The sequence below is a fragment of the Furipterus horrens genome, unplaced genomic scaffold (genome assembly GCF_987537825.1).
Source record: "Furipterus horrens unplaced genomic scaffold, mFurHor1.1.pri manual_scaffold_1, whole genome shotgun sequence".
In the NCBI taxonomy this organism is placed as follows: domain Eukaryota; kingdom Metazoa; phylum Chordata; class Mammalia; order Chiroptera; family Furipteridae; genus Furipterus; species Furipterus horrens.
In genome coordinates this window covers 153,866,702-154,155,059 of record NW_028327171.1, presented here as the reverse complement: position 1 = coordinate 154,155,059, position 288,358 = coordinate 153,866,702, and the positions used below count along the sequence as shown (strand labels likewise).

Below are 288,358 nucleotides of genomic sequence, written 5' to 3'. Positions count from 1 at the left end.
ATTTTTCCTTTATCATGTCTGTATCCCTCATACTTTGCTCACCAAGATGTATTTTTTCTCTGTCATACTTGTCTAATCTATTGATTAAACGCTTTATAATTTTACCGAGAAAGCAACGCCTACAAAATATTCCCAACCATATAACTACTTTTTAAAAGTAGCTATTCCTGCATTTTTCATATATATTATCTGACCTGACACTTCCCTCTTTGTTAATACAATGCTGCCACTCCTGATTGTCTCTTTAACATTCTATCTGAAAGTGCAACTGAAAAGGGAAAGAAAACAGAAGGTGAAGGAATGTAATTTGTACTCCTTGTAACCTTCATTATTTATCAAATATACTTTTTTAATAACCATCTTTTCAGCACTTCAAGACCTGCCTAACAGCCAGGGTTCACTCTTTTACAGGCCCCGTGAATAATGTCAAGCCTGGAGAATCCTGGGTTGGAAAAGTCAGTCAATAAGATTAGTGTGACACTTCTTCCTGTTGGAGGAACTATCTTTCTTTGCAAGAGAAGTTAACTGATGGCAATCCAGAGGACATTCTAAAGAACAACCGTGTATTCAAAACATGGTTATTTGTCTGCATGGATGTAGCCCCTTGTTTACAAGGAGTTGTAACTTTTATTGCCTTACTGATATTCATATAACCTGGTAACATAGGGAATATTTCAAGGTAACATTAGTTAATAACATTATATAAATTTCAGGTGTACAAGATGATATTTCAATATCTGTACACTCTACTGTGTGCTCATGACCAAAAGTCTAGTTTCCCTTCATTAACATATATTGGTACCCAATTCATCTTTCCCCTACTACCTTACTCATTCTTTCATTTGAGGCACAGAGAGGTAAATTACTGTCTCTAGAACACATTAAGTGTTATCAAGTTAGTTTCAAGTTATAAACTTTGAATCCAACCCCCTCTAAGTAATCTGATTGTGAAAAGGACTTCCAGTTCCCAAATTTCTTAAACCACATGATGTAGAGAGTTCAGGAATATGGCACCAGCTTACTTTGTCTTATTGCATAGAAGGATATCCAAGTCAAGATTGAAAATTTCACATCAGAGTCTACAAGCCTCTCCTGCAGCCCAATAGTCTTTAGTTGCCTACCTTCAATCTTCTCCTGTCAACAGCAACCCTTATCTCTCTGCTTTAAGCACTTCTGAATAGTTGTTGGTGGTTACTGTGGTAACAGACGCTTAGGTTTCAGCTTGAAATGCTTCTTTCAATGAGGCAATTTCAAGAATATTTGTGATAAATTACCAGGCCACAGACAACTATGGGAAGTATTGCTTTGGAAAATCTAATATAAAGAAAGCAGAAAGAATGAGCAGCAAATGTAATCGAGAAAATGGAGCCAGATTTAGAAGGAATGCCAGACCTCTGAATACCAAAAGCCAAATCAGAATCAATTCAAACCAGAGTTTTAAATTATAAATGGTCCCTGAGGGGCTACCCACCAGAATGAGCCAAGATTGCTCAGGAGGAAGAGGTACAGTGAGGGGTGGAGAGAGCAAGAGTTGAGTATGTCCTACAGAAGCCTGCATATTTTAAAAAGCTGCTCTTTTCTATTTTATTGCTGACTAAGGTATCTAAATATCAGCAACAATCTTCCTTTTGTTTCCCCATTTGTGAAACCAAGAGACATTGTGACCTAGAGAGGACATAACTGGAATATGGAATTTAGCATAAGTGAATTTCTTAGAAACCTTGGTTATTCATAAATCCCAAAGACATAGCTGTCCTGATGATAATGTTCCAGGATTCTGTTATTAATCTCTTATCTACTTTGAAGAAAGATAAAAGAACTTTGGTACATTGCTACACTATTACATAAAAAGAAATATACTGTAATTACCCCAAAGAAGACATGTCAATAATCTGTGTTATGTTTTAATATAAAAGCATGACTTCAGGCAAGAGGATCGCTTAAAGAGCTTTCACGGACACTTCCCTGTTTCTGGCTGGGCTCCTTAGGCCCCTACGAGAACGTCTTACTCTTGCTGCTCACGGAAAGCACCAGAGAACAGATGCATTACAGTTTGTGACAGGAGAACAGCCTGTGTGTTCCACCCACTCCCTCCAGTCCATCTGGGAGGTGGGTGAGGCAGGGAGCCCACAGAAAAGGGGGGGGTCTCCTGGGAATCCCTCAGGGTACCGTGGCTATTGATGCTTTATTTTCAGTAGATGGCACTGTCTATTGAGATAAGCAAAAGGAGAGTCTAGATGGGAAATCTAATTGTTTCTTGAGAAAGCATACTGAATATGAGAATGCGTGGTGTTTTTCTTTTTTACTTAGTAACATGATAACACAAATACTATTCAGTATTCATGTTAACATCCTCTTTGGAGCTCAAGGAATTTTCTGATTTATTATTCTGGCTCAGACACAGGGCTGTGGTGGAGCCTAGGGCCATTCTGTGAGGCCTGTAGTTGGGATAAGAATAAATCACTCTGAGTGTTCACCCACTTTATCACCCAAACACATACATCAGCACCTGCACTCCATCTGTACCCTGGATTCCCACCCTGTGCACTAGATTCCTCTTTACCCCACACTGGGAACTTGTACATCTCAGTTCCTGCCAAACACCCAGAAATCCTCACACACCCAGCGTCAAGGCAACCAGAAGTGTTTCCTGCATGTTGATGGTCCTGTGTAGCAGAAGTGTTAGTTGCCATCCATCCTTTGTCCTTTCTAATAGATATCTAGTTATTTTTTTCTCTCTTCTGAGTGCTTCCAGAGAAGTTGACCCCAGTACCAGAAGACAAATCAAGCTTATTTTAAGTTGACTGTGGTCTTTCAAGTGGGAGGAGAGCCTCAAGTTTGCTTCTAAGGAAATAAACTCTCCACACAATATGGAGGATGTAACAGATGAAAGGAGAGCTCTGAGCTAAACACTGTGCTACAGACTTGATAGGATATTCTTCTCTAGTCCTTAAAATAATCTTGAGATAGGAACTATGCTACCCATTTTACAGATGAGAATACTAAAGCTCAGAAAGTTTAAATAAGCTACCTAAAATCACCCTTGCTATTGACTGACCATATGATGAGATTCTAACCATTAGAGGAGAAGTCAGCTACGGGAGTTCTGAGAAAGAGACTTGCAAGGAGATACCCCTAATTCAGTCCCTTGACATTGCCTTCTGAATGTGACATCTTGGACTGCAGCAATCATCTTGAGATTATTACAGGAACCATCTTAAGACAACAAGGCAAAAGTCTGAGGATGACAGAGCAGAATTAAGGAAAGAACCTGGGATCTTGATGCTGCTGCTGAGCTGCTAAATTGACCAACCCACAAACTTCAGATTTATGTTTCAGCCACTTTGAAATATATTTTCTGTTACTTGTCATCCAAAATATCCTAACTAATACAACTTAAGACCCTAGCCATAGAGGATTAGAAAAAGGAGTAGCACTAAACAAATAGCAGCTACCCATAGGGTGATCGCCAATGAGGCGAGATATGAGAGTCCACCCATGAGAGCCTCTATATTGGATCATGTCTAATAAACCAGTAAGATTCTTTCTGGAGAGCCTGAATAAGATAATATGTTCTCCCATCTCATCAGGAAATTCTTCCCATCTCTTCTGTATCTTCAAAATTTTCAGCTTATAATAGCACCTTCTTAAAATACCATTTACATCTTTATATTAAAAAACTAAAATACAAATACAGAACTTCTTACATAAACCACTCTAAATAGCACTTATCTTTCACAATCAACTTATTAAAATTGTTGTGTCTTGTTCTGATCATTCAATCCACGACAGTTTATACCCACAGTACCCCAATGAGAAATGGTTTCTTATAGATGTTACAAAATAGTAATAAACAGGTTATCAATCAAACAGCAGCCACCATTTTTTATTTGTCATAATTATGTGGATTAACTATACTTGAGTGGATATTTCCACCACTAGAGCTATGGTCACCTGGAGGCTCAACTTAACTGGAGCATCCACTATGGCTCATTCACATGGCTGGCAGGTTGTATTGGCTCTTGGTTGGGAGCACAGCTAGAAGTCAGTCCTCCTCCTCATGGCTTCCTCCATTGTGGGCTTCCCACAGCATGAAGCACAAACTAACAAAATTGAAGGGGAAAATAGGCAACTCAAGAATAATAGTTGGGAATGGCAATATTGCACTTTCAATAATGGATAGAACAATTAGAAAATTATCAAGGAAATAAAAGACTAAAACAACACTATAATTTAATTAACTGAAACCTAAAGAATATTCCATTAAACAACTACAGAATGCACATTCCTGTTAAGTACATGTAGAACATTTATCAGTATGGAACTTATTAGGCCATAAAACAAGTGTCAATAAATTTTAAAGACTGAAATCCTATAAAGTATGCTCTCCAACCACATTGAAATAGAAATAGGAATTAATAACAGAAGAAATTTTGGTAAATTCACAAGTGCATGGAAATTAAATGCAATCATAAATAATCAAAAGGTCAAAAAGAAATCACAATAGAAATTAGAAAATACTTTCAGATAAATGAAAATTAAAATACAACATACCAAATCTTATGGGATGCAATAAAAATAGTGCCTGGAAGGAAATTTTTAGCTGTAAATATTTATAGTAAAAAACAAAGAAAGACCTCAAATCATTAACCAAGCATTCTAACTTAAGGAGTTATCAAAAGACCAAATTGAACCCAAAGCAAGATGAAGAAAGGAAATAGTATAAGTTGAATTGGAAACAAATGGAATAGTAAATGGGAAAACAACAGAAAAATTAACAAAGCCAGAGTTGGTTTCTTGAGAAGATCGACAAAATTGACAAATCCTTAGGTAGTCTAATCAAGCCAAAAGAAAAGAAAAAAAGAAAAAAGAAAGAAAGAAAGACTAAAATTACTAAAATCAGCAGTGAAAGAAGAGGCTTTACTACCAACCTAACACAATGCAGCAGTATTTGGAGATGTGGCCTTGGAGGTACTTAAGGCTAAATTTAAGTCATGAGGGTGGGGCTCTCATGAAGAAATTAGAGACTTTAAGAGAAGAGAGAGATCTCTCGTTTTTTCTCTCTGCACCTTCCCACCCCCCCTCCCTGCCCCAAGTGCATACACCATGGAAAGACCATGTGAGGACACAGCAAGAACGTTGTTGTCTGTGAATGAGGAAGAGGGCTCACCAGGATCCAAACTGATTTTTAGAGTTCCCAGGCTCTAGAACTGTGAAAAGTAAATTTCTGTTGTTTAAGCCACCCAGCCTATGGTATTTTGGTATGGCAGCCTCAGCTAAGACAGATTTATTACCAGGAAATACAGTACTGCTGTAATAAATACCTGAATATGTGGAAGCAACTTTGGAACTGGGTAATGGGTAAAGGCTGAAAGTTTTGAGGTTCATGCTAGAAATATGGACATTAAGGGCAATTCTGGTGAGAGCTCAGAAAGAAAAGAGGAGAGCTGGAGTGAAAACTTCCATCTTGTTAGAGAATATATAAATAATTATGAAGATAATATTTGTAGAAATATGGGCATTAAGGCCATTGGTGAAGTCCCAGATGGAAATGAGAAACATATTACAAACTGAAGAAAAAGTGACCCTTTGTTATATAGTGACTTATAGAAGGTTGAATTCGCAAGTGATGAAATTGGATATTTAACTGAGATTACTAGGCAAATGCTGAGAGGGTGTCTTGGTTCCTCTGGACTACATATAGAAAGGACAAGAAGAGAGTGGTGAATTGAAGAAAAAAAAAATTAAACTAAAGGAACCAGAACTTGAAGATTTGGAAAACTCTCAGCCTATCCATATTGCAAAAAAATGAGAAAGCATGTATTAAAGAAAACACCAACGGTGTGTCTGGACTATCACTTGCTAAAGAGTTTATGGGATAATATGAGCAGAAACACTGCCAGACTTAACTGAAGAGAATGGAGACAAGAGAAAATGAAGGAAGGCTGTGGCACTTTGTGGGCTTAGCAAGACTGGACAGTAGTGATATTCCTCTTGAACATGTGCTATTCATTCTTCAAGAAGAAAAAATGGCCCTTATGGTGATTCACAAATCATCAGGGCTACCACCTTTCTTTCAACAGACCACATGACCTCTGACAGAGGCCTTGGCACTGGGACTACCATGCAGAGCTGTGGTGCCAAGGCCACACTGCAGAGCCTTGGAGTTGGGCTGCTACCCAACAGAGCCTGAGGGTCACAACCCCCGCCCAACAGAGCCTCAGAGGTAGAACCTCGGCCCCCATAATCCAAAAGGCAAGGAATAAAACCCAAAATGATTATTTTGCTCGTCTTAAGATCTGGTGGAATTTGCTTTTCTAGGTTTTGGACTTGCTTGGGACCTGTCACCCATTCCTAATTTCCTATTTCTCCTTTTCGGAGTGGAAATGTCTGTCCTATGCCTGTCCCACCATTGTATTCTAGAAGCACGTAACTTGTCTGGTTTCACGGGCTTATAGCTAGCTAGAGAGGAATCTTTTTCAGGATGAATCATACTTCAAGTCTCACCTATATGTGATTTAGATATTTAGATGAAACTCTGAACTTTAGAGTTTAGAGGTTATGCTGGGATGAATGAAGACTTTTGATGAGAAATGAAATAAACATATTTTGCATGTGAGAAGGACATGAATATGAAGAAGGCTTGTGTACGATATTATAGACTGAATGTTTGTGTTCCCCAAAATTTACATGTTGAAGCCCTATCTCCAACTGTGATGGTATTTTGAGAGGCAGCCTTTGAGAGCTCATTAGGGTTAGGTTAGGTCATGAGGATGGGACCATCATGATCGAATTGATGATCTTAGAAGGAGAGAAATAGAGCAAACGATCTCTATCTGTCTCTTCTGAGGAAAGGCCATGTGAGGATATAATGAGAATGTGGCTGTCTGCAAGCTAGGAGGAAAGCTCTCACCAAGAACCGTATCAACTGGCACCATGATCTTGGACTTTCCAGCCTCCAGAACTGTGAAATAAATTTCTGCTGTTTAAACCACCCAGTCTATAGTATTTTGTTATGGCAGCCCAAAGTGAATAAGACATAAGACATACAGTGAAAATATGCAGGCCAACAAAGCAGATAACTCAGATGAAATGAACACATTCTCAGAAACAGAAACCACCAAAGCTGATTGACAAAGAAACAGAAAATCTGAAAAGATACATAACAAATAAATAACTTAAGTTAGTAATGAAAGAACTTACAGCAAAGAAAAGCCCAGGACTATATTGCCTCACTGGTAAATTATACCAAACATTTAAAGAGGATTTAATACCAGCTCTTTATAAACTTCTGCAAACAATAAAAAAGGAGGGAACGCTTCGTATTTCATTAGTTGAGGTCAGTATTTCCCTGATATCAAAACAAGAGAAAGACAGCACAAGAGAAGAAAACCACAGGCCAATATTCTTATAAAATAGAAGCACAACTCATCTACCAAATACTGGCAAACCATATAGAAGGACTTTATACCATTACCAAATAAGATTTATTGGGGAGTGTGAGGTTGATTCCACGTACAAAAATCAGTCAGTATAACATTAATAGAGTAAATGGAAAAAATTCACATGATCATTTGAACAGGTGAAGAAAAAGCATTTGACATAATCCAACACACCTTCACAATTAAAAAATAACATAAAAACACTCAACAAATTAGAAATAGAGTGAAGTTTCTTCAATCTGATAAAAGGCATCTACAAAAATCCCATAGCTAACATCATCTTTAATGATTAAAAGACTGAAAAAATTTCCCCTCTAAGACCAGGAATAAGGTAATTATTCTGTGGTCTGATATTACTTTGTAATCTCAAATCTATATATGTTGTAGTTCAAAATACTTTTTGAATAGTATGCTCAATACGATCCAACTTTTATCCTTTAAATAAGTACTTATGATGCACAGAAGTGGATATGGAAATCTATGCACCAAGGTGCTAGTGCCAGCAATGGTAATCTTGGGATGGTGGCACTGCTTGTGATACACACACACACACACACACACACACACATATATGCATTTGTCTTTATTTTTATAACTTTATTGAGCTGTAACTCACATACCTTATAATCCACCTGCTGCTTGCTATGCAGTGACTAATAAAATTCTCTGTACCCTACTCGGGAGTTTCATGTCTTTTGTGAGCATCCATGAAATCATGGCAGGCTAATTTGTTAGTTTGCAAACACTCTGCCCTTTCACAGTTCTTAAGAAACACATGCTTTCTAGAACAACAAGACGTTTTTTGATCATCTTGTAGTTTTCCTGCTCCAGCTCTGGAATCAGCCACTTCTTCAATGAGCCCTAGTTCCTTTGAGTGAAAAGTGGTATTTAAAGGCCACATTTAAGTGCTCAATGTGCTCCTTACTTTAGCGTGTCACTGCTCCCAGTCCCCTCTCAGTGGACACAGCTAGCCATGTGCATGGGAGCACATGCACACACATATACACACAGACCTGCATCTATATTTTATTTTTATATGTGTTAAAAACCAAGCATTCACACCAATACCTACAATAATCCAAGATGAAGAGTTTTTTCTAAATTTCTCTTTTTCTGTGCTCATGCTTACCTTCTCCAATGGTAAGAAAGCTGGCTCCCACTATCTTTTAAATATTTACTTGTTTGATTAATTCCTCTCTATGGTAAATCTCCCAATTCTGACATTGTTTTCTCTTCCAGCCATATGCTTGCCTCACCCTGAACAGCTTTTACTCCCCATGCCACACTGATGCCACTCCTCACATCTTCAGAGTGAGGGGTTATGGGTGATAATATAGGTAATATAGGTTGAGTTCTCTAGAACCACACTCTGAAATAGAGTTTAATGTGAAGAATAACTATTAGAAATCAACACACATGTGAAGAAGAGGAAGAAAGTACGATTGGGCAAAAGAAAAAGTTGAACTATAATGCAGTTCTAAAAAGTCTTGACTAACCCTACTTAGAGCTCTGGAACATAGAGAGAATCAATCAAAGTTGTTGCAGGGTAACCCAAAATAGCTAGGCCTTTATACCCCCCATGACAAGTCATTGGATGCAGGCTACCCTAGAATGAATGTGTTCTTGGACAAGGCAATTGTCTGCAGCAGAGATAAATTCTGGGGAGTTGACATGTTGGATAGCAATTTTTTCCTTGAAGGGGGATCATTGTAGCTCATGTCCATATCCATTACAGTCCACCCTGTGTGTCACTCAGATACATTTTTAGGTACATACATACATATTCGAAGAGTTTTTCTTCCAGGAAAAGAAGAAAAAGGTTAGTGATACAAATTACAACCCCTACCACTAGAGCTGGTCTTAGAATCGTAACTGATATTTATCGTTTTTCTCCTCCAATATTCATTCTAGATTCCTCTTACTTCAGCGACTGCTTTTGCTGTTATCGGTGACTTATGTGATTGTGTTACCTAGACCCTCACACCTGAGCGGTATGAGCCCCTGGACACCATGCCCTCTGAGTCCAGGGTGGCTGACATGTCTCTTTACCATCATAGTTGAGCAAAAGAGTATGAAAAAGCCCTCAAATGTATTTGCTAGATGCCACACATGTTTATTTATTCCTACCCCCAATATGCAAGAGCAAACCCCAGTGGAAAAATATCAGTGTAGACTCCCAAGATTGTGGCACAAAGAGAATTACATACTTAAAAAAAAAACCCTATTTCTGGCATGTTATTGGCCATTGGTAGGAAAGAAATGCCTGACCACAAAACACCAAATGATCATACCTCCAGAACTTCCTAACAAGAGCTGGGTTTGAAGTGTTGCTGGTTCGATTCCCAGTCAGGGCACATGACTAGGTTGCATGTCAGGTCCCCAGTTGGGGGCACGAGTGAGAGGCAACCACACAGTGATGTTTCTCTCCCTCTCTTTCTCCACTCTCTAAAAATAAACAAACAAATAAATAACTAATTTAATTTTTTTAAAGAGCTGGGTTTGCATGGAGCCTCAAGTGCCTACATAGTGTGTAGTCTATATTTTAATGGCACACTTGCTGGGTCCCCAGCAAAAGTGTATTCTCTTTAGAAACCAGCACCTCTAATCCCATAGGGTCTAGACGTGTGGGGACAGAAAGAAAGAAGTCCCCAGTAGGCCACTGAGAGAGATGGTAATTGGAATCACTCCTGCTTGGTTTCTGGAACTACATAGTTATCTGACTAGGGGATACAGTGTCATATAAATTTTTTTTTTTTTTTTTGATTCAGTCTTCTGGAGATTGAATGCCTTTTCTTGCAAAGTGTTGTCTCTAATCTTGCATTTCAGCTGTGCCCCTGGTGGGTCATTTTAATGGTCTATCAGGCAGGTAGCTTCTGAGTAGCATGGTATGACCAATGGATCAAATGATTATAGGCCCATTCCCATACCTCCTTTGCAGTAAAGTGGGTTTCCCACTCTGACACAATGTTATACAGGGTACTTTTCCCATGGATAAAATATTTATAGTGCCTAGGTCTTGCAGGCAGGAAAAGCAAGTCCACTCCCAGAATATGTGCTTATTTTTGGTAGAGCAAGCCTTGAGACTTTCCAGGGTAGAGGGGACTAATGTAGTTAATTTAGCACCAACGCTCTCCTTGAAGAATTATACTCTATCAAGGGTTCAGAACCGGCGTTTGCTGCTGTCATGTTAAGCATTTGATGGCAGCAACGATTAAATCAGGTTTGACATGTGGGAACCCACGCTACTGGGCCCATGGAGAGCATCCACCTCTCCCACCGCAGCCACTACATTTATGTACCCATAGAACCAGCACCAGAGTAGATGATGACAGAGAACAGGGAAGTAATCCTGTCGACTTGACTGTTTAGATCTTCCTTCATGGTTGATACAATATGGTGGGCATTAACATATGATACAAAGATTTTCAAACTTTTATCCCACTTCCATATGTTCATCCACCTCCTTGTTTCAGTCTTTCAATCTTACTCTTTCACAGGCACCTGCCTATTAGTCTGGGTATATTGTCACCTCAGGTCACTTCTTTCACACAAAATGGATAAACACGTGCATCACCCAACACTCTACCCATGAGGAGAATTTCCCCTCACTACTGTCTTTAAAAGACATTTCAGAATGAGGCTGAGTGCAGCTGTTTCCATTTTTAAGTACCCACATACTAAGCTGTTCTATTTGTAAACCAGGCTTGGAGTATTTGTTCTTCCATCAGCTTGTGATAAGAGATTTCTAATACAATCACAGTGAGGTAAGCAAGAGGCACTGGAGCACAGTGATGAAGGTCATGGGAGTCTGGGCTACAGACTTAAGCAAGTTATTTTTGCTCTCTAGCCCTTCTCAGGCTTGGAACTCATGCTCCTCTTACAACAAACTGCGACAGGGCTTAAGCAACATTACGACTTGAGAGCTCCATGCAAACCCGCTCTTAATAGGCAGTTCTGGAGGCGTGGTCATTTGATGTTTTGTGGTCAGGCACTTCTTCTCTACCAATGGCCAATAACACACTAGAAGTTGCTTTCTTTTTTTAAGTATATAATTCTCCTTGTGCCACAATCTCAGGAGCCTGCACTGATATTTTCCCACTGGGGTTTGCTGTAAGCCCAGGCACCACATTGCATCTTTTCCTGCCACTGATATCTCTGATATCATAGAACCTGCAGGGTGTTACGGCCCCAACAGCAGGGCTGCTTGCCCTGCAGCTTGGGTTTGCTGTGGAACTCTATTTTGTACTGTGATCTACTCAAAGCTGACAACATTTCTTGTCACCTGGTGTGTGTGCTAGAGAAGTATTCTTTAGTGTGAAATATGTTCTTTTTAGAACTGAGAGCAATCTATCAAGCATAGGAGTTCCTTCTTTGTAGTTGGAAGTGCAAGATATAATTATTGTCTTTAACTTTGGAAGATATGTCCTGAAACACCCCTGACTACAGGACTACAAAATTTACTTATACCAGTATGTCAGGGCTTTGATTCTTTAAAGGGCTTATCTCACATGGAACATGTGTGTCTTACTAAGCCTTCCAGTGTGCTAGCCACTTCTTATTTACTACCTCAATTACCATAGTTTCATTGATGTAATGTGTCAATGCGAAGTTTTATGGGATGTCCAAATGATTCAGATCTCCCTAGAGATATTCTTATAGAAATGAAGAATTAACATACTTTGGGGAAAAATTGTAAATATATTATTATCCACTCCATGTAAATGCAAACTGTTCCCAATGTCATTTTTATTACACTATAAAATAATGCATTTGCCAAGTCAATGGCCAAGTATCATGTACCTGAAAACATTTAAATATGCTCTAGCAAAGATATTAATCATATCAAGTACATGGCTGCAATCAGAGGGCAGTTTGTTAGTTTGAAGTGAATTATCAATTTCCAAGATCCATTTGGTTCTTGTGGAGGCCAGATCAGCAAATTAAATGGAGATATGACAGAGTCCATCATTCTTGCACCCTTTGTATCTTTAAAGATGGCACTGATTTTTGCCATCTATCTTGGGGTTCTAATATTGGTTTTTGTCCTTGGATGAGACTGGGGGGATGATGAAGTATTTTCAGAGAATTCTCCTTGGACTTCCTCATTTCTAGAGCTCTTTCGCCAAAGGCCAAGAACTCAAAGTTGGAGTTGTGTTAACTACTACATGGGTCAATCCCAATTATATATTTGGGAATCATGAAAATGACTGCTGGGTGGGTCAACAGATTCAGTAGGTTTATTGTAAGCAGGACCTTGATCAAGACTCCATAAGCCTCCATTCTAACAGGAAGACTCAGGTGATACTTTGCATCACAGGTTATCAATATCAAATAAAAGAACTTCTCTTCCTACAGTATCCAAAATGTTTGGGATACATAACTATATAAGTGACTATCTCATCCATGGGTTCTGTGCCTGAAAACTAATTCAAGTCCAGTAGCTGACAAAAGGATCATAACATTTAATTTTTCTCAGTCTATTGGACATCCATTTTATATTTCTTCTGACAATACAAGCTGAGTTGTACTCTTTTTGAATACCCATTTGTTTAGCCCTTAGGGATACTGAGTTCTATTAACCACCTCCATTACTCTCTTCAGGTTAGACCCCCTCAGCTATCTCATGATTCTGTCACTCATTAAAAAAACTGTACCCACCTTGCTCCTGGAGTTAAGTGCCACCAACTACTCTATATTGCTTTGAAGTCATAACATCCCCAATGCTATCATTGAGCCTAGTTCTGTAATGGCCTCTCCTACTATTAACCTTGTCCTATAAAGGAGATCCATTACTAAACTTTTTAATGCTGCTGGTCCCCTCTCACTAGTGCATTATTTATGGCCTTGGCAATGATGTATCCAGTAGTCCTTTCCATTGTATATAATCATCTGGTGTCTCTCCCAGCCTTATATATACATACCTCATTTTATTGCACATCACTTTATTGCGCTTCACAGCTGTAGTATATTTTAAAAATTGAAGGCAAGATCCTCCACCAGCAAAAAGGATTCCAACTCATTTTATTGCAAAATTCTCTTTATTCCAATGGTCTGTAACCACACCTGTGACATCTCTGAGGTATGCCTGTATAATCCACTTCAGCATGCCCATTTCCTTCAACCTTGTGATCCTTTTCTCCACTGTCCACCACAGCAACTCTGATATCTTAATTTAATTGACTACGAGCCATCCTTTTTTTCATGCTTCTTGGATTCACACTAGTGGTGAGTTCACACCATCTCCTTGGGTCCTTGGCAGCACCTTATATTTTGAAGGTGTCCACAAATCAATAAACTCTCCTCCATCCAATATATTGTACCCGCCTGATGAATGGATTCCAGTCCTATAATGCTTCCCTCAACTCCTGCCAATACATTCTAGTTAGGTCTTGCAACCCCTTTGGCTAGAGTCTCTGTCCTTCTTCATCAGGCCCAGCATGTCTCCAGCTGTGTTCTGTTAGAACTTAACCTTAGTAATAGGCCGAAAAACCAAGAAGGGGAATGGGGCAGATCATGAGGAAGGTTCCTGCTGCCCTGCAAGGAAAGGCTCTGCATTGTCTTCAAGCAAGAAAAGAGTGTTAGCTTTTCATGCTGAGGCGTGATCACTTCTACAGACTAGGATTCAGAGAAGTCTGGAGTTGAAAATCTTAATTATCTACCCAGATGTTCCCAGCTCGAGTGTCAGAGTTCTATTTTTCCTAATCAGTGTCCCAATCTTGACATAACAGAGTTGCTCAGATTCAGCATTTAACCTTTTCCCATTATTGTTATCAATTTAAAAACAAAGGCCTCTGTGTCTATGTAACACGACAGAAGAGTGCACAAGCATTTAAAACAATTTGTGAAAGGAAACATCAAACTTTTAACAGTGGTTCAACATGGAAGGAAGTAAAATGGGAAGATGTGGAGAGAGAAACTTAAACTATTAATTCTACATTCTTCTATGTTGTCTGGATTTTTTCTTGACAAATATTTGTATAATATTTTAAAGTATTAGGAAAAGTAAAATGATCCATGCATTAGGGAGAGAGAGCTAAAAGAAGGAAGAAGGCATTGTTCTTCATTTTTCCCCATGAGTTTTTTTTTTTTTTAATGTATTTATTTATTGCCAAAAAACCACTTAGATTTTCAGGCTTGAACAATACTTCCAGAGCAATCCAAGAGTATCATGTTCTACCTTAAGTGTTTGAAGTGGCTCTCCTGAGTCGGATTTTGGAGAACATACTGAGACACTTTGCTCTTTTTGCCACTTTGGGAGGAATTTAGCTTTTCTTTTCTTTTGTGTCAGTAAAGATGAAAAGTCTGAGCTAAATTAATGGGGGTCAAAGAGACTGAAGACTTTATCTCATCCTCACCACTGATTTTTTATATTCTGCAACAGCTAAAAACCCAATTGAGGAACGGGAATATAATAAAGTTTCAAGTGCACCTGAAGTTCAGAACAGGAATGTTCTCTCTTCTTCCCTCTCTACATGCAAACCTTATTTTATGTGAGGGAGAAGTGGTTTATGAGTAGATGTTTCCCCATTTGGCTTGACCTCACTTGATCCTATCTCAAGAGGAGGGAAGGAAGGAGCGAAGGCCATTGTGCAATGAACTGGTCTCTTGCTCCTGGAGAAGGTAGAAATGAGGGGAAAAGGGCTTATTACCTGCAATAAGCCATGTTCTTTTATTCCTCCTTCAGAGGGACCCGTGTAGAGATCCAGAGGCAATGGAAACTGCCTCCAAAGCAGATCAGCCTGTGTGCCTGTCACAGAAGGGCGATCCAACTGGGGGTGGTCTCTGAATGATACCACAGGAGGAACTGAATCTGTGCATTAACAACTCTTTTCAGCTTTTTGGCAAATTAGCAGGATAGAAAGGGCCAAATAATCTATATAAATAGAATAAAGTTTCTGACTCTTACAGCATTTCATTAAACAGATTTTCTACACACTTGACAAATGTATTTAGGATGGTGTATTAGCTTCCTGAACCTACTGTAACAAGTTATCACAAACTTTTTGGCTTTAAACACCAGAATTGAATTATCTCACAGTTCTGCAGGCCATAAATCCAAAATCAGTTTCACTAGACAGAAACCAAGACATCAGCAGGTCCATACTTCCTCTGGAGGCTCTAGGGGAGAATCCTTCCCTTGACTCTCAAATTTCTGCTGTCTGTATTTCTTGGCTTGTGGCTACAGCACTGCAATTCTGCCTGTCTTCACATTGCCTTCTCCTGTGTGGGGGTGGAATCTCCCTCTGCTTCTCTCTTATATGGACACTTGTGCTGGCATTTAGGGCCCACTCAGATAATCCAGGATAATCTCTCCATCTCAAGATCTTTAAGTAAATCACAGCTGTGGAGATCCTTTTCCTGTATAAGTTAACATTTACAGGTTCCAGGGATTAAGACCTGACATATTTGGGGGCCATTATTCAGTCTGCTACAGATGGACTGATTTAAAACATATAATACATTTTAAAAAATAAAAAATATAAAGCTCTGTGTTTTCAAAGACCAATCTGCTTCTAGAACCCCAGATTGAGCAACAATGGCAGTTTTATGTATCCACCAGTAAGAAGAGAGACAGCATGTAGAATAAGACAGCATATGTAGGGAAAATTGTTGGTGGTTTCAAATTTGAACTCTACACACACACACCCCTAACCCTGACCTAAAGAATCAGAATCTTTCCATCTGATTTTTACCCTCACTAAAGGCATAAGAATAGATACTGGTATACAGGCTCCAGTTCACAGTCAAACTGCTTCTCATTCAGGCAACTCATATAGCTGACTTCTGGGTAACAAACAGGAACCTGTTTGTTTAACTGTATAGGGCCACCAAGTAGTAAGCCAAATTGGAGTAATAATACTAGCTAACATTTGTTAAGCACTTTTTATATCTCCAATATGAGCAAATTACCTCACATGTATCATTATATTTAATTCTCAAAGCTAACTTTTGAGGTGGATTGATTTATTAGGCTTTTTGATTGTACCCTACATAAACAAAAAAGATTTCTCAGAAGTGCCCTGGCCTGGCTCTTGAATCTGCAGATCAACACAAACAGGATTAGGCAAGACAGGAAAGACAACAGCCCTGTGGCTCTCAGTCCCAGCCCTTGGTTCTTTTCTCAGCCTATGGCACCGTTCGCAGATGATTCTATCTAAACTGCCTTCCACCTCCGTGGGTTTTCATTGTCAGTTTGTACTGCAAGCACGACCACTGGCCCTGACTGGGACAAATGTTTACCTTGCCCCCGAGGAGCAGGCCCAGTTATGAAAAAAGGAGTAGGAAGAAGAATGGAACAGACCAAAATGATAATTGCTTCCAAAATAATGTTACCCTCGTGTTTATAGATGGAAAAGCTATTGAACCTCTCAGAGTTTACAACTTAGTAGCAAGTTGTGAAGCCATTATCTGAACCCAATTCTGCCCAACCCAGAGCCAGGATTCTTAATCACTATTCTCATTCCAGTACCTGCTACAGCCCAAGAATCAAAAAAGACAGACTCTGAAGCAGTTTCTGCATGAAGTTACCAGGAAGAGCTGTGGTGTTTTAGCCAATTTTGAGACCCAGGAAAGTAATTGTACAGTGAATTGTTCATTCATTTAGTGGGTGGTTTGTGAGCAGGTATTGATTGCGAAGCTTTGGGGATGCAGTTTTGTACAAGATAGACACATTTCATAACTTAAGTCTGGTTGCAAGAAGCAAAACTCAACTCAAACAAGTTTAAACCAAACACTATTTATTGACTCAAGGGAATGAGCACTCTGAGGGGAAAACAGACTTCAACAAAGCTAGATGCAATGTCATCAAAATTTGTCCCTTTCTCTTCATCTTCTGTATCTATTTTCCTCTGTGTTAGCTTCACCCGCATATAGGCTCTCTCCATGTGAGGGCAAAGATGGCCACCAGCATCACCAACAGCTAGCAACACCAAGGAAAAGAACCCCTTTTCTCCCCATATTGGTGCCAATTCTGAAAAAAAGATTCTGACTGACTCTTCATGGGTCATTTGCTGAACAACAAGGTAGACTGGGTTCAGGGAAATGGTGTGCACATTTTGACCTGCTCTTCTGACTCCTGTGTCCATTAGTGTAATGGAGTATGTGGGACCACATGATTGACAGACCCACCAGGATCACACAGAGTGAACTAAGAGCTCTTCCTAAAAATAAAAGTGGTGTTCCAGAAAAGGGGTGAAAGGATAGCAGACATAAAAAAGGTTTTCTGCTATTTTCCCAAGCTTTTCCTGTCTGTGCCAGTCATAATTGTAGGTACTGGGGTTGCAAGTTGATCTTTCCTCTAGAAAAGAAAGTAAAAAGGCATGTGAAACCCTTTCTACAGTTTAGAGAGCTAGAAAGGCTAAAGGGCTGATCTATACTAGCACTTTCAAAGTGGAATCTGCCAACCAGCTGCAACATTGTTACCTGAGAGATCATTTGAAATGCAAATCCTTGGGTCCCACCTCATCTTGGGGGTCAGAATATTTCTGTATGATTCTTACACATGCAAATGTTTGTAAAACATGCTAGTCTGTAAAATGAAGGAAGTCCATGAACGACATTGAGGAAACACAGGATTATGAGGTTATAGAAGTAATTCAAAGCTAGGATGAAAAGTAGATAATAAAAGAATGAAATAAAGGGGAGAAAGGTAGAGAAAGAGAACCAAAAACATAAGCAGTAGCAGAAGCAGCATTTGTATGCACAAGGCATGTTCTTAGGAGTCAGACACAGCTTTCAAGCCTATGAGGCAACTTTGTCTTTACATATTGGAGGGGTTTTTGCATAGAAGAGATGACTTCTGCAGAATGATGCTAGAAAGAACACAAATTTAGGAGGCAGAAAGGCTTGGGTTTGAATTCTCATTTTACCACTTATCAGCTTTATGAATTTAGGCAGATGACTCATCCTCTCTGACATCCATATTCAAATCTATAAATTGGAGATAATGATACCTTCCTCACCATATTCTCCTGAGGTTGTCCAGAAAGTATCCAGCCACGTAATATGAAAACTAGAGGCATTCTTTTGAAGCAGATGCAAGATACAAGAAACATTGTACACAGGACAATGATGCTCAGCCCCCTACAAAGTAGGCACCTTAGGATCTCACACAGTTCTCCCAATTGCCATCAGATGCCCCCATTTTATTTTCCTGAATGTTATTGATGGTCTGAAATCTCTTCCCTTTCAAAGGTGATTTTAGTTTTGGGAAAAGCCAGAAGATGCAGGGCACCAAATATGGACTGTAGGGGACTAAGTCACCTGGGTGATTTGGCATTTTGCCAAAAAACTCTGCATAAGGAGTGATGCATGAGCAGGTGAGTTGTTGTGATGAAGCTGCCACTCATCAGTAGCTCACAGCTGTGGCCTTCTGAATCATCCGAATAGTTTCTGTGGAGGAATGTTAAAGCTTAACACAAAATTTGTTGCAGATTCATTGCTTTACTGGCTCAGTCATTTTTAATGTGATGGCCACACAGTTCACATGCTCACTCAACAGTGCCTACTGCCCCTGTTGACTCGTACAGTGAAGTCAAAGTCATCACTGTTCACGCATGCCCATTCCAGTCCACTCTCCTTGGCTGCCAGGTTACATCAATGTCACACAAGCCATTTTTATTATATTAAATGGCTGGACTTTTCTAGACAGACCTCATACAATGAATGCAAAATACCTAGCAAAATAGTTGTTCTTATGTTAGTAGTCTCCCATTTCTCTTCACTCTTTCTGCAGAATGAAGACTAAGAAGTAGAAAGTATTTAAGAAGATAAAGGTTTGGGTTTAATATGAAGAGCTTTCTTAACAATTTGACTCACTTTACAGCCCAGTGAGCTACAACCTTCTATTATGAACAGACTGTGTCCCCCTCAAAATTTGTATTTTGAAACCCCAAATCCCAATATGACTGTACTTGCAGATAGGGCCTTTAGAGAAGTAATTAAGATTAAATGAAGGCATAAGTGTGAAGCCCTGATCCAATAGAATTAGTGTCTTTATAAGAACACCAGAGAACTTGCTCCCACTCTACCATGGGAGGTCACAGTGAAGAGGTCTAAAAGTTACGAAGAGAGCTCTTACCAGAAACACTTCCCTGCCAAAACCTGGATCTTGGATTTTCAGCTTCCAGAACTGTGAGAAAATATACTTCTGTTGTTTAAGCCACCTAGCCTGTAGTGTTTTGTTATCACAGCCTGAGCAGACTAAGATACTCTCCTCTCTGGAATCAATAAAACAAGCTGAACAGCCACCTCGCCAAGACACAGAGGAACTTTCTGCAGGACAATGGATTGAGAGCAAACTATCCCTGTAAGTCTATCCCAAGACTTCTCAACCTTGGCTGCACATTAGAATCACCTGGGGAACTTTTTAAACCATACTGATGCCCAAGCTCTTCCTCCCAGCCCAATTAAATCAGGATCTCAGAATGTGTGCATTTTAAAATAGTATCCCAAGTGATTTTAATGTGCAGCCAAGGCAAGGTTAGGAATCACTCCCTTAGGAGATTTGAGACCCTCTCCAGCAGAGTTATTATTAATTTATTGAAACATATCTGGAGACATAAGAAAGGAGTATGTGTAATGAACTGCATTTTGCAAAAATGCAAGAAGGAAAAGATAGAATTGTGAAGTTAAGTTCCCTGGGTCACTGAACAAGTTAACAGTAAAGCTATAATATCATATCTTTTAATCTGTGACCTTGGAACTCTCTAATAAGATGCAAACTACCTTTTTAGTTGTTTGGTAGAAATTTGTAGTTTTTGCTAGGCCAGCATCCTACCTCTTGTATTGGAAGCAGCTTGTCTTTGGGGGGACTTCTCCTTCCCCATTCTATGTGGTCTTAATAGGACCGTCAATCACAGGGCCTCCCCATATATCCCAAACTAAGCAAATCAGATGCTTTCTTCAGGAAGAATGACAAAGGGATTCTATGTAGATGGAACTGGATTATGCCCACGACATGACCTAAAGAAAGATGATGTATTTCTTCCTAAGATCCTGTAGCTTCCTACTTTCCTTTCTTCCCAACATGTGGCTCTCAGCATTTTCTTTAACTCCATGAGTTATAGAGGATGCACCCCGTAAACTTATTTTTCCACCTAGGTGAGTCAGAGTTTTTTTCAATTGATTGAAGAGCCAGTTCAAAAATTGGTACCTGGAAGTGAACACTGCAAGCAACAGACTCTCAGCTGTGGAAACAGCAGAAGGTAATTTTAAGGCAGTGAAAAGTCCCTGATTCAGTTGAGAAAGTTAATTGAAGCCAGTTCTTTTTCTTGAAATTCACAATTTTCACATGCACTAATAAGTTCTCCTTTTTGTTCAATTTTGTTCTGATTAAATATGCCTCTTATGTAAAATGCAAGGACTTTCACTAGTAAGTTGTTCCTCTCTTTGTGGTTATTTGGGGGATTGGTGAGTTGGGACTGCTGTTGGGTGTGCCTTGGAGCACTTTCTTAAAAACCCAGTAGAGGAGCCTCAGTGCAGAACAAGACCTGGCCCCAACCAAGTCTTTGCTTTTATATCCCTCTAACTAATAAATGAGAACCAGAAATTTAGGTACCCAACCAAACTCTCCATCTTTCCAAGATTGTTATACCAGAAAGAGCCTATGGAAAGCAAAAAGGCAGAGCATAAGGTGGGTATAGCAACAGTGATGATGACCACCATTTGTCAAGCCCTTACTATGTGCCACACACTGGCTATTGTGTCATATAATTCTGGAAGAGCGACACTATTATATTTTGTTTCTAAAGTTGAACTTCAGATACACAAAATTAAACTGATTCAATCAGTCATTCTTTTCCATTACTGGCATGATAATCATCTGTCTAGAGATGACCCCTATTTTTTCTTATCTTCTTTATTTCTCATACCTGACTGTATCTAATGTATGTACTTTCAATGTATTTTCCATAAATTTACTAATCCACAGAAATATGCAGTGTAGTGTCTGCTTTTAAAATATATGTATCATACTACATGTCCCACTCTGAAGTTTGCTTTTTTTAATTCAGCATTATGTTTCTGAGATCAATCCATGTTGATATATATAGTTGGAGCTAGTTCATCTGTTTAAACTACTCCATTGTATATTGTCATATTGATATACTATAGCTTACTATGTATTTTCAAACCAGATGAATCTCTAGACTACTGCTAATTATTTTCTATTACAAAAAGTACTTCAATGAACAATCTTGTACATGTCTCTCAATGCATTTGGTAAGAGTCTCTGTAAGATTTACCTAGAAGTGGAATTGCTGGGCCTTAGGCTTCAAGCATTTTTAGTTCTAGTAAATCCTGCCAGATTACAAAGTAGCTTTACTAATTTACACTCCCACCAACAGTATATGAGAGTTCTTGAAAGAGATGCTATTACTATTTCCATTTTACAGATGAGGAAACACTCAAAATGTCCGAAGTTAAACACTGTATCTGCCTGAAACATGTCTAACTCCAAGTCTATGCTATACAATGTCACTTTACAATACACAGTAATATACAGCTAGAAATATATTCAGCTTCAAGTGATAGAGTCCCCTAAGAGTGATTTAGGCAATATGGGCATTTATCATCTCATTTAATAAAAACCCTAGGAGGGGATTCCAAAGCAGTTCAGCAGCTCAACTGTGTTGTTGTCAGCAGCATGGACACTTCCAGTTTTTTATTTTGACATCCTTAGCTGTTGAGTTTTCACCCTTTTTTCATCTCTTCTCAGCCTTAGGGTGGGTGATGTTACTCTGACACCACATCTGAGTTCAGGGTAGAAAAAAAAAGGAGGGAACAGTAGCACCATGAACCTCTTTGTTCTTTTCCTTTTTTTTTTTTTTTTTGGTTCTTGTCCTTTTTATAGGAAGAAAAATGCCTTCTTTGAATCCTCACTCATTCCAACCTATGCCCTTTTTTGCCTTATTGGTCAGAGCCCAGTATTGGCCCAATCTTCAGGCAGAGTGGAATGAGATTATTATGTCTGGTTTAGATTAACCATGACTCAGCTACTGGGGCTGTAGGGAAAATTTACCTTTCTTCATCTCAAGCCATCTCTGTGTCTGAAACCTGTTCTGTCAGCAAGGAAGAAAGGCAATGACTGTTGGACAGCACCTTGTCTTTCCTTCTCTCTCTCTGACCTTTTCATCTCAGAATTTTTGCTGGGTTCTCCTTCCTATTCAGTTACATACTCATTTCATCTTGGGCTACTTTTCTTCCCAAGATACTTAAGAAGACCAACAGTTGCCCAACAAGTCAAATTTGAGTTTGTGCCCCCTGCTGTATATTTTCTCCCTAGCCCAATAGCATCTGTTTTCATAGTTTGGTTATCATTTACATATTGATAACTCCTAAATTTGTATCTCCAGGTTCCTCCTCTTTCTTGAGCTTCAGATCCATATGTACCATAGCCTACTTAAAGATTTTTAAGACAAATCAAACTCATCAAGTTCAAACTGAGCTTTTCTGTTGCACCCTGTGTCAGTGAATGCCACCCCATTTCACCAAGTTGCCCATGTCAGAGACCTGTGAGACTTCCCACACAATAGCTCTCAGATTTGTCTGATTTTCTTCATCTCCATTGCAAATACTTTGATTTAAAACTCTGTTATTAAAGTGTCTGTGGTGTGGGCCAGCAGTGTGGGGACTTGGATTTTAAATGCAGATCTCAAACAGGATCTGCATTTTGGTAAGATCCCCAGACAATTCATTAAAATTTGAGAACTTCTCATTTTGACTTTTGACTGGTCTTATTAACTGGTCTTGTAATGGTGTGCAAAGCAGAAACCCCCAGAATATGGGAGAAATTCCTCACAGCTCATGGTTGGGGGAAGGAAGAGTTGGATAATATGGCAGTTAAGATACTTTTCATAATAAGGGCAAATGGATAGCTGTGTCCTTCCTGAAGGGAAGCAGACTGCCACTCAGGGTAAAGGACTACCTGACTTTCAGAGTGTACAGTGACTCCTGACACAGTGAGGAAAGCTTATACAGCATCTGCATGAGAGGCAGGGAGGCAGAGGTTCCCATGTCATGGGAACCCCTGCCCTGAATAAAGATGGCAGCTGAAAGAAGGTAAAAGATACAGGAGAACTAGCAAAAGTAGCACATTGTAGGAGGGGCTAGCTATGTATGAGGTCACGTAAGAAGTTCTGGGTCAGCATTTAAAATAAGAGCAGGCAGAGAGAGAGAGAAGGAAAAATTCATCTGTGAAGTCTGAGAGAGGAAGCAGGAAGCAGCTATACAATTTGTAGTGAAGTGGTCCGACATGAGGGCTGGTGTGCAAAGTAGAAGCCATGGTGGCTGGGAGTCAGGATTCCATCATGCAGCTGGGTTAGTGAGGAAGGCAGCTGTGAAGGCTGAGGAAAAGGTGTAGGAAGAAAGCTGATGGAGCTGTGCGGTCACCCAGCAAAGCTGATGGAGCTGTGCAGAGCCTACCTAACCAAGCACATACTCACGGGAGATGCTTTGGAACTGAACTGTGACCAGGAATGTAGAATTCTGCTTCTCTGAAGCACATGCAGAGGAGCCACTCTCTTGGACCATGTGCCTCCATGGATCCACCCTGATTCAGTGTAACATGGCACATATTTTCCTGAACTACTGCATGGTGGCTGAGGATAATGTTCCCTAGATCCTGAAAGAGGAAGAGCTGCTGTGAGAGCTTGGTGAACCTGAAACCCACGAGTGTACCTTCCAAAGGGGATGGAGAACTGTTTGAGTAGCCAGCTTAAGAACAGATAAGGATATGGGGAACTTTCGTGCATGCTTTTGGCTTATAGCCTGGTGGGGAGCAAGGGAAGCGTTGGGTTTTGTGGGAGAACAGGGCTCTGAGCAGGAGTGCTCCCAGCTCCCCACCCCAGGTTGGAATCCTGTAAATAAAAACCTGTTTCCTTCAACAATTGTTGGGTCACACATCAAGGCAACATGTGGATGGGCCCCGGTTTGCTCAGTTACAGTCTCCTGAATCAGTCTCTGGACCCCTAAGACTCTTTCTCTACACAGCCAACATCTTAAGTCATTCACTCATTAAATCCCTGTAACTAGCTCCCCACTGCTTCAGAGATAAAAGACAGAAGACTACAGAAGACAAAAATCCCTATGGAAGTTGCCTTCCTGCATAGTGCCCAGCCCCATTCTGGCTCCCCCTCTGGGGTTCAGCCACTTTAGTCTTCTTCCCATTCCTATGCCAGGTCATATTCAGCGACTTTTTGCCTGCTGCCCCCTATACCCAGCATGACCTCATCCTCCCTGGCACACGACTAACTCCTGTTCCTTCACTTCCTCAAAGAAGACCCCTCTTTTATAGCACATGTAAGGTGAGCCACTCTTTTAGTATGTTCTCTTTGCACACTGAACTCCTTTATAGTCATACTTAAATAATAAAGTGTGTGTTTCATTGTTTAAGGTCAGTCCTCACCCATTGAATTGAAGCTCTAAGACAACATCAGCTCTTATATTGTCACATCCTTCCAGTGCCCAGCACGGTGCTTGATCCGTGTTATACACTCAAAGAGTTGCTGTTGAAATGATGAGCATGAATCAATAATCATCTCCAAGGAGTTGTGCTGGCTCAGGGTGGTCCTGCTTTCTTAGTTAAACTGTAATCAAGAATTTGAAAAATGACTGAGGAGGGCCCAGGAAGTATAATTTGACCACCAGCAAGCTAATCAAAGATAAAAATGTCCAATTCTGACAGATGTACCCCTGCACGTGCTGAAAGGAAAACAGAGCAGCCGGCCAGAGAGTAATGGTAAACATTTTGTTCCCTGGGCCAGTGCCCACCTCCTCAATACACTCCCAGACTGACCTTGTATAGTGGGAGGTCTCTTTTAACCTCCAGTGAATAAGGGTGTGAAGTGCTGTTTGCTTTATTCCCTTTGTTCTCTGGCTGAGAAAAGTCTGGAGGCGGTTGAGTGAGGCTTAGTAATACAATTGCCCTCCCTTTCAAATGCTAAAGAGGGTTTTTGCTTTTGGGTTAGTATAATCTGAGAGTTGTAGATGTCTGGAAGGGATCCACTCTACTTTCTTTTGCATCTCATTTCCTGCTGGCTAGGGGCAACTTTACAATTAATGGAAAAACCAAAGTTGTAAAAATGTTGTCAACTTTGCCCTCCAAGCATTTCTGTGTGGTGAGCTAGCATAGCAAAATTAAATATGAAATCTGCAGGGAGGGCCTCCAGGATAAATGCAGGATGTTTGAAGTCCCCATTTCTGAAGTTGGCCAGGAATCCTAAAGTCTGTACCGTTCTCCTCACAGGGAAGCAGCTGGAATCAGAGGTTGATTTCATCAAGATGACTGCTTTTCAGTCTTTTGACTCCCATGCAGACATGGATGCAGGTTTTGGAGGAGAGTGACATTTATAAAATTTGGAGGGAATTCTTTCAGAAAGAGAGTGCAAAACTATAGATAAAGTTAGATTGGGAGCTTTAAAAAGAACTGAGGATTTTCTTGGGCCTCGTGATACACCTACCTTTGCACCCAGCAGAATGTAGTTGAAAAGCTGAGGTTTTGAAGGCCTTGGACAAGTTTCTCAGTGCCAGAGCCTTACTTCGGTAATCTGTAAAATGGGACCCTCCATACCTCCTCAACAAAAAATGGTGTAAGGTAAAGAAAGATGCATGAGACAACAGAAGGTACCTAATACACTGGGCCTTCGGTATTTGCAAGTTCCACATCTATGGATTCAATAAGATAATGCAGGCATTCAGGGCCTCTAGGGGCAGGACTGTCTGTGACCCACTGTTGGTTTTTGGCTTCATGCAGGAAAGAATTCAAATGTGATCCAGCATAGTGTTTAAAGTGAAAACGAGTTTATTAGTAGTGCAGTAAGACAGAGAATGGACCACTCCACAGACAGTGTAGCTGTCTGTAGTAAGATTTACTTCTTTTACTGAGATTCATTTTTTATTTATTTTTAAATTATTTTTTATTAATTAAGCTATTACAGTTGCCTCAATTTCCCCCCCTTTGTTCCCCTCCACCCAGCACCCTACACTCCATCAGGCCATCCCCACATCATTGTTCATGTCTATGGGTCATGTGTATAAGTTCTTCAGATACTCCATTTCCTATACTGCACTTTACATCCCCATGGCTATTCTCTAACTACCTATTTGCACTTCTTAATCCCCTCACCTCTTCAGCCATTCCCCAAACACCTCTCCCATTTGGCAATCATCAAAATGTTCTCCATATCCATGATTCTGTCTGTTCTTTTTGTTTGCTTGGTTTGTTTTTTAGATTCAATTGTTGATAGATATGTATTTATTGCCATTTTATTGTTCATACTTTCTATCTTCTTTTTCTTAAATAAGTTTTTTTAACATTTCATGTACTAATAGTTTTGTAATGATGAACTCCTTTGGTTTTTTTCTTGTCTGGGAAGCACTTTATCTGCTCTTTGATTCTAACTGATATCCCTGCTGGGTAGAGCAATCTTGGCTGTAGGTCCTTGATTTTTATGACAATGTTTCTTGCCAATCCCTTATAGCCTGCAAACTTTCTTTTGAGAAATTAGCTGACAGTTTTATGGGAACGCCCCTATAAGTAACTAACTGATTTTTTTCTTGCTGCATTTAAGATTCTTTATATTTAACCTTTGGTAGTTTAATTTTGATGTGTCTTGGAGTGGGCTCTTTGCATCCATCTTATTTGGGACTCTGTACTTCCTGGTCTCGCATGTCTATTTTCTTCACCAAATCAAGGAAGTTTTCTTTCATTATTTTTTCAAATAGATTTCCAATTTTTTGCTCTTTCTCTTCTCCTTCTGGCACGCCTAGGATGCAAATGTTGGAATACTTGAAATATTCCTACAGGCTGCTTACACTGTCCTCAATGTTTTTGGATTCTTTTTTCTTCTTGTTGTTCTGATTTCTTTCTTTCTTTTTTTTTTTTGCCTCCTTAGGTTCCAAATCAGTGATTTGATTCTCAGTTTCATCCAGTCTACTGTTGTTTCCCTGTAAATTGTCCTTCATTTCAATTAGTGTATACTTCTTTTCTGATTGGATCTTTTTTATGTTGTTGAGGTCCTCATTAAGTTTCTTAAGCATTCTTATAACCAGTGTTTTGAACTTTGCATTAGATAGATTGCTTATCTCCATTTTGTATAGTTCTTTTTCTGGAGTTTTGATCTGTTCTTTCACTTGGACCATGTTTCTTTGTCTCCTTGTTTTGGCAGCCACTCTGAGTTTGTTTCTATATATTAGGCAGAGCTGATACGACTCCCTGTATTGATAGCATGGCCTAAAGTAGTAGGTGTCCTGTAGGGTCCAGTGGCACAGCCTTCCCCAGCACCCAAGCTAGGTATTCGAGGTGCACCCTCCATATGGGCTGAGTACACACTCCTTTTGTAGTTGAGCCTTGGTTGCTGTTGGCAGGTCAATGAGAGGGATTTACCCAAGCAAGCCAGCTGCAAGGAATGGCTGTGACCACTGACCACAAATCTCTACCTTTCATGGAGGCTCAGCTGTGCAAGGGCAGGCTGGTGGTGCTGTGATGTGGTCTGTAGTTGTCCACTAGGTGTGTAGGCTGTGGGATTTCCTGGGTGGCGCAGACCAAGGTCAGCCCCAACCTGTGTTCTTCCTGGGGCCACGATGTGTGAGCTATAAGGCAGCCTGAGATGGCTGCTACTTGTGCTGGGCTTGGATATTCCCAGATGAAGCCAAACTGTGAATCTAGGCTGGCTGCTGCTAGTGCTGTGCTTGGGGACACTTAGCAAAATGTATGGGTCTAGAAGCTCACTAAGGCTGGCCATTGCTTGTTTGATAGAATTTAGAAAGTTGGGAAGCATGAGCCAAGACCAGCCATTCATATGGGAAAGTCACAGTTAACTGTTTGGGTGGGCCTATAAATTGGGTGAGATGAAGCCTCAGGGGATTTCCAGGGTGGGGCAAACAGTGTTAGCCAGGTTGATGGAGTCTCTGATATAGAACCCACCTGCCAGCTCTGTGGCTCTGTGGGGGGAGGGTTCAGAAAAGGACAATGGCCTCTGTCTGCAATTCTGTCTGAGAGAAAACTGTCCCCCAGCTCTTGCCTCAATGCTAGACACTTTAGTTCCTCACTGTATGCCACTGGTATCTTAAAAGCTCCTACCCCAGTGCTGGAGCTCAGAAAGAGTGAATCTGAGTAAGTCCATGTGTGGGTTCTTTGAGAAGAATTGCTTGCAACTCTAGCAGTTTCTTCCACCAACTCAATCCCCTCTGGTTTTTGCAGCCATAAGTTATGGGGACTTATCTTCCTGACACTGGAACCCTGGGCTGTGGGCCCTGGTGTGGGGCTGAGACTCCTTGTTCCCAAGATATCCCTCCCAAATTTTTATCCACCACACATGGATGTGGAACCAGCCTGTTTTGTGTCTTTGTTCCTCTTATCAGTTGGATGTAGTTTCTTTAATTCCATACTTGTCAAATTTTCATTCAACTTGATTTATGACATTTCTGAGTGATGGTTGTTCTATATTTTAATCATAATGTTGATGTGGTTGTGTGAGGAGGCAAGGCATGTTTACCTATGCCGCCATCTTGACTGGAAGTAGATTGACTGAGATTCATATAATTGAGGGGTAGGACATTCAATCAGGGGTAGGAGGTGGGGTGGGGCCCTAGCCCCAAGCCCTAGTGGCTACCTAGCGACAAGGTATTTGATAAGAGGTGCTCAATAAGAATCTCATATTGGAGACCTCATGTTGTGTATTATTTTAATATGATTTCAAACCCACTTGTTTATGGTTTAAGTGAAATTATTTAATTCTCTCATTTATGACAAAGACAAAATATTGTTTTTAAAAGTAATATTATTTTTAAAAGATAAAGTAACTTCTGTAAGGATGTCATCATATGTTCTCATTGATAAGCACTAAGCAGCCCAGCTGCTCAGTGGTCCTGCTGGGGCTTATTGATAAGAACATGTGGAGAAGCAACTATGGCAAAGAGACACTTAGAGTATAATTGTAACAGAGTGAAATGCTTGTTCTCTGATGGCCTTCAGACTAATAGCTCCCTGCTACAGATATGCTAATTAGCTAGAGAAATTCTGCTTGAGGCTTGAACAGCTTCTTTGTTGGGAAGAAGTGGGAAAATATGTACAAAATACAGGACTCTCCCTCTGGAATTGGACTCAGATGTGGTGGTCCATAGACCAAAAACAAATGGATTTAGAAAGTTTGTTTTTCCTTGGCTCATTTTTTTCACCCGGCTGTCTACAGTTTCTACCTCTTGCCTCATTCTTTCTTCTTTCCCTTGATATATACGATGACTGAATTTTGAGTTAGCTTATAATGGATTTGAGAATTAGTCCCCCCATCTTCTTGAGCTAAGCCTTCTCAATCAATAAACCCGTCCTTGCTCCAACTCTGATATTGACCTGTCTTTTAAAGCATCAGGAACATGAACCTTGTACCTGTAACATATTGCGTTGCCCAAAAAGTTTGTTTGTTTGTTTTCCATAAGATGGCTCCAGTAGTGCTTAGATGTCTTTAACTTCATTCAAAACAATTTTGTTAGATTGTAGTGTGACAGCTGTCATATCAGCATGCATTAAAAAGCACTTATCAAAATTGGTGAATTTTTGTGTAGCCATTTTAAAAATGAAGATGAAAGAAAATACACAATGTTTTTGGCATATTATGCTTTATGATTTCAAGAAAGGTAAAAACACAACTGAAACACAAAATAAGATTTGTGCAGTGTATGGAAAGGTGCTGTGACTGATTGAATATATCAAAAGTGGTTTGCAAAGTTTTGTGCTGGAGATTTCTTGCTGGATGATCCTCCACAGTCAGGTAGATCAGTTGAAGTTGATAGGGACCAAATCAAGACATTAACTGAGAACAATCAACATTATATCACATGGGAGATGGTCAACATACTCAAAATATCCAAATCAATAAAGTTATTAGTGAAAATGAAAAATATATATTTCATTTTATGCAAAAAACCGTATGGACTTTTTGGCCAACCCAATAAATACTGAGAGTTTGTGAGGACTATTCGAGAGTTTTGGTCTTGGCAAGGCATACCTGGCGTACCTCCCTTCCTGAAGACCCTTGGGGTTTTAGCCCCTGTCTACGGAACTCCTCACAGACAGTGGCAATGCTAAGCAATGGTAGCTTGAAAGAATCAGCCTGTGTGCCAACTCATGCAGCTGCATTCCCTCACAATGTGCTGCAGCATAAAGGACTTTAGTTTTTCAGCTTAAATTCAGCTCCTGGTCAGTTAAGCCAGCTCCTCAAGAAACCATACGTGAATGAAAGGTACACTTCCAAATTTGGAGTTTATTTCTTTCACCTCCTCTTGCCTGGAAAAATAGTGTAATTAATCTGTCATTGCTATGGAATATTTTTTAAATTTGGCTTATTAAGAGGTATCATTCTGTATGCTATTGTCTTATGAAATTATTATACTTTCCAAAACAAACCTGTTAAATAAATTGCTGGCAAAGACAAAATCAGTTTCTGAGTATAATTTTGCCACCACCTCCTCCCAAAACAAAACAAAACACCTCCCTTCTTGGAAGGTATAGATGTATTCCAGGATACCTTCTCCCCTCATTGTCAGAATCTCCTTTTAGCTTTTTTGAAGTTTTTGCAGGTATATCTGTAATCCACCTGGAATATATATTATTACTTGGAAACTTAATGGAAGTTCCCAAAACTGGTAACTGAATTTAACACATTGTTTTGGACACCACAAGGATTTCTAATAAATTTAATTTGCTTTACTTTTTAAAGAGCCCATTACAAGGCTGTTGGGTTTTTTTTTTCTTTCTTTCTTTCTTTCTCTCTCTCTCTCTCTCTCTCTCTTTCTTTCTTTCTTTCTTTCTTTCTTTCTTTCTTTCTTTCTTTTCTTTCTTTCTTCCTTCCTTCCTTCCTTCCTTCCTTCCTTCCTTCCTTCCTTCCTTCCTTCCTTCCTTTCCTTCTTTCTTTCTCTCTTTCTTTCTCTTTCTTTCTTTCTTTCTTTCTTTCTTTCTTTCTTTCTTTCTTTCTTTCTTTCTTTCTTTCTTTCTTTCTTTCTTTCTTTTCTTTCTTCCTTCCTTCCTTCCTTCCTTCCTTCCTTCCTTTCCTTCTTTCTTTCTCTCTTTCTTTCTCTTTCTTTCTTTCTTTCTTTCTTTCTTTCTTTCTTTCTTTCTTTCTTTCTTTCTTTCTTTCTTTCTTTCTTTCTTTCTTTGTTTAAGTGATGTGTTGTTTGTTTTGCCACTGTGCAAAAGGTAATCCAAAGGTCAGTCTGCTGGTGTGGTGTGGGGTGTGTGTGTGTGTGTGTGTGTGTGTGTGTGTGTGTGTGTGTATACAGGCTGAGAATCATATTGCTTACCATCCCTAATGTTTGCCATACCCCACCAGCTTCACGCTTATAAACCCAAAGGCATCTGAGTTTATGATAAATAAAAATCAGTTAGTGATCCATGAAGGAATGGGTATGGAAGAAAAAAAAGACAAAGATGATGATGTGAAGTTATAGGTAACAAGTACGTCAACAGTATTGGGGTTAGTTGGGAAGCCTCTGGCCTTGTCCTACCTTGTTTAATTCCCAGCTTTGCCATCGCCAACCAGTTCTTAACCTAATTATTTTTATTTGAACTTTCTAAATCTAGTTTTGCTCATCTATGAAACTGGAATATGTATAGGACTTTCCTATGAGCCTTGTTGTGAGGATTATGTATTTTTTTAATCCTCACCCTAGGACGTGTTTATTGATTTTAGAGAGAAGGGAATGGAGGGAGAGACAAACATCAATGTGAGAGAGAAACATCAATTGGTGCCTCTTCTACTCAGCTGGACCAGGGAACTCTTGTTTGTGCCCCACCAGGTTCTGAATGTGCAACCTAGACATGTATGCTGACAAGGAATCAAACCTCTGACCTTTTGGTTTACAGGACAATGCTCCAACCAAGTGAGCCACACCAGCCAGGGCAATTCACTGTGAGGATTAAATGAGAAAATTCTCTCATTGTGCTAAAAACAGTAACTGGAAATGGCCACACCCTCAATAAACCTTAGTTATTATTAAGAGTACCTCCTGTCGTCTGTAATGATCTTTATATATGTTGCTTCATGTTCATGACACTGGAAGATTAAATGACCTGCCCAAAATGAAAAATGCAGACATTTAGACATGAATTTTATTTTAGCCCTGACTGGTGTGGCTAAATAGATTGAGTACTGGCCTGAGAACTGAAAGGTCACCAGTCCGAGTCCCAATCAGGGAAGATGCCTGGGTTTGGGGCCAGGTCCTCATTTTGGTGTATGTGATAGGCAACCGAATGATGCATCTCTCACACATTGATGTTTCTCTCCCTCTCTTTCCCCTCCTTTTCCCTCTCTCTAAAAATAAATAAATAAATTTTTTAAAAAATTAATCTTATTTTAATCAGTCTTTATTTACTGCTCTTTACCACATCAAAGACCCACGGATTTCAAAGACGAATGCCTATTTACAAGTATTAAAATGTGGAAAGAAATATGTTTCTCGGAAATTAAATATAGTAGTGCGTTTCCACTGCACTATATCTTGCATCTCTCTCTCTCAAATTTCCCTTTATTAAAACTATCACAAGACAAACTGAGGAGTACTTAAAGTGTTAAGAGTTAATTTAAGCAAAAATAAATTTGAATCTGGCAATCAATCTAGCAGATAGAAAAGAGCTCCAAGGAGCTGCACAAAATGAAAGCCTTCTTGTGCTAAGTCACTTTCTTCTTTTTTTTTTAAGTATATTTTATTGATTATGTTGTTAGAGTAGTTCCAATTTTTTCTCCCTTTGCTCCCTTCTGCCAAGTATCCCCCTTTCCTCCAGCAATCCCACCCCCCTTAGTTCATGTCCATGGGTCATGCATGTAAGTTCTTTGGCTTCACCCTTTCCTATATTATTCTTAACTTCCCCCTGTCTACATATTTTGTACCAATCAATTATGCTTCTTAATCCCTGCACTATATCCCCAATTCTCCCCCTCTCCCCTCCCAGCTGATAACCCTACAAATGATCCCCATACCTATGATTCTGTTCCTATTCTGGTTTGCTTCATTGGATTTTGTTTTTAGTTTTTAGATTCAGTTGTTGATTGTTGTGAGTTTGTTGTCATTTTAGTGTTCATAGTTTTGATCTTCTTTTTCTTAAGTAAGTCCCTTTGACACTTCATATAATAATGGCTTGGTGATGATGAACTCCTTTAGCTTTACCTTGTCTTGGAAGCACTTCATCTGACCTTCCATTCCAAATGATAGCTTTGCTGGATAGAGTAATCCTGGTTGCAGGTTGCCTTTCATCACATTGAGTACTGCTTGCCAGTCCCTTCCTGCCTGCAAAGTGTCCTCTGAGAAATCAGCTGATAGTCCCTACAGACAACCCCCTGTGGGCAACTCTCCGCCTCTCTCTTGCTGCCCCCAAGATTCTGTCTTTATCTTTCACCTTTGGCATCTCAATTATGATGCGTCGTAGTGTGGTCCCCTCTGGGTCCAGCTCACCTGGGACCCTCTGTGCTTCCTGGACCTGTATGTGCATCTCTTTTGCAAAATTTGGGAAGTTTTCCTCATTTTTTTCAGTTCTTGCTTCCTCATTCTGCACTGATTGACTGTTGTTGTTGTTGTTTTTTTTTTTTCCTTATGTTCCAAATCATTGATTTGAAGCCTGGTTTCCATCCCTTCGCCATTGGTTTTGTGTGGATTTTTCTTCATTTCACTTAGGATAGCCTTCACTTCTCTAATGCGTTTGCCATACTCGAGCATATCTGTCAAGCCTGTGAGCATCTTTATTACCAGTGTTTTGAATTCTGCATCTGTTAGGTTGTCTATCTCCTCATCTGTTAGGTTGGTTATCTCCTTGTCCCTTAGTTCTCCCACTGGAACCTTCTGAGCCATACTTCTCTGTCTCCTCATTCTGACAGGCTCCTGTGTCTGTTTGCCTCTGCATCCCAGGTAGAGCTGTCGCTCCTGTTATGTTGTAAGGGGCAGAGTCTTAGGGATCCATCAGTACAGAACGACCTGTTTCACCACGTTTTTGTGGCACTGTATGTGGGGGAGGGGTCTGAAAGGGAACAATGCCACCTGTCCAGTACTTGCCCCTTTTCCAGGCACCTCTCTCACTTCCTCACTGGACTGGCACCCCTCTTGCTGCTGCCCTTGCCATCGTTCCCAGAGTGGGTGGGTCTGTGGACATTCTAGGATTGTGGGTCCCTTTAAACAAGTGGACTCTGCTGAGAGACCAGCAGTTTCTTCCTCTGCCCCAACCCCCACTTGCCCGCACAGTCAGAAGCAATGAGGCTTGATTTTCCCCGGTGCTGGAACCGTGAGCTGCGAGGTCTGCTGAGAAGCTGGGAACACTTCCCAGGTGTGCTTCCCAACTTTTGAAAACGTGTGACTGCACTTTCTGCTGGCCTGCCGCTGCTGCCACCAGGACACCGCGTCCTCTCTGCCCTGGCTCCAACCCTCTTACCTGTCTGGATGAGTATTTCTTTTTTATACCTTTGTTTGCTGGACTTCCATGCAGTTTGATTTTCTGGAACTTCTGGTTGTTTCTAGTTTTGAGATAGTTGTATTTCTTCTTAGTTGTGGAGGGAGATGCAGCATGTCTGTCTACACCTCCATCTTGGCTGGAAGTCCTCTAGGTCACTTCCATTTAGGAGTGGCAGGGGTCTATAAGGCAGATCACCTACTTATTACTGATCAGGTGATTTCTGATTGACTGGTTTAATATTCCATTTCTGGGTGAGCCTTAACCTAAGTTAAATGTCATTTGGTGACATGGAGCTTAGCATGAGCAGCTCCATTTGGGGGCCTGTTGCCTCTCTCTCTCTCTCTCTCTTTTTTTTTTTCTCAACAGTATGTTGTCCAATAGTGCTAGCATTATTTATTAGCTGGATTACGGATAAAGACATCAGTGTGGAGTCCTGCAGATTTTTTTTTTTTTTTTTTTTTTTTTTTGTGCCTTCCATTTTCATCACTTCAAGAATGTGATCCAGATACTTGGCAGATCAAGCTGGGAAGACCACACTTTTCCCTTCTAAAGAAAACTACTAACTGCATGGTGATGTTCAAAATTATATCCTCAATAGGGGGGACGGGAGAGGGAGAGAAGGGGGATAAGTAAGGGAAGGGTTTAATTAAAGAGCCTGTATGAAAGACTCATGGACATGGACAACGGGGAGGGATATGATTGCGGGAGAGGGGGTGGGTTGGGTGGGGGAGAGAAATTGGGGGAAAAGGGGACAACTGTAATTTAAAAACCAAAAAAAAAAAAAAAAATTATATCCTAACTTAAGTTTTGAGCTCATGACTCCATAGGACACTTTAGCTGATGATGGGGAGATCTGAAAGTAGAATCCCCCTGTGGGAAACAGTGTGATGGTGTAAAGACACTTATTGTTTGGTATGGAGGAAGCAAGTTCAGTCGCAACTTCTTCAGCAGAATTAGCTTTGAGGGTTTGGACAAATTACATGGTCTATAAAATGACACAAATAATCCCACCCACTTCCAGCCAAGGTGGAGGCCTAGACTGACATGCTCCGTCTCACTCCACAACTAAAAAGGAATACAACTACTGCAAAACCAGAAATAAACAGAAGTTCCAGAAAATAAATAGAAGTCCAACGTATGAAGTTATAAAGAAGTGGTACTCATCCAGACAGGTAGGAGGGGTGAAGCAGGGGAGGAGAGTTCAAGCTGTGCTGTCCACGACAGCAGCAGTGATGGAGGCAGGACAGCGGTAAGCATAGACACCCGTATTTAGGGGGAGGCGAGAAGCACCTGGTGAGCACCCCCAGCTGCAGACCAGACCCGTGAGCTTACGGTTTCAAAGCCCAGGAGGGCTGAAATTCATTGCCTTGGACTGTGAGGCCCGAAGGGGATAGGGACAGAGGAGGAAGCTGCTGGTCTCTCAGTGGAGAGTGGATGGCAGGAATCTATCTTGGACTCCCACCCCCGCAGAAAACACCACAGCGTGGTGAGACGGGTCGCCTGGTTGTGACAAGTACACAGAGCTCCACCCCCTATAACGTAGGAGGTGTGACAGCCCTGCCCAGGAAGTAAAGGTAAACACAAAATGGTCAGGATAGCACAGATCATGATAGAGATCCCGGTGATGCAGCTGACCAGATGGCAAATATCTAATCTAATGGCTCAGCAGATAGGAAATCTTTCTGAGGCACAGTTCAGAGCTCTGGTTATAAAAATGCTCACAGACCTAACAGCAGGTCTTAAACAAGATGTGGAAGGAATGAAGGCTAGTCCTGCTGAAATGAACAAAAACACATAAGAAACTAGTGTTAGGGGAAGAAAACCAGGGATTAAATCAACAAATCGGAACATAGGGAAGGAACCAAACAGTCAACCAGTGCAGAAGGAGGGAACAAAAAGTGAGGAAAATGAGGAGAGGCTCAGAAACTTATCAGACAGCTATAAGCCAGCCAACATCCGAATCATAGGGCTGCCAGAAGGTGAAGAACAAGAACTAGACATTGAAAAATTATGTGAAAAAATAATGAAGCAGTACTTCCCTAACTTGGGGAAGGAAATAGACTTACAGGTCCAGGAAGCACAGAGAGTTCCAAAAAAAAACTGGACCCAGGGAGAACCACACCAGGACACATTATAATCAAAATGTCAAAAATTAAGGATAAAGAGAATGTTAAAAGCAGCAAGAGAGAAGAAGAGAATTACATACAAAGGGGTCCCAATAAGACTATCAGCTGATTTCTCAAAAGAAACTCTGCAGGCAAGAAGGGACTGGCAAGAAATATTCAAAGTAATGAAAAGCAAAAACCTGCAACCACGATTACTCTATCCAGCGAAGCTGTCATTCAGAACAGAAGGGCACAGAAAGTGCTTCCAGGACAAAGCAAAACTGAAGGAGTTCATCAAATCCAAACCACTGTTATATGAGATGTTAAACAGACTTGTTTAGGAGAAGGAGGATCAAAACTATGAACATTAAAATGAAAACTGTATCAAAACAACCAACAACAGAAGTCAGGGAATTGAAACAAAGGAAGACTAAGTAAGCAATGAGAGTGGGAAAAGCATTATAGGTATGGGGAACATTTTGGGGGGAGGTCAGTGGGGATGGGGAAAGGGGAAAGGAAGGGAGATGGTACAGGAATTAAGAAGCATAGTAGATAGGAAGATGTTGAGAAGAACTGTATGCACAACCAATGGGCATGGACTAAGGGGAGGGGACAACTGGAAGGAGGGGGGGTGACTGGGTGGAGGGGAACAAAGGGTAAAGAAATTGGGACAACTGTAATAGCATAAACAATAAAGCATATTAAAGTGCTGAAAGAAAAAAAATCCCACCCTGCCTGCTTCTGAGCATCAGAATAAAGATCTAGGATGTAATGTGCATGGATAGGCTGACAAAGCTAACCTTTATCAAGGTAATTATTAATTGCTATAGCTTTGTGTTTTTGTTTTTATTTTTAGCAGAAATGAGTTGGTAGAAGTTGAGCAAGTCAAAATAGAAAAGATATATGCAGATATGATTGTGTATGTATTCTAAAAAGTCTAAAAGGGTATATGCCAAATTGTTTACTGTAGTGGAGCTTTTACATTTACTTCTATATTTGTGGCTTGCTTGAATTACTTTTACAATAAGCATGTATTTTTATAATGTTATTTTGATAAATTTCTCCAAAAACAACAAAAAACCCATGTGCTTAAAAGAAGTTATTTCAAAAGCTGTGATTTTGTTGAATTGAATCCATTTAACACATCTTATTTCAATCCCTCACTTTACCTGCAATGTGTTATCAGAGCATGTGAAAAACCAGCCCTATTAAACTAATTCCCTTCAAATTCTACAGATTTATATTTGGTTTTTATTGGTTTTGGTTAGATACCCTCACCTAAAAATGGAATACCTCTTTTGGAAAACCAATGAGTGATTTTCACACTGCTAGTTATCAAGATTTATCATCAAAAGGGAACTAATTTGAACAGAGAATTGGCAGTTTCCTCAAATCAGAAGCATAATATCTCAGAAACTGTAAGTTTCTCATAAAAGTTTAAAGTCCAGAAAAATTGCCTTTTGAGAAGGCTGAAATATGTAGTGTGGCCAGTCTTCGTCTGGTGCTTTTGAGAGTCGGACTTCCTCCTCTCATCTTAGAAATTGGTACCACATTGATAGCTCTGTCCTCAAACCAACTTTCTAACAGCCTCTTCCCTGGAGATCTCCTTTATTCTTCTAGTCCTCGTGCATCTGGTATCATTGTTTGTATATAATTTCCAAATATTTTTCTCTAGCTCCAACCAGCCTTTTCATTTCTGTAAGGCTTTTCAACTCTAAGCTCAATTTGGGTTTATTGCTGGTATCTTAACCCAAATATGCTCAAAGCCAAATTAATTATTATTATTATTATTATTATTATTATTTTTGTAGATCCCTAGTCAACCAGGGCTGGCCATGACTCTCCTTTTATCTTTAACTTGTTCTTTCTCTGTGTCCCTCATACCCACAATTCTTTGCCTAGATTTTTATTACATACTTTGCTTCTTCCCATGTCTACTCCCCCCTCCCTGGTTCAGGGTCTTGATTTCAAAAAAAAAAAAAAAAAAAAGCAACAGAAGTGAAGAGAGACAAGTAATGGGAGGTCAGAGAAGCTCTCACAATAGGACTAGCACATGACTCAGGACTTGAAAGATATTCTCCTTGGGTGGAAAAAGTTATTCCAAAATAATGGAGCAGCATCAGTAGAGGTACCCCAGGCACAAAAATGCCTGATATCATTAAAGAAATGCAAGAAAGCTAGCAGGGCTTTCAGGCCAGGTATTGTCAGATATTGTCAGTGATTAGATATTGTCAGGCTGGACAGGTATATTCATTCTTGAGAGACCTTGAATTTCACTCTGTAAACAGTAGAAAAATACAGACTTATGTTATAAGAAAATCTGTTTAAGAAAACTATGTGATAGTTAAGGTAACAAAACATGCAGGCATTGACTATGGCCACAGGAATTGATACAACACATATTTGCTCTTGGAATCAATTGTTTCTGTGACTAGTTGCTTGTGGGAGCAGGAAGGGTGGGAGATGAAGGTACCAGAGATGACTCTGAGTTTGGTAGCCTGGGTGTTTAAAAGTAAATTAACCAATGCTTAATTTGTGTTTGTGAATGACACTGGAGTTCAATCTCAGGCATATGAAGTATGATGTGTCAGTGGGATATACAGGTGGAGGTGTTCAAACACATTATTACCTCTGTGAGGATCATCTCCTAGGAAATCTATTCCTAGCTCACTGTTGGATATCTGGCTTTTGTTTATAAATTCCATCAACAGAAAGACAACCTGTCTAGTTTTGAACCCATCATGATCCCTTACCACAAACCACTTTCACCTTCCCACTGCCCTATTTAGGTGAATGCCATTTTCATTTCCCAAAATCCTTTCCTATTACCTATATGTTGTTTTCAATTCCTCTCTCTCCTTTGATGCTCAATTTATTATACTTAGGCATCAAATCTTATTGATTTTTTTCTTTATAGCATCTCTCACTCCACACATCTTTTCCTTCTCTAGCTCTACTGTCTAATTCTGGTCTTTAATGTTTATAGCTTAATACCACTTTCTAACAGGACTCATGCCTCCAATCTGTTCCTCAAAAACCTACCACCAGATTACTCCTCCTAAGACCCTACATTGATCTTGTCACTTCCTTTCTCATAAACTTTCATTGACTTTGTCATCAACAAGGGAAAATTCAAATTCCTTAATATCATACAATTTATAATATATCTTCTCTAACATTCTCACCATTCAAACTGATCTATTTAACATCTAAAAACCTATTTTCTCTCTCCTAGCCTTGCTTCATTGCCTGCAATTTTATTAAAATATACAAAGGGTGAAAGGTAAGTTTATAGGATTATCTAGAAATCTATTATATTGCCCATAATAGAAGAGAGGGGCTTGATATACTGGCAAAATCTCAAAGGGGACTTCACTGACTATACTCAACTAAACCTGCCAGGCTAGTGGGCTCCAATCACAGACCGAAAGTTTAGGGAAAGGAAGAAAAAGAAAAAAGGAAGAAATGAGGGAAGAAAGAAAGAGGAGATAAAAGAAAGAGATGTGTAAGCATTAGCCAAGAATGACACATATATCAGAATTTTAAATAACAGTATTTATACATTTAAAAGTGATTATCCTCTTATCTCTGAGCTTCTCAAGGGCAGAAACCAGGTCTTGGTCCTCTGTTTCCTACCACCTGGCACAAAGGCTGGCACACAGATGCTGCAAAGGAAACAATTCTTAAATAAATTGTCAGCAATTGACTTGTCTTCTTCAGTTAAAAGATCTCAGCTCCTTCATTATTCCCTCTGGTTGCATTTGCTATCATAAAAATTGCAACATAACAATAAACAATAAGCAATATTGTGGAAAAAACACAGCACTTAAAAAAAGTTTGAAAAATATAATATATAATGGAAAAATTGATTTTCCCTAAATAATCTTATTTTTTCAGTACATTTCCAGATTCATTCTTGACCTCCTATCTCATTTCTACCTTAACCATGAGCAACTTTAACCACTAACTCTTTCCAGAAACAATCATTCATTGTTAGTCACTGCCCTTGCCCTGCTGGTATAAATGTATTATTCTGTGCTAGTTACTAATGAAGTTTATTCTTCTTGCCTCCACCTCTTCTTCATCTTGCCAGACCATTTGGAATTCTAATCTTGTCCTGGATGCTAGCCTTCCTAACTGACGATGGGTATCATCTGCTAACAGCATGTATCATCTGTCATCTTTAGAAGCTTATTTTCTGTTCTATCCATGTAAATCATTGATGAAATATTAAAGAATTAGCCCCAGACTGGAGTCCCGTGGGACATGATTTCTAATATCCCTGAGTTTGACATGAGTGCCATTGATAACAAAGACAACCTACCGCAGAGTCACATTTCCCTGGTGTGTTGATTGAATGCAGCCCTGGGGAAGATAACCAAAAAGTCTTTCACATACCTATGGAAAAGTGTAGGGAGAAACGTAACATACTGACTGTTCACTTTTCTGTTAGATATTTTGTGTATGTTAATTTCATTAATCCTTCCACAACTCTCTAAGGCCGTACAGCACAGTGGTTAACACCATGGATCCTAAGAGTGTATATACTGCCTGAGGCAAATTTGAAATAGAAATCATAGAATCTTAGGTTTGAAAAACTATAGGGATCATCTATTTTAATCTACAAGTTAATAAGAAACTTTTTGGAGTTTTTTATTTTTACTTTTTAAAAAAATATTACCTGGTGGTAAGTGCTCAAAGTAGAAAACTTGGAAAACCTTGAGAAACTCAGAGGAGAAAAATCACCCATAATTCTAATACTAATGGTAATCACTATTAATGTGTTCATGTATGTACTCTGTAGTGTTATTTTTTATACATAACTTTTCTTTATACTAAATATATGTGTATGTATATATATATACTTACATACATATATATAGATATATATATATATTCTGTTTTAGTAGCCTACTTTTTGAAACTCAGTAATAGATTTTAAGGATTTCCCATGTCATTATTTTTTTGACTTTTAACATCTATAAAATCAGTAAAAAGATAAGTCATATGAGAGTACCATAAATAATCTAACCACCCTATTGTTGGACATTTAGCTTGGTTCTATTTTCTTTTCTACTATTATAAATAAAACTGTCATGAAGAGCCTTGTATTATGTTGTTGCATAATTCTCTCATTATGCACAAATCCTTTTTATCCTCAACAGATGGTTAGCCAGCCTCTGTTTGATCACTTCCAGTAACAGGGAGCTCACTTCTTTGCCAGATAGCTCATTCCATTTATGGACAACTCTAATTGTTAGAAAGTTCTTTATTTTTAACCAAAATCTGTTCCTCTTAACTTATACTCGTTGATTCTAGTTTTGTGGTCTGGAATTACCCAAAGCAATTTTTCTTTTTTGTGTTTGGCAGCCCATCAAATACTTGAAGAATGCCATAATAAAACTCCATGAGTATTCTCTTCCTAGAGATAAATATCCATGCTTATGAGTCTTATGATAAAAAAGGATGAAGAATTGGTAGCAGTAGGGGGTTCCTCATGAAAGATATAAATTTGGTAACGTCACATATCCCTTGTTGCCTTGGCCTCCTGGAAGCTCAGAGCCTAACTGGTTGCCCTATCTTGTAACAGTATAACCTTACCAGCTGCTTATATGTGTACTATCCTTTCCCTTAGGCTGATCATTCTCTTTTGCCTATATTTTTCCTGGCTATTATTTTTTCCTAAAAAAATTTAATGAAGTATATTCCTGTAAGCTCCATACCTCTATAGTACATGGTATATTATTTTAAGTTCTCTATTTCCTTTAGTCATTTTTTGTATGACATAATTGATAATTTTTTCTTTTCTCTTATTATTTTGGTACACATGCATGTCTTTTACTCCCCCAAACTACAAGAACAATGGAATCGTTTTAATTCCCTTTAATTTTTTTTTTTTTCTGGTGGAGAAGCTTAATGGAATGGGAGGATAGAAAAATAATCTCCATCCTCTTCAAGCATTAATAGTTTCTATCAAATGGTCAACATCTCCTCTGTCATCCAGCAGCACCATTTTCTGCTCTTGAAAGAAATGAGAGCACATGTCTTACCAGCCCTCAGATCAATGATGAACATGCATGGGATGCTGTGGGATTGAAAAGCCTTTCCATACCCCCATGAGCTTGGGGGATCCTCCCTGCAGCACTTTTCAGAGGACGGTGCTGTTTTCCTCATGTTAAACGCAGGGAGCAGAGGCTCTGAGAGGTGAGACTTGAACCCGGGTCCTCTCACCCTGAATCTGAGAGGCCCTCCCCACCGCTAAAGGGCACGGGCTTCAGAAGAGCTCTGGACTGAGCCTGGCCACAAGGATTCCACCAACGATGGACAGGAGGCAGGTGACTCTGCATGTTTCTCCTTTCATTTGGGAATCCAGCTCTGATTATCCTTTTCCCACAGAGAGAAGCCTGGTGGCTGCCAGTTGCATATGGCTTGACGAAGATAGGAGAGGACATAAAGACGGCACCCCTCCTCTCTCTGCTCCCGGATGGGAATCAAGCAGATTGCTTCCTATTTGGAGGAAGTGGATGTGAGAAACCTAAGGCAGCAGGCAAACCTCAAACGGGTGAGAATAAAATCCACTCCCCCCACCCCCTTGCGAGGATCTGCCTAGCGGAGCCAGGGATGATGGCAACAGGGCTGTGTGGGCCAGGGAGCTAGAACGGCTCTGCCCCAGGAGCTTCCTGCCTGAAGGTCCCCTCCTGAAGAGAGGCTGAGATTGCCCTCGGCCTCCCTGGAAGACCTCGCTGCTGGCATGCTGGCCTGGTGTGACAGCTCAGAGCTGAAACTCTCTTAAAAATAGCTCTGTGCCTTTCTGGGTTTAGCAGCTCACACTTGAAAAGCTCTTTATTCTTTATAATGAATAGAGAGCAGGGACTTTTCACTGAAAAAAGAAGAGCTCTAACACAAAGGCAGACTCAGGGTAGTTATTCTTTTGAAGCGGTGGACAGAGAGGGCTTCAGCATTCGGCTTTCACAGGTATCAACCCTTTCCTTGGATTATTCTTGGAATAGAGGCGTGGAGAGGCTTTGAGCGGCTCTTGCTGTCAAAAGCATGTGTGTGGCGGGCAGTATTTCTTTCAGGCGATGGCATTAGCTAGAGATCAGAAGAGCAGCCTGAAGTTGAAATTTCAATCTAATTAGTTGACTAAAGAAGCAAAAGACCTGAAAGAAAGCCTTCCTCTTTGCTCTCCAGATCTCTAATGCTTGCGCCCATATCGTGGAAGGTCTGAGAAGAGCTGGAAGTAAAAGGATGGGAGTGAGGAGGTCAGGAAGCTGATGCCTACCCACCTTGGCAGGAAGGCATGTGCTGAAGAACCTTATTTTTCAGAGAGGACAGATTCCTCAATTTATGTGTTTTCCAGAAAAAGAAAAAAGTTCAGATAGAGAAATGAGGTAAAACTCTTAGTCTATAATGTCAAGTCTTATTTCAAAGTAATGTGTTTTCCTTAAATCAAATGAAATGCAACTCTCAGGATCCCACTGAGTTGGCAAGAAATTTAATATGTTATTATTTGGGTCTCTTCCTTTATTGCAGATAGAAACACTGGGAGGCATCTGTGTTTGCATGGGAAAGCGGGGTAAAACATCTGAATTAGGGAAGATAACTACAGCTAGTTATTACACAAGACAACAAAAACAAAAACCTCTAAGTCACAGTGTCTTAAGATATGGAGTTTATTTCCTACTCACTCGAAGTCCAACGTGATGATCCCAGAGAGGAAGCCATCCTGGGCTTCATTAACTCAGGGATCCAGTTTCCTTCCAGCATGGAGTCTTCCAGCCATGGTCTGGGCATTGCAATCCTTTGTTCCTGCCACTCAGCCCAGAGAGAGATTGGAGGTGGCAATGGAAAGATCATGAGCCCACATTTTATCAGCCAGATTCAATCTCTTGGCTCCACTTAGACGCAGGGGGACTGGCAAAGAAAGAGAGCTAACCTTTGTGCCCAGGAAGGAGAGGTAATATAGATAGTAATGAAACTTAGCAATTTTTACCAATTAGCTAATCTTCAGGTCACATGGATATTTTTGTTTTGTTTTTCTTTTATTATCTGTTCATCCCACTTGGTCCACAGAAGCCTGGGGCTCTCTGTTGCCATGAGATTAAATGAGGCTGGAAGCTGTACCCTCTCAGATGTTGCTACTTCTCCTGGTCAGGGGCATCAAGAATCCATCGAACTCTAACCCCTCATTGTCTAAGGAAAAATCTGTTTCTCCTTCTCTCCGATCTTCCTCTAGAACTCCTAACATAAGCTTTCAACATGCTCAGCCTTTCACAGAAAATAAGAAGAAAAGATACCCTGCAACACCTTCAGCTTCAGTCAATCAATGATTTGACCACCTCCTTGGGATGAAAGGAAGAGAATAACAGACAGCACAACACAAATCAATATTTCAATTAATCATCATGCCACCAAAGTGCACAAGCCCCCCAGGATTCGTGAGACATTTGACTGAAGACCTTCACAAGCTTTCAAATTCAAGAATGTCACCTTTTTTTAGACATTCTTTTTTTTTACTTCCATAAAACAACAGGAAATAGCCCCTCTTTCAGCATCATTTTCATAAAGACAAAAAAGTCACCATCACCACGATGACACAAGCACAGAGTAGAGATGGGGATGTTGGACAGTTGACTAAGCTGTCACTAGCTAAGAAAGCTGACACCATTTACTATTATGAGAGTGGGCCAGAGCCAAATGCCTCAGCAAATTAACAAATTGTTACTGACCACCGATCTCTGAATCTCTTATAGAAAGTTAAAAACTTGGAGTAACAATTGCTATTGTTTGTTTTAATTGTTCCAAGAAATAAGACTTGGTAGTAGTTGACCTGGTGGCCTTAATGTGTTCAAGTCTTTGGAAATTCAAATGCCATTAAATAGACACAGGAATTTCAGAGGAATTGTGGCTTATGGGAGTGAATTCAAAAGACAAGATATGGAGAAGTAGTCTGATTTTCAGAAGGGGGAAACTATAAATGTGTAACTTGGAGGCTGATTCATTTTAATACTCATCTAAATTTTACTAATAGATAATATAACTTTAAAAGAACACAATAATTATGATGGACTGAATGCTTCTGTTCCTACCAAAATTCATAAATGTTGGAACCATAATGCTCAGTGTGATAGTATTTAGAGATCTGGCTTTGGGTGGTAATCAGGGCATGAGGGTACTGCCATGACTATGGGATTAATGCCATTTTAAGAAGAGACAGCAAAGCCAGTGTTCATTTGCTTGTTTTTTCTTTTCATTCTCTTTCCCTCTCTCTCCCCCACCCCCATGTGAGGATATAATGAGATGACAGCAAACCACAAAGAATTCTCTAGATTCTGACCACACTGGCACTGTGGTCTCAGACTTCCCAGCCTCAAGAACTGTGAGAAATAAATTTCTGTTATTTAAGCCACCAGTCTATGATAATTTGATAAAGCAACCTGCCTTAAGACAATAATCACTTCAAATTATAACCAGTTTGCTCAAAATACGTCATACCCAACTAATTTCTTTTCCTATTTTAGTTTTACTATTAAGTTATCAGATAGACCAGCTTAATTTTGATTATGTGGAAGGCCTAAATAGTAATATATTTTTTATGGATTTGAAGTCATTCAACAATCAAATAGAGTGTTTACGATTGAGTTTGGGGTCCTGGCCAGTCTGGCTCTGTTGGTTGGAGCACCATCCTGTACACAGAAAGGTCGTCAGTTTGATTCCCTGTGTGGGCACATTCCTAGGTTGCAGGTTTGAATCTGGCTGGGGCTTATGCAGGAGACAACCAATCCATGCTTCTCTCTCTCTCTCTCTCCCTTCCCTCTCTCTAAATATCAATGAACATGTCCTTGAATGAAAATGTTTAAGAAAAGATTGAATTTATGGAAAAGTTAATTAATAACTCATTTCTCTTACCTATCTAAATTCTAAAGCAATGACTAAATATCAGGTATAAACCCAATAGAGAAAAAATCTTAGCTTTGTTTTTGGTAAAACTGATGGGAGAACATACATGGTTAGTTATACACCCACAATCTGTCCCTTATTCTAATATTTCAACCCTCACACCATTAACTTCCCACTCAGTCATGGACACAGTTGTACTGACTACTGGGGGCAGGGGGCTCCTCTTAAGAGGTATCTCAGTGTTTGCTGGAGGAGGACAGTTCATGGTCCTGAACAAAGACAACTTCAAAGAAATTCAAAGAGGACTTGGTCAGGCATTTTTAGTGCCTTCTCCAAAATTCACCAGTCACTAAGCTTGGTTGGAGATAGAAGAAGTGAACTGAAAGTGGTAGAAGTTATGATCCCAACATTTCTAGTAGGACAGATGTTCTTACTTTACTGGCCAAGTTAGGAATGCATGGAGAGGGATAGAGTGTCTACTTTCGCAAACAACGAGGAAACCTAGAGTCAGTCTTCTTGCTGCTGTTTCAGTCAACATTTTGCTATTTGATTCATATGAAGCTATAGAAGGAATGTATATCTTTTTCTGAAGATAATATCAAAATAGGAAGAATAGCTGATATGATAAATGATGGAAGCACAATTAAAAATAACGTCAACTGAATGCAACCTAGGCTGGAATCTTCTAGATATAACTGAATAGTAATAACTCCCAAGGCCCTTATTTAAGATAAATGTTTTTAAAAGGAAACTCCATACACAATGCAATTGTTCAGATACAGGGGGAGACAGACAGCTTTGACATCAACTTATATAGAAATGTTCTAGGGGCTTTGGTTTATCTGAACTTAATATGACAACAATTATGTGTCTGCTAAAATGTTAATGTAGTCTCCAGCTGCATTTGCTCAATAAATAATTACTGAGAGTGTATTGTATGGCAGGTACTGGGCTGGGTCCTAGAAGTTGACGGTGGCACAGGGTCTGGAGTAATCGCACCAATAAAGTGCACATACTTTAAAAGTAGTATTAATAAACTAAAATAGAGCACTGAGGGGTAAGGACTTAGTTCTATTTCTTCAGGTTTCCGTGACACAATTCCTACTAACCCTTGAGAACAATATTTGAGTATTTTATTCATAAGAATTACTTTACCTGGAAATGACAAAAACACTGACATAACTACCTTAAACAATAAGAAAATTTACTATCCTTTATAATTAAAATATCCAAATATAGAGCAAACATGCTATCATTGGAGCTGGGGACCTATTTCTCTGCTCTTCTTTGAGCTCTTTCAGCCTCTCAGTGGAGGCTTTTTGTTCAGACTGGCTCCTCTTGTGGTTAGAAGATGGTTACCATCAGTCACAGGACAAAATGCTTCTTCATTAAAAAGTCTCTCCTCCTCCAATCATTAAACAGAAATTCTCACCTTTAGTCTAATTGGGCTGATTTGTATAACATGGTCATCCCTGGTCCAATAGCAGACTCAAGAATAGTGCCATGCACTGATTGCCTTAAGCCTAAATTCTGAAACCAATCACTTGCAAGGAGATCAGAGTCACTATAATGGGCTTGAGTTGATAATAGGGTCAGCTTTCTGAGAAGTTCGGGCAACATGGAAGAGGGGGGCTTGTATAAATAATATCTAGGTTCTGTTTGAAAGGAGAGAAATTGTGAGACTGGATGCTAAATAGGCAACCAGAGAATAAAGAAGGTCTTATTGAATTGATAGGCTTGGGGACAAGAAGCTAGACAGCTTTCCATTCTCGCAGGAAAACCTGTCTTCTCCTAGTGACTGGTGCATTTCTTTATGTGGCAATATCTGTCATTCTTACCCTCAAAACCTTGCTCAGTAGTATAGATGCCATTGTCCTGCTTCTCTGTATCTGACCGTGTCAGATAAATTCAATTAGGTTGGGGTTAGTGGGAAGGCTGATTATGCTCAAGGTCAAGGTTCTACTCTTCAATCTCTGTTTACTGAAAATAAGGATGACCTTATGATCTCCATGTGTTAGATTCCTAGGACTCGTCGGCAGCCGTCCGTCTCGAGAGACGATGGTGTAGCTTCTTAAGAGTCTATCTGCACCGCCGAGAATGGCTGTGCAGTCCGACTCGGGAGTGACACGGTATCTGTCTCCTCCCGTGTTGAATCGACATCTTGCGATGACGCTGGAGTGTCCTCTCCAGTGAAGCTGAAGCTACAGAGCCTGGGCAGGGTGATATGGAGGGTCTGCTGTTGCCCATGCAGCAGACCCCCCCTCTCTTTGCAGCTGAAGGGTCCAAGGGAAAGACGGAGTCAATACAGCTTGGCTTCAGGTGCGCCGCAGGAGTTGCCGGTGTTGACTACAACGTCAAACCGCGTTAGGGACTCCGGCTCTGGATTTTCTGTCGGGGTTTACTCCCTTAGCCTTTCCCCTGAAGAGGTATGCCACAAGGCAGTGGAGGTTTTTTGGAGTCAGAGTTTTCCTTCTCTGATGTGCCCTGACTGGAAGATCGAACCAGCGACACTTAGCTCGCAGGCCGATGCTCAATCCACTGAGCCAAACCAGCCAGTATTCCTATAGTATAATCTAACATTTAGTTCTAGGTGGCCTTGCTTCATAGATATTTTAAATTTGTGGTTTTCAGAGTGTGATCCATGGAGCAACATCAACATCACCTGAGCAGTTGCTAGAAATACAAATGATTAGATCCCACCCTAGACCACCTGTTATGAATTGAATTGTGTCACCCTCAAAAAGATGTGTTGAAGTCTTAAATGCCAGTACATGCAAATATGAACTAGGGTTACTGCAGATGTAATTAGCTAACTTAAGTAATACTGGAGTAGGGTGGGCCATTAATGCAATATGACTAGTGGAAAATGCCATGTGATGATGGAGGCAGATACACAGTTTCAAGTCAAGAGTCACCAGAGATTGCCAGCAAACCATGAGAAGCTAGGAAAAGGCAAGGAAAACATTTTCCTACCCAAGGAAGGTTTCTGAAGGAGCAAGGCCTTGCCAACACCTTGATTTCAGACATTTGAGAACTGAGAGAGAATAAATTTCTCTTATTTTAAACCACCCAGTTTGTGGTAATTTGTTATGGAAGCCCTAGGAAACTAACACACCCATTGAATCAGAAATTCTCACATTGATGCCCAGCAATGTGTTTAATAAGCTCCCCAGATGACTCTGGTGCAGCTAAAATTTGAGAACTTGATTTCTGTTGTAGAGCTAAACCAAAGCCTCTCACCCTGTCATGCATGTGAATGAACTGGGGATTTTGGTAAAACATCAGTTCTGATGAAGTGGATCTGTGGTAGAGCCTGAGATCCTGCATTTCCAGTAAGCTCCCATGTGATGCCATACTGCTGGTCCAAGGACCAGACTTTGAGTAGCAAGCATCTGAATCAGTACCGTCCAACAGAACTCTCTATAATGATGGAAATAGTCAATACCTATGCTGCCCAGGATAGCTGCACATGTAGCTGTTAGACACTTGAAATGTTGTTATTCTGAGAAGTGAATTTCTAAATTTTATTTAATTTTAATTATATATTTATATAGCCACATGTATTAGTGCAGGTCATCATCTCCTTGCTCCTGGATTTAAATGCCATGCTTGGCAAAACTTTCAAGGCTCTCAACTTCTGTTCGTCTGAATTATCTGTTATCTAGTAGTCAGGACTGGTGGTGCTGTGCTCTATGCAGTAAGACATGTGCTCAATGGTATATTAGGAGCCACTGGAGAACATAAAATAGATTGCAGGGTCTTTGCCCCTAAGGGACTTCCTGCTTATAGACAACTCTTGTATTTCTACCAGTTTGTGCCAAACCTGACAGTGTTAGTTCAATGTCAAAGGGGTGGGGGTGGAGAGATTAGGCAATAATTAGAAGATATGATGTTTGGCAGGGGCTTTTTTATCTCAAGGCTACCAGATTTTGTTCATGGAATTTGAGAACATGAGTGATTTGCATATGTTGCATAAATTTGCATCTTGTATCAAGAGCCCTGACTCCAAGTCTATGAAGTACAATTTAATTAATTAGTGGAACTTACGTGCATTGTATTGAGAACAGAATTCAGGGCATAACACACATGAAATAGCTAGCTGTTGACAACGATTCATGAGATTTCAGACCAGGTCAGGAAACAAACAAATAAAAACAAGAAGGAGCAGAAGATTTTCACAGCAGAAGGGGAAGGAGGTGTAAGAAACTTTATCCTGCCGGACCCCTGCCATCTATGCACCTCAAGCCTTTGTGTATTGGGTGGTTTATTTTCTGTAAAAGGCACTAGGTCAACTGAAGTTCCACAAGTGAATGGAAATACGCCTTTTGTGCCAACTAGTGTCTGTTTCCTTGTCTTTGGCATACCCATCCTTCTTGCTTTGTTTCTTTGCCTACTACTGAATTCTGCATGGGTGTCAGCAGATAATTTTAAATAGGAAAAAAAAAAAAATGGAGCAAAAGGGAAGATGCTAGACCCTGGTATAGAAAGTTAAAAAATGTAGGATCCTTGCCCTGACTGGTGTGGCTCAGTGGATTGGAGCATCATCCTGCAAACCTGAAGGTTGCTGGTTTGATTCCTGGTGAGGGCACATGCTTGGGTTGAGGGCCAGGTCCAAAGGAGGGGGCGGGCAAGAATCAACCAACCTATCGATTTTCCTCTCCCTCTCTCTCCCTCCCTCCCCTTCTCTCTAAAAGAAAAAATAAATAAAATCTTAAAAGAAAAAACCAACCCACAGGATCCTTGTCATGAAGGAGCTCAGCACCACAGCAGGGAAGAGGCACAGATGAGCAGTAACTACCACACTGTTTGTAAAGAGAAATGATCTCCTAGGAAGACGAGAGCCTAGAAAAGAGAGAGATAAACTCCACTCCTGCCGAGGGGTGGTAGGAACGTTTTCACACAGGAGGAGCTTAAAGAAAGAGGAGGACTGTGGGTGGGACAGTGGATTCCAGGAAGAGAGAACAGCATGTGCAGAAACAGCATAGTGTGTTTAGCAAACTGTATCACTAAAAGTGAAGGGGAGGAGGCAGGTCAGGGAGCAGTACAAAATCCAGATCAGCCTATAAATGCTTTATTAACTTGCTTTCAAGAGCAAGGGGAATGTAATTAAAATAGGGCATTTTAGTTCACCTCACCTAGGAATGAAAACATGCCAGAAATCTAAACAGTGAGGCTGAAAGATCTTTCCCCTAAGGAACAGAGTCATCCCCTCCTAGCATCTCCTGACCTATGTGTGCTGTAAATCTGCCCTTCACATTTCCTACACACTCCCCTTTCTCTGGCATCTCAAGTTCTTTTATAAGCCCAGCTGTCTAGAAACAAGCACCAGTACAATATAAGGTCTGTTTGCTGCCCATAACTAAATGTACCCTACTTGCCAGTGGCCTGTAGAGGACAGTTAGAGCTGAAGGGTCTTTCAAAAATGGTTATGCTAACCACCTGGAAGTTTCCCCTTGGATTATGGCACCCCTTCATTGTGTTGATATCTACTCTCTCTTGATTTTGGAGCCTTGGAATCAAATGTGACACGGGTGGGTGTGTAATCCCAGAAAAGCTGCAGAGTCATATGGTCCCCCTAGTGGCCAAATCTGAGAGCCACAGATCTCCCCTTGGCTGCTGAGCTTAAGGATAGAGGTAGTGCCTCCCCTTTCCTGGACCCCATAACTTGATTTTATGGGAGGACTGCTTCCATTTTCATTGATTTATTAAATATTTCAGAAAAACACAAAGTATAGGGTATAAAATAACTAACAGTCATGTACCTGCTCCTCTGTTTAGGAAATAAAACATTTCAAGACCCGTTGAAGCCTTTGTGTACCCCTCCATAATCACATTCCTTTCCTTCAAGAAGTGATCATTGTTTTGAATGTACTGTAGTGTTTATTAAACCAAATAATAAACACTCATAATAGTCTTTGTTTAGTTATTATGGTAAATTGTGTTTTAAATACTTTCTTAAAATGTTATCCGATAGTATCCTGGTAAATGTTTAACAGCTGGCTCTCCAAGGAAGGAAAAAAACAAAACAAATCTCTGATTTAAAGCATGTGCCAATTTCCATGCTGTACGTATTCACACCATGGCTGCTTTCAGGCTACCACATGGTGTCCGTGAACAAGGACTTGGGGAGCCGTGAGCCCTTTAGGTGTGAGCCAGCTGTCCTATATACCCTCCAGTAACTTGACTTTTTTCCTAAACATTATTATATTTGAGATTTATTTATATTGATACATGTATTTCTAGGACTTTCCCCTTCTTCCACATAGGATTAATAGCGCTAACATTTAGTTTTCCTCACAATGGATGTTTAGGATGCTCCCATTTTTTTTACTCTTAAAAATAATACTTAGAAATTACGGAAGTCATTCTTGAATGCACTTCATGGTGCGCTGGTACAAAAGACTCTAAATGGCTTGGGTCTTGGATATGCAATGAATTCAACATGACTAGACTTTGCCAGATTTTTCTCCTAAGGAGCTACAATTTACCCTCCCACTAGCACTGTAAGAGAGTCTCACTGCTCTCATTTTCTCCTATTCTTAGTTTTGTCAGAGGCCATGGACTGAATTGCATCCCCCTAAAATTCTTATGTAAAGCTCCAACCCCCAATGTGACATTGTTTGGTGCTAGAGTAGCTAAGAAGGAACTTAAGGTGAAATGAGGTCATGAGAGTGGGGTCTTAACCAGGTAGAATGGATGATCTTATAAGAAGAGGAAGAGACAGCAGAGCTTGCTTTCTGCCCTGGTGCACAGAGGCAAGGCCAGTGAGGACATGGTGAGAGGGGACCATCTACAAGCCAGGGAGCTCTCATCAGAAACCAGACTCGCTGTACCTTGATCATGGACATCTAGCTAACAAAAATGTGAGAAAATAAATGTTTGTAGTTTAAACCACCGAGTCTGTGGGTTTTTTTGTTATGGCAACCTCAGGAGATGAATAAACAGACTTGGATTTTTGCCTTTAAACAGATGCAGTTTTCCTTTATTTTATTTTTAGAAACTCTTTGTTTCGCCCTAATCAAACCACAACTATTATCTAGTTTGAAGAAACTCTCAAACTGGCCTCTTCCTTCATAATTCACCTATTTTCCTCTCCCCAACCCACTCCCTCTGCTCCACTCAGATTCCCCAAAGCTGCCATGCCCGTCTCATCTCTGGACCTTGCCCAGAGTAGCCTGTCTTCTTCCCGAAGCACATCCAAATCCTACCTAGTTTTAAATAACAGTTCAAATTCCACTAAGAGTTATGACTCCTGGTTCAAATGGAAGAAAATTCAAACCCAACATCTATAGGCACAAAATGAAAATCTGGTTTCAGGAGGAGCAAAAGACTTTGTCTCGGGGATGCCAGGGACCCAAACCGTGCTGTTGGGTCCCTCTTCTCAAATCCCATCTTTGCCTCACCCTGCCTTGAACTGAATCTCTCCTTCTCCAGGCATCCTCCTTCTAGACTGAAGGGCTGCAGAAAGCTCCAAACTTACATCATCCTCTCTAATGCATAATCCACAAGAAAGAGCCTCCCTTCTCCACCATTTATAATGTCTGGGTGTGGGGTGGGGGTTTATTGGCCTGATTTGGGTGAGTGTCACTCCTTTGTTCAGCCATTCTGGCTAGAAGGATACGATATGGTGATAGCCAAGCCTGGGGCATATACCCACGTGTGTAGGTAGAAAGTTGCTCCACAGGAGGTTTTTGCATTATTGTTATAATCACATGATTTGTTACTGGAAAACCAAAAATCACATGGAGAGCAGAAGATCAAATGCCCTAAAGAAGAGATCTTTGCTAAACACAAACAATATTACCTACCACATCCCTGGTCCATGATGCCACCCTTATTTCTCTAGCCCTCACCTCTCCTCTTCACTTCTAAATTGATAGTGTCTAGATTATCTTTCACTGAAATATCAAGCATCTTGTGTTTCATGCTAACTTATATTCTTAAAGTTAGGAGTCGTGTCTTCATTTTCTGTGTACCCTTTGTAGCCCCTAAGGGAGAACTAAGCATATAAGAAGCATCTAATAAATACTTACTGGTTCTTAGAACCTGTGGACTGTTATTTCTAATGGGAGCAGATCTTTTAAATCCACGCCTATTGACTTCAATGGCAGTTTTAACTAAGATTGGAATTTTCAAGTTATAATGAGATTCTGGAGATAACACTGCCAAAAATGTGTATGATGCACTGCAGTTTAAGAAACACATGCAGTGATCCTTACAACTGGGCAGAAGGCAGGTGCTATCCCCAATTCATTGACGAAGAAACTGAGGATCAGTGTGGTTCAATGTCTTGCCTAAAGTAGTCCAGCTGTTAAATGGCAGAAACAGATTAGCCACGTGTTGACTGGGCTTTGAGAGGCCTGAGCCTTGGGGGAGGTGTGATGAGGGACTCTCCTGGAAACAGCGCTTGGGGGCACTGCCCTCAAGCAGCTCTGATCACCTCTCCACCACAAGGAGTGTTCATGAGTGGATCAGCCTATGGGCGCTACCTACATTTGGCCACTCGCTGCCTGAAACATGTGTTTGAAGCCTGGAACCAAAGCATCTCTGTGGCCCTGGACGTTACTGAGGAGAGATTCAGCCCACGTTTAACTGCCAGATGATAGAAGCAAGTGGCAAAGCAGTGCAGGCATTTTTGCCAAGTTGGAATGGGAGTGAGCGTGACTAAGCCAATGGGACTAGAGGTGGCAAACAATTCATGTCTGGTTGGAACCAAGCGCTGTGTTGGCGATAACACTTCAGAACAAGCAAGGGTGACCATAAACCCACGTTCCAAGGAGCCCTGTAAAGGAATGAACTGCACACACTTCCGTCAGTGAACAGATATTCACCACTGGGCTCATCGTTTAACCTCGGCAAGAACGGAAGTGTCACCGGTGTCATCGCCAGGCCTCCTCCGTCTTCTGCTAGCCCAGCGGAAGCTTGTAAAGGCAGAACTTCAGGGCCCAGACGTCTTGTTTCTGTTGCTTTTGCCAGAGAGTTGCTCCAGAGGAGGTTTGCATTGTGTTATAATCACATGGTTTGCAAAATGATAGTTAAGAGCCTGTTAGCATTTCCACCCCAAACCTCATATTTTCAGCTGCTCACAGTGACTCAAATATAAGAATTCTCTTTAGGCTGAAATTTGGCACAGAGGGTCTTAGGCCCAGCTGGGGAGCAATTTCAACCTTTTTTGGGACCGGATTTCAATAACATTCATTTGGCTGTTTTTGAATAACAGCAGAAGCACAACAGAAGAGAAGTTAGCATTTTTATAGCAATGTGTTACCATTATGTGACTCAAAAACTGGTCCTGGGGGTAGGGGGATAACCCACCCTAGCAAGTCTCAAGAAACCCTAGCAGGCGATTAGCCTTTGAGTGGACTAAGCATGTATATGATTTTCTTAAATCTATATTTAAAAACCCAACCCCTCATCTGTTGTTCAGAACAGAGGAAAGATTTTGTTTAATAACATATTGTGTTTTTGAAAAAGCGAAGTTGACTCAGGAACAATGACACGTACCCGTGGATGTTGAATTTCTACTACTCCCACTCCTGTGCAACTGGGGCAGTGGCAAATTGCAGGATGCAACTCAGTCCCCAAATGTAAAGGGAAAAATTTGTGAGGGAGCAGGCAATGGGGAGATGAAGGCAGCACTGTGACTGTGAAAATATGAGGACTATTTTGCTGATGATCTAAGCTCAGGGACCCAAGACCTGGTTCTTCCTTCTGGAAGAAATAAGACTTCATAACTGAGATCCTACTCCTCCTCTCTGCTCACTAATGGCAACTCATCAAATTAGAGATGACAGAGTCCAAAAAACCAAAATGATAACTAACTTATTTTTTTAATGAACTATTTCAGAAAAATAAAGGAAGGCATAGAGAATAACATAATACATACCCTCAGTATATGCAATAAAACACTGAAAATAAAATTGAAGTCTTCTTTGTGTATTTATCAGCCTTTTTTTTTTATTTTTCGGATGATTTCCTTGTCTCTTAATATGAATGTTTATTATTGTTCTCTTTATATAGGATGTTATATCTCAAGTTTGTGTTTTATAGAAGTAATTATCTATGATTCCTTCTCTTCTTCCTTCTATGTTATTAAAGTTTATCAAAATTCTGTTAAAATTTATCCCCTCCCTCCACTCCAGGAGTTCCTAGGTTCTACCACTGAATAGTAGTCACCTCTATCAAGATTGGGAACTTGAGATTCAAAAGTACCTTTCTTGGTTAAAGTGAAATAACGATAATTTTCCCCAACCTCTGTCAAAACAATGCCCTAACATGCCTTAGGAACATTCCGGCTGTTCTGTTGTAGGAACTGATGCCCAGAGCCTCTAAATCCCAGCCTCTGTATGCATTCTGTCATATCACCTTCCTCTTCTGCAGTTCAGGGAAGCTGCTTGCTGACAAGGCCATCAGCTTCTCTCCTTCTGTGTTGATCAACACCTTTGCAAAGAGAAACCTTGATGTAGAAGCACATTGATTCAGGGTCTTTCCTGATCTCCTAAACATGACCCCAGGTAGACCTTCTAATGTGACTATGAAGTGGTCAATTCTCAGACTTGGAGAGCCATTTGACCCAAGAAATTCCAATGCAGCAGGCTGCCAAAATCCCAGTAGTTCCCTCTCTAGGTGCCATACCCCACCTACTCCTGGCTCCCTGACTTCGGGTATCAGGTAACCATGTGCTTCGGGGAGGTTGGCCCCTCTCCACTCCTAGGGCAAGAAGGAGTATTGACTGCACACAGTGCAAGAATCTGGGCTCACGATTCCTTCATTTAGTAGCTGTGTGACTTCAGGTGAATTGCTGAAACTCTGTATCGCAGCTTAAGTCCTCTTGTCAGAGATTGTTATAGCTGACGTGCTGAGTTTGACAGAGTTTAAGAAAACAAAAAACCTGGGAACTTGTTCATGTTGTGCAGTCATGGAATTTAGAGAGGACAGAACAGAAGGTCCCTGAAAGCAGGGATAATTGTTTGCTTTATTCACTCAAACATCTCCAGCTTCTAAAGCAGTGTCTGGTACATTGTAAGTGTTCAATAAATACTGATTAAATTGAATTGCCTTGAATCTCAGACTCACCAATATGAGGTAATAAATATCCTTACCTTGCAGTCAAAAGCATCTTGGTACATAGATACCATTTGTATAGACATTGCCATCATTTTCTTAGACCTGTCCCCTCACACCTAAACAAACATGGTTGTGATAGAAACTAAGTTAATACAGTGTGATTCTAGGGTCACAGTTAATGCATTCAGGGGTGGGTACCTGACTCAAACTGGGCCAATGATAGTCTTTCCTTTGGAATTTGGAATTAGACTGAGAGGTTCAAGCTCATCTTGCTGCATTTTGAAATGGAAGAAACAGGAATATGTAGCCTGTTGGCAGTTGTATTTCCTGGGTGTTCTCAAGAAGCACCACAAACCACAAGAGGACAGAATGGAGCAGATGAATGAAGAAACAAAGACAAAGAATAGGGAGAGAATGCTCATGGTGTCTAAGTGTGGTTCCAATTGTTTTTGAGATCTATCTGCATTTTAGTTCTTGGGATCTAGGAATACATGGTTTTTAAATTATTTATTATTTATTATTTTTAAGAATCAACTTTCCTTTTTCCTTAGGGTATTTTGAATTGGGTCCCTGTTACTCACAGAGGAAAAGATCCTGAGTTTTTTAAATCATAGTCATGAATTCTGAGCAAATTATTCTTTGTTTCCTATAACTTATATGTACTCCTGAAGATGAAAATTTTTGTGTAAAGTAGAAACACTAAGGGACAAATATAACCCAAAACATAATCGTAAACCTTTGGAAACTTACACTGTGAACACTGTATGAAGCCAAGTTGTCTCAAGTCCACTTTCAACCATCTTTTCAGCCTTTCCAATCCTACATTCTTTCTTTGTTCATACAAACACGGTGACTTGTCTGAGATTCTTCAAGGTTTATAGTACTGTGTTCCCCCACCAGCCCTTGGTTTTTCCCTGTGGTGCACTCCTTAACTGGAAACCCTTTTACTTCTAGCTGTTCAGTATTTAACTCTTGCTGTGTTCCATGTTGATAGTTTTTTGCTAGACCACAAGAACCATCTGGTCTAAGGCCGTGACTCTGTTTGCCATTTCTGCAGCTGCTTGCACATCTGTATATTCTGTTTTACCCTTTTATTACTGTCTGCTTCCCATTGCATGTTATCAAAGGCTTGAGGACTGCATCTGTTTGAATTTTGTTTGTGGGGCTCTAAGCATAGAGCAGTGTGTGGCCTGGAACACAGGAAACATTACTCTCAGAAAACTGGATTCAGGCAGTCATGATAAATAGAAATGATGAGAGAGACTTGAGTCCAGGAATAGGTGCTGAATTTCATATTCAACTCCTAGCTAAGAATGATTCTTTTAAATGTTCCCTTCTTTCAATGTTTTGATCTGAGCCCTACTCACACGGTGGTTAATTCCTTGTAAGTATTATACTTGTTAGTTAAGTTAGCTGTTTAAATATTGAGTTTTTATATAGACTTTTTAGAATTGTTCATCATACAGTCTTACTCTTTGACATGTATTTCTCTATCCCATTCTCTCTCCCTCTCTCTCCCTTGCTCTCTCTATTTATCTGTCTTTACACATACATGTTCATTTGAAAAATCAGGCCTTAATGCCGGATCTATACTTGGCCAACACCTTCAAGGTCACTGATGTTACTTGCCTCTGCTGTGTGGGAGCCAAAGAGAGTGAGTCATCAGGGTGAATAATACCTCTGTAATACTACCAGATTGTGTTTGTCTCCACTTCAAAGCTCTTAGTTTTAACAGAATAGTATTTCTTCATCCTGCCCACCCAAAGAGCAGTCTGGATAGCTGAGAGGCAATGGTTAGATGAACAGTAACATTGTTTCCATAGGGTATACTGGGCCCACCCCACCCTGCTCCCCTCCTCCCCAATTTTCAGGTCAAGTTCTTTCATCCCCTCCTTCCTTCCTTCCTCCCTTCCTCCCCCTTCCCTCCCTCTCCCCTTTCCCTTTTTCCCTTGCTTTCATTTCTTCTTTATTGTTGCCTCACCTAGGATTATAATTATGCCTTTCTTTGACCAGTCTTCAGTCACTACAGTCTCTTTAACCCTTTACTTTACTTTCCAACCAAAAATAAGTTTGTGACTTTCAGTTTGTCAAACAAAAGGGGGAAAAATAGAAAAAAAAGATAGAAAGGAAGGAAGGAAGGAAAAAAAGTAAAGAAGGAAGAAAAGGAAAGAAAGGAAGGAAGGAAGAAAGAAAGAAAAAAATTTTATGCCCTAGAATCCATTCCCATTTTCACTTCACCCTCATGATTCCTCTGCAAGGACTCTTTATTTTAGAAGTCAGCTGCCTCTGGTAGAGCTACAGTGTGGAGCAGCCATGGTGCAAAGAACAATGGCAGAACTACCTTTATTGAGCACCTAACCAAGGTGCCAGGCACTTTATATGCACATTTCATTAAATTCTCATACCTGAAATAGCCTTAGAATCTTGTTTACATGTGAGTAAACTGAGGCTCATAGATAATGAATAACTTGCCCAAGGTCACAGCCAATAATCAGAAAGAGGAAAAATATCTAATTTCATATGGTACCAAGATTTTTTGTTTTTGTTTTTCACAACTACTTGGATTAGAGAGAAGATATTGACCAGTCTCAAATTCCTAGTGTTTCCATGACCTTCATCTGCTAATTTATGAAGTAACTTGACAAAGTAACTTTCTTTCGTCATTCTTATGTCACTTCAGCCCAAAGCACCTCTCATTGCTTCTGGTTACATCATATTTAGGAGTATCTTTTGTACACTGAATAACATAGCTTAGACATTTTGCCATTCATCATTCATGTCTTACATGTGCTAATCTAAGTTCCTGTAGACATAATGCAATGATATAATTAATTATCCAACTGGGAACTTTTGATAATGAAAAGGAGTGCTAGCAATCACTATGCTGGGCAAAATATATGGCCACCTTCTTAGGACAAACTATAACCAAGCTAATGCCTCCTATGGGCATAGAGAGTATGGATAGTCCAGCCTAAACCAAACACTATACAAAACGACAGAAGAGAGGTTGTAGGGAGGGAAACTAGAATTACCGGACCCAAACCTCTCTCACACAAGTAATTGCTGTATTTCTGGGCCTGGCTGTGTGTGGTAGGAGAGGAAGGATAGCTGGAAATGACTCAAAATTAGAATTATCGTTGTCCCTAATCCTTGAGGAAGTGGTTCTCAAACTGCAGTGTGCTTAAGAATCACCATAATTTTTATTTAAAATGAGGATCCCTGATCTCCATGCCTTAGAGATGTTGAAAATATAGTCTGAGGTAGGCTGAAGAAACTGCATTTTAACAACCCCCATAGGGATCTTGATCTAAGTAAATTATGAACCACCCTGGGAAGGAAAACAGTGTTTTGTGATATAAAGACTTTACATACTTACTCTACAAAGACAAGTGCAATTACAGAGAAAATCTCTGCAGGACTTAATAACACAACTGTTATTAAGCAGATTTGATCCCAGATACCATCTGTATGACCTGATTCACCATTTAAATCAAATAACTTAAAACATGTTAACTTTATAATTACTTTCAACATAGACTTGCAGATTCTTAGACACACACACACACTGTCTCAGTATCTTAATATTAAATTTAAAGAAAAGAGCGAACAACATGTTTTATGCTTTTTGATAATCACAGTAATAATAGCTGCCATATACTGAGCAATGCGCTTGTGCCAGACATTCATATCCAGTATTTTGAACCCCCAAACATTCAAAACTAAGTCATGTTAGTTCTGTTTTATGGATGATGGACCACAGGCTCATAGAAGTTAGGTGACTTGCCCAAAGTCTCACAGTTAGTGACTGGCAGACCTGTCATTTGAAACCAGGTCCACTGCCTCGCCCTTGAAAAATTTAATGAATGCATAACATCTTGTGAGTACTAAAAAATACTTGTTGGAAGGCCACATCATGGATGTAAGCTAGTAGGACCTTTCTAGAAGAATAATTCCTAGACAAAAAGAAGGCCTGAATGGTGACTTTGAGAAATGCTGAGGCATTTCTTGGCTCTAAAAAGGCAAGCTAACGCTGATTATTGGTTAACATTTGGGAAACATGATAACCACTTTCCAGGCTGGCCTTTGGATTGATCTCTTTGGTTGGCTGTGCTGCTGCTATGCTCTTTATTCATATTTTAAGGAAACACTGGTAAAGTGACTGTTCTGTCATTGTGCTCCTTTCCTGCAGTCTGCCTGCTCCTTCTGAGTATCACGGGCGAGTTCGCGGGTTCCATACGCAGCGCGTCGTGTGGAAGGACTGGTGGCAGCTGCAAGTTGGTGTGTGACACATTGAGTAGTCATATTTCTCTTCTCTGTGGCCCTCCAAAGCCCTTTCCAACATAACTTTTCCCCATCTGTTCTCGTTTGCACTGCATAATAGGGGACAGGTTTTGGAACTTGGGATTCAAAAAAAAAACATTAAGAGAAAATAAAAATGAGATGGAATTTGAGTAGAGAGAAACTCACTGGCTTTCCCCTCCTCCTCACTTACTGGGATCATTATCAGAGTATTAAATTGATCAAGTTTTTACTCTAGTCTAGTTGATTCTCTGTATGTGAGGATATATGAGAACACTTAAAAATCTCTTTAAACTGCCTGCATAGCAATAAGATTGACAGCCTGGCTCAGGAACCAGCAGATACAGCGTTGCCCAGTACCTGACTTAAAGTTTTTCCACATTTGCTTAGAATCTCTAATAAGTTACGTTAATTGCCTCATGCCTCAAGTTCGTTCTCTATAAAATGGAATGTGTGAGGTGAATTTTAGAATCCTTAGAGACGGTGTTTGCCAAAGTGCCATAAGCCCACCTCTGTGTGTGCAATGAGTGATTTTGGAAATGATACAAACGTCTTTAAAATTTTAAAGCAATAAATGTCTTATAATATATTAGGGAAAAAGTACAAATGGCACAATATACCCATGATTTCACAGACAGTTTTGCATGGAACGAGGCTAAATGAGGCATTGGTGTTTAAAAAGTGAACAAATTTAAAGAAGAATACTCAATTACAATAAAGGTGAATTTGGCAGAACACAAGCAAGTGCAAGAATGGCGGCTTAGAGAGCAGCTCCAGCACAGCAGCAGTTCTTTTATTCTCGATATTCTTTTAGTAAAGCTCTTTTGGATGGACCTCTGGTTCTGATGTCGGGTGGATCATAATCCTGTGCCACCGCGCACTGTCATCACCAATCTTGAAGGAGCTCATAAGCCTTTTGTGATCACAGCCTTCTTTGAGAATCTCATGAAACTTATGGATTCCCCCAGAAAAATGAGCATTCCCATATACAAACTCCTGAATACAATTTCTGGGTTTTCAGGACCACTTGGAATACAACTGTGGACTCCTGGAGATTCCAGGTCCATAAATTCAAGGTTTTGTCCACTGGCTTGGCAAATTATTCTCTGCTTTCTTAAGTTCATATGTCCCTGAGGAACACTGTCTTCCTTCACTGCCTGCCCAGCACAAAACCACCCAGCCTACTGCCTGCAATCATGTAGGCAATACAGAAAACATCCACTCTCTTCCCTCCCTCCTCCTTTTCTAACACCAGAAATACTGCAGAAAGCCCTGTAGTTGGGACTGCTAGTCCTTGCTCAGTTCATGTCCTCTCTCTTCCCTTGGGATCCGCCCCTCCTCACTTCAACAATGTGGTACCTGCCAGATCTGACATCTCTCAAGGAGCCATTGATGGCTGGCCCAGAAAGAGGTACCTGCCCCCTAAGCCAGACCAATCAGTATCTTTCCAGTTTTCATCCGAACCTGGATAGAGAGGTGCATGATATACAACTCAGGAGAAGCTCCTTATTTGTTAATAATTCTGCAGATAAGAGTGCCAGGTGCAGAGAGATGATCTGTAAATGCTTTCGATGATATTGACTCCTTTAGCAGATCCCTTTCGTGCTGAAAAGGCTCTGGTCTAGCAATCACTTCCATAACTCCCACTGTCACTTTCCACCCTCTTCCCAAATACCCAGTTACTGGTGAGAAAGGTGGCGATAACATTAATATGAAGAGTAATGGTAACCGCTAGCATATGCTGAACACACCCCAAACCCTGTACCACTCCCACTCCATACCCTCTGTGTGGCCCGTCTAATATCCTCAGCTCCCCCATCAGACAAGTGGTATTATCTTCCCCATTTAAAGAAAAGAAAACTGAGGTTAGAGAGTCAGAAAGTGCTAGCACCAGTATACAGAACCAGGACTACATCACTCCAGACCTGGCAAGTATTTCCTTTAAACTTTGAATTGTTTCCTATTCAGAGTAGTGCAATAACTCATCCCTGTCTCCGCCTTTCAGTTGTTTTTATCACCCACTCTCTGCCCCTCCCCCCTCCTCACTTCTCCAAGAATTTTGTCCAATTATACTATCTAGTATAGAACTCTCTTCTTATTATTAACTCAAATGGTAACATATGATCCAATTTCTTGAACTTTGCTTCCCCCCCAACCCAGTTACTACTATATTGAGGAGCTCATATCAATATACTAAGAGCTTCCTTATTTTTCTAAAGCTTCATAGAGTTCCATTGTAAGAATATATAATAATTTAGGGACTCAGTATCCTATTGATACGTTTAAAATGTTTTCAACCTCTGACTTTTACAAATAGTGCTTGAATAAAAACCTTGTACATATATCATTTCACAATTGGGCAAGGATATGTAAAGGGAATATTCCTAGAATGGAATTGCAAGGTCAAAGGGTATATGCATTTGTAATTCTGCAATATAATTTCAAGTTGCCCTTCACAGACCTTGTACCAAGGTCCAATTCGGCCATCATATATGAGAATAACTTGAAGTATTCTTGATGATTTCACGTTCTTTTTCTACTCCTATGTTTGAAAATTTCATCTCCTTTAAAATGTCTTAAATTGTTTTATTAAAAAGAAAAACATAAGACTTATACACGGTTTCTACTCCCCCCCAATCACATACACACACATAGAGTTTATTCTGTTGTACATTTTCAACTACTTCCAGCTCCCCCTAACTTCCAAAGGAAGCTTGGAAGATAAACAGTTTAAGGGCTGGGATACTTACTCTCAGCCCATCGGTCCTGCATAACCACTCAGCCAGCAGATGGTTGGTCTCCAGACCATTTACCGCTCAGCCTTTCCATGGGGTTTCCAATAACATCTTCCACTGTCAGGCATGCCCACCGCAAAGCCCCCTGCCTCCAGCCTTCTTAACAGTTTGCACCAATTGCATCTTTGCTGCCATGCCGCTCTATTTATTCTTCACATTCTTTGGGAGGTTAATGACTTTGTGGAAATTTAAAACAGCCCCTCCTCAGGAAGTGGTAAAAGTCTCTTGGAATAACAGAAACAGGTCTTGAAAGAGCTCTTGAATTCATTAGGATTTTCGATGAAAAATCCTAGGAAATAATGATATGCTAAAAATTCAGGATGATATAATGACCAGTGACCAAAATCTAATACATTAATATGGATACTGTCCTTTAAGTAGGAACAATAAAAAATGTCTTAAAGAGGGACAGAGCACCTTCCCTCCATCTCCTTCACAAATTCACATCCCTCCTTCTCCTTTAAGACATTTCTAAATATTAACTCTTTAGCAAAGAGGAAGAACCAGAAGCAGTATACTCTTTGCAGTAAAAGGCTTTGTCTTCTTAGGACCTCAAGTTCTGCTCAGAAACTTTTACACATGCCTTTAAAGGCTTTGTGAGTCAACTGTTAGTGAGTCACACAAAAGGGGCTTTATTAATAAGTATATTCTGTTCATTAGAGAGAAATGGAAGCCTCAGAATAACTTACCAAATGTTTAAAGAGAAAACAAAAAACAATGTGGTAAACATATCAAGACTTGATGAGCTGTCTAGGTAATTGGTTGTTTCTGTGCACCTGGATCCAAAGACAATATTTAATGTGTAATCTGTTCATTTTGCTTGGGGAAGTAAGTGTAACTCTACCCCCTGGATCACATCTGCATTAAAATTAGGGGCGGCAGAGGCTTGTTTTAGTGAGTGGAAATTTATGCACATGAGTTGTCTTTTACATGGAGACAGCAATTATACCCTAGAAATGCAGTCTGTGGGAGAAAATGACATATTCAAAACTGGGGAACAAAAGCCTAATGCTAAGGGGACATTAACAAGGTTGGGAACCCCTTCTCAACAATTAACACGATCATTTACAAAATCTGCAATCTATAAAATTATTTTAAAGACATGTTTTTCAAAACAAATGGCTTTTCCCTTCTTTCTCAAAAAGAAAAAGAAAAAAGATTCAGCAGCAACCATGCAAAATCTATTCCAATGTAACAAATAATATTTTTAAAACTCTTCAAGATATAAAAAGGATTGAAATAAACAAACTCCCGATAGTAGTAGGTGACCCCTAGTTTCATAGCCTTGTAAGGACTGAGGGGAAAATGTAGCCAAGAATTTTTCATTTTTATGTGAGGAAGTTGTGGTGTTTGAAAGCAACAATTTCTAATCAGAATTCTAGAACATGGGAGGATTGCATACAGCCTATGCAAATAAAAGTCCCTATTAGCTAAAACTGGTTTAAAAAAAACGCTTTGTTGGCTGACTCATTAAGAAGGACAAAGTTAGAGCCTCTGAAATGGACTTAAGATTTTGTTCATTCTCTCCACCTTCTCTGGAGGTTGTAAGAGATGGATTAGAAAGGACGTGTTTTCCGCCATCTTTTCCCCGATATCCTCTCCACCTTTGTGCTTCCTGGGGACATCAGAAGTGCGAATGACCACACTTTATTTCATATATTAATTGTACCGCCAATAGAAAGATGTAAGCTCTGCTTAACTAAAATAGGTTATTACAAGTGAATTTGTTTTTGAGATCTTCTAAGTTTTTAACACTGGACCCTAATTTTTGGTCTGTGCATTTCTGTTTTATTAAGTTTAGTTTCAGATTCTGGGTGCTCTTCTATGAGATTTTTTATGCTTTCTTTTGTTCTTGGAAAGCTTGAGGTTTTCTATTAATTTTGGTATATTTTCAGAAAGTAACATTTATAGAGAAACTTCAATGGGCCAGGCATTGGAGAAAAGCAAGCTATCAATTCTAAATCCTCACTAACTTCGAAATAACTTTAAATGTAAACAAATATGGAAAATGTAGGATATATGATTTTTAAAAAAATATTTTCTGAACTATTAGGTTGCTAAAATCATAGATATTGTATAACTAGGCTTGACAACATGATATATGGGAAGGGGCATGCTAGAATGGAATTGAGACCCGAATTGTACTCTGTATTGATTAACTACCTCTTTCGCAGGAATTCACTCAAATTCTTTAAGCCTCTATTTCTTCAACAGTTAAAAAGTAAAATGGAGGTGGAGCCTACTGATGTGTTTTCATCAACCGGTCAAGGGCATCAACGTCATCATTGTCAACAACAACAACAACAACAACAAAAGTGGGTTGGGAAGAAATGGAGGATTAACTGATCTCAGAACTAAAGGAGACTTAATAAAAGGTCAGACAACTAAATGATACATGTAGTCATTGTCTAGATCCTGATTTGATAAAAGACTTTTCTGAGAAAATCTAGGCGATTAGAATCTGAACTGGGCATTGGATATGCCAAGTAATCATTAATTTCGTAGGTGTAATAATGGCATTAAGATTGGGTAAGCAAATGTCCATATGTTTTAGAGGCTTGCTGAAATATGTAGGAATTGAACAACATAATGGCTGAAGTTCACTTTTAAATAACACCCTCCTTAAAACAGCAAACCCCATCATTCTATTTCAAAGGCTGAATAGTGATGACTATAAAAATATAAAGCAATTTTTAAAAATTTCAAAATCAAATAGTATCTAATTAAGGCCATGATTGATTATTAAATTTTACTGGTGCCTGACACATAACTAACTGAAAATCAAGTGGAAGTAGAGAATTCATGGTGGAAGAACTTCTGGGTAACACTTGATTTGTAACAAATCCATACTTCTTTTTTTCTCAACAGGAAACCCTGGGTGTGTTCACTCAGATCAATATATTACCCTTTTTCTTTCTATTTTCACCAATAGGTTATGTGGCCATTTTTTTACCCAGGAATAATCACTGTCATCAACACTTTCTCTGCAGTGTCTGTGTATTTCTTTTCCCTCCCGTCCCCTTCCATTAGAAAGAGATTTAAATGTTTTCACATTTCAGACTTTGAAACTCCAGTTTCTTAGATGTGATCAGTATAACATCTTTAGCTGTTAAAAAACGGGATGTTTACTTCCTTCATTCCAAATTGGATCTCTGTGTTAGAAAGTGGAGGATTTGGTGACCTTTTGTACTCTGTGGTGGAGCACTAGAAGGAACTGAGTCATAGTTAAACTTCAGTCTGTTCATTGGCTTAAATACTCCTGTTTGTCAAAGAAAGAAGTGAAGTGAGACTTGGAGCATTTTATATACCCTTGTACTATTTGACTCAGGATTGATGTTACCCTTCATAGGGACGGATAAATTTGGTGGGACACAACTTATCTGGCTACTTAGAAAAATCAAAGGCAGTTTTTATATTATTGATAGTAAATACAATACTATTTTGGGAGCTTTAGACTGAAACTGGCAAAGAATCATTTTATGAAAATGTAAGAAATTTCAGACTGCCCCCTCCTTTATCCCTAGTAATTTCTTTGGTACCATAGAAATGAAGAGCCCCTTAGAGAAAGGGAGCCAGGTCCACTGTGAAAATGTGGGAAATATAAGTGAAAACCAAGTTAGTCTTTCAAAGTTGATTATAGATGGGAATTTCTGCCTCCAGTGCTCAGCAAGAAAGAAAGAAAGAAAGCTCTTTATACTCTTATCAATAAAATAACAATAACATTGTAATGGAGAAAGAGGTAAAAGTCATTAATGGAAAAGAAAATTAGAAAAATATAAACAATCAATACATGCAAATTAAAACAGAATTTTTTAAATTTCTGCATTGGCAAGGATAAGAGGTAAGGTGACAATGAGAGTAGAGGGTGTAGAGAGATGGACAAGCCACTGGAAGCAGTTCAATTACGTAGCAATTGAAAATACAATGTATAGGAGACTTCCAGCCAAGATGGAGGCGTAGACAGACACACTGCATCTCCCTCCACAACTAAGAAGGAATACAACTGCCTCAAAACTAGAGACAACCAGAAGTTCCAGAAAATCAAACTGCATGGAAGTTCAGCAAACAAAGATATAAAGAAGAAATACTCATCCAGACAGGTAGGAGGGGCAGAGCCAGGGCAGAGAGGACACAGTGTGGTGGCGGTGGCAGCGGCGGTGGCAGCAGGCCCACAGAAAAGCAGTCACACGTTTTAAAAAGTCAGGAGGGACACCTGGGGAGCTTTTCCAGCTCTTCACCAGACTTCACAGCTCACGGTCCCAGCTCCGGGGAAACGAAGCCTCATTGCTTCTGACTGTGCGGACCAGTGGGGGTTGGGGTGGAGGCACAAACTGCCAGTCTAAGCAGAGTTCACTTATTTAAAGGGCCCCCACCATCCTAGAATGTCCGCAGACCCACCCATTCTGGGAATGCCAGCCAGGGAAGCAACTAGAGGGGCGCCAGTCCGGTATGGAAGTGGGAGAGGTGCCTGGAAAAGGGGAGAGTGCTGGGCAGGCGGCAGTGTTCCCTCTCAGACTCCTCCCCCACATACAGCTCCACAACGTGGTAAAACAGGTTGCTCTGTCTGACGAATCCCTAAGGCTCCGCCCCTTACAACATAACACGAGTGACAGCTCTACCTTGGATGCGGAGGCAAACAAACACAGGAGCCTGTCAGAAGAGGAGACAGAGAAGTATGGCCCAAAACGGGGAACGGATCAAGATTCCAGTGGGAGAACTAAGTGACGAGGAGATAGCCACCCTAACAGATGAGAAGATAGAGAACCTAACAGATGCAGAATTTAAAACCCTGGTAATAAAGATGCTCACAGGCTTGACAGATATGCTTGAGTATGGCAAACACATAAGAGAAGAAGTGAAGTCTATCCTAAGTGAAACGAAGAAAAATCCACGCAAAATCAATGGTGAAGGGAAGGAAACCGGGGTTCAGATCAATGATTTGGAACATAAGGAAGAAAAAACAGTCAACCAATGCAGAATAAGGAAGCAAGAATTGAAATAAATTAGGGAAACTTCCCAAATTTTGCGAAGGAGATGGACACACAGGTCTGGAAAGCACAGATGGTCCTGGGCGATCTGGAGGGTACCACACCAGGACACATCATGACTGAGATGCCAAAGGTGAAAGAGAAAGAGAGTCCAGGGGGCAGCAAGAGAGAGGCGGAGAGTTGCCTACAGGGGAGTACCTATAGGACTATCAGCTGATTTCTCAGAGGACACTTTCAGGCAGGAAGGGACTGGCAAGCAGTATTCAATGTGATGAAAGGCACCCTGCAACCAGGATTACTCTATCCAGCAAAGCTATCATTTGGAATGGAAGGGCAGATAAAGTGCTTCCCACACAAGGTAAAGCTAAAGGAGCTCATCATCACCAAGTTATTATTATATGAAATGTCAAAGGGACTTACTTAAGAAAAAGAAGATCAAAACTATGAACACTAAAATGACAAGAAACTCACAACTATCAACAACTGAATCTAAAAAATAAAAACAAAATCCAATGAAGCAAACCAGAATAAGAACAGAATCATAGGTATGGGGATCATTTGGAGGGTTATCAGCTGGGATGGTGGAAGGGGAGAAATGGAGATATGGTGCAGGGATTAAGAAGCATAATTGGTTGGTACAAAATAGACAGGAGGAAGTTAAGAATAATATAGGAAAGGGTGAAGCCAAAGAACTTATATGCATGACCCATGGACATAAACTAAGGCAGATGGGATTGCTGGAGGGAAGGGGAGTACTGGGCGGAACCGAGCAAGGGGGAAAGAATTGAAACTACTGTAACAACATAATCAAGAAAACATGCTTAAAAAAATACGATATATATTCCTACTTTTAGAAATCTATCCTAAGGAAATAATGAAATCCTTTTAAAATTGTGGTATATCCATAGGTTTAAATCAGTAAAAAAAAATCATGCCCAGAAAATATTCACAATATAACTAAGAGGGGTAAGAGAAAACTGTTCATTAATACACATGCATATGCATGGCAAAGGCCAGGAGAACATTATCTAAAATACATATCTCTACTTACAATTGAAAACAGTAAAATTGTGATTTTACCTTCTTTGAAATACTTTTTTATCTATTATCTGTGTATATTTATTTTTATAGTGAATATTAGTTTATTTTAATTTTATCTACAATTTTTATTATAAAAGTAACAATTACTACAAAATATCTAGAAAAATACAACATAAAGATAAAAAGCGTAAATATAATGGACACTGCTAATGTCTATTTGGGCAGGGTGATGTTTTAAAATTGATTACCGTGATAGTTGCACAACTCTGTGAATATATTAAACATCCACTGAATTTACACTTTAAATGAGTTATCCGTATGGTATGTGAATCATATCTCAATAGAGTTTCTGTAAAAAATGAAAGAGTATGATGATCACTGCATTGCCCCCATCCCAAGAGTACCACTATCACCCATCCTTCCACACTCATTTCTGTGCATCATACATTTTTTATTTCATTTCATTTCACTGCATTTCATTTCATTTCACTTCCTTTCATTTTTTAATCTTCAATCAAGGATCTGTTTATTGATTTTAGAGAGAGGAGGAGGAAGAGGAAGTGAGAGAGAAACATCCATATGAAAGAGGAACATCCATTGATCAGATGCCTTCCTGATGTGATACACAACCTAGGTATGTGCCCTGACCGGAAATCAAACCTGAACCCTTTTGGTGTATGAGATGATGCTCCAACCAACTGAGCCACCCAGCCAAGGCCTTACAGAATTTAAAATGGATCATACCATGCATACCATTTAAAAAGTATTTTAAATTACAACATATATAGCTTCATAATCAGAAAATATAATTGGACTGGAGAGTAATTAGGAGAACCCAGTTCTAGAACCAGCCTCATAACCATCTCTGAAACCTTTAGGAGACCTTTTCAGGGACAAACTTTTTCGTATATAAAAGGCAGAGCTGAAACTGCATGAGATTTTGGTACCTTTCAAGTTTAAGAGGGGGGGACACCCCCCAAAAAGAAAAACCAAAATTATCTTCTGGAGGGTGGGGACCTTGTAGTATAGGCTTTCCTTGCTAGGTGAATTTTCTAGGATCCCATCTCTCTCAGGGCACCAGCAGGCATTGTTGTGAGAGGCTGCATTTGGCTTCAGTGAATTTTTTTGAAGACTTTCTCAATGTGTTTACCCATTTCATGATGGGTGATTTACAATGCACCTGCCCAAACCTGCTGAGTGTTTAGCAGTTTTTGACCAAAAATAGCATGACCCCTGTGCTCCACCCTCCTTGTCCACCAGATCTTGCCTGGAGCAACTTTGTTTGTGTTTCCCTGGATGACAAAAATCCTTAAAGGGAAACATTTTGCTGATGTGGAAGAGGTGAAACAAAAAAAAGGCAGGAGCACTAAAAGGCATCAAAATCGACTAGTTCAAGAACTGATTTGAGCAGTGGAAAAAATGTCTCAATAGATGTATTGCATCAAATGGAGGTGATCTGAAGGTGACTGAGGAATAAATACACCACTTTTTATAAACCACTTCCATTTTTTTAAAAGTAAACAAATTCCTATTAGAGTTCTGTGAGTCTATGCTTCCTTAAATGGGGACACAATAACAGTAGTAAAACTTGGGTGTAATAACTTTGTTGCAATAGCAAAGACTATTTCTTTAAGAAAAAACAACCCTCACCAGAGGACATGCTTATTGATTTTAGAGAGAGGGGAAGGGAGGGAGAGGGAGAGAAACATCATTGTGAGAGAGAAACATGACTGTTTGCCATTCATACATGCCGCCATTGGGGACTGAACCTGCAACCTAGGCAAGTGCCCTGACTGGGAATCAAACCTATAAGCTTTTGGTTTCTGTCAGTTCCTAGAAATCTTAAGCTTCTCATATAAGAGGCTATTAACAACTTCAGATATCAAGTTGCTTAGGAACTCCAACTTAAGTCACTGAATTTCAAAATCAATAGACCTCTGAAACGCAACTCACTCCTCACTTTATACCTGCGGAGAAGGTAGGCTCTATAACCTGAAGTTACCTGCCTAAGGTCACACAACTATGTATGTAATTAACCTTAGCAGCTGTTCTCTGGAGTTTCACTCAAAAAAAGTAGGTTAATAAAAAGGCAGCCTTTGAATTTTCGATATTGGTAGAGGGGGGCTACCAAAGATTTGGAAAATTAATTTGATTTCTTATCCATGAAAATGTCTTCATGATGCCAAGGCTCAGAGGAACCAATCAGGCAAAAGAATGCTCCCCCACCAAATGAAAAGCCATTGTGATACTGGATTCTACTAAGATTATATTTGAAATGTATTTGTTTAATTTGAGTAAGAAATTAGTTTGATCATCCCGAGGGCATTCATCCATGGGACTAGCTTTTAAAAATACATATATCCACAATATAGCTAAGTTAATGGTAGTTAAGTAAATTAGAAACTCAAGCAGCTTTGGAATGTGAGCAAGACCATGAACAGGCCTGATAGCCATAGCTCTCAAGGTTACAAGGAAAAGGTCACAAAGAAGTCACAAAGATGCAGGTAAAGAACTAGAGAAGGCTGAGTCCTCTGAGACATTTTCTTCTGAAAGAGACAGACCTAGCAGCAGAGCACAAAAATGCCAAATTCTAATCCATTCTCTATACCTTACCTCCCACTTCACAAATACAGATCCATATACATTCTCCACTAGGTAGGTTTTGTTCCATGATTGTCAGATCCTTTTAAAACATGTGAATTTCTATTTTATAATATTTATTATTCCTCCTTATAAAAGTAATATGTTATAGAAATTTGGAAAACATAGACATGTGTAAATAAAATAAGTCAAAAATATCAACGATTCAAAGATAATTATTGTACATTCTGTAACATTTTCTTATATTCTTTCATCTTTGTGCATGTATATATATATGTGAGCATCAGGGATTCATGTGTTTATACAGGTTGTGGAGTTGGAATATTATCTTTTCTATTTTTTTAAGATTTATGCTTTATTGTTGGTATTTCCAAAATTGTTAGATGATGATTATCTTTTTATATAAATCTTTGTGCAACTTATGACTATTTTCACAGCATAAATTCCTAAAATGAGATTAAGTGTCAAAGGGTATAGATATTTTAAGGCATTTGATACATACCACCTAATTATCTTCAAGAAAATTGTTTTGTAGTTTACATTCTCCATAGCAACTGAGTGCCTTTATAAAGTCAGTCTTACCACTAGAGAACATGTTCAACTGCTGACAAGTTGTGTGAAATATTTTATCTGTTTTTTTCTGCATTACCTTTTCTTTAATTTGTAAACTTTTTCCTAATGTTCATATGTATTGGGTTCGCCAAAAAGTTCATTTAGTTTTTTTCCATACAATGGCTCTAGTAATGCTTAGGTATCTAACTTCATTCAAAACAATTTTGTTAGATTATATTGTGACAGCTGTCATATCAGCGTGCATTAAAAAAAAATAACTTATCAAAATCAGTGAATTTTTGTGTATCCATTTTAATATTGAAGATGGAAGAAAATAAGCAACATTTTTGGCATATTATGCTTTATTATTCCAAGAAAGGTAAAAACGCAACTGAAACACACAGAAAAGATTTGTGCAGTGTTTGGACAAGGTGTTGTGACTGATTGAACATGTCAAAAATGGTTTGAGAAGTTTCTTGGTACTATTGACATTTTGGCCAAATAATTCTTTGCATTGGAAGATGTTCAGCAGCACCCCTGGCCTCTATCCACTAGAAGCCAATAGCAGGAGATAGCCAACATACTCAAAATATACAAATCAATAAAGTTATTGGTGAGAATGAAAAATGTGTCTTTTATTTTATGGAAAAAATTAAACAAACATTTTGGCCAACCCAATAATAATTTTGTTTTTGTCTACTCATGACATTTGCCCAAATTTCTATTAAAGTGTGCGTTTTGTTGATTTGTAAGTTTTTTTCATACATTAAAGATTTTAACCTTTTATGTTGTAGGTAGCTTCGCTACTTGGCTTCCCCCTCCCCTTCTTTTGATTGTTCATTTAAATAATTTTTGGGCCCTGGCTGGTGTGGCTCAGTGGATTGAATGCCAGCCTGTGAACCAAAGGGTGGAGGTTTGATTTCCAGTCAGGGCACATGCCTGGGTTGTGGGCCAGGTCCCCCGTTGGGGGCGCATGAGAGTCAACCACACATTGATGTTTTCCTCCCTCTCGTTCTCTCCCTTTCCCTCTCTAAAAATAAATAAAATCTTTAAAAAAATTTAGGGAAAATATTATTTTTTTTTCACCTGAGGATGTGATTGTTGATTTTAGAGAGAGGGAAAGGGAGGGAGAAAGGGCAAGGGGCAGGGAGGGGGAGGGAGGGAGAGAGGAAGAGAAACACTGAACAACATCGATGTGAGAGAAACATGAGATCATCAATTGGTTGACTCTGGCATATGCCCCTACTGGGGACTGAACCTGCAACCCAGGCAGTGCCCTGACTGGGAATCAAACCAGTGACCTTTTGGTTTATAGGACAACCTCCAACCAACTGAGCCATACCAGCCAGAACAAGGGAAAAACTTTTACATAATCAAGCCAACCATTCTTTATTATTTTTTTTCTATAACTTATTTACAAAGTCCTTTTCCCATCCAAAGATTAAGTATCTACCTATATTTGCTTTGTGTTAACTTATAATTTAAAAATAATTTTTAACTCTTTATTCCTCCTGGAAATAATTTCAGGAATGGCATAAGAGGAGTACTAATAGTATTTCCCCCCAAGTGCTTCAACATTGTTTTAATGAATAATCTTTCCCTTCTCCAACAGTTTTGTAATGCCCCTTTTAACACATGGTTGGCCCATAGACACACCTGGTTTGAACCTAACTTTCTGTGCCAGGAATGACTGGATTAACTTTCCCAAGTGGTCAGTAACTGTAGGTAGCTTGAGGACTCCTGTAGTATAGCTCCCACAGTTCCTTGAACATGGTAGATGGCCAATAGTCCTGGGTAAGATGAACAATTAATGAGTCATTCATACACCTGCAAAAGTTTAACTGGAAGGTAAATAAGTGTCTGTCCTGACTGGTTAAATGTTTACCTTTTGGGGAAGAGTGCCAGGCCTGATAGAACTTTTAGTGATCCTTTCAGGTTATGACTTTCTCTTCCACCCCCTACTATTCTGATCCAGACACTTTGATCTTTTGAACATAGTATTGGTTTTTCAATTTGCTTCAATATTAGGACTAAATTCCAGATGTCAAGGCCTTTTAATTCATCATTCTCCAAGAATAGCTATGATGCAGCTGGGTCAGTGTTTCTCATGCTTGAGTAACGTCCAGACATCTTTAAAAGGAAAAAAAATTCCCACAAACCTTCAGTGATGCCTTATTTTTATGACATTATCATTTGAATAAACTGCATGCTTTTATAGGTACACAGCTAAAATGGGTAGTGGGATGAGGGCCACGTAGTAGATATTCATATGGTCGAGAATATGTGTCATTAATTTCTTTGAAAAATACTGTAACTGAGGAAACTTTGGAGAGCCCCTAAGAGTATGTCTTAGTTCCAGTCTAACAAAATAGAAATTTAAGGATCAGGTTACCATAAACCATATCTAACCCTCAAACTCTGCCAATTTTCTAAGTAGTTTGAATGCCTACCTAGTCTTCAAAGCTCAACTTAAATGTGAGCAATCAGTAAACTAGATGTAAACTAATCTCCATATGCTTGTAACCATTAAGCAACTACGCTGTTTACTTATTGCAGCCTCACTGTATCATAGGACTTTAAAAAATATTATATTTAATTATTTATCATGGGTTTTTTGCTATATTGTGGGATTCTGCGGTACTGTATACGTATGTTGTTAAAGTTACGTAGGTTTAAGAGTGTAGAATAAATGTAAGGTTCCTACTTCGCGGGGGGGGGGGGCGGCGGCGGCATTTGGAACATAATACCTGCGATAAGTGAGAGAATACTGTATACAAAACTGTATATGAACAAAACGATAAAACCAATGCTTCAAATAACTTTATTTAATGAGACAGATGATATTGTTTTGCTGAACAAAAATGTCTGCTCACATCAGAAACACGGTGCTACTGCCTGCCAGGAGCAGAGTTTTTTGAGCTTTATGTGCCCATACTGAGGAACAGACTTATCAGAATATGTTCTTTTCGTCAACCATTAATCTTTTTTTCTTCTTCAAGAAACCTTTAGAAATTGAACAGCAGTACATTAATCAATCAGGATTCTCATCAACAACAGCTCTCATACACCACACCAAATTGCTGCTGGAAGTTGATATGTATAACTGAGCTGATTTTTCCTTTATAGGTTTTAATAAACCATGTTCATATACCACTATAAAATTCTCTAGAACCAAAAAGAAATGGCTTCAAAATGAAAGAAAATCACTTAATGTAGTTGCATACTTAAATACTTCAAATAAAATCATTTCTAAACATTAGTTTATATTTTGTATCACATCTATGTGCAGAGAAGTCATGGTTATTTTCTGTAAGTCTAAGAGCTTAATCATTCCAAGGAAGCTTTCTGCAAAAATTTTATAAAATAAATTCTCTAAATTGGATAGGAAAATATTGTATAGGACTTTTAGGTTGCTCAAGACCCTGTTTCCTGATAGTTTTTGAAAGCTGTTGACTTTTAGAAATGAACATGTTGATCTGGGCGTACGGGAGGAGGATATGCAGAAAACAGAAGAGATGCCAATTCACAGTGTAGCAGGCAATTAATTAACAAGAATGCTGCTCCTTGAAACATATGACAGAGGAGATCTGAGAATCTTAGAATAACAGAAGATGTATTTCTTCCAAGTTACTTTAGTGGAGTGTCTTCCACCAGAGTTAAATCAACGGGTTAGATGTTGAGGCAAGGCAGTGGTTCTCGGTATGGGGCTATTTTGCCCCCAGGAGACACTTGGCAATGTCTATAGACATTTTTTGCTGTCACAACTATGGAGGGAAGGTGTCCTGTTTGTACCTAATGTGTAGAGGTCAAGGATGATGCAAAATATCTTACAACACACCGGATAGCACTCCACAACAACTAATCAGGCAAAGATGTCAACGCTATCAAGGCTGAGAAACCTTGGATTAAGGTGTCCAAGCCAAAGGACAGTATCCTTGTGTAGATGAGGCTTGTGTCAATCAATCAATCAATCAATTTAAGTCATAAGGCCACAAGAACTACCCAGAATCCTCCCACACAGACTCCTGGAATACAAGTTAGTCACAGGAGGGTTGAATTAGAGATTTTTTTTGCATTGAGCCAGCCACATAATGAGAAGGAACCACTGCTGAAGGAACAGATAAAAGGAACAGTTAAAACCATACAGGATTCACTAGTTCACTTATTCAGCAAACCTTTATTGAGCACCCCCAGGTGCCACTCTGTTAGGCCTGATGTTACATGATGAACACAGCCAAACCTGGTCCCTGCCCTCATGGGCCTTACAGCCTAGAGGAGACCAAAGAGAAGTTTACCAACAAGAGGACAGTAAAATGAAGATTTTGTAAAGTACAAGACGGAGGAATATTTACACAGCAGCTTGGAGAGCCTCCACACGTGTGTAATCTCATTTGAACTGTACAACAAACCTCACGAGACAGGTTCTATTCCCTATTCTTAGAGAGGTTACAAATGGGCCAAGGTCAGGCAGTTTGTAACTGGCCAAGTAACAATGAGGTCCCTGTTACATTTTTCTAAAGAGCAAGGATACATTTAGGCACTCTTGTTTGATCTGACCTGGAATTTCCTCTCCTGATCCCCACCAATCACATAGAAACAAAGCCCTTCCCAATATATATATATATATAAAAGGCCCCCAGCCTTCTGCATATTCTTGCTTCTATAATACTCGAGGATTATTTTCTAGCTGTTTCATGTATATATATGCCTTGTGTTCCTAATTAGATTGTAAACTCCTGACCTGCAGGGCCCAGATCTTCCATTTCCTTTGCAAGCTTTCGCAGTACTGCAGGCAGTCACCCAACAAATGCCTGCTGCATAAATGAACCTGTGGAGATAAAAATACTTTATGGTATCTCCATTTATGGCTTTCATGCTTTTATTTTGCTTTGTGAAAGGATTGTACAAATATAAGCTTCTAGCGGGGAGAGAAAATGGCTTGGTGCTTTCCTTACACTCGCAGGCATTATGCAAAATTTGATCCTTGCATGCCTTTTTGATGCTCTGGATAATATTAGCACACTGGAGTGTTTTTGTGTATCTAAGGACCGAGGCTGTCAGCCTCTCTGCGTCGGGGAATGTTCCTTCCTTTCCACTGTAAGCTCCCATGGCGCCTAGGACAGGGCTAGATAACTGCAGACAACCCCCCCCCCCCCCGCGTAGTTTTACTAAGGAGACGGACTGCGAAAACGGCAAGCTCTTGCATAATCCCAGACCCTGCAAGGAAATGAGCAAAGTGGAAGGGGATTTTAAGGCAGATCAGAAATGGCCTGGATGAGAATGCTGAGGCTTCTCTCTGAGAATCCAGCCTGTCTGACAAGCACAACTCCAGCCGCGCGCCATCCGCAGTCCCCGGGCCCGGGAGGCAGCCAGCCCGCTCCCCCCCGCCCCGAGAGCTGTCCAGACGGCCCCGCCCGCGCCTACCTGGGCACTCACCCGCGCCGCGCCGCGCCGCCTTTCCTCCTCCCACCCCGGCCACAGGAGCCCGGCGGGGGCCTGCCCCGCAGCCTCCCTGCCTCCGAAACCCCCCGCGGGCGGCGCGCTCGCAGCCTCCTCCGGGCCGGCGGGACACCGCGGGGCGCGCCCCGGGCGGCGAGGTCAGGCTCGGCAGGGCTCTGCGGGCTTGCCCCTGGCCGGGCGCCTGCAGGGGGCGCGGGGACGGCCCCGCCCCACCGCCTTCCCTCTCCCTCCCGGCTCCCTGGATCTGCGCCGGGAGGAAATGATGTGTTGCTGCCTGGTTAATCACAGCTCCAGACACTCATTGGCCGAGCGCTCCGCAGCCACTTCCTTCTCCTCCTCCTCCTCCCGCTCCGGCTCCTGCTCTTTACAGCCGCTACCGCCGCGGCAGCCTCCCCCTCCGCGCTGGGGGAACTTTCCTACTCGCTGTGACCGTCTCCCCCACCGACGCCCGGGCAAGCCCCCACCCGGCTGGCCCGCCCGCGGTCGTCTTCCCCGCCCGTGCCGCTGCGCCTTGGGAAGTTTATTCCGCCCGCCCTCCTCCCCTTCCTTCTCCTCCTCCTCCTCCAGTTCACCCCGCCTCCCCTCCTTCCCTCCCTCCGATCTTTCCCCGGGGTGGCTGCCGCTGCCGCCGCTGCCGCCGCCGCCGCTGCCAGGCTGCTCCTCCGCCAGCCGCGCGAGTCCGCGGGCTGGAAAGCCTCCGTCCCCACGCACCGCTCCTCCACAGCCGCCGCCGCCGCCGTCGCCACAGGGGGCCGGCCGCCGGTCCTCAGCCCCGCAGAGTTCCGGGCTCCCTCGCCGGCTGCACCGCCCCGCCCCGCGCCCGCCGGCAGCGCGCTCCGCTCCGCGCCGCGCCGACCTGCAGCGCCCGGCTGGCTCGCACTCCGCCTCCCCCGGCTCAGCCCCCGGCCGCAGCACGACCAGAGGTGAGGGCAGGTCGCCGGCCGCGCCTGCCGGGGCCGGGTGGATCGAAGGAGAGGCGAATCTAGCGGGAGAAGAGGCTGGGATTGGGGGTGGGAAGGTGGGCGTCTGCGGTGCCTCCCCCTCGCTTTCATTCTTTTCGTCCCCAATCTCGATTCACTCTCGGTGCGGGAAGCAGCCGCGGAGCAAAACTGTCTTGCTTCGGGCCTGAACTGCTGGTGAGATATGGGAGAGGCAGAGGCACGGAATGGGGGTCTCTGGTTTGCAGTGTGCGTGTGTCTGTGTGTCTCTATGTATGTATATGTATGTAGTGAACTCCTTCAGGACGTGCGCATGTGACTTGTAAATTGATCTGGCAGCCCAGCCAAGGGGCTCACCTTCCTAGCTGAGCTTGGTAGGAAGTAAAGGATGGGCGAAACACCCCACCCTCAAAATATCCATCTCTTCCAAGAAGAATTTTCTGCTGGAGAGACAGCCAATAAACTCTGCTCAACTCCCTCCCTCCGTTCTTCCTAGCTGCAGTTTCAAAAAGCTTCAAAGCCAGGAATGTGGGATTCATCTTCCGATCCCCCGAAGGCAAATGTGGTTACAGATGTTGCACGGTACTTTGCCAAGTTTAAAACCCTTCCTTCAACACTGTAACCAAAACAGTGAGGCTAGAACCTTTGGCGCGCTGGGGAGAGATGTGGGCCTCTGGGGCTGCCGGATTCACTAACTTCCGTCTGCTTCTAGACTGGCTCAGCTCTGTCCACTTTGTGCCAGATACGTCTCTCACCCCCACCCCCTTTTCCCTGGAGGTTCGAACGCTCCTTGCATGGGAGAGAAGCTGTAGAGGAAGCTGCTTAGGGAAGAAAACATTCCACTTGGTAGTAGAAGAAACCCCCACGTCAGAAAGTTGTGCTTAATTTGGCTTTTGGAGAGAGGAAGCAAAGTAGTACAATGGATTTAGTAATTTTATTGGGCTTTCTTTTTTGAAGTGTGTGGGATGGGAGTTACATGATGAGAAGAGGGCTGATCTCATACATATTTTGTATGTTTTTGAAAAGAGGTCTCATATTGAGACATAACTCAGTGCTTTTAAAGAGCCCTGTCCAGAGATGCAGATTGCACTGACAGGTCAAGGGGAAGTGGTGGCAAAAAAACAGACAGAACCTCCCTTTCCCCCCAAAAAATTCTTCCTGTAAAGGTGGTAAGAAATTTCAGAGATGAGCTGGTCCAAGTGGCAGGCCTTAAATGGAAACATTATAGTATGTCCTGGCACTTGTCTCTGGAGGTGGGTGGCTGGCCAGGGGCCCAGGGTTGGGCAGCCAGCAGACACTAGACTTGTGCTGACCTCAGACACTGGGCTTGCCACCCGGCTTTACAGTATGCTTAAGTATGAAATATGGGCCTCACCCATTTTGCTGATGGGGACACAGGGGTCAGGACTTGGATCGATCACCAGGCTTCTAACACCAAATCACTTTTAAAAAAAATTCAGTTGTATTTGTTTTCTGCCCTGCGATTTAAAAAGAAGTCTTTTGAAGCTGAAATGTGTAGGCCTTACATTGATGGAATTCTGTGTTGGATAATAGCGTTTGTACTGTTACTACTCATGCAGATTACTCAAAGGTGGTTAATGATGTTGCAATAAACTAGAGGTGGCAAAAATCAAGGGCTGGGATGGATATAGATTTAGATTCATGCTCTTTTTCCAGCAGTATAGGTGAGTTTTACTTGAAATGCAAGAGTGGATTTAACTAAAACTTGATTTAGGTAGTAATTTTACAACTTTTGTACTTTGGAAGAGAGTGATTATTTGAATCAAACAAGTTTCTTGTTATCTCTAAGTAATTTAAAAGAATAGTAATGATATGGAGTAAGGCTGGAGGAGTATGCCAAGTTCAGGAATGTGATTACAAGCATACCTTGGAGGTATTTCAAGTGCTTTTCCAGACCATCACAATAAAGCGAGTATCTCAAAAACAGTGAAGGTGGAGGGTCTTGCCTTCACTTCGTAAAAAATGTAAAGCCTGTGAAACACAATAAGGCGAAGTACAGTATGATTAAATGAGGTGTGCCTGTAGTTAATTTCAGAAGTGAAGAACTTAATTCCATTAATAGCATTGTGATGATTTTTTTCAAAGCAGCGATGTTCCAAATTTTTTGCATCTGTCCACAGAACAGATAACTGATTGAATCAGTAAATACAGACTAGCTCTCTACCTCACCATAAATTGCATTGAACTAGTCCTGTGATGATCATGATAGGCTTCTAGGTAACGTTGGATTGACTAGTAAAGCCTTCTGGGAGAGGGAGGAACCAGGCAGAAATGGATATGAAAAAAAACCCAAAAACCCTACTCTTCAGGGTTTTGAGGTGAAGATGGAATCAATGCACTTATATGGTACTTCAGACAAAGAGGAGCTCGGACCTATGAACTGTCCTCTGTGCTTTTCTGCTGTCGGATCCCTACCTTTCGATTGACTTTTACATGAAGACATCAACGCACAGCTCGTTAGAATTTAGGGAGAAATAAACTATTGATATCAGCAAAACCTTTTGATATGTTTTGAGTGAACTTGATGACTGATATGATGATTAGGGGAGGGGTTGGGATATGTACCAGGCAGGGTGCTTACTTAGCTCTTTCTTTGCATGCACTTTTTCATTACATTTTATAACAACTGTATGTTTTAATATTATTTTACTCCTTTATGATAAGAAATTGAGGCTTGTTAAAGTTGAGCTGCCCAGCGTTGTAGAGCTAGTCAGTGGTGGAGTGGGGATTTGAATTGGAAGTTTGTGGGATTCTGGAACTCATGCTCTTGCTCCTTTCGCCAGTGTTTTCCAAGTTTCCTTCATTTATACACTGTCTTCATGAGTTTACCATGGCTAAGTCTCATTTAGTCTACTACAAATTTTTTTAAAAGCAACAGTCACCTTTTAAAAGGCATCAGCTTTTAAGAGGAAACAATATATCACTGCCATATTTGGAAAAACGACTCACTTGAAAGGAGGGAATTATAAAGATGCATTCATACTTCTATTGAAACCCCAAATTAAGGTAATAGTTATCTGATGTGTATGTGTATGTGTACGTGTGTGTGTTGCTGGGACGGGGAAAATGGTGAAGGAGGTAGGTAGATGATACAGTATTGGTGATATTCTATTCTGGTTTTGGGGTTCAGGTACTGATTTTGTTTTAAACTTTACAGCTACATACACAATGCATAATTTTTGTAAAAAAGATAAAATTAAACACATAACCGTTGACGTAATGATTACTTGAGGAATATTCACTGCACTCTTCTGACTTAGCTTGGTGCCTGTGTGAAGTAGGCACACAGGAACAAATGGCTGATTGACAAGACCCCAGGTGACAATTAAAGCAAAGATGATTGTTGTTATACCCAAGAAAGATTGAGGTATATCCCCTCCTCTATTTTCTCCTGCTTCCACTCTCATTTCCTATATGGGTTTTCCCCCGCTATCCGAATTACAGCATTTCTATGAAAGCTTTTGTAAGCTGAAATGGCATAAAGCGAAAAGCAATTACCATTCACTTGTATGGAATAATTTTTGAGTGTTCCCAGAGCCCCAAAATAACCTACTAAATCACACCAAATAACACATAAAACCCAAAATAACATTAACATATACTAAAAAGCAGGAATGCACAAAATAAATGGTAATAAGGCACAGATGCTCACAGACACAATTCAAAGCTATGGCAGCTTGAGCTTGGTGGTACCACTCTTCACTGCTCTGAGGGATGCTGCTGCCTCTGCAAGGGCTCCCTGAAAAGCACATGCTATTTTCCTTTTGGGCTTTTTTTCATAAAAGCGAAAATGCTCTCCAGGTTTCTTTCTTTAGATACTAATGTAGGTCTTTTGTAAAAGTGGAGGGGTGTAACAGGAACTTGGAAAAGGGGGGGATTCCTGTATTGTGACTAAAATAATAGCATGTGCTGCAGCGGCTTCTCCTGACTGGGGTTATGGGAGAGCTGGCACTTCTCAGCACCACCTTGTCTTATACATCAAGTGCTCCATCCGGATGGGGCAAAGAATGCTGTCAGGAAGTGTTAAAATGCTTTCACTGTTACCCAGTGGTAAGTGTGACTATTCAGACCTGCGAGGCGGTATTTAAGTTAAAGCATTGCCTGGGTGAAATGTTAACGTTAAACTGGCGAGGCTGGGAAATAAAGCCATGAGTGATTTTAATTGGGAGTTCACATAGTCTCCTGTTTTATTTTCCCAAAGCAAGTATTGGGCACTGTGGCTTTATTCCTGGAAATGAGGATCTGAATTGGGTTTTCTGGTACAAAATGCCTCTTTGATCTCTTGAAGTAAAAACTTTGTGTTTCTTTCTGCGGCCAGTTCCAGCTCTCGGAAGAACCAAGTGGAAGGTTTACCTCTTCTGTTTTAGCAGTTGGCCATGGACTGCTCTTGCTTGCCATGCTCGTTTAAGAATCAGAAGTTCCAAACCAGGGTTTGGCTGTTGGAAGGGGCATTCAAATTAAAGAGTCCTTTTGAAAGAGCTTCATCAGGATGGTGTGGTTGGCACATCATGGCCTTGAGTTCAGATGGGACTTAGTTTTTCTTGAACTTGCATTCTCAGTATTAATAAGAGACCTAACAGCTTCCGTTTTCAAAGTTAAAACAAATACTCCTTCTGCCCCCAGTATTCAAACCAACTGCACAGTTGAATAATATTCCTGTGTTTTTATATGCATTTCTGGAAATCAGAGCTTGTTTATATGTCTAAAGACTCTTCTGGGATCCATGAGAGCTTTGTTTTCCAGAGTCACCACCACTGATTTGTTTGATTTTGGGGTTTTAGTCTCTGACCAACATTCCACTTTGCCCATTACGGTTGCTTCATTGTTTGCTCTGGGTATTTGGCCTTCATTTCTGTGTCTGGGAAAGTGACTTTAAATTTTAGTCTTTCTGAATAGTGTGAAGGCTGTTTTTCTGGAGCATGGGGCAAGGTCAGTGGCTCCATTTAGTGCAGGTCTTGATGTGTCTCCAGCAGTTTAGGTCTCTCATCACAAGGCTGAGCCTCGGCTCTTCTGTTCCTCTGTGTTGCCCTTCCCCCCACTTTTGCGGAGAGCCAAATTCTTCAGGGCTCAGAATAATCTCACTGCAAGCAAGAATGCTTCCCAGATTTTGCCTTTTGACATTTCTCTAGCGTTTTATCATCTTCTCTACTTATTCTGGGACTTGATTGATCTCTTTGAGAGCAAGGACTTCAAGTTATTTATTTCTCCATTTATTTGTTCCACACAATTCATTCCCCTTCACCAATTTAAAACCTTTTAAATTCTCTCACTGGGCTCCTTGAGAACAAGGACTGTGTCTTAGTCATCTTTTGTTTATCTTTTGCACCTAACACAATGCCTGGCCTATACCACACAGTCAATAAATCGTTTTTTAATTGTGGAAAGAATAAATGGATGGTTGCACACTAAGGGAGTGAAGGAACCCAGTCCTCTAGGGAATCTGTCTCAGAGAAGATGATACCAGACACAGTGGGCCTTAAGAATGAGTCTGGGAAACAGGGACTAAAGACATTGTAGGTAGAAGAAACTTTTTTATACCTCCCTTTTCAAAAAAGGTAATTGTAACTTGTACTTAGTGAATTCAACAAACAGCTATGATTATATGTTTTCTGATTGTTTTTGGATTTCAGGATGATATCTTCTTTATTAGGAAGAGTATCTCAGCTAATGTTTCATATCCCGCAGAGCAAGCCATCCTGCAGTACTGTGTGTGGCCGGGACTTAAACACTTGGTAAACTGACTCTTCTCACTACCTTTCTCCTGCTGCACACGTTCTCCAACAGTTGACAGTGGAAACAGTGTGGTAGATAGTGCTCACGTAAGGCATGGGATGTGGATGACCTCTTTGGAAATCAAAGTAAATTCCTCTTTTGATAGGTTTTCAGGGCTGATTTGAATGGGCATACAATCTAGGTCTTTTCCACTTGAATACTGGATGGCTGGTTGCCTTGTTCATCTGGAAGCCAGGAAGGGCCCATGCAGCATGGGTGGATGCCATTGAAAATAAGATTGCTTTAGGTTTTGTTTTTCTTTTTAAGCCAGTTATGGAAAAATTATTAATGGAAGTTCTGAAGAATAACCTTGACTTTGATGAGAAATGTTTAAAGGGAGGTAGGGGTAATCTTGGACAAAACTGGATATTAGGTATGGGATGATACTTGGTGACTAGAGAGTGTACTGAGAGGAATGTGCAATAAAAGGAACTTGAGAAAAATCGTTTCTGGTATAGAGGGGCTGGATTGAGGAGATATTTTAAACCAAGCTCTGAATCCACCATTATTGGAGCTATGAACGAATACTGTTATACTTCAGGTGAAAATACAATGTGCTTGTTCACTCTCAAGTGGTATGTTAACACTTATAAGGAAATACCACCAAGAAAGCTGGGACTTTTGGACTTATAACTTGATGTCAGGGACTTTGACAAAATAGAAATATAGGTAAGAAGAAAAAGTATAGGTGGTTGTCTAGAGTGACCTTTACCTTCTTTTGTGGGAATAAGGAAAATGGTAAGGGACAAGTGTGCCGAATGAATTTTTTATATCCTTTTTTGTACTTGAAGAACTGAACTCTTGTGCACAACAGGTGGCAAGAACAAATATTCTCTGACTTTATGAGTATGGCCTAGTAAAAAAGAGAAAATCTCAGTCTCCTAAGATTTCATACACGTGAATGTTTAATTTCAGTGTTTGAAAAACATTTTTGACTCTCTGCAATTCATTTTACGTAACGACAGTACACACACAAACATACATGTTAGAAATAAAGCTGAATTGCAAGTTTTATAATATTGCAGTGCTTCCTAATTTTTATTCAATTTTTATTAAAACCTTTTTGGTCTCTTATCTACTAAATTGATTTGACAACTTGCTAATGGGTTCTAACCAGCAGTTTGAAAAATAAAACCAAAACACTATTCTAGGTATTATGGAAATGAGCCTTAATTTTTTTTATTGAACAGTTGCTAATCTGGACAAACATTTTGTTTTTCTTTTTGTATGAGTCTCAGTCATTCTACAGTCATCCCTCTCTGCTTCCTCACTCTCCCCTTACCCTCTATTGTTCTTTTCTCAGTGTAGGGGTCTTTGTTTTTTTCCTCCAAATCAGATTAAAATGACTAATAGGTGCTTTGGACCAGCTCCAAGAGTTCATCCTTATCTTGATCCCAATCAGCATCAAAGGTGGGGCTAATTAATTTAAACAGGTGGCAGGAGCCATTTAGCTCCCTGTTTATTTGTATTATATTTGAATGGGATGGTGACTTTCAGTGATAAGGGGACAGCAGGAATGCCTGTAAAGGTCAAGCACAGCAGAAGGATGGGTGAGAGGTGGGGAAGATGACCCCATACATCTCTTGTTCAGGAAGGCAAAACAAGGTTAGTAGGTGACAACTCTTTGCATTCAGAGATGTAAGTTAGAGCTTAATCAGTGACAGCAGTTCTTGTTGTCATTGTCCTTATTAAGGTTTCCCTGCCTAACCACTGCCCCTTCATCTTTTCCCCTCTTTGTCCTTCATATAGTCAGCGTTTATCAAGTTCAGGAAGACTGAGTTGAACTTAAGGTGCACTTGAGTAAGGGATTGAAGAATCACACATCTAACTGTAAGTGGCAGAACTCCGAGTATCTTGCTCACAAGATACAGAGATAAAGATCAACCAACACCTTTGAGGAAGTGGCTGTTTGGTTGGTGTTGGAAAGAGGTACCATTTTGATGTTATCGTTTTGAGAGTTACCTATATATGTGTAGGTTGTGGAATAGGCAGCATTCCAAAACCGGGGAGTGGGGCAAGTAAGTATGAGCAGCTGGCTTTTGTATAGGAGCCAAGTTGTATGAAACGTAGTTGCACATATTTGTAATCACTAGAATCTCAGTCACGGTGCCTTGAGGTGTAGTTTCTTGGAGAGGCATCAAGACTTGAGAAAACTGGAAGGAACAGCAGATTGATGTCTCTGGTTTTACACTAGTTCCAGGGTCAAGTATGCTGAGTACAGTGGCCAGTACTACTTAAGTGGCTAGATTGCACAACCTCCCCCAGCATTTTTGTTGTTGTTGTTGTTATTATTTTTTCGCCAAGCATATATGGTAACTCCTGGAAGTTAAAAGTTTTCTGTGATGTGACAGGACTGTATAGGGTACCTTAAAGTGAGCACTGTAAAAGAAAGCTTAGAAAGGGAGATTTACAGCCAAGTTATAATTTATTTTGAATGCCAGGCTAAAAGCTTTAGACTCAATTCTAAAAATAGAAACAATAAGATAATAAATAATACATTTGAAGGAGGCTCCAGCCATGCCCCTTGCAATCTCCATTTCATACTTACACCTCCTCTTTGAGGTATCTACTCTGGTTATGCCTCTTTTACAGAAGGAGAAACTGAGACTTAGGGGTGATGGAAAATGTGTAAAGTCACACATCGGAACTTATGACCCAGGCTGTACATTCCCAGGTCATCATGCTCTATAGCAGCGGTTGGGAACTGGTGGTCCCTGGGCTGCCTATACCTCACAATTGTGTCCTGTTTCATACTGCATTTAAAACTTTTATTTTTGAAATGGTTGCCAACATTTAAATATGCAAAGTTTCCCACAAAAAGGCCAGCTTTCCACCTGCTCTGCAAAATTGAAAGCTTTGGCAGCACCAGGCCCATATTCCTGCAGGAACCTGCCAGAGCTCCTTATAATTACTTCTGTGTGAGGGGACATGTACCCTGTATTCACTACAGCCCCAGCTCATTCCCATTTTCTCCCAGATGCTGAGGCCCAGCGTCAGTTCCCTCTCTCCCTCCCTCCCTCCCTTCCTTCTTTCTTTCCTTCTCTCTTTCCTTCCTTCCTCCTTTCCCCTCACTTTCCTCCCTCCCTCCCTAGCCTGCTTCACTCCTGTATGCTAACTGCATTGTCTCTATAGGCATATGTGTTTGAGACCCCTTCTGTTGGTCACAGGTGATTAGTCCGGTGGTGAGGGTGGATGCCTAGCAGCTAAGATCACAAGAGAGTAGGTGGAATTAGGGTTTTGGCCTTGGACTAGAGAAGCCATAGAGTGAATAAATTATTTTAGCAAAGAGAGGGAGGAATGGGTGGGGAGCAGATATATCCGTCTGTAGAACCTGGGTGATTGGGAGAATGGTATTGACCAGAAACAAAACAAAACAAACAAACAAAAAAACCACCAAAAATGGAAGGTTATTAGGAGCTGGTTTGGGACAGGGTATGGTGCTGTTGAGTTTGAGCTTCTGGTGGAACAAGGACAGAGAAGAAGGCTTACTGAGTCTAGTGAGGAGGGGCGAATATGGCACTGGAACCTTGGTGATAAGAATTGGAGCTGTGGCTTTGTATTGGCAGTTAGATCTGCAAGAGAGGATGGAAAAAAGGCCTTGCTGGGCCACTGGACCTAGGGGAAAGGTCCCTTTTGGAAATGGGAAGAAGTGAATGATGAAAAGATGAAATGAACCCACTACAAACAGTTCAAAGTCTCTTATTGACTTTTTTGGGTCAAGTGCCCTATCTTGCAAATAGTCAAATGTTTATCCTAATAAAGGAGTACAATAACAGTCTCACAGTTTTGAACATGGGAACTGATGAACATCTGCTCACAGAATCAAAGACAGGTATTCTGTTTGATGGATGACATCTGTAACTTATGTTTATGCCTATTTCAGAGCCTTACCTATCTAGGTGAAAGAGATTCTGACAAGGATGTTTTTTGTATCACAGGTGAAAGACAAAGTGGTTGCTGTAGCCCTGAGATGGGGACTATGCTAGAAGAGAAGGACAGACCGCCTGGCATTTATTTTTGCCTTTAGCCAGTTAAGAATGGAATGTCCTTTTAAAATTCAGATGATTTTTTTCCCCCTTATCTTGGCATGTTTGTTTGGGAGTCTCTCCAACTTATTGTTACTTAATCAGAGAGGTCCACCCCAGTTGCTCCCCTTTTCCCACTTGGTTCTCTTTTGATCCCTAAAGGGCTTATTGTTTTAGGACATTCTAAACACAGGTGGAGTGAATCCTTCTCAGATGTGGCTGTTGAGCATGGAAATCTTCCAGGAGTGCATTTCGTTTGTTCTCAGATACTTTTGTCTTCAACGTTAGTCTTTTATGGGGGGCTATACAACTTTTTAAAAAATTCAAATTGTTTGTTTTTATTTTTAATCATAGGTAGCTTTATTTCATTACATGTGCATGTTAACATGGGTTCCTATAATTTTTTTCTTCAAATCATATATTTTTATTCATTATAGTTTTATGTTTTAGAAATGATATTTCTGTTACATGTGTGCAATACAAGATTTGAAAAACAGGAAGGGTATATAGTGAAAGGTAACTTTTGTTTTCCAATGTTTTATTTGCCTTCTTGGAAAAAAAATCACTAAAAATCATTTTATATTTTCCTTGTGATGCTCTTTACATTTGCAAAACATATACTAAATGTTTTCCATATGTGTGTGTGTATAGTATCATACATCCTTCAGTTCTGTGCCTGGCTGTTTTTACTTAACAATGTATCTGGGAAATTTTTCCTACCAGTATAAACAAGAGTTTCCTTATCCTTTTAAAAGGGATTCCATTGTGTGGCTGTATCATAATTTATTCTTTTACTTGTTATTGCAGGTAAGATTTTATGTTACAATATTGCAATGACTTCTTAAATGTACTACTATACCTATTTACTTATTTATATATAGATGTATTATATGTAGATCTGTCTATTTTTTGTATATCTGGGGGTAAATATCAAGGATCGGAATTGCTGAATTAAAGGGAATTTACATTTTTAATTAAAGTATGGGTTGTACCATGAACTGGGTTTCTGAGTTGTATTAGTGAAGCAGTGTGGCATGATGGAAATGAGAAAGCAACAAGACTCAAGCACTAGTTTGATCTGTGGAATAAACAGTTTTGTGACCCAAGCAAATCACTTTCTTAAACTCTTTCTTTGTCATATTTTCTTTCTTTCTTATCTGTGAAGGAGGGCATAGACTCAGCTATTTCTAAAGTTTGATAATTTGTTGATTCTCCCCATCTATTTGGTTCTTTCAGTAAATAGAGCTTGATGATTTTTTTCCCCTTTGTAAGTTTTAAGTTTGTGAAGAACCATGGGTTTCAGAAAACTTGCTAACCACAACTTTACTTTTGATTGTTTTAAAGCACTGTTTGGTTTGTGCTTTAAGTTAAAAGCAGAGCTTATATGGCTGTTAATCTTTTTTTTTTTTTAATAGAATGAGTGGTCAGTGGGTATTTTAGTGACCAAGAAACTCATATAGTCAGCATTTTATTATTGATCAAGAATAAATGGATTTTTTAGACTTAGGGGAAAAGTTTTATTTTTATAATAGCCTAAAAAAAATTAAAAAAAAGAAACGGCAACATTTTATTTATGACTTTGGAATAGACCATAGCAGTCAACTTTTGATCTTTCAAAGTATTTTGTAATATGAAGAAGGCAAAATAAGGATTACTGGAAAATTTGAGGTATTTACCTGGTATAGTTTAATAAGATTGTTAGCTTTCTGGTGGTTACCAAACTAGATGTATTTAAAAATTTAATCCCAAGTAAATAAAATTTAATATAAAATCTATGTTTATTCCCTGTACTGCATCTTTTTCTTTAGAATTGGTCCCCCCAAATTAAGCAACATCCTGGATTTTTTCATTTGAAAGACTTGGAAATTTGAGGCTGCTAATGTAAATGTAATTTTCCTGGAAAAGATTTTCAGTTCCTGGTTACTCTTTTAAAAAAATCACAAAATCTTTTTATGTATACAAATTTATTCATCTAGCTGTAGAGTAGCAAGAAACAAACAAACATGGAAACAAATTTTCTATAATAACATATATATATATATAACTTATATACATTATATATTTATAAAATAGAGCATTATGTAATCACAAAAATAGTATTTTAGATGAATTTTCAGGGACATATCTCACCTTAAAATTACCTTCTCAAAGAGACTTTTGTTGGCATTTTCATCTAGTTAGGTTCTTTCTTCTTTTTTATATCTTGTATATATTCCCATATATACTGCCAGGATATCTGTTGGTAAATACCAAGAATAGGGGCTATGTTTGTTTGGTTGTGTGTGTGTATGTGTGTATCCTGTGCCTAGTACCCTGCATTATCCGTAGTAGGCATGCAGAAATTTTTGGAATGAATGAATGATCATGGGAAATTTACAAAACAACATTCTGTAGCAAAGCAGGACACTAAAACAGTACAGTTTTATATCCATAAATTATGCATAGTTTCATAATATAATTCCATAAACATAAACAAACATAAAACATAGTACAAGTCCATCCAGATTTGTAGTTATATACATATGGATATGGAGGGAAAAAAGACCGATAGGAAAGAATACCAAAATATTAACAGTTGTCATCTCTGGGCTGTGGGGTCATGCATAATTTTGAAGACAAATCTTTAAATACAAACGAGTGAAGTAAATATTGGAAGATTATGTCACCTTGATAATGTATTTTACCCTTTCAGTATTAAAGGTGGTCACCTTACCTAAAATGATGTATTACAATACCATAGCCTTTTCTCCTCTTGAGTAAAATGTACTGTATCTCTGTAGTGTGACAGGTTTTATATCTGCTTTAGAATTAAATTATGATCTGAGAGTTGCACTTTTGAGAAACTGGTTTTAATTTCACATCAGTTGAAGTTAAAGGGTAGTGAAAGTATATTAGATCTATCTAGTACAAATGTCTAATTATAATTATTGACACATTTTCAAAGGCTCTCTTAAGTGTGATATATTGCCCATGATTTTGACAGCTGTGGCTACATTAAACCTGCAGGAGTACTCTTTTCACAAAGGTTTGTTTAAACTTAAAATTGTCAGAAGGATTCTCTATAAACTAGATGAACACAGATTTAGAGGTCAAATGGTGTTTATTTCCCACTGTGCCTGGTGATTTTATTCTGTTAAATGTTAATCAGAAGATTATCTGGGTTTAGTTTTCATCTCAAGAAACTTGGGAACTTTATTTTCTTTCTTTATTTTTTAAATAAAAAGTGGCTGACGATATTCCTTTGCGATTTGACCCTCTGCAATGTGAACATAGATTCTACTTATTGCGCTTGTTGAAGGTCCCCAACCACAAAACTCCAAACCAGCAGATTTGATTCTGTATAACAACCTTATTTTTTAAAAGTCTTCCCTATGCCAAGTTCATACATTACCTCCTTTGCGTGGCCACTCCGTCCTTCTATGTAGATTTGCTGAGTAGCTACAGTGTGCCAGGCACTGGGCATATGAAGACAAGAAGGCTGTCAGAGAGCTCAGCTAAGGAGAGGCAGAAAAATAAACAGTTAAGCTACCACAGAGCAAGCACTAAAATGGAACTCTAAACATAAACTGACTCTGGGGTGTTTGAGAAGGCATTGGAGGTCATCTTCTTCTGGGGACTGATGTTCTTGCCAACTTGACAGCTGAGTAGGAAGTTATCAGGCGGGAAAAGCACCGTGGAGGCTCGGAACCTTACAGGAACGAAAGCGTCCTTCAGACTTGAGCAGGGCCAGAGCCCCACTACTCAAGAGTGTGGTTCTGGATCAGCAGTGATGGCATCCTTTTGGAGCAAGCATCATGTGCTCCGGAATGCAGTCTCAGGCCCACCCCAATCCTTCTGAGTCAGAATGAGCATTTCAACGTTCTCCCCAGGTGATCTAAAAGCTTCTACAAGTTTGAGAAGCACTGGACTGGAGCAGAAGAAGGGATAGAAGATGAGAGAGCTGGGAAAGTGGACAGTCCATCTGCTAAGCCGTCTGGACTTTTTTTTCTTTTTTTTTTTTTAAAGCATGGGATTTGATAAGAAGTAACATCAGAGTAAAGTTTTCTAAAATTGTCTGGAAGTACAGGTAAGGCAACACTTGAAAGAAATTTATCAAAACCTCAGTGATAAAGTGCTTCACAAAAGACTGGACTCCAGTATTTTGAGAAATGCAGGACATACTATCCTTCTCTCAGACGGTGTAAATGACCCTAGTACACTGGAAATCCTGAGAAGTCCTCACTGAGGAAAACCATTAACTTCATAATCTATTCTGGGATATCCCTGGCATCTTTCAAATTTATGCGGTAGTGGAACCATTTGTAGCCACACAGCTGAAAACACACCAGGGAGAGCGGGTAGCATTTTGCTGAGCACATTTTGGGAAATGCTAGCGCTCGTTCCCAAGCTTCAGACACTGCTTTATCTAAGTAGGGTGACCAGTTTGCCTGGGACTGAGGGGGCACCCCAGGGTGATGGGCCTTCGGTGCTAATGCCCTGGGCAAACCAGGGTGACTGGGGTTCCCTTTCTGTTTACCATACATGTAACTGTATACTTAATTTCTTTATGTGGGCTCATCCTTTTCCCTTAAATGCCTGTTCCAGGTTTATTCTAATCTGCACTTTGGAAGCATGTGGGGAATTGACAGAGCTGATGCCATCCCTACCCCACAAGGTCGTGATTTAGATGGTCTGGGATGTACCCCATGTGGTGTCGTTTTTAAAGGTCCTCAGGTTATATTCTAACATGCATGGAAAGTTTGTTCAGAGCAATTATATCTGTGGAAATATGGTCTTGATGTGCACCTTGGAAAGTTATTTTAATATATGATAGAAAAAAGCATTAATCATTAAAAGAAAAAAACATTTTAGAATCACTTAGCACCATGTTGGGGGACCACCCGTAGTAGTACATGCTCCACAGTTTGAGAAACGCACGTGTGGAGGCAGAGGGAGCAGCAGTCTGGCCAAAAAACAGGGGCAGATGTGGCCACAGAAGATGGTGGAGCTTTTGGAGCGGCGGTGTTGGAGCTGATCTGTGGGGTGACGTTGACAGAGGGGAATGTCAGGGTACTTGTGGGAGCAGACAGTGAGCACACAGAATAGGGAGGAGTCAGGGATTCAGGGAAGTGATGAACTCAGTTTGACAAGTCCTCTCTGAGAGGCCTTGGGAATGGGACATCCAGCTGGAGCTATCTAGTGGGCACTCAGCAGAGTTACAGCTCAGACGAGAGCTTCTCCAGGGTCAGGGGGCAGTGAAGTTCCAGGTGGTGCTCACGTGGCCTGGGGAGAAGGCTGAGGAGCGGGGCTGCCCGGGGTGGACAGGATAAAGGCAGGGAGAGGGGCTGGGGGCCAAGGGCCCGGGTCGGCCCCAGGAGGGGGAGGGGTGCTAGGGAGAGTGTCTTCCTCCTCTCACCCCGAGGAAGGGAAAGCCTCCTCCGGCAGCTGTCCTGTGAACCCAATAGATAAGCTCTAGAGGGCAGTTTGTTTGGGTATTTAGGATGTCATTAGTCATGTTTGTATGAATTTAGCAGGAGGAAGGAAACAAGGTTACAGTGGGTGAGAGGGAGGAGGTGGCTAAAGCAAGTGACTCTAGAAAGTTTTAACTGAAGAGGCAGCCTGGGATAGTATGGGATCTTAGGGGATAAGGTTTAGGGAGTAGTCATCTTTTGGTTAGTCATGAGAATTATTTCAACAAGGAATATTCCATATAGTCACAGAAAAATTGCCAGAGCCCACTGGGGCTTCATAAAATGGCTGTGCTTTCAAATCATAACCACTCACCTTTTGCCCTCTTCTTTTATTATTCCCTGGACACAGCAATGTCAAGTTCTGAATTTATATGTTTATAAATGTCATTAAAGTTTTTTTTTTTTATGGTGATGATGAGACAGCATATGATTAAGTATTCAACCTTTGTTCTTCTGTAGCTCACATTTGTGGAGGGTTATGCCCTTTACCAAAGCAGCTCCGTATCTTTATATGAGCCTCTCAATAACCTTCGTATGAAGACAGGTCCAAAAATAGTATTATTCCATTTTACAGAAAAAAAGAGTGAGTGAGAGAGAGAGAGAGAGAGAGAGAGAGAGAAACCCTGAAGTTTAAATATATGCAAAAGAACTTGACTATGATTAATGACTTAGTGGTGGATCCAGGATGGAACCGTGGTCTATGGGCACAAGGGTCTTCCCTTCGTTTGGGGAAGGGCGGTGGCAGAGAACATGTCCTTTTCTTCCCCTGAGTTAGTTTGTCAGTAACTTGAGGGCAGAGACCATGTGTGCACTGTGGAGTTGATTGACTCCTTCCCTTACTGCTATGCAGAGTCCTTGGGAGGTGGTAGTGGGTAGGAGGGCCCTTTGGCCCAGGCCCAGGCTTTCTACTCACGAGGGCCGTCACGTTGGTCTTGACTTTACTTTTGAATGTTGGGGACCCCGAAATATACCAACAGGACTGAAAGAAGGCATCATGGATTCATACAGCTTGGAACGTCTGCCTAATTATTGGACCATGTAATTGTCTTAAGACTAGCCCAATAATATTGTCTGGCTTATTTTATAAAAATTTAAAACATACACAATTTTCGTTGCTCTGTTTTGGCATGTCTTTATATTTTAATAGCAGATGTCATCTACCATGGAAGAGGCTCAGACCTCTCTGGACTTCAGAGGGGCCCTTCCTGGTGATTAAACTAGTCGGGTGGGGTGAGTGTGAACATGGATCAGCCCCTCTCATGAGGCTCACAGTCCAGTAAAGCTGGTCTTGTTCTGTAGCCCCTACACCGTGCACAGTGGGCACTCAATAAAAACTTGTTAGTTTGAATCAAGGGAGTTGTTACTTTGGGTTACACGTTCTCCGTTTTATCACAGTGGACTACCGTCGATATTTTTTAAAATTACATTTCCCATGAATCATTAAAGTTATGTGAGGATTTGGGGAAGGGGAATGATGAAAGAGAATAAAGAAATGGAATCAGCAAGTTTTAGAACAAGAGACGAGAGGTTTTGAGTGAGCAGTGACAAGTTGAAAGCAGGAAGGAGTCGCTCAGGGAAACTGGGAAGATGTGGAGGCACTTTTAAAAGAGCACACGGAGGGGAGGGGAGAAAAGTAATTCAAATCTGATAATGTCTTAGAGGGGAAGGCAGGAGGCTTTTTCAACCTTAATTGTAGCCTCAGGACAAAGGCACATTACAGCACTTTTTTCCTACCTCTACTAAGGCTCATAATATATAATCTCTTTTGTAGAGTTATATCTAAGAATCTGCACTTCAGTCTACATTAAAATTTATTATTTTTTAGGGTGCTGAGGGTTGGGGAAGAGGAATAAGAATGTGACTCGTGTATTTACATTAAAATGTCAAGCTACTTTTTCATTATGAAGCTAGGAACTTTTTAGTCATTGAGATTCAGGCAGATGAGTTAATGTTTGGTCATCAGAAAATGTACCATTAGGAGCTTGTTTTTCTTGAGAGGAGAAAAAGGCAAAATATGAGTCAGACAGAGCATAAAGTCATTTCCCTCCACTTGATTCAGCCACCTTCCAACTGTCAACCCACAAGGGTAAGTTGGATGGTAATGACCACTGGCTTTCATAGGTGGGACTTTACAGTTTACCAAGCCTTTCCCCCAAGACCACCCATTATAAAGTTGGCACTTTTGATGAGGGGGCACAGGTGAGCTCTTTTTCTAGGGAGGTTGCTTTAATCAACATGCAACCACCTGTAAGTCTGACTTGGACGGGGCTTTTTGTGAAGGGGATCCATCAGTTGTGCATTGGCATATTCGGAACATGTTAAAAGGCAGTGAACAATTCTGTTAACATTGGGAAGATGTAAAGTTTGTTTCATGGATGAACGCTTTGCTGTGCATTTTGCATTTGCCAGTTCTATGGCAAAGCAAAGCCACGCTCTCCCTTTCTCTTTGCTCTTGATCTTTCAGTGATTTCTTCATTGTGTCCCATTTTCCTGGTGGTTGAGGGAAGCATCAAAACTTTCTGCAAATTTCTAACTAGAAGTACGTATGTCTGTGGGAGCTGGATGTGAAATGTGAGGGATAAAAATGCTTCCATCTTTTTCTTTTTTCAAACTCTTCTGTGGTCTCTTTGATTCATGCTTTTATCGGTCCTTCCTTCCTCCATTCCTTCCTCCCTCCTTCCCTTCCTCCCTCCCTTCCTTCCTTCCTTTTCTTTTTGAATGCCAATAATGTGTTAGGCTCTGTGCTGACAGGTGTTCCTGATACAGGAACCAGTGGTGCTGTTGCGGCCTCGGGGAGAATTCACAGCTTAGTCAGGGAGAGACACATGAATCAGCGGTTACAGTACAGCTCACCAAATGCTGTCACAAAGGTGTGCAGCCGTGAGTTCAGAGGAGGAACACCTAACCTCGTTTATGGGGGAGGATGCAGGGAAGGTTCAGACCCAAGGAGGTATTAAGTGCACCCTTCAAGATTCAGTGCAAATTAGCCTGGCAATGTAGGGGCCGGGTGTTCTAGCATAGGGAACATTCATTGTAAGGGTAGGAGGTGTGAGAAGACTATGGTGCATGCTGGGAACTGCAGGTAGTTTAGCTGAATGAGAGCTTAGGTTACATGTGGGGATTGATGTGAGAGGTGGGTGAAGGCTACATTATGAGTACTCCTTATTTCGTGTTGAACAATTCTGATCATATTCTCAAACTGTGCTAGCTGTTAAGGAATTTTAGGTAGGAAGAAGGTCTGATTAGATTTGGATTTTGGATCAGTCACTGGCAGCAGTGTTTGAGGATAATCTTTACAGACTGAATTGTGTGTATTCCCCTCAAATTCATATGTTGAAGTGCTAACCCTCAGTGGGATGGTATTTGGAGCTGAGGTCTCTGGGAGATAATTATGTTTAGATGAGGCTCTGAGGGTGGGGTCCTCATAATAGGATTAAGGCCCTGATAAGAAGAGATACCAGAAAGCTTGCTGTCTCTGCTTGCTCCCTGTTGAGGACCCTGGGATAAGGTAAACCAGAAAGAGGCCTTCTCAGGAACTGAATTGGCCAGCCTCTTAATTTTGGACTTCCCACTTCCCAGCCTCCAGAACTGTGAGAAAATAAACTTCTGTTATTTTAGTCACTCAGCCTATGATATTTTATTATAGCATTCTGAGATGACGAAATACAATCTATTTTGTTATCTGGGTAATTTTGAAACTAGGACCAGGAAGGGTAGTACACTAATTCAAATAAGTACGATCATTTGGCTGCTGTGGTCTGTTTTGCAAAATACTTGAGCATGAAACTATTCATTTTAACTTAAACACTAGTTTTGATTTGTTATTGTTAAAACATCACTGCTATGATAAGTCTGTGGATGAACTTTCTCAAACATTCCACATACTACTATTAAATTAATCCATGAATGCCTGGAATCTTTTTATTGTCTTTTATTCTGCATCTTGGTACAGCTGAATGATCATTACCTAATAGCTCAGGGTTAAATCTGTTAAACAGTTATCTCCTGTTTTATCTAATTTTGATACTGTGACATTTTGACTGTTTTCAAGGAATTGATGTTTGTGCAGTTTTAGGAATTCCATGTAAACTGTATTTACTGGGGATTAATACCATTTAGAGGGTCATGGAACTATGGCAAACTGATATTTTTGTAAAATTGGTTCCTATCTTCTCTGTGTTTGCATAATTATTTAAAAATAATTTTAAGTACTTTTGTTTGTACATGAGTAGATGTGTCTTAAACATGTTATCCAGCACTTACTCTGTGCCGATTAATTTCAGGTTGATTGAGTCTAGTCTCCTCTCCCAAGGCCTTGCTCTATATTTTTGTCTGCCCTTTTCCCTCAACCTTCTCCAACTTATCCTCCTTGTTGTGTTTTCCCCTTGAGCTTAGAAATAAGGTTATATCTCCTCTCTCTTGAGAGACTGTTCTAAATGTTGCAACTTTCATAAGCTGCTTGCTAAGGAAACATTCCAAAAAACGAGTCCATCTTCATTGCTGCTGCTGCCTCTTCAGCTCCTAGTCATCTTCAAAACATAACATTTTTTTCTCTCACCATAGTTTTCTAAGGTGCTCCCGTTCATTAAATGTGTCTGAGGTGACAGGTTGAGACCTGATGCAAGCGCCTCAGGGGTATTCTTGACTTCCTTAGGGGCCTCTTTAAAAAAAAAAAAAAATTATTTTTTAATTTAAATTTTGATTTTAGAAAGTGTGAAGGGAGGATGAAAGAGAGGGAGAGAAACATTGATGTGAGAGAGAAACATCAACTGGTTGCCTGCCCCTCATGCCCGGACTGGGGACCAGGCCTGGAACCCAGGCATTGGAAATCGAACCGGCGACCTTTTGGTTTGCAGGATGATGCCCAACCAACTGAGCCACACAGGCTGGGGCAGGGGCCTCTTTTTAGTGGTAGAGTTGTAGGATCGGGAGGAGTTCTTCAGTGCCATCATTTAGCGCCTGCACTTATCCTGCCTTGTACCCTCTGAGTGAACCCCCAGGCTTTGCTGAAATTCTGCAAAGTTAGATGGTGCAGTACCTACTAAGACCCCACTTCCTTTGGACAACTCTGACTGTTATAAAATGGTTATTTTATTTTACTTTTACTTTGTAATAAATGCAGCTTCTATTCATCCTTTTGGTTTTAGTTCTTTTTTTCAGCTGTACAGACTAGAGTATACTACTATATTTACATGGTTAGAGCTGTAATATTCACCCCAGTTTTCTATTATTCGAGCCATATCTCTCTGGAGCTCCCAAGTGGTCATCAGCATCCTGCCCACATTGTAGCTCATGCTTCTGTTTCATTGAAAGTCTTTAAAAATTGGTATCTAGAGCTATTGCAATATTTCTGACTGGACTTCTCTTTCCTAATTTTTTACCATCCATGTTTGTATTAGGCAGCCCAGACTGCTGTGTTTCACATAGCCATATTTTGCTACTCACTGAGTTGACTATCAAGAGAAATCTGAAAGTCTTTATCAGAAATGCTGCTGCTAGGTCCTGTTTCCCTTGCATTCTTGTCTGCTTGTGCCCTTGTCTTTTATTCCCTTTACTACGTGTAGGACCTTAAATTTACCTTAATTAATTTTCGGTTTGACTGCTTTCGCCCCTAGCAATAGCCTGTTGAACATGTTTGATTCCATTTCCATCACTTTAGGAAGACATGAGGTCTTTATACACAGCACCCTTTGAAATCAGTAACTTATCTTTTTGTCCATCTTGACCTTTCATAAGAGACTTTGTCAGATGCCTTGTTAAAATCTAGACGTGTATGCTTCCTTGAACTTTTAGTTTCAGAAAGTTATTGAAAAAGGAAATTCGGTTAATCTTAGATGACCTGCTCTTAGTATTGGGATTATCACTTTCTAAATATTTAAAATCTGTTCTCAAATATTTCCTGGGACTTTGCTCTGTGTCTCTGTTTACATAATTTCCTCATTTTTATTTTTCAAAGCATCTATTGATCACTTAACCCTTTCTGACTTGGTTCTCTACTGACTTTCTTGTTCCTTTCCCTGGGGACCATTTCTCCCCAAATTTTGGAATTTTCTGATATAACTTGTTCCTATCTTTTTCACTTTTCATCCTCGAAGATTCTCAATACTTGAATTGTCCATTAAGGTAGCCACTGGCCACAATTTACATAGCGATGTAATTGCCTGTAAGGAATCTACTGACTTCATGTTGAAAGCCAGAGCAGGAATCGCTGACACATGGAATAGAAGGTTAAGGTTGACTATTCTGGGAATCAAGAGAGGAACACAGAGCAGTGGTCACAATTTAACTTGCTTGTTTCCGTTGCCAGGTTATACATGTATATTTGTGTCCCTGTCTTCTGCTAACAGTGAGTCATTTTACAAATAAATATTAATAAATTTATGTGTAGAATATTTTAAAAATAAAATTCTACGTGTAGTGTGCCAAGAGATAATAAGTTTTGGAAGCAAAATAAGTCCTTAAGTTTTGACCTGTGTTTCAGTGTAGTGATGTTATTTGAATAGTGCTAGGTTATTTGAATACTATAACGTTTGCCATCATTTTCCAGTGTCTGCCTATTTTCTATATGCTTCAGATTTGGTAACTACTGCTACACATAATATTTCTTATTAAGTCACTTTTTAATAAGAAACACATTTTAATTTTTTATTTATTTATTTTTTAGAGAGAGGGGGAGGGAAGGAGAAAGAGAGGGACAGAAACATTGATGCAGGAGATGAGCATCGATGTGTTGCTTCCTGTATGGCCCCGATGGAAGACTGAACCTGTAACTGAGGCATATGCCCTGACCAGGAATCTACTGGTGACCTTTTGCCTTGCGGGACGACACCCATCTGAGCCATGCTGGCCAGAGCTATTAAGCAACTTTTAAAAGATATTCATAACAGTAAATAGTGAAGGATATTGGAAGTATTTAAAAAATAATTTCTGATCTTAAGAATTCCTAGGTTCCTCTTCTTGGTGGGGGTCGGGCGTGCGATCCCGGTCCCCGTAATGTAGGGAGGCAGAGGGAAAGGGCTCCGGCCCCCTCGGCGTCATGTCTTCGGTGCCGACGGTTTCCAGTCCGCCGGTTCTATCCTCAAGCGCCGGGACACAAGAAAAAAAGAAAAAAAGAAAAAAAAAAAAAAGAATTCCTAGGAGTTCCATTTTCTTGTCCCCCAATCCCAAAGTCTGATGTCTGTGGGGAATTTGGAAACAGTAGTCCATAGCACTTGTCCCAAGTACTGTTTGTTCCTCACTGTAATGTGGTAGGTACAGAAATGAAGTGCTTAGAAACTGTTATGACACTTTGTTGTTGCCATGACTGAGCATGTGATCAGTGGACCCCACTCACTGGACAGACAGAGTGTTTTACAAAAGCTTTGGTTGATTTCAGATGGTAAATTTAGTTGGATAAGCACTGGCCTAGGTGAGAGATACTGGTGGCTTAGACCAGGCTTGAAGGTATGAGAAGAGGTTGGTTGGAATTAGGATATACTTTGAAGATAGAGCCAGTGGGATTTGCTACTGGATTAAATGTCAGATCATTCTAGATTATCTTTCCCCCTCAAGTTCTTTACTTGTGCAATGTGGACAGTTATGAGATCTATACTTATGATTGTTGTATGTCCAGAGTTGCTGGGAATTTCATTATGTGATGCTGTTAATATAATCTTCTGGTCCAGTCATATAATTGCCTTGATCTTCAACCCATCAGCTGCTCACCATTGCATAGAGAAGACTGCTTAGGTTGACTTTTAAGACATGTGGCATCTTCCCTCAGGCTCTTCTCCAGGGTTATCCTCTCCCATGCCCTCCTGTACTCTTCATTACACTGTTCCAGTCAATCTACTGCTGCACAGTATACCACTCTAAATTTAGTGGCATGAAATGACAACCATTTTATTATGCTCATAGTTTAATGAGTCAGGGATTTGGAAATGCACAGTCAGGACAGCTTGTCTCTGTTCCAGTGTCTGGGACCTCAGCTGGGAATACTTGAAGCTTGGGGGCTAGAATCATCTGAAGGCTTGTTCACTCACATGGCTGGCAGGTGATCCCGCCTGTTGGCTGGGAGCTCAGCTGGGGCTGTCAGCTGAAACACCTACATGTGGTCTCTCTGCATAGGCTATTTTTGAGCTTCCTCAGAGCATGGCGGCTGAGTTCCAAGAGCAACTGTCTCAAGAGTCAGGAAATGGAAGCTGCTCCTCCTTTCTTAAGGCTTGACCCTAGAAACTGTTACAATGTCACTTCTACCATATTCTTTTGGTCAAGCTGTTACAGAGCCCATATTCAAGGGGAGGGGATGGGATATACATTCCCACTATGGGGGGAAGTGAGACCAAGAATTTTGGGGCCATGCTTTACATCTGTCATAGTCTCCTGTTGGCCAGACTTCCTCTACTCTACTGTGTTTGAGTTCCTCTTTCTGTAAACCTCTCTCCACTCCTCTGCTCTCTACCCCTCCCCAGTTCAAATGCCATTTCTTTCTCCACATAGCCTTTCTTATGTCTCCTCCACTGGCCAAATTCAGGCTCTCCTTCCTCAGCGGTTCCATAGCATTCATTACTGTTTATAGTTCTTCTGTAGTTATTTTTCTTTCTTTTTTTATTAGATTATAAACTCTTTGAAAGTAAGGACCATATCTTGTTTTCCTTTGCATATCTCATAGCACGTGGGTTCCTTGAATTGAACATTCAATATTGAACTGAGTCCCAAATTTGGGACACAGATGGGTTGGGACTTGGCAGTGGTTAAATATAAATTTTTAATGAGAAAATTAAAAACTTTCCTTTTAATACAAATTTTGCTCAGCTTTCTTTTTTTATTGGCTCTGTTATAAAGTAAAATTTCTAAATTTTTCTCCCCTGTAGTCATAAAATTAGAGGAGATTAGTCCTTTTGATATTGTCAGTATCTTCTTCCTGTCTAGCTTCATCCCTACCCATGCCTTATTGTTTTGTACCGTGGATTGTGATTTATTACTGGGTCAGTTTAGTGAGTCACTATCACCATTAGAAATGAAAGAAAGTAAGAGTTTGGAATAAAAATTCATGAGTTGCAAGAGTAAGAATTGCTTTATGAAAATTTTGTTTTGGTTTTATACATGTGTGCGTGTAATAAGTTGAAATGTAAGATATATATATTCTTATATATATATATATATATATATATTCTAATAGTTGAGGGTTAAAATTTTTGAAAGTTACTCTCTTATAGCAACCCCCTTCTAAACTCTTAGTATTCTAGTTCATTTCTTTTGTTTCTGTATTTTTGGCTTGTTCCTTTTGATGTCTTTTCTAAGGGCTTAACTGCAGATCCTCCTGGGGACCATATATACATACATGTCCTTTATGCTCAGTCTTTTCTTCACTTCATCTCTTTTTATCATAAACCTCAGTGCCCAGTGTGATATATGTTGCTTTTCTTCTCCTTTGGAGACTTAAAGCCTAATCTTCTGCCCTCAAGAAGTGAAGAGATGGAATCAGCTTATTCTTTTTTTCTCTTTTATGTTTTTTTTTGGGGGGGGGGCTGTATAGCATGCATACAGCGAAATGCATGTTTGCATCTGTATGCATCTGTGTAAGCATCACACAGATGAAGATATAAAACATTTTTATCACCCCAGAAAGAAACAGCTTATTAAATCCTTTCTGGAGTAAGGTGGGTGGATGAATTAGTATATTCTCTCCATCTTACTTGTATGGCATATGTAGGTAATGTTGAATTTTGAAATGCACAGAGGTCTAAAGCAACAGAGTTTGGAAGTGTTAAAACAGAGGATGTTGAGTGTGAACTTGGGAAGAATAAAACAGGACCAGCTAGGGTGAGCCAAGGGAAAAAGCAAGAAAGAATCCTTTCTGAAAGAATTCAGGGGAAGAAAGTTTTATCTGAATTTCAGAGGAAAAAAACATAAAACTTCGTTTGCTGTTGCCACTGAACAAATTATGACAAACTTAGTATCTTGAAACAACACAAATTTATTCTCTTACAGTTCTGGAGGTTCTAAGAGGAGAGTCCCATTTCCTTTGGCTTGTGGCCCCTTCTCCATCTCCAAAGCACATCCTTTCTCCCTGTTTCCATTAGTCACATAGCCTTCTCTGCAATTAAACCTCTCCCTGCCTTCCTCTTTAAAGGACACTTCTGATTATGTTTAAGGCCCACTGGATAATCCAGGATAATCCTCCTATCTCAAGATCCTTAATTTAATCACATCTGCGAAGTGTCTTTGTCCTGTAAGGTCACATTTACAGATTCTGGGTTTTAGAATGTGGATACTTGGTTTCTGTTCCTCAAGAATCTTTCCTCACATAAGGAAGATCTGCTGGATATTTGCTTCTAATTTACTTTCCTTTTTAATATTAGATTAATTTTTCTTAAAAACTGCATTGTACATTTTATTCTCTTGCTCAAACATCTTTGGTGACTCCCTGTTAGTTAATAAGATTAATATGACCTAGATACACATTCAAGTTGCTCTTTCACTCCAAGGTACATTTCAAGCTTTTCTTTCTCTGTTTAGTCTCTAATTCAGCAGCATGTTTCCTCATTGTTCCCCACCACTACCTTGTCTTCTTTCCTCATCTGATATCTTCCTCCTGCCTATTGTGCCCTGTACTCATCCTGGAAGACCTTCCCCCAAGCTGTATTTTTCTCACCATCTATATCAGTTTCCTTGGACTTCCATGACAAATGAGCACAAACTTGGTGGCTGAAAACAACAGAAATGCATTCTTACACAGCTGGGAGATCAGAGGCCTAAAATCAAGGTGTTGGGCCTGGCTTCTCTGAGGGCTCTTGGGGAAGATGCTTCCTTGCCTCAGCTTGGCTTCGGTGGCTCCTGGTGTTTCTTGGTTTGTGGTTGCATAACCCCTCTCTGCTCTCATTGTCACATAGCCTCTCCTTTTCCTTTGTGTGTCCCTTAAAAGGACACTTGTCATGGATTTAAGCCCCACCCAGATAGATAATCCAGGACAATCTCTTGAGATCAATATTTAAGTATATCTGCCAAGACCCTTTTCCCAAACCTAATCCCACTCACAGGGTCTAGCAATTAGATGTGGTATATCTTTGGTGGTGGTGGTGGTGGTGGGGCATTCAACTCACTCCACCACCTCAGCCAGCAGCCACGGTTTATTTCTTTGACCTTTTGACATTACTTGCATAACAACATGATTTGAAACCCCTCATCTCTGTCGTATTATACTGCCCCTTAGTGAATAATTCCTGCCTCTAGACTATAAGCCCTTGAGGGCCAGAACGTTTCGTTTGCTATGCAAGCCTGAGCTCCTGGCTAGCCGTGTGTGCTTAAGAAACTGAAAACTGAAACAAAAGCTGGTATATCCTGGCATGGTGATTGTCAGGGTGCTCTTTTGAAATACAGGAAGTGATCTTTCTCATGGCAAGGTTTTTTTTATCAATTTCTGGTAGTTTTCTTTTGGGTGCTTTTTATTTCTCAGGAAGTTGAAGTGAGCAGCTGGGAGGGAGCAGAGCCATCGCGGCATTGCAGAGCTGAAGCAGAGCTGAGACAGAGCAGAGAAACCTCTGCAGGGAAGGGCAAACCTGGCAGGGACAATGGGCTTGGACGTCTGCCAGGTGAAGCTGAGAGGCTGGCAGATCCGTCATTGTTAGTTGGGAATGTGTCGTACCTGCTCTCTTGGAAGTCTTTATCTTTAGTGGAATCCTTCCCAGTGGATTTTACAAACCTAGAAGATAGTTCTTGTAGGCACATGAACTTGAGCTTTCTCTGCACAATGGAAGGCTGTGCCAAGGGCAGCCCCCAACCTCGATTTCCCAGAGGAAATGGCCTCAGCGCTTCACCTGCCCCATAGGCTGGTGCTCCTTGGCCCGCTCTGCAAGCACAGGTGCTCTTTAAAGCTGAGCAGTGAGCACAGGTCGTAGGCTGTTTTCCCAATTACTTGCTTTTCTTCATTTGGCTTAATTTCAAGGTCATCTGATAATATCTTCCTTTTTCTTTCTCTTTAATCTCAGTCATACTTTGAATGGATGTTGGCAGTCTAACCGTATTATAGTTTAAGTTGTGCTCCGGTGTGTTTTGTACTAAGCATTTGAAGGTAACAGATTTTCAGCCTTTTTTTGGTGTTTTCAAGTTAATGATACCTTCATTTGAAGTTTTATTATATCCATGAATCCCAATATCACTGTAGAAGCCTGTGAAAAGGAACCATCACTTATAGCGACAGCATTCTATAGCAAGGTTGCTCGACAAGGTGTGTGTTAATCCTCTCCCATGATACTGTGGCTGGAAAGGAATGCAGAGAATGTATCATAATGGATAAGAATGGCTGATGGTGTCAGGCAGGTGTGGGTTGGAATTTCATCCTGCCACTTTCCAGCTTTGTGACATTAGGGAAGTTACTTAACCTCTCTGAGCTCCCGTTTTATCTTCTCCAAAGTGTAGATAATAATTCCTGTTGTGTTATTATTCATGTTGGGAGGATTAAATATGGTAACATGCATGCAAATCTCTAGCATAGCAGTATCTGGTACCTGAGAGGTATTTAAAAATAGTGGCTGCTATTACTATTTATTTTGCAGAGAAAACTAGGACACTAGCAATATTAAAGAATGTTTCCAAGTTACCATAAGTATCTAACTTGCAGGATTTAGTAAGCAGACCATTAGAGTATTGTGCAATGCAGTGTTGAATACATCAGTCATTTCACTCTGGCTATATGGTATTTATTCGGTTAATTTGTAGAAAGATAGGAAAATGGCATGAATAAAAACACACGTATTGACTATATTACTGAGCCTAAGCATTTATCATTTTTCAGCTCTGTAAAGCAACACTTCCCATTAGTTCAAGGTCTCTACCTCCAAACTCAATGAGGATAGAATTTAGAGTATACTTTAATACTGTTAAATTTGTATTATAGGAATAATTTTGTGACTTGTTAAAGTCTGAGAGGTTTATTTAGTATCATTTGGCTTTTATAATAGAGATGTGGTTAGATATATTATTCTTTGTACTAGGAAACCTTGAATTCATATACTGCCTTGCTAGTTTTCAGATTAAAAGAAAAAAATCATTGTAGATGAGCCTTGGAACAGTCCCTTGCCCAGAGTCAATATTTTGGATTACAGTTATGTACTTTCTCTAAGCCCCTCTGTATATGAGACCATTTCTGGGTTTTTCAGAAGAAAAACATGAAAGAAAGGGCACAAAGTGCTAGAAATTGAGGCAGTGGGTCATCATGTGGCCTGGAATATTTGTGTTGTGTGTGGATGTTGAAGACTTTTGCCAGAGTTAATTGGTTTGTGAGTTGAATTTCTTAGGTAGGAGTGTGTGTTCTTCCATAGAGGACATCTTCTCAGATTTGGGACCTTCTAGCACGGGACATGGTTAGATGAATGACATAACTTTTGTGTGGCGTTTTTAGCCTGCATGTAGACTGCATGGGGTAGGAACTTGGTTGCAGGTACCACCAGTGCTTGAAACAGTGCCTGGCTCCTTGTAGGTTAGGTGCTCAGTACATAGTGGTTAAAGTACCTGAATGATATGGGAAGGAAAGGCAGTGAACTTGGTTCAGAATACCGTCAGTATTCCGCAGTTGATTTCTGGATGGGCCTTTCCATAGGGTCAAGGAGTTGGTTGGAAGAGAGATCCATCCATGCTGGGGGCAGTTGTATGTTGGGACGCCAGCTGTGTGCCTGTGCTGTGCCAGGCCCTGGAGATGAATGGTGTGGAAGGCCTTATCCAGGGTCATCTTCAGTGTTTGGATCATTGTTGTTTCTGTTTTTCAACAGTGGCTGTAACCAGGGCTGTTTCCTTAGAATGACTCTTCCCAAAGAACTGAGGTGATCTCTGGGTTCAGGGAATTGGGTGGATCTTCAGCCACTAAGCCTAAGTCAGTCCCGAGAATTTTGGTGCACTTTATTGTCCCTGAGAAGCAGCTAGATACATATAGTCGTTGATTTATTTACATGATTTCCCCATCTAAGCAGTCTTCGGTGGCCTTCTTGTGCTTCTTTAAGTTCCCCACAAGTGAGGAGTCAGAGCAAGCTCCCTTTACCAACCCCACCCTCCCATCCTACATCCTAATATCCTCATATAAAAGAATTAATATAAAGGTTTGAAATTCCTAATAGTTGTCATGATTGAAAGGGGTTGAGAGTGAGTTAATCTCATTCCATCCCTTGTCCCCCACCCCACCATCAGTATTTTGAGACTATGTTCTACAGTTTTTCCTAAGGACCAAATTGAGATCTCATTCATATGATTTTCAACTTTCAAGTTTGTCTTTGATCTTTGGGGATCAGAAGCCAAGTATGGACAAGAGGAGGGTAAGAAACATGGCTTGCCAGGGCATGGAGTGAGCTTATGTGCATATTTCATAATTTTTGCCATACCTGATTGGTTGTGCTGAATTTCTTGGGGGAAGAGGCCTGTAGTTCTTTTACTCACAAGGGAGCAGAGATTGTGGTTGCTGTCAGGCCGGCAGCCAGGAGGATATTTATAGTATAGTGAGTGGCGGCGAGCCCACCGTGGTTCTGGATACTCCTCCTGCCTTGAAGTCCCCGGTGTTCTTGAACCAAACCCTGCCCTTGTTGGCCAGATGGTAGTTAATGATAAAGCAGAGAGGGCTGCAGGATGTGTTCCATGTGATGGCCTTGGTGGCTGTCAGCCTGCAGGTGCTTATGCTTTGGTTGACCAGAACCCCTGGTGGAAGAGCAGGTGTCCCCTCCCTCCTCTGTTCAGGGCTGAGATGGTTTCCTGGCCTTTCTTGGAGTTGACTTCATTGACATGGTGCTGATGAACCACTCGCTGACCAGAGTCCACTCTTGTCTATATGCCCCATGGCCCAGGTTGTGCTAAGATTTATGACACCGAAAGAAAATGAGAATCATTAATTTAGCTTCCTCATTTCTCCTTGAATTCAGGTCAGATATTTAGACTTGCGTTGCAAAAAGGGCCAAAATCAGGGGACGGTTTGTATACTTTAGCTTATTTTAGCATATAAGGATTAGAGGAGAAAAGTGAAAGTAAGTTCTAACAGGAAACAACCAAAAATGCAAATTTTTTTCTTGTTTATGTGATAAGGTATAATGGGCATTTGTGTTAACTGGTTGATGTTTTTAGGATGGAATGATGGTTCATCTGTTAGTTTGCCTTTGCACATTGCAGAAAATGCAGTCCAGACTAGACTTAGTAAGATGAGAAACTAATGGCTGCCATACGTCCAGGACAGGGCACCTTTTTGATCTGGGTTGACCCAGTACTCAAGCAGTGTCCCTGGGACCCTAATTATTTTTTCTTGGTCATCTCTTTTCTAGGAAGCCTCTCCCTTTGTGGTAGCAAAAATGGCTATGGCATATTTTCCCAGGTTTAAGTGTAATGAGAAAATCAAACTTTTTTTTTTTTTTTATGCAGTTCCTGTAAGATCCTGACAGGTCCACTCTGATTGGACCAGCCTACATCCTACCCCACAGTCAAACACAGTCTGCTGATTGATCTAGCCTCTCCTCCCCCAGTTCAGGCAGAATAGGAGGGGGCATATCCCCAGTCCAAAGTCAGGAGTTGTTGTGGAAGGGGTGGTGGGGGAATGGTGAGTACAGAAGCCAGGGAGGCAAACAGTTCCTACAGAATGATTCTCTATAAAGCACATATTTGGGGGCTTTGGTCTTCCTGATAAAATCTTGTTCTTGGACCTCCTGCCTTGATGCTTAATGGTTACTACCTCAGTTTTTGGGAAGCGGCAAGTTCTGGGTAGGTTTTCTAGGTAAGTCTAGTGCCCCCTAGGAGTAGAGGGCCAGTGATTTTGCTGATGTCCTAGGGATGCTTACTGCAGGGTATCAAATTACAGTAGGTCTTAATGGCTGCCATGCTAGGTAGCTGTGTGGTGTGACATTAGCTCAATTAGCTTTCCCTGGGTGCCCTTACGTCAAAGTTGTAGCTGGACAGCTATTCTTGCCATATGTTTTGTATGTTGCGGAAAACACGTGTTCTGTTTCTCTCTGGCCATTCAGATTCATTTTGGGTGACTGTCTTGTTGGCTTGGGGCTGAGGAGAGGGAAGGGAGGGCTGCATTTGGCAGCGCTTCAAGCCTGGAGCAGCATCCTGCAGCCAGCACCATAAGCTGTATAATTTGTCCACAGAGGCCTATGCATTATAGAAATGAAAATTCCTTCTCTGACAGCATTCATTGCTTAGCACGCAGCAATTTGGCTGTCAGAAACAGCTGGCCCTGCAGGGTGGGACAATGGAAAGGCGAGACCAGAGAGAGGCCAGTGCTTACTCAAGTCTCCCACTGTGAGAGGATCAGGTTTCTGAGACTGTCATTAACAACAGACTGCCAGGGGCTCTAAGGCAAAGCTTCCAGGGAGCAGGAGCCTGTGGCTCAGACAGTTAGTGATTTTCCTTTTTTTTTTTTTTTTTTTTTTGCTGAATGGAACAAAAAGATAAATTAAAAATAAACTATTAGCCTCTTTTGACACTCCAATTTTGGCTTTCCCTAAATGGTCATTTCTGATTGCGTCTTCTACTTGGTGAGGATCATTTGTGGGGAAGTCAATCCCTTCTAACCTGAGTATAGCTGTTATTGGTGAATTTTAGGAAACTCAGAAAGGATTTGGGGTGAGGTGCCTGAGGGGTTGCTTGATGTCCACATATTTGAGGTCTGCAACTTTAGGTTCTACTTACGTAGAGGCAATGCCGAGAGGACCAACATTGAGGGCCCATGGAGGCAGGCCACGCATGAAGAAGAAGGCCTGTGTGCTTGTTCCCCAGATGAATGTGCTGGGAACTGGAAAGGGGCAGGGTTGCCTACTTTAGCTCATATTAGCATGTGAGGGTTAGAGGAGAAAAGTGAAAGAGTAAGTTCTAACAGGAAACAACCAAAAATGCATTTTATTTTATTTTTGCATTTTTGAACCACACAGTTCTGCTGTGTGTATCTGCAGTGTGGCTGCCTCTGTGCATTTTCCTCTATTGATTCCATGACTCATGGAGCGTGATCTCAGCAAAAAGCACACTTAGACTACAGAGGAGACAGCTGTCTGTTACAGGAGGACATATTTTCTGGGTTTCAGTGGCGCCAGATTTTTCCTGTGAGTTTGTAAACTGGAGTTGTACTCACTAGTAATATCTCATACAGGGTCTTTATTTATTTATTTTGTAAAAAGTGCATTTAAAAATCATCTAAATACTATTCTTGACTTTTATTTCACAGTTGAACTTTTCATCTAGGAAAGCAGTAATATGTTTTCTTAAAGCTACATGTCAAAAAGGGATTTTTTTTCATACAGCAAAAGTCTAGAGGAAGTTTAAAGCAATGTGGTGGGAAGTACTTTGCCTTTTGAAAGGGAACAGTGTTTCAGAGAGATATTGGTGGCTCAAGATAAGTTTGGCTGTTGGAATTTGGTTGTTGTTCAGTGTGGCTGGAACTGTATTTCCTCCCTATCCCTCTAAATCTGTTTCCCTTTGTATGATAGGGACTGAAGTTCCCAGATGTTGTTTGGATTAACGAGTGTGTGTGGGGAGGGGAAAAAAAAAGCTTTCTTAATGATAATAACAGAGTCAGACTGGCTGGTTCTGTACTGACAGGAAAATGGAGAGATAAAAACTCCATTAATGGTGTGTGCACTGACTAAGTAGCCAATAAAACAATGCTGTCCTCACTGGAAACCGGTCCCAGACTGGCAGCACTCCGTGCCAACTGCAGGAGACAACAGCTGCAAAGAGGGGCAGAAGTATTCAGTCAGGAGTCTGTGTTAAATGACTGGCTGGGGGCGGTTCTTTTGTTCTCCTCCTCCTCCTCCTCCTTTTCCTCCTCCTTCTCCTCCCCCTCTTCCCACTTTTGCCCGTTTTTCTTGATGAGCCCTTCTTAATGCTTGATGTTCCAGAAATTGAACCACATCAGATTAAAACTTAATGGTTACTTGCAGAATGAAGTTGGCTGGTAGTTCCCAAGCCTATTTTTCTGGGTTAGTTTGATTTTGTGACAGCAGGAATTGTTAACTTATATAAAACGTATCCAGGGATTACTGTCAAAGTTTGATAGTTTAAGTTAAAAACCAGCATAGTCACTTGTCAAAGATGTAACGCTATGGTTTCCCCCAAATATATTTGAATTTCTATGCTCAAAATTAGTAACAAAAAAAAATTGTCACATCTCATTTGGAGAGTGGTAAAGACTTGGTTTAGTCGCATTCATTCTGTGTGTACCTTCTGAGCCTCATTCTCTGAGTAAAAGCCTTGTGCTCAGATCCTGGGCCAGCATGGCTATGTGCAGGAGACCTCTCACTTTGGAAACTTACTGTATCCTGGCCAGGTGAGCATCAGGTCTCTAGAGGAGGGAAGGAAAGAAGCACTATTGGAGTAGCTTTGAAAACCAACTCTGAAAATTCAAGTCTTGTCCTTGTTTCCTGTGAGTTTAAAATCTAAGTTACTTTAACCTTTTACTGTATGGTATATGAGAGGGAGAGACTAGAAATTTGACTGTTCACTTTTGTGCCAAGTCCTGTGCCACAGACTTTATAAATATTTGGAATTTGGTATCTGTAGCCTTCATTTTACAGGTAAAGGGACAAAAATGTTGAGGAATTGAGTTTCTCAAGGCTGCAGAGTCTTTTCCTCCTGCACTTGGGTGCAGCAGGAATGGGACAAATTAAATGAATCAACAGTATGTTATTTATTGCACATAATTGCAGTGGACATCCAAAGAGGAGGGGCGGGGTGTTCTTTATCTAGATTCATCAGAATGCTGGCAGCGGAGAAGGTCGAGACACACTCTGCTTAAGTCCTGGAAGGTCTCCGTGGAGGAAGAGAGACAGTCCTTTATTTCTTGCCCACTCCCTTAAATGCATGCCTTCTGTCAGACACCATGACACGGGATGGGGACTCAGAGCTGAAGAGGACGAAGTCTTGTGGTCACAGGGTCTGCCATTGCCTGGTGGGCAAAGCCAGGGCTGGGAGAACAAGGATGGGCACCCACGCACCCTGGGAGAAGTGAATATTGACAAAAGTACCTGGTGCTAGCTTGGTTGAGAGTGAGGCTGTTCCTGATTACCCTCCAGAATTGGAGGACTTTGAACATAAAGTGAAGATGTTGACTAAAAGAGTAAGGAAGAGCAATAAATCATGACTTTAAGTGCAACGTGCGTTTCCCTTTTGGAAACTACACATGGCTTATGAGCAGTCTCAAGGGTCCTAGTTACAGCCCTCACTCTCACAAGCCACTTCTAGATCACCCTAAGTGGCCAGTGGCCAGTGGCCAGTGGCTCAAGCATGGTTTCTTCTCTATTGTGACTAGAGATGGCAAAGTAAGATCCAGGGGAAAACTATGTCCTTTTAGATAAAGCCTTTATGTTAATTATTTTAAAAAATATGCGGTATAATTTTCCTTTAGATGGCAAACTAGAGAGACTGTTCTGCAGGAATACGATTCCTCAGTGATTAATATTAGATATTGGATGGCCTTTAACATGTCATGCTTGCGCTCACTGTGCCAGCTTGTCTTTTTCTAAATGTCCGGGTATCACTGTTAATTTTATATGTTTAAAGGACTTGGGTGAGTTCTAGATGTGACACTTGGGTTTTCATGTTTGGATTTTATAGTATAAATTGTTCCATAGTGTTCTTGATAGATGTTCACATGTGCATCCATAAGAATAAAGAATGGATAAAGTATATTAAATTAAAGGTGTTGGCCCTGGCTGCTGTGGCTCAGTGGATTGGGTGTCGTCCTGTGAGCCAAGTGTTGCTGGTTCGATTCCCAATCAGGGCACATGACTAGGTTGCACGTCAGGTCCCCAGTTGGGGGCGCAAGTGGGAGGCAACCACACAATGATGTTTCTCTCCTTTCTCCTCTCTCTAAAGATAAATAAACAAACAAATAAATAAATTATTAAAAAAATAAATTAAAGGTGTTGTTCTCTGGTTGGTTGATGGTGACTTGTGTTCACTATGGCTAACCCTTGGGGGGTGGAATCTATATACTTGTTATAAATGTGGAAATTTCCCTTTACTCTATCAATAAATTTACTGGATGAGGGATCCTTGCTTTTACCATTGGTTTATAGTCCTACTGTAAGGCAGAGTTAGATTGCAGTCCAGTATGACTGTTGCAAGTGATTTATTCATTATTGAGGTAAAGACGTGTTGAGACACTTCAGATCCAATTCAGCACTACAAGATACACTCCTTTGCTTTCTATTATGTCTTCCAGAATGAGAAAAGAATTGAATTCAAAGGGAAGACAAAGTGACTATATTTTTGAGTTGCTACAATGTAAGAACTATTAAGGAAGGAAATGAGTATCACAGAAGTGAAGATTATGGTTCTAATATTAACTATCAATAATAGTAATGACTTACCCTTTAAAGATGGTTATAGATCAGGTTCTGTTCTGAGTGCTTTACATATATTCACTCACTTAATCCTTATAATTACTCTGGGAGATAGGCACATTTTTTTTTAAATCTTAATTTTTCAGATGAAAGAAATGGGGGCACGTTAAGTTATGCATCTAAGGCTGTCACGTTAGCAAATGGCAGGGCCTGAATTCTAACTCAGTCTGGCCTCCGTTCTGGGTTTTAACCACAGCGTAGGGCAGGAAGACAATAATGACTGGGGCATAGCAGCGTGGGGTATTTCTTAAAAAAAGAAAAATTAGGGTCTTCACTAAAGGTTGTAGCTGCATTCTTTGTATATGTGGATTGAATATATATATTCATAAATATGTATTATACACGTTTGTGTATGTAGTGTATCCACAAATTCATACCATATTTGAGAAATGGCAGTAAATATGTGTGTAAGAGACTTTCCTTACCATTCTTGATATTTGATGTACAATAAACCTTATATCTGGGAACTACTCCTCTCCTTCTAGAGAAAGAACATATTCACATATGGAAGCTACGGAAGCTCTTCCCAACCCTGGCATGCCCCTGCTTCCATGGAATATTCATATTGATTTGCCCTTCCTTCCACTAAATTACCTCGTATATTGGATCCCGTCTTACTTAGCCAAAGGCGTTAGGTGTTGACCATGACTCTAAACTAGAAGTTAAAGCATTTGTGTGTGCGTGCTAGGGAAGTTTATATAAAAGTGTATTTAAAATAAAATAACTTCTAGACATGTGTCTGACCTACTCTTCACATGTCCAAAGTGAAAAATGATGGAAGGACACCTCACAGTTGTGTTAAACTGGTCTAAATTTGGTTATAAGTCCTAGGAGATGCAGTTGAATTTATGCCAGAATGTGTTATCTTAAAATATACCTGAAAGAACTATATGTACAACCAATGGGCATGGACTAAGGCAGGGGATTGGAGGAGAACTGGAGGGAGGTAGGTCACTGGGTAGAGGGGAACAAAGGGAAAAGAAATTGGGACAACTGTAACAGCATAATCAGTAAAGCATATTAAAAAAATAAATAAATAAAATAAAGTAAAATACACCTGACTGTCCAGCAGTGCTGGTAGAACCAACAAAAATGCTGCACATGAAATAACTAAAATGTTTTTTAAAAAATGTTTATTACCGAAGCGTTTTCTCCTCCAATACTTAATGCATTCAAAACTAAAAATAACAGTAGCTAGCCTTTTCCTTCCTGCCAGTTTTAGAAAATAAGCCATTCTTAAACTTACAGGACATTATCATTTTCCTTTGGGATTTGTAAAATTAAAAAGCAGAATCAGGGAGTCAAGTGTTTATGAAATGGGTGAGAGCTTAGTGACCTGAAACTCAGTGGAATTTTTGTCAGAGCTGTTGACAGTGTGCATGGTAAACACAGGCACTTGCTAATGTTTTTGTTCCCTTTTTATATTCATGATCCACCTTCGTCATCCTGTCGTCTTATTGAAAGAATCCCATCTCAGTGATACTCAGCTTACTCTCCAACTCCACTGGAGAGCAATCTCCAGGGGCTTTCATGTGCAGCTGAGGAAGACTCGTGTGTTAATGCATTGGTCTCTTGAGGAACTTTGAGTGAGAGAATTTAGCTGGCTGTCCACGTAGCATCCACCGGGGGAGGGCAGGGCCGACAACTTACTGGTCATCTTAGTGCTTGTTGAATTGCTTTTCAAGGCTAGAAGCGTGTGGCATAGGTTTATATGTTTACATTTGTGTGTATATGTGAGTGTGTACATACACATACATTATATATATGTTTTTAAAGGTTTTTAAAATTGTTGCTTGGATATATAGAACACATTTTCAATGAGAATGGTGTTATTAAAACCATGAGGAAGATTTAATTTCACATTAAATTCTGGACCAGTTGGGAATTTGTGTTATTGATGGTAAATATAGATTGTTTGTATTAATTGTCAGGTAAATTGCTTCCTAAAAGTTGCAATATCACAAATGATGGAAAAGCTGATGCTTCAACTTGTGCTGATGTAAATTAATCACAGGTGTGGAACTTTGAGGCTTGTGATGAAAAGACTGCTAACAACTTGAGGCATGTTTTATTGTATAGAATTAATTGATAAAAAATGAATCTTGGTGCTAAACTATGTGTTCTAATTAATAGCAACTCAAATCAAGAGACTATAATTTCATTAGTGGACTGAGTGTTTAATGACACTTGAGATGAAAAACATAGAAAATACCTCTGCTTTGTGGTTACTCACATAAATGATTTGAGTAACAAATCCAGAGATTTAAATGTGATAGATTATATAGTCTTGATAGGTTATGTAGTCTTGATATTAGCACATGCTTCTGGGAGCAGACCCACCCCCACCTTCCCACTCCCTATCACTCCCACCCCAAAGCTTCATAGGAACCAAAAAGACAATTCTGCTGGGGGTTTGCCTTGATGCTAGGTAGGCTGCCTTCAGTCCTGATCTTCACTTGCTACGTCCTTCCTGCTTTTACCTCTTCCTTTTTCTCCCCATATTTGACATTTCCTTTCTTAGAGCCCGCTCCATTTTAATTTTCTGGCATGTCACCTTCAGTTGGAGCGTGGTGATGATTTGCAGATTCTCAGTCTCTTCATCTGATAGGTAGGTGGGGACTAGGATTCAGACAGTAATGTGGTCAAGATCCCAGAGCCTGGGAAGTGACAGACATAGGTTCAGTTCCCCAGCCCGTGTGATTCCAAGCCTTTGGCTCTTTCCACAAAAATGAATTGGGAGACAAGAGTATGACCATATAGTTAACAGGCACAGCACAGTATACACTCAAGGTCTAAGCTGTACAGAAAAAGGTATAAGAGCTCTCTGACTGTTTTTTTTAAATAATAGGTTTATTGAGTTAGTTTATATATCCAGACCCCCTTTTATGATGTACAATTTAGGGGCTTTTAGTAAATCCAGAGTTGAACACTGTCTTCACTATCTGGTAGAGCCATCAACATGTAAGACAGGTGTTAAAGCTAAAATCACTGAAGTAGAAGTCAAAGGGTGGCTCCCAATTATCCTGTGATATGAATGGAACAGAAACTGAGTTCCTGGACCAACCCTGCAATGGATACCCGTGTTGAATAATCGTCATAGAATCCTCCAGAACAGTAAATTCTCAACCATCAAAAAAAAAAAAAAATCCAATTTTGATCAACTCAAACCTCACATTCTTCTGCCCATTTGTATTACAAAAACAACAGGACTTAAAAATTTTTCGAAACATATTTGTGTTTTTGATTTTTCTAAAATATATCTGCCACCCCCATTATTTTGATTGGCGAATCTTCTGCATCTCAAGACTTCTAGGTCATTTTATTGCAGGTTTGCTTGAACATATTAAATGAATCAGTATAGTCATGATTTGAAATGACTCATGCACTAAGCAATTTCATGTGTAAACTCAGTGTTCCCAGCCAGTGAGTGCTTTAACAGGCAAGTTTATTCCTTGGATCTTCCTTCTTAACATTTAACATGGGCCATTGCCTCCTTTCTGTTACTTTCTTTATGCTTATTAAATTAAGTTAAATTACATTATACAGAAATTTATACATTTGTTCTTTTCTCTGTGTGGTATAAAAAGGCTGGGGTTGGGAAGATGGCTGGTGGGGTCGGGGAGGACCATTAAGAAGACAGCATTGTCACGAGAAGAACTTACCCTTTTCCTACTCTGGTCCCCAGCACCTTGACTGACGACCTCTGGAAGGAGGCCAGTGAGTTAGAGCTGAGCCACGGGAGTTGTAATGGGGCCTGGTGCCAAGTGTTAAAAATTAACATTTTTCTTAAAAGAGGAGGCATCTGCCTTTTTATACTTTACTGACAACATCTTAATTTCCAGTAATATTACAGTGTTAGCATGGTATTTGAGTGTTGTTCTCAAGTTACTTTTCTATATATATAATTTAGAAAAAGATTATGTACTGTAGTATCAGAGTAGGGAATACTTCCTTGTTTTCATACGAAAGTCATTAGAAAGCGATGGTTTAGTGTATGTATTTAGTTTACACATCTTTCCGTAAGAAACACTTTACTTCTTTCTTAGTCACTATAATTTGGGATTTGGGAGAGTTGTGTTATTTTCATTTTTGCTTTGAATTAAAAGCCATCACAACACTAAAAGTGGACTCTGATAGGCCTGCCTCCCTTTTTTCCATGGGATAATTTTTATTGTTCGCATTTCCTGTGGTGGGTTTCACTTATGCTTTGAATTTGTTATCAGGGTTCACTATTCAACTACCAGCATTTATCAAGGACCTTATGTTTACAAGACTATCCCTGATGTTTCAGAGATGAAAATATACTACTTTGAGGAATCCCACAGACTCACCAGGCACTGAAATAAAAAAATGAAATGTACTTTTTAGTTTCAGTTTTGGAACAACAGGTGAGGGTGCATGTATCTCAGACAGGGTGTGAATACAGGGATTTCGGGGAAGGCTTCCATCAGGAGGTGGTTCTTGAGTTGATCCTGAAACATAGCAACTTGCCAGATGGAAAAAGGCATTTCAGGCAAGCAAGTGCAAAGGCAGGAGGTGAACAAGACTGTGGTGTCCTCAGGGAGCTGTAAGGTGAGATTAGCGTCAGGGTACCTGTGGGGTATGACTGGATAAGGTTGGAGAGGTCATGCACCAGGTCATGGAAATCAGGAAATTTGCATAAGGAGAGCCATTGACAGCTAAGCCCAGGACAAGCAGCTCAGTGACCTTTGACTTTATTGTTGTCAGGTACATAGAGGAGGCCACATAGAGGCAGTTGGAGAGCTGCTGGTGGGAAACAATAAGGACTGGGACAAAGGCAAGGGTGGGGATTGGAAGGTGAATGTCTCGGTTTTTGGCTTGGTTATCAGTGGCTCTATGGCATGAGGTAGAACATAAAGGAAGATTAGCAGGTTTGGGGTGGTGAGTGAGATGGGTGGACATGTTCACTTTAGTTTTATTAACCTAATTCCCTTGTTCGAAAACTGGATATATTCTCATGCCTGCGAGAGGCTGTTCTTGATAGACCCCACTGTTATTCTACTTTCTGCATGTTTTCTTACTCAATTATTTTTCAGTTGGCAAACAAGCCATTGGTGTGCAAATGAAATTAAAAGCAAACTTCTGTGAGCTAATAACTAAGTTGCTAAATAAAATGAGAAATGTTATTTTTCCTTATATTCTAAATGAATGGGTTGGGTGCTGTCTCAGTAGAGGATTTGGAAAACCATCTTCAATTGATGGTTCAGCCGTTCCTCCTTCTTGAGGAAGTGTCTAAATAGAGAATCTTTTAGCTGGAGGTAAGCTTAGCAACTTGGGCCACCATTCTCAATTTATAGTTAGGAAAAATGGATGCCAGAGAAGGTAAAAGTGATTTCCCAGTCACAGAGCTATAGTAAAGGGGTGTGTTGAACTCATTAGTTAGTGTTTTCTCCATTCTACCTTGATGAATCCCTGGAAGAAGCCCAATGAGATGACAGGGCAGAGTGTGAAGAACTCTAATGCTTAAGGTTGCTTACTCCGTGATAGAGCCAGAGTCACCTGGATTCTTGACTTTAATCTTATTTTAAATCAATATCACTGTTCATACATCAGCAAACGTTTGTTGACTATCTACAATGAAAGGGATGTTATTACAAAACTAAAAAGATAAATAATAGGCTATTTTCCTCTTCAAGAAGCTTGCAGGTTAATTTTTCAGATGACTCATTACAGGATTGGCAACTACTTTTTATAAAGTGCATTGCTTGTCTGATATAATTACGAATGTAGTATAAACAGACACACAATAACAACAAGAAAACAAAGCCATACAATATATTGTTTACTTCTTTTTTAACTTTACTGGGTCTTTTTTTATTTGTTACCTTGTTCTTTCTGCACTGGAGGATAAGCCGTTTCCTTCCTAGCCTGGGAATGCTTTTATGCTTTCAGCAGATAACACATTAAACCAAACAATTACAAAAATAATGTTGGTAGTCTTTCATTCAGTTTATTCTTCTTGAACCTTAAGTAGGGAGAGTGATCTGGTGAAAATTTTATTTAGGTTGGTAAATGGCATAAATATTTGGAAAAGGGCATTGGAGGACTGGTTCTTAAAAGTTTTAGTTCTCTGTTCATTTATTTCGGTACCCCCCCTCTTTTGTAGCAGCCCCCTTCAATGTTTCTGGAAATTTCTGTAGATACAGTTTTGAAAAACTTAACCTAAATTTGGAGTAGTTGTTGAGTTAATAAATGTACTAAGAAAACATATGGCCATTTTAAGGTACAGACCTACTTTATGAAATAGTATTTTTTCTATAATTCGTGATATGTTTTTTATGTTTCTTGTGTTAACCTGTTTCACTCAAATAAGAGTATTTGGTACTTTTTGCAGTGATTTTAATATAACTCTAGTGTAGAAACTTAGCCATTTACTGATAGAGAATTTTTCTTTTCAAGTTTATGAGCTTGAAATTGTTACTGCCTTTGGTTTTTCTGTAATTTTAAGCTTTTTTCCCTCCGCAAATATCTAAGTAAATCTGGGATACAGCAGGATGTTGGATACAAAGAGTTCCTACTTTGAAAGAAGCTCTCATTGAAGCTTTGTTAGTATCTGTTTAGGGAGGGTATCTAGATACAAGAACCGGAGAGTAAAGGTTAAGAGTAACAAAATACCAACATCCCTTTAGAAAACCAGAACATCTGGTTCTGGCCCAGGTGGGTGGCATCCCTGTGAACTCTTTTACAAAGGTGCTTTGAGATCATGAGATGATGATAGCCTTCAGGGCAGTATGTGTGAGGGTAATCATCAAGGATGACCACATTACTGAGAGACAAGATAAGCAGTGTCTCATGGTAATGGGGAGTGCTGCAGGAGTGGGATTTATACACAAAAGCTGAACCCAACAGGCTGAGAAAAACCATCTATTTACCAGTGTGGTCTGGTTCTGCCTTGAGAGTAGTGGATTGGGAGGATGGAAGAAATGATGTTCCTCCTTTCTTACCTCTGCCTGTTCTCCATCCCTCTCTACGCAAGGTGCACTGATTCCTCACTCGAGACCTTTTGGAGATTTAAATACAGCTGGAATAGAGCCACCTGGGTTTGGGCTAGTGGGGTGTCTTGAAACTCAGAACTGATCCAGGAATTGACATGACTTTGTGGAACAGCCACAGACCCATGGACTGGGTAAGGGCTCACAGGATTTGAAAAATTGACACCTGTGGTATGAAGGGAAAATAGAAAAATAAGGGGGGACGTGTGAAAGATCCATTGAGTTTTTTTATTGAGCTACCAGCTGCTCCACAAATTCTACTATGCAGTTGGGAACATCAGCTGACCAGAAATGTGATTTCCTGCCCACATTGGTTAACAAAAGATACCATTGGGCATTGTGTAGGGGAAGAAATAAGCGGGCCGGGGGGGGGGGGTGTAAAAAATAAAAAAGGAGAAGGAAGGGATGGAGAAGGAAGAGAGAATGAGTGAGTGGTGTGTGATACCTCGAGTGAGGTATGTGCTTCTTTGTCTTCTCTGTCTTTTGTTGAATTTTTTCCCTGAGGTCACACCTCCTGTCTAGTGGGAGTTGACCAAGGGGTATCCTATTTTAGTCTGTAGCCTTCCCATCTGGTGTCTGGATTTCTTCTAAGCTGCCACCAGTGGGGCAGTGAGTATGGGGTATGAGTCTTTCATGGTCTCTCCTTTCAGGTTTCCCTGCGCAGTCCTTTATAATATTTATTTAAAAAGCTACTATTTTTATGAGTCAGAATGGTCAAATTTTGACCTTTCTATATGATTCAACCTAATAATTTAACCCTTGTGAGTCTTCATCATTGCTCCTTAACTGTTGAGTTTATAATAATAGCTTCCACTTATTAGCACCTACCGTATGCGATGTACGGCACATGTGGCAACTCTGCCCTTGAGAGACTGGGGCTCAGACAGTGGCCCAAGGTTATGTGTCCAGTGATTGGCAGTGCTGGGATTCAATCCAGGACTTCATGGTTCAAGACTAGAACCCTCCTGGTGCTACAGTATCTCACTGCCTTTGTTCTCTTGAGTTTTATCCTGGATCCTTATGTTTTATTTTCTGGCACAAATAATTACGTCTTTGGCTGGACAGAAAAATGGATTTTGGTGAGTCACCCAGCCACTTCAGATGAGGATGTTTGAGATTATACATTATAAGCAGGTTATCTTCAGAAATATAGTATGGTGCTTAATTATATTCACTTCTGTCATACTCCCCAATGAATGTTTCTTACTTCAGCCAAATTATAATTTAAATTCTGGAGGAGAAAGGTGCTCTAATACTTGGGCCTAAAATCCATCCCTGGGGCCAAAACATTAGGAATTCTCATTGTCATCCTATTTCCACTTTGGCTGGTCTCCTCTCTAGGCTTTGAGACCTTAATCTTTTCCTTAAAATATCCTAGAGACTTTGTTCTTCCTCACCCCTGCCTCTCCACAAGTCTTCCCCCTCCATTTTTTAAAAGTTTAGTGAGTATGATCCCTACTCTGTATTTAAATACATACCCGAGAAAATAGTGTTTCCATGGTAGAACTCCTTCCCAGGATTTCTTGGAAAGTATCCAAATCCTGAAAAAAAATCAGTTAAGAAATCAGGTAATGGGAAAACGTATTGTACATAGAGACAGTAGGTCCAGGGAATCCACTGTTGTCAAGTTGAAAGCTATCTTGCAGAGTTTAAGAATAAGCTTGACATTTCCCAGAGCCAGCACAGCATAGGAACACAGAGGAGAGAATCGGTCACGATTACTGGTAGATGTTGCTATGTTATAAATGTGTGTTTGTGGCCCTGTCTGCTGCTACTGGTGAGTCATCCTTGCAAATAAAATAAATATAAGTTTATATGCATACCATAGAGTATGCAAATCCTTGTAAGTAGTATTCTAAGAAATATGTTTTTGAAGCAAAATAAGCCTTTAAAATGACAATTTCAACATGTAATTCTGTGTAGTGCTCTTAACCTTGCTTGTAGACCCAATGCAAGTTACAGCAGGGGTCAACACACTTTTTCTCTAAAGGGACGGATAGTAAATATTTTAGGCTTTGCAAGCCATATGGACTCTGTCACAAGTATCAGCTCTGCTGTTTTAGTGTGAAAGCAGCTACAGACTATACGTAAAATGCACAAGTGGGGCTGTGTTCCAGTAAAACTTTTACTTACCAAACAGACTGCGGGCTGAATTTGTCCTGCTGTTGAACTACTACCCAATAATGTTCACAGCATTTCCCAGCATTTGAATATTTGTTACAGGCTACAATTCTTTGTAAATTCTATTACGTTTTTTTTCTCAGTTAACAATTATTTTTAGATATCCATAATAATGAGTAAAGAACATCTGGAAGTACTTTAAGAATAACTTATGATTTAAAGAAATCCAGAGAAATTCCTGGGAATTCTTATTTCCCATTCTCATGTCCTAAAGATTAATGACTATTATATTTATATTTACGAATTGGAAACACCCAGAGTAGAGGATCTGCTGTATCTCTGCACTTCTCTGTACTTCCTGATTCAGTCAGCAAATTATCTTTTCTCAACTTTATGTGGCCCTCCCTGTTTTTTGCGCTGCCTGGTGTCCCCTGAGTTTATCAGTTGTCTGGGCTGTACGACCTACTTTCCCACTGGGATATTGGGAATCAGAAACCAGTTGATATCCCCACTGTCTGTCTCCAGAATTACTAACAGATCAAACCTGTCTTGTCCCCATATTCAAGTGCTTGGAGTAGATTCTTCTTCAAGATACTCAGCATCTTTCATATGCTTTGTTGTGGCAATATTATTTTAGAGCCAGAACAAGAAGACATTTGTAGAATCATGCAGGTGATTTGTGTTATTGTTTGGGATTGGTGTGCTTTATGCTTTTCTGCTACGCTGTTTCAGCACTTCTATTATTCTCTTAAGGGGCAGGAAACAGGGACGGGAGCTAAGAATAACTACTATGAGCACTCAGTTCAATTCTTGCAAACAGTCAAGATGGAAATTAACTTACTGGTAATTAAGAATACAGATTTGAGAGTCAGCAAAACTTGAATTGATTCTTGGTTGTGCTGCTTATTTAAAAGGTGTGATCTTGGACAGTTTTAACCTTTCTAACATCGTTTTCTTATCTTTCAAGTGAGAATAATAATACCTTCCCCTCAATTTTGCATTGTTAGGATTGTCAGATAAAGCAAGTATGAGGTTAAGCACAGGTCTAGAACCAAGGGCTCACTAAATGATAGCTGGCATTATTAGTAACATTCAAAGGTGGGAGGTATTTGTTGTATTTCTTGGGAAAGGAAACTGAAACGCAGAGGTGGAATGATTTGCTTCACATTTAGGAGGTTGGAAAACTGAGTTTGGCTGTTTCTTAATTCCACGTGCCTGCTAGCATGTGCTGCTACTTAGAGCGGTTTCAGTCAACAGTAATTCTACAGCAAGATACACCAGCATTTATTTGGGTTATGTGGTTTTGGTGAATTTCTTTTTGACATATAACTCTCAGAATATGGTGGCTGTGGGACTGCCCACCTGGACTTTTGATGTATGCAAATGAACTGTATGAAAATTAACCTGGATCTAGCCTCTCCCATAGGAAATAAAAATGGACTTTGCTCATTCCCAGAAGAAATGTTGAGGGACCTAGCAAGATATATTGACTGGCCTGGTGGGGGAAAAGCAGGGAGATGTAAATAACCTGCTGAAAGTGTTGATGGTTAAACTCACCCTAACAGAAATACATGTTTGGAAAAGTGTGGAATCGGCACCTGTGGAAGCACAGGCAGACGATGCCTATGGGCCCTTGTGGGTGACCGGGAGTCTCCACTCCGCCTTCCTTCCTCCTTCCTCCTTCCCCCTTTCCCCTTTCCCTTTCCCCTGCTTGTACAGGCCCTGGAGTTGGTGTGGGATTTCCTCTTACCTCGAACCCCTTTCCTTCCCTTCCTTCAATAAATCTGGTGTAAAATCCTAGACTGTATTCTGGGTGATTTCTCGGAGCAAAGGCAGCCTGACGGTAACATTATATTAGTTTCAGGTATACAACATAGGGTTTTGGTATTTGTATATATTGTAAAATGATCACCACAGGAAGTCTAGTTAACATCCATTATCATACAAGGGATGATGTCTTGAACGGCCAAGGATTTGCAGGATGTATTGGGAAACCACAATTTCTAGAAGCCAAGGGTACAGTTGTAGCTAACAAGATGACAAAAACTTGCTCTGAATTTTTTTTCCTGTTGCTTAGCTGCTATGTTGACTGCCAAGAACTTGTTTGATTTTAAGTACCTTTTATGCTTGCCTATTAGTCAGGTTCCATCATATTACAATGACTTTTAAGATATTATTTATGGTCTTTTAAATTGGATTAAAGCTTGCAATCGGAGATGGATTTTTCTGGATTTCTCTTTATCCCCTTCCTCACATTCTCCCTCTACCACTCCACAGGAAGGTGCCTCAGACCTTTATGGGTCAGATTTTCACATGGCACAAGGCATGATTAGCTGCCAATAAGGAAACCTCCATAGCCAAACAAATGAGTTGGCTAAGGTTTTGGAAAAACTCAGCTAGCCCAATGAAAGTTTTGTGACAAGTTGCTGGAGTTTGCTATGTAGATGCTTAGAGCATTGATTTTAATTGGTGCATATGTTTCCTTTTAGAATTATTTTTAAAATTACAGTTGGGGGTTTGAACATAATTGCTTCATACTACTTTTCAGATTCTCCTACACTTGCTTATTGGCATCAAGGGTATTTGTGGGGAGCTTGGTTCTGACCAGAAAGTTTGGAGAGTTAAGTTTCCAGAATTTCCTTTCAACCTGAGCTCCCATTGTACCAACCTGAGTTCCTCATTGTAGGATACTACTGTTTTGACTTCAGTTTATGGGTTGAGAGCCTGATGTACAACAGCCCCTCTCTATATCGTGGTTCATTTATCATGGCCTCAGTATATTGTGGGATTTTAAAAAATATTATATTTAATTATTTATCACGGATTTTTCACTGTATTGCGGGATTTTGCAGTACTGTATATGTATGTTGTTAAACTTATCTAGGTTTAAGAGTGTCGAACATGTTTAAAAACATAAGTAGTGTTTATAAAAGTGTGGAAAAGGTAATAAGGGAGTAGGAAAGGTTAATAAGGGACTGGAAACGGTTTATAAGTGTGTGGGATGGGTTTATAAAGCCTTAATATATATATATAACTACTAAAATAAATGTAAGGGTCCTACTTCGCGGATTTTCACCTATAGCGGGGGATCTAGAATGTAATACCTGCAATAAGTGTGGGAGTACTGTATTGAAAACATTATGACTTTTATTCATGAGCTCTTGAACATCAACTGTATGCTAGATGCTGGGTTCTGTGAAGAAACGCTATAGCAGAAGAAGAATACGTGATCCTAGTCTAGTTTAAATTGGTTTTGAGATAAAACCAGTTCAAGGCAGAGGATTAAGTGCCAGGTTGAGCCATATAGGATATAAATACCAGAGGAATTCTAATAGAAAGATCTGGAACATAGAAGACTCATTAGAAAAGGCTGGACAAAGGCAGGAGAACTGGATACGGTTTTGAAGGATGATAAGGATTTCTATTCAGTGAAGACAAAGGAAGGGGAAGCACCTCTGTAATATATATATATAAAAAAAATGAACTTCTGTTTTTTTTAAAAAGAGAATCAGAAAAATATGCAGTGGTGTTTTCTTTTCTTGCTTATCTAAACCTGCCCCTAAACAGTACGTACTTATAAGTTAAAGACGCGGTGGCCTCAGTAAGGACAACTTAGCTCTGGTCCCCTTCTAAAATGCAGTCAGTCTTTGGCAGAGGGGAAAGCAACTTCAGTTTGAATCTGCCAAATTTCCCTGGCCCCAGCATCCTGGAAAATACCAGGATTTCAACAGTTTGTTCTGAAATTCAAGGTTTGTAAATGCTGCTTGGCTGATAAATTTGTTTTTAAGGATGTCCATTCTAGAAATGCATTTTTACTCTTTAACTTTGTTAAATGATTGCTGAAAACATCACATTTCTGCTTGACCTTTCCACAGGGCAGGTGGGGGGAGGTGATATTTTTGTGTCTTAATTTTAGTGTGCCTTTTCTGTGTCTTACAATTTTACCATCAAATTGGTTGTGAGCCTCAATTTAAACCAAAGTGAGGACAGGTTTGACATTATTTGCAAAGCATTTCCTTGAATTTCAAGGTTGATGTGATTTTGCTTCCAAATAATTATTGAGGAATGCAGTATTTTGGGTTTGCTTTCTGCTTAGATGTATTTACGTGAAAGTTTTCTTGGCAAAATGTTCCTTGAGGTTAAAAAAAAAAGTGCTGTTTTCCGAAAGGAGTAAGTTTTCAGTGTTTTGTATCACTTAACTTATCTGAATGGGAAAGTTTGGTTCTAATAAAAATTTCCTCTTCCTTTGGCAAATGTTTTCCTTTGGAAAAGCTTGGGTGGCCCTTTGTTTTTTGTGAGTTATCTAGAGCCCCGTTCCCTTCCTCCCTTCCGCTGTGTGCTCCTTTTCCATCATTGTTTTGTGAGCCTTTGAACTTGATCTATCTACAACTGAGAATGGTGCTTGAATATGGACCAAAACCAGATTATTTGTGGGTGGATACATAAGAAACTAGTTACTCTGGTACAAGGAGTGCCTCTAGAGTGGCCAGGTGTCTAGAAGAGACTTACACTCCATACTGTACACTGCTTGAACATTACATTTTTAAACCAACTGTATATAAAAATTAATATATGCAAAGCCATTGGTATTTTTTGTCTGTTTTTGTAGTGGACTAGAGTAAATCATATTTGGGATTTAAAGGAAGTTGATCTTGAAATTTATCAGCTGCAGGTCTTACTGGGTTCTGTGTCATTTGGAAACGTAATTTAAAGACCAGTATGGGTCTATGACCTCAACCTACTGCATGTCTGTGTTTTTCAGCCTTTTCCATACTTGCTTTAATTGTAAATCAGCTTTAGTTTTGTGGTCCCAATTGAAAGGCTTGTCAAGTATGCACTTCCTTTAGCCAGTACATTCACAACTGCAGGATTTCCTTTTGCTTAGATGGTTTTTCTTCTTTTCCTCTGCAGCCCTGAGCTCCTTGTGAGCATCACATTGCCAGAGTGGGAGCTACTGGAGAACTTCTCATTATTCCAGGAGGTCCCAGGAGCACCTTGCCCTCCCCACGTCTCTGATGAACTAATGAGAGGGGCTCTGGACAAGATCACACTGCCTGAAGGACTGAGGAAGATATGACCCGGAGCCAGCTCTAAGGTAGCTGAGTCAGCTTTTACCAAGGAGCTTTCAGAGCAGCGTTGCTGGAAGCAGCAGTAGAGCCATTTCAACAAATCTCCTCTTTTAATGCTCTTGCGCAGAGATCAAATCTACACGGTAATTTCTTAGCCACAATGATCATTTTGTTGGTTTATATGAATCCAGTATAAGAAAGTTAGGACTCAGCTTTAGTTCTTGCATGGCCTTGAAGGTAAGCTTTTTTGATGGAGCTGCAGTTATTCTATAACTTTGGCTAACTTGTTCAAATACTACCAATGTTTCCCTACATATAAAATGCTTTGGCCATCTTTTTCACCCTACAGGGCCACTACTTTTTCTCCCCTTTTAACTATACTTTATGTTTGGGTTCCCAGCAAAATTGAGCAAAAAGTGCAGAGAGTTCTTATGTACCCCATCCCCATATATGCATAACCTTTCCCACCATTAAGGCTCCCACCAGAATGGTACATTTATTACAACAGATGAACCTGCATTGACCCATTATCACCCAAAGCCCATAGTTTCCATTAAGGTTTGCTTTTGGTGTTATAAATTCTATGGGTTTAGACAGGTGTATAATGATCTGTATTCACCTTTGTAGTATTATGCAGAATAGTTTCACTTACTTAAAAATCTTCTGTGCTCCACCTGTTTCTCATTTCCCATTTAGCCTCTGGCAACCACTGATTTTTTACTGTCTCTGTGCTTTTACCTTTTATTAACATATTTTGCTTTTATTAACATATATATTTAACATATATATAATTTTTTCCCTTCCTTCTCTCTTTCACCCATAGCTAATAATTTTGAACACATACTTTTTCACATACTAGTCTTTTCCTATACAAAGTATGCATATTATGTTTAAAAATTGCTGGCGACTTCCAGTCAAGATGAAAGAATAGGTATACACACATCACCTCCTCTCACAACTACAGAAAAAATTACAACTAGCGCTCAAAACAAATAACATCCAGAACCATCTGAAAATAGAGCTGTATGGAAGTCTGACAACCAAGGATTTAAAGAAAGCAGATTCATCCAGACGGGTAGGAGGGGTGGAGACTCGGAGATGGGTGGAGAGGCACGGAGGCGTGGTGTGTCGTGGAGAGGCAGCAGAACGGGTGGACCCACATTCACATGTGGTGGGTAAAAATCAGGAGGGATACCTTGGGAGTGAGGGATCCCCACCACAGGACAGACCACACAGCCCAGGGTTCCAGCATCACCAAGAAGGTAAATACCCATAACTTCAGGCTGTAAAAGCCAGTGAAGGTTGGGGCTGCAGAAGAAACTGCCATATTTTCAGGAGATGCCACTTAAAGGGTCTGCACAGACTTAGAATATATATAAACCCACCCCTTCTGGGATGTGGCATCAGGGCAACAGCAAGAAGGGCACCAGTTGCACACAGGGAGTAAGTGAAATGACTGGAAACAAGGTAAGTGTAGGGCATACCCCCAGAAGCCAGGCAGCGTCACTGTCCCTCTCCAGGCCTCCCCTGGACACAGAGTCACAAAGCAGTGAAGTGGGGTGCCCCACCTGGAGATTACCTAAGACTCCACCCTACACAATAACAGGTGCCTTTTCTACTTTAGGCATGCCACTAAGACAGGGAGTCAAAGCAGATCTATCTAATGTACAAAAACAAACACAGGGAGGCTGACAAAATGGAGAGACAAAGAAATATGGCCCAAATGAAAGGACAGAACAAAACCCCAGAAAAAGAACTCAGTGAAACGGAGATAACCAGCCTGTCAGATGCACAGTTCAAAACAACGGTTATCAGGATGCTCAAGGAACTCATTGAATATGGCAATAGCATAAGAAAGACCTAGGAAGAAATGAAGGTTATATTAAGTGAAATAAAGAAAAATCTACAGGAAACCAACAGTGAAGGAGATGAAGCCAAGATTCAGATCAATGATTTGGAACATAAGGAGGAAATAAGCATTCAATCAGAATAGCAAGAAGAAACAAGAATTCAAAAAAAACAAACAAAAACAATGAGGATAGTATATGGAGCTTCTGGGACATCTCTAAACATGCCGACATCTGAATCATAGGGATGCCAGAAGAAGAGAAAGAGCAAGAAATTGAAAACTTATTTGAAAAAATAATGAAAGAAAACTTTCTTTAATTTGGTGAAGGAAATAAACATAGGAGTCCAGGAAGCACAGATAATCCCAAACAAGTTGGACCCAAAGGGGACCACACCAAGACACATCATAATTAGAATACCACAAGTTAAAGGTAAAGAGAGAATCTTACAAGCAGCAAGAGAAAGAAGAGAGTTACCTACAAAGGAGTTCCCATAAGACTGTCAGCTGACTACTCAAAAGAAACTTTGCAGTCGAGAAGGTACTTGCAAGAAGTGATCCAAGTGATAAAGAGCAAGGTTCTACAACCTAGATTACTCAATCCTGCAAAGTTATTTAGAATGGAAGGGCAGATAAAGTGCTTCCCAGACAAGATAAAGCTGAAGGAGTTCATCATCACCAAGCCATTATTACATGAAATGTTAATGAGATTTATTTAAGAAAAAGAAGATCAAAACTATGAATGTTAAAATGGCAACAAATTCACAATGATCAACAACTGAATCTAAAAAACAAACTAAGCAAACAACCAGAATGAGTACAGAATCATAAATATGGAAATCATTTGGAGGGTTATTAGTAGGGAGGGGGGAGGGGGTGAATGGGGGGAAAGGTGCAGGGACTAAGAAGCATAATGGATAGGAACAAAATAGACAAGGGGATGTTAAGAATAGTATAGGAAAAGCAGAAGCTAAAGAACTTATATCCATGACCTATGGACATGAACTAAGGGTGGGGAGTCTTGGAGGGAATAGGGGTACAGGGTGGAGGGGGGCAAAGGAGAAAAATTGGGACAACTGTAATAGCATAATCTTTAAAATATATTTTTAAAAATTGATGTAACATGACTATACAATTTATTTTATGACTTGCTTTTTCCTTCTACTTTATATATTGTGGATATTTCCCCTTTTAAGCAGAATTTTTCCTTTTAATCAGAATCTCAGTCTAAGTAATGACTGCTTAGTGTTCTTTATATGTCTGTAACATAATAATAACCATCCCTCAAGTGAGGGGTTAGTCTATAATTTAAAAGGGGAACATGAGGAGAGACCTTTCACATTAGGGAAAAAACTGAAGTCATGACTGTTGACATTGGACTTTGATCATTAAGGATATGAGTTTTTATTTTCCAAGGCAGATGATACTCAGCTTTGGGCTGTTGCCCACGTGTCCTTTTATTTCAGATTTTCATCTCTGGATGCCTGGAAGGAACTTTTCTGGCCCTAGGCTGCATTAATATATTAGTATAGTTGTTAGTTTTGGCTACCTTCCTTGGAGCACTTTGAGATCTTTTTACGCCCATTTAAGGTGGCATGAGGTTGAATTAGTTTTAAGAGGAAGTAATGAACAACCGGGCTGGAATTAAGAGACTGACTTTACTTTGCATGTATGCTTATTTGAGGGAGGAGGCGGCGATGATGGTGCTAGTTAATTGCTTACCATGTGATTCTTAATTATTAAACAGGGTTAAAATAGTTCAGCTCAGGTTGTGGCTGGGTGACTCCCATACACTTGGTTGGAGTGTCTTCTCATACACCAAAAAAGGTTGTGGGTTCCATTCCCAGTCAGGACACGTATCTAGGTTGTGGGTTCGACCCCCAGTCAGGAGATGCGCGGGAGGCAACCGATCGATGTTTCTCTTTCTCTCTGGAAATCAATAAACATATCCTCCGGTGAAGATTAAGAAAAATTTGTTCAGTTCAGTTGTTTCATAGGGTAGTTGACAGAATCACCAGAGAAGTTTTCAGATATCTGTGGTTGGAAATGAATATTTGTTTGTGTTGTTATTTTATAAAATATTTATTTTTAGAAAGTTAAAATAATCAATATTTATAAGATTAGAAAGGGAAAACAAGTGAAAAATAAGTTTGCCAAGTACCTAGGTACCTTTCCTAGAGGCAACCACCGTTACCAGTTTCTGCTTTATTCTTCCAGAGATTTCAGGGCTTTCAGAATATATCAGCATGTAACCTATAGATTATTGCAATTTCTTTCTCTTTTTTTTTTTACACAAGTAGTAATGATATACACTGTTTTGTGCCTTTTTCAATGAACTATTTCTTGGAATTTTCTTCCTAATTAATGCTATATTCTTTTAAAATGGATGCCTAGTATTCCACTGTAGAGACACACTGGTTTATTTAACCAGTAGTATATTGATGGCCATATATAGATCATTTTCAGTTTTATTATCATTAACAAGACTGTTGGGAATAACCTTGTACATATATCATTTCAAACATGTTCATGAGCATGTCTGTAAGATCTATTTCTAGTTGTGGAATTGCTGGCCCAAAGGGTATGCACATTTTAACTTTGGTAGAAATAAATGTATTGCCAAGTTGCTTTAGTTTTGGAGCTTCCAAAGTTTTAGGCTTCACCAGCTGTGAATGAGAACCGTGCCTCCTCACACCCGTGCCAATCACAGTATGGTTGTCAAACTGATAGGTTTTTTGTGTGTGTGTGTGCCAGATGCATAGGTGAAAAATGACAGGTTAAGGTAGCTTCAATTTGCATTTTTCTTATTTTGGTTGACATAGAATATCTTTTCATAAGTTTAAAGGTGATTAGTATCTCCTGTTCCCTCTGTGTTTGTGTCTTTTGTTTATTTTCCTATTGGGTTTTTGATTTTTTTTATTATCAGTTCATGGGAGCTCCTATACATTAAAAATCAGTGCCTTCCCCTTTCTTCTTGTGATATGTGGTATTTATATTTGGTCATTTGTATAAAAATTATTCGCTGAGCAGATTATTTAAATTTTTGTGTATTCTTACCAGTTTGTTCATTCAATAGATATTTATTGAATGCCTCTTACAGCATTTGCTTTAGGCAGCAGTCTATACAGTAGTAAAGAAAACAGATCCCAATTCTGGCCCCATAGAGCTTATGTTCTAGTTGAAGAGATAATCAATAAAAGATGTTTAAAAAGCTTTATAGAGATAAATATAAAATCGAACCTTTTGTGACTTCAGGATTTTGTATCACAGTCAAAAGACCTTTTCCATTCTTAGAGTTAAAACCTGTATCATGGTTCCTTGTAGTGTCATGTGGGTTTTTGTTTGTTTTTTTTGTTTTGTTTTTAGTTTTAAATCTTTGCTCCATCTGGAATATTAGGTTTGAATCCAACTTAATTTTTCTCTAGATGCTCTATTAATTAGGGGAAATCTGAGCTGTTGTAAGCAAGGGACCGAAATATGCTACAGTTCAAAGAAGAGATATGTTAAGTTTTTCCTCATGTAACAGCACCAGTGGGAGCAGAGCAGGTTAGAAGAACAGTCCATACTCTCAGTTCCCTTTAATTATAACTCTACTACTCTGCATGGTTGTAGCTGGCTTGCTATGATATCTGGGTTTCCTCAGTGCAAAGGGCAGAGGAAAAGGCCCAGGTCAAGTGATCAGAAGTTGCGCATATCACTTCTACTTCCATTGGTGAGAACTTAAGTCACGTGGGCATTTCTAGCTGCCAGGTAGGGAGGGGAATACAGGCTCTGCCAGTCAGCATGGGCCTGAGAAGAAGCGAGGAGGGAAGTTTAGCAATCAGCAGTCTGTCATTGACTAGTGATTGTGATGTTACTGAATAGTCCCAACTTTCCGCTTTGATTTCTTTTGTTTTATTAATTCCCATATACATTTTGGTCTATTTTTGGGATATCCATTTACTTTCATTGATCTCTATGCTTGTGGGTGTACCAGGACTACACTGTCTTTTAACTATTGGAGCTTAATAAGATCTTTTTCTTTTTGATGGGGGCAGCTCCATATTATAGAATTTTTATGTTTATGTTTATTTTTATTTACTAAAAAAATTATGAATATAACTATTACAGCGGTAATTCAAATGCTTCTAGTTATTTTTTAAAATTTATTTATTGTTTTCTATTACAGTTGTCTCACTTTTTCCCCCATGGCTCATGCCCCCACCCCACCCACCCCTTCTTCCATAGTCCAGCCCCACCCCGTTACCCCGTTGTCCACGTCCATGGGTCATTTATACTCGTTCCTTGACTAAACCCTTCTCCTTCTGAACTTTAAGATAATTATATCTAATCACCCGCCTCCTTAAAACCTGTTAATATTATTATTGGGATTGAAGAAAATGAGTAGATATACTTTGTGAGGAAGGGTTTACATCTTTATGATGTTCAACCGTCGGCAGCCGTCTGTCTCGAGAGACGATGGTGTAGCTTCTTAAGAGTCTATGATGTTAATTTTTCTTATTTGATGGTAATGGTACATAGTGGTTCGGAAACATTGATCTGGACTCAACAATCTTTCCATGTACTTAATGCATGAAACTTACATAATTGAAGTAGGAGAGAGGGAGTACCATCGTATCATATGATGGTGGGTTAAGTTTATTTCAGTATTAGACTTCTGATTATGACTGATGCCTATTTCTTTATTAAAATATAATACACATGGAACTTGAAAGAAAAACTTTCTTGTTTGCAGGTTTAAAAAATTTGATATTTCAGAAGTTTATTATATAAACTTATTTGTAACACAAACCTGGCAAATATTCACAATACAGAATGCTGTTACTTCCTCATTGTGTATATGTGTGTACACCTTTTTTAAAACAGTACACATTCCACTTTCTTTTTCTCCTTACTTTTTATTGTGAAATAAATCACAAATACAGACACCCACACAAAGTATACCTAGCTTAGTTAAATTATTACGAGGTCAATATTTTTTGTGACCACTATGCAGGTCAAGAGACAATATTAGCAGCCTCCCTAGCCTGTTGGAATGTCCCACACCGCTCATGGCCCCTTTCTCCCTCTGCAAATAATCGCTTTCCTGATTTCCATAGTAATTGCCTTGTTGCCTTTCTTTATGGTTTTACCACCCATGTGCACAGATCTAGCTACTGTAGTTTAGTCTTGCACATCTTTTTATGTCTTTAAGTGTCTTAAACTTAAGGCTCTCCTTCCAACCCCTTCCTTTCCTTATGGCTAATTTGTTTGAAGAACCCAGTCATTTGACCTCTTAATTTCCCACTGGCTAAATTTGGTGATTGCAACCTTATAGTTTAATTCAGCATTTTCTTTTAGTAGGAAATGGCATTTTAATACTACAATCTGGCCAGCAGGAGTGTTCACTCCTCTGGGTAGGTCATTGTTTCTAGGTGTTTTTAATGACAAAGGTTAAATATGCATAAAATACTTCATGAGTTCGTACTGAGATTTCCAATTCCAATTCAGTTTATAAGGTTCTTACTTAACCTTTTCTGTATTATATTTGTATCTCCTTAATTCCATACAGAGAATTCTCTGGAACAGCAGGGGATGATAGAATTCGAATATGTCTTAGTTACTCATTTGCTTTCTTCCGCATTAAACACACAGTATTCTCAATACTGCCACAATTCTAACACTGCACCACTAGTTATGATAACTAAAAAGCAATGAAAACAATTTCTTTTTGATATGCTATTCCATTCACCTTGCAATTTTTGAGGGGGGTGGCAGATATTTGTAGTTGTTGAAAATTGGACAATTTAAACACTGACTAGCTTTTAGAAGATATTTGGGGAAGGAATACTTTTAATTTTGTTAGATTAGGTATTGTAAATTATGTTTAGAAAAAAAATCTTTATTTGTTAGAGACTTTATGGGTGAAATGATGTGACATCTGGGATTCTTGTTAAAATGCCCCAGGGGAAAATGGACAGTAGAGGAAATAGGATAGTTCGTTTTTGAAACTGGGTGGTAGGATGTTGTTTATTTTTGAAACTGGGAGGTCAAAAATAGGGTTCATTATACTTTTCTTTTTGTTTCTATGTAACTTGAAATATCTGGAATAACATTAAAAATATCAATTTTATAAACAATGAAAAGGCAAGGACATATGGTCAGGGAAGAAGATAATAAGGAATAGATGATAGATGGCAGGGGGTAGTGGGTAGGGAATGATAATGAATGGGTGGTTTCATTCTTAACCTGGTTGTTCAGTCTCAGCCTGGGTGCCCCTGAAGCTAAGTGGCAGAAGAGGAAACTGCGGACACCGAGAAGATCTGAACCCTTAACTGTAGATACTAGAGAGAGTGGGACCTCTGAACCCCAGCCAGGGAAGAGTGCTGGGGCAGAAGGGGTTATCAGCACTGCCATTCTGCAGAGTGGATGAGTGAGACCCCCCTTTGGAATTCTCAGCATCACTGGAGTTACCAAGGGGCTGGAACACTGGGGGACTCCGAGGCCTCAGCCCTGGTCAGTTGAATCAGAATCTCTAGGTGTGAGGCTTGGGAATCAGTTTTGAGGAGGCTCCCCTGTGAACCGGAAGGGTAAGGTGAGGTCTCCAGTCATGGCCAGGATGGAGAAGAGGGAGGCTATGGAGGGAGCGCTGTAGATTGCTCTTTCTAGAAAGCCTTCTGTGAAAGGATGAAGAGGGATGTGGGACAACTTGGGGCTGAGGGAGGTGGTGATCGTGGAAGTAGTTGTTGCTTTTAATAATATAAGACAGGTTTGCCTGTAAACGGGGAGAATGTGAATGGTCTCCATGCAGGATGACTGAGTAGTCAGGCTCAGCATGAGCTTAAGCCTTTTCCCCAACCCCTGCAGAGATTATTTTTGGGGAAGAACTTGACTTTTGATTCTTTTTATTTGTTATTATTTTGAATTCTTTGCAATGCCTCTGCTTCTTATGTTCAGCCAGGACCTCTGGCACTCCTGCAGAAGAAGGCAGGGTGGGGTCTGTCGTGCAGACTTAGGCACTTCCTTAATCAGTGCTCTTCCTGTTCCTCTTGACAGCCTCCGTTTTCTCTTCTTCAGCTTCGTTTTCTTCATGTGAAAGTGTGCTCTCACAGGTGCAGAACCTCTAAAAGGGGTTGCCTGGTACAGGGTGATGTGTTTCTGTTACTAGCTTTGGGACTATTAGAGACCTTCTTGTATTTTCATGATTTCATAATCACCATATTTGAAAGTTGCGGAGACAGGACTGAGGTGAGGATTCTGCTCCTTCCATTGTCCTCTGCCTCAGGGTCTTTGTTTAGTTTTGTTTTTAAAAACAAGTTGGATTCATCATTTCTACCTTCTTAGGATTTCTACCTCTTGGAAGCATCATTTATTTCCTAAATTTTGTTTCTTTCTCCCCACTTAGTAGAGCACATTTATTTTTACTTATATCTTGCCGCTGTTATGTAGGTCAGTGAGTGTTTGGGGTAGGGTGGGTGGTTTTTGGGTCACGTCAGTTTCCTGGTCTCCTTCTCCCAGCCATGCAAAACCACTCCCTGCCTCATCTCCCAATCTCCTCCTTGTTTTCTGTTGTGGTTACTTCGATGCCAACTGTTCATCTGTGCACTGACCCTGTGTACATGGCTCACTTTCTTTCTCATGATCATATTTATACTTTTGATGGATATATTTAAATGAACAGCTGTGCGTTTGTTGAGTCATACCACAATTATCTGATTCTGCTTTAGCTGCTCCTCTGCAAACGTGTATTTCAAGCGAAGTTGTGAGAAAATTCCATTAATCACATTCCAATTAGGGGAGGGGAGAGGAGAAAAACCACTATGAAAAGTATTTGTAAAGATTAATGTTAATTAGTTATTCCATTATGTTAGAGTAGATTGATTCCGTTACTATTTAAGGTGTCACTTGGAGAAACTTTATAAAGGTATAGATAACTATAAAATGATTTAATGGTGACTTGGTAGGCAAAATTCCCTGGAATCGTTGTGCAGAACAAGTAAGTAGCTGGTGCTGCGCTATTTAAATCGATAAGGCTCTTTGAAAGAGTTCCTTTCCGTAAAGGCTAGTGTTCTCGACTTAGTATTCTTTGAATTCATTGGTTAAGTAGTTTGTTTTAAGCCTCCTGAACAGATAACATGTGATATAGAAGATGGTACAGCTTTCTTTTTCTTCAGACGTATTAATCGGGAATTGTAATCTCTGATTGAGTCTTTGGCTTCCATCAGCCAGATCTGTTTTTCTCTCGACACTTCCTGGGAGTTCTTTCTGAAGGTTATTAATAGGCATGGAATCATGGCTTTCCAAATAACGTCAATAACTGTTAGAAGACCTAGGGGTAAGGGGGAGATAATGTGTCAATTTCTGACTTGTGGGAGATATATTTTCAAGCTACTGAGGCTGTCTCAGAGGTCACTGGGGATGGCTCTGGGCGGATCAGCTGGTGTCTGCAACTAGAGATCCAAGGAGTCCTTTCCAAATGGGCTGTTGTCCACCGGGGAGTTGTCTGGTATACCCGCTGTCTGCCAGCCGTCTTTTTGTTTGGCTGCTTCTCTTGGATGACACTCTTGAAAACTGAAATCCAAGTTACAAATGATATCTTTTAATTTATCTCAAATACCTGGTTGCTACTGTATTAAATTGAGGACATGGAGCAATCCCTCCCAAAGTCATTTCCTGGCCAGGCTGTCCAAAATTTCTAAAATATCACCTTCTCCTTCCTACCCAAACCAAAGTGTAGCACAGACTAAGAAGTTAAAATAAATGTGTTGTAATTTACATCGAGTGCCCAGTATGTGCCAGGCCTGGGTGTGTAGCTACAAGCTGGGCAGAGATCTTACTCCCATGCTGCTTATATTTTAGTGTATGGGGGAAGGTGGGGTGGGAGAGGGAAACGTCATAAAAATCAGCCAACAAATTAACCACGAATTTCACACAGTGTTATGAAAAAGATGCATAGCAGAGTGCAGGGGCGAGAGTGGGAGGTCTGAGGCAAGAATGGGCTTGAGTGTGGAGGTGAGTGTGGAAGAAAAGGAAGACAGGCGCTGGTTAGGTTGGTGTATAAAGGGTGCTTTTCCCCGCCTCCACAGAAATATGCTCTAGAGTCTCCCATTTAAAAAGAGAGAGGTGGGAAGAGGAGAGAGAGAGAGAGACAGAGCTCTAGAGAGATACACCTCCCTGGTGCTGACATCCCTTTCATATTCACCCCCCTTCAAATTATGGTAGGTTAATTATAGTAGCCTTAGAATTGGGACAGTTGTGTCAGATGGTAGGTGCCTGAAACACCATTTGTCTGGTAATGGGAGGGATAGGAAGGCCTGCACTGGTTGGTTAAAGGGCAAAGTTCAGGCCTCATTAGAGATGAGATAGCAGGCTGAGACATCTTCTAACTGAGGACTTTGGGAGAAAGTAGGATTTTAAATGGATTCTACAGTTACATGTCCTAAGAGTTTTGTGTGGGGAATAACAGGCTCCTTCCTACTACTAGTAGGTTAAAAAAAAATTGTTCCAGCACAGTTTGTAAACTGGAGGGCGAAGAGTGAGCCCTGAGTTGCCTAGGACAAGGTAACAAAACAGATGGTTGATGATGGGGTCCTGTCAGTTGAAGCAAAGCAGGAGAGACATGGCTATTTGATACAGAGGGAGTGAAATGGAAAATGAGGGACAGTTTCCATGTAGTCAAGCGTGTCGAAATAAAACCTAATTTGAGATACCAGTAAGGCATGGAGTGGGTGACCAAAACATTGGAATCCTGGAAGCTTGGTGTAGTTATCATCTATGTATCAGGTAGTGTTGTAGTAAGTCATTTACATTCTGTAGACAATTAAACTTACTGGCATTCGTTGGTTCTTATATACTTATAACTTAAGCCTTTCATTTACTTTCATTCAGTTAAACCTGATCTTCCCCAATGCTTAACAGATTAAATTGGTCTTTGCCCCTCTTTTCCAAACTATCGTTGGTCCATCTGTCACAGCTGGAATGTTTGTAGTGTAACTCTTTCAGTCAAAACCCTTTCTTTCCTGAAATAACCTGTAATTATTTCCTCTAACTACAGGATGAACTGATCCAGGGGCTGGGTTTCAGTTCTATAGGACTTGTCCAAGAAGCCATTTGTATTCAACTATCATGAAAGGTCGAATTACATGCTAATATTCTGAAAGCAACACCCACCAGAAACCCTCCAGCAGCAGTGAAGTCTATATAAAACCAAGCCCTGGCAACTTGCACATTGCCAGTTCAGACAGAGTGTGGTGTTAAAAATATTTCACAGGTCATTTGTGAACTGGAGAAAAGACCCTGACTTAACTTATATGGTATGATGGCTTCGGTTTAGCCTTTCTTTGCAGCTATAACTGACAGCCCATGTCAGTCTCACCCCTGTTAAGGTCCAGGTAGTGTGAAGCAAGCTGCCCTTGGTTTCTCTGCCTTTTGAGCATTGAAGAGGCATAACTGTTCTAACTTAATGGCTGATTTTTGTCCCACTTGGAGGTGGTGATTGTAAGTATGCCTTCCCTTAAAGTTTTATGTCTAGAATTTGTCTTACTGGGTCTAACTTTGTTCCAAAATGTGCCTGACACACTTATTTTTGTTTTTATTTTGAGGTGTGAGTTACAAGAGAACTAAAAAGTGGGAATGAGAGATGTGAGATATAAATCATTTGATGTATTGTCAAGGTAGCTTATTTTTTTTCCACATCATTATCTTTTTCAGGGTCAGGGGGTAAAACCTGAGGTTACAGAGCATATGAAATTAATTGTGAATGATTGAAAAGTGGCCCAAATAACCACAAGTAAAGTTTGTTTTCTAAGATGAAAATCAAGATGGTTAAAGTGCAGAATGTGTTGAAGCTTAGGTATAATGTTAAGGATGATGAAAGCAGCTAAACTATGGCTGGCTAGTTTAATGAAGGTTGAGAGTGGTGGTTGGTTAAGACTCTGATTGCTTCTACCCTCCCACTGAAAATTCTACTCACTGAGAATTTTACAGGTTTTTAAAAACTATGAAATGGGATGAATATGAGTATTTATTTTAGAATGTTTTGGGGAGAGATTGAATGAGATAATACACTTGATCCCTAAGGATAGTTCCTGGCTGGTTAGCAAGTGCCACTCCTGTTTGGGTGATAGTAATGCAATTATGACAGATAACTAAGAGCAGGCAGAATTACTTTAATTCTTTTTTTGTTTGTTTTTCTATTACAGTTGTCCCATTTTTTTCCCCCATTTCTCTCCCCTGTCCCGCCCACCTGCCCCGTCTTCCACAGTCGTTTGCCACCCTGTTGTCCATGTCCATGGGCCATTTATACTAGTTCCTTGATACTCTGATTTTTTTTCCTTTGCTTCTATCATTTATATTAAAGAAAATGAGGGTTTTTTTTTTCCTTATTGAAGACATACCATAGATTGCATAAAGAGATAGAAAGGGAAAACTTTCATGGAAGAGTAGTGACAACAGCAGCAGTGGTGAGTGACCTTCACTGGATGGTGTCATTCAAAATGGGTTGAATGTACAACCTGCCTTTCAAGAGTCTTTCTAACTTGAAGACTGTTAGACATTGAATTGATAAAAGTTTCAAAAAAGTCTCTGTTGAACAAGTAGGGACTAAGTAAATTATATTTTAAACAAATGAACAAACCAAATGAGTTTAGGTCACCAGCTCTGACAAATGAATATTTTGTAGAATTTTATGATGGGAAACAAATATAAGGTGCATTTTGCAACTTTCCTTTCATCTTTAATATCATGGATAACAAATTGTTTGCTGTTCCTAAGTCTAGGTTTTAGTAATAGCCTGTATTCTTACAGTAGATTATCAACTATATTTCTTAATATGTCCTTAAAGTTGACTATCGAAGTGTATTATATTCTGGATTATTTTGTGACCAATATCAAAACACTTCATGATTTTGTGTGTGTGTGTGTAACATATTACAGTGTACGTGTAGCTTTATCCAGCAGTAGAATTGTGATAAGCAAAAGAAGCGCCAAACTTGGTTTCAAGCCCACACATGTTAGACATTGAGCTAAAATGCTAGCTCTTTACCTGGATCTATAAATGGAGTTTGAAAAGTACCATGGGATTTTTGGAAAGCAGTTCTGTTTTGCCCTGGTGACATGCCCATTTTTAGTAGAATATCATGGGAATACTGTTATCTCCCAAGAGTGTAGTCCTGAGTACAAGATGGTGCTGACTTAAAGAGGTACCTTAGTTAAGTCGAGAGGTCCTTAGATTTGAAGTATTTAGATCAGTTCCTAGGGATAGAGGTCCTTATCCAACAACAGAAAGGAGATGGTTTATACTGCAGGTAAAAATTCATGCTCTGAACTCTTCAGATAATATTCTGTAATTCCCCAGTAGCCTATGATTTTTCAGTTAGGGAGTTTGGCCTTAGAATATTACATGGGATTTGGCTGATCCTAAACGAGATGACCACTTGAATACCTTCTTATCACAGGTTTGTGTCTCATTTAAAACATATTTGGTAGTGTACATAAAATATTATTCCTACATTAAAAAAATCTAATGCCTTCTTCCTTGACCATAGATTTTGTTAACTTAATGGTAGAGGCTAATGAGACTTCTGAATCTATGGAACAGGAGCATTTTTGTCAGATAGTAGATTAATGCTCAGCCTAAAATATCTGGTACCATCTAGTTATCTGTGTGGAAGGATTGATCATACAAGGAATAAGGCGATAGTTCTCCAAGTGTGATCCAGGTGGAGTTTCAATGACGTTCTCAGTGGTTCCATGAGGTCCTCCTTCCAAGACATATATGTTCAAGGTTGGATGTGCTGTATGTCCTTCAACCAATGCAACATGTTATAACAGATTGAATGTAGAATCATATATGAGAATCCAGTTGCTTTCTAAGCTAAACATAATAGAGATTTGCAAAAATGCAAAACAGTGCCACCTTTCTCACTATATTTTTATGGGGGGGGATATAGTTCTTGTTACTTCTCTATTTTAATTTCTAATAGAGTAAATGTTGATAGATATAACCTGCAGAAACAATCTCCTTAGGAGCACTGATACTTTTCAAGAGTATAAAAATATTCTGAGATCAAAAAGTTTGAAACTCACTGGTGTAGGATATCCCTGAGCTGTTGAATTATTGCTGCTCTTTTTTTCCCCGCTATCAATACCTTTTTGCCGACCCACATCTGAAACTCCTTAGCCAATACTTGACAGTAGGGCAATGAAAAATATACTTTTAAAGACAATATTTTCTTTTTTTGCAATAATTTTATTAATTTTAAAATATATATATATTTTATTATGTTATTACAGTTGTCCCAATTTTTCCCCATTTACCCCTCTCCACCCAGCATTCCCCACTCCCTTAGGCAATCCTCATACCATTGTTCATGTCCATGGGTCTTGTGTATAAGTTTTTTTGATACTCTATTTCATTTACTGTACTTTACACTACCATGGCTATTGTGTAACTATCCATTTGTACTTCTTAATGCCCTCACTCATCACCCGTTCCCCTACATACCCCTCCCATCTGGCAACCATCAAAATGATCTCCATATCCATGATTCTGTCTCTGTTCTTATTTGCTTAGTTTGTTTTTTAGATTCAATTTTTAATAGATATGCATTTATTGCCATTTTATTGTTCATTGTTTTGATCTTTTTCTTAAATAAGTCCCTTTAACATTTCATATAACAATGGTATGGTTATGATGTACTCCTTTAGTTTTTTCTTGTCTAGGAGGCTCTTTATCTGCCCTTTCATTCTAAATGATAACTTTGCTGGATAGAGTGATATTGGCTGTAGGTCCCTGCTTTTCATGACTTTGAATATTTCTTGCCAATCCCTTCTAGCCTGCAAAGTTTCTTTTGAGAAATCAGCTGACAGTCTTATGGAAACTCCCCTGTAAGTAACTTTTTTTCTTGCTACATTTAAGATTTTCTCTTTATGTGTAACCTTTGGCATTTTAATTATGATATGTCTTAGAGTGGGTCTCTTTGCATCCATCTTGTTTGGGACTCTCTGTACTTCCTGAACTTACATGGCTTATTTTGTTCACCAAATCAAGGAAGTTTTCTTTCATTATTTTTTCAAATAGATTTCCAATATCTTTCTCTTTCTCTTTTCTTTCCAGAATCACTATGATGTGGGTGTGGGAATGCTTGACGTTTTCCTAGAGGCATCTTACACTGTCCTCATTTTTTTTTTGGATTCCTTTTTCTTCTTCTTAATCTGATTGGTTATTTTTTGCTTTCTTATGTTCCAAATCATTGGTTTGATTCCCGGTTTTATCCATTTTATTGTTGTTTCGCTGTAAATTGTTCTTTATTTTAATTAGTGTCTCCTTTGTTTCTGACTGGATCTTTTTTATACCGTTGAGGTCCTCACTATGTTCCTTGAGCATTTTTACAACCAGTGTTTTGATCTCTGCATCTGATAAATTGCTTATCTCCATTTAGTTCTTTTTCTGGAGTTTAGATCTGTCCTTTCATTTGGGCCATATTTCTTTGTCTTCTCATTTTGGCAGCCTCTCGATGTGTATTTCTGTGTATTAGGTAGAGCTGCTATGACTCCCTGTCTTGGCAGGGTGGCCTAATGTAGTAGGTGTTCTATAGGGTCCAGTGGCACAGCCTTGCCTGTCACCCAAGTTGGGTACTCGAGGTATGCCCTTTGTGTAAATTGGGTACACCTTTCTCTTGTAGTTGAGCCTTGGTTGCTGTTGGAAGGTCAATGGGAGGGATTTATCCAGGTCAGTCATCAGCGAGGATTGGCTATGACCACTGACCACGAACCTCCACTGCCCATGAGGATCTTCTGTGCAGGGGCACGGTGGTGGTGCCCCGACATGGTCTATAGGTATCCACTGGGTGTGCAGGTTCTGGTTTCCCAGGTGGTGCTGTCAGTGTCAGGCACCACCTGTGTTCCGCCTGGGGCAACCCAGCTTGAGCTATACGGCAATCTGAGATGGCTGCTACTTGTACTGGGCTTAGAGATTCCCAGGCAAAGCCAAACTGGCCTAGGTCCACTTATCAAGAGATACCTGTGGCTCACTGAGGCCAGCTGTTGCTTATTTGAAAAGATTTAGGAAGTTGTGAAGCATGAGCAAAGACCAGCCATTCATATGGAAAAGTCACTGTTAAACAGTTGTAAGTTGGGTGTGACAGAACCTTAGGGGATCTCCAGGGCTGGGCAGACAGTGTTATCCAGGTTGATGGAATTTCAGATATGGCACCTGGCTGCCAACTCCGTGGCTCTGTAGAGGAAGGGTTCAGAAAAGGGACAATGGCCTCTGCCCACCTTTCTGTTTGGGAGAAAGCTCTCCCCCAGCTCTCTCTTGATGCAATTTATTGCCATTTTATTGTGTACACTTCGGTTCCTCCCTGTATGCCACTGGTAACTTTCAAAGTGCTACCCTGGTGCTGGAGCTCAGAGGGAGTGAATCTGAGTGGGTGAGTCTTGTGTGTGGGTTCTTTAAGAGGAACTGCTTGGGACTTGAAGTTTTTTTCCACTGACTCAATCCCCGCTGGGTTTTGCAACCAGAAGTTATGGGGACTTACCTTCCTGTCACTGGAACCCTGGACTGTGGCCTGGTCTTGGGCTAGGACTTCTCACTCCCAAGATATCCCTCCCGAGTTATACACTGCATGTGGATGTGGGACCAGCCCATTCCACATCTCTACCCTCCTACCAATCTGGATGGCTGTGGTTTTCTTAATTCCATAGTTGTCAGATTTCCATTCAACTTGATTTCTGATTGTTCTGAGAGATGGTTGTAATTTTGATGTGGTTGTGCAAGAAGGTGGGCCAGGTTTGCCAACAATATTTTCTTTTAGTATATTTTAAAATTAGAAATAGATTTTTGGAGCTGAAAGTTGAGATGTTAGCATATCGATATTTTTTAATAATTAAAATATGTGGAGGAAATTTATTCCAGAATATTCTCCTTCCTACATTTTTTTCCCTTTTCCTTTTGGAGGTACCAGGAAGTGATGCTGATGTTTTCTCCCAAAGATTTTTGGCAGATTTTGAGCTGTCTGTTTATAAACAGTATATTAACTTGGGGGGACTGAATTTATAAATTTTTTTTGTTTTCTATTTATGAGCCTAAATTAATAATTTATTTTGTTTATACATTTATAATCTGTTAAGGGATATTCGGGGCATGAGCTTTTCTTGGCTTTTTGTCAGGAAAAAAATGTCAATGGTTATTGTTTTTTACGTTTGTTTTTAATAATGAAAGGATTCTTGATTTTGAAACTTGAAAGCTTGTTAACTGCTAACTTTTACTATTACCTTGACGAAATTCTACACATTAATGTTACAGAGATGGTGAATATCTTAACATTGCCATTTCTTTGCAGGTGTGTACATTCTTATGCGTAGGAGAGGGCTGGAAGAGATTGCTGATTCTTTAGAATTTAAAGTTAAATTGAGCTGATTAATTTAGGGAAATTCATATTCAACAAGTATTAAATGTGCACCTACTTGGCTCTGGTGTCAACAACAAAACAGACTATAGATTTTCCTACCATCGAGTTTACAGTGTAGTGAGACAAGCAGATGTTCATAAGCACACACAGATATGAATAAGTAATTATTAATTATGACAAGTGCTATGAATGAAAATTAACAAAGTGGTGTGTCAGAGTGTAGTGAGGGCATATGAGGGTCCAGGCAAGCTTCTGGAAGGAAGTGACATTTGAGACTTGAACTACGAGTGGGAATTTGCCAGGTTGGGTCCTGAAAGAAGGGCCCAGTGATGGGGACCATCTTGTTTACAAAGGCCCCAAGATAGGCAGGAAGCTGTTTGCTACAGTGCCTGAGAAAATGGGGTGTTGAGGGGCCAGCTGTGAGAACTAAGGGTAAGGGGCCTTGAGGGCAATGAATATAGAGAGGTAAGTAGAGGGCTTGCTAGGAATTACTATATCTTACTGAGGTTCTAACCCTGGCCTACCTCTCCAGCCTTCTTGGGTTTTCTCCTTTTTCTTTATAACTTCTCTTTAAGCTCTCTGTGTCCTAGACTGGTGTTTGTTTGTTTGTTTTTCCTTCTCAATATGTCTTCAGTCCTGAGGACATACCTTACTTGCCCTGACCACAGGGCCTCTATGAAAACTGAGAAGCCTTGCCTGTTTCCTTAAATGCTACTCTGTCTTTACTACAGGGTCCTACCCACCCCACTCTCTCTCTCTCTCTCTCTCTCTCTCTCTCTCTCTCACAGGCGCGTGCACACACATATTCTTTTTCTAGTACCTTATAGTCATCTTTCTGGTTCTTATTTAGAGATAACCTCTCCAGGGAAACTCCTCCACCCTTCAGGAAATCTCAAGTTGTTTAGTTAGCAGTATTGTTTAACCATTTTTTTTTCCTAACATTTAATTCTGTTTCTAATTATGCAGTCTTTTGGGTGATTATTTGATTACCACCATAGACAGTAAGCTTAATTGTAGTAAGGACCATGTTTTATATCTTTATTACTCTTAAGTTTCTAATATCTGGTACATAGTAGTCTCTCAATAGTTGTGGAAGGGAGCAAGGAAGGAAGGAAGGAAAGAGGGAGGAAGAATTGGAATTCAAAGATAAGATAGATATTCCAGTAGTTTTCAAAAGCTTTTGATAACATCCCATCAGTTAAAAAGTTTTTTTGAGCATACACCTTCAATATGTACGTTGGTTATAAGTTTTATATAAAATAAAAATTATGTATTATAAAATACAAATTTTAAGAAGATTAAAGATGAGATATTTAAGGGACTGCTAAGGATGATGACATCATTAATGACCATTTCAGCTCACTCAGAATAATGTTTATTGTTTATAATACTGGATGCAAATCAGTTTTTCAAGTATTTTGAAATTTTGAAATTGGGGAGCCTTCTTCATGTCCAATTCATCTGAATTTTAATTGCTTTTTTCTAGTAAAGTGATTAACGAAGAACCACTAAGAACAGAAAAATCAGCTCCACATTTTCTTACTCCTCTCTGGTGCTTTTATTAATAACATTTAATCTGTAGTTTCTTTAATGGTTTTTGAACACTTGTAATTGGGGGAGGGCTCATTTTATTTTAACTAGTCAACGCGATCTATAATTCTACTTAAATGGAACCTTAAAAGTATTGTCTACACTTCCACATTATATCTCCCACTCTTTCTGAGAGATACCTCTTACTACTGGACTGTCATAAAGAATTCAGACAGAGACCATATATAAAGGCTCAAGCTCTTTATGGCCCTATTAGATGCAAACATTTTTTATTTTTTATTTTTTTAATCTTCACTGGAGAACATTTTTTCATTGCTTTTAAAGAGGGAGGATAGAGGGGAGGGAGGGAGAGAGAGACAGACAGACAGACAGACAGACAGACATTGAAATGAGTGAGAAACATCTATTGGTTGCCATCTCTTAGGTGCCGGGACCCAAGATTGAACACACAACCTGGGTATGTGCCCTGACCAGGAACTGAGCCTGTGACATTTCAGTCTAGGGGACAGTGCTCCAACCCAACTGAGTCACACTGGCCAGGGTGAAAACATTTTTATATGAAAAAAATTTTTGTAAATTCATTCCATAAGTCAGTGAATTCTCTTGCGTGACCATTGGATACACGTACCTTGTCTGGAGACAGGTGGGCTAGTGCTGAAGACTGACACAGACAAATAATTAATTACACGTGGTGTTCGATCAATGCTGGGGGGTTGAAATCACTGCTGATGGAGAGGGGTTTCACCAAGTGTTTTCCTCTTGAGCTAGATCATGCATGACAGGAAGAGGCAATTGGATAGGAGAGGGGTGGAGGAGGAAGCTCAGGGCATTTAAGGCAGATGGAACCAGCACTGTGTTCATGTTCAAAGGCACAGGGATGAGATGGTATTGGAGGAATCTGTGTCTGGTTGTGAGGGCCCTGGGGTCCAAAATGAGGTAGTTTGTATGTCACATAGACAATATCTATGTGAGCACGGAAATAATAATAACAACAGCAATAAAAGGAGCTCACTCAAGTTTCATGTTCTTTTAAAAATATAAAAGGAAGGTACATTAAAAATAAAGTCCTTTACCCCCCTTCTTCATCATGCTGTTAGAGAAGGGATAGGGTGAAATGCAATTATAAACAAATTGAAATGAGGACTGGTAAGATAGGATCGGGGTGTGGGAAATGAACAACCAGACTATCAACCCCCAAATTTGATCAAAAGAAGATGAATCTGAAGGTGTGCACTCTAAACTGCTTATGGAGCAATGGGCTTCTGTTCTCTGCTTTGAAGCTGTAAGATTAGGATAGCACACTAACCTATTCACTAAAAAACTTTACCAGTTTTCTTCTTTATTTTACCATCCAGAAAGTCACAACTAGACAGTGGTTTAATTTTTAAAATTGTTTCATGTGATAAAGAATTAGTATCACCAAATTGGCATCATATTCCTGAAATTTTTCAAGATTAATCAGATGGAAAAGTTCTCTACTGTAGTCTTTTTACTCATAAAATTGAGATTTTGCCAATGTAGTTTCAGGGCACTATCAACTTGAAATTATTTATTTTTGTCAGCTATGTTATTTTTTCTCAGTTATAGTTTCATATATTGCACATTTACATGATTTCTTCCTGTCTTGGTTTTGCCATAGATGAGGGATATGTTGTAGGTTTTACCCCCTCTTTTTAGGCTGTATGAAGAGCAAGGAGAAAAAGTAAGACTTACATAATAATTTGATTTGAATGATTTAGTCGTTTAATCTTTATCATATTGTAAGAATGGTCTATTCTTGCTTCTCAGAGTGTTTAATTCAGTGTCAGTTCTGCATTTGATAGGATAAAATATAATTCAAACCTAAAATCCCTTGGGAACGCCTAGCCTTATCTTTCCTAGCTAAGAAGTTTTCCTGTCTGTATTGAGTTTTTTGTGGGAGGGTAGACTCAGAGAAAGTCACCTTAGAGTGGCCAACAGCAGGAAGTACATCTGATTAACTTCTTAAGATGATTTGTTTAGATCCTTGTAAGGGGTATATGTTTAAATATACTAAGAAATAAGGCAACATATGTGAGGGGGACTTGTAAGAAAGGCCTTGAATGGCAGTTTGAAAATGGTATGCTTAATTTAACTTGTCATCCTCTAGTTAAGTTTTTTGTCTTACTTAAATCTCTTTTTTCCCTCACAGTTGTACAATGGTAGATGGAGTGATGATTCTTCCTGTGCTGATGATGATTGCTTTCCCTTCTCCTAGTATGGAAGGTAAGAGGCTCGCAGCTATTTGGGGTAGGATAAGTGTACAATCATGTGCTACATAACGGCATTTTGGTCAAGGACAGATAACATAACAGTGGCGGGTCCACAAAATTAAAATGGAGATGAAACATTCTTGTCACCTAGTGATATCATAGCCATCGTAAGGTTACAGTGCAACACGTTTCTCACGTGTTTGGTGATATTGGTATAAACCTACTGCACTGCCAGCTGTATCAAAGTTCACACATGCAATTAGGTACAGTACATACTTGATAATGATAATAAGTGACACTATGCTACTGGTTTATGTATTTACTATATTTTCTTATCATTATTTTAGAGTGTACTCTTTCTACTTCTTAAAAAAAATGTTTGCTGTAAAACAGTATGCCACGTTCCCCTGACAGCAGCCTCCTCCATCTCGTGTTTACCACGTCTCTTGATTGCATCATTTTCTCATGCGCTTGATTTAATCTCATGTTGTTTTGTATAGTGACATGCTGTACAGGCTTGTAGCCTGGGAACAATAAGCTATACCAGGTAGCCTAGGTGTGTAGTAGGCTGTACCATCCAGGTCCGTGTGAGAGCACTCTGTGGTGTTCACTCAGCAACAAAATCACTTAAGGACACATTTCTCAGAACGAATCCCCATCCTTAAGTAGTGCATGATTGTACTGTGTATGGTTTGGCTTACTATAAACAAGTTTGTTCTTAATCCTGTCAGAGTTGACACTCCTTCCTTCCCTTCCTCTCTTTACAATGACTATTTTTTAAGTCTCTTTTTAGGTTCACAGCAAAATTTAGAGGAAGGTACAGAGATTTCTTGTACCCCTTCACTCCCACATGCATAGTCTCCCCCATTATTAATAACCCCCCATCAAACTTGTGAATTTGTTACAATTGATGTACCTACACTGACACATCATAATCACCTGAAGTCCATAGTCTACATTAGGGTTCCTCTTGGTGGTGTACATTCCATGGGTTTGGACAAAGGTATAAATCATATGTATCTAGCATTATAGTATTATACTGAGTATTTTACCACTCTAAAAACTTCCTGTGCTCCACCTGTTCATCCCTTTCCTCTGCCACCCTTAATCATTAGCAACCACTGATCTTTTATACTGCCTCCATAGTTTTGCCTTTTCCAGAATGTTCTATCATTGGAATCATGTAGTGTGTACTTTTCAGATTGCCTTTTTTAAATTTATGATATGCATTTAACATTCCTCCATATATTTTCATGGCTTCATACTTCTTAGCACTGAATAATATTCCATTGTCTGGATATACCACAGTTTATCTGTTGACCTACTAAAGGAACATCTTGGTTGCTTCCAGGTTTTGGCAATTTGAGTAAAGTTGCTATAAACATTCATGTGCACATTTTTGTTTGGACATACTTTTCAGCTGCTTTGGGTAAACACCAAGGATTGTGATTGCTAGATTGTATGGAAGAGAATGTTTGGTTTTGTAAGAAATTGCAAACTGTCTTTTCAAAGTAGCTGTACCATTTTGCATTCCCACCAGCAATGAATGAGAGTTCTTATTGCTCCACATACCCACCACTGTTTGGCATTTCAGTGTGCTGGATTTTGGCCATTCTTATAGGTGTGTAGTGGTGTCTCATTGTTGCTTTAATTTGTGTTTCCTTGATGACATGATGTGGAGCACCTTTTCATAAGCTTATTTGCTATCCGTATATCTTTTGGTGAGGTGTCTGTTAAGGTCTTTGGTTCATTTTGTAATTGAGTTAGTTGTTTTCTTGTTTTTGAATTTTGAGGGTTTTTTTGTATATTTTGGATAATAGTCCTTTATCAGATGTGTCTTTTGTATATATTTTCTCTCAGTCTGTGGCTTGTCTTCTCATTCTCTTGACATTGTCTTTCACAGAGCAAAGTTTGTTTAATTTTAATGAAGCCTATCTTATTAATTATTTCTTTCATGGATCCTACCTCTAAAAAATTACTGTTATACCCAAGGTCATCTAGGTTTTCTCCTATGTTATCCAATAATATTGCATTATGTGAATTACATAATGTGACTTACATTAAACTTCTATTGGACAGTGTGTTGTAAATCAATTTAGGTGTCTAGAGTGCAGGCTGTGCTCTAAGCAATGTTGTTAAAAACATTCCAATAATAGAGCAGTGATTTTGATTAGTGCCAAGAGGATATGAAGTAAAGATCCTGCATGGCAAATTTAAAGGAATTGGAGATATTTTAACCAGAAAAGAGGAAGGGTCCCAGGTTGAAGGAATTAATAAGAAGTGGGCTGGAAAGATTTGATGGGTTAACAGTCGTTCTCAGCTGAGGGACATGACCTTCCCAGGGACATTTGACAATGTCTGGAGACATGACAGGTAAGTTTCCAGAATTCTTCCTTTTTAATTGCTAAACACTGTGACCACTATAACAAAATCTAAACAATGTCATGGAATAAAGTATTTCCAAATTACATGCCTTTTTCTAGGCACAGTATTAGTTCTACATGGTAATAAGAAGTTTGTCTGGATTTCATTTGATACTGTGGGTGGTCATGTAGTGTGGTCTCAATAGAAAAAAAAGAGTGTGGAACAGAAATTGAGGCGGAAATGTAGTATGAATAGAAAAGAACTGGAGACGGAATTGGGAAAAGAGAAGGAAAAAATGGCATTTGTGGAACAATATTGACACCATACCATTGGTTGATTTTTCTTGCTCTTAGCTTTTAAGTTGCCCAAAGAATCCAGCAACTATCTTCTTAATGCCACAGTAAAGATGTATAGTGAAACAAGTTAGTCTGGCTGAAGTGGAAAAAGATGCCACTAAGGTGTTGCTATTTAATATACCACCACTGCTACGATGTTTACAAGCAAGGAAAAGAACACACCATTCTTTAGTTGCAATAGCTTTTTTTTTTTAAACAGAATATCCACTGAGAGCTGCGACCTACAGTGCTCTAATCATAATTGCAGTTGCCTTAATCCTGTCTTGCCTCCATGACTCAACTCCTTGTTAACTGTCAAAAGCATATTCTATGAAAAGACTCTTTGTTTTTCTATATTTACTAGGAGGTTTTTTTTAAGTCTCTGAGAACCCCTAATTGTAATACGTTCTAATATACTCAGCATAAGTCATAAAGCAAATGTTAAGTACAAAATACTTAACCAAAATATGTAAATGATAGAGCAGATAAATAAACTTTGTACAAGCCCCAATGTCTAGGGAAGAGCTTTAGACTACCAGGTTTAAAAGGAAATAGACCCATGTTAGATATTTGCAGAGCAGCTTTGACACCCACCCTCTTAACTGTGCTTCAGTGAAACTGATAGCATCCTTGGGGCCTAAATAAGAAAGTCATAGAGATTTTGTTCTGATATATTTTGTGTGGTAGTTACTCTTCTTAGTCCATCAAAAAACAAACAAACAACCTTTCCCCCTTTGTCTTCTAATTACTCCCAAATGTCTCTTAAATATTAAATAGAAATAGTTTTATCATTTCAAATAGGCCCTAACAATAATTTTGATAGAAATTGGCTAATCTGAGTGTTCTTTAGAACACTTCTCAAGTTCTGTGGAATCCTAAATGCTCTGGATCAAAAAAGACCAAATAAATTGGAAAATACTGTGTACAGTAACTACCTCTTCGATGATTATAGGTAATAGTTAGGGAGTGGTTTCTATGTGCCAAATTTGGGCTAATCGCTTTGTATGCATTGTTTCCCTATAATCCTCAGGATTACCCTAATGAGATAGGTTTTGGGGATGTGCTTTTGAATTGGTTAAAACTCTTGCTTAAGGCTACACAGCCAACGAAAAGTATAATGTACTTAGAGGAATGCTGTTCAAGAATTTTCAACCATTATCAGTCTTCAGAATTTTGCATTTTTCTGGTATCCTAAATTAGCTACACCCACATTCACATTATATCTGGTGCATGCTAGAATCCCACCTATTTCAGTCTATTGGAAAGGCTGCAATGAGATCTTGTAATAGTGAGCGATGAGAGGCTGCTTCACCTGGGTTTGTGTTTTTTCTCTTGTCTCTCATACCAGTATTCATTTTTCATGCTCATTATATATACAACTCTAGCTGCGGGAAGAGTTTTATTTGCTCTCACAGAGAAGAGCACTTGAGTCCTAATTACTCGTATATCCTTCCTTTTCCTTCCTATTAATAAGACTAATCATGCTCTAATACTGTTATTATGCCACCTGGGAGAAGTTCATTTTTCTTCCAGAACATCCATGTTTGGCTTTCTCTTTGTCCCTGTGAGCATTTGCAGGTGGTGACCATGGCACAGATACTTAAAATGCAATATTGCTTCTTCAGAAATATTTCAAGCTAAAATGAGTCACATTTGATTAAGTTTGTAAGATATAGTAGATCTTATTAAAAGCAAGGAAGGCTAGACTTTGCAGAGTTTTAAGCAAGAGAGTTTGGCCTGTCCTAGAGAAGATTGCTAAATTATTTTCAGGGTTGACTTGATTTTAGTATTTCCAAAACTATCACCACTGAGACTTTCCAGCCCAATTACCCAATGAGGGAAGGAAGGGGATAACTTCAATAGACTTTTTGTTAGGGACCACAAAGGTTCCCTCTTTGCCCCTGGTGGGGGAAGAATAGAATAAGCCTTTCTTTGAATTTCTCATTATTGAGGATTCAGGAAGTTCTCGAAGGGGTGAGTGAATGTAAGAAAAATGACTCAGTATTAAATTTGTTGCTCTCATTTCTTATTACTATAATTTATCCCTTTTGTTTAGAACAAAATCTTTTTCATTGACACACCATCAAATGAGACTTTGGGGGAGGTAATTGAGATGTATTGAGCTATTTACCACTATCAGGACCTAGAATGTAAATGTCTAACGAAGCTGTACTTTCTAAAGATACTGCTGCTGCTTTTTTTTTTTTTTTTTAATCCTCACTGGAGGACACTTTTTGTCATTTGCTTTTTTAGAGAGTCAGGAAGGGAGACAGACACATCGATGCAAAAGAAACATCAATTGGTTGCCCCCCGTACATACCCAGACCAGGGATCTCTGCCAGGACCAGGGATCATATGTGTCAGGACTGAGGGTCACACACATCTGAGCCTGTGCCCCAACTGGGGATTGAACCCACAACTATGGTTGGCCCTAAAATCCAGGAAGACAGAAGCGTCTTTGTTTGGGACCTTGCCCTATAACCAGGAATCGAACCCGCACCCTCTCTGTTATGGGACGATGCTCCAACCAACTGAGCCACACGGGCCAGGGCAAGATACTGCTTCTTTATAGTCCCATTTTCTTATCTAATAGAAAGATGGTATATTATCTGATGCATGGTGAGCTGTGACAAAGCTTCCTTTAGCTTTCCTTCCTGGATAATGTTTGTTTCTTCTGTGGGTAGTTAAACTAAAGCCACATCCAGTTTTTTTCCCAGTGGATCTTAGAAAATGTTCATGTTCAATGTATATTTATATTAGAGGGAGTAGCAGTGCGGTCTGGATAGGACTCTAAAAATTCAATCAAAGTCAAGTATTGAACAGAAGAGAAAACATATCCAAGACTCTAGCTCATTAAATGATTTATTTATGGTCAACAGTGAGTGGGCACTGCAATAGCTTCTAAGCTTTTCTCTTATAAAGCTGGGTCTCAAGAGCGAGAGGATGGGTGCTGTCTTCTCTGCATAGGAAATCTAGTGAAGCAGCAGATTGTAGGAGAGCCGTACATGCAACTGTGATATTGTGATTAATGATCATTCAGATGACCAGAATATACAAGTATTTCTCAGATACATTTGGTGTTCCTATACAGATCCCAACCCCCTTGGAATTTCCTAAGTGATGATAGCAAGGATGGCATTTCTTGTTATGTTAATTGGGTAACTTTTAGATCCCACCCACCTAAGGGGTAGGAGCCAACCATGTGGTTAGAGTATTGGAACTTCCTATCTCACTCCCTGATTTCCTGGAAAGGAAAAGAGAAATTGAGGTGGAATCTGTTGCCAGTAGTCAATGATGATGTAATGAAGCTGCATTAAAACCCAGAAAAGACAGTTCGTTGGTCCCTTTTTGGAGACTTTCTGTGTTGGGGAACTAGAACGGTTCTGTGTGCCATGCCACCGTAGTGGGCCCTAGATTCCAGGAGGATGGAATCGTCTTCATTGGGGACCTTGCCCTATGTACATTTTCACCTGGCTGTTGATTCATATTTTTTTAATATCCTTTGTAATAAATCAGTAATCTAGTGAGTAAATGGGTTTTCCTGAGATCTGTGAGCTATTCTTAGCAAATAAATTGAACCCAAGGAGGCGATTGTGGGAATCTCTGATTTATAACCACTTGGTCAGAAGCACAGGAAACAACCTGGGTTTGAGATTGGCATCTGAAATGGAAGGTGGTCTTGTGGGACTGAGCCCTTTACCTGTGGAATCTCATTCTTTCTCTGGGGTCAGTAGAGTCAGAATTGAGATGAATTCTCAGACACTTTGCTGGTGTTTGAGAATTGTTTTTTGATATGGGGAAACCTACTTCTCTCTCTCTCTCTCTCTCTCACACACACACACACACACACACACACACACATACACACACACACACAAATTGGGTCCAATAACTTTAAGCAATTTTAACTCTTGAAAAGAAATAAATAGCAAGGAAAGCAAAAGATATTTACAAATTAATTTGTAACTTTCAAAACACTGCTAACTGTCTTCCAAAACTTTCCTCTGCAGCACATTATGACCTTAGGCAAACTTCCATAGATTATGATTATATGAAATAGTCATAATTACTCAGATTTCATGTCAGTTCCAAAATAGTGTAAGACACAGGGCAGGCTGGCTCTCAGACTTTTCACTGTGACTCACAGTAAGACACATTTTAGAGTTAGATCCAGCACATCTACATATAGAAACATCTTAGGGTAGGACCTGCACACATGTGAAACAAAACTTTCATTAAACTTTGTTTAATGTACTCTCTTCTTTCTCCTTGCTTTAATTCTATTCATTTTATTTCATTTAAAAAGAAGGAAGAAATCTTGTCTTGAGCCACTAGATTGATTTCCCTACCCACAAATGGGTCATCATCTATAGTTTAAAAAAGATCACTCCAGTCTTCTCCCAAGAGCTCCTTGCCCAGAAGTCCCAGCTGCCCTCAGCTGAAAGCTCTGACAACTGACCTGTGTATTTTCCAAGTAAGCTGGCCTAGAAGCTTCTATTTTTTCATAACTTCATGTAGCCTGACCATCCTCTCTCTCCAAGTTAGTGATTTGACAGGAAGAGGGAAGTTTACATTTGTGCCTTCTCAGCCGTGGTCATAACACTGGAGCAGCTGCTGCTTGAATCTAATCAGCTGAATCTGAGCTCCGCAGACCACGGTATTTCCCAGATCCATGGTAATGCTACATCTAATTCTTTGTTATGGGTTAGAGCAGAGCATGGCCTTTCCTAGGATGTGTATATTTGGGGGATGTGGGAAGGAGAGAAGGGATAGGAGGAAGAATGAGAAATTCCCCTTGGAAAGGGGGTGGTGAAATTCATCTATTTATATTTTTTGCTGCAGTTTTCCTTTCTGAATATGGTACCTACACCAAGTCAGTTTGAATGAAAAAAAAAATCAGATTTATTCAGGAACGTTATAAATTAAAGGATAGGGAAAAATACCCATAGTCCAGTTTAGAATGTGACTTCTTTGGTGAAGAATGCCATGAATGCCAGGTAGCTTCCCTTTATTTTTCATCTCATGTCCTAGTTCATATGCTTTATAATGTCAGCTTAGTAAAGGGTTAGGGTAATTTTTGCTAGTTAAATGGTGTTGCTTGTCAGGGTGTCTTTGGAAGGGAAGGCTCTTGATCATGCAGAAGGAATCAGGCCTTTTTTAGGAGAAACAAACTCAAACACACGATCTGTTGTCTTCGTCTTTACTGTGACTCTCAACGTGCACTTGACCTCTCAAGGACTGTTACTACAATGGCAGTAACAGGGTAGTTGTGAGGAGCCACGGGAAGTACTCACAAATGAGAGGCCGGAACCTTGTGGTGTCCATTGTTTCATACCCAACATCTAAGACAGTGCCTGGCATGTAGCTGGTGCTCAATAAATATTTGAAAAACAAATGAATAAATAATTATTATTGTAACATAAAAAAGATAATATAAGAGACAGGGAGACTGATTTAGGCTGAGGAAATCATAGAGCACATCCTTTCAAAGCATTTATTCTGAGTTTGGAGGAAGAGAATCAGTTATAAGACAATCTTATGTTCTTTCATTTTTTAAATTTTACTAAATTTGTGGTGACATTGTTTAATAAGATTATATAGTTTTCAAGTGTACAATTCTATAATACATCATCTGTATATTGCATTGAGTGCCCTCCACCCAAAGTCAAGTCTCCTTTTGTTACCATATATTTGACCCCCGTTACCCTCTTCTACCTCCTTCCCTCTGGTAACCACTATACTGTTGTCTGTGTCTGAGTTTTTGCTTGTGTGTTTGTCTTGCTTATTTGTTGCTTTCTGTTTTATATCCCACATATGAGTAAAATGATATGGTTGTTGACGTTTTCCACCTGACTTACTTTGCTTAGCATGATATTCTCAAGATCTATCCATGGTGTCACAAATGGCAGTATTTCATCTTTTCTTATGGCTGAGCAGTGTTCCATAATATAGATGTACCACATCTTCTTTATCCAGGCATCTAGCGAAGGATTCTGTGGTTGTTTCCACATCTTGGCCACCATGGATGATGCTGCAGTGAATATAGGCATGCATATATCTTTGTGAGTGTTTTTACATTTTTCTGGTACATACCCAGAGGGGCATTGCTGGGTCATATAGTAGTTGTATTCTTAATTTTTTGAGGAACTTCCATACTGCTTCCTGTAGTGGTTGTACCAATTTCCATTCCCACCAGCAGTGCAGGAAAGTTCCTTTTTCTTTACAACCTTTCCAACACTTGTTATTTCTTAAGACAGTCATACATTCTTTTAATTGATAAATTAGCATGAGTACCCTGTCTGGCACTGGTGACATCAACATAACTAGAAGTGGTTCCTGCTGACAAGGAGTCACAGTTCAGCTGGCTATGGCAAAGGTCACAGCACAGCACTAGGAGTGCTGACGGGAAGGGCCTTCATATCACGGTGGGGTGGAGTTGGGGACATCAGCCCAGAGGGATGGAGGAAGGACTGAGAAGGACTTGTTAGGCAGGGGAGGGCTGGGCCCAGAGAAGTGGGGTGAGGGAGGAGCCGCCAGGCTGTCAGTCCAGCAGGGCCAGAGCTGTCCGTAGAAGGCAGAGCTGAGGTCCTCCTAGGTGGGCAGGGCCCTGTGCCCGAGGGCAGAGAGAGATCTTGAAAGATTAAGTAGGGCAGTTTGTGTGTTTCCGAAGAGCTGTTGGGGGAAGTGGATTCCAGGGCATGGCAAGATGAGAGTAAAGGGATGAGAAAACACAGTCCCCTTGCAGTGCCCTGGCAGGTAAGCCCACATGCTGTGTTTTTAAAGGCCTCCCAACTACCAACTTAATGGTGGCAAACCACAAAAAGAAACAAAAACCCTCCACAAATCTTAGTTCAAAGAACAGTCCTTTGTTACAGGTACTTCACAAACAATAACAGCAGTGTCAGGCAACACTCTTCTAGTAATAATTCCACTGCTACTTTTATTATGAAAGCGGATGTCTGAGCTGCTGACTTTTCTAGCAACTTTTGTGAGACATTTAAATCCCTGTAGCTGGCCCTTTGTTCCCGTGTTGCCATGGAGTGTCAATAAGCCCAGCTCAGAATAACCCGGGCAGTGAGACGAGAGGTACAGCTTGCTCACTGGCATGCTGGCTGGCCAGGTTACAGTGTTTTCATTGCTCCCGTCTTGGGAGGAGCACCGGGCAGTTGGTTGCCCTGGCAGCTGTGAAAGGTGTATGTCTCTTGGCTGCCCACAGTTTGAAATGCAACCAAAACTTGCCTGCCTACTGAGCATGTGCAGCTCCCGATTGATCTGATAGCAACTGAAAATAGCCCACTGAGCACCTGTCCCTTGTACACCTGCCCCTGGCCGACTGCCATTTAAGACAGTGTGGACTCACTTGGGGTAGGTGAGTGGCTGGGTGGGTTTTAATATTAAGGAAGATCTTGGGAACTTTGGCCCTGGCTTAAAAGGAAGAAAAAAAGGAGCAGGCTCTTTGGAGCTGTTCTGTTTGGCACTTTTGAGGTTAGTGGGTGGCCACAGTGGCTACATATGTACAGTTGTGATGAAGGTTCCATACAGTTTTCCTTGCTCAGCCAAACTGGGGTCCAATAGACTGAGAGATAGAGTTTGCTCTTGGACGGAAAGGCTTTCCTAAAAACACTCCTGGATGGTAGCCATCCACGTTTTATGCTGCTTCTGATTTAGAAAGGGGAGTCATTGAGTTAAACTATTTGTTTAATTGTCTACCTGCTTTTTAATACCCAGTGATTGTCATTCGATCACTTCTACAAGGTATCTCTGTGCTAGATTATTCTTTCTCAGTGGTCCAGATTTGGGTACAGAATAGAATCACAGTATTTTGGGAGCTGTCTGATCCCCTTCCGGACTCCTTCCATTTCCTTCTGGGCTTTCATCTCTTCAGTGGGTTGCCGTTGTTGGGCATGCATGGCACGCCAGTGTAGATGGAAGCAGACTCTGGAAGGAAATGCTTCTGAAATGACTGGTGGTATTAAAGCTACTATTTAAAAGTGACCCTTCGTAGATACTTGGGTTATCTTTAGGCTGTCACGGCTCTGCAACTACAGGAGCCAAAGAGAATCTGCGGAAACACTGGCCTGTTGCTCTTGCCTTGGTTTGTGTTTAGATATTCTTGTTCTCCAGCCACTGGCCTCATGACACATCTCAGATTTAGCTGCCTTTCTTCAGCCAAGGCCCAAGATTATTGTGGAAGCTGGAAACGGTGTGCTCTGCCACAGAGATTGCAGGGGAGGGAGTGTGTGTTTGAAAACCAGTCTGGTTCCTAGCACTACGAAGAAATGCTTTCGGTTTCTACCTTGAGTGTAGGCAACTGGAAAATTTCTGTGGGTTCAGGGATAAAAAGAATAAGCTCAAAATGACCCAGACTCAACCCCCTCATGGTAATGCTTGGATCTTAAGTTTACGACTAATAAGCCGACTTAAGGGTATTAAATTTGAGAGTTAATCAATTCCTGGGCACCATATTAATTAGACTGATAGGGTAGAGAAGATATGCACAGCAGAGATCAAGTTATAAAGATTGGAATACAGAGGCACAAGGCTTTTATTCATGGGATGTAACGTGTGGGATTCCTTTCTTCATTAACCTTTGCTGGAGTTCTCCTGGGGCCGTGGGACATGAATTGGGAAATCAGGGAACAGGGAAGTAGCAGAGGCTTGGGCTCTGCCCATTTTTTACTTTGAGTATCTTACTCTATTTTGCCTCATCTGGGCAAGAAAGAAAATTGTCTAGAAAATACACTGTTTCCTCTGTGCTTTTTCTAGAGTGGGGTAGGGTAGGGAGCCAGGGAAGAGAAATTTAACTAATTCTGGAAATTTTCATCTTTAGTTTTTGGGTGCCACAATGCCTGGAGGCTGGTATTGTAAGACAGTTGTTCAACAAATTGGAGCCTTGCCCATCTTTTGAAGGGTTTATCTCTGTGGTTTGAAAGCTTCCTCAAAGGGTGTGGTGGCAACTTGCAAATGGTAAGCAGAGCAAAGAATGTCAACTTTGGAGGCCCATTCCCTGAGTCCCAGAGAAAAGTGTCTAGGGAAGGGCATGGGAGAGGAAATAAGAGGTGGGAGCTGGGCGCTGGAGTTGCCCCAAGTTCCTTCTCCACTGCCCGTTCCTATCTAGAGCCCTTGTGTAAGGTTTCCTTTAAAACCAAAATTTTCCCTCTAGAGACTGGGCAGGAAGCCTTCACCAGAGCAGCCTCACAGGCACCCCCAGTTCGCCCCTGGGTCAGGAAGCAACCAGAGTCAGGAACGCTTCTTCCCACCCTGTGAACAGACTTAGCCAGCGACAGTCTATAGAGGGTACCATATCACTGGCTCCCTCCTGAATCCGAACAAGGAATGACTTATCTGAAATGTGTATAGTCTGCCGGGTCTTTCCCCACCTCTTCCTTTAGACTGTGGCACACTGTTACTTTGACACGGGCATTGCCAGTGTGTGGGGTGGGGTGGGGGTGTTTTCCAGTCTTTAAAAGAATTCCTCAATAGGTAATTTCCATTAGGCCTTATAATAAGTAGTTTGCTTCTCTGAAGTAGAGATTCAAGAAGTTTGAAGGCAAAATGAAGAAAAGGGTCATTATTTTCTTCATATTACGGAGTTGCTTCCCAGACATGGCACATATGTTAAAGGCAAGTATTTGCTGTATTCAGGGAATCATAAAAAGCACAGAAAAGACAGAATGATATTGTCCTAGGTCAATACCCCATAATGTTCTTTAACTTGTTAGTCACTTAAACACAGACTGAGTTTTTGGCTTCGAAAGGGAAGGTGTGGCTGCTGCCATAGGCTTAATTTACAGGGATTATTTCATAGACAAGGAGTCAGCCCAGACACAAAATAAACAGATGGCGCTTTTTTTTTTTCTCTCAGCTTTAGCAGTTCAAATGCAGTATGACTTCGGAATCCTTATCACCTTCAGCAAAGCAAGAAGGGGAAAATGATGTAATTCACTCTTCCACACTCCCTGCTGAAAACGCCATTATTTTCACTGATAGGAGAAAAATGGCAGTCAAGACCAGGGGCATCTTTTTCACCACTGAGCAGGCAAGCCCTACGTGATCCGTCTAAACTGACTGGAGTCAGACACTTACTGTGTTTTGATCGTAGCAGCTAAAAGTCTTTAAATCAACTATCCAAGGAAGGGTCACTCCTAATAGCTCTACTGTGCTATCACACATTAATTCCCTGTTTTAGGAACTCTATATGTTTTATGTCTTTCTTCTAGCAAACAAACAAGCAGACAAAAACCCTACCACCCCACAAAAAGGACTGACTTTCCACCCTTGTAAGCCCGAGTAGGTGAACAGATGCGCCACTGTGGTGAGCTCCTCTAGGAAGAAGTGGTTTGCACAGACATGCTGGCTCGGTGACTAAGCCTCGCCTTAAGATCTCTGCTGACATTTCAAGACTTGATAGGCTCAGTCTGCTTTGAAAACCAGCATCATGTCTCTTCCCACCTCTAAATTCTTTCTGTGAAAAGCGAATCGATTCTGAAGCAAATATTCATCAGGCTGGTACTCCTGCCAAGTACTGAGGCATTTGGGGGGCATGTAACGGTGAGCATGTCAGGCTCAGTCCCTACCCACCGTCTGGAGGAGAGGTGTAGACGTTCACCAGTCATATAGACATTGGGTGTGTGAACAAAGGCTTCTCTGAGAAGTAACGTATAAGGTAAGATCTGGGGGGAGAGGTGTAGACGTTCACCAGTCATATAGACATTGGGTGTGTGAACAAAGGCTTCTCTGAGAAGTAACGTATAAGGTAAGATCTGGGGGGATGATAGGTGCTCAGCAGGTGAGTGGGGGTGTTGACAGGGAGGGAGCTAGGCTTTCCAGGTGGAGGGAATTCCACACCTAAAGGACCTGAGGTCCTGAAGCAGGAAGAGGCCTTCCAAGAACTCAGAGGATCTGGGGGGGAGGCTGAAGAGGCAAGAGATGAGATCAACCAGGATTTTTGTGGGCCAGATTAATGACTGTGTCTATTTTGAGAGGGATGGAAACCAGAGAGCATCGGGCTTGTACATCTGAATGGGGGTGGCATTTGCTGAGCCTGGGAACCTTGAGGAAGAACACATTTGGAGTGGAGGCATCCTGAGTTTAAAATCTTGGAAATCCTAAAACCATTGTTTTTCTTGTTATTTAAATTGTATGTGGTCTCACTCAGTTGCATCTATTCTCTCTCAACTCCTAGGACACATTTTCTCCTTGGCTTTACAACTTTACCAAGTGCGAGTTTCTTTGGTCAGTAAAAAATGTACTTTGGATTTCCTAAATGAGTATTTTATCATCAGAGTATTTAGGCACTTAATGTATTTTAGTCCTGAGCCTATAGCTGGCCTGCTTGCCAGACCATCAAGTGCCCTTCATGAGGCATTCCGGATGGACCTGTGTTTCTGTCCGAGGAGCAGGTTTGCTGGCATTGCAAAATCCTTCCTTAAGCCTTTGTTTAATGCCAGAGACCTCAAATGCTTTCAGATTCTGGAGAGGTTCCAAACTGTGCTTTCGGATTAGGAGACGATGGACGGACTCCCATCTCTAAAGCCAATTAGAAGCTGTCATTTTGAATGAATGAATAGTTTATACTGTTGGGAGGAGTCCAGGGGTGTTTGGGGTTCCTTTCTTAGCCTATAAAGTTCTGAGCTCTTGGACTTTTATAACAGTCGTCTAATAACTGCATGGTTTTTCGTGCTACTTGGAGGTGAGCCCATAAGAAATTCAGGCTGTTCCTTCTGCTGACCCCTGGGATCACAGTTAGAGGCTGGTTTACTTGTAGCATTTTCTCGTTTGTTGTGTCAAAGACTTTGGTGGGAAACATGGGGTTTTGTACACCATTTAATGGTATCAGTTTAAATGCTTTAAAGTATTGCAGAGCACATGACTGGGCAGGTGGGAGGGAGAACGTTGGGGATAAACCAACCTGTTGTGCCTGGATTGCTCAAGTCCCATTTAAAACATATGTGTGAACGCTTTTACTATGAAGTATAAGATTATCCCAAACTATGGACAGTCTTAAAAAGTCCATGACCCTCTTTGCTATGCCTCTTCTGCCAGTCTAGGATCAGGCCATGTGAATAGGTGTGTCCACAGCGGGAGGTATTACCCAGAACCCAAACAATATATATTTTAAAAGATTTTGCTGTGGCGAATCCCTGGATTCCGCGCCTGTGCCTCTGGTTGGGGAACCAGCACTGGATTCTCCCAAGAGGCGCTGAGAACTCCCCGCTGCTCCCAGCCAGACCCAGGCTGTGAGTGTGCTCACACGGGCCCCGGTGATACAAAGGGCACACCGTGCCAGCCATAACACTGAGTAATGCTGGGAGGTTCCTCTGAGGACAAACAGTGTGGGTGAGCTACTCAGAGAGGGAATACCTCTGGTTTGACATTTAAATTACTGAATTATTTAAATGATTGTCAATTAGGTGGAGTAGACTTGCTGCCTTTTGCTGGGACACTTCCTGGTTATTTGCATAGGGAAGTATAAACTACTTCATATTGGATAGGTGGAAATCAGTCAGAGAAGGTGATTGATGGTCCATTCCTTGCTTTTCCTTGATGTGTACTGTATTCATATCACAGTCTGAAAGATTAGAGGGCCACAGAAACTTACCTTGGGCCCTGAAAGGGGGTTTGTGATCATTCTCACACCCCCACTCCCCTCCTACCACAATCCTGCCCCAAATAAAATATCACAGGCCCACACATGTTATGGTTATTCCTAACTTTTGACAAGACTAAAACAGTGAGTCATGGGCATTTTGGGACCTGCTGTGTTCCTCTGAATTATGGATATTAAGATCTGAAAATGCTACTACCTTGCTTTTAACTTTCTTTGTTGAATTAGTAATCCTAGCTCAGAAAATCCTTTTGACATCTCTTTGGCTAATCCACTTTGTCAGATAAAATTGCCAAAGTGGCATTTAACTAATGTGTATGCATGTGTGCAGGCATTCTCATGGGTGCATGTGGTCACTTTTATGTTCATATGAATTTAGGGACTTTATATTTGGCTGTATATGCAAAATAGATATACGAAGGGCTCAGCTAATTAATTACGTGGGAATATCCAAATTAGGAGGATGAAAGCAAAATAGGAAAAAGTTGGTGAAGGTTTTGTATTTTCCTGTTAGCTAACTGCTGGACTGAATTTATGGCTCCTCTGTATCAGAGATTGAGTTAATTATTACATATCATTAATGGTTGTCTTTCTTCCTTTTCTTTTTTTTTTTTTCTTTTGATTGTGGAGAGGAGGATTTGAAAACCCTGTTTTTTTGACATTTTACTGAAAAGAATCACCGACCCGAAGGTAGTCAACCTTGGTCATTTGGACTAAACTACTATAGGGACATAAACATTCAAGGAGAGTGTGTGATAAGTGAATGAACCCCCTTGACCTAACTTATGACTCCATTGTGAGTATAGTGAGTTGAATTTTACCAAAGACCGTATTTACTTGAGGCGGTTCAATTCTGGACAGAGTTCTTTAGGCTACTATCTAAACCTCTGTCGGAGTGTCCCCACATCCCTGGGAATCATAGACCTTGGAAAGCAGTGTCCCTTCTTGCATCTGTGGACCTAGATTTCAGTTTGGGCTGGAACTTTAATAGTAGACTTTACTCTGAGGGCACATTAGAAAAATTATTATTATTGGGTTTTTTAAAAATTGATTTTTAGAGAGAGAGGGAGAGAGAAACACTAATTTGGTTGCTTCTTGTATGTGTGCTGACTGGGGATTGAACTTGCAACCTTGGCATAGTGGGGATGACACTCTAACCAACTGAACTGTCCAGCCAGGGCCTATTGTATTTTTTCTTTTTTAAATTTGACATTTTAAATTAGAATCACAAAACTGTCATTAATTATTTGGTCCTCTGGACCATCAATTCCCATAGCATCAATGATGAGTGAGCCTTCTATGGTCTAGGGTTACAGTTGTCTCTTGGTAGCCTCTGGAGATTGGTTCCAGGCGCTTCCAAATCTGCGGATGCCCAAGTCTATTATATAAAATGGCATAGTATTGCATATGACCTGTGCACATCCTCTCATTTACTTTGTCACCTCTAGATTACTTATAATACCTAATACAATGTAAATGCTATGAATAGTTGTTAAACTGTATTGTTTAGGGAATAATGACAAGAAAAAAGTCTGCACATGTTCAGTACAGATGCAATCATTGTAGGCTTAACTACGTAGTATGTACACATCATCAACAATGTAACTTTGTTTTCAACTATTTTCTGTCAGCAGTTGGTTGAATCCGTGATGTGGAATCCACAGATACAGAGGGCAAACTATACTTGTTTATAGTTGTTCCTAGTGGGCCATAGGTGCGGCAAGTTAAGTAATTTGTACTCTTTAGTCCATTATCAGTCTATGAACAGCTGATCTCCTATTTTATTTTTATTTTTATCCCTTCATCCCAACACGAACTCCTCCACCCCCAACCTAGCATCGACAGACACAACCTCTTTAATGTGTTAGGTAAATATCCTCGGGTATATATGGTCTTTAAAAAATATTTATGGTTTTAGAATAGATGCTTATGTTTGAATTTACATAAATTACATTATTGCATAGTTTTAAAATATAGTCTTTCTAACTCCCTGTTGTAGATCACAAACAGATGAATATGACACCATTAACTCTTCCCCCTCCCTTCTGCCCATCCATTTCCCTCCAAAGAATCATCACCTGTTGGGCAGCATAGTTGGCAGCCCTCAGCCAGCTTTGTGCCATTCAAGAGTGACAGGCGTGTCTAGACTCCCTAGAAATATTATCTTTCAACTCGCTTTTGGCAAGAGTAAACTTTTTGCTGGATTATGTCAACAGATATATATGTTTCTCATCCTCATAGAAATAGATTGGTGCTGGAATTTCTCTTGGCTTTCTCTAGGCAGGGAAAATAAAGACTATCTCTTGGCTCATTAAAGGTTTTGCTCATTAAAAATGTTTGAGGGCTTTTGATTCTCGGGGGTGAGTTGGTGACATACATATACTGTCAGCGGCTATTTTGGATTTTCTGCTTTCAAGCATGTCTTTACTTTTGGATGAGCCCCTTGTGGTTTTCAAAAGAACTAGCAAGTCGGTTATAAATAGAAGGCCAGTGTCTGTGTGTCTGCATGCACTTGCTCTGTGGGATGAGGCACCCACATTACAGTGGGCAGTGAACGATTTTCACTATGAGGAGGGAAGAAGGAAGATTAAGAATGCTTTCTTCTTCTTGAGATAACCCACATCTCTGCACGCACCCACACAGATCTGTGTAAATGAACTTGACATTTTCAAAGACCTTAAGTTAAGGTCTCTTCAGCACAGCCACCCAACCTGTTATTTTAAGAAAGAAGCAGTTACCTCACAGACCTGCGACAGAGGGTTCAGGATCAGAAGGCAGACGAGACTGTCTGCCGCAGACCTTCCCAGGGAGTCTGAAAGCTGAATTTCCTTATATGAACAGTACTTTGGTGAAAGTGGCCTCAGTTAACTAATCAGTGGCTTCTGGGACTTAGCTGTTTGTATTGTGTCTTCCCTTTCCTTCCCCACTAGTGGTAACTGTTGGGACCAGCAAGTCTAAACTAATCATTCTAAAAAGGAAAGGGAAAAGAGCGAGTGATCTGAAAAACGAAACTGTGTTTTCAGAAAGAGGCAGTTAGGCGGTCTGCTTAGATGTGCTTCACTGACGATACATTTCTGCGGCTTTCCATTGTGTCTGGGACCCACCAGCTATGGGCTGTTCCCTGGATCCCATCTCTAACTTTATTGTTCAAACATAGTTCTGTTCCCTTTGTTTTCTTGTGCCCTCATCCTCAATAACTGGTGCCAAACGTTTTTTCTGTCTGTTGAAAATAGGTAAGCAGCTATGAACTGTAATTAATGTAAAGACTTCAGTATTACTACCATTGAAAATTAGTCTAGGCATCTATCTTAAAATGTTGATAATACGGATTTGTAATTATAGACTTATAAACTTTTTATACTGGTATATTTCTGAAGCAGAAGATAATGGCAGGAACATTAACATTGTATTAATTGGTTAGTGGAGATTTGTATGGAGCTGGCAGGAACTGGTGTTAACAGCTGCCATATACTTAGTAACCATTCTTTTGTTTTTCCCATAAAATAAAAGAGATGATGAGCATTATTTGTCAGTAAAACATTTAATTTTTGATGCAAGAGTTGGGAGACGAGAGCCTATCAGACCAAAGATAACATGAAAACCACAGTGGGAGAAGTTCATTTTCAGAGGCCTATGAACAAATGATAACCATATTTTTGCCTAGAAGGATCTAGATGCATTCATATATTGAGACCTGATTATTATTTGATAGTTGGTCAAGTTAGAGATACAGGCTAACAGAATGTGGGCATCATGGCAAATGGATGGTGATGCTTAGCCTGACTTTCTGTATGGTTCATGTGTTTGTAATGGTCTTGGAGAAATTGTATTATCCCCCAGTGGGTGTAAAATCCATACAGTGAGTTGTTTTTGTTTGTTTGTTTGTTTTCCCTCTCTATCCTTCTGCAGACGAGAAGCCCAAGGTCAACCCCAAACTGTATATGTGTGTGTGTGAAGGCCTTTCCTGTGGGAACGAGGACCACTGTGAAGGCCAGCAGTGCTTTTCGTCACTGAGCATCAATGACGGCTTCCACGTCTACCAGAAAGGCTGCTTCCAGGTGTACGAGCAGGGGAAGATGACTTGTAAGACCCCGCCGTCCCCTGGCCAAGCCGTGGAGTGCTGCCAAGGGGACTGGTGCAACAGGAACATCACGGCCCAGCTGCCCACTAAAGGTTCCCATGGGCTTTTCTGTTTCTAGAACGAGATTTTTGTTACTGTTAGCTGATTCTGTATTAGTTAAAGATGTAAGTAGCCACAAGGCTTTACTCCAACTCTGATCCAGAGGCTGTAAGCCACAAGGAAGAGAGCTATAGGTGAGAAAGAGAAAGGCACATCCTTTGGAATCTAAAAGGAGGATGCACATTTTGGGGAAAGTCAGCAGGGTGATGTCCACTTTGATGACCCCTTGGCCAACCATCTCTTAGTATTCATGAGCAGGTGAACAGCTCCTGATACGCTTTTCAGTTAATGGGCCATGATGCTATTCATAATTTCTGAAAAAATTCTTCTTATTAAATACTCATCTCTGTGTTGAGTGTGTAGGGAAGACAATGGGACATAAGACTGAGGTGCCTGAGTGGAATACCTTTTCCTTTTTATGAGAAAGGAGACACAGAAAGGCTCTCTAAACTCTCCTCTCATGTCTGATTCCCAGTGACCTATCACTGAAACTTGAAGCTGTGTGAAATTTCACATGAACCCTGTAGTTTATGTGGAATCGTCTATTATATTCAACATGGATTCCATAGCCAATGGAAATCAGTCCTCCTCTGAACTGTTTTCCCATAAAAGGAGTCCACAATTGCTATCTCGGAGTCCCCCAAAATATTAATGTACCTTAGTCTTTGTAGATTCACTCCAAACCAAATTTACTTTTCATATGTCATACATTTTCAATAAACATGATTACTTAATTTTGCACTCACAAAAGAAGAAACAACCCAAAAAGTGGCATAGGAGAAGCTACTGGGAGCATCTGCGGCCAGAAATGTCAGCCAGCAAGGGAGAAGACAGAAAAGTGATGAAAACTGATACATAATCATGTAATTTTGAAGTTATAGTGATGACCTTAAGGCACATAGAAAATATTAAATTCTGAATAATAAAAGAAAGTTTTTAAAAGGGAGATCAAGTATTTAAATGGTTAAAACTAAAAGGCTATCTGATGAAATAAACTATTCTTAAACTTTTTGAGTTAAATTATTATTAATAGAATGGATAGACACGAAGAAATGACTGTATTCACACAGATTCTATATATAATATGAGAAGTTCTTACTCTGCAGAACACTCTGCTAGACTCTGAGTTGTAATAGGAAATTTATTTTCTTTACTTAAGAATTCCAGTTTAATTAGGGAGGCACAGTATTTGTAATTTAATGTTGTATATAATTAGTTTTACATTCTGTTGTACAAATGACATGTGCCATGGAGTATATGTGCCCAGTCATTGATTAATTTGGACTTGGAAAGTTAAAAGAGGTATATAAAGGAAATTAGGCTTGAGATGGATCGCTGAAGGGGCCAGGGACATGGAAGTGAGTAAATCACATGTGGGGAAGAACAGGGCTTGGTGAAAGCTTCATGAAGGGGTCTGAAATTCAGAGATGATTATTATTTTGGGGTCTTTTAATTATGGATGTTCACTATCCAGTTAAGAAATTTTGAATTAACTCACCAGGGAAGTAGAAAGTCTTTGTGAATATTTGCTTGAGTGACATGTGCATGTTTGAGTGAGTGCATGAATGTTTGAATGGGTGATACAAGAAATAATGTCTGAATGAGGGAGTGACTCAGTTAAGGAATGTTTTGAATGAGTGAATCAATGTTGAAGATGTTGAGTAAAAAGAACAGATGAAGGAATAGATTCCCAGGCAGAAATCATGATATAAAAATATCAATGAAAATTTAGCAACAGACATCCAAGGTGTATTGGAGAGAGAGAGAGACCACAGATTGGGCATTTTGGTCTTAACTCAGCATGGTCTCTTAGGAATATGAGAACATAATGTCTGCCTGCAAGAGGCCGATGATAAAACATCCTTACAGATCAAATCCAAGTTAATAAGAGTAGTACCAGAGATTTGTATAGTGCTTAATATTTTAAAAGCACTTTCACACACAGACATTAATACAGATCGTTCTCAATGGATTTTTTTTTTTCCAGTTGTGTCTAAATGAATAATAGTTAAAATGACTGGGCTATTGGCCAGATGTTAGGAAGTATTTTAATTTAACACTTTGTGACTTGTGAGATTTTGTGGTCAGGATCCGGAGCTACTTGTTAGGGCATTGGTTATAAATACTAAGCAATAAGTCAGTAGTGATCATTACAGCCAATTACTGTTTTCTCCCCCATTTCCAGGGAAACCCTTTCCTGGAACACAGAATTTTCACTTGGAGGTCGGCCTCATTATTCTGTCTGTAGTGTTCGCAGTATGCCTTCTAGCTTGTCTACTGGGAGTCGCTCTCCGAAAATTTAAAAGGCGCAACCAAGAACGCCTCAATCCCAGAGATGTGGAGTACGGTACCATCGAAGGGCTCATCACCACCAACGTTGGAGACAGCACGTTAGCAGTAAGTTTGTGACCCTGGGGAATCCCAAGCATAATGAAAATGGCTGAGGATGCTTTTTTATATTGAGCATGAAATGCTAAGCAGTAACCAGTGACTGGACAATGTGCACACACACAGCTGGTCATATACACCCTAAGCAAGCGTGTGCTGGCACCTGCTTAGTCTCCCCTGTGTGAGAACATTAATTTTAGACAACATTTACATAAGTGAGAGAGGGGATTTACTTTAGCAGATTTTGGGGAGTAAGGGAAAAGGGACAGAAAATGTTTGTATATATTGTTGGAGGGGGGCATCCTTGGAATTTATGGAACTCAGGTACTCTGTTTTTAGCAATAGAAGTGCTTTTATTTAATACCTTTTGCTTGGTATTAAAAAATCACTTTCCTTTCTAGATTATTTTAACACCCTGTTATTTAAGACTTTAAAACTTGACATCCGAAAAAGTGGCTATTAAATTTTTCATGCACTTGTGCTGCCCCCTTGTGGAATGCAGTCATTTGGTTAAATGAATGATGTCCAGTAGAAATTTTAAATTTTCTAGTAGCCACCTTAAAAAAAAGAAACCCTGAGCGATATTAATTTCAACAATATATTTAACCTAGTATATATAATAATTATCATTTCAACATATAATCATAAAGAATTATTGAGATGTTTTACTTTTTTTTTGAACTAAGTTTTCACAATCTGGTATGTATTTTCCACATACAGCCTGTGACAGTTAAGACTAGCCACAGTTCATTTGCTCAGTGTCAACATGTGGCTAGTAACTACCCTGATGGACAGCACCGGGTTAGAAATTATTGTATTTATTTGTTTTAAATGTACTCTTTTGTGTATTTTTAAGTGATGAAATCACATTAAAAAGTGACTTGTCTTTTTGTTTTTGTTACATTTTAAAATTGTCATGTGTTAAAGAAAATTTATATTTTAAATGAGAAAGGGAGTCATTTCCAATGACTAGGTTATCATGAAGTGCAAAAGAGAAAAGTAATCATACTCTAAAGGGGTGCTATGCTGAGCCTGATGCCTGCTCTGACGAAGGCGAAGATTAGTGAGTGTTAGGTGTTAAAAACATACCAGTACCAAATCAAGATTACTCTTCATATTCTGATGAAATAATCAAGGTAATAATTTTGTACGGGATTCAAGGTTATTTAATGCATGATCATGTATCACCTGAGATCAGCTTCTATTAAGTCTTGTTCTGCTAGACAAGAAGATTAACAGTGTCTGACAGCTCTGCAGGTAAGCCTGCCATGCAGCTTCCTTTTTGCTGGAGAAGACTTGTCCTTACTAATCTTTGTAGCTCAGTTGCTACACCTGGACCATTTTTTGGTAAGCTCTTAAAAGCATTTGGTGGGGGCGGATCGGCAGCCGTCCGTCTCGAGAGACGATGGTGTAGCTTCTTAAGAGTCTATCTGCACCGCCGAGAATGGCTGTGCAGTCCGACTTGGGAGTGACACGGTATCTGTCTCCTCCCGTATTGAATCGACATCTTGCGATGTCGCTGGAGTGTCCTCTCCAGTGAAGCTGAAGCTACAGAGCCTGGGCAGGGTGATATGGAGGGTCTGCTGTTGCCCATGCAGCAGACCCCCCCCTCTCTTCGCAGCTGAAGGATCCAAGGGAAAGACGGAGTCAATACAGCTTGGCTTCAGGTGCGCCGCAGGAGTTGCCAGTGTTGACTACAACGTCAAACCACCTTAGGGACTCAGGCTCTGGATTTTCTGTCGGGGTTTACTCCCTTAGCCTTTCCCCTGAAGAGGTATGCCGCAAGGCAGTGGAGGTTTTTTGGAATCAGAGTTTTCCTTCTCTGATGTGCCCTGACTGGAAGATCGAACCAGCGACACTTAGCTCGCAGGCCGACGCTCAATCCACTGAGCCAGACCAGCCAGGGTGGGGGCGGATACAGGCTGGAAATAGGCCATCCTGCTGCCTTTCACATCACTGAGCCACCCTTCAAGAGTACTTCTTGGTATGAAAAAAGGGGAAGGACCCTTGTTTAGCTTCCTTTAACCTATTTAAATTGTGGTACAGCAAAACTGGGAAAAGAGGAGAGAAGACATTTTATTTCAAAAAGTAGAGAATTACAGGGGTTTTTTGTTTGTTTTTGTTAGAAATAGAAGTTTATTTCATATTTTGGGGACAATTACATGGTCTATTGAGTTAGTAGCAAGAAAATACAAGGCTGAATCCTGACAAAGTTTTAGCAAAGCAAGATTCTAAAATAGATTAGTCAGAACTTTGTTCCTTAGAATAGCTAACATAACTAATCACCATGGGCAATAATAGGAATATCTTGTGTAAATTACTGTTTAAATAGTTTCTATAATTTTGAAAGAGGGATGGGAGTGTATGCTTAAATAGTCTTCTCAACTCAACCATGTTAGATGACAGTATATCACAATATAAGGACACAGGAGAGAACACTGTTTAAAGCCAGTTGTCCTTATAGACCTACAAACTTGCTCATTTAAGCAATACACTAATTTATGATCCAACATCCTACTAAACAGCTCCCCTGTGTTGAAAAGAAGTCTTGGGGTCCAGAGTTGAAGTAGATGTTTGGTTATCTTGTTTGGTTTCCTCCCCATCCGCCTCCTTAAGACTATGAACTAGTTTAGAACCAGGATTATATAGTCAGTTGACCGAAAATCCTGTAACGATCTTTTTTCCGTACATGGCTCCAGTAGCACTTAGTTGTCTTTAACTTCATTCAAAACAATTTTGTTAGCTTGTATTGTGACAGCTGTCATATCAGTGTGCATTTTTAAAAAACTTATCAAAGTTGGTGAATATTTGTGCAGCCAGCCATTTTAATATTGAAGATGGGAGAAGATATGCAACATTTGCAGTGTATAATGTTATATTTTTCGAGAAAGGTAAAAATGCAACTGAAATGCAAAAATAGATTGTACTGTATAGTGTATGGAGAAGGTGCTGTGCCTGATCGAACATGTCAAAAGTGGTTTGCAAAGTTTCTTGGTACTACTGCCATTTTGGCCAAATAATTCTGTGCTGTGGGACTGTTTTATGCATTGGAAGATGTTTAGCAACACCTCTGGCCTCTACCCACTAGAAGCCAATTGTGGGAGGTAGTCAACGTACTCAAAATATCTAAATCAGCCCTGGCTGGTGTGGCTCAGTGGATTAAGTGCCGGCCTGTGAACCAAAAGGTTGCCGGTTTGATTCCCAGTCAGGGCACATGCCAGTGTTGTGGGCCAGGTCCCCAGCTAGGGACACATCAGAGGCAACCGCACATTAATGTTTCTCTCCCTCTTCCTCCCTCCCGTCCCCTCTCTCTAAAAATGAATAAATAAAATCTTAAAAAAAAAAAATTAAATCAATAAAATTAGTGGTGAAAATGAAAAATGTGTCTTTTATGGAAAAAATGTAACAGATTTTTTTGGCAACCCAATATTACAGAAAAAATAACATAATAGTTTAATTTTCTGAATTATTCTGTCATGAAATTGAATGAATAAAGAGAAAAAAAGAACATCAAATAGATGGTTAGGAAGATGTGAAAGTCTACTTTATCTACACTCAATTTCTGGGTGATTATCCATTTTGTGGTTTTTAAGGATTTTAAATTTCTTCTTTTGGTTGTTCAGCTTTTGGTAATTTTGCTGATGAGCAGTACTTCACAGTGGTACTCAGAATAAGTTTTTAAAAAAGTAGATGAAATTCAAACGAGTCAGTGTATTGCATTAACAGGCCAGCTAAAATATTTGGGAAAGGATGAGCTTTGAGGAATGTCAGCTCACTGTGGCTGCAACCTTACCACTGTCATCATGGGCACAGTGTCATTATGAACAATCCATTTCTGCTTCTTGGCTGCTCTCTTCTTTTCCTAAGAAGGGGAAATTTATGAATGAACTATCTGGGAATCTTTTTCACAATATGTTCTTTTTTAGAAGTAGATTTGGGCCATGGTATTATGTTTTCAATGAAAGTTTTTGTTTTTCTATGATTAGTGGCTAATTCACATCAAAGAGTGACATGCAGGTGTTAATTTTGTGACCCCTTTGTTCTACTCTCTGCTTGAATGTACCAGGTTGATGACCCACGTGGCCACTGGCGTGTTTTTAATACAAGCAACATTAGAGTTATTTGTTTCTTATTCCTAATTTGTTTTTCCTCATTAGAGCCCTTAGTTGGCATGTCAACTAGAGTGGATCCTTTGCTAGATACTGACAAACAGAGTAGAATATGGTCAGTTATGCCCAGCCCTTGGACTTGAAGTTCCTTTCTCTTCTTTTGCTCCACTTGTTCTTTGTTCTACTGCTTCCCCTCAGCTCAGCCTACTTCCTGGACTTTCTAATTTGCATCTTCAACTTTGTCTACCCAGCTTCTTTATATATTTAGTTCTAAAACTATGGGTGCATGAGAGACCACTTATCCCTCAGGAAAACCTGTCCTGCACTAGGAAAAGGGCAAGCTTCTGGTTCTCCTAATAAAACCAGTGCTTTCAATAGCGGGCTGTTCACGCACACTAAGGGGCCACGCATCCAAGGTTGCTGCCTCTGCATGAGTTACAATGACATGCATGCTTATACTCTAAACTGACAGTGTTTTTCAGTAGTGTCTTTTTCTCCTTGTCTTGAAATACAGGATTTATTGGATCATTCGTGTACATCAGGAAGTGGCTCTGGTCTTCCTTTCCTGGTCCAAAGAACAGTGGCCCGTCAGATCACACTGTTGGAGTGTGTCGGTAATTCTTTTTTGCCTTCCTTTGCAGGTTACATGTAATGTTAGTTTTGGTTGTAGAAGTAGGATGGCATTTGGAAAAAATCTGTTTCTTGTTTCCTGTTGCTTGCTAAACATCAGGAGATGTGGGGTAGCTATGTGGTGTGGCTGTCTCTGTTCTCTGTGTGACTTGTGTTGGGGCACCTGAACTTGTACAAGTCCTTGTCAAAGGAATCTGTCATTAGTTAATAGAGAGAATCCTTTGCCAAAGTTTTCAGTTGCAAGTACACCTTTTGGGATGACGGGGATGTTTAAAACTTGAATTAATATGGCTGCTCCTGATTGTAGGTATTGAATGATCTGAGGTAAGTAGGCTTTTGAACCATAAACTTGCTTATTGCAATTCTCTAATCCCTCTCACTCTTCCCCTGCCTTTAAAAATAATAAAATAAATTTACCAAAGCTACCTTTATAACTGCTTTATTTAAACAAGAGTGATATATATATATATATATATATATATATATATATATATATATACATATTTCTCTATGGGCACTCACATTTTTTCCATATAGAAACATATTTGTACATAGATGTAATCATAGTGTGTATATAATTCATGCCACTTTTTTTTCGGTTCTAAGCTCACACACATTTCCCTCTATTTGTACACATCATAAATATTTTTATTTAAAGGGTATAATTATAATCTATTGAATGTTAATTTTCTTTAACATTACTCCTTGAGAAAGAGTTTGTACACATTGCTTCTTTCTTTTGAGCCCCCAGAATAAATTTCCAGGAATTAGGGCTCTTGGCTCAAAACTCCTGACGTTTTAATGGCTTGTTTTTTATATGACTGGATTGCCCCCTAGAAAGATGGCACCTAATGCTTTTATTTTAAAGTCCTAATTTTTATTAGGTTTACTTTCCTGTGGTGGATATTTGCTATAGCCACATGATAGTTTTCACTCATTTCTCTTTAAGACGCCATGCAGGGATGGCCATAGTAGCTATAAGGGGTTGGCAATGTCTCTGTGCTTTCCTCCTAATTCTCCTGGTTTCTTTGGCTGTACTTGGCAACTTTGTGGCAGGTCACTCCCTCTACCATGTGGCTGCTGTGCTCTGGCTTTTCTTCCTGTTTTCATGGAAACCAGGATACCCCCAAACCCAGTAGTGGAAAGAGGGATGGACAAAGGTAGTAAGAGCAGAAGTGCCCCTTTCAGGCACACAGGTGGCTAAGCGGAAGCTAGGTCTGCAGTTATGGACCATTTGTGAACACCACTTCATCTTCTTCTCAGCAGCGGAGAAAATGAAAAATGGCAAAGTCCCAAAATGTGCTCATTGCATACAACCAGAGTTGTCCTTTTGTACTACTTAACATCACTTAACATCCTGTTTGATTATGAACCAGGGGTTCTGAGTAGTGGTGAGAAGGTAGGGAAGGGAGACAAATACCTGTCTCACTTGCGCCCATACTCCTGTCCACAGCCACTCACCATTCCCAGAGCAGCAGCTCTCAAGATCAGTCCTTGAAGATTGACATACTGTTTCTGGTTATATAGATATTCTTAAGTATTTTTTGAAATAATGTATATTCAGTTATAGCATTTTGTCGGTTTAATGCTACAGACTTAAAAAAGCAATGCCTTTTTAGTAGCTTATAGTCTTAAATAAAAATGTATGGGATGAATTGCTTGAGGATAGTACACTATCATTTTTGGTTCAAAAATAAGAAACGTTGGACTAGATCAGTCTTTTCCAGGCAATGATCAATGAACCCCAAAATTTCAGAGGCCTTAGAGATCCCTTTTGTGGGGCTCCATGGCTAGGACTTCTGGGCAGCTCTGCTTCTGTTTTGAGGGACATCTTCATAAGGAGCATTTGCAAGAAGCATTTGACAATGTAAAGGCATTTGAAAACCATTGAAGTAGGTTTTTATTTTAATTCTACCTACTTATCCTGACAGCCATCTCTGTTTTCTTTTATTTAAAAAAAAAAGACTTTAAGGCAACTTTATAGTAATGTTCACAACTGTCTGGGAAATTTTTTCTCTTTCCTAATGAGAGTATTCAGATAAAGGGCACCTAAGAGGGGGAAAGATTAGCTTACCATTTTTTAGCAGCCAGTTTTGTAGTATCTTTGCACCAGCCTTTATCTTTAGCTACAAATGCTGGGCAGTTATTTTATTAATTGACTTCATTAAAATTAATCTTGTACTAAATAAACACTATTTGTGTGACCTGACAGTGGCTCACAATGACCACTTACTGACCATGTTTAACATCCTTTAGAATTAGTCATGGGTATTTAATAGGGACACTATTTATCGTAAGGAAATCTAGATGGAGTGGTTTTAATTATGTTTCAGGTGAGTCACCCAGACAGACATGCTTTCGCTCTCCATGTTTGGGTTTTCAGTGGCTTGGTTTTTCAGCAAAGAGCTGTATTTCTGTCTGTGCAGGTGGTGCTACAGCTGCTTATTACGAGCCGTGATTTCCAGCAGCGACTTGCCCCACTGCACTGCAAGCTGTATCTCCTGCTGCATGGTTATCTCTGTGCCGCATACATCTTTACCCTTGATTATACCCTGTGTTGATCCCCAGAGTCTTGTGGTAATTACCTCCTCCTCCTCCCAACCTCCCCGCTCACCCCTACCTATAATTAAAGAGAAGAATGGCAGAGGGAGCATGGAGTTGACAAGCTGAGCGTTGAGTTTCTGCTGCAGAAGGGGGCATGCGCGCAACAAAGCATCACAGCCAGTCACCACACTCTGGGAAATGTCTTCTCCAGTTGGGCTTTTCAGTGCAGTCCACTTGTGGCATTACTGGGGCCGTCTAACAAGCAAATACCCATGACCAATGTCAGAAATCAGAACTGTTCTGGGATTATGTGTTTAAGACTTTGCAAATCCTCTTCTGAGCTATATCCTTGGCCAAGAAACCCTTTAGAGGTGGCAGTAGCTGCTGGTCGGTCTCCTTCACGGCGTTGTGTTTTGTGTGTGTGCTTGTGTGTGGTTTTAACCTTTGAGAACACACATTTCCAACTCAGTTGTCTCCATTTTGAAAAATACAAATGCGTCTGTAAATTCACAAATTTGAACTCTTAGAAAATGCCTGTTGATCCCGTATGAAGGGAAAGAATCAAATAAGCTATTCATTTTAGCCACTTACACTTTTTTATCTGTCAGCAGAACACTGAAATGTCATAATCTGTACTATTTTCTAAGTTTTACTAACTTTCATATGCTTTTAAAAACCATATGTGTTTCATACCTCTTAATAGAGGAACTTAAATGTAAAACCTTGTCGCTTGTGGCTAACTGTACAGTGCAGATACTGAGGATGTTTAATTTGTTAGCACAATGGGGTAGCTGGGAGGGGCAGGATCTACCTTTAGAAGCAAATGGTTGTGGTATTTATATCTCTAAATTGAGTTTTCCCAGTAAACAGTGGGAGGGGTTAAGAGCCGCGGGCATGAACTTTATTGGCTCCCTATTCTGTCCTGCTCAATGTCACCTCTGTGCTGCTTTCCACAGGGAAAGGCAGGTATGGTGAGGTGTGGAGGGGCAGTTGGCAAGGGGAGAATGTTGCTGTGAAGATCTTCTCCTCCCGGGATGAGAAGTCATGGTTCAGGGAAACAGAATTGTACAACACTGTGATGCTGAGGCATGAAAATATTTTAGGTAAGTACAAGCTTAACTCCCCTCATTAATTTTATCTAGAAAGAACTAATTTGCCTGCCTTTGCCCACTCTGATTTGGTGTGTGTGAATTTGCCAGTGTCCCCTGAAAGTGATATAGGGATCATTAGCATTTACATACTGTTTAATTTTTTAACACTAATTTCTTGTTTAAATCTGCAGAAGCTAAGTTAGAAGTTTTCCTTAATGGTGAAAAGGACATTTTTATTGTTCATTCTTATTCTGCAGGTTATTATTTAAACCACACAAATTTGCCCTGTATTGTTCACTTTAAGTCTTCATCGGTTGTTCTACTTACCCCACACCCTTTTTGAATTTATGATTTGAATCAAACTAAGAAAGATCTTTGGATGATTTCCTAGATTTTCACAGCTCCCAGGGACATCATAATTAAATGCACATTCCCTCAAACTAGGCCTCATTTTTAAAGCCCAGATTTACAAAGGGATTTAGCATACATTTTAATTTGGAAACTAAAACTTAAAAACATTTGTGAAATATGTGAAGAGCTCATTGAAATACTGCTATGGAAGTATAAAGGGTGAGGATATTCCTAGTGTCCATTGGCGTATTTGTTTTTGAAAAGCTTCTGTAAATGTGTTTGTCCTAATACATCTATGATGAATGCCACCTGGGGTGCTTTTGTATTGGTGGCTATGAAGTTTATATAGAATTTGAGCTGTATAAGATAATGTTGGCCGCATCATGGCTATTGGATTAGGTTTGGCATACAGAATGCTGTTGCCAGGGTTTATTTCTATTCCAGTACATTCATGTACCATATAAATTTCAGTCAATGACAGACAATGTGTGTAACAGTGGTCCTGTCGCCTGTGATGTTGTAGCTATGAAGATGTTGTAGCACAATGCATTTCTCATGGTTTTGTGGTGATGCCGATGTAAACAAACCTACTGTGTTGCCAGTTGTATAAAAGTATAGCACATACTGTTAACATACAGTATGTAATACTTGATAATGATGATTTACTATACTTTTACCATTATTTTAGCGTGTATTCTTTCTATACTTAAAAAAAGTTCACTGTAAAACAGTATGCCATGTTATGCAAGAAGCAACCTCATATTTCTCGTGTTTACAAGTGTCTCTTGATTGCATCATTTTCTCTTGTGCTTAATTTAATCTCATGTTATTTTATAAATTTAGTGTGCCCTAAGTGTGCAGTGTTTATAAAGTCTGCAGTAGTGTACAGTAATGTTCTCGGCCTTCACACTCACTTAATCATTTCGTTCACTCACTGACTTACCCAGAGAAAATTTCAGTCTTGCAAGCTCCATTCATTGTAAGTACCCTATTCAGGTGTACTGTATTTTATCTTTTACACCACCTTTTTACTGTACCTGTTCTATGTTTGGCTGTGTTTAGATACACAGATACTATTGTGTTACAATTGCCTATAGTAACCTGTACAGTAACATGTTGGGCAGGTTTGAAGCCTGTGAGCAAGAGGCTATACTATACAGCCTCGGTGTATAGTCCTCTATACCATCTAAATACAATCTGTGATGTTTGCACAATGATGACATTGCCTAATAACACATTTCTCAGAATGTATCCCTGTCGTTAAGTGGTGCATGACTGTACTGCCAATTTAGTATTAAACTTGAGTCAACTTGTCTGCAAATAATGGCTTAACAGTTGTCCAAAGCTTCGCTTCAACAGTTTGGTGGTATATTCCATCTCAGGATTGTCTCAGTTTCTGCTGTTGATGCTTTTGCCTTCCCTTTCCCCTTGGGCCCTAGCCATCACCTAATCCTCTTCACTTGTATTGTTGTTCTTGGTCTTCCCTTTCCAGTCCGTCTCTCTACAATGTTATCTTCCATAGGGGAGCTGAGATACTAGGTTCCAGGTGTCTTTGATGACTGTCACATTGCTTGCAACAGTTGTGACTTCTAGGCCTGGCATTCCAGATGCCCTGTTTTGGGGTCTAAGGAGTCTCTGAAGCGTCCTGTAGAAATATACCCACGTGCAGCTACTTCTGATATTTGCCCTTCCTTGGGATTTCCACGAATATTCATGTATCTGTGCGTTTGTTCATATTGTTCTTGATCACCCTCTATACCTACCCCACCCTCCAAACACCCTTCATTTTGTTAAAACATCTCAGTTCCCTTTCAGTCTCTCCCAGTGAATTTAATTATACTTTCCTGCATGTCCCACTTTGTACCTCTGCTGTTACTCTTATCACACATTGCTTTGTGTTGCGGTTGGATGCATATGTGTAACAACAATGATGGCAATCACAACAATAATGACTAGTTACTATGCAGTAAGTACTGATTTAGGTGCCATCTCACTCTTAACCACAGTTCTGTACCCTGCACTGTAAGTGGCTACATGGTTATATACAATAGTAGTAGAGTTGTTTCTTAATCTAGAGTCAGGGTATGAAAATTCATCAGCAGAATTACCCTTCAGTGTCCCAGTTTTTCCTTTGAAACTGAAAAAGACCAAAGTTATATAACAGATAAAGCGTTGGTTTTGTTAGAAGCTGTGAGATCCAAGAAGTACTTAGCTTTAAATGTTAGAATTACTCCAAGTGGGCAGATGCACATGTACTAAGAACCATGGGGGTCTGAGGCTCACTGAAGGAAGGGCATATTTGGGCATCCCCTCTCATTCTCATGGGGTTCACAGGCTCATTGAGCAAAGTGCCCTAGATATCACTGTGCCACACAAACAGCCACTTTATCCATGCACTTAAGTTAAGTGACCTGTGATGCCACCCCTTTGTGCAGTGAGGACAAGAATTATTTCCATTGTTTTTGCTTTCATTTTCAGTACCGAGGACAGTACACTACACATGGTAGGTACTCAGTAAATATTTGTTAGATTGGATTTAATCACAAGGGAAATTTAAAATTTACCTTTGCAATAATGATTCATGCGAGAGATGTTAGGTTTTCTTAGTGTGATCACAGAGGGAAAAATATCCATTTCTTATTACCAGTGATCCACAGAAATTCTGAATTCATGAGCTCTTTTTGCCCTTGTCATAATTATAGCCATTGGATTGGTCTTATTGTAGACCTCTTAATTGAGAAAGCTTGTAGAAATGCACAACCTTTTTTCTTAAACTTCTTTCCCTGCTTTACCAGTTTTCTGGATGAGAAGACTTTAAGGCTTTCTGTGATGATTTTCTTCTCCATTAAAAGCATATTGTGTTTTGAATATCAGATTGTGATTTCCCCCTACCCTTGAGTATTGCTAACTCTAGCCACCCATAATACATAAATAAATTACATAAACAAATACGTAAACACATATACATATACACACATGCATACGTATAAAACTCTGAGCCCTCATTGTTTATCCTCCTAATTAAACTTGTAAACCAGGATCTTTCAAATGGGCTAGTTTGGACTTCAGCCCTTCCTTTTGCTGTGTCTGGTACAGAAGTCAACAGAGAAGTGAGCAAGGGGAGGCTCTGTTGTGTAGTGGCAGGAAGAGTGGTCTGGAAATGTGGGAAAATGGTTTCTACTCCCAGCACTGTATGACTCTGGGCCAAAATTGCATGTTTCTGCACATTTTTTTCTCCACTGCTAAAACGAAAGAGGTTGCGAATTTTACTCCAAAGTGTTATCTTACACTCTTTTAAAAAAATTGCGAAGTATACATAACATGAAATTTACCATTTTAACCACATTAAGTGTATAGCTTAGTGTAACTCAGTATGCTCACATTGTATAACCAGTCACCAGCCTCCATCTCCAGAACCCTCTCATATTCCGCAAAGGTACTGCCTAACATTGTAATCAATTGTAATTTCTGGAGATTAATGGGAAATAAAGGAAACTATCCACGAAAGATATTAAGTTACAAAGTTGCTGTGGTTTTAATTGAACCCTGGACTGTTTTTTAAAAAGATTTTATTTATTTATTTATAGAGAGAGGGGAAGGGAGAGAGAAAGAGAGGGAGAAAAACGTCACTTGTGTGGTTGCCTCTTGCATGTCCCCAACTGGGGACCTGGTGTGCAAGCCAGGCATGTGCCCTGACTAGGAATCGAACTGATGACCCTTTGGTTTGCAGGTTGGTGCTCAGTGCACAGAGCCACACCAGCCAGGGCTGGCTGTTTTAAAATATAATAATAACGAACTGTTTTTGATCACTTACTATGTGTTAGGCATCATACGAGGTATTTCATATCTAGTGGTTCTTTTATTCTCACAATAACCTTTTAAAGTATACAATGATGTTATCCTTGTCTTATAAATGAGGAAACCAAGGTGGAGAATTTCTGTGACCTGTGTGAGATCACCTGGCTTGGGAACTATGGAACCAGCGCGGGAACTGTGTATTTCAGCTCCCGAGCCGACACTCAATCCCCGTGCTCCGCTGTGTGGCGGTCGCAGTGCTCAGCTGTCAGAGCTGCCCAGGGCCTGCTTCCTGGGAGAGTTGCCAGTCAGAGGCTCCCAAGGAGCACTGATTACTTCACTTAAGATTTTGGGTTTTATTTCAGCTTTTGAGGAGCCTGGGAGGATGACTTTGACTGTTTAATAAGAGGCTTCTGCCCCATTCACTTTCTCTCCTTGTTATGAACACGCCCAGCGGCTGTGCCAGAGTTCCAACTTATAGGCACCTGTTCAAGCTCCACAGACAGAGCTCTTTCACTTAAAATGCAAATATCTTATTAAAAATGCTTTAGCATTTTTGAAGAGAATATAGTAATATAATTCACACCTGAAAATATAGTTTTTAAAAAATCTTGCTTATTTAGAAGTTATTTTTCCTGAAGTTATAGAGCAGTGATTGTCAACCTTTTTCATCATGGCACACATAAACTAATTACTAAAATTCTGCAGCACACCAAAGAATATTATTTTGCCAATCTGACAAAAATAGGTATAATTTTGATCGAGTTACAAAAAAACAATAATACTAATTACTTACCCTTTTTGCTTCAAAGTGACTTTTTAAAAACCAGGTGCCTATACTTGTGTACACAGATTTCTGGTACCAAGAATTAACCAATCAGACACAACCTTATTATACAATGTGACCAATAAGATGCAACTCTATTATATGACCTATATATTTATAGTTCAAGACAGGGCATTCACACCAGACGGCTATTGTTGTGTTGGCTGTTGTCATTTTTTATTTGACAATCTAAGGGAAAAGAGGTCAGGTGTTGTATGTTTTAAAAATTCTTGCAGTAGTCCTGGCCAGTGTGGTTGAGTTGGTTGGAATGTTCTCCTGTAAACCGAAAGGTTGTGGGTTCAATTCCTGATCAGTGCACATTCCTAGGTGGTGGGTTTGATTTCTGGCTGGGGTGCATGTGAGGGTAAGCAACCAATCAATGTCTCTCTCTTTCTTTCTCTCTCCCTTCATGTCTCTCTAGAATCAATAAATATATCATTGGGTGAGGATTTTAAAAATTGTCATAACTATTAAATAAATGAATAAATAAATAAAATTCTTATAGCACACAGGTTGAAAATTGCTGGTCTAGACCATAATTAATGGGACAGACAAAAATCCTTTTTTAAGACCTAGGGGACTTACGGAAGGTGAGAGAATAAATATTTATTTGTCACTTATTTTTTTAATCGAAGGTTGAGAGAAATCAGTAGAGGCTATACAAGTATGCCACAATAATTTAATTGATTTTGAATGGTGCTTTTATATTTTGGGGTATTTACTTTTGAGAAAGTCATTAAAGATTAATATTTGACTTAAAATGACCAAGCAGAAACATTTCCTTGAGTAAGAATTATTAATGTGTAAGTACACATTTTAATTCATATTATGGCCAGTTAAGGGCTTCGGGAGAAACAGGAATGTGGAGACAAGACGGACTAGAGAGTGAGAGACTAAGACTAGCTGTGGAAACCATCCCAGAGGAAGCGGGAGAAAGGGGTAGGAAATCAAAGTGTGGAAATGTTATTCAGTTCACTTTACAGATGTTTCATGGATACAAATGTCTTTCTCCGAGGAGCAACTTGCTTGGGCGTAGAGTTCTAGAGCCAGACTGCCAGGGACCATTACTGCCCTTAATGTCAGGAATGTAATCTACCTACTTCATGTAGTTGTTGGAGGATTGCATGTGAAATGCTTGGCACATTGTTAGTGCTCAATAATGGATAGCTGCTTCTATTGATGATGCCGATCAAATAGAAGACCTTTCTTTGTTCCCAGAGCTTTGTGTGAGGTATGCAGTACCAGAACAGGCACCAAACTTGGGGTTGGTTGCAGTTCAATAGCTTTGCGATTCCTGGCATCTCCCAGCAGCAACTTCATTATTTCTAAAATGAGTATAATGATATATATCTTACTGGTCTGTTGAGGAAAATACCATGAGAAAATATATGAGAAAGTTGCATACATTTTATACAAAGTACTTACTATGAGATGGGAAGGCATTTTATGTATTTTTCTTTTACTTTACACTTTCACAAGTCATTTAATTCTTCCTCAAGCCATACCTGTGTTTTTAAAAATTTTATCTTCTATGCATGTCTCCCAAACTTTACTGTCCATAAGGTTAATATATATGATATAGTATAATAGTATGTATACCTATGTTATAAAATCTATTTTATTACAATTGGGTGTATAGTTATATATCACATATAATATATATTAAAAGCAAAAAGTGCTTTTCTAGCATTATTCTTCCTATGTAATATATAGAAGAATATTATTATATAATATGAAGAGAAGAGTATTACTAGCTAAGCACTTTTATAGCAAAAAAGACAAGCACACATCTCATAATTTATTCCATAGGTTAGAAAGTGCTTCTGACTTCTGCAGTTCCTTCAGTGTGCTCACAAGTCCCTGAAGAATATCTAGAAAAATTTCTTCCTACCTCTTTATATACATCTGTCAATATTTCACTTTTCTTCAAGACCAGTTGTCATTTCCTGATAGAAACCTATTATAACATCTGGTATAATACATAGGTATGCTTTGCAGGTATATATTATAGTACTTTTCACATTATGTTGTAATTTTTTTCTTTTTCTATCTGTCACCTTCTCCAGCTAACAAACACTGCCATCTTGGTTTTCCTGTGTGGCTGACACAGAGCATCATAGATGCTTGTTATATTTCATTGGTTTCTTTTTTTTAATTTGGTGACTCTGTCAATCATTTAATATAAACTGACCTTTTTATTTTACAACTGAGCAGTGGGACTCCAAAGAGCCTAATGAGTTGTCTGTATTATACAGCAAATCGCAGGCAGATGTAGGACAAGAACACAGATGTTTAGGTTCCAGGTTTCTGTTCTTTTTGAGTAGTTGATGAATGATCTGTACTTGGAATATCAGTATAATGAAGTGTTTGGTACTAATGTTATGGGTAAGCACAAAAATATTATTCCTGTTTGAATCTTAATGCAGTGTAAAATATTTTTTTAAAAGATATTTTATCATGGAAATAAATGTGAAATTTTCCTCTTCAGTAGCAGTACCCTTTTAAGGAATAGATACTATTAGTTTTCTTTGTAGATGCTTCTGTAAATTTTTCATAGCAGTTGGTTAGATTATTTTTTGTTACAGAGGATGTCTGCTACAGGATTTCTGGATACTAAAAGTTATAATGTGGGATTATCACATGCCTGTTAATTTTGTTCTTGCTCTTTCCAGGTTTCATTGCTTCAGACATGACGTCAAGACACTCTAGTACCCAGTTGTGGTTAATCACACATTACCATGAAATGGGATCGTTGTACGACTACCTTCAGCTTACTACTCTGGATACAGTTAGCTGCCTGCGAATAGTGCTGTCCATAGCTAGTGGTCTCGCGCATTTGCACATAGAGATATTTGGGACCCAAGGGAAACCAGCCATTGCTCATCGAGATTTAAAAAGCAAAAATATCCTGGTTAAGAAGAATGGACAGTGTTGCATAGCAGATCTGGGTAAATTTTTAGAAATATTTTTAAATTACTGTTTTTACTTCTGTTGTATACCCACGTTAACAAGGTTGTGTCTTTTCCCTCCCAACAATTTTGTTGTGAAAAATTTCAAGCATGCAGACAAAATGAAGGAACTTCATAATGAACAACTATATCTCAACTACGTATATTCTCCCATTAATATTTTACTGTTCTTAAGCTTGATCACATATCTGTCTACCCCCCATTCATGAATCCTTCTTAATCTTTGATACATTTCAGTGTAAATTGCAGACAAATGAGCTCTTCCCTCTGAAGACTTCAGCATGTATACCACTGTATCATTTACTAGAGTTCATTATTTGTTTCTTTTTTCTTTATAGGCAAAATTTAAATTTCATGGGAAATGCTCAAATTTTAAGTATACATTCTCAGAGTTTTGACAAATGCTGTAAAATCCAAATCTCTGTCGAGACACAGACTTCCCCATTATCCTAGACTCATGCTCCTTCAGCCAGTCCGAGCCCAGCCCATGCTCAGAGACGCCTGTACTATTGCATTCTGATTTCACAACGCTTTACACAAAGTGGGTTCACATAAATAGCACATGGAGTGAGTTTGTCTTAAAAATAGTTCTAAAGTTGTTTTTCTATATCCATGGAAAATTATCAGTCAAGAAAGAGGGGGAAAAAAAAAATCCCCAAACTACCACTTGCCCTGCTAGGATGTGTCATTCTTATGGTGTTAGGGTAATGCTCAGTGCAGCCTGAATTGCATTATAAATAAGATTATTTTTATTTATAGTGACATTGTATATAAAGCCATATTCATCCTAGACCCATGAAATATTGGTTAAATGATTATGCTAATGAGAACTGAGTTGTAATATTAGTTATTCATTTCAGTGGACTGTAGGCAGTCCTCACTCTACTTGATTAAAAAATGGTTTATACTCATATCATTGTAGTTATTGTTAGACTGGTAAGGGCATAGACAGTATTATATAAATGATGAAATTATTTTTGTTTGTTCTTAAACATAAGGCATTTGACATGTCAGGAAAATTGATTGCTTTTTGGATCCCTTTGAAGTCTTTTCTTTCATGCCGAGAAATCATTTTACAATGCTTTCCAAGTATGAGGAGAAACTATTTAGGGTAGCACTGAAAGGGCATGGCTCTCATGGTGTCTGTGGGCAGTTCTGACTGTGGTGTAGAAGACTTTTATGGCTGGGCTGTGGCTTTTGGAGCCAGGGTAATTTGGGTTCCCTAGTTAGTTATTCGCCCCGTATTTCTGTGCAGGTTTTTTTCATCCACCTATTTACGTGCCCTGAGAGCTGGCCTGCTCACACGCCATGCAAAGGTGGGAGGCTTAGCAAGGGGGCCTCAGTGCTTGACGCTGTGCACTGTATACTGCAATGTTCATAATAGTGTGCTTATGTATTGTTCATGTTACTAAATCAGTTATGTCTACCTCACAGGATTCTTATAAGATTCAGAAAGCATTGTAAACACTTAGGAAACACTAAGTGTTTAAATTGTAGCTGCTGTTATAGTTCAGTGGTCTAGGGAAGATGGACAAATTGACATTGCTTTATGGGACTTGTTGGGGAGGCGGTGGAAGGAGTTTTGCAGTAAGTTTACTAAGTTAATTCGTCAGCTGCATTTCTTCTGTATACATAGCTTTGTGCAAAAATCTGTGTGAAAGGGCCCTTGTTCAGGGAAGTAGATCCATAGTACAGGACGTAGTGCCTGTAAGACCACATTTCGTATGTAATTTTTACTTTATACCCAGAAATTAAGGATTGCTTGTTAGAAATCATGCTCTATTAATACTGAAAAATACCAGTATTTTAGTACAAATGCTAGTATTCTATTTATTTTTTCTAACTTTTTATTATAAAAAATTCAAACATATAGAAAGTTTGAAAGAAAACTATAATAACCATTCATATCTATGACATCTAGATTTAACATCTGTTTTAAATTTTGCCATTTTAAAAAAAATCTGTATGAGGCTGTGTATATATTTGCTAATTCATTTAAAAATAAGTTGCAGACATCACATTCCTCTCAGTTTTCTGAATGCGTCACTAAAAATACTTTAAAATATATCTCTTGCAATCACAGTATATCACATCTAAAAGTTAATAATTCTTTAATATCATTTGATGTTCATTTTCATATTTTTCCAGTTTTTTCAAACAAGAATTCAGCCAAGGTTCACACATTGCATTTGCTTTGTCTTTTTAATATAGTTTAATAATTATCTATCACTGGGTAACAAATTACCTCTAAAACTTAGCAACTTAGAATAATACATTTATTATCTCACACAGTCCTGGGAGGGAGGACCTGGAATGACTTAGCTCTATGGCTCTGGCTCAGGGTCTGCAGGCATCTGAGGGCCTGATTAGGCTGGAGGAACTTCCAAGATGGCCCACTCACATGGCTCTGCTGGGAGGTCTCAGCTCCCTGTCATGTGGATCTCTCCACAGGGCTGTTTTAGTGTCCTCATAACATGATGAGTGAGCTGAGAGAGCAGTCAGGAAACCATAATGCTTATATGTCCTAATTTTGAAGATACAGGAGTCCCTCTCTATATCACGGTTCACTTATTGCGACCTCACGGTATCGCGGGATTTTTAAAAATATTATATTATTTATTGCGGATTTTTCGCTATATTGCGGGATTTTGCGGTACTGTATGCATATGTTGTTAAAGTTACGTAGGTTTAAGAGTGTAGAATATGTTTAAGAACATAAGTAGTGTTTATAAAAGTGTGGAAAAGGTTAATAAGGGAATGGGAAAGGGTAATAAGGGACTGGGAACGGTTTATAAGTGTGTGGGAAGAGTTTATAAAGCCTTAAATATATATATAAATACTAAAATAAATGTATGGTTCCTACTTTGCGAATTTTCACCTGTCGTGGGGGCGGGGTCTAGAATGTAATACCCATGATAAGTGAGGGAATACTATATATCATGTTCTGCCGGATAGTCCAGCCCACATTCAAGGTGTGGGGAATTCAGCTTCACCTCTCAACGGGAAAAGTTTGAAAACACTTGTGGACTTATTTTTAAATCAGCGCAGTTATTACCTCCATGCTCTATTTAAACTGCACCTTTTCAATACTCTGTTATTTTGACTGTTCTGTACTGGAGGGGCCTGTATGATTTGGGAAGTGTTCACAGTGGCCATGGAAACTTGGGGTTGATGATAAAAATAAGGGAAAGGGAGACCAGTCTGCTTTAGTCTAATGCAGTTGCCAATACCTTTGCTAATTTTTGAGGCTGAGATAACAATGTGCTATTCTCCCTGGCACTGTATACTGTCATCCCACACATGCAGAGCTGTGGAGTGGGAGGAGAAGCATTCTCCATAGGTGGCTTGAGGGATCCCCAAAGGATTGTTGGGTTGCAAAGGTTTGCTTGTTCCACTTCAGCACAATTAATTATTTTGGGTGTCACAAGAATCATTTTCAGTTGGTCTGCATGTGTATCAAAAGGTAATTTCATTTGCAAATAAGCTATGCACATATCTGTCTAATCCCCCGATCTGTGAGGAATGCCAGGTCTCTCTAATTAACTATGGAATTCTGAAATGAGTCATGGTTTTAGGAAAGTGCTTCAAAACCATTTAACATGAAATTGTGCTTTGAATTGAAGTCCATTTTAATGTTTTCTGTACATGGGACTGTAGAGAAAGGCCTATGGGTTTGGTCAGCATTGGTGTTCAGGTGAGCAGTTCATCCCTGAGGGGTGGAGCAGCCCTTTCTGTAGTGATAAATTACCTCAAATTCTGTCTCGCAGCATTTGAAATTTGTGTTTGCAGCCTAGTGGGAGCTGTGGTGGAGCTTGAGAGGATAATTTGCTTCTTGTTAAGCCACTTTGAGGCTCCCATTTGAGATGTGAGCCTGTTTTTCTGTGGACTTCAAACATCAGCCTCATCTTGGTTTGGTGTATTAGTTCATTATTTACCTTGAAATTTTTGTCTCAGACATTTATATATATGTTAACCTAATAGCCTTAGAATGTTTATGACAGTAGTCCATTTTCCTGCCCTCATAGAAGCCATCACAACGGGAATTCCAGAGATTACTTTTAAGTGTGATGCAAACTTGACCTGGGTACCACAAGAGGGTGCTTGTGATGGGGGTTGGTTTAAAATTCTCCTGCAGCTCTCTGAGAATGGAAGTGAGCTGGTTAACGCCATTGTCTTCTCCCTTTTAGGCCTGGCAGTCATGCATTCCCAGAGCACCAATCAGCTTGATGTGGGGAACAACCCACGTGTGGGTACCAAACGCTACATGGCCCCTGAAGTTCTAGATGAAACCATCCAAGTGGATTGTTTTGATTCTTACAAGAGAGTCGATATTTGGGCTTTTGGACTTGTCTTGTGGGAAGTGGCCAGGCGAATGGTGAGCAATGGTAGGTATCTGATCTAATATAATATAATATTGTCCTTGTTCAAGTCCTACTGATTCTGCTACCCTTAAGAGGGCAAAAGGAATATTTACGTCCACATTTTTCCTTTACTCCTATCTGTCAAGCTATTGGCATTTATGCTTAATTTATGACTGGCAGGTGAAATGTACAGGCATTGTATTTCCATTGCACAAGAGGAAATGATGGTTGAAAGGAATATTTCTGGAAGAGATGAGTTATTCCTTGTTTTGTTCTTCTGATTGGTCCATATATCCTTTTTTTTCCCTCCCTGCCTCCCTTCATTTACTGTTTTGCCTCTCCTACCTTCCCACCTTCTTTGCTCTTCTCACAAGTGAGGTTTAACATGTGGAGAGTGTTCAAGTAAATTTAAGGGTGAATCCTTCTGCTATTTTAGATATTTTTACTTAAGCTTAGGTGATTGAGAAAAGGGTCAGGTTGTACATTTCAGAATTCACTCCTTTGTAAGAAGCAGGCTATGTAAGTGAAGTTTAAATTCAGGAGGCCCTAAAAGGGTGGCTTGTGCTGCTACTCTTGTAAGTCGGCTTTATGAAATGGTCTCTCCTTGGTAGTTACGGAATCATATGTCAGTCATTTTTCCTGGTGTCCCCTATAATAAGCTCTTACTCTTGTCTTTCATGGGTCCAAATCAGCCACAAATACATTGTTGAACTTTACTTCAAGTACATTGTATTCTGAAAGCACTAAGTTACTCTTTGACATTACAAATGCCCCATCTACCCAAAAAGTGGTTATTGTAGCAGAATTTTTATGTCGACTAAATCAGCTTCTTCACAACTGAAAATATCTTCACAACTGCAAATCTTAGTTCACAGAGAATGTGTCTGAAATTGTTCCAGGAACACAGAAGACAGTGCCATATATTTAGATTAATATTTCTTTCCAAAAGATACTTCACCCACCTGTGACCCATTGGAATCTTGGCTTTGAAGTATGAAAGAAATAACGCATGATGTCTATAACATCTGTGCCCCATCCCACCTTCCACTGATTTTTTCTTGTAAGGATTGAAATTCTTGGGGCAATCATAGTTTTCATGAATACACAGCCAGAGAATAGGAGGTTCTGAGAGGGAAGTGGATCGGGGTAACTTAATACAGTTTAGTGTGCAGTATTAAGATTGGTGTGTCTTCGTGGTAGCTTTTTTTTTTTTTATCCTGGCAGCAGCGTATTTGCTTTTAAAAAACTCTCTAAGGATCTCAAAGCTAATGTTTCAGATTAAACATAAACATATGTGCATTGTAACCTGACAGTTCTTTTAAAATACTTTTTTTTTAAGTGGAGTCATGAACATTTTCTTGGTAATTATTTCTCAAGCATGGGGAGCTACTGACTTGCATTTTGTGCCATCAAGCGCCTTGAGAATTGTTTGCAACAGTGAGACTGTTTTGCTGATTTATAAGGTTCTGAACTTCGCCTGAAATTGCACATCAACTTTATTTCCTCCTCCCCCTCCCCAATAATTCTTGAGCTCCTTGGAAGTGAAAAGCTCCTTCTAATTAGTTTATCTTGACAGACATCTTAGGGAAGGATCAGTGTCATAATAAACCGTGTGATGGGGAACTCACTCCAAACCAGGAGAAAGCTACTATTCCAGAGCCCGGATCGTAGCAATCCAGCTGTGGGTGTGCTGGAGCGGTGCCAGGCAGGCCTCTGAGATGAAAGCTGAGCTTGGCAGAAACTTGGGATCTGGGCTGTGTAAGAACTCATGTTGCAAACTAGTTTCCTGTGTCAGAGGCAGAAACCCACATGGCTCTGAAAGATCAGCTATGATTAATGTTCGATGTGAGATTAGAGTCATCGGTTTCAAAGCGTAGCTCAACAAAAGGTAGTTTGCGTGATCTGTCCCGCATTTAACATTATTATTATTATTACTATTATTATTTTTAATGACGAAGGCTAGAAGAGACTATTTTGGTTGTTTTTTGATTTACTGAGCTCTCCCTTATGTCATCATTTAGATTGTTTTCCGGTTCCTAAAATTTTGGGGATTTAGCTTCTGTTCTGTGTTGTGGTTTGATTTTTAGGGGGAGCTCATTTAAAATTAGCTGCTTGCCCTTGGCAATGACTAATTTGATATTTTCCTGTTTTTTTTTCCTCGAGTCCCTCTTCTCCATAAATATTCATGTGTTCACATGCATGCAACACGTGCACACACATCCAGAAAATATTTAAACCTAAACTTGTAAACTTATTTTATTAATATTAACATCTTAGTTATTACTGCCCCAGAATAGAAAGAAATGAGTAGAGTAGGAAAAAAATTAAGAAAAATTTTGCCCTTACATTCCAACATTCATGTTCCTTTTCACTTCTTTATGCATATATTTTTGACTTAAGTGTAATAGTACAGATACAATTCTGAATCATTTTTTCCATTTTTGTGTGTTTTTTTATGTTGTTAAGTAGTCTGTTTTTATTTTAAATGATTACATGATATCTTATTAACTAATTCTATATTGATAGACATCCTGTCTCCTCCATTTGGGGCCTATAGTAGACATCTTTGTTTATAAAACTTTTTCATTTGGGGAACTGATTCTTAATCTGGAAAAAAAAAGTAGCTTTAATAGGTCAGAGTGTATGGATGTATTTATGGCTTGACACATATTGCCAAATTGCTTTGCATAAGAGTTCTACTAATTCACAATATCCCACTCACCCCAGAGTGTGATATATGCATTTCACTTTTTTACGAGCTTTAGGAACTGTCATTAAAATATATATATATTTGAAATTATTGCATATAAAATATACCTCATTGAAACATATGAATATCTTATCTTCAGAAGTTCATTATACTTGTGCATCCTTTGAGTTCCCTGAGTCCATTATAAAAATTGATGACCAGGTAGTGCTCCTGGAACAGTATGATCCTCAAGTGGACTATGAATATAAAAATATGTTGCATTTTATATTTTTATTGGAATTTTACATTTATTTGCTACTCATAACAAACCTCATTCTGTTTCTATACTGGAAAGAAGAGTTAAGTCCAGTTCACATCTAAAAATTTCTCAATAGTGTTTTTTTGATTTTCCTTTCCACGTTAGGTTTGACACTGAATTTAGATTGATAGGAAGGAAATGGTTTTATCACCTTTACTGTGTGGATTTTGTATATGAGTTTAAGGCAAGGTTGTTTGGAGTGTGCATCAGAATCACCCAGAACACAAGATGCTGGCCCACCCCGAGTTTCTGATTCAGTCGGTCTAGGGTGGGACAAGAATGTCCCTTTCAGACAGGGCCCCAGGTGATGCTGATGGTGCTGGATCAGGGCCAGTACTCTGAGGTCTTTTGTCAAAATAGAATACATTACATCAGTTTCACCCAGGCCAGGCGGTAAGGACTGCCCCAGGATGTTGACAGAGCCTATCCAAGCCGAATGTCCATGACTTGTGTCCTGCTACTTTAGGTGAAACTTGCATTCAGGTTGCTAAGGGGTCCATTTCTCCCTTAAGAGTCTTAGGCATTAGCCATTCTTCCTAGACTTTTGCTACTTCTCTTGTAGTATTCTTTTCCTCTTTTTATGGTTCTGTGGACACATTTGTTCCTGGTTACCTGAGTTCAGTGCAGTGTGAGAAAGAACTTTATGTAGGGATTCTGTAGATAAGTGGGAACATTGTAACTGTGGGCTTGTGCCATTTACGTGTGGTCTGATCGAAGCGTCTACCAGCCGCTTCCAAGCAGCCCTCAGCATCTGTTCTGTTGAGTTGAGGAGTCCGTTCTTCGGAGCTTCAGCCTTCTGTGTTAGACCTTGTTTGGATCCCCATATACAGGAACTCCATAGTTCTGATGCTCTAATACTGTGGTTGTCCGCTTATGGATTTAAAAACTAAACAGAATAATCTTTACTGTCCATCCTTAAGCGTGTCTTTGCCTATAGCATCATCCCAGCGGCCAGAGTCTCTTGCCTTTTGGGGGCTCACAGTCTACTGTATTTTAACACAAAGTTTCACTATGATTCAAATGTCATATAATTTCTCATATCTGTGACAGATACACTTCCCTATTATCAATAACTCAGTTATTCTTAAAAGTGCCCAGAGAGAATTCAGTGCTAGGGTTCCCCTCAGAATATATGGCAGAATTTTTGAAAAGCCAGTGTACGCAGGTGGTATAGGCAAACACATTTAAAAACATAGGACATAGATGTTCCTTCATCGTGTTTGGTTGCCACACACAATGCAGTGCGTTTCCATCTTTCCTTGCTGTGTCTCCTTCCCCTTAGGGCTAAAGCACCACACATGGACACCTGAAAGAGGGGTGCCCTCTGTCCAGGTGGGCAGAGCTTCCCCTGGCTACCAGAGACAGAGAAATGTCACCATTCACACGTTCTTGGATCACACTCTCTGATTGATAACGTACATAAGTTTCATCATCCATAAAAATATTGGTAAATAGTAGTATCTACTTCAGCGAGTCTGATGATTAAATGAGATAACATGTGTAAAGCACCCCAGTGCGTGTCTGGCACCTGGTTAGTGCTCTTGTCACACAGCCGTGGGTGCTATTACTGTTCCATTGGGAACAAGAGAAGGATGGAGGTCCCTTGTATAAAGGGCTCAGCTCCTTTCCCCGCCTCTCCTTGTGCTAATCTTTCCCTCTGATACTACATGTGTTTTCCTCTGGTGCCCAGCGAGGGCTGTGTGGACACACTCTTATTTCACTGTTGCTGGCTTGGGTTATTTTGTGCTGGAATCCAGTGGTAAAACGTGTCAAAAGTATTTATATCTCACAGAAAAATTTTTGCTTGGATAAACTGTATCTCTATCAGGTGGGGACTAGGAAATACTTGTGAATAAGCTTACATTTGGCAATTTAGAAATATCAAAGCTTTGAAACCCAAAAACTTTCAGAACTCATTGACAGAACACATTAGCCGAATTCATTTAACAGTTAGACTTTACCTCACTTGACAGGAGTCTGCCCATAGCTTTTATTCCATTTAGTGTTACTATTCATGTATATCTGCAGAAATGTGTTTGGTTGTGGAGTATCCCTCTGATTCTGCTAAGGTATCACATCAAAGATAGTGTGTGCCTCGTATTACCTTTGTAAAATGTAAAAAGACCCAAATTCTAAAACCACATCTAAATCTCAAGTGTTTGGACAGAGAATTATGAACATATAATCAATATTCACTTAACTAATATGTATTTAATGTCTATAATATACTAGGTATAGTGTTATGCTCTTGGAAGCAGTGAACCAAAAATAAAAAATCCATTTTAAAGATGCTTACATTTTAGTTGAACAGATTAATATAAATTACTAGTATAAGCCATTGCGGTATACAAGGAGGTGACTGAGTGCAGGGTAGACAGTGAACTTTGTCTCGGGGCCTGGAGCTGTGGCAACAAGGTGGGAGAGTGTTCTCAGAGAGAAGGCATGAACTGAGTCATAAATGAGATGAATGGGAGCTACTCAGTTGAGCAAGATTGGGGGCATGTGCAGGTACAAATGAGAAGTAAAGTCAGACAATGATGATGGTTGGTATCCCAGGCAAAAGGAAGAGCTGTGGGAAGTCATAAAGGTGTGCTGTTGATGCAACTGTACGTAATTCCTGTGGCCGAAGCCCAGGTATGTGAAGGAAGACAGTGGTGTGGAATGGTCATTACTGGGCTATGAGGACCAGCCATCCCACAGGCAACACTGATGGCGTACACATGGAGGAGGGACATAATGAGCTTATCCCTTGCTTTTCTCCTAACCCTGTATTGCTGGAAGAGGCATATGATGGAGGGGAAGACTTGAAGCAGAGAGACCTGTAGGTCCCAGATGCAGCTCTCAAGCGGGTAGGTCTAAGTAAGGCCTGGGGAGGATCACGAGGAAAGCCTTGTTTCTGGAGACTTGCATTTCGGAAAGACCTCTTTGGCTACCGTGCTCTCTGAGGTACTATCGAGGACTTTCTTGTTTATCTGTGTGTCAGCTTCGGGATGTGTACTTCGAAGGTATTGGAACTCAGTCATGGCAGTAAAGGGTTTGTTCAGAGCCATGCTGCCAGTCAGTGGTAGGGATGTTGTTTGGTAAAAAATAGATTTGCCAAAGAGAAGAGAAAACTTGCAATTAGACATATGCCCAGGGAAAAATGATTGTATAAATCAGATACTCATGCCAAAAGTTGTGGGGGAGCAGGTAATGAATAATTCCTCTGATTTCCTTCTCAGCCCTCGGAGTCACGCCAGCAGCTTTGCGTGGAACAGCAGGGCCTGTTGGCTCCTCCTCCCTTGACTGCCATGGAGAGCTCTTCTTCCCTGCATTCCTGTGTCCTTTGTTGTTTGTACCATCCACTTGGCACTCGAAGTACTTTGTAATTTTAGTCACTTTTCCAGAATTCACATTGTCCTCTTTGTGGGCTCATGACTTGGCAGTTGTTCATTGGGCACTGTCTTTAAAGGATGCAGAGCTCACTTTTTTTGCCTGGCTACCCAGATAGTTGTCACTTCCTGGCAGAAACAAGGAACACACTACTGTAAGAACACAGGTCATCCACAGGCTGACCTTGGCCTTCACCACCCAAGTGCGCCTGATTTCAGCCACAGAGACTTCCCTTCATCTCTCCAGCTCTAAGGATGAGGATCATTTGCAACTCCTCGTCTTTGCTCCACTTTCTCCTCTGCTCTGCCCCCAGCCTTCAATGTCCCCTCTCCTTTGTATTTTCTCTTCCACACCCTCTTCTCTGCCCTGGAAACTCATTACCTTTCTATGTCTGCCCAAGCCCTAGCTTCCGGAAAGACGACTTGTGCTATCGTGATACCCAGTTGATGTCTGGTACTTAATAAACCACACAGGTGTTTTCTTCTCTGAGACCTGCTGAGTACCATGCCCCACCATCTCTCCCTGCCCCTGCCTCTAATGCTACTATGTAATTTTTTTTCTCATCTCCCTTTTCTATTTCCCTGCTCCTCATCACCCACATTGCATCTTTTTCATTTTTGTATCCCTAGTGCCAAACACAAACTCTAGTACACACAGTTTAAGGGATCAAAATGGTTACTGAGCAAACTTAGGAACCAACAAGTAAAATATGTGAGAATTTCTCATCTATCTTTTCCTTTCAAATTGTCAAGTAAGTAGTTACATGAAAAAATTTTGAGGCCTTTAAAACTAATATTTTAATTATCTTAAAACAAAAAAACAAAACAGGTGGGGGGTTTGTCCTCATCCTCCACTGGATGTTGACTTCCTTGAAAACTGAAAACCTGTCTTATTCTTTTATCATCCTCAGTATTTAATATGGAGTCTCACACATAGTAGGTACAGAGTATACTTTATATTGATTGAAATCATAATTGCTTTCCTGCACCAGAGGAGTTTCACATGACTGCTAGAGTTTAATCCCAGGTTTATTTTCTTCTGGAGAAACATGACCAATGTCAGGTGGAAACAATCAACAATTAACTGATGGTTGAAGAGATGTGACTAAGTCCCAGCTGTAGTCAATTAAATGATCTTTTTAAACTTGATCCCTTTTGTTAAAACATGGGGTCGTTAATAAGGTTAAAATATGGTAAATATAAACATAAGGAAAACTTCAGCTTTGCATAGTAAAATTCATTGCTGAATATCACTAGATCTTTTATTTTAAAAAATCTAGCCATACTTTTTCCTTTTGCATTTATAGAAAAATCCAACTAACATTACTGTTCACTTTCACCTAACTGTTCCCAAGCTAGCCAGGCAAATTACCCCGAATAGCTAGCTATTATGCTAGATTAAACAAAAAAAATTAAACCAGGTTATTAAATATGTTCTTTCAGAAAATTGAAAGATGGAGAAGTGCATGTCTCTTATGTTTCCTATAAATGAATGTGACCGCTGAAATATCCCTCGAACTTCAGCTGCTGCCCATGGGAGCCCAGCTAACCCCCTCGTGTGTCTGTACTCCTACCTGTCACATTGTGGCAAAGTGGTTTCTTCTGTCTGTCCATAGTTATCTTGATAAGTTTTTTTTTTTTTTTTAATGCATGCTGATATGACAGCTATCACAATACAGTCTTAACAAAATTGTTTTGGATGAAGTTAAAGACAACTAAGTGCTTACTAGAGCCATCTTAAAGAGGAAAAAAAAAAAAAAGAACTTTTTGGCTGACCCAATACATGAGAAGTAGTCACATTTTCTTTTAATGATGATTTTTCTTCAGTTTCTCTGCAGGGCTTTTATTTATCACCTTGTTCTCCACTTATTTTAAGACCTACTTACCTGTAGCTTTTAGAATCACCTTGAAGTCTAAGAAAGGTGATGAGGAAGGCGATCAGTACTTTTTCTGTCACATTATAATGTGACACTCATCAACAAGAACCCCGAGGGAACCTCTACTCTCTTGCTAAGCCAACATAATTTTTATCCATGCGTGCAGGTATTGTTGAAGATTACAAGCCACCATTCTATGATGTGGTTCCCAATGACCCAAGTTTTGAAGATATGAGGAAGGTGGTCTGTGTGGATCAACAGAGGCCAAACATACCCAACAGATGGTTCTCAGACCCGGTAAGATTGCTACTTTCTTAGTTTCACAGCTATCCTCAGCTGTTTGCTTGCTTTCAAGTTTCAGCTGGTATGGTCCTTAAGTGGTCTGCCTCAGCTATATTGCTTTCTCTGCCTATTTTATGCGGAAGGTCCTTAGACCTTGTTGAGTAGGTTCAGAAAATTGTCTCTTTCTTGAAAGATCCATAGCTGATTGAGCTCACTAATGAGTGACAGTACTCACAAGAATTTCTACTACTGATTAGCTCCAAAAATTGGGAGTCTCATTACTATACTTCTGGCCCTAGGACCGAAGTTTCATGTGCAAACCAAGGCACTGAGTGATGCTTTTAATCTTTTCCCTGTCTCTGCATATGTGAAATTCCAACATAAGTTGTTCAATGCTGAACATCCTTATTGCTGCTCTTTAGTAGCAAATCTAAGACAGTGAGAAATGACCCTTTCTGCACATTTCAATATTAACTCTGGGTCAGTATTGCCATTTTTACCACCACAAAACCATCAAGGGGCCCAGCTTGGCCCTCTGTAATTGACCTCTTATAGTCATCTGGTGGTATTAAGAGTCCAAAGGACAGATACGATGAAACTCAAGAGTGGCTTCTTTATCCTTGTCTAGAGCCCTGATTATTTGTTTAAAAATAATGGCAGTGACACCACTTTAACTTCATAAGACCTATAGAGTTCTGCAAAATGGCTGATACATCTACCCAGCTTCTCCCCCCTGCCACCACCACCCCTCCCCCCGAAAAAAAATTAAAAAAACCACTGTCACTGTGGTGTTTGTTTCTTCTCTCCTCAGACATTAACTTCTCTGGCCAAGCTGATGAAAGAATGCTGGTATCAAAATCCGTCCGCAAGACTCACAGCTCTGCGTATCAAAAAGACTTTGACCAAAATCGATAATTCCCTAGACAAATTGAAAACTGACTGTTGACATTTTCATGGTGTCAAGAAGGAAGATTTGACATTGTTGTCATTGTCCAGCTGGGACCTAAGGCTGGCCTGACTGGTTATCAGAACAGAATCCATCTGTCTCTCTCCCCAAACGACTGCTTTGAACAGGCTGCCATCTTACCCAGCCACGTGTTGGGGAGACACCAAAACCACCCTAACCTCGCTCAATGACTGTGAACTGGGCATTTCACAACTGTTCACACTACAGAGACTAATGGACAGACACTGTTGCAAAGGTAGGGAACTGGAGGAACACAGAGAAATCCTAAGAGAGATCTGGGCATTAAGACAGTGGCTTTGCATATCTTTCACAGGTCTCCTAGGCACTCCCTATGGGATACTCAAGGAGGTGGTGAATTTTTAATCAGCAATATTGCCTGTGCTTCTCTTCTTTATTGCACTAGGGATTCTTTGCATTCCTTACTTGCACTGTTACTCTTAAGTTTAAAGACCCATCTTGCCAAAACATTGGCTGCGTACTCCACTGGTCTGTCTTTGGATAATAGGAATTCAATTTGGCAAAACAAAATGTAATGTCAGACTTTGCTGCATTTTACACATGTGCTGATGTTTACAATGATGCTGAACATTAGGAATTGTTTATACACAACTTTGCAAATTATTTATTACTTGTGCACTAAGCAGTTTTCACAAAACTGCTTTGTGCATATGTTAAAGCTTATTTTTATGTGGTCTTATGATTTTATTACCGAAATGTTTTTAACACTATACTCTGAAATGGACATTTTCTTTTATTATCAGTTAAATTCACATTTTAAATGCTTCACATTTGTATGTGTGTAGACTGTAACTTTTTTTCAGTTCCTATGCAGAACGTATTTAGCCATTACCCATGTGACACCACTGAATATATTACTGATTTAGAAGCAAAGATTTCAGTAGAGTTTTAGTCCTGAACGCTGTGGGGAAAATGCATTTTCTTCGGAATTATCCATTATGTGCATTTAAACTCTGCCAGAAAAAAAAAAAAAACTATTTTGTTTTAATCTACTTTTTGTATTTAGTAGTTATTTGTATAAATTAAATAAAATGTTTTCAAGTCAAAAAGTGAATTTCAGTGTATAAAAGAAAAACATCATAAATTGAATTTGCTTTTCAAATCTAGTAATGAACTTGAGTGTTTTATGAGGATGCCTTCCAGCTTGAATTTGGTATCAGAAAATTTAAATTTCGTTTGTTTCATTTTGGGGCTATGACTTTTTTTCTTGGTCAGTTTCCTCAATTTTGAAGTGAAGGTAACAGACGTGACTGTCCTGCCTTCCTCACAAGGTGCTTGTGAGTATAAGTAGAATGGAGATGTCAAAGCATTCGTTTAGTACACGGCTGTGTGTAAGTGAAAGCACTCTTATGCATCTCACCTGGCTGTTTGAGGCAGGTCCTTTGCTGGCTTTTTTCACTTACTCTGTTCAACGAGATTGAAAAGGCAGGGTTTAGAGTAGCCCCAAAAGAGAAGAGGTGTGAAGATTCTGAAATGTTCACCACAGGTAAGTTAATAATACATTTACTTGGCGGTTATGTATTAAAGTAGTGTTTAACTTTTGTTAAAAATTCATGGTAAAATATAAATAACATTTATCATCTTAATCTTTTAAGTGTGCAGCTGGATGGTTGTGCGGCCTCTCACTGTCCCTCCCTGGAGCTCTTCCTCTTGCAAAAGGAAAACTGTTCTTATTAAACAAAAGTTCCCTGTTCCACACTGCCCCATCTCTGGCAATCCTCATTCTGCTTTCTGTCTCTGTGAGTTTACTCCATGTATCTCACATGAGTGGAATCATACAGTATTCGTCCTTTAAGGGGAGACTGGCTTAGTGCACTGAGCGTAATATCCTCAAGGTTCATCCTTATTGTAACATATATCAGAATTTACTGCCTTTCTATGGCTGATAATATTCCACTGTATATATATATAGCTTTTGTTTATTCATTCTTCTATTGATGGATATTGGGTTTCTTCCCCCTTTTGGGGGCTATTGTGCATAATACTGCCATGAACTTGAGTGTGTAAATGTTTCCTTGAGTTTTTGTTGTCAGTCTTTTGGCTATAGACCGAAAGTAGGATGGAATCACATTTAGCTCTCATTGAAGTATAACATATGTAAAAGTATATGTATATAGAAGTGTGTGGCTTGATGCATTTTTATCAATTCATAAATTGGTCCGACCCAGATCAAGAAGCAGAACATTGACTTCTCTAGAGTGTCAGCCTCATGGCATCAGGAGTCATTTCTTTTTTCTCTCCCTTTTGATTTGTAACCAACTGCACATTCATGACAGAACAAAAGTGCCTCTGTACATTACACCAGGAGAGCCGGCAATTTTTACCCACCTGTGCATCTGAAGGTGGGTGCATCAGACCTCAGAGGAGGGAGAGTTGCTGTGGATCCAAAGGATTTGATGGGCCTCCCCAACACCCACATGCCATGATCAGGACGAGGACCCGAAGAGTGCCAAGCTGGGCAGACACCCTTGGGACATTTGAGATTTTGTAGAGATCCATCAACATGGCAGGAAAGTTTGGCATGCAATAAGGAGGGAGACAGAAACTAGTTTGAAGGCAGAGAGGAGGGAACACCCTGAGGTGCCCCCCTCCCCAAGGATACAAGCAGAGCACCAGGCTTTTGTTGGTGGTAGTCTCTACCTCCCTGCCAGAGGAGGTGGCAGTGGAAGTGGCGAGGAACAGAATGCTTGGCTGTATGGGTTGCAGCTGGAGGGACCTGTTTCTCTCTAACCATACCTGCTACTGAGGAGGATTCCGAGAGGGTTTGGGAGTGGAGGGAGATTTGGGACTTCAGCAGGAGGTCCCCCCACAGACCTCTGGGAGTACCCCACTCATGGATTTTCTGTTGAGCTGTATGTACCCCAAAGCCTCAGGCACAAAGTCTACACCTCCCAACATGCTGTTGCCAGCCCTCTTTGTGCTCTTGGAGCGCAGCCCTGAGAGCCCGGTCAGGTGAGAGAACCCAAAACCTTGAGCTATAGCACCACCTTCTGGAGTATAAAACAAAGGTTTTTAGTTGCCAGCCTTATGAACTGGAAAAGCCGAAGTAAACAAATCCTTCTCTAAGGAAAATGTTTGCTACTTCGAGTGTGAAAACAGAAGTGCATATCCTCTTAACACTGAAAAATAATCAAAGCATGACTTTTGGGCTAGGTGGCAGAGTAGGTCAACACTATGCTCGCCTTCTCCCACAACCACATCAAAATTACAACTAAATTATACAACATTGAGAACCATGTAAAAACTAGCTGAACAGAAGTCCTATAACTAAGGATGTAAAGAAGCCACAGCAAGACTGGAAGGGGTGCAGAAGCAGAATGGGCAGGTCTCATACCCATGGAGGGATATCATGGCTGCTGAGGTCTCCCTTGAGGAGCGAGGTGTCCCAGCCCAACCCTGGGCTCCCAGGCTGTGACACCAATCCTAGGATGAGAATTCTCCAAAATATTTGGATGTGAACCAGTGGGGATTGCACCTGAGTGAGACGGAGGGCTGCTGGGGACCTAAGGATCCTCTTGAGGGCCAATGCATGCACTTGCTCATGAACTCCCTCCCTCTGGGCTCCAGCACAGGGGCACTAGCTCAAAAGGTGTCATGGACATATGGGGGACTAACTGAAGTGACTAGCTATAAGACAAGGGCTGGAAGGGCAGAGGTCACGGCAGCTCTTTGTGACAGAAGTGTTGCAGGCACCATCGTTTCTTCACTGAATGCTTCTGCAGGTGCAGGTGGGTGTCAAATCTGAGCTCTCCATTAACCTGGCTAACACTTCATTGTCTCACTTGGTGATTCGCTGGGATCCCGCCCTGCGCAATTTGTGCACCTGGCCCAAACCTTTTTCTGGTAGTAGCTCCACAAAAGTGGCCTACCTTGGGTTATTCTGTAGACTTTCTCAAAATATCTCAAAAGTCCACAAATCCCAAACAAGCACTAGCTAGCCTCGACATTCCCTGTACCTATTTCTAAACAGCTCCAAGCCTGACACAAATGGCAACCAGTCTTAACTTACAGTTTTGGCTTTGAACTTAGCAGGTGGCAGCTTCCATCAGCTCACATCGTGGTGCCTACCAAAGGCTCCCAGGTCTGGCACTAGTGGCAGCCAGCCTTGGTTCACAACATAGCCTCTTCCAAGTGCCTCCAAGCCCAGCATAAGCAGCACCAACTACAGATCACTTTGTATTTCTTACCAGGTGACTAAATGAGATTAAAGCAATGGCTGATCTTGACCTACACTGGAGCCTTTACCAAGAGACTCCAGAACCAACACCTAGTGGGTAGCATTAGACCAGTCAGATGCCACCCATCTTGCTCCACAAATGACACACTTGAAGGGTGGACTAGGTTGGTACTAGAGCCCTGCTAAAATGACTACCACTCTGGGATTATCCCCCCACAAAACAGCTTATCTGCTGTAGTCACAGCCAATCAGCCTGTGACACCCACAAAAAGGACGCTTCTGGAGGACCTGGCTCAGGTGACAAGGGAGACTGCACCACTGGTTCCCACAGAACACCTACTACATCAGATCACTAAAGCAAGACTGGGAGATGTAGAAGATCTACCTAATACATAGAAAAAAACACATACAAGGTTTCAGCTAAAATGAGACAAAGAAGCATGTCCGAAATGAAAGAACATGTCAAAGCTCCAGAAAAAGAAGTAAATAAAATGGAGAGAAGCAGTCTACCTGATACAGAATTGAAAGCACTGGTTTTAAGTATACTTATTGAACTTAGGAGAATAGAGGAATTTAATGAGATTTTCAACAAAGACAAAAATTAATAAAGAACCAGTCAGAAATGAAGAATAATAACTGGAATGAAGAATACATTAGAGGGAATCAATAGCAAATAAGTGAAGCAGGATTGAATCAGCAATGTGGAAGACAAAATAGTGGAAAACACCCAATTAAACCAGATTTTTAAAAAATCTGAAAAACAAGGATAGTTTAAGGAACCTCTGTGATGACATCAAGTCTAACAACATTAGCATCATAGGGTACTAGAAGAAGAAGAGTGAGCAAGGGATTGAAACCTATTTAAAAATGACTAAAAACTCTCTTAACCTGCTGAAGGAAATAGATATACAACTCCTGTAATTGCAGAGTCCAAAACAAGATGAACCTAAATGAATCTACACCAAGACACATCATAATTAAACTGTCAAAAGTTAAAGACAAAGAAGAGTATCTTAAAAGTAGCAAGAGAAAAACAATAGTTACAACAAGGGAGTCCTCATAAGACAATCAGCTAACTTCTCAACAGAAACATTGCAGGCCAGGAGAGACTGGCATGAAATATTCAAAGTGACAAAAAGACCTAGGACCAAGATTACGCTACCCAGCAGGGCTACCATTTAGGATTGAAGGAGAGATTAAAAACTTTCTCAGACAAGAAAAAGCTAAAGGAATTCATCAACACTAAATCATTATTACAAGAAAATAGCAGAAATGTGAATAAGAAAATAGAGGAAAGGGAAGAACAATCTTACTGACAAAGGCAAGCACTCAGTAAAAGCAGTGAATCAACCAACTATAAAGCTAGTGCTAAGGTTAAAAGGCAAAAGTGGGAAGATCACGTGTAATTACAACAATAAATTAAATACACACATAAGAGAAGTAAAACATAATGTCAAAAACAATATGGGGGAAGTGAGTAAACATAGTAGTGATTTTAGATTGTGTCAATCTTCAGTGACCATCAACTTAAAATAAACATAAACATAGCTTAGTATATATGGAGCATATGGTAATCAGAAATCAAAAATCTGTAACATATACAAGAAATAAAGAGAAAGAAATCCAACACAACACTTTAGAAAGTAATCAACATACATGTAGAGAGAGCAGGAAAATACGAGAGGAGCAGAGAACTACCAAAAAAAAAAAAAATCAGAAAACAGTACAATGGCGACGACTCCATACCTATCAATAAGTATTTTAAAAGTAAATGGACTCAATGCTCCAAAACACATAGGATGACTGAATGGATAAAAAAATAAGACCCTTGCACACGCTGTCTACAAGAGACCCACTTTAGATCGAAAAACACACAGACTGAAAGTAAAGGGATGGAAAATATATTTTATGCAAATGTAAGTGAAAGAAAAGGTGGGGTAGTAGAACTTAGACAAAATAGACTTTAAAAGAAAGACTAACGGGAGAAAGAGCAGTTCATAATGTTAAAGTGATCAATCCAACAAGAGGATATAACTATTGTAAACATTTATGCACCTAATGAAGGAGCACCTAAAAATGTAAAGCAAATATTGATGAACATAAAGGGAGAGATAGACTATAATACAGTCATAGTAGACCTTTAATACCATATTGACATAAATGGATAGATCTTTCAGACAGAAAATCAACACGGAAACAGTGACCTTAAATGATACATAGCTCTATTGAGTTAAATATTTTTAAAACATTTCACCTAAAAGCAGCAGAAGACAAGTAGTCCCTCTCTATATCGCGGTTCACTTATCGCATTCTCACTGTATCATGGGATTTAAAAAAATATTATATTTATTTATCGCAGGTTTTTTACTATATCGCGAGATTTTGCAGTACGGTATACATATGTTGTTAAAGTTACGTAGGTTTAAGAGTGTAGAATATGTTTAAGAACATAAGTAGTGTTTATAAAAGCGTGGAAAAGGTTAATAAGGGACTGGAACGGTTTATAATGTGTGGGAGAGGTTTATAAAGCCTTAAAATATATATAAATACAAAAATAAATATAAGGTTCCTACTTTGCAGATTTTCACCTATCGCGGGGGGGATCTAGAATGTAATACCCGCGATAAGTGAGGGAATTCTATATACATTCTTTTCAAGTGCATAAGGAACATTTTCCAGGATGGATCACATGTTTGGCCACAAAACCAGTCTTAATAAATTTAAGAAGTTCGAAATCATATCAAGTATCTACTCCAATCACAACGGAATTAAACTAGAAAGCAGTTGCAGTAAGGAACATGAAAAGTACAAACACATGGTGGCTAAATAATGTGCTAGTATACAATAAATGGGTTAACAACAAGCTTAGGGGAGAAATCAAAAGATGCCTTGAGTCAAATGAAGGTAAAAGCACATTTAAATAAAATCTATGGGACACAGGCAAAGCAGTTCTAAGAGAAATGTGTAGCACAAGTGTACCTCAAGGAACAACAAAAACTCAAACAATCTAAATTTATACTTTAAAAAACTAGAAAAAAAACAACCAATCCCAAAGTGAGTAAAAAACAATAATAAAGATCAGAGCTGAAATCAAATTAGTCTAAAACAACATCAAAAGCTGTTTCTTTGAAAATATAAACAAAACTGATAAAATTTTAGACAATTCAAAAAAATTAAGAACTTAGAAATGAAAAAGAAGAGATGACAGGTGCAACAAAAATATAAAAAAATATTATGAGCAACTGTGTATCAACAAATTGGATAACCTATTAGGAATGAATTTCTAGAGACATACAATCTTTGAAGACTGAATCAGGAAGAAACAAAGTCTGAACAGACTGGTAACTACTAACAAAACTGAATCAGTAGTAAAACAAAGAAGCAAAAAAACACACACAACAAAAGTTCTGGACCAGATGGCTTCGCAGGTGAATTTCACCAAACAGTCAAAGAAGAATTAGTAATATCCTCTCAAACTATTCCAAAAAAACTGAAGAGGAGGAAAGGGTCTCAAACTTATTTTTTGAGGCCAGTATTACCCCGATACCAAAATCAGACAAAAACACTACAAAAAAAAATTATAGGTCAATATCTCTGATGAACACAGATACAAAAATCCTCAATAAAAAATAATTAGCAAACAGAATTCACCAATACATTTAAAAGATCATACACCTTGATTAAGTGGGATTTATTCCTGGGATACAAAGTTGGTCCAATATCTGCAAATCAATTAACATGGTATACCACATAAAATGAAGGATAAAAATCATATGATCACATCAATAGATGTGGAAAAAACATTTGACAAAATCAAGCACCCATTTATGAAAAAAACTTTGTGAAGTGGGAATAGAGGGAACATAACAGTAAAGGCTGTATATGACAAACCCATAGCTAACATACTCAATGGTGAAAAGTGGAAAACTTTTTGTTTGGAGAAATAAGACAAAAATGTCCACTTTCACCACTTTTGTTCAACATAGTCTACTCTCAGCAACTTTCATATATGCAATCCAATATCATTAACTCTACCACGATGTTATACAATACACCCCCCTAACTTATTTTATAATTGGAAGTTTGTACCTTTTGACTCCCTACCCCCTACCTCCGATGACCACCAGTCTGTTCTCTTTATCTATTAGCTCAGTTTTATGGTTTTCTTTATGATTTTTTAGATTCCACATATAATTAAGATGCTATATTTGTCTTTCTCTGACTTATTTCACTTAGCATGATGCACTCAAGGTTCATTCATATTTTTGCAAATGACAGGAATTCCTTTTTATGGCTGAATAATATTTCATATATATGTATATATATTATATATATATATAAACATATAATCTCAAAATTCCTTTATTTATTCATCAATTATACTTGGGTTGTTTCCATGTCTTGACCATTGTGAATACTGCTACAATGAAAATGGAGATATATCTCGAGTTAGTGTTTTCATTTTGTTTAGATAAATACCCAGAAGTAGAATTATGGGATCATATGGTAGTTTAATCTTTAATTTTTGAGGTACTATCACACCATTTCCCATAGTGGCTGTACCAATTTACATTCCCACCAACAGTGCACAAGGGCTCCATTTTCTGTACATCCTTGCCAATGCTTATTTCCTTTTGAAAATAGCCATTCTAATAGGTGTGAGGTGATATCTCATTGTAGTATTGATTTGCATTTTCCTGATGGTTAGTGATATTGAGTATCTTTGCATGTACCTGTTGGTCATCTATATGTCTTTAGAAAAATGTTTATTCAGATTCACTGCCCATTTTTTAAATTGGACTTTTTGCTTTTGAGTTGTATTTCTTTATTTTAAATATTAACTCCTTATTAGATATATAATGTACAGATATTCTCTCCCATTTGTAAGGTTGCCTTTTCATTTTGTTGATGGCTTCCTTTGCCCTGCAGAAGAAGCTTTTTAGTTTGATATAGTCCCACAAATTTATTTTTGCATGGTTGCTTTTGTTTTTGGTGTCAAATTCAAAAAAGCATGGCCATGACCAATGTCAAGGAATTTACCCTCTATGTTTCCTTCAAGGAGTTTTATGGTTTCAAGTTTTACATTCATTTTGAGTTCATTTTTGTGTATGTGTGAGGTAGTGGTCCAGTCTCATATTTTTGCATGTGTCTGTCCAGTTTTCCCAGCACCATTTATTGAAGAGACTGTCCTTTCTTCATTGTATATTCTTGGCTCTTCTGTTGTAAATGAATTCCCCATACATGCATGGATTTATATCTGGGCTATTTTGTCACATTGCTCTATGTGTCTGTTTTTTATGCCAATATCTATATATGAACTTTCCTCTTGGAAATATTCTTGATTAGGAAGAGTTTTTCTAAAGTTCCTCTTCCCTCATAGCAGAGGGAATTTGGAAGATGAGAAGGTTATAGAGATTTGGGCAATGGCAGTAAGAAATCTTATTAGGTACATAAGGTTCTCAAGGGAAACTATCTAAAGGACTGTGCACAGAGACCACACACCCAGCTTTTGGGACTTCTTGGTCCCTGATGCCATGTCTGGTAAATAAGACTATTGGCTCCAGAGGGGAAATTGGTGGCCTTGAAAAAGGGGAGAGGAGTTCATGCCAGAGGGCAGCGTTTATTGGAGAAGAGTTGCAGCATGTTGGGAAAAAGCATTTATACTGAGAAAAAAACGGCCTTTCAACAGCAGTGGGCCAGGTTCCCAGATGGGCATATTTGCTTGTCCTAAAGGCTTCACTCTGGCTCCTCACTCTGTCTCTCTTGGCCACATGATGGCCCTGCCTCTACTCCCTGCCAGTCAAGAATGGGACAAGGACAGAAGAGGAGATAAAATATGCTGCTCTCTTTGTTTCTGTAACTAATTTGTCTCTTCTTTGCCAAAGGGTAAATTTGTTCATATTTAAATGTTCAGGTTCTTTTTGAACAGAGAATAATTTTGGAAGGAAGGATGTTAGTTAGCCTAAGCAACACCTTGGGTAGTGTGAAAAAATGATCATATCTATTAAAGAAAAAGATATTGATACTGCTAATGACTGAACAATATACACAGTTGATACAATTGCTCCCAAATTGTGAATACTATATTGGTACGACATTTCCTTTGCCCATAATGCTGTTTAGTTCCCCAGCTGGGCCCTTTGACGCCCATTTCTAGGCTCAGCCCTGCCAATCCCAAAGCTCTGATATCAATCTTTAATTATTCATATATTTCTTTTTTATATGCTCCTTTTGATTATCTTTTACTGATGATCTACTGAGAGGCAACTCGTAGCCAGTGCCAGGAAAACGTCAAACAACAAGTGCCATCCTGTTTTCAATGAAAAAAGCTGTATAAACATGCAGTGGGTACTTTCAGTGTCTTAGGAGTCCTGGGCCAGGAGCTTTTTGTGTTGCAAGATCTGTATCATTTCTTTTGTCTGGGTTAAGTCACTGAACCTTATACCTGTTCCTTGTCATTAAGTCTGCCGCAGTCGCCTATCCCCATACTCCTTTACTTCACCTTCACCACTATTATCAGTTCCTACTTTAGAGCCTTGTCTTAAAAGTTATTAAAGTTCCAAGTGTGATAATAAAATCTAGCATTTGTAAGCCATTTATATGTACCAACACTCTCTAAGGGCTTAACATTAACTCGTCTAATGTATCAACTGAGCAACCTAATGAGAAGCTATTATTATTCCATTTAAAGATGAGGACATTGAGGTATGCAGAAATTAGGTAATTTTCATTCCTGTCTTGCAGTGACAGTCTCCTCTAGTTTTTGGAGTTCTGTCCTGAATACGGATTCTCACCTCTGAGTTTACACTTGCTGCTGGAATCACTCTGTCAGTGTGTACCTGGGGGAATGCTAGTTGCAAACAAGAAGCCATTTTTTAAAAACTGGGTCTTTGTGTGTATCTTGTTGTACTTGGGCTGTTTGTCTCCTTGACTGTCTTTCTTGTCAAATGTGAACTATTTCAGAACAGGGATTACTTGGAACATACTTTATAACTAATAAATGTTATTTTTTTCCTTCTTTCATAGTATAATCATTTTGCCATAAGTCCTACTGGATCGTTATATAGTGCCTGCCTTGCGTGGCAGCTTTGGATAGTCCAGGGCTCTTATATTTAAATGAGGTAGGTTGAGGGTAATACAAGACAGAGAAATGGGGGACTGAGACATATGGGGAAGCATGGGTACAAATCAATGGATGCAACTCTTATTCACTTCCGACTGATTTCTGCCATGTGAGACTGATGACCCTTGAGTAGCCACATTTTCAGTTTTTCAAGACAAGTCAGAATTCTGGATTATAATATAAAATTCACTAGTTTTTAAAAATACTGCCAAACCAAGGAAATCTCTCAGAGGTCCAAATTTTCTATGTGACTTCTACATGTTTTTCTTTTGTAAAAAGCTAAATCATGGGTTTTTTTTAAATGATTTGTTTAGCATGCAAAGACACAGATACACTATGAGTGCTCAAAAAATGGTGGGTTATGATGATACCCAGTGATGGAGCCAAACAAGATGAAGAATCGCGAAGCTAGTAGAGGCAAAGATGGTAAAGGAGGGGCAATACAGGTGGGAAATAATGGGGGCCAATGAGAACAGCTTTGGAATAAAGGCAAAGGTGTAGAAAATCTAATTGCCAGCCAAAACAGGGTCTTCACTAAATCTGTTCTCTCAATAAAGTTGCAGTTTTTAGCATATATGGCTAAGGAGCTGTGATACTTGATCATCAAGTTATCAATGTGAGGGAGTGGTGACTAAATATGTTTTGGATTTGGGGGGAATGTCTTTGTTGCTTGTTTAAAATCCTGTTGCTTCATGGAAGAGTTTTCTAGGAACTCCTTTTGCCTGCAGTCATACACATAATCATTATCAATGTGTGCTATCAGCAAGGCCCATACAACACAAGGCTGGAAAGAATAAACTTTCACAAAAAAAACACATGATTTTGGAAATACCATAGGTTAATACGGAATGTGTTAAGTATTTCATGGAAGATGACACCATCTTTAGTGGGGTGAGAAACATTTGCTAATTTTTATGAATGCTTCTTCAATATCTATTATGCAGCAGTATTAGTTGTAGAGCAACTTTCACTGAGAAATAATGGGCAACAAGAAACAAAAGTGTGATGTCTATCTTAAGAAATGTACAATTGGCTTGGAAAGACTATGGAGCAGCCTCGGGGGAGTATGTTCAAGGGAGTTGCAAAATGAGAAAGGAGAGAAATCAGAAGAACACAAACATTCTGACTTTTGACTGAGAGTCTCTCTGCCAATTTCTCCTCACACATGAAAGCTTATTATTTACTTTGCACACTCTTGCAATCTTTTAATATTTCAAAACAAAGTCAGATATTTTTCCCTTTTATATTTAACTCAACAAAATCTAGGCCTTCTTAGCTTTTGCCGATTACTGCAAAAATTAATATGGCCTCTGAATGACTTAATTTTCAGAGCATATTCCTAACTGTGATATTGTACCTCAAATCAGTAGATTAGATGTTGGCATACAGAGAGAGAGAGAGAGAGAGAGAGAGAGAGAGAGAGAGAGAGAGAGAGAGAGAGAATTATAACCAAATAAAAACTAGGGTAATGTGACCGAGATGGTAACATATTTCTGACTTTGCTCTTCCTCACAAGATGGCTATTTATGGACAAGACACCACTGAGAAAATCCTAGAACATGAGCTGAGGCTGAAGGAACCCCTTGGACCAGAGACCAAGACAGACCACATGAGAGAATAAAAGTAGCATCTACATACTGACTGTGACTGCATGACTATTCCCCCAGGTCATCAGGGCAACATGCTGAGGGGCCCCTCTGAGCCTGTGGTTCCTCCAGGAGGAAAGTGCCCAGGGTGGACATTTGCTTCCCTAACATTGTGGGTCACTTTTTGGGATCTCCCACTCACTCTGGTCTCACTCCACAGGGATTGCAAGAAAACCTATGGGGCTTGACCACTGGGAATCCGATTGTAACAAAGAAACTCAAGAGGGGCTTGCAACAACCAGTACTTAGATATTGGCAGAACAAGTTCCAACCTTCAGTATCCAAGTTGTAGGCTCAACCATTGATTTTTCTCATCTGCAGTGGTGTGGTCTAAACAGAGAAATCATTGGAGTGCATGCAGGTCTACATGATTTGGGTTCTCAAACAGAGAGCTTTGCCAGCCCTGGAGCCTGGTCTGCACCCTCTGAAGCAGGAAAGCTGAGGGATAGCATGGGCCATTTCCGAGTATAGTTTCTAGCCCTTCATGACCAGAAAGCCTGGACAGAACATCTAGAATTTGCCTAGACTGGCAACATGATGAAAGAGTCTGGCATGCAGAGCTGATCATCTACAGAGCAAAGCCAGTGGCCTCGTTTAGCCAGAGACATTGGGGCATGGGTCAACTTGAGTCAAGACCATTGAAAAGTGCCATTCCAGGCTTGGATTTGGTTATCCTATTCTGCCTGGACAGAAAAACTGATTTTTAGGCTTACCCATTGCTGAATACAGCCTCCTACCACCCCAAAAGGGAACCTGAACAGAGCACACAGGAAATGTTTAGCACATCCAACAGCCCTGCATACAGCGGCACTTGAAAAGATAGCAAAGCCTGTTGCTTTTCCCATCTGCAGAATAAAACCAGTGGCATTGTCTATGCAACGAGTTCAGTGCATATTCCTATGTGACTTGGTTCCTTAACAACAAGTTGTGCAAGGCCTAGGGCACATTCTGCTGCCCCACCAGGGCAGGGAAGCTAATTCATAGCATCACCTATTACTGAATATAGTACCCAGTTATAACCAGAAAACCCAGGTAGCCAGGGAGTCCATTCTATAGCCTGGCATGGGCATGAATCAAGCCAGTAGGCTTTTCTCAGCCAGCAGCACCTCACCAACCTAAGAGCTCGGGCAGTGGCCTTGTCCAATAACAGACCGTGACAGCAAGCCCCACATTCCCAAGGATGTTATCAGTGGACATGTCCATACTCAAACTGAGCTTACTGGTTCAGAATTGACTCTGCCAGATTGAACCTTTAAAGTCTACAATAAGAGATTGCTTACTTAAATTCATAGACACCAACATAAGGAATCAAGGATCATGAAAAATCAGGCAAAGGAACCTAATAAAGATCTAACGAACAAATGGAGACCTATAAAATGTCAAAGAATTCAGAGTAGGACTTTCGGCCAAAATGGAGGCATAGGTAGACATGCTGCATCTCGCTCCACAACTAAGAAGAAATACAACTACCTCAAAACTAGAGAGACAACCAGAAGTTCCAGAAAATTGAGCTGCATGGAAGTCCAACAAACAAAGATATAAAGAAGAAATACTCATCCAGACAGGTAGGAGGGGCGGAGCCAGGGCGGAGAGGACATGGCGTGGCGGCGGCAGCAGTGGCAGACCAGCGGAAAGCTCAGTCACACATTTTAAAAAGTCGGGAGGGACACCTGGGGAGTGCTCCCAGCACCAGACCAGACTGCGCAGCTACAGTTCTAGTGCCTGGGAAAATAAAGCCTCATTGCTTTTGACTGTGCAAACCAGTGGGGGTTGGGGCAGAGAAAGAAACTCCCAGTCTCTCAGAGTCAGTTTGTTTAAAGGGCCCCTATAGTACTAGAATGTCTGCAGACCCACCCACTCTGGGAATGACAGTCAGTGCAACAGCTAGAGAGGCACCAGTTTCATACCTAAGTGGGAGAGGTGCCTGGAAAAGGGACGAGTGCAGAGCAAGTGGCATTGTTCCATCTTGGACCCCTACCCCACACACTGCCACAACGGGGTGAAACGGGTCACACCGTACTGATGAACACCTAAGGCTCTGCCCCTTACAACATAACAGGTGGGACAGCTCTGCCTAAGAGGCAAACAAACACAGGAGCCTGTCAAGGTGAGGAGACAAAGACGTATGGCCCAAAAGAGGGAACGGATCAAGGTTCCAGTGGGAGAACTAAGTGACAAGGAGATAGCCAGCCTAACAGATGCACAGCTCAAAACACTGGTGGTAAAGATGCTCACAGGCTTGACAGATATGCTTAAGTATGGCAAACACATAAGGGAAGAAGTGAAGGCTATGCTAAATGAAACGAAGGAAAATCCACATAAAACCAATGGTGAGTGGAAGGAAACCAGGGTTCAAATCAATGATAAGGAACATAAGGAAGAAAAAAAAAAATAAAATAAAACAACTAGTACAGAATGAGGAAATAAGAATTGAAAAAAATGAGAAGAGGCTTAGGAACCTATGGGATAACTTTAAACATGCCAACATCTGAACCATAGGGGTGCCGGAGGAGAAGAGGAAGAGCAAGAAATTGAAAGCCTATGTGAGAAAATGAGGAAGGAAAACTCCCCAAATTTGACAAAGGAAATAGACATACAAGTCCAGGAAGCACAGAGAGTCCCAAACAAGCTAGACCCAAAAAGGACCACACCAAGACACATCATAATTAAACTGCCAAAGGTTAAAGATAAAGAGAGACTCTTAAAAGCAGCAAGAGAAAAGCAGAGAGTTACCTACAAAGAGTTGCCTATAAGACTAACAGCTAATTTTTCAAAAGAAATTTTGCAGGCAAGAAGGGGCTGGCAAGAAGTATTCAAAGCAATGACAAGCAAGGCTTACAACCAAGACTATCCAGCAATGCTATCATTTAGAATTGAAGGGCAGATAAAGTGCTTCCTAGACAAGGTAAAGCTAAAGGAGTTCATCATCACCAAGCCATTATTATATGAAATGTCAAAGGGACTTACTTCAGAAAAAGAAGACCAAAATTATGAACACTAAAATGACAATAAACTCACAACTATCAACAACTGAATCTAAAAAATAAAAACAAAACCCAACTAAGCAAACCAGAATAGGAACAGAATCATAGGTATGGGGCTCATTTGGGTCATCAGCTGGGAGGAGGAACAGGGAGAACAGGGAAATGGTGCAGGGATTAAGAAGCATAATTGGTTGGTACAAAATAGACAGGCGGAGGTTAAGAATGATATAGAAAATGGTGAAGCCAAAGAATTTATATGCACAACCCATGGACATGACCTAAGGGGGGTGGGATTGCTAGAGGGAAGGTAGGTACTGGGCAAAGGGGAGCAAAGGGACTATTGTAACAACATAATCAATAAAATATACTTATTAAAAAAAATTCAGAGTAATCATCCTAAAGTCCACTGAATGACAAGGATACACAGACAACTAAACAAAATTAGTAAAACAAAGAATGTACAAAGTGAGAAATTCAAAGAAAAAGAAATAAATGCTAGAGCTAAAAAATACAGTGACTGAATTGAATAACTCAACAGAGATCTCAAAAGCAGACTTGACCATGCAGTAATAAGAATCAATGGCCTAGAACTTAAGACATCTGACACTATCCATGCAGAGAAACAAAAAGAGAAGAAAAACGAAAAAGAGAAACCATGAAGAAAGCCTAAAATTTTATGAGAGACAATTAAAAGAAACAATATCCACATATAGAAATTTAGAAAGAGAATAAAAAGAGAAAGGGATAAAGTACATTTAAAGCAATGACTGAAAACTTCCCCAACCTGGGGAGAGAAGTGGACATCCAAAACTACGAGGCCCAAAGACCCAAATAGGTTAAGCCTGAATAAGATTACATTGAAAAAAATTATAATTAAGTTGTCCAAAGTTAAAGACAAAGAAAAAAATTTGAGAGCAGTAAGATAGAGAAATTCCATAAATGGGAACTCACATAAGAATACCAGAGGATTTCTCAACAGAAATATTTCAGGCCAGGAGAAAATGGGATGATATATATAATATACTGAAAATATTCAAGGTAAAAAACCCATCATACAATTCTATACTTGGAAAAGCTGTCCTTAGGGAATGAAGAAGAGATAAAGACTTTCCTAAACAAACAAAAACCGAAGGAACTCATTATCAATAGATTAGTCTTAAAAGAAATGCTAACAGGAGTTCCTTGAGAAGTTAAAAAAAAAAAAAAAAGAACTTTAAACTTCATAAAAACATAAGAAGACTGAATAAAGCTCACTGGTAATGATAATGAGGTAGTCAAAGTTTGATTTTGTAATATGTTAATGATGATGCATAATTAATTTACAACTCCAATTTAAAAGTTAAAATGTAAAAATAATGACTACAATAAAATTATTTTTTATACAATGTAAATATACGAGCACTACTGTAACATTAATAACCTAAAGTTATTAGGGGGAAAAGTAAAAGCATAAAACTTAGGAATGCTAATAAAGTTAAATTGTTATCAGTTTAAAATGGTATGTTATAATTTTGATATTTTATGTAAGTCTCATGGAAGCCAAAGGGAAAAACCTGTATTAATTACACAAAAGAACATGACAGAGATGTGAAAGCATCCTGATAGTAAAAGATATCAAAACACAACAAAAGAGAGGAGGATATAAAACAAGAAACAATAGATCTACAAAACAGCCAGAAAGTAAAATGGCAAAATTCTTTACCTATAAATAATTACTTTAAATATAAATAGATTAAAATTTTTAGTCAAAAGACATAAATGGCTAAGTACATAAAAGATCAAGGTCTAACATTATGCTGGCTACAGGGATTCATTCACATTAGCCTTAATAGCACACACAGACCAGAAGTGAAGGGATGGAAAAAATTATATCAAGCAAATTATACATATATATCAACTATAAATAATTATGCACCATATTGGAACAACTAAATATATAAAGCAAAAACCAACAGAGCTAAAAGGAGAAATAAACAGCAATACAGTGCTAACTGGGGACTATAATACTCTACTCTCAGCAGTGGATAGACCATCCAGACAGAGAATCAATAAGGAAGCAGATGATTTAAACAATACTATAGATGAAATAGGCCTAACAAACATGTGCAGAAATTTCTATCCCACAAAAGCAGCATACATATTCTCAAGTGCACATGGAACATTTTCTAGGATAGGCCATATGTTAGGCCACAGAACAAGTCTTAGAAAATTCAAAAAAAAAGTGAAATTATTTCAAGCATTTTCTCTGACCACAATGGTATAAAAGTAGAAATCAGTAACAGGAAGAAGACTGTAAAACTCACAAACTTATGGAAAGTACCTCTTGAACAACCAATGGATCAAAGAAGAAATTAAAGGGAAAATAAAAATGAACAAATGAACATGGAAACACCCTGAAACTTATAAGTTACAGCAAAAACAGTTCTAACAGGGAAGTTTGTAGAAACAAATGTCTACATTAAGAAAGAAAAACTATCTCAAATACAAAACTTAACTGTACATCTCAAGGAACTAGAAAAAGAACAACAGAGTATAATGTTAGTAGAAAAAGAAAATACAGATTAGTACAGAAATAAATGAAATAAACGAACAGGAAAACAGTTTTATTAACTGAGTTGGTTCTTTGAATATATTTTAAAAAATTGACAAACCTTTAGCTAGACAAATCAAGGAAAAAAAGAGAGAGGATCCAAATTAACAAGATTATAAATGAAAAAGAAGACAATACAACCAATACCACAGATATGTAAAGCATTTAAGAGGCTACTATGAACAATTATATGCCAAAGAACTGGGCAACCTATAAGAAATGGGTAAATTCTTAAAACATATGACTTACCAAGACTCAATCAGCAATAAATAGTCTAAACAGACTAATTACTAGTGAGAAAGCTGCATGAGTAATCAAAAGTCTTCCAATAAAGAAAATCCAGGACTAGATGACTTCATTGGTGGATTTTACCATTCTTTTAAAGAATAACACAAATCCTTTACAAACTCTTGAAATAAAATCAAAGGGGGAAACACAGCCATATTTATTTCAAAGGTCAACACTACTGCAATACCAAAGCTAGAAAGAAACTTCACAAGACAAGAAAACTATAGACCAATATTCCTGATGAATACAAAAGAAAGCATTATCAGTAAAATAGTAGCAAACAGAATGCAGCAGAACATAAATAGGATCATGTGGGAGACAGGCAGGCATGGTTCAAAAGACTTCGATGACTGCTGTGTGGAGCCTGGTCCCAGGTCTTAACCGGCTGGTTTTTGTCTTTCATGCTTGCTATGAATTCCACCCTCTGGGGGGTTTTAAAGGTAGAATAGAAATGCAAAGTGGCTTTTAAGGAGAAGGGAACCTTCTCTGTTTTTCTCTGAATAGTCCCAAATTCTTGTCAGTAGAATGTGAAAAAACAATGATTAAGTAAGAGGAAATGTTTTTGAACTTGTGTAAAATACCTGGGTGTTTCAACCCTGTATTGACTTCCTTTTGTTATTACTCCCAATCATTTGATGAATGGCTGCATGGTTTTCTTATGCATTTCTGCATGTAGAAAGTAGATAAAAACCTTGGCTAATAAAGAAACTGGGGTGATTTTCCTGAGAAAAAAACCCCTTCCTTCCTTTCTCAGATGGTGAGTGTCTGAGTAGTTTCTTCATCCATTCCAAGGGACCCAGAGTCTCTCTCAGGATCACTCACCACAATTAAAGAAGACTTATTGCAGGGATGCAAGGATGGTTCAACATTCACAGAGGTAACACAGTACATTACCTTAATAAAGAAGAAGAAGAAAAAAAAAAAAACCACATGATCATCTCTATAGAAGTAGAAAACTAATTTGACAAATCTTTAACATTTGTTCATGATAACAATCCCTAAATTAGGTATAGAAGAAACATACATCAACATGATAAAGGCCATATATGACAACCTCGCCAACAACATCACACTTAATGATGAAAGGTTAAAAGCTTTTCTTCCAAGATTAGAAACAAGACAAAGGGGTTCACTCCTATAACTACTATGAATGTAACACTGGAAGCCATAGCCTTGCAGTACTGAAAGGTTTCAAGTAGTGGAAAAAAGATCAGGTTTATCTGTGCTGTGGGAGAGTGCTTATTGCCTCATTCACTTACCCTCCAAATCTTTCTGAAGAACCTAATGGCCAGGCACTGCAGTCAACCAAAATATAGGGGATATCATGCCCTTAAAATGCTCATAGTCTCACTGGGGAGAAAGCCATGTGTATTAGTTTCTTATGTTGCTGTAACAAATGACCATGAATTTAGGGCTTAAAACAACATAAATCTGTTAACTTACAGTTCTGGAGGTCAGAAGTCTGCAACAGGTTTTCCTGGGCCCAAATCAAAGTGTTGGCAGGATCATGTTCTTACCACAGGTTCCAGGGGAGAACTGCTGTTGTTCCATTTTTTAGCGTCTAGAGACCCCATTGCTGGGTTCATGCTCCTGCATTGCTCTGACCTCGGCTTTCATGGTCACATTTCCTCTGACTCTCCTGCCTCCTTCTTTCCTTTTCCAGAACCTTGTGATTCCATTGGGCACACCTGGTTACTCTCTCCATCTCAAAAATCCTTAATTAATTTAATCTGTAAAGTCCTTTTGTCATACAAGGCTACATAGTCACAGGTTTGGGGGATTAGGACATTGACATCTTGGGTTAGAACCAAGACAAGAACATCTCTAAGTTGCCTTATTTTCAGTAGTTACCTAAGAGTACAGGGTCACAATTCTGCAAAGGCAGTTTGCTTTTGTGTTTTAAATCAGACTAACTCTGGAATATTTTTATGTCTTAAGTGAAAAAAATATCTATGTACAATTTTTCAAATTGTCACTACAAAAGGACAGGATAATTATTTGTTTTTGTGGCATGGGTAATAGCAATTATTTTGTTTTGTTTTGTCTAGCTCCTAAATATATATTTATAGAGCATATAGCAGCACCTTCCAAACTTTAATAAATACAAATCTGGTTAAAATGAAGACTGTTCTGATTCATTATATCAGGCATACAATCTGAAATTCTGATTTCTAATCTTCTCTCTGGTGATTTTGTATGTATCTGAGAGCCACACATTGAATAGCAAAGACCAAGATTTTTGTCAAAAACCCTCCTGACATACACAAAAGAACAGATGGAGAAGTGTAACTTAGGGGAGAAATGAGTCATTAGCTCATGAAAAATTTATTAAGAGGTTTGTGGATAAAATAGTTCATTAACTAGTTCAATTCAAAAGAAGAAAGAGCTTAATATTTGTACATCTTCTTGGAACCAAGGATCCAGAAATGGAAGAAAGTCTCTGCCTAAATGTATCTAGTTTGGATTAGACAACTGGGGGATTTCATTCTTCTAGGGACTATTAGAGGTAAACTAAATTGCCAAGGAGCCAGTGATGTATCAGAGCTGGCAGGAACAAGTGATTGTGAAATTATCACCTATTTTGTGAGCTGGTTATTAAATTATTAGTAGCTTAATATCATCTGTGGTGGGAGTATTTACACCATGGAGACTGGTAAATGCTACAGGCAGGGCTGGCTTGATTTCTTGCTTTCCTCTAGGGCCAGTTTACCAGCATACCACTGCCACAAACCAATCGTTTCTTTTAAATTTGTTCATTTCAGCAAGTGACAGGTGGTATTCTGGACCCCGACTCAGGCTTTCCCCTAGCCTACCTGCCTTTGCATATTGTCAAAGGTAAATGCAACTCTGGGTGTACAAGTAGCTTCACATGGCATCCTCTGAACCTAAATTTCTCCTAGTTTCCTAGAGCTGAAATGCTATTTTGGGCTATGAGTTTCTCAGAAATAATTTAATGCACCCTACAAAGAATCTTGAATTTATATACTTTGTGAGATGCTCCATGGACATCTTGGAATAAGCCATTTATCAGCACATCATTCCTTTGATAGAGGAAGTTGGGCCAGTCATGGAATTTATTCTGTATTGGTGATCTAATTGGAAGATGGATAGCTGAGAGGGAGCACGCAAAAATCAAGCCTGGTGGGTGTGGGTGGGAAAAGAGCACTCTAGGGTACAGCTGCAACCAATAAGAAAATAGTGATAGAGAGGGTGTGTGTTCACATGCACAGGAGTGGTTGTGAACAGGAATAGGCAGGGGACTGGATGGAAGGGTTGAAGAAAACAAAGATTAGAATTTGCCAGGATGCCCAATATTAATCGGTTAAACCTCAATGTTTGTCTACTATTATTAAATAATTATGTGGGCACTAGGAAGTTCACAAGTGGTTTTATGTAAATTATCTAATTTGATTCTTCCTTATATCTACAAGTTGAGATGATAGTAGACTTCCATATTTACTGAATAAGAAAGCAGGGTTCATAACATTTAAGTGACTTTCCTCAGGGTCACGGAGCTGCTATGAGTCCAAGCTTAGATAAAGGGTAGGCAAACTATGGTCTTCAAGCCAAATATGATTCACTGTCTGTTTTTATAATGACTTATTTGAACACATCCATTCCTAATTGTATACTCAGGTGCCCTACAGTAGTAGTTGATTAGTTATGAAGGTTTTTGTTTTGTTTTGTCTTTTTCCTGAAGATAACTTTAATTAGGGCTGACTCTTGCTTCTTTGAGTTAAACATCAAAGAGGAAGGGCATAACATCTGCCCGTGTCCTGTGCTGTTGGATATTTCCCAGGAGAGTGGAGGCTAAGGTGTGGTGTACTTCTGAAATAAACTTACAGAGGCAGGATGGAGGGCTGCGCTGACCCCCAACCTCATGCTGACTCACATTCTCCCAAAGTTGTCTTGGAAGCAGAGATTGTGACAGATAGCACTCCGCCAGTCTTTCGGAGCTGTTTTGAAAAAGGGAAAATGTCAAGTGAAACTGTAGATCTGATGCATGTTGAGGGTAGGAGTGGGAGGGTTGGGGCTGGGGGGGTAGGTTGGGGGGACACTGTTTCTTAAAGCCAGTGCAATTAGGTAGACATAATTGAGAGAGGCTGGACCAGAGCTTTCCCTCCTGGCTTTTGGCTTGCCCAAGCCTTTGACTTTTCTGCAGCTTTTGGGTGTCTGAATGAGCACCAGGAGATCTACTCCCTTGTTTCTAGAGACTTCCACCTTAACAGTGTGCTTGAATAGACTGAATAATACTCCTAACTTAGTAAGTCTCTTCCTAGTGAAGGGACAGGACATCATGGGACATATAGGAAAAGCTGGGTGAGTGACCGGGAACCTATTTCACAAGGCAAAGTTTCCAGAAATCATTTTGTTTCTCCTTTTCCTAATACTTCTTTTATATAGCAACCACTACCAGAGAGGGTGCCCTCAATACAGAGTAATTGGCTCCACTATCCAGTAGAAATCCTACAGGACTTCCAGCCAAGATGGAGGCATAGACAGACATGCTGCATCTCCCTCCACAAAACTAGAAACAACCAGAAATTCCAGAAAATCAAACTGCATGGAAGTCCAACAAACAAAGATATAAAAAATACTCATCGAGACAGGTAGGTGGGGCAGAGCCAGGGTGGAGGGGACGTGGTGTGGTGTTGGCAGCAGTGGTAGCAGTGGCAGGCCAGCAGAAAGAGCAGTCACACATTTTAAAAAGTCAGGAGGGACACCTGGGGAGTGTTCCCAGCTCCTCACCAGACCTCACAGCCCACAGTCCCAGAACCGGGGAAAATCAAGCCTCATTGCTTCTGACTGTGCAGACCAGTGAGGGTTGGGGTGGAGGCAGAAACTGCTGGTCTCAGCAAAGCCTGATTGTTTAAAAGGCCTCTGTGGTCCTAGAACGTCTGCAGACCCACTCACTCTGGGAACGAGGGCCAGGGCAGCAGCTAGAGGAGTGCCAGTCTGGTGTGGAAGTGGGAGAGGTTTCTGGAAAAGGGGCGAGTTCTGGGCAGGCGGCATTGTTCCCTCTTGGACCCCTCCCCCACATACAGTGCCACAACGTGGTGAAACAGGTTGCCCTGTACTGACGGATCCCTAAGGCTCTGCCCCTTAAAACATAACAGGGGTGACAGCTCTACCTGGGACACGAAAGCAAACAAACACAGGAGCCTGTCAGAATGAGGAGACAGAGACATATGGCCCAAAAGGGGGAATTGGAACAAGATTCCAGTGGGAGAACTAAGCAACGAGGAGCTAGCCAACCTAACAGATGAGGAGATAGACAACCTAACAGACACAAAATTCAAAACACTGGTGATAAAGAGGCTCACAGGCTTGACAGATATGCTTGAGCACAGCAAACGCATAAGAGAAGAAGTGAAGGCTTTGCTAAGTGAAATGAAGGAAAATTCACACAAAACCAATGGTGAAGGGAAGGAAACTGGACTTCCAATCAATGATTTGTAACATAAGGAAGAAAAAAACAGTCAACCAATGCAGAATGAGGAGGCAAGAATTGAAAAAATGAGGAAAACTTCCCAAATTTTGTGACGAGGATGGACATACAGGTCCAGGAAGCACAGAGGGTCCCAAGCAAGCTGGACCCAGAGGGGACCACACCAGAACGCATTATAACTGAGATGCCAAAGGTAAAGGATAAAGACAGAGTCCTGGAGGCAGCAAAAGAGAGGCAGAGAGTTGCCTGCAGGACGGTGCCTATAGGACTATCAGCTGATTTCTCAGAGGACACTTGGCAGGCAGGAAGGGACTGGCAAGCAGTATTCAATGTGATGGAAAGCAACCTACAACCAAGATTACTCTATCCAGCAAAGCTATCATTTAGAATGGAAGGGCAGATGAAGTGCTTCCAAGACAAGGTGAAGCTAAAGGAGTTCATCATCACCAAGCCATTATTATATGAAATGTCAGAGGGACTTACTTCAGAAAAAGAAGATCAAAACTATGAACACTAAAATGACAACAAATTCACAACTATCAACAACTTAATCTAAAAAATGAAAACAAAATCCAATGAAGGAAACCAGAATAGGAATAGAATCATAGCTATGGGAATCACTTGGAGGGTTATCAGCTGGGAGTAGGGAGGGGAGAAATCGGGAAATGGTGCAGGGAATAAGAAGTATAATTGGTTGGTACAAAATAGACATGGGGATGTTAAAATAATATAGGAAAGGGTGAATCCAAAGAACTTATATGCACAACCCATGGACGTGAACTAAGGGGGGCATTGCTGGAGGGAAGGGGGTACTGGGCCGAGGGGAGCAAAGGGGAAAAAAAACTGGAACTACTGTAACAACATAATCAATGAAATATATATATATATATATATTTTAATTTTTTTTTTAAGAAACAGAAAAAAAAAAAGAAAAAGAAATTCTACTGATTCTTCCTCTGAAGCAACCTGGGGCTCCTCAGGGGAGACAATGACCTTCTTTCCTGGAGCCTTTACAGTGGTCCTTGGCCTCATCAGTGTTCATCTTCAAGGGGCATTTAGAGACTGGTGTGGCCTCCCATCTTCTCTCTCTGGTACCAGGGGCCTTCCCTCTTCCAGTGCCCTTGCTGGTCGAAGCATGTGCATTGGTCCTGCCCTAGCTTAGGGACCCGTGGGCCAGTCCCACTGTGGGAGCTGGGGCTACTCACCTGATGCATCTTTTTGTTCAGGATTACCTGGTCCTGAACGAAGGGCTACCACCAGCAAAGGTGCCTGGTTCTTCATTTCCATATCTTTTTTCTTTTCTTCTGCCACATCTCTATTATTAAACACTTTAGAGCAGTGGTTCTCAACCTGTGGGTCATGACCCCTTTGGGGGTCAAACGACCCTTTCACCGGGGTCGCCTAAGACCATTGGAAAACACATATATAATTACATATTGTTTTTGTCATTAATCACTATGCTTTAATTATGTTCAATTTGTAACAATGAAAATACATCCTTCATATCAGGTATTTACATTACGATTCATAGCAGTAGCAAAATTACAGTTATGAAGTAGCAACGAAAATAATTTTATGGTTGGGGGTCACCACAACATGAGGAACTGCATTAAAGGGTCATGGCATTAGGAAGGTTGAGAACCATTGCTTTAGAAGCTATTTCTATCATTTTGGAAGAGTTCATTTCCAGCCCTGTTGCCAATTTTTGGACATTTCTCCTGCTGTCTGGAATGCTCCAAGAAATGAAGTATGTACCTAGTACTACTCTCCCCTCCTCTCCCTTCTCACTGCAGGAAGTACTTTTTGAACACATTCTCTTAATCACTGCATAAAGGCAGGGGGATTCTCCTGTGGACCTTGTTGGACTTCCCTTAACCTTGTTCTGGAGCTCACATCATTTCATAGTCAAAATGTATTTTCTAAGAATTAATGATCGCTTCTTTCTCTTTGTGCTCTGATCCTTTCTACTGATCCTTTCTACAGTTACCATCAAGCCTGTTTAATAATGGGAGAGCAAAGTTGAGTTATGGCAGAACTATGTTAGAGTTCTCTTCCAACCCTGCCTCTTCCCACAGATTATGCTGTCTCCCATACACATGTTGACTCCTTGGGGCTTGTCATTTATCTCAACATAGGAATGTTGAGGACACTGTTTGCTTTCAGAGGCTAATTATGGCGTAAAAAAATAAAGTGTGTCTCTGACGTTATAAATCAGGGCCCAGAAAAACATTTTAGGGAAAAAAAGTTTTCCAAAGAAAGCCTGTTAGCTCCTGTCTATATTGAAGTCTTTCGTAAGTTTCCTGATTGATTTCTGAGCTTTACTGAATCACTGTGAGGGCTGTTATTCAATACAAGCCACGAAGTCTATGGTTGAGGAACTGAAGCCCAGAGAAACTGGATGAATTGTCTAAGACTACAAAACTAGTTAAAAGCAGAAGTAGGAATAAAATTCTAGTTTGATTCTTAGTCTAGTGTGTTCCTAGGAACACTCAGGTTCCTAGGAAATTCTTGGGCCCTAACGTCAGTTACCTAAGTTGATGAGGTAGGCATGACTAAATTAATGCAAATCAACACTCTCACCACTGAATCTAGCAATGAATTTCAAGGCCCCACATCACAGTGTTGGGTGTTTAATTATCTCTGTTTTTAAGTACTCAAGAGTCAGATTGTGTTACAAACCAATCTGGGCTTGATGAAGGCAGGGTATCAGCACCCAAAACCCTTAATTTCAAATTCAAAGTCAACTCACTCTAGTTTCCCCTCAATGTGGCTCTTTGCTTTAACTAGAACTTCAACAGTAGTAGAAGGCCCCTACATGCAAAATCATTACTGTTATCTTCAAGGCCAGGTGTGTTGGAACCAACTGCTGGAGGAGAAAGATGTGTTTAATCAGAAGGATTATCTTTCAAATGGAAGAGCAACCTGAGGGTTTTGATGGATGGCTTTTCTTTGAGAAGGAGCTATGAGAGTCCATGTGGCACTTGATCAGGTATATCTAGAGCATGTCACCAAAAGAGCTAGGTGTTGTTTGACGCTAGGAGAGCATAGTCTAGAGCCAGACTATGGAATCCTGTCCAAGCATCTCTAGTTTCCAGCTATGTGGCCTCAGTTTAGAAGCTAAGTCTCTCTCTTCCTTGGTTTCTATGATGTCACGTGGAGATAATAAATAATGTCTACCTCAGATGGTTGTTGTGAGTTTTAAATAAGTTAAAACACTATACCTGGTACATAAAACATATTGGTGACTGTTTTTGTTATAGTTATTGATATGATTTCTTCTCCTTTCTTTTTGGTATCAGTTCAGTGAAAAGTGTGTGACTTCTAGGAGAGGACTTCCCTCACATGGGCCTGCATGACAGGAGATGCCACATGGAACACTGAGGGTTATATACATTTCTGTGACCCACTGGTGATAACAGAGACTTTGTTGGGCTTGCACTTGAGTTTGACTTCTAGCTCTGCCCAGTCCTGCTTCTTCCTCCTGTAGAGGTTGATCTCTCATAAATACTCTGCATGTAAACTCCATCTCAGCATCTGGGGAACCCACCATATGAAAACTAATTTCCAAAGGATGTTAATAACATGTAGTAGAAAGAGGTTGGCAGCCATTGACAGCATATAAAAATTGGAAAAACATTTGATCTCTCAAAGCCTCAGTTTCCATAGCAATAGAATGAGGGCGATTATCTTTAACTTGTGAGGAGTAAGGGAAATAGTAAAGTGTGAACCCCATAGTAGTGAGTTCTGTAAGAGTTAATTTGAGGTTCCCTCCATTTTACCTTCTTGTTTCCCTCAATTTGTTTTTCTTCTTCCACTTCCTAAGGTGGGTGTAATTTTCTTTTCTCTCATTTCACATGTTCCCTTTCCTCTTCCTTTTCTGTCTTCATTTGTCATCCCCTTTTAATTTTAATTCAGTCCTTTAATCATTGTTTAGGAATAATTTACATATAATTAAGTGGATTCATTTTAACTGTGCAGGAGGTTGGTTTTGAAAAAAAATATACACATGTGGATCTACCTCTACATCAAGATATATAACATTTTCATCATCACAAAGGTAGTCTTGTGCCTCTCTCCAGTCAATCCTCACCCTGCATTCCAGCATAGGTAACCACTGATCTGCTTTCTATATCACCATAGCTCAGATTGGTTTTGTTCTAGAGTTTCATATGAATGTAATCCTAGAGTATGTACTCTTTTGTGTATAGCTTTTTTTCTTTCAGTGTAATATTTCTGAGATTTTCCATATTGTGTGCAGTATTTTTATTGCTATGCAGCATTCTATTGTATAAATGTATTACACTTTGTTTCATTATTCACCAGATGTTGGACATTGGTTGTTTCCAAATTTCAGCTATTATGAATAAGTTTACTATGAACATTTGTGTACAAGTCTGTGTGTGGATGTATATATGACTTCATTTTTTCTGCAGAACTGCTGAGTCATATATTAAGTTTAACTTTATAAGAAAATGCCAATATCATGTTGTATTCCACATAGGAAGTAGGCAAGTTTCTGTGTTCTCTCATTTTCTCCAACACTGGGCATTGCAAGTATTTTATTTTAGCTATCCTAGTAGGTATGAGGTAAAAGTATCTCATTGTGATTTAATTTGCATTTCCCTGATGATGAACATGTTAACCGTTATTTCATGTTTTAATGATCTTTTGTGTGTGAAGAATTTGTTAAAATATTTTGCCCATTTTTAAAACAAAATTCACATTTCATGTATGTTAAAATAAGCTACACAAAATTTACTTTCTTCCCTGAAAATAACAGCAATATATACTGTATTATTCTTAGATAGCCACAAACACATTTTTTGTAGGTTTTCCAGGTAAAGTCATGAGGGGGAAAAAGACAAAATTAAACAGACAAATCAGTTATCAGTCTCCATGGCCTGTGATCCTGTCTCAACCATGAAACAGAAGGGTCAACATATACCCGCTAAAAAGCTTATGAAGATATAAACTGAACGAAGGCATGTAAACAGCAACAACCAGATGTGGAACAACAACAGCAGGTTCTTCCATTCAATCTTTAACTGTAAGTTGTTCCTTTAAGATCATTGAATAAAGACAAAATTTACACTGAAATCTTTGCTTGGCAAGCTCACATGTTTCTTTTACTATCTGGTAATTCCTGTATCTGTCCATTACAGATTTTTTAAACATTATACTTAAAACTCCTGTTATCAAAGTTTAGCTGTGAGCTTCACTGTGAGATTTCACAAAATGTGTCCTTTTCTCCCACATCTGCTCAAAATTTACTTTTCAAAGAACTGATAGCTCAATACCCGACAACTGGATCCACAGTGGTAATAAATGTTATGTCTAAAATGACAACTAAAACAATTCCAAACTGCCATTAGCAGAGGTCACACAGAAATTATTTTGTCTATTTTTAATTGGGTTGTTTGCTTTCCTGTCACTGAATTTTCTAAGTTTGGTGTGTATTTTGGATGTAGGTTCTTTCTTAGATATATGAATTGTGAATGTTTTCTCTCAATTTGTGGCTTGCCACTAGTTTGGGGGGTCATTTTTTAAAGAGAAGTTTTAAATTTTGATGGAGGCAACTTTATTATTATGGTTGTTGTTGTTATTATTAAGCTCCTGTGTGTTACTTAAGAAAGCTTTGCTGACTCCAACACTCCAAAGTTGCAAAGACTTTCTCATAGATTTTTCCTTAAGAGTGGTATACCTTTCTGTTTCATATTTAGGACTATAGTCCATTTCAAGTTAATTCTTTCACACGATGTAAGGTACAACTTTCATTTTCTTCCCATATAGATACTCAGTTCTAATGCCATCTGTTAGAAAGTCTTTCTTTTCCCCACTGAATTACTTTGGCACCTTTGTCAAAAGTTGTATGGCCATATATATGTGGCCTAAGTCTGTTCCATTATCTGTATGTTATGCCAATAATATACTCTCTTGATTATTGTCACTTTATAATAAGTCTTGAAGTCAGGTGTGTGTAGAGCTCAAATGTTTTTCCTTATCCAATACAATATTCTGGCTTCTTTAGGGTCATCATATTTCCATATGAATTTTAGGATCTGCTTGCCAATTTTTACAAAAATGCTGCTGTGATTTTTATTGGGATTACATTGAATCTTAAAAACATTTTTTCCTATCCAAACATGACACACCTCTTCATTTATTTAGATCTTATTAATTTCTTTAGTAATATAATTTAGTATTTAGTATAAATGTATAACTGATATATAGCTCTTGAAAAAATTTACTCTTAAATGTTTTAGATGTTATTTTAAACAGTTTAATTTTTGTTAGAATTTCATATCCTACTTGTTGATAATTGTTAAAAATTGTTAGAATTTTTAAATACAATTGATTTTTGTGTATTAATATTGTTTCCTGAGACCTTGCTAAATTCACTTATTACTTGCAGCGTATTTATTGCAGTGGCTAGAACCTCTAGTACAACAACTGAAGAGAACTGGCAAGAATGATATCCTGTCTGATTCCCAATCTTATAGAAAAAAACATTTAGTCTCTTACTATTAAATTGCTGTAGGATGTTTTCAAATGCCTTATATTTGGCTGAAAAATTATCTTTCTATTTTTAGATTGCTAAAATTTTTTATCGTGAATAAATATTAAAATGTATCAAATGTTTAGTTTTACATCTATTAATATGATTATGTTTTTTCTTTTATTCTGTTAAGATAATGGTATGTATCAACTGATATTTAAAATTTAAGCATTTCTAAATGAATTTGTGCAATAATGCCATTTGCTCTGCCCCCAAGAGGGAGAGGGGACCTTGGAGCCTGTTTCTTAAACAGAGTTGGAACTAGCCACCATGATTTTAACCCAATCCTCACACCGTTTTTGGAAACACCTGGTGCCAGCAATTCTTGAGTCATCAGGGGTTCTACAGTGTGAAATGAATTGCTTTTCAGTTCTCCTCACTACCAGTTTAGGATTTAGCTTCTTGGGTCTGCTAAGTCATCCATCTCTTTCCCGCTTCTGAAAATGTTTGGCTGGAATCTCTTCTCCTGTTCTCTCTGTGATGTTCTTTCCCAAATATCGTTCTCATAGAATATATATGCATATTTTAGAGTCTATTTTCCTCCCACTCTAACAAATAGAGATGCTGACCAAATTGAGTCTAAGTGTAATTCTCCTGTTGTGTGTTTTGGAAAAATTAAGTTTCCTGAGTATGTTTGCGGCATATTTGTGTTTCTTAATGTATCAACTCTGGCTTACTGGGGGATTACAAAAGGCTACACTTAGTATTCTATATAAAATAAGACCTCATTCATGAATTTTTGCTCCTTCCAAATGCAGTATAGGTCTGAAAATCTTTCAGTTCACTTGATTGTTTTTCTCTGCACTCATTTTCCAGGTGAGAGAAAAGTTAAATTTAGGTAAAATAACTTAAGAAGAGCTGCGAAACCACATTCTACACTTTCTATATCTAAGTAACAAAGGAAACTGATATTCTGAATCACAACTTTAAGATACTATAGAATCTTCTATCAGATAAAAATTAAATTTATAGTCTATCTTTAATTTTTTAGGTGGAACTTCAGATATTTCAGAAATTTTTTAAAAAATGACATTGAAACACAAAGAAATGTCAGGTTATCTGTAAGCCATTTACCAGAATGCTCAAATTCCTAAAGTTATTCTAGTTTTACAGCACAGAAATTAATAAATGAACAATTGCCCAGAATATTTGACTAGGGGGTGTCCTTAGTCAGAAGAAGCTGAGTCTACAGAATTGTAGGCTTGAGCCCACATTTACAGCAGCAAACTATCTTTCACACAGAATTTGTTTTAGTAATTCTTTACAGTTGCTGCCTCTAATGAAACTTCCAGAATCACAATGAACATGGAAAGCAATCTTCTATGGAAAATCAATACTTCCCATGCAAATTTAAAATAATCCCAAGAAAACATTTTTTTAATGTTTTTTATTGATTATATTGTTACAACAGTTCCAATTTTCTCCCCCTTGTTCCCCTCCACCCAGCACCACCCTCCCCCAGCAATCCCCCCCAAGTCCATACCCCTGGTTCGTAAAAATTAACTGTCCCCCCCCCTCTCAAATATTAGGACCCTTTGTAATCTTGTAAAGGACAATGGGCGAAGGTCTCAAGCTCCTCTAGCTGCTTCAAGCTGGACATGGTCATCGTCCTACCTACCCTTGGGTCCAGAAAACCCTAATAAGAGTGGGGGTGTGGAGGGGATGGTGGCCTTCCCACATGGGGAAGGATCGTGCAGACTCCAGGTCAGTTGGCTGTCTCCGGTCAACGGCGTGCTTGGTTTAACAGGCTGGTGTCCTTGTTGTGTTCTGGGGGCAACAGATTTGGCGAAAAGGGTTAAAAGACATCATTCAATCCATAACTACTAGATGACAAAAGGCAGGGATTAATTTTTCAATGTTCCATATTAGGGGAAAAAAAAAAAAGCTTCTTTGTAAGAAAGTGTGCTAGGCACATCTCGCCTGTCCAAAACCCTTTTGCCCATTATACTTAGTTTGGGCTGAGGTAAATAGTTTAGGTTTTTCCCCCTCTCAGACCTCTGGGCCTTTCCTGTCCAAGCCATTAGGATAGAAAAGAGAAACCCGTTTTAAAGTGAAGCCCACAGACCACCCCATTCTTCCCCAACCCAGCCATTTAGTTCAGCCAAACCGTTGAGTCTCAGGAGGCAGCACTGCAGACAGGATTAAGTGAGGCTTATGCGTACAGATAATCACTCAGGTAATGCGATCATTGGCTTATGTCCTTTGAAAACAAAAAACACGTGTTAATTTATGTAACATAACCCGCAAACAAGTCTCTAAATCTGGAGAAGAAACTTTTAAGACGGTTAGTTGCCCTGTTTTATACTCTACTACTGATCATTGTGATTTTCCTTGAATAATAATTTTTCTCCCTAAGGTTACCCTCCTTGTCTTTAAAGGGACTACATTAAGTCCATTTTTAATTTATCCTGTTCGTTTGCATAAACATAACAAGAGCAGCAAATGATCACTTATGATCTTTAGTTCTGCTTTGCTGGAACTTACCCAAGGAGTATTTGGGGTGACCTTCAGTCTGTTCTTCAGGGCACAGAAGCTGTGCCACATATCTGGCATTCATCCTTGCCTGTACACACCTGTTTTTTCCAAGTCCAAGAAAACATTTTTGAGACAGATCTTCATCTCTGAGTTCTGGGGGATTCACACTAGTGTGAAACAGAGTCCTTGTCCTTGCGGGTCTTTTAATTTGGTCAAAGGGAATGACTGTATACACACACACACACACACACACACACATATGTATATATACACATGTATATATGTATATGTGTGTGTATATATATATATATGTAGGAGGGTACATGCTGTGTTAGTGGTAGAGATATTCACAGCTTTAGCAATAATATAAAGAGGGTAGAAAGACTTCATTCAAGAGTCAGGAGGATCCGCCGAATGAGAAGAGGAATTAAGGTGATTTTGCTTTTGCTTCTTACCTCATCCTTAGGTTTTGGGTGGTAGGAACTCAGGGGAATTGTTCAGATTAAGAAAGGTGAATGTAGTGGCAGCTCCCATAATTGTATTTCAATGTATAGCTTGGGTTTCCCAAATTTCATGAAGCTCATATTTTATATATAATAATATATATATTATATATTGATCATTTATTCTGGTGCCAGAAACCAAATTTTAAATACTTTAAGCAAAACAAAAACAAAATAGAAAACAAAAAACTATGTATATATCTGAAAGAAATTCTATTAACCAATGTGATTGAGAAGGTCAGTGATGGAATGGATTAGGTATGAATATATCTAAATGCTTATATAATGTCACCAGAAATTTCTTTCTCTTTGCCTCTTGGTTCTGCTTTCCTTTATGTTGGCTTGACTTGGGTGCAGGGCTTTCTCTACATGGTGGGAATTATGCTGATCGACTCAGGTCTTATGTGGCTGGTACAGCTTTCTATCTAGATTAGAAAACCTTCATTCAGAGTCTAGGAGGGACTCTGAAAGTCTGCTTTGTGGACTAATCATGGCGGTCAGAGAGTAACTGACTGAGTCTTAGACATGGATGAAATAATAGAGTTGCAGTTGGGGATATTACACATCTTAGATATGAATTATCCCATTTTAGGTGTTTTCTATCATCAAAGACCCCATTCTTGAGACTACATTACTCTTTGCAGACACAGCTCCTATCATGACTGTTAACAAATCAGGCACTCATGATAATAATGTGCTAATGAGGAGGGTGAAGACTATGTATGTTCAACAGGACCTGAGGATTCCTCTGTTCATGTTTCCCAGTGGTCTTCTGACTGTTCACAGTCTTTTTTATTTTTATTTTTCTGAAGATTCAGACGCATAGGGGATTGCACTTACTGAAGTTTAATCTGTAAGCCCTTGGTAACCTGAGTTGGAGAACCAAGTACTCTGAATTCTGTGCCAGGAGGAAAAAGGTACTTATGGAGAAAGGACTGCTTGTGTTTCAAGCCAAGGCAAAAAACAGAGGCCTTGAAACCCACAAGAGCTGAAAAGCCAGGGGAAATATCAAGACACCAGAACAAGGAAAACTTTGATCACTGTTGTAGCTTTTCAGATTCAGAGTTTTTTAGGTGGCTCAGGTATATGCAAAAGAATGAGAGAGAGCTACCTATTTTAGATACCTCGTGTAAATGGAATTATACTCTAGCTGTCCTTCTGTGACGGACATGCCAGTTAGCATAATGCCCTTCAGGTTCATCCATGTTGTTGCACATGACAGGGTTCCCTTGTTTTTTAAGGCTGAATTGTATTCTATTGTATGTACATGCCACATTTTCTTTATCCAGTTGTTCATCAGTGAACATTTACATTGTTTCCAAAGCTTGGCTATTGTGAATTACAGTGCAATGAACATGGGAGTTCAGATACCTTTATGTCTGGATTGATCTCTACAGAATGGTATGTCTCTTTCAGTTGGGACTAAGACTCTGGAATCTTAGAATATTCTCCATCATATAACTTCATAAAATCAATTAAATCACTTTCAAAGCCAGGCTCCACTCCTTTTGAGTGGCACTGCACAGTATCTGAACTTTGAATCGGAATAGAGACTGTAACATAGAGGGAGAGAACATCAAGATCAGTTTCTCTAGGGAGATGATCTGCCATCAGCTAAGTTTGGCTAATATGCTATGTCTTCCCTCTTGGGATTCCTCTTGTACATTAGTGTATTAAAGGTATCAAGAAGTTCTGTGTTAAGAAACCTATTAACCACATATTGCCCAAAGGAAATTAAGCCCAGAATGCTTTTCTCATCTTCATCTTTTAAACTCTCATTTCCAACTCAACATTTGGAAAATTGAACTCATTACTTTGTTCCACAAACGGGTTTCATTCTTCCCTAAGTTTTCCAGTATGATAAAATTACTTTTTCAGTTCTCCAGGTTCAAAATATTGAACTTCCTATTTCATCTTCAAAATTCCTCAAAAATGTTTTATGTACTCATTCATTCCCTCTATTTCTCATCAAAGCTTTAAAGGACTTGAAGGAAAAGACTGCAATTAATTAATTTTAGATCTCCCTTGAACCTTAGAAAGATGCTTTACTTGTGTTGTCATGAATGCTCCCCAGCTCCTTCCATACATTTACTGATACTGTCGCTAGTTGTATCAGCTACAGTAAAGGCTTAGCTAGTATAACAAAGAGACCCCAGAATACAGTGGGTTAAATAAGATACTAGTTTGTTCCACTCTCATGTGGTAGTCTGTTCAGACTAGGTTGGCTACACAGGGATGGTCTGTGAGGATAGTCAGGGATTTATGTTTCTTCTAATATAATTAGGACACAATCCTCATCTATAAGGTTGAAGCTGAGTTACCTGTGGTGTACTCATGGGAAGAGGAAAAGCCAAAAACTAAGAAGAGAGTTTGTCTTCAGATTAAAGATGACTTGGAAGTGGCACACATCACAGACGTCAGCCAAAACTTGATCACATGATCACATTTAGCTGTGACCAAGAAGACTAAGAAATATATTGTTTAGCTTCTTGGCCATATATGTGGGAAGAGGAGTAAAATGGAGCTTGAAACAACTAATATTTTTCTATACCATCTGACTACAAAATATTTTACTTTTTTATTCATTCATTTACTCTGTCAGTCATTATTTATTATTTATTTATTCAGTTAATATTTCAAGTACCTACCCTGTGTTATTCTGACTTTTCTGAAAAAAGTCTTTACAAAGTTTAATAAATGAGGGTGTTTTAAACTCCCTAAAAATATTGGGGAGATATTCTTGGAATGGGGGCTTTTAAATCTTTTTTTAAGTATATTTTATTGATTATGTCATTACAGTTGTCCCAATTTTCACCTCTTTGCTCCCATCTGCTCAGTACCCCCCTTTCCAGCAATCTCCCCTTAGTTCATGTCCATGGTCATGCATATAAGTTCTTTGACTTCTGCATTTCCTGTAGTATTGTTACCATCACCTTGTTTATTTTGTTCCTACTGATTATGCTTTTAATCCCTGCACCTCTTCCCCCATTCTCCCCCTTGTCCCTCCTAGGTGATAACCCTCCAAATGATTCTGTTTATGTTCTGGTTGTTTGCTTAGTTTTTTTTTTAAATCCAGTTGTCAATAATTGTGAATTTGTTGCCTTTTTAATGTTCATAGTTTTGACCTTCTTTTTCTTAAATAAGTCTCCTTAACACTTTATGTAATAATGGCTTGGTAATGACGAATTTCTTTAGCTTTACCTTGTCTGGGAAGCACTTTATTCTGTTCTTCCATTCTAAATGATAACTTTGCTGGATAGAGTAATCTAAGTTGAGGTCCTTGCTTTTCATCACTTAGAATAATTCTTGCCAGTTCATTCTAGCTTGCTAAGTTTCTTCTGAGAAATCAGCTGACAACCTTATGGGAACTCCTTTGTAGGTAACTCTCTGCTTTCCTCTTGCAGCTTTTAAGATTCTGTCTTTATCTTGAACCTTTGGCATTTTAATTATGATGTGTTTTGGTGTGGTCCTCTTTGGGTCTAACTTGTTTGGGACTCTGCTTCCTGGACTTGTGTGCCAATTTCCTTCACTAAAATTAAGGATGTTTTCTTTCATTATTTTTTCAAATAAATTTTAAATTTCTTACTCTTCCTCTTCTCCTCTGGCACCACTATGATTCAGAGGTTGGCGTGTTTGGAGATGTTCCATAATCTTCTTATCCTATCCTCATTTTCTTTGAATTCTTGTTTCTTCTTTCCACTCTGATTGAATGTTTATTTCTTCTTTATGTTCCAAATTGTTGATTTGAATCTTGGTTTCCTTCCCTTATTGCTGGTTCCCTGTGGATTTTTCTTTATTCCATTTAGTGTAACCTTCATTTCTTCCTTTATGTTGCTGCCATACTCAAGTTCTTTGAGCATCTTGATCACCAATGTTTTGAACTCTGCATCTGATAGGTTGGCTATCTTTTTTTTGTTTAGTTCTTTTCCTGTGGTTTTGTTCTGTTCTTTCATTTGGGTCACATTTCTTTGTCTCCTCAATTTGGCAGCCTCCCTGTGTTTATATCTGTGCATTAGGTAGAGCTGCTTTGACTCCCTGTAAAATGCATCCATCTGGATGAATGTAGCTTTTTAAAATCCTTGGTTGTTGGACTTCCATAGAGTTTGACTTTCTGAAAGTTCTGGGTATCATTTGTTTTGAGATTTAGTTGTAATTCTTTTTGTGGTTGTGCAAGGAGGCAAAGTGTATCTTGACTGGAAGTCTTAATCTTTCTTATGAACAAGGTTAACTCTCTGAGAATGTTCACCCTTCCTGAACATGAAAGGAGGCTCCTCTAGTGGCTGAAAAAGGTTGTTTGGAGTGAAGCTTGCTAAATGGGTAGATACTTTGGATACAATATCTCTTTCCTTGTGTAATATGCGTAATTAGAAGAAAAAGGTAGGCCAAGTTCTTTAGTAGCAGTATCACAATTGTTTCTATTTTATGTTCTATTATCTCTTACCTAGTAAATTGCTACCTTAATTGCCTCCAGAATCTGTCATCTATTGCCCAGGGGGTTGGTCAATAACTGTACATGAATTAATGTGAAAGATCTGTCAAGACAGACATTCAGATGTTTCCATATCAAACATATAGTCTTATTCTGTCCATTCTTGATGAAAACCTCTTTATGTACAAACGATGAAAGCCTCCATTTCTACTCTCTAGTTCCTTGTTCTCTAAGGTGCCTTGGTAGTGTCTAGAACATCTGCTAAACTCTTGGAATCTATATTTCTGTATTGAAAAACTATTGATAATTCGTTTTATGATGTTAGTAATATACTTTGGGCACACTTACTCTCTTTTTTCCTCTTTTATTTGTATTTTTCCTCTTCTCTTGTTCTTTTTTTTTTTTGTCAAGGTTCAGTAAAGTCCATGCCACATTTTATCAGCACTGAGCAGCTAGCCATTATTGCCCTAACAAATAAAAAATGAGCGTTGTGTGTAATGCCCCACATTTTAAAGCATAATCCACATCAGTAATTACCATTTATTAGGTACCTCATCTACATTGGGTATAGAGTAGGCCTATGTCATCATGTGATGGTGATTTGCACAAGTCTCTTCTAGCCATTATTGCCACCCTGACAGGGAGTTTTATCTTCATTTTACAATTAAGGAAATTGAACCAAGGTTATAAACTAGAAACATGCCTGAGAGTTTCTGCTTATGAGATTTGAAGCCAAAGGAACAGTTTTGTTTTCTGAGGTGTTTCTTTCTCAGTAGCATTTAATATTCAGTGTCCACTGGACTTCTCTTCTAAGTTGATTTTTTTTTTTTTTTTGTCCAATCAAAAGTTTTCAGAGATCCTGATACCACCTACTATGACCTATACTGTACAGGATATAAGCACAACACTCTTAATCCAAAGATTCCTTTCACTTGGCAGAGCTGTGCTTTTCTAAAAGCAGTAAGTACAAGGTTAAAAGCATACCAGGAAGAACAGATAAGAGGAAAATACCGTAAACATCTCCTTTTCTTCCATCTGTCTCCCTTTATTTGATAATATTTAAGAAGTCTATTTTACCTATTGGGCACCATAGGTGTGGGCCTGGGCCACAGCAGTGAACAAGATACAGTCCCTGCCATCAAAGGCTTCCAGTCCAGTGGAGAAGATGGCAAAGAAACACATGATACAATATAAAGTGGCCAGTACGGGAATGGAATTAAATTTGTGTTGCTCCAGAAACACAGAAGAGGGGATTGCCAATACAGATTGCAGGGGAAAAGTTTCTGATCCTGTCCTGGCTATCTTAGAGGTCTCACCCTTTGCTTCTTTTCTGTAGGAACAAATATTTTAGATCACTGCCTCAGATAGCAGATACTAATGTAAGCACGGCTGAGTTCTTTGCTAGGGATCATGCGTGGTCTTAGTATTAGAGGTACAGTAAAGAGCCTACTGTCGCAGACTCTGACCAGCAGTGTTCCTGGCACTGTGGATGTGATGAACAAAATTACATGGACTGTACTAATCTGGTAGAGAAAAGGGACAGAAAGGCCACTCTCTAAATCAGTGAGAGCTCCATGACCCTTTGGACAGGCTTTTATTCCTTTCTGGGCAGATTGCATCAAACAAAGTTACAAATCTTTTTGCTAAGGTTGGTTTAGATGGTTGTTGTTTACAGGTAATAAAGAAAAGAATGTTATGCATGCAAGGAAACTATAAGGATAGAAGAGCTGGCCACATCCTGTCCTCAAAACAGTTCAGAATAGACCTTGAGAAGTTACTTTAAAGTTATATATTAAACATCTGTTGTTTTTCAGCTCAGGGTGAGGAAGTTTTTTAGCAAAAGCAAGCTTTTAAGCAGTATGGATACAAGGCAGGCCTGATTCCCACGGGAAAGCCGGTCTGCAGGCCTGGCTCCTGTGTGTCACCTTGCGCCTGTCCATTTTCTGAACCAGGGCTGCACTACATTTGTCATTGACACGTGGACCAGGTCCCTATAGCCTACTGAGTGCCATACTAAGTAAAAGCTTTTTGTAGAATATGCACTTCATAAATGGTAGCTGTTTATAAAGAAATTCACACAACCCATTTTATGAGGCAGTAAAATGTAATACAATGTTTCCCAAAATAAAGGAAGTTAACATTTTTGCTTGCCTTCATCTGGGACCTGTGAAATTCATATCTGCTCAGTCTTAAGCCACTTTCTTTTCTCATACTGAACATTATATATGAGCAATTTATGGTTTCATTTACCACCTACAAGGCAATCATATCTCGAATCTAATTTTTCTCTTGTGCTTCCAGATCTATATATGTAGCTAATTGCCTAGTGGACATTTCCCCTGGGATATTCCACAATTTCTCACACTTACAATAATTTATAATTATAATTATTTCACCAAATCCATAATGACTCCTATGCTTCCTAATCTTATTGAATGGCACCACTATGAATCCATTTGCACAGGGTGAAGACCTGGAATTCATGCTTGCCTTATTCTTTTATCTTGCCACGTCCTCTCAATAGCTAACCTACACCATGTAGATTTGAAGTCCCAAGTAGCTCTTGACTCCATTCACTTCTTTTATGCCTATTGTCACTTACTAGTTGAGGCTATAATCATCCCCCACTTGGATATTGCAGTAGTTGCCTAATGATTTTCCTGATTCTAATTTGGGTATAACACAGCCAGAATATTCACTTCGCAAAACAAATCTGGGTCATCCCACCACTTATCCTACATATTTAACACTTTTCCGTGGCCTTTTGTATACACACCCATCTTCTCCATAGGATTTATAAGTAAGCTGACCATATGTCCCATTTTTATGGAATAGTCTCAATTCATGCTTGTTATTTCAGCATAATTATTAACAGGCTCTTCTTTCAATCACAAGTGTGTTATGGATTGGTCAATAAATTTTAAGGTCACCCTATTTATAAGGCTTTGCATTACTTGGGTTTTGCATACTTCTCTAGTCTTGTCTCTTACTTAAACTCTGTTTCAGGCTCACTAATACCTTTCAATTCTTCTGACATACACTCTTTATTTTCCTTCCGGACTATTGTCTATATACTTTTCTTCTCCTGTGCTGCTTGTCATCTTTCAACCCTGGTCATGGCTGCTCATTATTCAGGTCACAGCTTAGTTAGCTACATGTCTGACCAGCCAGAACACCAGTATTTTTGCCCTCAAAGTTTTTAGCACATAGAAGCTTAATTATATATATATTTGTCTGTAGCCACCATTCTACAATAAACTCTACAGCAGGGATCAGGTCTGTTTTGTTCATATTTTCCCCAGGAGTTCCTGCTTTCCCCATTACAAAATAGATGCTTATAAAAATATTTAATGAGTAAATGAATAAATTTGGGCATTTAAGAATGCTTACCAAATTATCAATATATCTAGGCTTTTAAGTATAGAGTGGATAGGTACAAGGAGCTCAATAGTCAGGAAGACAAAGGGCAGGCCATCTGTGCCACCTGTACAATGGACCATACAGTGCCCATCAGGAGTATCTTTACTCCTCCTGGCAGCAAGAATAAATTTTTTAGAGTGTGATTTTTACCTGTATCTACAAAAGACTGGTGGTTGAGGCATGGGACCTCAGGATAGAAACTTGCCTCATTCTCTGCCACTCCTAGGTCCCTTATTCTGCTAGGAAAAACCCAAAATGAGCTCAAGGCAAGTTGTATGTAGCATTGTGAAGTGGTAAGTGGTTTGGTGCTCTTGCACCTCCACTTCTTATATTCTGTAGCTCTAGGGTACCAAGCTAGGCTTCTGAAGGCGATTCCAAATCTTCCATGAAGCTATTCAAAGCCATAGTTTTGCTTCCTAGTAGCTTTCTTGGTTACATTCTGAACATATTTTTCTTTGCTCTGATTAGGCACAGGAAGAGCAGGGATCCACAAACCATAGCCCTTGGGCCAAATCTAGTCTGCTGCCTATTTTTGTAAATAAAGTATAATTGGAACATAGCCATGACTATTTGCTTACATACTGTCTATGGAAACTTTCCCACTATGATGGCAGAGTTGAATGCTTGCAGTGAAGACTCTGTAACCTGAAAAACCTAAAATATTTACAACCTGACCCTTTATAATAAAAGCTTGCTGCCTCTTGGTCTTATGTCTCAACCTCGGAGACCTTGGGAAGAGTCTAGGAGCTCGATACTTCAAGTGTGGTCTGTAGACTAGTGACAACAACATCAAGGACTTTATTATGAATACTTGGCCACAATCCCAGATCTACTGAACCAGAAACTGTATTCTAACAAGATCTCCAGGTGATTTGTGTATATATAAAAGTTGAAGAGTGCAGGCCTAGGTGCCTTAGGAGATCGAGGAGGACCCCTACCAAAGCACTCACTCTAGAGAAAACATTGCTTCTAAGATGTACGTTAAGTTTAATGGTGGATGACCTAAGATTTATGTGTTTCAGGAGTATCACTATGAAACCAAGCCATACTTCTTAACCCCAAGGAATAGAACCTTAACAATAGAACTTTAGAACTATGAGACTGAACATTTTTGGGTCAGGGACACTCCAAATACTGCACAAAGCACACACTATTAGGGAGCCATGTACTTTGACTATGAAGGAAGCCAACCTAGTAGTGCTGGTCAGAAGCAGATGCTTTTTTTATTACCTGTGTCATGCTCCATTTTATGGCAATGACAACAATACCCATTCTCTGTCCACCTCACTGCTTCTGAGTTATTTCCTCTTATTATTGTACTTGATACAAATCATTTTGAGAGGGTGAAGTTTGGTTAATTAAAAAAAAGTTATTTGCTATCCATAATTTGTTTTCATGGCTCAAAAATGAAAAAAAAAGTGGTACAAAACAAGGCTATTTTTCTATTGTTCTTGAGACATCACACTGGGGACAATTCCTGGAACCCTGCAAGAATTGTATTGAACAGTGGGACAGTGTGATAGTGCCCATTCCAACATGAGAAATAAGTTGATTGCCATCAAGCGATGCTTTTATGTGAATACCAGCAAGAGCCATAGAATATTCTGTAAGCTACTTAGGTGGTAAGGCAGTAAATGTCTCCAGTAGCACATGGTGTTCCTCTTTAGAGCAGGACACATGTTTACTCTCCCCAAACAATCCAGAACAAAATCTGGAGGCACAGACATAGTGTGTTCTCTTTTATGGTAAATGAGCAGCTCCAGTGTGTCAACCTGGGAAATTTAATAAACTTCATCATCAGCTCCAGCACTGCAACACATTGTCCCAGTGAGGACCATATAAAAAGTTTATTTTGTTTGTCTGTTTTTGATGCTGTTGCTTTGCTAAAGATTTTTAATCTCACTAACCTTGGGCTCAGATTCCTTTATCATAGATGAAGGAACACTCTAAATTTATTAGCTTATTGATTTGGGTAAAAGTACACTTTGTATTTTTTTGGAACCTGAGAATAGTCCTACTCACTCTCAATCCACAGCTTAACGGGGAACAGAGATGGTTTAAAAACCATGGTTTTTCTGCCCTTACTACACCTATTTCTACAATTAATAAATTTGACTTAGTTTGATAAACTTTTCTCTGTCTCACTTTACCATTTCCTTAATGCAGATTCAAATGAGTTAGTTAAAATTAAAATTGTGTCTAGAAGAAAAAAGAGAGAGAGAAACAGTAGAGACTTCTGTACTCCAAAATGAATATTCAGGCCCTGGAAATATGAAGCTGTCCCTCAGCTGGGCAGCCCCGGTGGCTCTGGCTCTGGGGCTTTACAGACTGATATTTCAGTTGTGTTCCCTCGCTCCTCTGAACGATGCTTTGCCCAGTAGCTCAGGGACCATATATATAGATTTAAGATTCTGGACTATTGCAAATGCTTCTTGTCAAATCCTTTGCTGTTATAAACATAGCTTCTATATCGAGGGAATGGAGACTACCTATAAATATTTCCTGTATTTAGGGAAAATCCACTTTCTCTTCTTGCAGCAGGCTGTTCTGGGCCAAATAAACTCTGTGAACGGGTGGAATTGATGCTCTTTCCTTGCCTATTAATTAATCTAAAAGTATCTAAGATTCTAGCTGAGGAAAAAGTACTTGATCGGGGCCAGGTTCCGTGTCAGCACATGTTCTTTCGGTTACTTCTTACAACTCTGTAGGAGAGATATTATTAGTCAATACACAGATTAGGAAACAGACTCACAGAGGGTATTCTAGCCAGTGTACCAGACTGCATTGTGTTTTGCATGAGTTAAAGGGCCTCCTTTGTATATTCATTGTTAACAAGTAATGAGTAAGGCAACTAATATATAAAATACCAGGCACTATATTCAGTGTTGAGGATACAAAGGTAAATGAATCACTGTTTTTGCCTTCATGGGGCTAGATGCCAAATAAGATGATACAGATTTTATTTTTCATTACAAATTTATGTTGTTGTGGTTTTTGTTGTTCTGAATCTCCTTTATTGCTTTAACTTGGCTTTAAGAGCATACTTGCTATATGGCCCATGCCAAGTGGGACCTGTGTGACAGACATAGACATGCAGGTCACAGAACAGCTGTCAGGTGATAGCAATTGTGTTCATCAGCTACAATAGCTCACTAATTCAAGAATCTCAAATTTTGAAAAATTAATATCCATCCAGTAAGTAAAAGTGAACCTTTGTGTACCCCAAATAGAATCTATTTACTAAAGCTCATATGCTTTATTTGCAGGAAAACCATTCAGGCCCTGACTTCTAGTTAATTTACTCTATCTCACTTGGAATTTTAACATGGTTGGTTATCTGTTTGCAGTCTACAGTAAATTGAAAAAATAACTTTATCCTTGGGCATTAAATAGACCAAAAAAAAATTAGATTATCTTTAAAAAAGTAATAATTTTGCTGAGGGCTTATTTTGTCCACCTGAACTGGGAGATAGCACAGAAAATGTGTTTAGCAACACAGAAGAGTTTAAATCATGTGCATCTGATTTAACTCTCCTGGAAAGACAATTTAACAGTGTTTTCAGAACTACCATACATTTTATTGAAAATAATTGCATCCTTTACCCTTTTGCTCCATCCTTTCTCATCTCTCATTGGTTTGTGTGCACTGGCATGGCTTTAGTGTGTTGATAACACCAGTCAATTATTAACTGTAAAGTTTCTGCAAACCAAAAGAGAATGGCTTTTAATTTTACATTCTCACAGTTTAACAGGGATATGGACTTGAGGTGGAAAATGTCAAGCTAAAAGTTTCACTGTCTTTTGGCAAAACAGTATTTCCTGGAAGCCTGCCTAAGTTGCTTCATGCTGTTACTAGATGAGGCTTCTCCAGGGAACAGCTGTACTGATGAGAGAGGAGGCCCTATGAATAAGAGGGGAGCAAATGGGCACACTGAATTCAGGGGTAAATTGCCAGCCATCTGGACAGAGGGATTGTGGATTTTTGCTTAAGAACTTCATTTCTAGATGGCACATCAATTACTTTGTTAACATGTAAAGAGTCTTGGTTTTCTTGCTTTCTTTTTTTTTTTTTTTTTTGTAGGAGTGACTAAATATTCCTGAGAGCAGATTTATAAAATAGTATGCAATGATAGTTCTATTTTTTAGGAGGGAAAAGAAGAAGTGAAAAGGGGTATTGGGAGGACTTCATTTTGATATTTTAAAGAACTATAATATGTTAGTTACTTAAGGAAAAGTGGATATTTGAATATGAAGATGAGATATCAACTATAAATTTTTCTTTTTCATTGAATGAGGTGCAAAAGAGATGTGTAGAGTTCTTGTACTTTAAGGAATCACATGTGTTCACACAGAGCAATTTAGAATCTGAACCAAGGGTAGCAGAGTAAGGCAAAATGGAAAAAACTAGAAATGCAATGCAGATGTCTTGACTTGCACTTACATGTGCTACATGCTAGTCTCATGTTTTTATAACTCATGAGGGGCCCACTCTTCAAATATTAACATTTTATGACCAGATGACTGAGAAACATCTGTCCCTGGGTAGGGATGGTGAGAGAAACATGGGGTGAGGGATATAAGAACAAGACAAGGACTAATATATTTTGTATCACTCTCAATGAGTTTCTGTGTTTAATTTTGAAAAATCTCATATGTGACTGTTTTTTTAGTGCCTATACTTGAAGTCAAATGTTTAGGTTTAATGTAATTTTGTATTTAAAACCATTGAAAGAATTCGAGATTTATTTCCCTAGTGATTAAGTGTTTAAGGCACAAATTGCCTTAAAAAGAATAAATGTAGATGACATACTACGAAACTTCTCAACTGAATTTCTCCTTTGACTATGATATATAATCACATTTTGTATTTCCTAGGATTTTATATAGTTTTTAGATGATCCAAATATTTTTATTTTACCTTCTTATCTCATAATACTCAGTTCATAAACTCATCATCATTACAACCACCGCTATCATCTTCATCATTATCATCATTATTATTGAGAATGTGTTAAGCTCTTGACACATATTAACTCATTGCTAACTCCTAATTGTTCAGTGAGGTAGATCTTATTATTATCCTGGTAAGGAAATCGTGACATAAAAAGTTAACAATTTGCCTACATTTACACTACTAGTAAGTATCACTGAAGAGGATAGTCTCTTAAATGTTTTTATATATTGCCTTAGACATGATGAGACCTTAGGGAAGTTTTAATTTAGCCCTTTATTTTGCAAAATAGGGGAGCTAAAGATCACAGAAAAGAAATGACTTTTCTTTGACATTCAGCCAAAACTTCACAGAGCTTTGATTAAAACTCACCTTTCCTGATTTTTAATACCTTGGTCTTTCTAATGGTATATGTTACCCTTATTTTCTAGGTAATACAATCTAGGGGAAAATGTGGAAACCAAAGCCATTTACTCTTCCATAAATAAAATATTTGGTAGGAATGGAGACATCCTATTGATTAAAATAAGACTATTGGAATATTTTTATATTCATTGCTACCTGTGAGGTCCTGTTAACCTGGATATTTCATGGATGGCATAGAATATTAACCATTTTTAACCTCCAGAGAAGCCATTTTTCACCAATGTCCTTAATTATGAGGGGGTATAGTCTAGTATTCTTACATTCATTCTCTTTAATGTCATTTATAAATGAGTCATGTTGAGTTATATTGTAAAATCACATAATACACATTTCTTATATCTAAAACAATAAAGTGAAATATCACATTCCTGGAACAAAGTTGAATAGTTCTTGAGTAACTTTGAATGGGACTTGATTCTCTTTTAGTCCTTGGAGAATTTCATTCCCATCCAGAACTATTTCTTCAGGCCTATGTAAGATAAATGACTTCTTTTGAAGATGTTAAATACAACTAAAGATTCAAGTACATTAAAGAACATGTGGAAAATGTGCTTTCTGCCCACATAGCTCACATTCTAATAATCTTAAAGTATAGGTCTTTTAGTATTTTAGGGTGCTCAATGGTATTAAATTGTAAAAACGAAACATGATCCATCTTATAAACTCTGTTAATTGCAGAACAGAATTTCTGTATGAAATTGAATTAATTTTAATCCTTTGTGGTGAGGAAATTAGATTATGAAGTACCCAAAGGCCTTCATAATGAAGCAGCTTCACATATAAGCAGGGGATTAATCCACCTATTTTGCTTTTGAGCAAGATTCAAACTTACGGGTAAAATATCCCTTGGGGTGAGGCAGATGCCTTAAAAAGTTTCATTAATAACTATATAAAGTAACTGTTTATGATTCATGAGCTAAGCGAGGTTATTTTCCTGTGGCTCACCAGACCATCTGTAAATTGGCCAGACATCGGTCTTCAAAAGAATAAATACATAGTAAAAAATTCTGAGTTAGAATTGAGGCTGTTTTCTTAACTTAATTTGAAATCCCAGTGCTTTAGTATTTTTGTTTTTAACCCAGTCAAGTGCCTTTTATTTTAAGCTCTTTATCAAGCATTTTATTAAGTTCTAAATGTTGACTCTAGGTTAATTTCAGCATATATACTTTAACATATGGTGAATAAGTAACTATTTCTCATTTATTTTATATACATTTTCTAATGTTTGAGTATATTAAGTAGAAAATGTGCATGTCTGGGAAACTCAGAGAAAAATAATAAAGTAACTTAATATTATATAACCACCAAGCCTCTAACTTTTCCATTCTCCAAATACAAATAGACTAATTATGAAGAGTATATATATTTAACAATAAATGTAACACATGACATTGTACAATTCGAACAACACAGAAGTTAATAAAAATGAGAGTGATTACTTACTGCTACCTCCTATGGTTTAGGTATCCATAGAGTATAAAATTCCAGGCCCTTTCACAAACATACCTAGATGAGAACATATACATACACATAAATCATTTTTGTTTTAAACACATTGATACCAAATTAAACTTATTGTATGGTGACTTGTGTTTTTTAATCCTAGAAGTGACAACATGTATATAGAGTAAATTATAACAGCTTCACATTATTCCATGTATCACCTTTTAAAAAATCATTACCTTGTTGATAGATATTGAAACTGTTTCATTTTAAAAAGTAAAACGTGCTTCGTGTTGAAGATATCCTTGTAAATTTTCCAATAACAGTAATCATTGCAATTTTAATAGGTTATATTTGTACTTGATTCAAAATTCAAGACACATGAGTATATGACAAAAATAAATCTCTGTCCCACCCCTATTTCAAAATCACTCAGTTTCCTTCCTTTTCTTGTAAATCCTTCCAGGAATTCTGTGTGTGCGTGTGCGTGTGTGTACAAAATTTTTCATTTGGACAGTTGCCAGGTGAGTGGGGGGTGGTTGAGAGGGATGGGTGAAAAAGTTGAAGAGATTATGAAGTGTACATTGATTGTTACAAAATAGTCATGGGGATGTAAAGCACAGCATAGGGAATATAGTCAATATTATTGTAATAACTATGTATGGTGTCACTTAGGCACTAGATTTATCAGGGTGATCACTTTGTAAATTATATAAATGTCCAATCACAGGGTTTTACTGTATATCTAAAACTAATATAATATTACACATCAATTGTAATTGAAGAATAAAAACTAAAAAAAAAAAAAAATTTTTCTCCACTTATGCTTCCATAATCTACACAGTAGTAGTCCCTCTCTATATCGTGGTTCGCTTATCGCAGGCTCACTGTATTGGGGGATTTAAAAAAATATTATATTTAATTATTTATCGCGGATTTTTCACTATATCGTGGGATTTTGTGGTATTGTATATGTATGTTGTTAAAGTGACATAGGTTTAAGAGTGTAGAATATGTTTAAGAACATAAGTAGTGTTTATAAAAGTGTGGAAAAGGTTAATAAGGGAATGGGAAAGGTTAATAAGGGACTGGGAACAGTTTATAAGTGTGTGGGAAGGGTTTATAAAGCCTTAAAATATATATAAATATTAAAATAAATGTAAGGTTCCTACTTCACGGATTTTCACCTATCGTGGGGGGTCTAGAACATAATACCCATGATAAGTGAGGGAATACTGTGTACTTCTTTGAACCTTGCTTTTTAACTTAATAATAAATCAGTCTGTTCAAGCTGCTTATTACTTTGTATTGACTTTGAAGTATTGCCCTGTATAGGTGTATTATAATTTATTCACCTATTGAATATTAAATAATCCCTTATTGTTTCCCATTTTTGCAATTACAGTAAAGTGAATATCTATATGTGCATACTGTTTTCATAGGTGATCATATATTTTTAGCATCTTAAGTGTGGAATTGTTGGAACAAAGAATATGTGCAATTTAATTTTGAAAAACTTTTCATCTGAAGTCTTCTCTTTACAGAGGTTATACCAATATACTTTTTAATCAACAATGTATAATATATTTTTATAATTTATTTTACATATTAATTTTTCCTTCAATTCTAACATTGTTTCTTTCTCCCTCTCCCTTATCATGGCAAAGTAGTAGATGAAAATATAACTTCATTATGATTCTGTTTACTATTTTAAAAAATTATCAGTGAGGCTAAACAATAGTTCATGTGTTTAAGAACCATTCGTATTATCTTTTTTATTAATTTTCATTTCTTCTAATTTGGTTATTGGACTTTTCTTACTGAGTTATGTGAATGCTTTACATTAAATGCTATTTTTTTTTACATTAAATGCTATTGGCATTTTTAAAATTACTGATATTGGTTGAAAATTTCCACCCCTGTCCTCTCCAAAGTTGTCATTTGTAAATTAACTTTTGGCTTCTTTTTTTTCAATTCAAAAAGATTTTACTTTTACGTAGCAGAATTTATTATCTATTTTCAGTGGTTTCTGAGTTTCATTTGACATTTAGAAAGTTTATTTCCTCTTTCAAGCTATTTTTAAAAATCATTTGATCTTTTTAGCACTTTTATGGGTTAATTTTTCATATTTAGATCTTATAACCATCCTGAAATTACTTTAGTTCTTTTTCTGTGTTAAATTTTGACTCTACTTACACTGATTTAACACTGAACATACATGGCACAAACCCTTACTTACTAGATTTGGGAACCTCAGCTACTTCATTAGTCTCCCTCAGGTGTTTTTTGCATATTCTTACAGGGTTATTTCCTAAATCATCTGAGTATGAGGCAGGACAATTTCTTGCTGTAATCATAGCTTCTGGAATCAGACAGACTTTGACTTTGACTTAAATCCTGGCTCTGCTATTTACTAGCTGTGGCAAATTCAGAAAATGTGAGTAAATGCTGATGGTTATAGTAGTAGTAATGCCTACATTATAAGGTTGGGGGCAGTATTAAATGAGATGCTACATGTCATCCTGGTACACAGTAAGCTCTTGCCAATGTTAGGCATGATTATCATCATCATTATTAATATAGATGTTAATAATTAATAATGTTGAGATAATTATTTTTTTATTATAAAAGTCAGTTGGGCAGGTGGAATACCATTGGGACAGCTTCTTCTGCTGATCTCAGGAGGAGCCTGAGTGATGCCAAAGGTACACCTAGTTGGAGTGTCATTGTCTAAGGTGTTGTTTCTGGACACACCACACTCCCAAAGTCACAAGAATTAAAAACAATTTTTTTCTTTTATTGATTCCAGAGAGAGGAGAAGGGAGGGAGAAAGAGAAGAAGAGAAACATCAATGTGAGAGAGAAACATGGATCAGTTGCCTTGTGCATCTGCTCTGACTAGGGACTGAACCTACAACCTAGGTATATGCCCTGAATGGGAACTGAACCTGCTACCCTTCAGTTTGCAGGGTGATGCCCAACCAACTGAACCACACCATCCAGGGTGAAAGCCACCAGATTTTAGAGCTGAATTATGTTGCTAAGTAGGGAAAGAACCTGTTTCCTGATTGTGTACTATACATTGCTGCCTTGCCCTTGAAAAGCCTTGCTCACGTCAAGTGTCCATCAAGCTTTTCAAAAGGCTGCAGATACACATTATCTAATTATGAAATTGAAGCTCAAGACAATAGGTCTGGCGAGTAACAGGTATAAAAAGTAAATGTGAATATATTTATTACCCTCAGGATTCACAAAATTTAGAAGTCATAAGGTAAAGCATCAATTGATTTTATATTTAAAAGTTCAGTATTTCTGTACAATAGATGTCAAAGGCAAAGTTAAGAGACAATTTACAATTTGGAAAAAAAATTAAAAATATTTCATTGATTGTGCTGTTACAGTTGTCCCAATATTCCTCCTTGCTCTCCTCCACCCAGCACTCCCCCCATTCCCTTCAGGCAGTCTCTCCACCATTGTTCATGCCCATGGGTCACGCATATAAGTTCTTTGGCTACTCCATTTCCTCTGTTGTGTATTACAGTCCCATGGATATTCTGTGACTGCCAATTTGTACTTCTCAAACCCTTCACCTCCTCAGCCCTTGCCCCCAAATCCCCTCCTATCTGGCAACCATCAAAACACTCTCTGGATCCATGATTCTGTCTCTCTTTTTGCTTGCTTAGTTTTTTAGATTCAGTTATTGATAGATATGTATTGATTGCCATTTTATTGTTCATAATTTTGATCTTTTTCTCAAGAAAGTCCCTTGAACATTTCATATAATAATGGTTTGATGATTATAAACTCCTTCAGTTTTTCTCTTTTCTGGGAAGCTCTTTATCTGCCCTTTGATTCTAAATGATAGCTTTGCTGGGTAGAGCAATCTTGGCTGTAGGTCCCTGCTTTTCATGACTTCAAATATTTCTTGCCAATCCCTTCCAGCCTGCCAAGTTTCTTTTGAGAAATCAGCTGACAGCCTTTGTAGGCAACTAACTGCTTTTCTCTTGCTGCTTTTAAGATTCTCTATTTATCTTTAACCTTTGGCACTTTAATTTTGATGTGTCTTGGTGTGGACCTGTTTACACACATCTTGTTTGGGACTCTCTGTTCTTCCTGGACTTACATGTCTAATTCCTTCAACAAATCAGGGCAATTTTCTTCCATTATTTTTTCAAATAGATTTCCAATTTCTTGTTCTTTCTTTTCTCCTTGGGCACCTCTGTGATACAAATGTTGGAATACTTGAAGTTGTCCCAGAGGCTTCCTACACTATCCCCACCCCTCCTTTTCTTTGTATTCCTTTTTTCTTCTTGTTGTTCTGATTATTTGCTTTTTGCTTTCTTATGTTCCAAATCATTGATTTGATTCTTGGCTTCATCCACTCTACTGTTGATTCCCTGTAAACTGTTCATTTTTGTTACTATATTCTTCATTTCTTCCTGACTCTTTTTTATGCTGTTGAAGTACTCACTGAGTTCCTTGAGCGCCCTTATTACCAGTGTTTCGAATTCTTTATCTGATAGATTGCTCATCTCCATTTTGTTTAGTTCTTTTTCTGGAGTTTTGATCTTTCATTTGGGTCATGTTTCTTTGTCTCCTCATTTTGGCAGCCTCCCTGTGTTTGTTTCTGTGTATTAGGTAGGTCTGCTATAACTTTCTTTCTTGGTAGCATGACCTGTAGGATCCAGTGGCACAGCCTTCCCTATCACCCAGACTGTGTACTCATGGTGTGACCTCCATGTGGTCTGAGTACATCCTCCTCTCATAACTTGTAGATAGTTGAGCCTTCTTGGTTGTTGGAAGGTCTATGGGAGGGATTTACCCAGGCCAATCAGCTGCAAGGACTGGCTGTGACCACTGACCACCAACCTCCACCCTCCATGGAGGATGAGCTGTGCCAGGGCAGCAAGGTGTTGCTGTGATGTAGTATGTGGCTGTCCACTGGGTGTGCAGATTCTGTGGTTTCCCAGGTGGTGCAGGTCATGGTCAGCACCCACCTGCATTCCACCTGGGACAATCCAGTGTGAACTACAAAGCAATCTGCAGATGGCTGCTATTTGTTCTGAGATTGGAGGTTCCAGGCAGAACAAAACTGTAATCCTAAACTGGTTGCTGCTAGTGCCAGGCCTGGGGCCACTTAGTCAGTGGTATGGGGCTGGGGGGAGGGGCTGTAAGTTGAGTTGGGTGGAGCGCCAGGTAAATGCCACCATGGGGCAAACAGTCTAAGTCAGGTTGTTGGAGTCTCAGATATGGCACCAGCCTGCTGGCTCTGTGGCTCTGTGAAGTGAGGAGTCAAAAAAGGCACAATGGCCTCCGCCCACCTTTCTTTGTGGGTGAGAGCTGTCTCCAAGCTCTTGTCCTGATGCCATGACAAGACACTTCAGTTTCTCCCTATATGACACTGGTGACTTTCAAGTTGCTACCCCAGTGGTGCTGAAACTTAGAGGGAGTGCACCTGAGTGAATTCAGCACTGGCCCTTTAGAGGAACTGCTAAGGAGTCCCATAATTTTTTTTCACCGACTCCAATCTGATGTTTTTTGCAGCCAGAAGTTATGGGGGCTGCTCTCCCTGGCACATGTACCCTAGGCTGGGGGACCTGGTATGGGGCTGGGACCCCTCACTCCCAAACATTTATCCACCACACATGGGTTGGGACCTGCCTGATCTGTGTCTCTGCATCTCCTACCAGCCTGAATGGATGTAATTTCTTTAGTTCCACAGTTGTCAGATTTCCATTCACCTCAATTTCTGACAGTTCTGAGTGATCTTTGGTCTGTAGTTTAGTTGTAATTTTGATGTGGTTGTGCAAGGAGGCAAGCTGGTTTTACCTATGCCTCCATCTTGACTGGCAGTCTGACAAAAAAAAAATTTTAAGTCTATTTTATTGATTATGTTGTTACAGTAGTCCCATTTTTTCCCCCCTTTGCTTCCCTCTGCCCAGTAACCAGCAATACCACCCCCCTTAGTTCATGTCCATGGGTTGTGCATACAAGTTCTTTGGCTTCACCATTTCCTATATCATTCTTAACTTCTCCCTGTCTATTAGGTACCAACCAATTATGCTTCTTAATCCCTGCACCATTTCCCCATTTCTCCCCCTTCCCCCTCCCAGCTGATAACCCTCCAAATGATCCCCATACCTATGATTCTGTTCCTATTCTTGTTTGCTTAGTTAGGTTGTGTTTTTATTTTTTAGATTCAGTTGTTGATATTTGTGAGTTTGTTGTCATTTTAATGCTCATAATTTTGATCATCTTTTTTTTTAAGTAAGTCCCTTTGACATTTCATATAACAACAGCTTGGTGGTGATGAGCTCCTTTAGCTTTCCCTTGTCTTGGAAACACTTTATCTGCCCTTCCATTCTAAATGATAGCTTTGCTGGATAGAGTAATCTTGGCTGTAAGTCCTTGCTTTTCATTGTCTTGAATACTTCTTGTCAGTCCCTTCTTGCCTGCAGTTTCTTTTGATAAATTAGCTGATAGTCTTATAGGCAACCCTTTGTAGGTGACTCTCTGCTATTCTCTTGCTGCTTTTAAGATTCTCTCTTTATCTTTAACCTTTGGCATTTTAATTATGATGGGTCTTGGTGTGGTCCTCTTTGGGTCTAGCTTGTTAGGGACTCTCTGCACTTCCTGGACTTGTATGTCTATTTCCTTCACCAAATTTGGGGAGTTTTCCTTCATTATTTTTTCACATAAATTTTCAATTTCTTGCTCTTCCTATTCTTCTGGCACCCCTATGGTTCAGATATTGGCATGTTTAAAGTTGTTCCAGAGGTTTCTAAGCCTCTCCTCATTTTTTTCAATTCTTGTTTCTTCATTCTGTATTGGTTGACTTTTATTTTTCCTTATATTCCAAATCATTGATTTGAACCCTCGTTTCCTTCCTTCACCATTAGTTATGTGTGGATTTTCCTTTATTTCACTTAGCATAGCCTTCATTCATTCTCTTATGTGTTTGCCGTACTTAAGCATATCTGTCAAGCCCGTGAGCATCTTTATCACCAGTGTTTTGAACTCTGCATCTATTAGGCTGGCTATCTCCTCATTTGTTAGGTTAGCTATCTCCTTGTCACTTAGTTCTCCCACTGGAACCTTGATCCATTCCCCATTTTGGGCCATACTTCTCTGTCTCCTCATCTTGACAGGCTCCTGTGTTTGTTTGCCTCTGTGTCTTAGGTAGAGCTGTTATGTTGTAAGGGGCGGAGCCTTAGTATTCATCACTATGAGCGACCTGATTCACCACGTTGTAGCAAGGTATGTGGGGGAGGGGTCTGAGAGGGAACAATGCCACTTGCTCTGCACTTGCCCCTTTTCCAGGCAGTTCTCCCACTTCCATATGGGACTGGTGCCTCTCTAGCTGTTGCTCTGGCCATCATTCCCAGAGTGGGTGGGTCTGTGGACGTTCTAGGACTGTGGGGACCCTTCAAACAAGTGGACTCTGCTGAGAGACTGGCAGTTTTTTCCTCTGCCCCAACCCCTACTTGTTTGCAGAGTCAAAGAGGCTTGATTTTCCCTGGTGCTGGGACCATGAGCTGTGCAGTCTGGTCTGGTGCTGGGAGCGCTTCCCGGATGGCCCTCCCAACTTTTTGAAATGTGTGATTGCATTTTCCACTGGCCGGATGCTGCCACTGCTGCTACTGCCACCGCCGCTGCTGCCACCACCACACCACATCCTCTCCACCCTGGTTTTGCTCCTCCTTCCTGTCTGGATGAGTCTTTCTTTCTTTCTTTCTTCTTTCTTTTTTTTTTTTTTTTTTTTTTTTTAAATTTCTAGGTACTTTATTTTTCTTGTTGCTATGGTAAATGAGATTTTTCTTTTAGTTTCTATCTCTGAGATTTTATTGTTGGTGTACAGAAAAGCCTTCAATTTCTGAATATTGACTATGTACCCTGCTATTTTGCCAAATTCACTTATTAGGTCCAGTGGTTTTTTTGTGGAGTCTATTAGGTTTTCTATGTACACTATCATGTCATCTTCAAATAATGACAGTTTTACTTTGTCTTTTACAATTTGGATGCCTTTTATTTCTTTTTCTTGTCTGATTCCTGTGGCTAGAACTTCCAAGACTATGTTGACTAGGAGTGGAGAGAGTGGACATCCTTGTCTTGTTCCTGACCTCAAGGGGAATGCTCTCAGTTTTTGCCCATTGAGTATGATGTTGGTTTCAGGTTTCTCATATATGGCCTTATGTTGAGGTATGCTCCCTCTATTCCCGTTTTGCTGAGAGTTTTCATCATAAATGGGTGTTGTACTTTATCAAATGCTTTTTCTGCATCTATTGATATGATCATATGGTTTTTGTCTTTCATTTTGTTTATGTGGTGTATTACATTTATTGATTTGTGAATATTAAACCATCCTTGCATCCCTGGGATGAATCCCACTTGATTGTAGTGTATGATCTTTCTAATGTGTTGCCGGATCCGGTTTGCCAGTATTTTGTTGAGGATTTTAGCATCTATTTTCATCAGTGATATTGGCCTGTAGTTTTCTTTCTTTGTTGTGTCTTGACCTGGTTTTGAAATTAGGGTAATAGTGGCTTCATAGAACGAGTTTGGGATTTTTCCCTCTTCTTGGATTTTTTTGAATAATCTGAGGAGGACAGGAGTTAGTTCTTCCCTAAATATTATGTAAAATTCACCTGTGAAGCCATCTGGTCCAGGACTTTTGTATGCTGGGAGTTTTTTGATTACTGCTTCAATTTCACTAGTTGTTATTGGTCTATTCAGGCTTTCCGCTTCTTCTTGATTCAGTTTTAGAAGATTATATGCTTCTAGGAATTTGTCCATGTCCTCTAGGTTGTCAAATTTCTTGCCATTCAGTTGTTTGTAATAACTTCTTATAACCTTTTGTATTTCTGTGGTATCGGTTGTGATTTCTCCTCTTTTGTTTCTAATTTTATTTATTTGGGTTCTCTCTGAGTATTTATTTTTTATGTCTTTGTTTGTTGGACTTCCATGTAGCTCGATTTTCTGGAACTTCTGGTTGTGTCTAATTTTGAGGTAGTTGTATTCCTTCTTAGTTGTGGGGGGAGATGCAGTGTGTCTATCTAGGCCTCCATTTTGCCAGGAAGTCCCCCCCAATTTTTATATGCATAAAAACTTCATGAAAATTAAGAAGAAAAGAATCTAATAGAAATTCAAAAATTACAAATAGTTAATACATATGTGAAAAAGGTTCAAATACATATTAAAATAGAGATATATTTTTGCCATTCAAAGAGATAAACTTTAAAAAATATTTATAATAACCAAAAGCCAGGTTGCAAATGCAAGTAGAATGAAATTTGGAAGTACTTAAAAAATACTATACTTAAACTTTCAACAGGCAAATGATACATCTACATAACTTTAAAATACATGTGTGCCTTAAGATATATGATTAAAGGAATTAATTGTCACATCATAAAGAAAAAATGAAATAATCTAACTATATATTAGTAGAGGAATGGCGGATATAGAATCCTAAATAATGATTAAAATCATATATATTGTTTATTTTAATCTTTCAATTACAGTTAACATTTAATATTTTATATTAGTTTCAGGTGTACGACATGGTGGTTAGAGATTTATATAATTTATGTAATGATCCCCACGAAAAGTCCAGTACCCACCCACCTGGCACCATAATGATTATTGTAATATTATTGACTGTATTCCCTAAGCTGTATTTTGCATCCCTGTGACTATTTTGTGACTACAAGTTTGTACTTTTTAATACCTTTACCTTTTTCACCCAGCTCCCCAAACCCTAAAATCATATAAATTCTGAGAAGGAAAGATTTCTCAAACACATTAGATGAAAAGCAAGTTGTAGAACAAATTATAATATATAGTGTGATTTTATAAGTGATAAGAAATCCTCCAGGCCAAAGTATGTATTGTATACATAACTACATAGAAACACATTTTCTGGAAATATGGACACCTAAATATTAGTTTGCAGTGCTTCTGCTAAGGAGAATAGGATCATTTGATGGGGCTGGTTGCAATGGGAGGTAGTTAAGAGAGACAATATGGCAGATTTTCACCTGTCATGCTCTATACAGGCAATCCTCAGAGATATTGCAGATTTGGGTCCAGACCACTGCAATAAACCAAGTATTGCAATAAAGCCAGTCATAATTTTTTTTTGCAATTTGTCAAAAAATGTAACATCTGTGAAGCACGATAAAGTAAAGTAATAGAACAAGGTATGTCTCTACCTCTTTGTTGTTTAAAAGATTTATGATTAGAATGTATTCAAGTACTTGTGTAACTAAAACTTTTTTTAAAAGTTGCATCATGGTTGTCCTCACACACTACTGCTTGCCATGAAGTTGAATGGAATGATTGTTTCAAAAAGTCACCTAAGATAATTTGTATTTCCAGAATACAGTTGAAAGAGCAATTCATAAATCCAAATAATCAGGGCATGTAACAGGATTGTTCATAAACCACTAAATTTAATGGTGACTTCTCGACAGCACATATTTTAAGATAATTCCAAGTTCTTCATTAGAGTAAGAGCCAGGTTATAATGAGGTGATTTTGCTGACAAACTGCACCTAGACCCATCATACTAAATTCTGCACCACTGCAAGTAATGTCAGCCTCTGGGATGGACTTTCTTTTTTTGTTGCAATCCTACTGAACTTTGGCTCTTTAACATATAAGAAAAACAGTAGCAGAATAAAACTTCCCTGGCATCATTAAGATTGTGAAACTGTTGTTTGGCAAAGCCATTGCACAAGGACATCATTAATCTTTCTTGAAATTTCATGAAAAGGAGATCGGTGACTTACTATCCCTGAATTTTCTGCCTCTAAGACTGGCCTTCTAGGGCTGTTATTTGTTTTCCTGATTTTTGACAAAGACACTAGTCCAAAAAATATTTCACTTTCCTCTTCTCTGCACATACTATCTGTATAAGCAAAATAAGAATGGAAACACAGTGGCAACCAGCAGTGATATTCCTCTTAATAGCAGGAGACAATAGGAAATGAAGAAGACTCTGAAAAACACCTAGTGCATGTCCTGTCCAAAGGAGGCAGTTCTGTGCAGTTCCAGCTGGTTGTTACCATGTCAGAATGGGAATCTAGTGTTGCAGATTTTCTAATTTTTAAAGAGAAGCGAAAAATTCTAATTCTGTGTGATTTCCCCCAATTTTTAAATATTGAGAAATATATAATATTAATACAAAATATAATATATAAAAATCACTTATCCAACCCTATATAACACACTGAGAGACAAATTTAGCTTATGGGCCACCATTTTGCAACTTTGGATAATGGCATTGCTTTTGTCCTGAATGCTCCTCATCATAGGTTCTCAAAACATGGCAGTGCATAAGGACTACCTGTGGAAGTTACTGAAAATACAGGCCATCATGCTCCATCTGTGTACTAAATTTGACACTAACAACTCCCCTGTTGAGTATTTATACCAAGACTGACAAGAGCTTCTGGCTAGCTGCCCATCAGCTGTAACTGGAATGGCAGGTGGAATCCATCTTGAATGCAAATTCCAACCCACAAAGGGTGAGTGCCTAGGGCACGGATAGGAGGGCTGCCAGACTGATGAGGTATGGTGGGAAGAGATTGGCCATCTTTTAGTGATGCCTGTGTTGGACGTAGGGGAAGGGAAATGTGGTACATGTGTGGTTTCTTTGCTGACAATGACCCACTGGGTAGGATTTATGCTTTTAGAAATATTTTGCTCCATGATGTGATACCTTCCCCCATTTTTCTAGTCTCTTCTTCCACTATGCTCTAATGCATATGTGAGGCTTCTACATCCAAGTACTTCTTGCTTCCTACACATGTCATTCTGTTCCATGCTCTGTGGCAGTTTTTATCCCCCACCCGCTTCCTTTCTGGCTGATTCCTGCTTTCTGTTTAAGGGCTTGGCCTGGATATCTTCTTGCAGAGGATGATTTTTCTGACCTTTTCTCTCCCCCTGTTATTTCAGGATGGAATAGGTGCTTTGTGCTTTCTTGGCACAGTGTCCTAAGAATATCTCCATCTTAGCATTTGTCTCATATTATAAAAACGACCAGTTTGCATTTGCCATTTCCTCTCTAAACTGGAAGCTTTCCAATTTTGAATATTCTATTTGTGTATGTATAAATATACAATCTATTATCGATTATATAGCTAAACTGCATCTGGTAAATCCATGGTGCTGAGTTAATATTTATTTAGTTGAACTTTCCTGTTTTAATTATGTATAGCCTTGTAGTGTATATATTTGTATTGAGGACAACTTTATTGCTGAATTATATCTTGCTTAAGGGCAAGGTACCTAGAAAATAAATGTTAAAAATATGTTAAGGCATAAAAATACCTTAGAAATTCTTATTAATATATTTCTCTTGTAATTATAAACAAGAGGAAAATGAGGTTAAGAGAGGAGGGAAGACCATGTGGTTAAGCTTGCTTTCTGGAATCAGACTAGGTTCAAATCCTGGCTTTATACTTCCTAGCTGTGTGAACTTAGAGGTAAATTCTGAGCTTCAGTTTTCTGAAGTGAGAATAAAGTTAATAATGTTTGGTCCCTAATGGGGATTATACATATGTTTGTTCACAGTGAGAAAACCTTTTTTTTTTAATGCTTGATAAAATTTCTATCATGTTGAGGGACTAAGTAAATGTTAGCTGTTATAATAAGTTAATAGTTTGCCCCTAAAAATAGGAGGAGTTAGTGGAAGAGCCAGAAGGAGAGCCTAAGCTTTCTGACTTCCATTCCAGTTACTTGAAGAGGTTAATTGATCCTTTTCTATGGCAGGCTAGGTGTTTCCTAGTTTAGAATTGGCTTAGCCCCCAAATGCCTAATACCTAGCATGCTTTCTCAGAGGAGGGCTTTTTGCTAGAGCCTTCAAAAATTAAGTTTTAGGTTAGGGGAAAGTGTTCTGTAGCGAAAACAAAACAAAATGAAAACAATAACAGAATATTTTGGACTAAGTAGACAAGTATTTTTTTTCTCACATGTAAGGATTATGTAAGGCATTCACATAAGTCACCGAATACCTTTTGAGTGAAGTTTGCTTACAGTCATGAAAAAAAAAAAAAACCCATCCATGGTGAATTATGGGGAAACATGTCTGGCTGGGTCTTCCCAATGACACTTTGTGTAAAATGGCAATAATTCACAAGTCCCTGCTAAAATCACAACTATTTGAATAATAATCACTGTGAATAGTATGAATAAATTATTTTTCTAAACATTGTAGCATTTCATATTGTTGAAGTTTTTGTTTTTAAATCAATTGTTCAGTATTCTCATTAATCTGAAGAAATCAAAGAATATTTTACCCCTGAAGAGGGGACACCAATTGTGCATCCCTTCAGCTCTATATAGAATGTTCTGTTTAATGTAATATCTGACATCCATTACCTTGCCTTGCTCACAATATTCTCTATCAGGGCCTCCAGATATTATTTTCTATTAACTAATCATACTTACTAGAAACTGTTCATATATATATATATGAACAAGTAATCGGTTTTTAAAAGATGCCCATTTTAAATAGATATTTTAAAATCGATCAGTTTTATTATATATCATCCAATGTCTTTGAGTAATTCCAGCTTTGAAGTTGATGGAAATAATTCTGTTTTTACTGAAAACAATAATGTTTAATTATGGATTTAGATGAGTGTATGGTAAGAGCCTAAGCCCTTTTTAAAAGGGGATACATACTATTTGTGCAGAATTTAGATTGGTATGGGACCTTGGTTCTTTGTGACGGTGTGATCTACCAAACCTAAACTGAGACTGCTCACCTCCAATTTTCTCATTAACAAGCAAGAACTGTTCCTTAAGCCACCAGCTGACGAATCATTGGCAAAGCAGAATGACTTAGACCAATGAGAATTCATCTTGAGGGTTCAGACACACTGCAACTAACAAATCAGAAAGAAAGAGATAATGAGTGCTGGAGAAGTAAACAAAAGTGTGTGCTATATCACATCTAAAAAATCAATTCAAAGAAAGGCTTAGTGCTTGGTTGATGAGTGTTATTTCACACTAAGGATCAAGCATTCATGTTCACAAATAGTCAAGAGGATAGAGGTGTATAAAAGCAGTAACTATTGTGAATTTAATTGTGGTAATAAGATTTATCCTATTTAAAGTCTGCTCTAGTATCTATTCACATATGAGATGTATTTAGGAAAACTTTTCTTATTTCAGGCTACTAACTGGTGCTAGTTAGTAAAGAGGTTTTATTTAATCAGTAGGACTAAAGTTAGACCAAGAGGTTCAGTAATACTAGTTGTTCCCAAATCTGGGCTTTAGAAATTTCAAGGGGCTATGGGATAGTTGAAGGGTATTTGTGTGAAAAATGGAGTGAATGTTCCAAGATATTTATAATTTGAACAATATAAAAATCTTAGAGATATTTTGTGACCTCTGGAGTTTACAGTAACAATATATAAAGTAAACACACCTGCTGTGAACATACTGGCATTCTTAACTGAAGAGATAAATGTAGTCAGGTGTGCGTAGAAACCTTCATTAAAAAAATTGAACATACTGACTTGAATTTGCCTCCATCCAGTGGTTTTTAACTTTCTGGATTCAAGGGCCTCATTGAGAATCTAAACAAGGTTATGGAACATTTCCCAGAGAGATCCGCATTTGCATATTCACACAATGTTTTGAATATCAATACTTGTTCTCTAAAGCTCTTGGTCTTATTAGAAAAACGGAAGCAGCATAACTAATAACTAACAATAGATCCCATCAACTGAGTCCTTGCTGGTTTACTTAAGACTATTGAATTAGGAGCTTTGGGAGCTCAAAAATACAAATTTTATAAAATTCTATTGTTTCTGATGCAATTATTGGACCCTTCTTGATTAGCCAGAGAAAAGGGGCTTTAGAGTCAGAAAAACTTGAGTTAAAAATCAAAACTTTATACTCAGGAGCAAGAGCAAGCCACTTAAACTCTCTGAGCCTTAGTTTACTTCATCTATAAAATAGAAAGGATAGCTGTTCTTGTAAGAACATGGTAAAGATAAAATGAGATAGTGTATGACAGTATCAGAGCAGATCTCTAGCATGTAGTAAACACTATAAAAACCTATGTTTTATGGTAGGCACTCATAGGAGGCCTGATTTGTTTGCAATGAGAATATTGTCCAAATATTCAATAGCTACTTGAACCAAGAAATTCACGGTTGAAATATTTACATTAAATGTTAAAAACAGAAATTATGATACTAAAACAAAAATAAAATAGCAATGGCATGAACTGGAGATGGCTCATATTTAAACCACAAAGTGTATAAATACATTAGCAAGCCAAAGCTTCAGAAAGCAAAGCTCACTAACCCTATATCCACAGGTCTCATCTTTAACCCTAATTTTACAAGGCTTTTGGAAGTTTTCCAGTTCCTAAGGCTTTAAAATTTCATGCCAAAAAGTAAAGTCTTGGTAGTGTGGAAAGAAACTCAAGTGTGCAAAAAGGTCCTGAATTGGGAAAAGAATGAAACAGTGTCTTATGTCTAGCAACAAACAAAAAAGAATCTTTGAGCATGATGCAATAAACATAATGGAAAAGAGTTAAGATTTGAGATTTACTCTAATGTTTTTTATTTTTTATTTTGTCAACAAAAGCAATAAAATTCTTATTGCATATGCTAGCTTTTAAAAGGAAAAAAATGAGGTTTCTGGGTTAGGCAGAGAAGAGAGACAGAGACAGAGAGAGAGAGAGAGAGAGAGAGAGAGAGAGAGAGAGAGAGAGAGAGAGAGAGAGAGAGAGAGAATGGAGAGAGAATGGAGAGAGAATGGAGAGAGAATGGAGAGAGAATGGAGAGAGAATGGAGCCCTGGCTGGTGTGGCTCGAGGGCCTTTGAATCAAAATGTTGCCAGTTCTATTCCCTGTCTGGACACAAGGCTGGGTTGAGGGCCAAGTCCCTAGATGGGGGCACATGAGAGGTAACTAATCACACATCGATGTTTCTTTCCCCCTCTTTCTCCCTTCCTTCCTCTCTCTCTATAAATAACTAAATAAATCTTAAAAAAAAAAAAAAGACAGTAGAGGCATTAGGTGAAATGACTCAAGGAATGGAAAAAGAGAGAGTGGCCAAAAACAGGGGAAGCAGTGCTGGCTACTGACATATTTGGGTGGATTTTAAGGTAATTTACCTGGGAGGTTTTCTACTGTTTCTTATGTTAATGTGTTTTTGACTTATCCCAAGTTTAGCAGGGGTGGGTCTAGAGCATTAAGGCGAATGATGGAATGTCCAGAAATAGTTTCAGATCAATAGAAGAGCTTAATGACATTTAGTGACCAATGAGGCCACTATTATTTCTTAGAAAAACAACATGTAACATAAATATGTATTCTTAGCTCATGAGTGTTTCTCAAAATGGAGTGTGGGGAACAGTGTCTGTGAGTCAAGATCTTCATAAAGGATGGAGACAACTTAGGTTTACATTTTAAATTCATGGACCTCATTGAAATCTGAAAAATATTATATATACCCTTCCTAGGAAAATATTTTACATTCACATATAAGCATAGTGGATTGATCACCACTTTTCTAATGTTCTTGGTCATTTATGAAGATGGAAACAATGTACCTAATAATAATAGTTTCAATTACTTATTTATTTATTAAGCTAATAGTAACTAGTTGAAGACATTGTGCTAAACCCTTTATATGTATTGCCTAATTTGATCTTTGCCTTGGCACTATGAATTGAACAATAATATTGGCCTCATTTTATAGATGAGAAAACTGAGGCTTAGAGAAATTAAGCTGCTTGCTTAAAGCTCTACGGCCAGCAAGAAGCACAGCCTAGAATCACACTTGGGTCTGTTTAATGCCAGAGCATATACTCTTAAGCACTTCTTCATACTACCTCTGATTTTTTATACCATTTTTTTTTATAGGCACTTAAGATCCCATATTCTAAACTAGGCTCTAAAAGATTAGTGAACCAATCTTCTGAATTTATATGCTACATTGTATGTGTGTGTGTGTGTGTGTGTGTGTGTGCGCATACAATATTTGTTATTTTTCCTGAAGGTCCAGAGCTTTAATCTCATTCCCTCAGGCTATCTCACTTAAAACCATAAAATGTCAGTCATTTATGCAAGATTTTAGCTATGGATTAAGTCAGGCCATCACAGAGCCACATATTTGGGCCACACTGACTGTCCTTCCTCCACTTTTCTCACCTCACAGAATTGCTATTATTGAGTTGTTTTTGGAATTATGTCCTAGTCTTAAATCGAAGAATACTATCAAAAATAGCTATTTGAGGTCCAGGGCCAAGATGGAGGTGTAGACAGACATGCTGCATCTCCCTCCACAACTAAGAAGGAATACAACTATCTCAAAGCTAGAAACAACCAGAAGTTCCAGAAAATCAAACTGCATGGAAGTCCAGCAAACAAAGATATAAAGAAGAAATACTCATCCAGACAGGAGGGCTGGAGCCAGGGCGGAGAGGACGTAGTGTGGTGGTGGCAGCAGCAGCGGCAGCAGTGGCGGCAGTGGCAGCAGTGGCACGCCAAAAGAAAGCGCTGTCACATGTTTTTAAAAGTCAGGAGGGACACCTGGGGAGCATTTCCAGCTCCTCACCAGACCTCACAGCCCTCAGCCCCAGCACCGGGGAAAATCAAGCCTCATTGCTTCTGACTGTGCAGACCAGTGGGGGTTGGGGTGGAGGCAGAAACTGCCAGTCTCAGCAGAGTCCACTTGTTAAAATGGCCTCCACGGTCCTAGAACATCCCAGTGGGAGAACTAAGCGATGAGGAGATAGCCAACCGAACAGACGCAGAATTCAAAACACTGGTGATAAAGATGCTCACAGGCTTGACAGATATGCTTGATATGGCAAAGGCATAAGAGAAGAAGTGAAGGCTATGCTAAGTGAAATGAAGGAAAATCCACACAAATCCAATGGTGAAGGGAAGGAAACCGGGGTTCAAGTCAATTATTTAGAACATAAAGAAGAAAAAAAAGAGTTAACCAGTGAAGAATGAGGAAGCAAGAATTGAAAAAAATTAGAAAATCTTTCCAAATTTTGTGAAGAGGATGGACATACAGGTCCAGGAAGCACAGAGGGTCCCAGGAAAGCTGGACTCAGAAGGGACCACACCAGAACACATCATAACTGAGATGCCAACGGTAAAAGATAAAGACAGAGTCCTGGAGGCAGCATAAGAGAGGCAGAGAGTTGCCTACAGGGGGGTGCCTATAGGACTATCAGCTGATTTCTCAGAGGACACTTTGCAGGCAGGAAGAGACTGGCAAGCAGTATTCAATGTGATGAAAGGCAGCCTACAACCAAGATTACTCTATTCAGCAAAGCTATCATTTGGAATGGAAGGGCAGATAAAGTGCTTCCCAGACAAGGTAAAGCCAAAGGAGTTCATCATCACCAAGTCATTATTATATGAAATGTTAAAGGGACTTACTTCAGAAAAAGAAGATCAAAATTATGAACGCTAAAATGACAACAAACTCACAACTATCAACAACTGAATCTAAAAAATAAAAACAAAATCCAACTAAGCCAACCAGAATAGGAACAGAATCATAGGTATGGGGATCATTTGAAGGGCTATCAGCTGGGAAGGTTGAGGGGGAGAAATGGTGAAATGGTGCAGGGACTAAGAAGCTTAATCAGTTGATACAAAATAGATAGAGGGATGTTAAGAATAATATAGGAAAGGGTGAAACCAAAGAACTTATATGCATGACCCATGGACATGAATTAAGTGGGGTGGGATTGCAGGTGCGAAGGTGGGTACTGGGCTGAGGGGAGCAAAGGGCTAAAAAATTTGAACTACTGTAACAACATAATCAATAAAATATACTTAAAAATAGCTATTTAAAATCTATTACTGCATATACTTTAGAAATATTTTTTAGTGCATTAAAAAATATTTATCTTCAGTGTCTTCTAAACAAGACCCCAAGCAATAAATTACACTTAGAAGCCAAATATCTTCCCTCTACCAAAAAACTACTAGACCTAATAAGTGAAGTTGGCAAAGTAGCAGGATACAACAGCAATACTCAGAAATTGATGGCATTTCTATACACCAACAATGAACTATCAGAAAGAGAAACTAAGAAGACAATCCCATTTACTATTGCAACAACAACAACAAAAAGAGGTACCTAGGAATAAATTTAACCAAGGATATAAAAGACCTGTTTTTGAAAAACTATAGGACACTAAAGAAAGAAATTGAGGAAGATACAAAAATTGGAAGAATATACCATGTTCATGGGTTGGTAGAGTTAACATTATTAAAATATCCATACTACTCAAAACAATCTACAGAGGCAATGCAATTTCTATTAGACTACCAATGGCATATTTAACAGATCTAGAGCAAATATTCCAAAAATTTATATGGGTCCACCCACCCACCCTCGAATAGCTCCAGAAATCATGAGAAAGTAGAACAAAGTTGGAAGGATCACACTGATATAAAACTATACTATAATGCTGCTGTAATCAAAACAGTCTGGTACTGGCATAAGAACAGACACATAGATCAATAGAACAGAATAAAGAGCTCAGAAATAAACCCATTCCTTTGTTGTCAATTAATATTATATTTGACAAAGGATGCTGAGCATACAATGGAGTAAAGACTTTCTCTTTAATAAACGGTGTTGGGAGAACTGGATTAGTACTTGTAAGCAACAACAACAACAAACAAACAAACAAAACTAGACCACTAGTTACATCATACACTAGAATAAACTCAAAATGGATAATAGACTTAAATATAAATTGTGATACCATAAAAATTCTAGAGGAAAACATAGGCAGTCAAATTTCGGGTATCTTGTGTAGCAATATTTTTGCCTATATGTCTTTTAGGATAAGGGAGATATATAAGCAGCAGTAAAAAAGAAGGAATTCTTACCTTATGCAACAGCATAGATGAAACTGGAGACCATTATGCTATGTGACATAAGCCAGGCAATGAAAAACAAATACCATATAATCTCACTTATAACTGGAATTTAAGGAACAAGGGAAAAAAATAAACAAAAGGGACTACATCAAATTAAAAAGCTCCTGCACAGCTAAAGAAATCAGCAGCAAAATGAAAAGGGAACCAACCGTATGGGAGAATATATTTGCCAATGATACATCAGACAAGGACTTAATCTCCAAAAGAACTCATATGATTCAACACCAGGAAGACAAACAATCCAGTTAAAAAAATGGGCATAGGACCTGAACAAACACTTTTCCTAGGAGGACATACAGATGGCCATAGACATATGGAAAGATGCTCAGCATCACTAGCCATTGGAGAGATCCAAATTAAAACCACAATGAGATACGACCTCACACCTGTCAGAATGGCCATCATTAGTAAGTCAACAAACAGCAAGTGTTAGCAAGGATGTAGAAAAAAGGGAACCTTAGTGCACTGTTGGTGGGAATGCAGACTGGTACAACTACTCTAGAAAACCGCATGGAGTTTTCTCACAAAATTAAAAGTGGAACTGCCTTTTGACCCAGTGATTTCACCTCTGGAAATATATTCAAAGAATCCTGAAGCACCAATTCAAAAGAATATATGCAACTCTGTGTTCATAACAGCCTTATTTACAATAGCCAATATTTAGAATCAGCTTAAGTGTCCCTCAGTTAGATGAGTGGATAAAAATGTGGTGGTACATTTACACAATGGAATACTACATGGCAGTAAAAAAGAAGGAATTCTTACCTTTTGTGACAGCATGGATGAAACTGGAAACTATTATGCTAAGTGACACAAACCAGGCAGTGAAAGACAAATATCATGTGCTCTCACTTATAACTGGAATCTAAGGAACAAGATAAGCTAATGAGCAAAACAGAATCAGAGGCACAGAAACAAAGAAGAGATTGATAGCTGTAAGAGGAGAGGGGGGAGCTTGGGACTGGTTGAAAGAGGAGAAGGGATTCGTCGGCAGCCATCCGTCTCGAGAGACGATGGTGTAGCTTCTTAAGAGTCTATCTGCACCGCCGAGAATGGCTGTGCAGTCCGACTCGGGAGTGACACGGTATCTGTCTCCTCCCATGTTAAGTCGACATCTTGCGATGACGCTGGAGTGTCCTCTCCAGTGAAGCTGAAGCTACAGAGCCTGGGCAGGATGATATGGAGGGTCTGCTGTTGCCCATGCAGCAGACCCCCCCTCTCTTCGCAGCTGAAGGGTCCAAGGGAAAGACGAGTCAATACAGCTTGGTTTCAGGTGCGCCGCAGGAGTTGCCGGTGTTGACTACAACGTCAAACCGCCTTAGGGACTCCGGCTCCGGATTTTCTGTCGGGGTTTACTCCCTTAGCCTTTCCCCTGAAGAGGTATGCCGCAAGGCAGCGGAGGTTTTTTGGAGTCAGAGTTTTCCTTCTCTGATGTGCCCTGACTGGAAGATCGAACCAGCGACACTTAGCTCGCAGGCCGACGCTCAATCCACTGAGCCAAACCAGCCAAGGGCTGGAGAAGGGATTAGAGAAAGCGTATATATATATATACATCACCCATGGACATGAACAATGGTGTGTGGGGATTGACCGTGGGAAGGGCTGTGGAGAAAGGGGAGCAAAGGGGGGAAAATTGGGACAATGGTAACAAATAACAAAAAAAAATTTAAAAATCTGTGAATATATCCTCTGGTGAAGATTAAGAAAAGAGTATTATGCAGGATTGTGTTAGAAGAGCCATCGAAAATTACGTTATTGGCCTTTGTTCTGCTTATTCAATGAATAATAGCAAGAAAATTGTGTGTGTGTCTATCTCACACACAAGTGCCAAATACAGTGAAAATTGAACATTGTTGCTTGTAGATACTTATAACAGATTCATTTAAAGTCAGACTCCTCATATATATCTATAAGATCCTACATGACTTTGTCCTTCTTTTATTCCTTTGACCAATTTACTACTATTCTATGCTTCATTTGCTTTATTCAATCTACCTTTAATTTCTTGAACATGCTAGTCATGCTCTTGCCTATGGCCTTCACAGTAGTTGTTCTTCTGAGATGTAATTCTCTTAGTTGTCCTTATGTGTAATTCCTTCACTTCCTTCGAGTCTTTGGTTAATATTAACTTTCTGAAAGATGCCTTCCCTGTGCCATGACCAGCCTGACCCTGGGTACTCACAGTCACTAATTCTCTCTTTTTCTTTTATTCTCCCACTGCACTGATTAGCTCCTAAGAAAGATATGCTTATTTATTATATTTATTGATTACTGCATATTGAGTATTTTCTGTCTTTCCCTACTAGATCCTCAGAGGCATAAGTGTTTATTTTGCTCTCTAATTTATCTCTATTAATCTGAACAGTAAAAGGTTATGTGCCACGTGTAACCAATATCTGTGAAATTAATAAACAGAATGATTATGCAATAAAATATATCTTCCTTACATGTTATGAAGAATGTAATGGTCTATCCCTTTACTTAAAGGCTAAAATGTCAGATTCAGATCTACAGCAAATTTCATACCTGTGTAGGGTGTTTTGGGCTACATATTTGCATTTTACCTTTTTCTAAGTTATAGCCATTTACTCTAATTTGTATTTTCCCTTGTTTTAAATATATATAATATATAATATATAATTTCCATGTATTCTTATAAAGCATCTCAGTTTCTTTTATGGAATACAGAAGAATATAAATAAAAACTTTAAATTCTCCTTCCTTTTTTATCACTCTATGCTTAAAAAGAGGCAGAGCTTTGAAATCTTGCAGAAATTTGTTCTTTAATTCCTTCACCTTCAACGATCCAAGGAAATGATTTCCGGTTAGGCCAATATAGCAGGCTAAAATTTCTACATGGAGTCAACATTTTTTTCAGGAAAGAACTCTGGGTTTTCTTAAGCAGTTATGATAAGTAATTGGTTAAGAGAGCATGGCTCTTAACATTTTAACTCAGTTGAACCAATTGTGAGTTTTGCTGGCAGACTATAAAAAATCAGGAAAAAACTAAAGACAGCTTCAGTGGATGTCTGGTCTGAAAGCATGCATCTTATCCACAGCTTTGGTTTTAATTACCTCCTGCATGCCAAGAAAATTTTTTTTTTTTTTTGCTTCTAGTCAAGATCACCCTTATACACCCTAGACCTACACAGCTACTGACTCCTGAGCTCTACTTGGTGGTGTCTCACAGTTATTTGAAACTACTATCTGAAATGGAATTCATACACGTCCAGCCTGACTCTTCCCAGTATTCCCTCTGAGTGAATGGCATTTTGCCCACTCAGTGCAGACATCAGTACTCCGGGGAAACCATGGATCATTTCTCTCCTTTCCTGTATCCTTCATCCTCAACACTGTTCTCTTCTTCCCATCTACCCTGCCAAAATTGATTCCTGCCAGAAATCTTTTCTTCACCCAGATGACTGAATAATTCTCCCAGCTTCTGACCTAGATTTCCCTCTTGCCTAGGCACAGCCCATTCTCCACAGTAGATGCTAGAATGATATTTTAACACTTCAATCTGATTATGTCATTCCCTTTATTAAAAAATTTTAGTGACTTCCCATTATTCTAAAATTTAGAACTGATTTCAAATCGTTAATGTGACCTAAAAGGCATTGACCTGATCTGAATACTTTGGACTTATCTCTAGCACATTCCACATCTTGCCACATCGGCTGTATTCAGGCTCCACTGAAACCAAGTGTTTTCAACACACACACAGACACACACATACACACACACACACACACACTCACACACACACACACACACAACACCTAACTAACTTCTGTTCTGCTTTCAAGTTCTACTCAATATAATTTATAACAGAAACTTTCCTTGCTACCTCTGACAGATTCACCCCATTATAATTTTTATAGTACCTTACATTTTCCATTTCTAATACTTATCACAATTTAATTAATTATGGAACTAGTTCAAGATATTTTTTCTTTGTTTGACATAAATTTCATGACATTTTTCTTTTTCACACTACCTACCTAGTGTCTGGCATAGTACATTGTACATAGTAGGTGCTGAATGAAGTAACAATTGATGAGCTGGCTGCATGAGTTAAGTGCAAATGTCACTGTAAATAGTTATATGATTTTACCATATGGAAATTATTAAAAATTAGTGTTACTAACTATTCCTATTTTATTTTGAGGGAAGTTAGTTCTAAACATAATTTTTAGAAAAAAGCAGAGGATGGGCATTTGCATTTATTGAGTACTTACAACATAAAAGTACTTTAAATCATCAAATAACATTAATTCTAGTGTAATTCTCACAATTGCCCAGTAAGAATTCATGAGAAGGGGAATGGAGACCTGAGGACCAACTTGACAATAGTTACATCATTATCAAGTGGCAGAGATGGCAATAATTCAAAGGTCTCAACAAAATAAGCCCACTTTTTTTTGAAACAACAGAAACAAATTTATCTTTTTGCATATTTATAGGACTATGGAATAATACTTTTCATGTTATATGCATTAACTAAATACTTCTGGACAATTATATTGATTTATTAAATTTTTTTTAACAAAAGGAGATGCTGAGATCTAGGACTATTTGACTCAAGTGTCAAGAAACCTTTTCTTTTTTTTTAGAGAGAGAGGGGGAGGGAGGGAGAAAGAGGGGGAGAGAAACATTGGTTGCCTTTTGCATGTGCCCCGAATGGAGACTGAACTCTCAACCTAGGCATGTGCCCTGACTGGGAATCAAACCCTCCACTTTTCAGTTTGCAGGAGGACATCCAACCACTGAGCCACACAAGCCAAGGCTCAAGAAACCATTTCATCATGTAATGGTCACTCTATTGAAAGAATGAAGAGAAGACAGTTATTAGCAGTAGTGTTTTGATATATACACGAAAGATGTATTTATTAATGGTCCATAAAATGTAAAATTCAAGTGAAACTTTGGGGTTTTGTGGAAAGAGTCTTAATCAAATCAAGATAGAAAATTCAACTTTTCTCTCTGTTTCTATGCCATATGCCATAAGATACTTTCACCTTTGAAGTTTATAAATGAAAAAAAAAATCCTTGGTCTCCATTTCTGTTTGTCTAAAGACAAAAGAGCTTGCTAGATGTGTCTCTACTATAGTATATGTTCTAGGACCTTGAAGATGACAATTGGTTGTTTACATCTCTACCTCTAGTTTGTTTTTTTGGCCTCTTCATTCAAGACATAGCAGCACCAGGGTAATGGGATAGGCCAGTTTCTTCAGGAAAACTCATCTTCAGTGCTTTTGATTGAAGACTTGACTGTCAGTCATCCACAAAGATAAATATGGCACTGCAGTGATCAGGTCCCTCACTACTGTGTGTGAGTGTGTGCGTGTGCATGTGTATACATGTGTGTTTATGCCTGTCTTTTTTTTTTTCCCTTTGGATTTTGATATAGTTCTCCTATGAAATGATAAATCCCCATCTATATGGGTAGGAGGAGAGTGAGGATCTCACTTTAAAAAGTTGGATGTTCTGGGAGTAAATAATGTGGTAAAAAGGAGGATTCTTGTAAAAAAAAATAGAACATTTAGAAGGTGGGCTTTGGAAAGGTGTAAGAGGGAAGGGGTGTTTATTGTTCTACAAGGTCAGCCTCTCCTTGTTAAAGATGGCTTCTGCCCAATGGACCATGGGAAAATAAGCTTGGAGCTGGAGGGAAATATCCCCTAAGGAAACTACAAGATAAAATGTAAGCAAACAATATTTTATTAATTATGTCGCCTAATTGTATGTTCCTGTTTGGTTTTGTTTTCTCTTTTATTATATCTGAGCTTTAAATGGAGTTTGTTTAAATGCTCCAGCCCTGTGTCAACTCTAGTACTTGGAATTTAGAGAACAGTTGTGTTTTACATTTGAGCTGAAGCATTAGAGGGTGAACATTTTCTCCTACTTGTGCTCCTCATGTACGCACTCTCTGGGCCCATGTGGTTGTTGCAGAATTGATTATTGAGAAGTCTGTCCATTCATCTATTCCTCACTTGACAATATTCTCTCCATTGAAACCTCAGAAGATATTAGACTTGATTAATGAAGCCAGACCATGATCTTCTAAGAGGAATATCTGTAGAATTTTCTTTTGATATTTTGGGGTTCTCCATAGCTCTCAGATTTCTTTCTAATCATATTTCTGTTATCTGAAAGTCATTTAAGAAAAAAAGTTTTCTTCAGAAAAGAAAAAAGCTTAAAGACATAATATATAAATAGCTGACACAAAATATAAACAGCCAGCTATTGTAGTAGCCTGACAGAATTTCATTAGGTCTGAATATAATTTATCAACCAATGAATATATAATTTCATAATCTTTCTTCTTAGAATCTGCCCTGGCTGGTTTAGCTCAGTGGATTGAGCGTCGGCCTGCGAGCTAAGTGTCGCTGGTTCGATCTTCCAGTCAGGGTACATCAGAGAAGGAAAACTCTGACTCCAAAAAACCTCCGCTGCCTTGCGGCATACCTCTTCAGGGGAAAGGCTAAGGGAGTAAACCCCGACAGAAAATCCGGAGCCGGAGTCCCTAAGGCGGTTTGACGTTGTAGTCAACACCGGCAACTCCTGCGGCGCACCTGAAGCCAAGCTGTATCGACTCCGTCTTTCCCTTGGACCCTTCAGCTGCGAAGAGAGGGGGGGTCTGCTGCATGGGCAACAGCAGACCCTCCATATTACCATGCCCAGGCTCTGTAGCTTCAGCATCATCACGAGATGTCGATTCAACACGGGAGGAGACAGATACCATGTCACTCCCGAGTCGGACTGCACAGCCATTCTCGGCGGTGCAGATAGACTCTTAAGAAGCTACACCATCGTCTCTCGAGACGGACGGCTGCCGCCGCCGCCGACTTCTTAGAATGGGAAGAATGAGTGAGAGACCAGGAACACCTTGTGTAGGAGAGAGGGAATAAAAGGGTAAGAAATAAGAGAGACTAGAAATATCAAAGACAAGCTTGGGTCACTTTGCCTTTTTTCCTGGAGCGAGGGATATTTACTTTTAACTGGATATGGGCCAATAGGCCCTGTTCTGAGTCATTTTGCTGTGTGTGGGAAGTGAAAAGCTATAAGGCAAGTTATTTTTGAGTGATGGACCAAGTAATGGATGATTTTTTGCCTCCAACCACAGCAGAGTTTCTTTAAAAAAATCTGAATCCTGAGCATTCATAAGTAGTGGTATCTATAAATTTTACATCTCTCTGTACAGTAGATAAGAAAAAGGGGAGCATCAAAGAAATAACGTACCACGTCTTCCAAAATGTTTTGGTTTGCTGTACAGTCAGTAATTCTAATGTAGGAGATAATGACTGATTATAAACTTTTAAGAGCAGAAACCCATTGGGGAACCCTACCACAAGTACCTCACTTGGCAGCAGGATAGTAAAAGCTATTGGGTCACATAGACAATCCAGCAGGAAATAATTGAGTTTAGATTTTATTGAGCTCTCCCAGCATACTTCACTCTCAAACTTGTATCTCAGGAGCTTCATTCTTGTCCTGTTACGTCCTGGAGGGACTCCTGACTTCAGAGTTTAGAGACAGGTGGCTTATTTTGAAGGATTAGAGTGTAATAATTTTTGATAAGTATTTTTCAGGGCCTTTGTCACTTGCAATCTTTTTTTATTTTGTACATTTTATGTTTTACATTTTGTTCTGTAAACCTTGGGGAACCAAGGCCCTGCCAGACAAATAAACAGGCAAACTCATAGCAAGAAACAAACACAATCATGTGGTCTCTTTCATTTGGAAACAGGTCACTCATGGCAACCAATATCTGTACATAAGTTTCATTTATTATCATAACAGAAAGGCAAAACAAAGGTCCTGTATGTTCCATAGAATTCCATCAACAATGTTAAGTCCTTGTAAATTGTAATTATATTTAAGTATTCAACTTCTTTCTCACACAAGTAATTCAAAATCAGTTCCTTGTATTTGTCCTACTTTTTAAAAATTCAAAAGGACTTTTATATAATCTTTATCGTATTATCAAAGGTTTATGCATGAGAAAGTATTATTATCTCCATTTGTGATAATAATAGTATTAACATTATATTTGCACAAAAGTAAAAAATCATTGCATTCACAAAACAAGCCTTGAAGGTAATTTCACCCATTTTATACATGAAGAATATAAAATGGTAAAGTGGTAAAGTTTTGGCTAGAGAGGGCTTACAGGAGGTCTTAAACCTCAATTTCTGACTGTAACTTTGAAAAAATTAACTTGCCAAAATTCTGGAAAAGTGAGATTAGAATCCTGGGCTTCTGTATCCCAGTTTGTCATTCCTACCTTATGAATCCCTACTTCTCAATTCAAAAGCCTGATGCACAGCTCCCAATCCTCCCCTGAAGCTGCCGTTAAGGTGAAGAAAGCCAGAGCCAGTTTTCTGATGCAGTGATTGAGAGGTTCTAGCAGAATCATCTGCTGTCCAGTTTCACGGTATTGATGGTGCATGATGCACTGCCTGGGCCCAATGGAGGGATGGGGCAGAGCATCTCTGAGACCACTTCTGTGGCAGGATGTGGAATATTGTTCCTGGCTGTGTAACTTCCATGCTTAGTTCATGGGCTTTTATGGGGAGGCTATAAGCTACTTAATATTCTTTAATATAGTTAATTCTGCTTGAAGTTATTAAGGTAAGTTTCTTTTATTTGCAACTAAGAACATTGACTGATATGGAGCTCAAATTTCTTTTACTAGGTTGACTTAGCTCCCAAGCCAGAGAGTTCCTTAGCAAATATTGTTTGGTCACTTTTACAGTTTACTCTCTCTCAGTTTAATCATTCACTCTCTATCCCAATCACTGTCTCTGGTTTAGCAATGTGCACACAAAGGGGGTAAATCTTTAGTTATAAAAATGCTTCTGTATTGAGCTAAGTCATTTTTTTTGACAAGTTTAATGCTAGAGTGTGGGGAGCAGAGGGAATGATGGACACACACGTGGAAAAGTAGGGTTGGGGCCTTATGATTGAAGAGCTTAAATGTCATTTACTCATTCACTCAACAAGTATTTATTGAGTACTTATTATGTGCCAAGCTAATTTCAGATGCCAAGGTTAGAACTGCCAGTGTAGAACTGGCACTACGTCTTAGCTTTCAGTGGTATGATAACATTTATGCTATAAAAAGATCTTTCTGTGGGTGGAGGTAGAAGAGGGTTGAAGGAGGGGATAAATGGTGATGGAAGGACACTTGACTTGGGGATGGTGAACTAACATTACAATATGCAGGTAACATATTATAGAACTGTACACCTGAAACCTATATAACTTTACTAACCAATGTTACCCTAATAAATGCAATAAATAAATAAAAAAATTATCCTTCTGGCTTAAGGATCAGGGAGAATAGATTGGAGAAGAATGAACCTCAAGGGAAGTGACCAGTTATACATCTTTTTGACATCTCAAATAAAAGAAGATTGTGGTCTCAATAGTATGGTAGCAGCAAAGTGGAAAGAAGTGAAGAAGAATTGAGACATTTTTATAAAATCTGGAATCCATATAAAATGCTCATTAATTGGACGTGAAGGATAAGGGGAAGAGATGAGGGAAAAAGCCAAGGTATCTGGCTTGAGAGGTGATGGTTAATGAGGTAAGTGAGACTGGAGAAGAAGCAGGATTGGGGATCAGGTTATATAGGTAGAGATGTTGATAGGGGATATGAATCCCAAGTTCAGGAGCAAGCTCAGGGCTATAGACAGAGATTTGGGTGCTTAAGCACATAACACAGAAATGAAGACTGAAATCATGGGAAAGGGTGAGAACACCTGAGGAAAGTGTAGAGAAGTGAGCTAGTGCAGCAGTTCTCAAGGTATGGTTCAGGGACTCTGTGGGTACTCAAAACCTTTTCAGGGGTCTACAAGATGAAAACTACCTCCATAAGTAACAATAAGATTTAATTCATCTTTTCCCCTCTCCTTCTGGCACCAACGTCCAATGGAGTTTTTTTGAGGGTACAGGAGGTGTAATTATGGCATCACTGTGAAGGCTAATGGAATGTGTGCTTGTGTATAACACACTTGCATGTAATCTCTTTGGGGTCCTCAGAATTTGTGAAGTGTAAAGGGGTCATGATATCAGAAATTTTGAGAAGCAATGTGCAAGAGAATTTAGCATGGATTCTACAGGCAAGGGTGATCATTAAAGATTTGTGGGCAGGGAGAACAATCAATCATGTTAGTAGAAAACTGTTCTGATGGCAGCCCTGAGAATACATTATGATGGGAATCGTATCAAGTGGTGGAGGTAAATTAGTTAGCTGGGATTACAACTCAAGCGTGAGGTTACTAGGGACTTGGACTATGGAAATAAAAGTATGGATGACAATGAACAACACAAAAGGAAAGTAAATGTGGCTTTATTATTAACTGAATATGGGTTGCTGTTGGCAAGATGAAAGGAGTAAAGATAACTAACTGAAGTTGGACCTATGTTATGAAAGAAAGGTCTTGCTTCTCCTACCATTTCAACCACAGGAAAAATAATCCTTGACATCTGAAGAGGATTCATGAGATGAGCACTGTACAATAGAAATATAATAAGAGCTACATATGTAATTGTAGATTTTCTACTAGCTGCATTAAAAAAGTGAAAAGATGAAATGTTTTAATAATATATTTATTTAACTCAATATATCCAAATATTATTATTTCAAAATGTAATTAATAAGTAGGGACTTTAAGGGGGGTTATTAAGTCTTTGAAGCCCAGTGCACATCTTACACTTACAGTACATGTCAAATCAGACTAGCCACATTTCAAGTACTCAATAGCCACAAAAGGCTAGCTTTAGACACAGCAGCTTTAGACTACTCTGTTGCTTGAATCAAGGTGATCAGAACCCTAATGCTGATTTGTCCAGGGTTGAAATCACCTCTGTCTCTTTGATTTATTTATCCAGAGAGGTATGGCTTTGTACTTAGTCATTTCACTCTGGTAGAGCATAATTATAGGCCCATTCTAAGGAAATGACCAATGAGGTGGTGTCTTGCATACTTAGAACTGATTGTCTGACCTGCCTTTTACAGATAGAGCCTGTATTGAATGCAGCCCAGCACATTGACATTGGCCAGTGGAAGGGAAAACAAACAGACAGAGTTTGAGTCACACGAAAAGACCATATTAATAGTTCTAAAGGATATGAAAATCAATGAAGGGGGGCAGCCATTTTGGAAAGTAGGGAAGACAGATAATGTAAATACTGAGAAAAGACTTCACACTTTTAGCACTGGCAGATGAGCTAAGAAACTGTTTTGACATTTCCCATTATTCACATACACCGAATGGTCATTATTTTTCCTCTCTGTGAGACCTGAGCTGTCCTGTAACACAGGCACATTGAAGGTACTTATGGTAGAATATCAAGAAAGGTTCCCAAACTTGCTACTATATTTTATGGAAAGGAATTAACAATCAAAAAAAGAAGAAGGAGAAGGAAAAGGAGAGGCCAAGATTTCCTAATGCAAAAATTTCTGGGATTAAGAGATGAGTGGAGATGAATGTGTCATGTACTTCTTTAGATAGAATGTGAGTTTAGGGAGGGAAGAGTGCAGTAAAATGAGAGAAGATTAGACCTTGGTAGTACATAGCAAATTATTATAGTATGCCTCCTCACCATGTGCTCATTCCATGGTAAGTTGTTCTAAGGTGAAATTAGAAATTAAGATGATAACTTTGGAGTTTCTGGAAAGAATAATAATCAATGAATAAACAAAATAGAAACAGACTCATATACAGAGAACAGACAGATGGTTGCCAGAGGTGAGGAGGGTTGGAGGGTCTGGGTGAAGAAGATGAAGGGATTAAGAAGTACAAATGGGTAGCTAAAAAATCGTCAAGAGAATGTAATGTACAGCATAGGGAATATAGTTAATAATAATGAATAACTATGTATGGTGCCAGGTGGGTACTGGTAATATTGGAGGGGTCACTTTGTAACATAGATACTGTATTTTTTGCTCCATAAGACGTGCTTCTTTTCCTGGAAGAGTGTGTGTGGGGGGATGACTGTGCATTTTATGGAGCAAATATTGTGTTACAGACCATGATGTGTACTACCTGACCTGTCAGTGGTGGTGACAGCTGTTAGAAGAGGAAGCAGTGGGCCCACACAAAACCCCTGGGGATGCTTAAATGCCCCACTTTACTGCTGAATCTCGGGGCGTCTGGTCAGTATAAAGATAGCAAAGAAAGTGATATCAGTGATTGTGAGCAACTGAGCTTCATAAATTCTGACACTAGCGATGATGAGTTCTTGGGGTTCCCAGAAAACTAGAAGAGTACTTGAACCTTTAAATCTCTCCTTATTTGTTAATAACAATGATGATGGTTCTTAATACTGCTGTTGACTGTTGTTCACTTTACATGGTTGAAATATTATTCTGTTATATTTTATTAAATATTTTTGTACACCATTTGGTTCAGAATATTTTTTTCCTTGTTATCCTCCTCTAAACCTAGGCACATTTTATGGTCAGGTGCATCTTATAGTGTGAAAAATATGGTAATTGTATAACCGCTATGCTGTACACCTGAAATTAATGCAAAACAATATTGAATGTATTGTAATTGAAAAATAAAACTAAAAAAAAGAATAATGAAAGAAACCTGTATGATGAAAAAAATCCCAAACAACCACATCCAATGAATAGTCATTTTAAAAGTTCAGTTATTACACACCTTTACAGTATTTTCCTGATTAATTTGGAATGTTATTCTGCAAATGTATCAGATCTTTATAATCTCAAATCCCAATTCCTGATTTCCTTGTTTATGTAAGAGTTACTCACCCAAAGTCTGTTTTGCTGATGGGTTATGAACTCCTTGATTATTTGTTGTTGATACTTTCTTTGATTATGAGAATTAGGAGTTACGATTTAGTATTGTAATGGTAATGAATATGTACAAATATATCATTAAAGTGGGGGGAAGATTAAATCTTGAGGCACAGTAACATGTAAATTTCTTTTTAGTGAAATAAAAAAGTCTTATATGTAAATTTTTTTCTGTTATGTATACAAAATATGAAAGATGTTATACTATATCTTGAATGATGCATTTGTATTGCTTCTATTAAATAACAGATGTCAGTTAATATACTCCAAAGAATATTTTCTTAATAATACTTTATTTAAAATATATTGGATTAAGATTGAATTAATTTCCATGTATTATGTATGTGTATGTGTAAATAAGTTATACTTTTTAAGTAAAAATTATGACATGTCATAAGGATGAAGGTGTTTTCTCTGTTGCCATAAAGGCGGCCTTAAGGACTCAAGAACTATTTCTAATTGCCCAAGAATGTACTTGGTCTTCACAGATTCTGTAGTGTTAATGTTGGAAGAAGAAACATGCAGAGGAACACAGAGTGAAATCATATTCGAAGACCTAATTTAGAATATTCCTACAAACTAAGAACTTAGATTTTTGACACAATAATCTTTCGAGTGTATGTGTGTGTGTGTGTCTCACAGAATACTGCACCAAGAATTCCTTCATTGGCTGGCCATATGCTGACTGGCAAGGCACTTAACAATTCTTTTGTTTTTTTTTATACTGTTAAGACAAATATATTTGCTATGTGATGAGGATTCATTAGACCAGCACTGTCCAATAGAAATATTATATGAACCACATATGCATAATTTAAAATTATCTAATATCTGTAATAAAAAGAAATGGGTGAAAATTAATTTTAGTATTGTACTTCTTTTAACCCACTATGTCCAAAATATTATTTTTCAACATGTAAGCAATATAAAAATGATTAGTGATATATTTTACATTCTTATCTTGTATTAAGTTTATGAATTCCAGCATGTATTTTATACATATAGCACACATCAGTTTGAACTACCACATTTTTAGTGCTCACTATCCATGTGTGACTAAATGAATACAATACCATGTGGCTAACCGATACCATAGCAGACAATAAGATCATTAAACTAAGAGGAAAGCATTGAATTTGTTAGAATATTGAAGTTAGTGAACATCAGAATTCTCAGGATAATAACCTTGCTTTCTTGGAAGATGAGAGCTTTCTAACTTGCAGAGATGTTACTGTTTCCAAGAGACAAAATAAATATGTGGGGAGCAAATACCTGACATTAGGGTTTATTAATGCCTGAAGCAGGCCAACAGAGGACACTATATGCTGCTCTTTCAGCTCCAAATCTCACAATCCAACAGTAGATTACAATCTAGGGTGCAGTTATTAAATAATGAGCAAGCCAAGTCAGCCTAAATATGTGTCCTAGCAATTCGTTGCTTTTTTAAAAATAAAAAGCATCTGTTTTGTGGGTGTCTAGAAGGGCTCAGGCTTGTCCCACATCTCCACTGTTGTTGTTGTTTACTTGGATCCAGAATAAAATGAGAACAAAGTCTTTTTGTGCTTAAGAATGTCTTGATTCATGCAAGGTGGTGGCAGTTGGTTGAGGTGAGATCCTCGGGACTGTCACCATCATGCATCCGAGTCTAACAGACATCCCACCTCCAGATTCCGCGGTGCCTGGATGGTAAAGTCAGTTGTGTATATCATTCCACAAGAGGTCTTTCATAGACCTCAGAAAGAATACTTGTATTATTTATAGCTGAGCCAGGTGAAGAATCAAGTAATCTTACTCTAAAGCAATTAATTTATATGACAAGAACTTTTCAAGGTGCCCCATAACAGTAGAATTAACACTAATATTGAATTCTTGGCTTTTTGTGGTGTTTAGTTTAAAATAATACAATTCACGTCAATGTACATATAGGCTACATACGTGGATTGAGTTCAGGTTAATTTCTGTTAATTGAAAACGTTGCTTTTGTATTTTCAATCACAATCCACATGGGAAACACAACCCTTATATAATAAGCTCCAGATATTTAAACAATACTCAAACAAGTTTCTAGTATATTACGTTAAATCATTCTTCTCTTCCCCTTAATCCTTATGTATGATCTCTCCCCACCCTCAGTCTTTCAGTTGCTAAAATTGTAGCTGCCAGAGATGTCTTCCATAAGATGGGCCCTCAATCTCATCACCTGGCGCAGGTGGTCTAGCTTGAGCGGCCATTTTATAGAGGGGAGAGCCACAGAAAGACAGCAGGTAAGAGATGAAGTTTGTGAAACCAAAGCAACTGGTAGCCCACGCAGTCGAACAACTGGTTATTTCCGGGGCTCTACAGAGAGGGCGCCCTTCCACAGACCCGGGCACACCTAGGACTTGGTGGTGGGGTGAGCCAGGCAGGAATACCCTGGTGTGTCTCATGGCTCAGCCTAGTTAGGAACCTTTAGGGCACTGGACTACAAACGAATGTCGAGACCTGAATGGGTGTATTTTCCGTAGGACTACACAGCGGACCACCGGGAAGCAGTTGCTGCAGGGCTTAAGTTTTCCCAAAGTCATAGTAGGGCTTTCCCTTCTGTCCCGACCCCCAC

The 288,358-nt window shown here is 39.3% G+C and overlaps 1 protein-coding gene and 1 non-coding gene across 6 annotated transcripts; both read left to right on the top strand.

Annotated features, from left to right (window-relative positions):
• Positions 1-80,038: 80,038 nt before the first annotated feature.
• Positions 80,039-205,498, top strand: ACVR1 (activin A receptor type 1). Of its 5 annotated transcripts, none has more exons than XM_090280091.1 (11): positions 80,039-80,603; positions 130,280-130,463; positions 152,396-152,469; positions 171,672-171,935; positions 174,128-174,339; positions 178,954-179,053; positions 182,570-182,716; positions 190,349-190,624; positions 194,833-195,030; positions 203,429-203,559; positions 204,356-205,498. In XM_090280091.1, the coding sequence occupies exons 3-11, from the start codon at positions 152,403-152,405 to the stop codon at positions 204,488-204,490; spliced, it is 1,530 nt and encodes a 509-aa protein (XP_090136217.1). In that variant the 5' UTR covers positions 80,039-80,603; positions 130,280-130,463; positions 152,396-152,402; the 3' UTR covers positions 204,491-205,498. The 5 variants fall into 5 exon arrangements, with proteins under 5 accessions (XP_090136217.1, XP_090136207.1, XP_090136226.1 ...); XM_090280081.1 differs by having other exon boundaries at positions 130,280-130,580; XM_090280100.1 differs by lacking the exons at positions 80,039-80,603; positions 130,280-130,463 and adding an exon at positions 130,606-130,674.
• LOC150022079 (small nucleolar RNA SNORA57) lies at positions 102,837-102,982 on the top strand. The gene has a single exon (XR_016513624.1). It is a non-coding gene; the product is annotated as a small nucleolar RNA SNORA57 (small nucleolar RNA).
• Positions 205,499-288,358: the final 82,860 nt, after the last annotated feature.

Coding starts and splice junctions, on each gene's coding strand:
- ACVR1 (XM_090280091.1), top strand. CDS start 152,403: ATGGTAGATGGAGTGATGATTCTTCCTGTGCTGATGATGATTGCTTTC. Junction 171,936..174,127: donor GGCCCAGCTGCCCACTAAAG/GTTCCCATGGGC, acceptor CCCCATTTCCAG/GGAAACCCTTTCCTGGAACA. Junction 179,054..182,569: donor CACACTGTTGGAGTGTGTCG/GTAATTCTTTTT, acceptor TGCTTTCCACAG/GGAAAGGCAGGTATGGTGAG.